Source organism: Myxine glutinosa, chromosome 7 (genome assembly GCF_964187855.1).
Source record: "Myxine glutinosa chromosome 7, kmMyxGlut1.1, whole genome shotgun sequence".
Classification (NCBI taxonomy): domain Eukaryota; kingdom Metazoa; phylum Chordata; class Myxini; order Myxiniformes; family Myxinidae; genus Myxine; species Myxine glutinosa.
Genome location: NC_136267.1, coordinates 155,689,319 through 155,977,676, shown reverse-complemented (window position 1 = coordinate 155,977,676; position 288,358 = coordinate 155,689,319). Strand labels below are relative to the sequence as shown.

Here is a 288,358-nt window from a genome sequence, read left to right as displayed (position 1 = left end):
CTGTGAAAAATGAAACGATATATCGAATTTGATTTGAAATAAAGCTGAGAGAGAGAGCAAGACACCACGGGCCTACAAAACAGGCCTCAAAGCTATGCGAGTTAATAAAATGGTGGATATTACTACTCTCTCAAAGGGGTAAGCCACGCCCCCGGACCGATCGAATGTTACACACAAACACGCAAGATTTCAATTTTATAATTATATAGATAGATGGATATATATATATATATATATATATATATATATATATATATATATATATATTTATTTATTTATATATATATATATATTTATATATTATATATATATATATATATATATACAGACTTGGCATTTAATATGGAATATTTTTTTTGTGGGGGTGAACTTACTTTTCAAGATGACTTAGAACCAAAAGTTCATTGGAATTATGTTGATATTATTCTAGATTTTGTAAATGTGACCTTTAAAAGAAACAAAAACCACATTTGACATTTCGAAGCAAATAAATTGATCCTTGAAAGTGATGTAAACTGATATCGAACTCGATTCACGGACAGTACTGTGTTAAACTTATGTGCGTTTTCCAGAAGTATCTCTTTATTTTGCATATTAGCCAAAAATTATTTTTAACAAAAACAAAAGTTAAATTACGACTGGGATTACGGACAGTAAAATTACAGTTCAGTACTTCGTGTAACCCCCACGAGCATTCAGGAGAGCACGTACACGTTGAGGCATGCAGTTCATGAGATTTGCCAAGATTTGGACAGGAATCGCTTGCCATGCAGTTACAATAGTCTGCTGCAATTCACGCACAGTTGTGGGCTGCTGGTCCAAGTTGTCGATTTGACGCGTTAATTCTGCCCACAAGTTCTCTATCGGATTCATATCCGGGGACATGGCAGGCCACTCCATATGCTCGACACCACCGTCAGCAAGAAAGTGTTGGATCATGCGAGCACGATGAGGCCGTGCATTGTCATCTTGGAAGACAAAGTTTCCTCGAAAGGCTGCACGAGCAAATGGAAGCAATGTTTCTTCCAGAATGGCCCTGTGCTTGAACTGGTTCAGGTCTCCATTCAGAACAACCAGGTCAGTTTTGCCCCCTGCATGAAAAGCAGCCCAAATGGTCACCCCACCACCTCCAGCTTGGACTCTTGGCACTATACAATCTTCGTTGTAGGCTTCATGCACTTGGCTGCGCACTCGGACGCGGCCATATTGACGATAGACCAGAAATCTGGACTTGTCACTGAAGATCACGTGATTCCAGTGTCCTGGCTGCCATTGACGGTGCTCTCTGGCCCAATGCAATCGGCGCTGGCGGTGTTGTCTGGTCAGACGTGGCTTTCTCAGGGGACGCCTGGCACGATAGCCTGCTTGAACCAGTCGTTGGTTGACTAGCCTTCTGGATACAGGCACATTTGTCAGTTGCTGCCACTCAGCCCTAAGCCGATTAGCTGACTTGGTACGGCCATTGCAGACTAACTGGTGCAGCTGGCGATCATCCCTCCTTGTGGTTCTGCGGGTACGTCCTGACCTCGGCATTGGAGTAGGGACACCCCTCTGAGCATTTCGTTTCAGGATCTTTGACACCTGACCTTGAGTGATGCCATACTGCCGAGCAATAGCACGCTATTTCATGCCGGAATTTCGTAAAGCCACCACTAAATGACAAACAGCATTGTCGAGTTGACGGACCATCTCCAGGGGAAGCGGCAATAACTTTTCTAGACGTGCAGCAGTTGTTTTCCACTAATACAGAACGCAACAACCCTTATATACCCGATTGTGAAGCCAATCGTCAAATGCACCTGTCCGTACATTTTTTCACGCCACCTGTGATATAATCCTGTTATTGACTTCTTGCTGCGACAGACAATCATTGACATGGTTCTTTTAACAAGGACATCACCGAAGGGTAAAATAAATTCACCAGATTGATATACCGAGTTCAGAAAGTAAACCCAAGTCAAGAAAAAAAAAATATTCCATATTAAATGCCAAGTCTGTATATACATCTATATATATATACATATATGTATATGTAGTCCTAATTATTAGCCCCGCCCGCAGCACGTTAAGCGCAAGATAAGACACTCCGGTATTTATTTATTTATTTACCATGAGCTGGAGCGTGTCTGTCCAGGCCATAACATTTCTACCAATTGAGCTTTTGTCATAAAATCTTCAACAAACCTTTATTATGGGATTATTGACAACAATTTTTTTTATTGAATAAAATGCATTATTTGTTTTCACTGTCGTTTTCTTCAAGTTTAGTTTGAGAACAAGATATCTCAAAAAGTTGCGGACGGATTCGGACGAACTTTGCAGAGAGGTTGGGTATGTGACAAGGCCGAAATAATTAGATGTTGATGAAGATCCGAATTCGGATCCGGCTAGTATAATTTTCCAAGTGATTCTTCACCATTGAGTGATGGGGCTAAAACCGATACATAGCACGATATCTCAAAACGTTATGGACGGATTTGGATGAAACTTGGTGGACAGGTTGTGTGTGACAAGACCAAATCGATTCGATTTTGGTGAAGATTTGAATATGGATTCGGATATGAGAATTATTTAATTCCTAATTTATTCTTCGCCATTGAGTGATCGGGCTAAAACCGATACATAGCACGATATCTCAAAAAGTTATGGACGGATTTGGATGAAACATGGTGGACAGGTTGAGTGTAACAAGGAAGATTCGATTCGATTTTGGCGAAGATCTGAATATGGATTCGGATACGAGAATTATTTAAATTTTAAGCGATTCTTCAAAATGAAAAAGTTGTGGACGAGTTATGACTAAACTTGGGGGATGAGTTAGTAAGGTGGCAAGAACAAGCAGATTAGATTTTGGTGCAGATCCGAATCCAGATCCGGCCTACCAGCGGGATGCAAAACATAAACTGTTCAGTCCCGTCCTCTTGGACATCCATCCAGACAGAACCTTAACTCGAAAATTACTTGATACATTTGTTTCATATTCAGCACATGTATGCAATAATATCTCAGCAGGAATCACGTCAAATTATTTTGGGGATGGAGCCAAATTGTAATTTTGAAAATTAAATATTTTTTTACAGGAGAGAATCGTGCAGGATTGAGTAAGCTTTCGGGAATCATTGCTTATTTATATACCCTCTGCCCTCTCTACGACCAACACACAACGTTGATCGATTAATTTATTTATTTATATACACTTTATGTCCACTGCATTCTTGTTTGTTTCAATCCTCCTCCTGTCTCATCTCCATCTTGATGAGATTCCTGGTAATACACTCTAAATTCATATGTATTATTTGTCCCTTTATCATTTTGATTTTATTATTCAGATTGTGCCGAGTACAATAATTCTCTTGAGTATGCCACGATTCATTTTTGAACAAAAATAAAACAATGACAATATCTTGCGTTTTTTTTTTTTTTTTTTTTTTGTGTATGCAGAATCGAGGCTCGTGAAAGAGCTAACATTTATCACACAAACAAATCAAACAGACAAATAAAGTATATAAAAAGGGGAGCGGTAGACAAGATGGGGAGAGAAGGGGAAGCACACAAACACAACATTTGAGAGTAGGGACATCAGGAGATGTGTGGGAGGGAGAGGGCTTGGGGGGAGGAGGCGTGGGAAGGGGGGGGGGGGGAGGGTGGGAGAAGTATAAAACACAAGGACACCAAGGACTTCCAGGAAAGAAGTCGGTATTTCAAAAAAGTGGATTTGGGGTGAAATTAGCGGGGGTAGAAAAGATCAAGGTTTTGGATTGGGGAAGATAAGAGATGGTGGTGAACAGCTGTTTTAAAGACCTGGAGGGAGGAGTGGGATTGAAGAGAGTGAGGGAGTTTGTTCCAGAGGTGGTAAAAAGAGGAATGAAGGAGTGAAGGTGAGCAGAGAGTCTTGATTTTGGCAGTTTAACCATAAGAGGGTTGCAGGCAGATCTTAATGCGACCTGCAGGAATATTTGGGGGACAGAGCCCAGAGAGAGCTGGGGGAGCAAGGCCGAAGAGGAGTCGGTAGAAGACGGAAAGACCACCAACCTGCCTGCGGTGAGTAAGTGAAAGGCCCTCGGAGATAGCTTCATCGCGGGAGATTCCATTGATTCTGAACGCTTTGGTTTCAACAGCGTGAAGACGAGCTCGGTGTGAGGCAGGAGCACCAGCCCAGAGGGGAGAGCCGTATTCCATTGAGCTGCGGATGAAAGCCTTGAATGTGGTGAGGAGCTCAGGTGCGTTTGAGTGACAGAACTTCTTGGGGAGGATTATTCAGAAAGTGGATGGGAGGGTTGTCCAGTCGGTCTTTTCGGAGAGACATCGTAAGGGTGTGAGATGTCAGGATTGAAAGACATGTTCCACTTGTTTGCCCAGTCTGTGTTTTTGTCCAGGTCTGCAGAGAGTGAGGACGCTGCAGACTGCCGATCTGAGGGATGAGGAATGGAGCGGCAGAGAGTGGAGTCATCAGCAGAGATAGAGAGGATTTTAAAGAGTCAGAGAGATCATTGATGAAGACCAGAAAAAGCACAGGGCCAAGAACACTGCCTTGGGGAACTCCAGCCTGAACAGGAAGAGGAGATGAGAGAAACCCATTCAGGGACACACGTTGACTACGACTAGAGAGGAAGTCCGCCAGCCATGCATGGAGATTTCCATGGATACCAAAGCAGGAGAGTTTGGTGAGCAGAGCGGGGTGCCAGACCGTATCAAAGGCACGTGATATGTCAAGGGAGACAGCTCTAATTTCCTGTTTGGCATTGAGGACCTCCATCCATTGTTGAGACACAGAAGCAGCATGTCCAGAGTAGAGTGACCTGGTCTGAAACCAAATTGATGATCAGAGACCCAGCCATTGGAGAAGAGGAAAGATTTCATATCCGAAGCAATGATGGATTCCATGACTTTGCTGATAATTGGGAGAAGGCTGATTGGTCTGTAGTTGCTAGGATCTGTTTTGGCACCTTTTTGTGTAAAGCGGTGATGTTGGCTGATTTCCAAGCAGATGGCAGATGACCTTGAGCAAAAGAGAGGGTGAAGAGAACAGAGAGAGGGAGTGAAAGAGCAGAAGAACAGGATTTTAGGACCCGTGGGCTGATGCCGTCAGGTCCACTTGCAGAATCAGAGTCGAGGATTGACAGAAACTTTTCCACCTTGTCAGGAGGAAAGGACACAGAGTCCAGGAGCAGCTGGGTTTGACTGGGTACGTTGGGTACAGAGAGGGATGGGTTTGGGACACAAGATTTAGAGGCAAACACAGAGTTGAGGCATTCAGCTTTTTCACGTGCAGAGTCAGCTGTGTAGTCATTTGAGGTAACAGAGGGGATGGAGGGGGAACAAACACCAGAAAAAGATTTGACCAGATGCCACCAGGTTTTGGAAGAGGGAGACAGAAAAGATAGTTCGGTCTTGAGAATGGAGAGATATTGTTTCCTGGCTCTCCTGAGGGTGGACACACACTTGTTTCGGGCTTTGTGAAAGGAAATGAGATTTCCTTCCGTTGGATTTGCTTTCCAGGAGACAAAGGCAAGTTGTTTCTGGGCAACAGCCTCACCACAAGATTCCGTGTACCATAGATGGGAGGAAGGGTATGACAACAGAAGACGTGATGGGATAAATCTGTGCATGAGAGAGAGAGCAATTTACTTTGGATGAATTCCCAGGATGAGTTGATGTCAGAGGCGGTAGAGATGGGAGACCAGTCCAGATGATTAATGGCTGCTTGAAGACCATGCCAGTTGGCCTGAGTGAAATGCCAGACTCGTCGACGCTGAGGAGGCTCTCTGAGAATGGTCAGAGAGATGTCCACTTTAACAAGCACATGATCAGATGAGCCGATTGGAGCAGAAGAAGAGCAGCAGACATTTTCAGGGAAGTTAGTCACAACCAAGTGCAGAAGAGAAGATGCTCCGTGGACTGAGATCCGGGTCGGGAAATTGACAGATTGTGTCAGTCCCAGTGAGTCGCAGAAGTCCTTTGCTGAGGAGCCATGGCTGGTGAGAGAGGTACCCACACCCAGTCAACTGGCATGGTGACAATTGAAATCACCACATATGAGGAAGAGAGAGTTGGGATGAGTAGATAGAAGTTGGTCCATATTATCAGACAGCGAGATGTCGATGGAGTCATTACTGTTTGGTGGACGGTACAACACACATATGAACAAAAGTTGGGAGCGAAGGGGAAGCCTTAGCCAGAGGTATTCCTGGGGGTGAGGTGGAGAGAGGGCAGTGCAGGGCGAGTGAGGAAGAGAGTTTTTGATAAAGATAGCAACCCCACCTCCAGGATGAAGCTCAGGTCTATCATACCGGAGGAGGGAGTAACCCGGGAGTGATACGAAGGAATCAGGGACATCATGAAGGAGGAAAGTTTCTGTTAAGCAGATCACGTCTGGTTTGTCAGAAGCAACCTGTATGGAGAGATCAGTCAAGTTTGAGCAAAGGCCCCAGATGTTTGAGGTCCATACCGTTAATGAAGGGGAAGGGGGGGCATCGGATACAGAACAGGGGGGGGGGGGAGGAGGAGTAGGGTAAGATGTGGAAGAGGAGGAAGAGGTAGGGAGAGCTGTTGAAGGTGTGTCAGAGATTTCAGAATAGCTCGGAGAAAGGGAAGGATGGGGCGGACAAAAGGTTTGATGGTGATTGGGTGAGGCACAGTGAGGTGTTATTTGAGGAGGGGGGAAGAGCGAGGCAGAAGGTTGGGGGAGATGGAGGTGAGAGTTGGAAGGGGGAAGAAGCGGGGAGGACGCTTTGAGGAGGAGGGGTGTGAGGGGGGAAATGGTGAAGAAATGAGGGTGGGGAGATTTGAAGGGGAGGGGCAAGGGGGGAGTTTATGAGGGAAGGGGTTAGGGGGGAGTTTAAGAGGGAAGGGGCAAGGGGGGAGATTTGAAAGTGATGGGAGATGGGGGAGATTTGGAAGGGAGGGGTGAGGGGGGATTCTAAGAGGGGAGGGGCGAGGGGGAGTCTTGGAGGGGAGGGGTATTGGGGGAGTTTAGGAGGGAAGGGGCAAGGGGGGAGATTTGAAAGGGATGGGTGATCGGGAGGATTTGGAGGGGAGGGGCAAGGGTGAAGATTTGAAAGGGATGGGTGATGGGGAAGATTTGGAGGGGAGGGGCAATGGGGGAGATTTTGAGGGGAGGGGTTAATGGGGAAGTTTTGGAGGGGAGGGGTGATGGGGAAGATTTGGAGGGGAGGGGTGAGATTGGATTTTAGAAAGTGTATGATTAATGGGAAACGCACATTTATTGCAAAATGAGTTTGTTGTGACCTTCGAGTCAAAAATATGTTTAAGGACGCTGGAGGGGGAGGGAGGTGGAGTGCAGGTGAGTTAAGGGAATGTATGAAAGAGGCACTGTGAGAGATGGAATTTTTTTTTGGAATGAATAGATTTGGTGAGCAAGTCGAAAGCAAAATTTTAAAGAAGAAGAAGAAAAAGGTGTTATAATATATGACAGAATACAGTACTTCAGGGGAAAGTTTAAACATTTTAAAATTTAACAGTGAAAACTATCTGGGGAAATAGGGATGAAACACGTGGTCGAAGAACGAACGAACGAATAAGAACAACGAATAAACAAATAAGAACAACGAATAAGAACAGAGGAGGAAATGTTTTTATTTTTATTTTTTGAGTTGAGATTTTAAACAAGTAAGTATGGGGTGAAAGGACTGGGAAAAAACTGAGAGAACGAAAGTAATTGGAGCACAATCGATGGACCGCTGAGAGAAAAACAGCCTCAAGGTAGGACACAGTACAAGGCCTCAAAAGACGCGACACGAATTAACCGACGATTTTCTATACAGGTATGAAAGATTAACACCGAGAATCCTCCTCGGGACACACCACAGGCACACCCACCGAAAGATAAATACAGTTTCGAAAAAACACAATTGTGATCAATAATTACTTAACTTCGAAAACGTGAGAGCGTGGACAGCTTCGAAAAGACGTGACCTCGCCGACAAAGATCTCGCGAGATCTCCAACGTAATATCCTTACGTTTCCTTACGTAATATCAAAAACACCCGCTATATTCCATTGTTTTGATTCGTTTATTTCATCAAATCATGTTACATACATATACACACACCAACGTTTTGTTTTGTAATATGGTGCATTCGCAATGTGATTGCCATAAGTTGAAACAGCACATTAAGACTGCCCGATTGAGTGTTATATGTTTTTTCCATAAACACAGAGATTGCAAGCAGCTAGTTGGAGTTTCATAACATCCAGTTATATAGATCAATCAAATTTGGTAACTTGAGACAGAACCCCATCTGTCTGTGCTAATATCAAATTAACTTTTAGCTCCTCATTTAATGTTTTCTTTTCCACCGAGCAATAATTTCATGTCATCAATTCTTAGGCAGATACAACATTAGGCTTTGGTCCCTTTATTAAAATGGTCCGTTTATGGAATAAAACAAGCTTAACTGCAACAAATCATTATCTTTTATCAGAGAAAATGTTCGTCCATTTTTTGTGGACAATATGCCTCAAGGCCCGCACAATCACCGTAAAGATTCTTCCACAACCTTTTCCTCCAGTGCACAAAATCGCTCCAACATTGCATTATATGTCTGAAACACAACCGTTCGGTGGGTTAAACGATTTGTCATCAAAATGGTGAAATTCATTCATTGCGGCCATCCATATATTGAGCAAGTGGAGGAAAAGTAGTATATTGAGAAAATGAGAGAAGGCAAAGGCATTGGGGAGAAAAGGGAAGGAGGTTTTGGATAAGATCTGAGTAAGGTGAGGGAAACGAAGAGAGGAATGAAACATATGGCGGAAGAGTCAAAAGTTCTGCCATTTTAAAATACAGGATATAAATTATTTTTGAAACAATGTTGCCATGAAGAGGTTCTGAAAAAGTGCATTTCTTTTACATTGGATAAATAATCTGTGCTGGTTAAATAATGACAGCATCTAACAATAAATTACATTTAACATTCTTGTAATTAGTGCTGCGAGAGAGCTCTTCCTGGAGCCGCAGACAAAGCGTGCATCTTGGCGGTGATGTCAGAGCGTTCGTCTCAGGTTGGAGAATGGCTTTATTTATCATCATTGCTCATAACTGCATCCAATGATGACTCCAGTTTGTGCTTGGTGAGGCAGGAGATAATGTTCCATGTGGCAGGCAGAGCCTATCGCTCCTGGTACCACACAGAAAGGTCTGTATGGTTTGGATTGTATGGTCTGGTCAGAAAGGTCTTGGTTCTGGTGCTCTCACCATTCACAGCTTGGAGTCGCAGTGTCACAAATATACATATGTGTGTATGTATGTATGTGTGTGTATATACAGTCACGTGAAAAAGTAAGTACACCCCATGTAAAGTTTTGACTTTTTCAACATATTTCAACATACAGCTATTTGATCTTCATTTCAATAATATTGAGAGATAAAGGTGATATAATATAACAAATATCATGAAACATTTACATTTTGTAGTCTATTGTATAATTTAAATAAACATAAATGCAAATTTCGTATGTGGAAAAAGTAAGTACACCCCTATATTTATCACTACTTCAAATACCTAAAATTAGAATCAGGTGCACTAGCTCAGGTGCAAATGATTAGAACATTGTTAGAGAGGATCTTGGAGGAACCTGTCTTATTTAAACCTCAGACATTTCGTTTGGTTTGCTCTTTGTTGTTGAAGTGTGCGGCGTCACCATACCGAGATCAAAAGAGCTCTCTGAGGCCTTCAGAAAGAAGGTTATAGATGCCTACGAGTCTGGGAAGGGATTTAAAAAGATCTCCAAACAATTTGAAATCAATTATCCGACTGTCATCATCTACAAGTGGAGAAGATTCCAAACAACTGCCAACTTGTTCAGGCCAGGCCGCCTCAGCAAGTTCAGCCCAAGAGCAGACCGCAACATGCTGAAAGAAGTCTCTAATAACCCCAGAATGTCATCACGGGACCGACAGGTAGCTCTTGCCACTGTTGATGTCAAAGTGCACGAGTCTACCATTAGAAAGAGGCTGCGCAAATTTGATCTACATGGGAGGTGTGCCAGGATGAAACCTTTGCTGTCCAGAAAGAACATCAGGGCAAGACTAAAGTTTGCCAATGAACACCGAGGCAAAGACCAGCACTTCTGGAACAATGTGCTCTGGACAGATGGGTCAAAGGTAGAGCTATTTGGCCACAGTACCAGAAGACATGTTTGGCGAAAACCAAAGACAGAATTTGACCACACGAACCTGATACCAACTGTAAAGCATGGTGGTGGAAATATTATGTTTGGGGCAGCTTTGCTGCATCAGGGCCTGGGCAGCTCACCATCATATAATCCACTATGAATTCTTCATTGTACCAGAGGGTGCTTGAGGATAATGTGAGGCCATCTGTCGGAAAGTTGAAGCTCAACCAAAGGTGGACCTTGCAACATGACAATGACCCTAAACATACCAGTAAATCCACCAAGGAATGGCAGAAAATAAAGAAATGGAGGGTTCTGGAATGGCCATGTCAAAGCCCGGATCTAAATCCCATCGAGATGTTGTGGGGGGGATTTGAAACGAGCTGTGCATGCAAGAAACCCCTCAAACATCGGACAGCTGAAAGACTTCTGCATGGAGGAGTGGGCAAAAATTTCTCCCAGTCGATGTCAGAGACTGGTAGACAGTTATAAGAAACGCCTACTCTAGGTTGTTTCTGCCAAAGGGGGCAATACCACCTATTAGAGCCAAGGGTGTACTTACTTTTTCCACAGAAGGAAATGGCATCTCTGTTAATTTTTTGTTGAATAAATTATTGCAAAGTCAATTTCTCATTGTTTTTTGTTCAATTAGATCACCTTTATCTATAAAACCACCTTTAGAGGCCATTTTTCCCCACAAGCGGGGGTTGGCTCTTTTTCGGGAACTGTGGTTGTTGTTGTTTTTCAGTCCCCTTTTTGAAGCAATGTTTTACGGCCGGATGCCCTTCCTGACGCCAACCCTTTTTGCCGCCTTTAACGACAAGCAGGGAATTACCAGTGAACTGGTACTCAATTTGCCGACCTCGGAAGGATGACAGGCTGAGTCAACCCCCCTGGCGTTAATTCAGCGAATGACCGGGATTCGAACCCAGGATCCTAGGTTATCCTAAGCCGGCACCCTAGCCGCTAGCCCAACACCAGGGATCCTTTATCTATAGATATATTATCTATAGATATCACCTTTATCTATAGATACTGTTTAAATGAAGATCAAATATTGATATGTCCACATATGTTAAAAAGATTTTTAAAAACATTTAATGGGGCGCACGTACTTATTCCACATGCGAAATTTGCATTTATGTTTATTTAAATCATACAATGGACTACAAAATGTAAATGTTTCATGATATTTGTTATATGATATCACCTATATCTATCAATATTGTTGAAATGAAGATCAAATAGCTGCATGTTGAAATATGTTGAAAAAGTCAAAACTTTACATGGGGTGTACTTACTTTTTCACGTGACTGTATATATATATGTATGTGTATATATATATATATATATATATATATATATATATATATATATATATATATATATATATATATATATATATATATATATATATATATATATATATATATGTATATATATATATATATATATACTGTATATATATATTTATATATATATATATATATATATATATATATATATATATGTCGGATTGGGACTTAGGACTTGGGACTCAGAAGACTCAGAAGAAAGGAGCAACGGATATATTTATTGGAACTCGAGTACTCAAGCTTGAGGACAGCAAAGTTGCATTGAAACTCACAAGGAATGACCAACAGTACAACAAGATGCTCTGAAATAACTCAATTAACATTGCTTTATATAAAGAAAGTCAGGGGTGGAGTTAGCTCACAAGACACAGAGACAGAATGGGCTCATTGGGCCTCCCACCATAGTCCCATCCTGTTGTTCAGTTAATTAAAGGAAGTTCATCCAAGGCCAGTCATGGGTTAGCTCTGATAAGGAGATGGTCAGCATTATGTGGCAACATGTTTACAACTTTCTGTATAGCAGCTGGCTTGGGAAAGTACAAAGGGGAGTGGACACTCATAAAACTGTCAACTTGCAAGATAATGGCAGAGTCAGGAGAAAGGCAAAGAGAGATAAGAGTTGCCTCCAAGGCCTGAAAAGGGGAACTAGAGATTGTGCCCACGCAGGCCAGAGCACACAGGCAGAGAACTCCTTATTAGGATATTACACATCCTCAATGCAGTAGAAAGAACTCAGTATCATAAAAGAGTACAGTAGCAAGTCAAAACAAAACATATAATTGGTTATACTTGGTAATTGGTAAAGCAGCAAGGATATACAAAGGGGGAGGGGCATTACAGCTCCCTACATACCGCCCTTTTGGATCTAAGATACAAAGTTATCTACGAGCCAATCAAAGGCCTTTATTTCAAACAAAAACAGAAAAATCATTCAACATATCACGCGAAGGCAGCCCCGTAAGAATGTCCCGTACCAAAGCACCACACAAACTCAGTAGGATGATTCGCGTCTGTATGTGAGTATGCAATGTAAGGCCGTAAAAGCAGAGTGATCAAATGGCACACAAAATCCACCAAAAGAGGTGGGAGAGAGAGAGAGTGTAACTAAACGTAACGTACCACACGAATGCAGCCCAGTGAGCATGTCCCGTACCCAGTACCGCACAACGAACCCAGCAGGCTGATCCGCGGGTGTGTGGGTGCAAGTGGGTGTAAGTGGATGTATGATGTATGTAAGTCGGGTGTAGATGGGTGTATGAGGTGAGACCGTAGAGACATGAAGATCGAATAGCGCGCCAAATCCACAACGAAGACCTCTGGTTCCACCGGGGTCCACACCCAGGAAGATCTCCGACCCACCCTTGGTCCACAGAGGTGCAGCCGGACTCCTCCCCAACTGGAGCTCGCCCAGGCTTCCCCAAGTGAAATCCTTGTAGATCTTCAGCGCTCAATCGATATTCATGTTCATGAGGTCTCTTACGTGCTGGTGATCTGGGGAAGACACAACATCGTCAGTATCAGGTGGCTCAAACCTATGGCCATGAAATAAAGCATAACGATCCAAAGGTGGGAGAGAAACTTCCTTTGGGTCAAAGTCGAGATCGTCCGAGGCGATGCTGCTTGCTTCGCTGTTATTCAAGGGCGAATCTCCAAAACAATCAGACTCGGAACTCAGAGTATTTTCACGATCGAGTTCCTCTCCATCCGGGCTTGGGTTCACAGCTGGGTCCAAATCCCGAACTGGGTCAGTGGCGTTTGACTCACTGTGGGCTTGTGAGACATAAAGGTGAGCTCGTGAAACATGGAGAGGCAGAGCCTGCATTGAAACATAAACATCAGCCGGGGACCCTCGCAAGTGGCCCACATCATCATTGGTAACATCATCAGTAACATTATTCTCAGGTGGCGTAGGCCTGCGGAGTGGACGGCCCATAGTCATAGCCACGGCATGGCATATCGTGAAGAAACGAGAGGAATCCTTCAGGAAATCGTCGATTTCTTCTTCCGACGTGTCGGGGCCCAGGTTAAACGGCCTTCTGGTAGCCTGAAATGCTTCGAGGTCCGCATAAGTGTACTCGACATCATTATCGGTAATATCAACAATGGAAGAACAATCTTCGGAAGCGGAGATCTCATTGTCGCGGCCCAGGGACTCGTTCAGGTCGTCGTCCCAGGATCCGCGATTGGCAGTTGAGTTGACAGCTGGTGTGTCATCCGGACCCGCGATCCGCTGGTCGATCATCACCATGGCCTTTTCCGGTGTCGTCTTCAGTGTCCATCCTGTGGTAAACTTTCTCGCACACGCAAGGACTAAAGCCTTGATTAGTACACAACAAACCACTAGTCCAAGGACTATTGCCAAGGCGGTCAATATCCACTTTACTATCGTCCCTGTCCATCCTTTAAACCAGTCGGTAAGCCACTGGTGGGAGGCTTCCCGATCCATGCGATCCTTTGTCAATATGTGAGCACTTTCTCTTAACCTTATAATAGCAGCACTGACCCCTTGTGAAGGGTCAGGAATAAAAGTACAACATTTACCCTTAATTATCCCACATACCCCTCCTCGTTCTGCCAGTAGCATATCTAACGCAACCCTATTTTGCATAACCATTGTACGCAGGTGGACAACCGTGTCCAACATTTCGTCGTGTGCTGTAGCGGTGTCGTTGGCCACCCTTTCTAAGATTAACGCAATTTTGTCAATGCGGTAACTGTTCATGACCGTCCCAGCCCATGGGAAGAAGAAGCTAACGGCTTTCTCCCAATCAGCGCCGTGTAAAGTAGTGGTGTCGTCGTCGTGCCAATAGGTGCTTCGTTGTGTCCTTATGAGTGCGGTGGTATTATGCAAGTGCTGTCGCATTTCCATCTCTGGGAAAACTGATCCTAAATAGCAAATTCCTCCCCAATTATCAGGTAAATACGGGTAAGCTTTATTCCCGCATACAAACATGGTCCCGTGCGGAGCCACCAAATGGGTGGTCATGCAAGTGAGAAGGCCTGGGATAGTGTTTGTCCCGTTTTCCCCTTTCCATGCCAACTGGAGGTGTGTGAGGTTATGCAAGGGCGAGCTTGTAACGTTCACTAGCAGCGTGTGTTTCCCTTTTCTCGGGTCCGCGGGAAGGGTATCTCTACACACGGATTTGCCTACCATTACTTGGCCCTTTCCTTCTAAGCAGAGGGCCCCCCATGCCGGCTTGACCCAAACCGGCGCCGGACGTTCCTCAAAGTGTCGGGACAGAATGGGAGGGGAGTACTGGAAAACTCGTTTACACGCGGTTTCATCAGAACCTTGGCTTGTCAGAGTTGTACTAATGCATTTGGTATCTAATGGCTTCGAGCACAAATCATTGAGTGATAGGGGTAACACTACCATTGGTATGCCTGCTGTGCTGGTGCGGGGAAGGTGCATACACATCCAACACTGTGTCCTATTCTGTACTGTGGCCATATGCCGTGCGACCTTCCAGTATGTGTTCTCCTCTGGCTTCCTTCTTACTTCCTGGGCAGGAGGGGGTTTAATAACGTAGGCGGCACAACTAGGCCGGAATTGGTGTTGGGTCTCTCCCCTCTTTTTGTTCCTTCTAATCAGTGTGCGCGGGGGCCATATTCCACATTCAAGTATTATCGTGGTGTGTAGGCCGACGAGGGCATGCGACAGTAGGAGAGTAGTATTGTCGATGCCCGTGCCCCATTGATATCCTGCGGCGGCGTGACTATTCACGGTCCCAGTAAACCTTCCATTTTCCACCTGTCTAACTTTAGTTAAGACTATGCGTGGGGTTGTCATGCGTGCCTGTGGTGTCCCATTATGTACCACCATGGCTTCCATCCATCTTACAGATAACCACTTGAAATGTGTCTCCAACTCACAGCAATGTACTACTATCCCCTGTCCCCGGGGAGCCGTTATGTATTTGACGGAGTAAAGTTTAAATAACGTGTAGTTGTCGTGCCCTGGGTATTTGGGGAGATCCTCTCTCAGTGGGTTAAACTGCAGAAGCCTATCCTTGGCGGGGTTTGTTAGGCAGCTGCCCAGAATTCCCATCATCATGACCGTCATCGCCGCCCTTAGGAGACTGTGGTGCCCTAGACGGTGCATTGTCTTCAGCGGTGTGAGGTGTGGTGTCTGCAGCAATGTGAGGTGCGGTGTCTTGTGTGGCTTGTGGTGCGGGGATGGACAACTTACAATGGGTGGCGTGGATCCACGAAGGTTTACCCTCGCAGAAGACTGCCGTCGGTGTGACCAGTAGCACCTGGAATGGTCCCTTCCACCGTGGCTCCAAAGCAGCCTTGCGGGTGAAGTGCTTCACGAGCACCCAGTCGCCGGCCTGAAAGTTGTGGATGGCGTGGCCTATTGGTTCAGGCAGCGCCTCTCGTACTCGAGCATGGATGCTGCGTGCCACATTCGACAAGCCTATGCAAAATCTCAAAAGCATGTCATCCATTACTGGCAAAGCAAGGGTGGACATGTCTGTTGGTGCTGAAACGGGCAAGCTCATAGGTCGTCCCATTAATATTTCGTGGGGGGAAAGGCCCGTAGCGCGACCCGGGGTGGAACGAATGCTCATCAATGCAAGCGGAAGAGCCTCTGGCCACCTCAAGCCTGTGTCTGCGCAAAGTTTCGCTAGTTTATTCTTTAAAGTCTTGTTCGTTCGTTCCACAAGTCCTGAGGACTGTGGGTGGTAGACGCAATGGAAGGATTGTTTAACGCCCAACGCCTTCAGGATGCCCTTAACCACCTGCGCCGTGAAATGGCCTCCTTGATCTGACGAAATTATCTGGGGAATGCCAAATCTGCACATAAAATCCCGCACGAGGCGCTTCACTACTGTCGGAGCATCGGATTTGACGCATGGGTATGCTTCGACCCATTTGGTGAACGTATCTACGATTACCAACACATAGCGAAACGACATGCTTGGTTCCAATTCTGTAAAATCGAACTCAATAGTTGCGAACGGCCCACTAGGCGGGGGTCGTCCCCCATCATGTGCATGTCTCGGTGGCGCCCCTCTATTGTGTTGCTGGCAGACCACACACGATCGGCACACTTCGGATACAATCCGTGACAGTCCTGGCGCTGCCCAAGTGTAGTCTATCTGTCCCATCACCCCCCTCTGGCACACATGACCATTCTGATGAGCCATGCGTGCCAGCCAGGGCAGTAAAGCCTGGGGTGCTATAGGTTTTTCATCAAGGGTCCACATTTCCCCTGGCCCAGGGCGTATCGCTCCTCGTTTGAGCCAGACCTCGTGTTCGGCCGTCGGTGCAGCATTTTGCAAATTTATGATATCGTCCTTAGTTGGTGTGGCGGGTGGTCCCGCAGTCGGTATGTCAGCAATCTGTGCGGCTGTCTTCTGTGCTCGTGTCACCATCGGCATGTTGCGTTCTATCTGTTGGTTGGCGGCCTTTCCTGCCGCCTCGTCCGCCCTTGCGTTGCCCCGGGCAACGTCAGTGTCCGCCCTTTGGTGGCCACGACACTTAATTACCGCGATAGCGCGGGGAAGTAAAATGCTTCGGAGGAGCCCTTCTACCAACGCGCCATTCTTTATCACTGAACCGGCAGATGTGAGAAAACCTCTCATCTTCCAGATGGCTCCTTTATCGTGGACTACGCCGTGAGCGTAGGCCGAATCTGTGTAAATGTTGACGGCAAGGCCTTCCGCCAAGCTGCACGCTCTGGTCAAGGCGCACAGCTCCGCCTGCTGTGCGGAAAATGTAGGTGGAAGACGCCCGCTCTCTACCGTTTCGCTATCCGAGCACACGGCGTACCCGGACAACAGGGACCCGTCCCATGCGCGCCTAGCTGATCCATCGACATAATATGTACAGTCGGGATATTCTAAGGGATTGTCCTTTAAATCCGATCGCACCGTGGAGACTAGCTGCACAACGTCGGTGCACACATGAGGTTCGCCCTCCTCAGGAGTGGGCATCAGTGAGGCTGGGTTGAGCGTCGTGCAACGTTCGATCGTGATGTTGGCTGCAGTGATCAGTGCGGATTCGTATTGCATTAATCTAGTGTTAGACAAATGCTGTGTGCTTCGCTGTAACAGCAGCGAAGTGACGCAATGTGGTACCCGTAGCGTTACTGGGTGTCCCATAACAATGTCCGCTGTTCTTTCTACTGCGTACCTGGCCGCTGCCACGGCTTGCAAGCACACCGGAAACCCTTGTTCGACCGGGTCTAACTTTTTACTAAAGTAGGCCACCGGCCGCTCCTTATCCCCATGGGTCTGTGTCAAAACTGACTGGGCGAAACCTCCCACGGCGTGAGTGTAAAGGGTAAATGGTTTCGCATAATCCGGGAGTCCTAATGACGGTGCCGTAACCAGCGCCTGTTTCAGCCCGTCAAAACATCGCCTCAATTCATCCGTCCATATCAATAGGTCCGGGGCATTTGATTTGGTCGCCTCGTACAGTGGTTTAGCCAGCAGCGCAAAATCAAGTATCCAAGTGCGGCAGTATCCCGTCATACCTAGGAAGCGCAGCATTTGCCGTTGCGAGCGAGGGCGAGGCAGCTCCGTGATAGCGGTCACTCGTCCAGCATCCAATTCTCGTTTTCCGTGCGAAATGGCGTGTCCCAAGTAAGTTACAACCTGCCGCACAAACTGAAGTTTTGGTCTGCCTACTTTGTGGCCTTTGGCCGCCAAGGCCTTTAATAGGGCCAAAGAATCCATTTCGCACGCCTCCTTTGAAGGGGAGCAAATCAACAAATCGTCAACGTATTGCAGCAACACTGACCCTCCCTTCAATTCCACATCCGCCAGGTCGCGGTGCAGCGCCCGGGAAAACAGAGTGGGGCTATCTGAAAACCCCTGAGGTAGTACTGTCCAAGTATACTGGCGCCCCCTATGGGTGAAAGCGAACAAGTATTGTGACTCAGGCGCGATGGGCACAGAGAAAAACGCAGAACAAAGGTCGATGACCGTGAAGTATGTTGCGTCCGGCGGAATTGACATCATGAGGGTTTCTCCGTTTGGAACTAGTGGGTGTATGCCCTGTATCACCTTGTTCACCTCCCTTAAATCCTGTACAAATCTCCATTTGTCCTTTGACGGCTTTTTAACTGGCAAAATTGGTGTATTACATGGGCTGTTAGTTTCTACGATAATCTTCTGTTCCACTAGGGATTGAATCACTGGTGCTATGCCTACGTCGGCCTCAGGTCGTAGCTTATACTGTTTTACGTTTGGCAAGCGCATCCCCGGCTGCACTGCTATCACTAGAGGTTTGGCGTCTCGCATCCGTCCAACCTCACCGTCGCTTTTGGGCCATAAATTGTCTGGCACCTCCGCTAGGAGGTAATCCGACTCACCCGGGTCCGTCAGCACTGCCCTCATGGCATAGGTGCCTTTGGGGGGCAACTCTGCCTCTTCGAACTTTCCGTCCCTCCGTTCTGCCTTAATGTCAATTGAGAACCCTTCACCGTTTTCGAGCTGTTTCAAAGTCCAGCGGCCCCTCTTACACCGATAACCATGTAAGGGAACTTCTCGTAACCTCCCTACCATCCAACCTACACTTTCCGGCGGCCACCCTTTGGCAGTAGTGAGGGTAACATGGGCGACCGCTCCTTCGGGGTATTGGGTCAGCGCATGCTGACTCGGGGTTAGGACTACCTCAATTCCTATTCCCTCACGCCCGATCCATACCCGTGACAAGTGTAGAGGCATCCATTCGCCCAGCTTTTCCTTAACCCTTTCCCGGTAGTTCTCGTCCTCACCCGTTGCATCATAGTACGCAGTGCAATGGGGTGGATTATCCTTTAAGTCCTTTATCGAAATTTGGTGCTGTTGCATCCAATCTCGCAGCACTGAACTGTCCAAACACACATTATCTATGATATATGTCCAAGCAGACAAAGCCCCTGGATCCAAGCGCCACCAATACGCGGTGGGGCCGGGACGAGCCAGTGCCGTCATCAACAAGTCGCGTTTAGACTCCGCGACGTCTACGAAAACTCCCTCCTCGGTACATGAGATTTGACAGCCCAAACGGCACAATAAATCCCGTCCCAGCAAATTCGTCGGGGCGGTAGTGGTCATCAAGAAAGCATGTTTAGCCTCCAGCGGGCCGCATGTTACTCGCACTTCCTCCGAAATAGGAAGCGCTTGGGGTAAACCCGAAACACCCAGTATTTGAACATTCCTGGCCGTAGGGCGCAAAGAGGGCAATTGCCCCTTGTTAATTGTGCTGCGAGTCGCGCCCGTATCTACGAGAAATTCTAATTGTCTTCCCTCCACGTCCAACATCATGGTTGGTTCCTCTGCCGGTGTCATGGTCAAGAGAGGACACTCCTTGGGCGACTCGCCAGCGTCCCGTCAATAGGCCCCTCTATTGTATTGGGGCTGAAACCCCTTACGAGCCTTTGGGCAATCACGTATCCAGTGTCCCATCTGCTTGCAATAATGGCACGGTTCCTGCGGAACCGGTGGTGCGGAGGGCATAGGTCGTCCCTCTACAGCTCCCCTTCCGCCCTGCCTGCGTTCTGGCGGCCCCCAAAGTGACTGGTTCACTGGTTGCCACTGCGGCGGACCCCGAGGCGGGGCCCAGTTCCCCCTTGGTCCGTTCTGCATCCCACTATTGGGGGGTGGTCCGGGGTTTTGGAGAAGGGGTCTTGGTGGATACCAATTTTGGGGAGGGGGCCCTTGCACATTCCAAGTTTGAGGGTTTTGAGGAGGAAGGGGAAGAGGGGGTGGTATTGTCCATTGTTGTTTTACCTCGTTCATATTAATTAGTCCAAAATCTTCCTCAGTACAACCGTCGCAGTTTTCATTTTCGCTGTGGATCCACTCTCCGTTGGGGAATTGGCCCTTATAGAAAAAAGGATAACAACTCCTCCTATGTTCCTCTGGACCTCGAACAGGTCCCCACTTCTGGCACTGTTCGTGTATGTAGTTCTGACTCTGATCCCCTTTTTTATTTTGGTTAAATTGAGCCCGTTTCTCCTGGACAAACATTTGCAATATTTCCTCCTTAATATCCTTCTTCTCCTCTAGGGAGGAGCCCGGGCATTGTTCCAGTTTGTCGCATAATTCGTTGGTTGTCATTCCCTTCCAGCCGAAGAGGACGGTCTGTACCTGTTTCTTTAACACCGGCCGAAGCCCCTCGATTAGATATTGATTTACCAATGGTTGGGGTAGCCCTCCCAGCTGCATCGGACCCAGTCCTCCCCAGCGCGCCATGGCCTTTTCCAACCTTTCTTGGTACTCTCCAATTGGTTCTCCTGCCTTTTGTTTTATGGCCCCAATTTTTCCCCAATCCGGACCTCCTGCTGGCAACAGCGCATGCTCGATGGCACCCAGCAGCCGGAGCTTCAGTGCGTCCCATTGTGGTACTGTTATCTGGGCCGCTCCTGCTGCCCTTGGATCGACGTGCGGCCAGTGTGCTCTTAATCTAGCCCTTTCCCATACTTTGGGTGGGAGCACGGATACTCCCATATGAGTTATGTCTCGATAGTCGCACTCGCCGGCTAAAAACCAATTCGACATGGTCGGCACTATCTGCCGTGGATCTTCAATAAGCAAATGTTGAATCCTTTCCCTCATTACAGTTAAAGAGGATTCTTTCCATGGTACTCTTTCTCGAACCCCCTGTCCTTGGGCGTCAACTCCGATAACTTGTACAGGGCACAATGTTTTCCTTTCCTCTATTTCCTGACATTCCGATGGGGTAGTTTGTGAGGTCCTTTTCCCCTTACAACCTACCAGTGAGGGGTATAACCCATCCGGTCCTATCGGTGGCGGGAACCCTGCGATGTCGGTCCCGTCATCTATTCCGTTAGCCCCGAGTTGTGCAAACGGCCTTCCCTGGCTCGGGTGGTTCTGGGGTATCTGGGGCGCGATGGTAGCGGGGTTATAGGGAGGTGGTAGCGGGGGCGCAGAAAGGATAGGTGGTGCCTGAAACCCCGGGACAGGGTTTAGGTCTGGGGCTGGGGAGGGTAGATTGGTCGCTACCTCCCCTCTCGCGGGGTCTGGTTTTTCAACGAGCGGCATCAGTCGCGCGTTGGCCTGCCTCTCTATTTCCTTAAGCGCTTCATCCTGCTCTTTATTCGCCTGTTTCCTCAGACCCTTGAGTTTTGTTACCTCACCAGCCAAGCTGGCCTGTTTCGACTTTGCGTGTCGCTTCATCGCTTCTTCCTTCCACCAGCCAAAGACTTTCCAATAGTCAGGCGGAAAGTGTTTCGTGGCCTGTTCGAACTTTTCTAATGTCTCATACAACACGTCCAATTTTTCCAGCGCAAAAGACCCTCCTTCGGGCCATGGTTCTCCTAAATCCTTCGTCAATGCAACCCATGACTTCCCTGGTCTCACAGCAGCATAGCCATACCTCTTAAACATAAAAAATGCTGGGGTATGTCTAAGCGGTTCACCTGCCTTTACGGTCTTATTACCTATACTGTTACCCATCCTAAGAAACCTTAGCTTACCGACGTAGCCTTGTACTCGTGAGGATCTCCCGCCTCGCGGCACAGCTACACTACCTAACTCTGAGAGGCTCGCAGCCTTGTACCCGTGAGGTTCGCCCGCCTCGCGTGGTACGGCCGCGCTACCTACTCTCCTGAGAGGCTCGTCCGCCTACACAGCCGTCTATCCTACCCTTACTGCACTTTCCTGGCGTCCTACGCCCGTGTAATAGTTCTGATCTTACTTAAAACTAAAATCCCGACGTCTCCCGGGTAGGCCTCGGATCGGGACGCCGCCCTTATCCTTACCCTCACAACCCAGAGATCTATTACCCCTTAACCTCAGGCGCCCAACGTGGGGCACTTCTCCTTACGTAACGTTACCCTAACGAGTCCATAAACAATCAGTTGCTCCAGGACCCAAGCGGTCCGTAATTAAATTTAGGTTCGTGGAACAGGTATGAGCAGGGAACGGAACGTACGGCGACCGAGCAAGAGAGAGTGGGTTACAATTTGGACTGACCCCCGGGCTAAAAAGGAAAAAACAAAAGAAAACCACAGCTCACCTGACCCGGATCAATTGCCAGCTGGTCTCTCACCACTCCCTTGCCTGGGACCGCGTCCCGGACTGCCCAGACTGATCCCACCGCTGCCACCAGTTGTCGGATTGGGACTTAGGACTTGGGACTCAGAAGACTCAGAAGAAAGGAGCAACGGATATATTTATTGGAACTCGAGTACTCAAGCTTGAGGACAGCAAAGTTGCATTGAAACTCACAAGGAATGACCAACAGTACAACAAGATGCTCTGAAATAACTCAATTAACATTGCTTTATATAAAGAAAGTCAGGGGTGGAGTTAGCTCACAAGACACAGAGACAGAATGGGCTCATTGGGCCTCCCACCATAGTCCCATCCTGTTGTTCAGTTAATTAAAGGAAGTTCATCCAAGGCCAGTCATGGGTTAGCTCTGATAAGGAGATGGTCAGCATTATGTGGCAACATGTTTACAACTTTCTGTATAGCAGCTGGCTTGGGAAAGTACAAAGGGGAGTGGACACTCATAAAACTGTCAACTTGCAAGATAATGGCAGAGACAGGAGAAAGGCAAAGAGAGATAAGAGTTGCCTCCAAGGCCTGAAAAGGGGAACTAGAGATTGTGCCCACGCAGGCCAGAGCACACAGGCAGAGAACTCCTTATTAGGATATTACACATCCTCAATGCAGTAGAAAGAACTCAGTATCATAAAAGAGTACAGTAGCAAGTCAAAACAAAACATATAATTGGTTATACTTGGTAATTGGTAAAGCAGCAAGGATATACAAAGGGGGAGGGGCATTACAGCTCCCTACATATATATATACATATATATATATATATATATATATAAATATAAATATATATGTGCCCTGTGTATTTATTTCTCTGTCACGGAGGAAGTGTCCTCATGTACACGGAAGTGACTCACGTTTGTCACTGAAAGGGAACACGTGCAATTTGTTCGTGCCATTTACCATTTTTTTTTCCACTCAGGAAAGGTGAATTTGAGCTGTCGTAAAATTTTATGACATGCATCTGAATCTGCGTTAATTGCATGACCATTCCGCTTGTTTTCACAACTAGGTATAATGTGAGAAGTGAGACATTAGTAATTTTTATTTGTAAAAATATATATGAGTGATTAATTTTACTCAGTCATTTGAAATTCCGTTGTCACTTTGATCATACATTTCTAAAATAAACATACTTTTCTTTATGAACCAAAAGTAAATCCCAAGCCTGGGAGTTGTATTCTACAACATGCCATGTCACTGCTCACCTGTCTGAGAATGGCAGATCATGTCACAGCACGGAACGATCCGGCACACGTCATGTCACAGCATGGCTCGGCATGGCTCGGAATGGTCCACAACGGCACGTCATGGCTAAGCGTGGTCTGGCACGTGGCATGGCTCAGCTCGACATGGCACAGCTAGGATGGTCCATCATGACTCATGGCACCGAACAGTTCGTCATTGCTCGGAATGGTCCGTCATGGCTCATGGCACTGAACAGTTCGTCATTGCTCGGAACGGTCCGTCACGGCTCATGGCACTGAACAGTTCGTCATTGCTCGGAACGGTCCGTCATGGCTCATGGCACTGAACAGTTCGTCATTGCTCGGAACGGTCCGTCATGGCTCATGGCACTGAGCAGTGCTCAAGACAGGTGTTGCACTAATTTACCTTTCATCGGCACATGATAAATTATGGCGACATGGTCTTCTGCTGAAAGTTGCCAGAGCTTTCCAGCGCCAAGCCACAATACGTGACATTTCTTCTATTTCCAGCAATCGAAGATATAAGGTTTCACTCGGAGAGAAGGCAAGCTCCATAAGGACTCTGAATGATTGTCTTCCCCAAGGGTCTGTCTTGGTTCCAAACCTCCTCAAAATATATGAGTGACATTCCATGTACCACCTCCAGAAAGTTTGCCTACCCAGATCTAGCCCTTACTACCCAATCAATCAACCTTAAAGATCTTAACAGTACCCTGCCCCAGGACTTGAAGGTAATGGAGCAATACTGGTGCCTCCACCCAAAGCCATACTATGACTGCAGACTGCATACTAAGCCATACTAAGACTGCAGTTCCCACTTTCCATCTCGGCAACCAGAGGTGCCGTCCACTCAGAGCGCAGCAGAGTGGTGCTCCAGCACGTCAATCCAAGGGAGGCAGAGCTTAGCTCCACAACAGTTAAAAAAAAATAAAAAAATGAACACCCACGTTCGCGCTAGGTTGAGTTAATGTGCTTTGTGTGCTTTCACGGCCAAATAATAGGGATCAAACCTTGGATATGTCGATACGTTGGACACTTTCTCTGGGGAGCAACATAACACAAGTTATAGGCAACACAGACCTGGAGGAATTGCTGAATACAACAATGTCCAGAAACGAGACAAACTTTCCAACCATTTTATATCTCGACTTGGTGAATTTTATATTATGTTTACAAAAAGTGTTTACACCCTGGAAGACGTGAATGAATATATGAATGAATGATCGTTTAAGGCCATGTTTCCCCGCGAGAGCAGGGGTGAGCCTTGCGGGCCCCATGACAATCATGGTTCCCTGTTTGAGGCAGTTTTTATGGCCGGATGCCCTTCCTGGCGCCAACCCTTAGTCGCCTCTTACGATGCGCAGGGATACGGTGTACCTATTCTAAACCGGGGTACACACCGGGATCATTCATCCCAGCAAGCTGGTACTCAATTTGCCGACCTCGGAAGGATGACAGGCTGAGTCAACCCCCCTGGCGTTAATTCAGCAATCGACTGGGATTCGAACCCAGGATCCCAAGCCATGGATACGTGATGGCATGGAAAAGTTTGGATGCCGACAACTAGTTGAAGTCTGGGTGGATCGGTCACGTGGCTGTTCTTGTGAAGAATGGCTATCATTCTTTGCATGTTGCACGAGCGAAGGTAGGCCTGTAATACATCAATGATACTGACTTGTGTTGGCAGAGCAGATAAGCATGATGTTATACAGTGCATTCAGAAAGTATTAAGACCCCTTCACTTTTTTCACATTTTGTTATGTTGCAGCCTTATGCTGAAATCGTTTAAATTCATATATGTTCCCTCATCAATCTATACTCAATACCCCATAATGACAAAGAGAAAACAGGATTTTAGAAAGTTTTGCAAATTTATTAAAAAGAAAAAACTGAAATATCACATTGACATAAGTATTCAGACCCTTTGCTATGACACTTGAAATTTAGCTCAGGTGCCTCCCATTTCTCTTGATCATTTTTGAGATGTTTCTACACCTTGATTGGAGTCCACCTGTGGTAAATTCAATTGATTGGACATGATTTGGAAAGGCACACACCTGTCTATATAAGGTCTCACAGCTGACAATGCATATCAGAGCAAAAACCAAGCCATGAGGTCGAAGGAACAGCCTGCAGAGCTGAGACAGGATTGTGTCGAGGCACAGATTTGGGGAAGCCTACAAAAAAATTTCTGTTGCATTGAAGGTTCCCAAGAGCACAGTGGCCTCCATAATTCTTAAATGGAAGAAGTTTTGAACAACCAGGACTCTTCCTAGAGCTGGCCGCCCGGCCAAATTGAGCAATCGGGGGAGAAGGGCCTTGGTAAGAGTGGTGACCAAGAACCAGATGGTCAATCTGGGTGAGCTCCAGAGATCCTGTGTGGAGATGGGAGAAACTTCCAGAAGGACAACCATCACTGCAACACCCCACCGATCTGGGCTTTATGGCAGAGTGGCCAGACGGAAGCCAAACAGTTCAATCTTGGTTTCATCAGACCACAGAATCCAGTCTGAGAGTCCTTTAGGTGCTTTTTTGCAAACTCCAAGTGGGCTTTCATGTGCCTTTCACTGAGGAGAGGCTTCCGTCTGATCTGATCGTCACTCAGATCAGACTATTCGTCACAGTGAATGAGTGTCACATATGGAAGTTTCATGAAGGATTTAGGGCAATCCACCTAACAGACAGTGCTGTGACTTGGCTGTCCAGCTTGGACTTAGATCTATAAATTTGTCAAATGCAAGATTATAGATTAGACTGCTTTGCTTCTGTTTGGAGGATGAAACCATAACAATGAGAACTTTGAAGCAACCTATACGAGTCTTCTTGCTACCCTGTTCATGCCAGCGTTGGTTCGTTAGTTGTTGGTTTATGAATGCTTTGGGAAGGTTATGATGATTGTGGCAATGCTTGAGGGGAACGAAGTAAGTTGTTCAATCGGACATCCATCATCTGCCGTAACCTGGCTAATTGCGTCCAAATGTGAATTTGCGGAAAAGTAATTGCCATTGAGTAGAGTACATAGTACATAGTACAGAGCACCTTTCTCCAGAGTCTGTTTTCTGACCAGACCTGTCGAGTTTTATTCTTCCTGGGTGGAAGGAACTTACTATGTCCTCCACATTACAATGAGTGTCGGCCCATTGCACAAGCCAAAAGTGACTGCTTTTGAAAGGAAGAGGCATTGGGGTTGACAAGAGACAAAGGGCTGCCTCTGTTGAGGTGGGTAGTTTAAGCTTTTTACCACCTTTTCTGGATCTTTCAGTAACACCCTCCTTGTTAAACCCCCAAATACTGGCTCATCACATTTTCACTGTGTCCTCATTTCTCCTGTTTATGGAATTATTATTTTTTAACTGTTCAATTGTACACTTCCTTCTCAAACTTAAAGAAAGCTGTGCACCATCATCTCATGTCCCCCCCACCCCAACAGTGAACTTTACCCCCACTAACTTCATTATTTTGCATGGTTACTGTTTCTTTCCTTCCTTCCTCACTTTCAAATTTTCGCCTTTTACTACCTTGCCTGTCAAAAACGTAACCCTTTTTCAGTGCATCCCCTTTTCACCCCTCAGCCCAAATTGGGCTAAGGGGTATTGTTGTCCGGGCGTCCGTCAACTTTTGGTTTCTGTCAATTTCAAGGAGAACGGCTTGTCCGATCAAATCCATTTTTGCAGTGTGTGTTGGGGTTGAGTGGAGGAAGGTTCCTTTCGAAAATGGGCACGCTGCGATTTTCAATATGGCCGCCACGGCAGCCATCCTGAAATTGGTTTCCACCATGCATGGGCTGAGGGGTTATGCCCACATTGTGGTGCTATTTATTAACCTCTGACCTCACTCTTTTATGAGCCGAGATATTGGCCTTAGACCCTGTTAAAAAAAAAAAGTCTAGAATGTCCAGGAAAATATAAAAAGGTAAAGGTAACATGAAAATTTTATTTTTAACAAATACAGGTGGAAACCTACATTGACATTTAATGCAATAAACAACTGCCTCTTGAAATGAAATTATCTTTAATTTATACAATTGATAAGTTAACATTTATGAACATTTGTACAAACTCATTTCCTTTTTTTTTTTTCCAATCATTTCCACAAGTGTACATCCCACTTCTTGGCTGTGTGGGTCAGCTGAGCAAGTGGGTGTTTCTTGCGTTCTGCCTTCTGGATAGGTACGCAGGTGCTTTTTCACATGGAAGACTGGTTGGTGCAGGTGGGCAATCAGCTTATTTCCAAGGGATGGGGTTACAAAAAGCTGGTGTTCGAAAGGGGCTGTTGCTGAAATCGTCTGTGGAGAGAAGTGGTTGAAGATTATTAATTTATGGTGTTATAATCTCAAGCTTAATCACCTGCCATACCAGTATAAATGGTGGGAGAGTTCCTTATTTTGGAGCAAAGTTGATTTGCATAAGGATGAACAAATATGGTATAAAAAGATATCCTGGTGACAAGCCAATTGTGGAAGAAAATTATTCGTTAGTTTTTTGGGTTTTTTTGCGTTCATTGTGGATTATAAAATATAATAACCACCTTTAGAGGCCATTTTTCCCCGCAAAGCGGGGGTTGGCCTTTTTCGGGAACCATGGTTGTTGTTGTTTTTTGCTCCCCTTTTTGAAGCAATGTTTTACGGCCGGATGCCCTTCCTGACGCCAACCCTTTTTGCCGCCTTTAACGACAAACAGGGAATTACCAGTTGTGGATTGCTGAAATGTAAACGATGTAGTTACGACTTTAAGGGTTGAGGAGCTGGTGCATAGGTTCTTGCTTTGGTAATAAAGCAAAGAGCGTTTTGAACATGTGATGTCACGGCCTCAGCCTGAGCTTCCCCGTCACTCCACATCCGTGAAGTTGGGCTGGGAATGGTCTTTCCAGTGTCTCCCCTTCCAAAGCAGCTTTTTGCACCATGATCTTGACGGAATTAAACAAAGATTATCGGGACAAGCAGAATCTTTCAGCAGGAAAATCTTAACACTGGCCGTGCAAGTTAAAAACAACGGCCACTAAACCTCGAGATAATTTCAACCAAACAAAATCGCTTCCTCCATTTTGAAGTTTATATTCGGGGGGGTGATGCTTGGGGTGATGCTGAAACATTTGAAGTTTATATTCGAAGCATAAAAGTTTCTTTTTCGTGAGGTGAAGCATGATATAGGCAGTATGCAATGATGCCACGTCGCTCTGACATCAGAGACGCGGCTGCCATTATGGGAGACAAACAAACGTGACAGCTAAACGGCCCTGGCAGACACGTGCAGATCAACACCGAAATGTATTCAATCCTGAGTCTAGCATGGGGAAATACTTACCATTGATGAAATGGTCGTTACACACGCCTGATTGTATATAGTTATTGTTGTAAACACCTGCCTTTGTCTCCCATAATGGTGGCAGCAATGTGCAGGTTAGTTAGTTAGTGGAAGTGACGTTTATGGTATACCCCTAATTTTTAGGGATGCTTCACCTCCCCCCTGTCCCCTCCCAAGCAAAATTTACTGTACTGTCGATGCAGTTGTTAGCTGTAGGACAGGATACCAGGCAACGTAGGTATTGTAGCATATACAAATGGCTTTCCCCAAGCATGAATATATCGCCTGATGTGCCCCGAGGCAGTGTTTGGCTAGAATCCCGAGTTAAATACATTGCAGTAAATGCCGAGTTCTGGAAATCTTACCCACGATGTGTCCGTTGATATAGGCAAGAGCATGGGGCTTGGGGTGATGCTGATGCTGTATTTTCTGTTGCCAAGTGTGGAATGCTTGCTCTGCTTGTTCCTTCTGCTTCTGCTTCTCTTTCTCGATCCTTTCTACATGCTCCTGTAATGTGGACGAGTCAATCCGCATGACAGATTTCGAGGAAGCTCCATATTTATCTCCTCCCAAATTTTCTATTTGGTGTTACATATTCACCATTCCAGGAAAAACCCTAAAGGATTTGTACCCAAAATTGTGGTTGCAGATGCAGAACTTTGTCAGCTGCCATTATACATATAACTAGAATGGTACTCTGCAACGTTCACCAATGTCTTCGTCCACATTTCATCATTATACATACTTGTATCAAGTTTGATTTAAATCCCTTCAGCTGTTTTCAAATATCACATTTTTACTTGATGACCATGACATGACCTCTGACCTTTGCCAAATTATAAGGTTCATCATGTCATCATATATACTTATACCAACTTTGGTCAAAATCCCTATCACTGGTTCACAAGTAAGGTCGGTAACATTTTTACCCAATACGACCCCTGACCTTTGACCACTTGACTCCGTAATCTAATATGTTCCTCTTTGCATTATTATAATACTTGTACGAAGTTTGATTTGGTTCCCTTCAGCCGTTAAGTTATCATGGTAACGAAAACCTATTACAGACTCTGACCTCTGACCTATTGATGCCAAAATCTAATTCATTAATCTTTACATCACAATATATACTTGTACCAAGTTTGGTCAAAATCCCATCACTGGTTCCAAAGTTAGCTCGGCAACAGAATTTTTACCTCATGGGACCTCTGACCTTTGACCACATAATCTAATCCGTTTATCTTTACATCATTATACATACATGTACCAGGTTTGGCTTCTTCAGTCATTCTTAAGTTGTAGCGGTAACAAATCTATCAAGGACGGACAGACAACGCAAAAACAATGCCTTTGACGGAGTCATAAAACGTTATTTTAATTGCTGAAACACAAAATGACAAACTTGATATTTGGTAATTATTGGATGCCATATTTGTAATGTTACTGTTAGACCTTTTACTTTAAAAGTGACCTTTTACAGTTTGGTTGATTGTAGGAGTGTGAAGGTGTGTGTAAATGGGGCGTTTTCTGTTCCCAAGCAGCTTGCAAAGCAGTTAATATGGAACCGCTGGTTTGGCAAGCGATAGCAAGCCGTTCATGGATTTGAACATATCTGGTCACCTTGAAACATTGAAACTCAACTTTTATTTAAGGCCATTCGAGGTGGGAGCTACACAAAGGTAAGTTATAGATATTGGACAGAAAGGAGGAATCTATTGACATCCGAAGCAGTTTAGCAGTTGTTTTCGGTTCGAGTACCCCTTTAATTCAGTCTTCGCCAAAAATATTGGCACCCTTGCACTTTTTTCAAATAACTAATAAAAACAAAAATAACAAATACGTAACTAAAAATACGTTTAAATTGACAAAAGTATTTGGTCCCCACAATTCTTTACTTCACTGTTAATATTACAGAACCTTTGTTTTTGATTCAGAACTTAATATATCCTTTTAAATCAGAAAAAAAGAAATGGCATTGACAAAATTATTGATACCCGAGACTTCATATTTGGTAGCACAGACTTTGGAAAAAATAACTGCAGTCAAGCACTTTCTCTACCCATGAATGAGCTTCCTACACCTCTCTACTGGCAGTTTGCTCCACTCTACTTGTGCAAACTGCTCCAGTTCTCCCAGATTTGAGGGATGCCTTCTCCCAACTGCTGTTTTCAGTTCTCCCCACAGGTGTTCAATGGGATGTAGATCTGGACTCATTGCTGGCCACTTCAGAACTGTCCAGTGTTTTGTCTTGAACCATTTCTGGGTGCTTTTTGAAGTGTCTGGGGTCATTGTCCTGCTGCAAGACCCATGACCATCAATGAAGACCCAGCTTTTTGACACTGGGTTGAACATTGGGCTACAAAATGCCTTGGTAATCTCCTGATTTCATGATGCCATGCACACATTCAAGGCACCCAGTACCAGAGGCAGCACAGCAACCCCAAAACATCACTGAACATCCTCCATGTTGGACTGTAGGGAAGCTTCTGTTTGAAAAGAAGGTCAAACTGAAGGAAGTTTGATCTCTTTTCTTTGAAGGTTTCATTTTGTTTTCTGCAAACATAGAGATGATGTGCTTTACCAAAAAGCTCTAATTTGGTCTCATCTGTCCATAGGACATTCTCCCAGAAGGATTTTGGCTTATTTTGGTGTGTTTTGGAAAACACCAGTCGGGCTTTCTTTTGTCTCACTCTCAGCAGTGGGGTCCTCCTGGGTCTCCTACCATAGAACAAACCCTCTTTCATGAGTTGGCAATGGATGGTGCGAGTTGAAACTGTCGTACCTTGTGTCTGAAGGTCAGCTTGAATCTGTTTGGCAGTTGATCGAGGTGCTTTCTCCACCATTCGAACAATCCTTCACTGCAATCTTCGATCAAGTTTTCTCTTGCGGCCACGTCCAGGGAGGTTGGCGACAGTGCCATGGGCCTTAAACTTCCTGATAACATTGCGTATGGAGGAAACAGGAACATCAAGGTCTTTGAAGATGGACTTGTAGCCTTGAGATTGTCCATGCTTGGCTACAATCTTGTGTTTGACCTCCTCAGACAATTCTGTGGTTTTATTTCTTTTCTTCATGCTCACTGTGGTACACACAGTGACACAAAACAGGGGAATGACTCATTTTCTCCATTCAAACTGGTTGAATGTGTGATTTTTATATTGCAGGCACCTGTAACTCACCACATGAGTTCAATTCCAAAGTAAAGGAGAATCACATGCTTGAAATCTAATTATTTCTAACAACTTCTAAAAGGTGCCAATAATATTGTCCGGGCCATTTTAGGATTTCTGTGTGGAATGAAATGAGCTAAGATTTAGTAATTTTTTTCAGCTTTTTTTTCCTGTTTTGTTCCACTGCAAACGAAATGAATACACAAGTGGATACCAAAATATATTTTTATTTCAACAATTTTCTGGGAGAAATTGTGCATTGTTTGAAAAATGTAGTCGGGTGCCAATATTTTTGGCCACGACGGTGTATTGAAATTGGGGTTTAGAAGGATGTTCCCTGACTTGCATCGAAAATCTGAGCGCAACATTGTGAGATTTCATATCGGCTTTGATCTGTGCAAACTTGTCGTGTGTGTGTGTGTGTGTGTGTGTGTGTGTGTGTGTGTGTGTGTGTGTGTGTGTGTGTGTGTGTGTGTGCGTGCAGCTCAAATACATCATACTTTTGAAGCTTCAATTTTCCTGCAAAAATGTTTGCAATGATGGGGTTTAATTGGCCTTGGGGATGTCCCCACTTCCAGAATCACAATTTCCCAAAAAAAAAAGTTGTGTATTAAAACTTTGGCCTTTTTCATGAAAGATGGCCAGGGTCAAGTGTGCCTTTAAAAATAACTAAATAAGGAATTGGAGATTTGACAAGGACCTGCTATTAAAATACATGTAACGAACATTGATATCAGTCTGCTTTATAATGTGAGCACCTTTAAGAGGAAACATCCTAGTTTGTCTGGTTTCCATAATTTCTCTGGAAGCGCGTTTGTGCCACCGATGCAGTGCCCCAATTACCAGTGAGCAGGTACTCGATTTGTCGACCTCGGAAGCATGACAGGCTGAGTCAAACCCCCCCGCCCCCCTGGCATTAATTCGATGATCGACCGGGATACGAACTCAGGATCCTAGGATCCCAAGCCATGATGTGCTGATGCAAGATAACTCACCTTCTCCCTTTGGCTGTGCTCCCTTTTCTCTGTTCGCTTCCACTCCTGCCAGGCTTTGTATTTCTGCAAGGATTTTTCGTTGGCCTGTCTCCTTTCAACAGCTTTTGCTTCTTCCAGTGCCTGGGCCTTCTGCCGTGCCAAAGTTTTTTCCCGTTTCATCTGGGAAAATAAGTCACATGCACAGACCTTGTCTTGCAGAATGGCACACTTCATTCATCCTCTGAGCAAAGTTTGTCAAACTAGTCAAATCTATACAATTGGGTCGATCCGGTTTTGGAATGCAGCCTGACTTTATTATTACACAAGACCACAATGGTAAAGACGTACTACAGCCCACATCTAAACTTTACTTTTGCTTTATTCAAGGGTTAAATCCACCTCCGAGACTTTAAAGCGAATCCATTGCTTATGCTTCTGCTTTGAAAGACGTTTCCTCTCAGCTTTCTCGGCTTCTCTTCGCCTTGTGTCGTCCTCTCGCTGCTTGTCCTGCATACGCAAAACACCAGGGATATTGGAGCAAAGCTGCCTTGTAATTAGGACAGGTTCATGGAAAACCTAAATTTGCTTATTACCTTCGCAAAAGCGGAAGGTTATGTTTTGATCGCTGTGTATTTATTTGTATGTCTGTGTGTGTGTATGTTAATCGCATAACTCAAAAAGTATTCAACCGAATTGCATGAAATTTGGTGGGATGATTGGTTATTATACGGGACACATTTGATTAGATTTTGGGAAACAGATTTGCTCAAATTCTGACTATTTTTAACTCGATCGTATTTCACTCAAAGTTATGCGCGACTGAAGAAGAAGATGTCCATCCAGGACGTCATCACTATAACGCAATCTCCCGCGATCATTTCAACCTCAAAAAAAATTATAATTGCAGATTTGTCAAGAGATGAGGCATATTAACAAACGAATGAAACAGATTTGCTCAAATTCTGACTATTTTTAACTCGATCGTATTTCACTCAAAGTTATGAGCGACTGAAGAAGAGGATGTCCATCCAGGACGTCATCACTATAACGCGATCTCCCGCAATCATTTCAACCTCAAATGAAATTCAAATTGCAGATTTGTCAATCGGGGAGGCATATTAACAGACGAATGAAACAGATTTGCTCAAATTCTGATTTTTAAAAATCGATCGCATTTCACATAAAGTTTCACATCGCATACACTCCCATGCCAAGTACAGAACAGTAGCTGCGGCGAAGGTATGCGCTCTACCGAGTGCCCGGATTCTAGTTATTATTTGGTAATGTTCCACGTCATTTCGCAAAAGTGTCTCCCACCTCCTTGGCCTGCTTCTCAAGCTGTCGCCGTTGTTCTCGAACCTTACATACAACCCACTGTTCCCATGTGAGGTTGTGTGATGAAAAATCCACAGAGAGAGGTGTTGCAGTGGAGCACCTCCTCTTCTTGCCATTTTTGTCTCTGCTGCTAGGAAACCGAAGAGGTTGGGCATTAGGAAACGAAGGATCTCACATTATTGTAATTTGAACCAAGTAAAGACCAGTTGAAATTTACACAAATCAACAAATTTGACCATTCTACCGGATATAATAGAGCTAGCTGTAAGAAGTAAAGATTCATTGTGATGACCACAAACCCACCTTGGCACTGAATCTTCATGAATGCCAGTATTCTCTCGATTTCGAAACGTCCTGTTCAAGTCACAAGGAGGTGGCACATCCTGGTCTGAGCCTATTGGTTCAGAAGAAGCCAAAGAATTTGTCGACCCCTGGTCGGAATTGGTGGAGTTTGGTATGAGGGTTGACTCTAAAGGCAATATGTCGGACATTTTCAAGTTTCCTGTGGATGGAAAATAAATTGCTGCAAGTCAAATATTTCAAATAGGATCCCACCTGAGTTAATCCAAACTACCTTTACAGGTTATGTAATCACTCGATGGTTTCCTTTTTTCCATAAGCTGTGGTAGCTCCGTGAACAGTGAGCCTCCAACATCAGATAAAATGTCATTTGTTTGGCATTCCTATCTCGGCCCTTGACTCGATGCTGTGACCCAATAATCATAATCTGGTTATTTTTAAATCTATACTATAAAAAGTGCTGTGCGTGTCTGTGTAACATTCTGCTCCACCCTGCCCACCCACAATTTCAACATGAAAGATCATACGGCCACCACGTTGGTATTTAATGCGATGCGAAGCCAAAGACCTTTTGGGAGCTGTTGTATTCACAATCGCCATTCCCTCCCTCAAAGTTTCCCCATTCAATGTGAAACGACGAAAGTAACAGTTATAAGGATTTTAAACTGATTGGCGTCATGGGCCTTGTGAAGATAGGCCTCAGCGATCCAGGCAGTGGTCTGTTGTCCGCCTAAATAACTGGCATTCCCTCAAGCAGGGCTTTTAGAGTGGAGGTTATGCAGGTCCTTGTTATTATTATGTCTGACTTTTTCTATTGAACTGTTTGACCAGCGACCATAAAACCCATGTCTTTTGCCGAGGACTTCCGGGAATCTTGCGACTATGAAAGAAAACATCCGTCATTATTTATTTTTAACGATATGTATAATATCCATCGTGGAAAAGATCATTGGTTTTGGGTCGTTTATTGGCACATTATCCCTGGTGTTGGGCTAGCGGCTAGGGTGCCTGCTTAGGGTCCTAGGATCCTGGGTTCGAATCCCGGTCGATTGCTGAATTAACGCCAGGGGGGTTGACTGAGCCTGTCATCCTTCCGAGGTCGGCAAATTGAGTACCAGTTCACTGGTAATTCCCTGCTTGTCGTAAAAGGCGACAAACAGGGTTTGCGGCAGGAAGGGCATCCGGCCGTAAAACATTGCTTCAAAAAGGGGACCAAAAAACAACAACAACCACGGTGCCCGAAAAAGGCCAACCCCCGCTTTGCGGGGAAAAATGGCCTCAAGGTGGTTTTTTTTTGTTTTTTTATTGGCACAATTAACATGCTCATGGTCACTTGAGAGTTGCAATGCCACGAGGTTTCCACCTATCATGGGATTGTGAGTTGGACAGGTGACTGATGGGTTTCTGTGAAGCTTGATAAGGGAGAGGGAAGTGTTAAATATTCTGCTGTTTTGATGTGGAAATGGCTATTTACTTTTTTGAGCAGGAGGCTGAGGTGGGGAGGACAGAGTTGGGGTTGGGAAAGAGGGGGAGATGTGGGGGAGAATCGGATCGGGGGAATCGGGGAAAGGGGGAGAATCGGAAACCGACCGATTAAAAGAGGGGGCGTGGAAAGTACGTCAGGTGGAAACTGAGCACGGCTCATCACCCAACTACCACTATCCCTACGATAAAGCATGGTGGTGGCAGCATCATACTATGTGGATGCTTTTCAGCGGCAGGGACTGGGAGACTTTTAAAGATAGAGGGAACAATGAATGGAGCCAAATCCTTGAGGAGAACCTGCTTCAGAGTGCAAAAGACCTTAGACGGTGGCAAAGATTAACATTACAACAGGACAATGACCCAAGTATACAGCCAAAGCAGCACGAATGGCTTCTTTACAAGAATGTGAAAGTCCTTGAGTGGCCCAGCCAAAGTCCAGATTTGAAACCTTTAGAGAAACTGTGGAAAGACATATATATATATATATATATATATATATATATATATATATATATATATATATATATATATATATATATATATATATATATATATATATATATATATATATATATATATACTGAAACGCAAAAGAAACTTACCACCTTTGAAACCTTTAAATATCAACAATAACACTGTGTGTAGTAAATGTGTGAACTTATTTGTGGACAATAGTGTCCTCGCTGTCAGACAAAACGGTCACGGATGGTCACTTGAACCTTCAATGGTCACTTCATAGCACAGCTGTTGAACAGCCGTTTTGACTGTCACTGATTAGCCAAGGGGTACGGGATGATTTTAATGAGCTGCACGTGATGTCTTGATATTGGCTTTAAAAAGGCCAGTGCAAAATGGGCATTTTGACCGAAAGATTTGACCATTTTGACCAACTTCAAAAAGACCGAAAACACAAAAGAAACTTACCACCTTTGAAACCGTTAAATATCAACAATAACACTGCGTATAGTAAATGTGTGAACTTATTTGTGGACAATAGTGTCCTCACTGTCAGACAAAACGGTCACGGATGGTCACTTGAACCTTCAATGGTCACTTCATAGCACAGCTGTTGAACAGCCGTTTTGACTGTCAGTGATTAGCCAAGGGGTACGGGATGATTTTAATGAGCTGCACGTGATGTCTTGATATTGGCTTTAAAAAGGCCAGTGCAAAATGGGCATTTCAATCAACATGCCATGATTGTCAAGGGATCAACGGCAGCGTGCCCTGGGCATGCTGCAAGGCAGACTGAGCTACCGTGAGGTGGCATGTCGCCTTGGCTGTTCACACCAGACGATATCGGCTCTGGTGGACAGAGACACCCTCCACAACTCTGCAGATGACAGACCTCGATCAGGGAGGCCAAGAGTCACCACTGCAAGGCAGGACAGGCAGATGGTCCGAAGTCACCTGCGGGATCGATCCCGTCCAGCATCCCGCACTGCGGCAGAAACTCTGGGGCATGCAAACCCACGGATCTCCAATGATAATGCACGAAGACGACTGCATGACTATGGTCTGACTGCCAGAAGACCATACACAGGCCCCGTGATGACGGTTGCTCATCGCCGCAACCGTCAGAGATGGTGCCAGCAGCATCAGCGGTGGACCTTGGCGCAGTGGAACGAGGTCGCTTTCAGCGATGAGTCAAGGTTCTGAGTGGACAGTCCTGATGGGCGTGAGCGTGTCTGGAGAAGAACTGGCGAGCGATATGCCGATTGTTGCGTGCGCCAAGCCAACAGGTGGGGTGGCCCAAGTGTGATGGTGTGGGCCGCCATATCAGGCCGGTACAGGACGCCACTGGTGTTTGTGGATGGGAATCTTAACACCCAGCGGTATGTGGATAACATCCTTCGACCTCATCTGCTGCCATTCCTGCTAGACCACCCAGAACTGAGAAGCTTTCAGCATGACAACGCTCGTCCCCATGCTGCTCGCTTTACCACTGCATTTCTCCAAGGCGAAAACATCAACACCATGCAGTGGCCTGCGCTCTCCCCTGACCTGAATCCCATAGAGCACCTGTGGGATGAGCTTGGGAGACGCGTAGTTGGCAGGGCCAGGACACGGGCAGAGCTGCTTCAGACATTGAGGACTGAGTGGGACAGAATCCAGCAGCAATCCATCCAAAGACTGGTAGGCAGTATACGCCGACGATGCACTGCCTGTATCCAAAACAATGGTGGCCATACACGCGATTGAAAGGGGACTGACATTGCACCCTGTGCTGTTCTGTACTGTAGAACAAACTGATGAGATGGTGTATCTTGGTCAAAAACTTGACATGTCATCAATAAAAATGCCAATGTTTCAATTAGCAATTGTTGGTTTGTTTTATTTTGAACTGTTACAATTTTATTACATTTCAAACAAGTGGTAAGTTTCTTTTGCGTTTTCAGTCTTTTTGAAGTTGGTCAAAATGGTCAAAATGGTCAAATTTTTAGGTCAAAATGCCCATTTTGCACTGGCCTTTTTAAAGCCAATATCAAGACATCACGTGCAGCTCATTAAAATCATCCCGTACCCCTTGGCTAATCACTGACAGTCAAAACGGCTGTTCAACAGCTGTGCAATGAAGTGACCATTGAAGGTTCAAGTGACCATCCGTGACCGTTTTGTCTGACAGTGAGGACACTATTGTCCACAAATAAGTTCACATATTTACTATACGCAGTGTTATTGTTGATATTTAAAGGTTTCAAAGGTGGTAAGTTTCTTTTGTGTTTTCGGTCTTTTTGAAGTTGGTCAAAATGGTCAAATCTTTCGGTCAAAATGCCCATTTTGCACTAGCCTTTTTAAAGCCAATATCAAGACATCACGTGCAGCTCATTAAAATCATCCCGTACCCCTTGGCTAATCACTGACAGTCAAAACGGCTGTTCAACAGCTGTGCTATGAAGTGACCATTGAAGGTTCAAGTGACCATCCGTGACCGTTTTGTCTGACAGCGAGGACACTATTGTCCACAAATAAGTTCACACATTTACTACACGCAGTGTTATTGTTGATATTTAAAGGTTTCAAAGGTGGTAAGTTTCTTTTGCGTTTCAGTATATATATATATATATATATATATATATATATATATATATATATATATATATATATATATATATATATATATATATATATATATATATATATATATATATATATATATATATATACATATATATATATATATATATATATATATATATATATATATATATATATTGATATATATATATATATATTGATATATATATATATTGATATATATATATATTGATATATATATATATATATATTGATATATATTGATATATATTGATATATATATATATATATATTGATATATATATATATATATTGATATATATATATATATATATTGATATATATATATATATATATATATTGATATATATATATACAGTGGGACCTCTAAATCCGAATTTAATTCGTTCCAGCGGCAGTTCGGATTGGGAAAAGTTCGGAATTAGAAACTATTTTCCTCATAAGAAATAATGGAAAGTGAATTAATCCGTTCCTGGACCCCAAAAACCCATTATCAAGACACTGTTAACTGCAAATACACATGATTCAAGGTAAAATAAGATGAGTAATTGCCCTAAATATCTAATAACTAGAACGGGCACTCGGTAGAGCGCATACCTTCGCCGCAGCTACTGTTCTGTACTTGGCATGGGAGTGTAGGGAACAGAACAACAAAAATACGATTTTGACCTTTTCGTGACCTTGACCTTGACCTTTGACCCGATTGCTCCCAAAATCTAATCAAATGTGTCCCGTATAATAACCAATCATCCCACCAAATTTCATGCAATTCGGTTGAATACTTTTTGAGTTATGCGAATAACATACACACACACACACACAGACATACAAATAAATACACAGCGATCAAAACATAACCTTCCGCTTTTGCGAAGGTAATAATAATAATAAAAAAAAGAAATAAATGTACTAACATGAAAATAACTGCATTTACCTTAGTGGAGAGTTCTGATGGTGCATGTGGAAGCTGGAGAGGAGGAAGGAGGGAGAGGGTTTTATTGCTTGGAAGGTGAGGCACCTTCCAAGCTAACATCAGATGACTGTGCTTCTGGTGTTTGCTCTCTTTGTCTCTTAACACCACTTGTAGAGGGTTGGGGCTCACAAGGCTTGCTTTCTTTAGAGAACCACCTCTCCAAAGTTGCCTGGTGTTGGCGACTTTTCTTAACTTTTCAAGTTAATGCTCCTGTTAACCACTGCTTTATTAGGGTGCCACTTTTCAACAATGGCCTGTGTTTTAGACCAATGGAAGCACAGTTCTCTAATTTCAGCACTGGAAATATGAACGACGCTCGCGGCGGGAAATATGAACGACGCTAACGCTATGTTGGCGGTTCGGTTATAGAAATACATTCGGAATTAGGGACAAAATTTTCTCGAATTTACGGTTCGGAATTAGAGTAGTTCGAGATGAGGGGCGTTCGGAATTAGGGGTCACTACTGTATATATATATATTGACATATATATATATATATATATATGTTGATATATATATATATATATATATATATATTGATATATATATATATATATATATATATTGATATATATATATATATATTGATATATATATATATATATTGATATATATATATATATATATATATATATTGATATATATATATATATATTGATATATATATATATATATATATATATATATTGATATATATATATATATATTGATATATATATATATATTGATATATATATATTGATATATATATATATATATATATATATATATATATATATATATATTGATATATATATATTGATATATTGATATATTGATATATATATATTGATATATATATATATTGATATATTGATATATATATATATATATTGATATATATTGATATATATATATATTGATATATTGATATATATATATATATATTGATATATATATATATATATATATATATATATAGATATATTGAGATATATATATATATATATATATATATATATATATATATTGATATATATATATATATATATATATATATATATATATATATATTGATATATTGATATATATATATATTGATATATTGATATATATATATATATATTGATATATATATATATATATTGATATATATATATATATATATATTGATATATATATATATATATATATATATATATATATATATTGAGATATATATATATATATATATATATATATATATATATATATATATATATATATATAGATATATATATATATATATAGATATATTGAGATATATATATATTGATATATATATTGTTGCGGATTCGGGGGTCGGCGCTCCCCTTATCAACGGGGGGATTAATCCCCTTGTCTTTTAAGCTGGCCGTCCCCCAATCCTGGAAGCTATGACGCTCCTTCCGGTCGGAATTAGCTAGGGTGATTGGTCAATGAAGTCCCAAATACCTACTTACTAACCCGACTGTAAAGCAGGGAAATAACTCCTGCTCGAACCACGGATAAGATGAAAATTGCCGAGCGGTTAGCAATCCGCGGCCCGAGCGGTTAGCAATTCGCGGCCCGAGCCATGAACAAAGACTAACCCGATCCTGAGCAGTTTCCAAATCATGCCACAGGTACTCAATCGAGAAAAGACCAAAATGATCGAATAAGAGGAAACCCAGAAAATAAGAAGAACAAAGAGTGGGTTTATTAATTATTTACAAGACCCAAAGAAGAGGAAACGAAAGGAATATACAAGGAAGAAGAAACAAAAGGACACAGGGCAGGCTTATCTATACAGTCTTAACTTATGACCCCGGACAAACATACACACTCACACGGATGGTAGCTGGTAGGGGGGGAAGGTCCAGGCAGATGGTCAGGCTCCTCGTCCGGTCCCGACTTGTGCCGTGGTGGTGATGGAGGCAGCGCGCCGCGTATTGTTGACGACGAGCGGACGTATATCGCGGTTACATATATCGGGGGGGACTGGGATGCGGCGTACGTAATACGTAGCACGTCCCAGCTCTCTCTCTCTCTCTCCCGATCAATGGCTCGTATCACAGGCAGTTCGTGCAATCAGCGTCTCGGCGCAGTCCTTTGAAACAAGCGCGCCTCCCGATCAATAAGTTCATAAAGCGCCTTTCCCAACGAGTCCGTATCAAAATATGCTCCCTCACGCAGTCCGTTGAAACAAGCGCGCCTCCCGATCAATAAGTTCATAAAGCGCCTTTCCCAACGAGTCAGTATCAAAATGTGCTCCCTCGCGCAGTCTGTAAAAGGGCTTCGCGCGCTGCGCTTATATAATGCGCTTTGAGATCAATCTGCGCTCTTCGAAACCACGCCCGCCAGTGAGCTCACCTCAGCCCTGGTTGGTTGACGAGGGCTCACCGGCTCCACCCTTGACGGCGAGTTGACAGGGCCACGCCTCGTTCCCAGCGCTCCGCCCCCTTCTTCCTCGAGCTTGACCGCGTGGTTAATGGCGTTTGTTTGAGCAGAAGCTCAGCGAGGCGGATTCGGATGAAACTTGGTGGACAGGTTAGGTGTGTGACAAGGACGAATCAATTAGATTTTGGTGAAGATTGAAATCCGTATCCGGCTACTCGAATGTTTTAAATGACTCTTCACCATTGAGTGAGAGGGCTAAACCCTATATATATATATGGGGCTTCAGGCCCCCTTCAGGCCTAACTGTGGCCCCTTTGTGTTCTATTATTGTTTGACCTATTACCAAGTATGACCAACCATATGTTTTGTTTTAATTGATTGCTGTATCCTTTTAATACTATTATTCATTTTTATCCTTATAAGGAATTAGCCCTTACTCTGTGAAAGAAACCAGCGGTATCTTTCTAGCCTCTATCAGAATTTTGGTATGTGGGACCTGAGATCCTCCTCCCAGTATTATGCTAATAATGTTGCTCAATTAACAAAATATAACCAATTTATGTGTTGCTTTGCTTAAACTTTATATTTCCTGTTAAGAAGTTAAGTTACTGTGCTGGCATATTCTCTTTATTGTTCCTGCTCTAACTGTGGCTCTATTGTATAAAGTTACCAGCCGTTACCACTCAAATCAGATGAATACCGACACTTTTACGATCGGCTATCCTTATCTTCATGTGCTTTTCCTGACCTTCAACAAATGTTTATCCAAACTACGGACATGTGTTCATCTGGGCATAAGCCAGGCATGGTCTTCAGTTAAAACCCTTTCTTCCTTACTGAACAAAGGGTGAGATCAAAGAGTGAGCCGCTGAGTCACCCTTTATCTTTCAATTGTGATCGCTATATAAAGCGAAACCATGTTCAGCTTTTTCAGAGCATCTTGTTGGAACGTTGGTCATTTTTGTGGGCTTCTGTCCGACGTGTTTTGCTCTCCACCAAGCTTGTGTGTTTGACGAATCAAATAAATATATCAGTTGTTCCTTTTCTCTGTCATGAGTCTTGAGTCCTAAGTCAACGGATCCGTCATATATATATATATATATAGTTACGGTTTTTAGATCCTTCACTTTGTAAATTTTAGTAAATGTTCCCTTATAAATAATCCCCTGTAAATATCCCCATTATTTGGCTAATATTAAAGATCGCACCCGAGTTAGTCCATGTACAACACATAGAACACCATAGGACCTCTCTGTAGTTATCTCATTATTATGTGTTTGAGTTAAGGATCTGTTCCCAATAGTTGAATCTGCGTTGTATTAATCAAATAAGATAGGCCCCTTCAATTATCCCCAATCATCTCTTCAAAGTGCAGTAGCGGTCTGGCAGCGTTCGCTGCCCCTTGTTTTGGCTTGTTTGCTGGCCCCAAGCCGCCATTACGCACGCGGTAATCTGGAGGAAAAGGGGAGGAGTGGGTTTGAGCACCAGGAACGAGGCGTGGCCTGTCAATGTCTCCTCAAGAGGTGGAGCAAGCGAGCCCTCGCCGGCCAACCAGGGCCGAGGTGAGCCGACCGGAAGGCGTGTCCTAGGAGCCGGCGTCTGGATACAGGGACGCCCAATAAAAGCGGCTGGGAGGGACTGCTTCAAGAGATGAGTGCGAAGGTCCGATATACGAGGTACCAGAGGAGCATACAGCTGAATCGTAAGGCAGGAGAGCGGGTCCGTTGAAGACGACAATACCGCAATATATACGCATTGTCCGACCGCGTGAAACCGATACGTGCAGCTGCCGCCGGGTTTCGCCTCAAGCCAGGAGCGTGAACCGGAGCGCGACCTGGAGCGGACCTCGACGCTGTGCCATCTGCCCGGACCTTCCTGCCCTGCCATCTGCTTGGACCTTCTCCCCCTTCCAGCCATTCCTTCCTGCCATTCCCTATTCGTGTAAGTCTGTTTGTTCTGTCTGGGCGTATGATAATATAAGACTGTTTTTAAGGTTGCCCTATGTCCTTTTATTTCCTCTCCTTGTATATTCCCTTCTTTCGTTTCCTCTTGTAGATAGTAAATAAACCTGTGTTCTTTCTTACCCTTTTGGTTTCTTCTTCCCCCGATCGCTTTAGTCCTTTCCCAATTGAGTATCTGTGGCACGATTCGGCCAACCGCTATAATCGGGTTTAGTCTCTTGTTAACGGCCCGAGTCGCAGCTCGCTTCGCTCGGCGCATCCATTCACGCTGCGGCCCGGGTGGGAGTATCTCCTCGCTTACGGCCGGTGGTGGTAATTAGGTAGTAGGACGGGTTGGGATTACAACCCTACTCACCACCGACCGGAAATGACGTCATACTTCGAGGACCGGCGGACGGCCAGCTTAACAGGACAAGGGGATGACCGGGGGATTAACAGGAAGTGACCAGCTTAACCCCCCCCCTTGCTAACGGGAGTGCCGTCCCCCGGATCCGTAACAATATATATATATATATATATACATATATATATATATATATATATATATATATATATATATATATATATATATATATATATATATATATATATATATATATATATATATATATATATATATATATATATATATATATATATATATATATATATATATATATATATATATATATATATATATACATATATACATATATATACATATCACAATATTTCAAAAAGTTATTGACGACTTAAAACTTGGTAAACTGCTAGGTATGTTGGGTGGTCGAGTTGATTAATTAGGATTCGATGGTGAAGGTAACAATAACTACACAAAGTATTAGTAAAATATCGTTGCAAGGTAAGTCTAAGTGTTATCGATCCCGGATTAAATGCAGTGCCTTTACCTATTCGACATGTAATAGGGCTGACAAAAATGTGGACGCGGTATTTTTCCATCAGGCAAGAGTAAAAATGCATTATCGTATTATTATATTAACGTGAACGTGATAAGAAAAGGAATGAAGGAAGGTGAAACAAATCCATTTTCCAAATCTACACCGTAATTCCCTCCCGACGAGAGCGCAGCCAAATACTGTAAAACGAATGGAAAAAGTATGAATACAAAACAAAACTTAAAACGGGTGCTGGTATCAAGAGTACAATAGTAAAGAGTATTCATATTTAATATCAAATCCTAATTGTTATATAAAATCTTGCGTACAAGGCCACACGTTGAAGTACTGGTCTCCATGGTGAAGCGTCACCGGATGTTGATGCTTCTTCTTCTTCAGAAAGTGGTGTTGTTATTTTAAAGGTTAAACTTCCTTGTGTCAGAAACCCGATGTTTCTCTAAACAATTATTTTTTCATTTCTCTGTATTTCCAACATAACTGTTGTATATTTGTAAAACCAATATTATTTTTATACATTTTATAGCCAAGTGTCGGGTCGATGTTAATGCACCATCACCATCACCATCACCATGCTTATTATGTGTTTTCACCCTGTCTGTGTCTGTGTCTGTGTCTGTTTGTCCGTTTATGAACAAAACATCTCAAAAAGTTGTGGACGGATTCGGACGAAATTTGGCAGAGATGTAGCGTATGTGACAAGGACGAAATGATTAGATTTTGGTGAAGATCCGGATCCGGATCCGGCTAGTAGAAGTTTAAAAGTGATTCTTCACCATTGAGTGATATGGCCAACCAGGTGGAGGCATACCTCCACCTGGTTGGCTATATCACTCAATGGTGAAGAATCACTTTAAAAATTCTACTAGCCGGATCCGTGCCGTTGTAGTATTAATTAATTTACCATTAGGATGTACAACAAACAAACACCCACTTCTCCAATTATATCATTCATACTTGTACTACCGGTACATGTATATAAAGTTCGAGGTGTGTTTTTTGTTTGTTTGACTCCATTCTTAAACAGCCGGACAGATGAGTCGAGAGATTGCGTTTCCATCATCCATGTTCTTGGGTTTTGTGTGTAGCATTTCATTTCACGTCAACAGACCCTGGGGTTCAGGGTGGGGGAAGCACGCAAATTCCCCCTTCGTCATCGTGCATCGTATGACGTCGCTTCCAAGTGCGCGAGGGTATCACAAGTCCCACCCTTCATCCAGTGTTCTTGTCCCCACGTTTTCCAGTAAAGTGAGGTGTTTTCAATTACGTGTAAGCAGTAAGCATATTTTGCTTCATGCATGTAACCTGGGTTGTTATTATTATTATTTTGTTTGCGTAGGGATTGGGGTACTTATGCGTTACCTATACACCGCCCAAATACAATTATGCGTCAGAAGAACATGCAGAATGTTTAGAACAAGATCGCCGGTATCGCGGGTACTCTGTTAGTAAACATCAAATTGGGGGAATTATAATCTGTAAATACAGGTTCTTGCTGGTGTTGTACAGTATGCTCGTTTGCATGAGGAGAACGGACGAAAAAGATTGCCGACATCACCATTTACATAATTACAGAATGAACGAAGCACGGAAAAGGCCACTCACTCCATATCGCTTGTGATAAGTCCCATTACTAAATAATGGTCTCTCACCCGTGTGGTGGTGGTGACTGGTGAGACACATGGAAAGGGAATGGTAATGAGGATATGGGGCTAGGCAGTGTCATGAAAAAGGGACACTCGGGTAGGGGTCAATGGGACTGCACGTCGAAGATCCCAGCGTGGTCTTCACGAAGAGTAGGTGAGCTATTGCCGGCATCATGGCGAAATTCCTTCTCTAACCTACAGGGGGCACTGCATCAGTGCCATGGTTGCGCCCATGCGATAACTGATGCTAATTGCTAACCTGCAAATGGACGATGATAACATCTGGCACTGCACGAGTTCCGTATCCACAATTCCGAGATCCTATAATGGCTGCGTCGTTACACCTCTCCAAAACTGCACCTGTATCCATATTTCTCGATTTCTATTTTCTACTACGAGTCGTACGAGTACACCCACGACCTACGGGAGCGGCAGGGGAATCCTGTTATTAACCTTGCTGGGGTATATAGATTACAGTAGATCTAGGCTCGGGTCCGTTAATCTGTGTTGGGATGCAATAAGCATATATAATGCCTCAAAGACGTTTGGATTCTCCAAAATTTCTTTCAATTTCCTGTTAACCAGCAGTAGCGACTCAGCACCTCTTGCCAGCAGTTCACCAGAAAGTAACTTGATTCAGACTCAAGTCCACCTAGAAACAAATCCAGGACTAAACATCTCAGGAATAGGAACAATTGTAATAAAGCTATATCCTCCTGACCCTCAGGACACACTTCTCTAACTTCCATGACGTCTCCCATCCAAGTCCATACTGAGCTTCCAATAAATAAGACTCCTCCGATTTCAGTTCAAAAAGTTTTGTTTCGTAGTAGAATATGAGAACACTTAGAGTCAAACCAAAGACTTAACTAGAGCTTCCAGGGAAGCAGAACTCAACTGAACTGACTGGACAACTTTAATGCCGGCATATGGCGGCCATTTTGTGTTAGATCGGGTTGACATGCGATCTCAACCTACCTTGTGTGGTAAGTCTCACACACCAAGTTTGATCAAAATCCATAAATATTTGTGGACGTCAAAGTCTTAACGTCGTTTCGGAGCTGAAAACAATATGGCGGCCTGTGGCGGCCATTTTGCGAAGGATTGGGTTGGAATGCAATAGCAACCTACCTTGTGTGGTTAGGGTTAAACATTCTAAGTTTGATCAAAATCTGTTAATATTTGTGGACGCGAGAGTGTTAACGTCGTTTTCATGACCAAAAACAAAATAGTCGCCTAAGTCCGCCATTTTTCAACAGACCGGGCTGAAATGTAATACCAACCTGGTCCTTGGGGTAAGGATGCTGCATGTCAAGTTTGATCAGAATCGGTTGATATTTGTGGACGCTGGAGTGTTAACGTCGAAAAGTTAACGGAAGACGTCAGACGACGACGACAGACGACGGACGCCGGAGGGTTCAGTATGTGATGAACTCAACTGGACGGTAGTCCAGTTGAGTTAAAAAGTTAGGGGAGGGTGGTGAGATTGCAGGGAGGAGGTGAGACTTGCCAACAGTTAAAAAGTGAAGCCTTGTGTTGTCTGGTGTCTTCATCTGCATGTTGCGCATGGCAGTACCAGAAGCCTTAGCCCTTGTAGAAACTAGAACGTCACTCTTCGACGTCACAAGGTCGACCGATATGTCTCCGCCCACATTATTACATCATTATAATACTTGTATAAAGTTTGACTTAAATCCATTCAGCTGTGCCCAAGTTAGCACATTTTTCCTGACATGACCTCTGAACTTTGACACCAAAATTGAATCAGTTCATCTTTACATCAAAGTATATACACATATAGTCCTTGAGCCAACCGGCCATATTTTGAAGTGAATGCTCCGGCGGGGGGAGTAATTCTCATTATGATTTTCCATTAGACCAATGTCTCAAGTGTCAGAAAAGGTGTGATGGACATCTGAGAACGGTAGCTTAGTGCCCGGATGGACGCCATCTTTGAAACCACCCAGCTCGAAAATGCCCATTTGGTGGGGTACATTGTTGCACGTGTATCTGGACTTCTATACTAGCTATCGATGTGCGGTTGACGACTAAATATACGTCCGATGTGTACCGTCTAAATAAAAAATAATATGAAGCATTTTGTTTTAGATTAATTATTATAAAAATCAATTATCGAAAAAAAATCATATATTTTTCAATATTTTATTATTAGACTTGTACTTTTTTTAGTGAAACAACACTGGTATGATTTTCCAAATTATGCATTGTGCTACACCGTTTATCTGTCTATAAAAATAACTCAAAAACTAAAACATATCATCCACCACGAGTTTACACAAAAAATATATGAAAAGGCATGCACTTTCCACAAACCGAAACTATGTCAGTTGGAATTTCCCACCGATAATCAACCCACAGAACCCAGTGCCGAAAGTGACGTCAGTCTATTCTATATCTATATTCTATATTCTATATCTCAGTCTGAGATTTGTTGCGGTGACCTTATTAATTTCTGAGGGGGGGGGGGGGGGGGTGGGTGGCTTAAGAACTAAAAGTGAACATGTTAGATGGCGCCACATACAACTCTATTATAGAGTTGCATTGTGGCGCCATCTAACATGTTCACTGACTTGGATGAGTATGTCTATGTAAGCTGGCGAGCTTTTCGGATATCGGAGTAATCTAACGTCAGTCTTTTTGTTCTTTCAGCTGAGATGGCCGGTGTCGAGGCAAAACGGGCGAAGATTGAACCTGAGTCCGGAACGTGCATCCTGTGCAGCAAGAAGTCGCCACTCTCTGAACTAAGCAAGGCAGCGGGCAACAGTTCTTGGAAGACATTGTGTGACGCAGCCGCAGTTAGAAACTTTTATCCAATTCTAAAGCTAGTCCAAGAAGGCGCAGTTGAACTTCCTAATATTCCAATATTATACCATAGGGCTTGTAGATCAGACTTCACTCACAAAAACCACCTAGCTACTTTGACCAATGCAGCTAGAAGTTCTTCAGTTGATACTGGCGATGCGGTGCGACGGCGATCATCACGGGAAGAGACAGGATCAACTTCAACGGTCTACGATGATAAATGCATTTTTTGCCAGCGTGCTTCAAAATTCATAAAAGGCAGTCGTACCCGTGAAACAGTTGTCTTGGCTGTTGAACTTCGAGCAGATAAGACAATAAGAGATGCTGCGACAGCTCGCAATGATGAGAGAGTTTTGGCATTGACTACACGAGATATGGTTGCAGCTGAGGCTCACTACCACTTCTCCTGCTATAGAAACTACACACGGCCCCAAAAACCTCAAGTAGAAACTGACATTGAAGATAATATCGAGAAAAAAGAAATGATACGATGTATATTCAATTTCATTCGCACTGACTTGTTCTTGAACCCGAGGATTGTTCCAATAGTTGATGTTGCAACAGATATCCTGTCTTCAGATACATTTTCAGTTGATGTTCGTGACTCCATCAAAGAAGAATCTGCAGCGCACATTACAAAGAGAGTTTGGAGAATCGCTCATCTTCTTCAATGTGAAACACCGTGTATACTTGATGCCCGATAATCTGACAAAGCGAGAGATTGCTGCAGAGTGCGTAAACCTGAAAGCAGAAGTGAAAGCATTTGAACGAACGGACGGTGAAAGTAACATTGTGCGTGCAGCTACTTCACTGCGACACCAGATCAAAGATGCTCATTACAATGAACGTTGGCCGCCTCAGCCAGCAGAACTCACTTCAGATTACGTGAAGATACCAGATTCTCTTCGTGTATTTCTGCATACTTTGATTTGTGGGAGTGGGGGTAGCTCTGCGCGTGCCGACACACTGGTATGGTCGATGGCTCAAGATATCATCAATGCTGTACACCGGGGTACCATCAGAACATCGAAGCATGTCCTACTTCCGTGAGTCATGAAAACGCTCACCGGTAATACAGAGGTCATCAGAATATTGAATCGACTCGGGCACGGATGTTCGTACACAGTTCTGGAAGAAATCGAGACAGCGCTATGCATAGACAAATTAGCAAGTGTGGAGAAAGATACAGTACCACTTCCGTCACATGTGCACCCTTCGGTCCCGACTGTATTAGCATTCGATAACATCGACAGGCTAGAGGAATCGCTGAGTGGTGGCGGAACATCGCATCGCGTCAACGGTATCATCGTCCAACCGAAGTCGCAGTCGTGTTTGCCGCCCCAACCTCCATCGGCAGTATCCAAAGCAGATAAGAAGCGATCTATCCCGTCATCCAGTGATTTAGTTCCAATATACAGCGGTGGGAAACGAGAGGGCCCACCTGCAATCAAGCCTGCAGATCTTTCTGACACTCTTGCAGGCGCAACATCCCTTGCGCAGCGCCGAAATCACGTATGGATTATGACTCGCATGCTGGAACCATGCGACCAGACAATCAGTTCGTGGACTGGTTTCAACATCATGTCTAGAGATCGTGTTCAGGTGACGGAAGATGTAGTTGGCTACCTGCCGACTATAAACGCGCCTGCCACAGATATGGCAACAGTGCAAGAAATCCTCAGAGAAGCTCTGAACATCATGTCATCACTTCAGCTTGAGCGTATACCGGTGGTGCTAGACCAGGCACTATTTGCTAAGGCGACCGAAATAGCATGGAAAGATGTCGATCGATATGGAAGAATCGTGCTCATGATGGGGAACTTCCATACCATCTGTAACTTCATGTCGAGCATTGGGAAAATGTTTGGAGATGCAGGCCTTCGGGATGTAGCTGTTGAGTCAGGAGTAATCGCTGAAGGTTCCATCAACAGGGTTCTGGAAGGCAAGCAATACAACCGTGCTGTGCGACTCCACAAGTTGATGTACGAGGCACTAATGCGCATCATTTGGAAGGGCTTCCAGGTGTGGATAGAAAGCAATCATCCTGACAAGGAACCCCAGATTCGAAGCACTGACCTCAAAATTCGCAGCATCAAGGAGGATGTTTGCCACGAGACTCTCGCTGCTGCTCTCGATGATGATTCATGTGTACAGAGCTTTGACATGTTCGCGAAATACCTACATTTTCTGCGAACCAAACATGGAGACCTGGCTCGCTTCTGGATGATGTATATTGATATGGTAGAGACCCTGCTGGGGTTGATTCGTGCGGATAGAGAAGGCGACTGGATGCTTCACTTGGCTTGTGTCAGAAGAGTGATCCCTTGGTGTTTCGCAATGAACAAGGTGAACTATGCTAGATATCTACCAGTGTACTATGCACAGATGACGCAACTCCACGAAAAATGCCCCGAGTTGTACAGGCAAGCACTCGAATGTAGCCACGAGGAAGCAGACACGCGTATGTTTCTCCACGCAAAGCACGCCGCTACCCACTACAAGACGATCATCTTAGTGGCAGATGACACCGACGTTCTGATCATCAGTCTTCATCTCAGCAGAACCATCGATAGTCAGCTCTTCATCAGACGAGGAACAAAGGTTCGAGTCAGAATGATCGACGTTGGAAAGTTGGCTGCGGTATTGGGGTCTGGAGTTTGCAGTGCATTGCCAGGGCTTCATGCATGGAGCGGGTGTGACACTGTGAGTGCTCTGGCTAGCCAAGGAAAGATAAAGGCTTTGAAGCTTGTGCAAGCGAATGAGCTGTATCTTCAAGCATTCACAGATCTGGGATCTTCGTGGAATGTACCAACAGACGTCTTCAATAGCATTCAGGCCTTCACGTGTCAGCTGTACGCCAAGAACACGAAGATCATCGGTGTTAATTCGCTCCGTTATCACATGTTCTGTGCAAAGAAGGGCCAGATCGAATCTGGACAATTGCCGCCTTGTGAAGACTCCTTGATGCAGCATACGCTTAGGGCCAACTATCAGGCGGCTATCTGGCGACGCAGCCTTGAAAACCTACCAGACGTCCCAACACCATCAGCAGGACATGGTTGGGAACTCGATGATGGCGGTTCGCTCACAATCCGATGGATGGCGGGTCTACCAGCTCCAGATGTCGTCTTGAATCTCATCTCATGCACATGCAGAAGGACGTGTCGACCGTCAGATTGCTCCTGCATACTGAATGGGTTGAAGTGCACTGTTGTGTGTAAGCTGCAGGGATGCTCCAACATGGTGCAGGATGATGCTATCGTGGCTCAGGATGCCAATGACTCTGATGGCGACTCTGATGATTAACTTTGTGTGCACTGTATATTGTATAGCATATGTTGTTCTCTATTATAATGCAGGCCAAATTGCCTGAAAATCTTTATAGACAGATAAACGGTTTAGCAAAATGTATAATTTGGAAGATCATACCGGTGTTATTTGACTAAAACATGACATGTTCAATGATACCTCCGCTTGCTTATTAGGAATATACATCGTATGGTGTTAAAATCAGCTCCATACGTCTTTCCAAACTCTAGTAATGAATAATTAATATAATTGGCGGCCATTTTGAAATCCAAGATGGCCACCAAAGTGCAGATTTCCTATGTAACAATTTCCGCCTGCTTATTAGATATCGTATGGTGTTAAAATCCTCTCCGTACGACATTCCTAACTTGCGTTATCGTCAGAATAGATAATGCCAGCGGCGGCCTAAGTCATTTTATGCCTCTTTACATTTATTTGTTGTAAACTCGTGGTGGATGATATGTTTTAGTTTTTGAGTTATTTTTATAGACAGATAAACGGTGTAGCACAATGCATAATTTGGAAAATCATACCAGTGTTGTTTCACTAAAAAAAGTACAAGTCTAATAATAAAATATTGAAAAATATATGATTTTTTTTCGATAATTGATTTTTATAATAATTAATCTAAAACAAAATGCTTCATATTATTTTTTATTTAGACGGTACACATCGGACGTATATTTAGTCGTCAACCGCACATCGATAGCTAGTATAGAAGTCCAGATACACGTGCAACAATGTACCCCACCAAATGGGCATTTTCGAGCTGGGTGGTTTCAAAGATGGCGTCCATCCGGGCACTAAGCTACCGTTCTCAGATGTCCATCACACCTTTTCTGACACTTGAGACATTGGTCTAATGGAAAATCATAATGAGAATTACTCCCCCTGCCGGAGCATTACTTTTGGTCTGGCTCAAGGACTAATACCAAGTTTGGTCACAATCCCATCACGGTAACCAGATTTTTACATCTCTGACCCTTGACCTCCTTGACCGTTGGTGGATGCATAAAAAATCCAAAAAAAAACATGAATACTATAATACCCCGGTGATGACGACATCACAAAGAAGGCTGCATGCTTTTATTGCAAATTATAATACAGCTAAAGCAAAGAATTGCACTCAAATCCATTGTGAAAGCATTATTATTATTATTACAAATTATACAAAGTTATTTTTAGTAATGTACATGTTCCCATGTTCCCTCTTTTGGCTGATAAATTATATACAATGTACTTGGAATGCCTTTGCACAAAAGAGCAGCGAGTTATTATAACAACATCTAAAGTGCCCACGGCAGGCCGCAGTCATCAAAACGATGCTGGGATCCTGCCTTTGGCAACAAAGTTGGCGAGTGCTTTGTATGTATGACGTCCCTTCCAAGATCTGTGGGATTTTTGCATAAAATCTGAAGCCATTTAACACGAATAAATTACCATCAGTAATGACCAAATATGCCTCGAAAGATACAAGTGATGACAGCTACATATTCTTGCTCTCGAACCAGGACAGTTTCAATTGAAAATGTGATGCTTTGTGTCCATTAAGTGAATGGCAACTTCAAGGGATAAGAAAAATGAGCGATTTGGAGGGTGGTAACTGCAAAAGCACACTTTGGCAAAGATGGTGAAGGTTCTGCGTATGCCAGAAGACGACTAAAGAAATTTTTGCCGATAGTGAAGCGTTAGGTCTCCCCCACTCTTCCAAATGAAATGCTTAACCGTCCTCAGGTCCATGTTGGGATCGAGCACCTGAAAGAAATTACAAAAGGATAACATGCTATCATATTCCACATTTCCAACGGGATTATCAATATTCAGCATCTTTACAATCAATGCCAAAATCATATCAAAACTTAAGAGTTCGTGGAACACCTTACCCACACAGTCTTGAGAAGCAATGATATGGGCGGGTTCTGCGAGTGGCGAATTTGATTGGTCGTGATGCCGTAAAATGCCTAATATTTGTCGAAGTACTGATAAACGGGTTTTCAAAAATGTCAAAAAGGCGATTTGTGTCTCGTGTTCAAGTGTATAATTCAATGGAAATAAAATAAAGATTTAAAGGTTGTAGAAAAAACAAGACCAAAAGTCTAACAGCGGCGTAGCCGGGCTTGCAAAATATTATAAACCACAAACACATATTATTAGCTTTTCAAACAGTCGCCAATGCTGCTTATAACATGAAACAAAGAAATTTGGCGGAAGCTCGATATCCATGAGGTAAGTTGTACTTAGAAAACTGAGCGAAGATCTACTGTAATCTATATACCCCACAAGGGTTGGAGGTGTGCTCATTTACCAAGCAGCTAGCTAGCGTTTGCCAAGCGAGCCGTTCCTTAACGGTTTTGAATGGAGTTCTTGCTCGAATGCTAAAACCACTTGGCGATCTCTCCACAAGAAACTTGGTAAATGAACACAGACCCAATGTTATTGAGACCTGACAATAGATCTACTGTTATCTATCTACCCCAAAGAGGAATGACCCTTTCTGCAGCTCCCATAGTGAACGGGTGTAGGCCTACTAGTAAATTAAAATGTCGGTCGGTGGAGCAGCCATCGTAATGACATCATATATGACGTAATGACATCATAGACGTAATGATGTAACAGACACAAAACTGCCGCTACTTTAATATGTACAACATGATATATTTTAACTTCCAGTAGGTTTGCAGTCACTACAAAGGGATTCGTGTTATGATTACATTTACTATAATATTAACGTTATGTTATTATCAATTCGAAAATGATATTACTATTAAAAAACCGAGGTGAATTCCTTACTTCCGCGATTATTAATATTAGTGCCGAACACCGCTCATCATTGATCATGAACCATACACCGCTTCAACTCATAAACCTTCCATTCACGACAGGGATGAAAGTATTATGGTTATATTTACGATATTATTATTAGGCAAACAATGCTAATGAAACGATACACTACTGTATTAAGAAACCGGGGCTCAATTTGTCTGATGCGGTCCGAAGATGAGTCATAACGCCGAAGGCCTATACGTAGCATATTGTTGGAAGAGACGTAACGCCGATGCTTTCGATATTTGATGGTCATTTTAACAATCGGTTTTTTGTTTGTTTCACACTGAATGAAAAACGTGAAGGTAGAGCATGGCGATTGTGATATATGACAGGTTCGACGATCTGTTCGGCATATAAATCAAAATGGCGGTGTGTGGAGAGTCAGCCGTTGTATGCCGTAATGACATCAGACGTAATCACATCACCCTGTCATGTGACCAGATTATCAGCTCTATTGGAATACGTTTGAGGGGACATACATACATACATACACACATACAGACATCCAGACAGACAAACAAACACTGTTCGAGACGGCTCTGCCCGATGGGCTCCGCCGTAAAAATTCTGGAGGTTTAATGCCGTTGGTGCAGTGTCTTTTACACCACCTTATCTAACACGTTACATTAATTCTTTGTGCCCATTTGTGTCCTTTATGACATCCTTAAAAACAGTAGATTTCCTGTTTGGAATGATTTTCAATTTTGTTTGACTTCCAGACATAGAAACCATGTTCCCATTCATGTTCAAAATATAACATTCAATTGAAATCAAGTTGTTCCTCGATCATAAACTGACGTTTGTAGACACAAGACAGACGGATTGAATCATTGCTCATCCGCGCTTTTCGCTTCACGTGCATGAGGTTATTCGAGTATACGTTAATAAATAATCTGGGCAAAAACATTTGGTAACATGAAGCTGATTGATACACGGAATCCTACAAAAGGGCAGGGCCCGTTACTTGCCAAAAATTTGGATAGATAGTTTCATTTATATGATAAACAGGCAGGAAATGAGCACGCAGCCAATCAGCTTTCAAACAAAGATGGCCGAGGGCTATAAATTCACATTTGGGCAATCTCTGGTAGGCCTCAAGTAGGATAGAACACTCAGAACTGCAAAGCTTTCTATGTTCTGATGAAAGCACTTTCTATACACTCCCAAATTTTCACTCGCCAATACATGCAATATCAATTGACGTGTGGGAAAATTACATGCCCAGACCAGGAATCGAACCCAAGTCCTCTGGAAAACCATACCAGTGCTCTGCCATCTGAGCTATCTTGGTGACCCTGACTGAGCATACAATTTTCCCACACATATGATTGCCACTCTCTTTCCGTCAATGCTTCTGGGGCACTCTCTCGTGATCAGGCCATTGGTGCTCATATGGTTGGCATTGAGTGCCTCGGAACCATTGACAGAAAGAGAGTGGCAATCATATGTGTGGGAAAATTGTATGCTCAGTCAGGGATGCCCAGATAGCTCAGATGGCAGAGCACTGGTATGGTTTTCCAGAGGACTTGGGTTCGATTCCTGGTCTGGGCATGTAATTTTCCCACACATGTCAATTAATTAGTTATAATCCTGTTCATTTATTTTACATGCAATATTGTGCGAAATACACGGCATCACGTGGTGAAGTGTGAGGATCACATCCATCACCTTTGGTGATTTTGAAGGAAACGGGATACCACTGAAAGCCGTTCATTTTGCCTTGAAATCAGTTCCATTTCACAAATTGGGTGCACCTCGTGCAGTGAACAGGTGAGATATGATAAATGCATCCCAACTGTTTTGTCTTATCACTTTGTACCGGGTGATGTGCAATGCATGTATAGATTAGCAAATACAGAAAGAAAGATAGGCTTAATTAGAAAGAAGAAAACAGAAATGTAAGAATGTATGTGTTTAAAACTGGCAAGGCAACATGCAAAACGTTACCTGATCTTGACAAAGCAACTCTATTTTCTCTTCGGCCAGCATGGCAATGTCATCTTCCTTTTCCATTTCCCTGGTTTTGTCATTGTTTGGAGAGTTTGGAGTTTGCGAATCATTCTCTGCATTGATTATCTTCTCGTACACGTGCTCCATGACCTTGCGCACTTGCAGCATGTCACTTGCAGACAGGCGGTCCCTGGTCCAGTTCAAAAGGGTGTTAGGTATGCAAGAAACTCACAATGATGAAAAATGTCCAACAATGAAACAAGTTTGCTTGGTTTAGCATTCCCATCTGAACTCATGATGCTGGCTCATGATGCTGGGAAACCATGTTCAAATCCTCTACATTGTGTGCATTTGTCCATCGTCTCCCAATATCATGATTTATGTTATCTTAAAGCACACTAATGTATTTGTCTTACTTGTGATTTATGTACAAGCTCCTCAATGAATATCAGATCAATGTTAAAACATCAAGCGACAGCAAATGACAAGCAATCAAAGAGAACATGGAGGATAGGGAAAAAGGCCGAGGTACTGTTACAAAGACGGCTGAACGGAAATGTACTCGCCTCAAAGTTTTCAATCCTGGGTTCAAATCTCAAAGAAATAGGATCCAATTGAGCACTGTCACCATGGCTGGTGATCTGCATGCATTGTTGCATCATAAAATATGACTACTTCTTCTTTACATGAAAGAAGCTTTCATGTCCACGTGCTCATGCTTTTGGATATCAAAATAATCCACAATACTTTCTAATATGGCTTAGGCCATTGTGATGCTACCCTGGCCAAATCTTTCTTGAAAACACAATGTACCTGCAAATTCCTAGGGGCGCACGACTGAGATTGGAAAAGCAACAGACGCCTTCACACGTTGCTTCAGCAGCATATATTCTAGTCACTCACAGTCTGGCTAAAAGACTTTGTTGCTTTTAGATATCATACGAGTTTTATTGCAAAACTTTCCAAAGGACTGTACAGAAAATTGTGCAGCAGAACCTGAAAAATCGCAAATTCATATTAAAAACCTTTTGATGGAGAGATGGGGCTGGCAGGATGGCCTAGACGTTCGCCCACTCGTCTCTAAGCTATCTCGCCAGGGTTTGACTCCCGACCTAGCTATAAACTGTCATCCCGGTGTTTCACAGGCAGGGTAATTCATCAATGTGTGTGCCGTCCCTCGGACGGACATTAAACGGGCTTCCCGCCTGCCGGCATTAGTTGGTAGATGTTAAAGATCCCACGGCATCCTTTGCGAAGTGCAGGGAGCTATTGCCGGCACCTTGAACAAATTCCAAATTCATATCCTAACTACTGCTGGGAAGGCAATGGCAAACCACCCAGTATAACCCTTGCTTTGGAAGCAGCTATGGCAACACCGACACTCTGTGAAGAGTACGGTACATCAGAGAGAGAGAGAGAGAGAGAGAGAGAGAGAGAGAAAGAGAGAGATCAACCAACTGAGGGAATAGTAAAAGAGGTTTGAGATACATCATTCAAGTAAAAAGCACGGAGAACAAGAAAACTTACTTCTTTAGTGTTTTTGTGCACGAATTTGAATGAGGCTGTAGATAGAATGGTATTTTGTTGAACTTTGGCATGTTTTTCTGCAAAGAAAAGAAACAAATCAAACAAGTCACCTCCCCCACCCCACCCTCCAATCATAGGTAACTTGTACTGAAGTCATTTGAGGAGTTGGGGTGTCATTAAGTTGGGGGTATAATGGAGTAGCGAAACTGCAGGAATTGTGTGGAGTAAATAATAAAAGGATACTTGCATCCACAGCAACATCGACAACCCACTGGGGGACAGTTTCGTTCAGAAGCACAGACTCGGTCTCACCCCCTGCATCACGGCAGAGCAGCCTGAAAAAAAAGTGATCTACTGATTGACCGAATATAGATGAATATAATAAGAAAATTGATTTGTGACATTAAGCATCAATTCTGATGGAAAAAAAAACGTTGACACAACAGTCACATACAATACACTTGCAAATTACCAGAGACATTAAGAATGAATAGGTCACCCAAAAGAGTGCACATACATCAACACGTGCAAGTCCAATGTACATGCATACATCCAAATTACATATGACTGACTCTTTAGAAAGCTATATGTGTAATTTTAAACAAGGATTATAAAAACATATGGGCAATACCCCTGGTGCTCACCTGGTAGAATAAACAGTATACTGCACCGACTAAAGGTATTTAAACCAACTTCAACGGTTGCTAGAAGACAGGGCAGCATGTACAATCATACTAACTTAATCATAAGACTTTAAACAAACAAACAAAAAAAAACAAAGTATTTTGGGGGGCAACCTTCCCCCCGCCCAAGCCCCCATAAACTACCTAACACCCCGTTTTTTTTTAATGCCGTGAACAAACTTTGGTACATCATGGGTGGTGAAGGTTGTGACGAAGTTACATTGGAATTGTGTGTATAATTTCTGAGAAGAAAGCAAATATCTATTTTTGGGGACAACCACCCCCCCCCCCCCCCCTCTCGTACACACCGAAGGGGGCAGATTTTTTTTTTAAATGTCGTGAACAAACTTTGGTACAGCCCGGGTGGTGAAGGTTGTGGTGATGCTTCATCGAAATAGTCTGTGTAGTTTCAGAGGAGAAAGCAAATATCTATTTTGGGGGTAAAACCTGGACCCATTTTGACCCCCGTTGACCCCCTTAGACTTCCATTTTCTTAATGCCGTGAACAAACATTGGCACATTACGGGTGATGAAGGTTGTGGTCAAGTTTCATCAAAATAGTGTGTGTAGTTTCAGAGGACAAAGCAAATTCCTATTTGGGGGGGCGGGGGGGGAGGGAGGGTCAAACGTGAATCCACTTTGACCCAGGTAAACCCCCTTGAACGCTGATTGTTTTAATGCCGTGAACAAGCTTTAGTCACAACATAACAATTATCATTTGTGCCAAGTTTGGTCACAATCCCATCAGCGGTTTCGGAAAAGTTGTAAGTGTTTACGGACTGACGGACGGACGACGCACCATCACATAAGCTCCCCAGAACTTCGTTCCAGGTGAGCTGAAAATAAAAGAAAATAGGCAAAGCCTAGAAACGAATGAAACCCATTCGAATTACCCTTTAGATCCCATTACAATCACCCTTTAGAACCCTGTAGAATTCAACACGGTGGGTTAGAAAGGTTATTCTTCATTTTTGAAGGATAGATGGACAGACATATCCAAATATTGATGTGACTTCACTGATGCAATTTTCTGTAGGTGACCCTCAGAGGTCATGGTCCTCACAAAAGGCTAAAGATCACACACCTGAATAAAGTCCGTCCACCTGCTTCCGTGAAGATCACAGGTGTGTGGGGAGGCACCTGAAAATATCCGTTGCCTTTCTGGATAACTCTGTTTTCATTCTCCCCATTCACTACAAAGAAAGAAAATTTAACAAAACAAATGTGTGACCATCTAAACAACCAAAACCAAACACAACAGGCATTTAACTTTGCATCAGAATGCAAAAGTAATCACTGTATTTGTGCTGAGATGCAATTTTTAAAATCTCAACGTTGAAGGCCATGGTCACAAACTATTTCCAAATCCAGCTGTCTTAGAACTTGGCAGACTCATAAAAAAACCAATCAGAAAAGCAAAGAAACAACTCACTCTTCCTCTAGTATGTGTGGTTGTGGTTTTCCAAAGGGATTCCATTTACCAATCTATCTAGGCCTATACATAGTTAAGCACGGCATGACAAAGCCAAGACTATATGCAGAAATAAAAATTTGAGAATATATCACGGTGATTGAAAATATCAGAGAAACTAAACAGATCACTTCCAAAATGTAATCATTTTGATGCCTGATGGCCCACCAATATCCATCGGTCCAGTTTGTCACTGAAGCGTTCTCTCGGTGTTTTTTTGTGCTGAAGTAGACGATGCATTGACGGCATAGAGTTTATTTTCAGACAGTGGATAAACAGACTTTTCAGTTTTATCGTGTCGATTTAAATTCCAATCATATGTATTTCACAGATGTACATTCGTATATATTTTATAGATACATGTATTTTACTGACGTAGCCGTATATTTATATTACGTACTTAATACACGTAACTTATAGACGTACTCACATTCTAATTGCACATACTTTATAGAAGTACTTGGTTGAAAAACGATAACGTGTAAAACTGTCTACCACCAGGTGGTGTTTGTGGCCTACGTTAGGACATTATGTGTGGACAGACAGACAGACAGACAAAAAAACCAACAAATAGGCCCAAAATGTAATACCCTCTCCTCAGATGAGGGCAACAATTAGTTAGCTATTTTCCATCTGTTGCACTCAGGGTGACATGGCGCATAATAACCCAATACAAAGTCATGACTCATATCCGAATTCTGGTTGAAAACAAGGATTACCAAGTGAAGGGAGGGTTGTAGGCCTCCAACCTCCACTTTTTTTCCTTTTGTAGGAATGCCAAATTATCCTCCCTCCACTTTGTATAAGATTCAATAATCCATGCAGCCGATTATTATATTTTCAGCATCGTTTGAAACCAAACTATTTGAATAAATAAAAAACTGCAACAAAAGGAAATAAACACCATCCCGGTAACAAAACAAATGTACCAGAACAAAATATAGCAGCAGCTTTCCTCCTCAATTCCACTTTGTCTTTAATATTCCATTTAAGGTACCAAATCCTGATAAATTTAATAAGAAACAAATGCGAGCCCTTGTAGGAATGGGGTTTATATTTCATTACTTTTTGTCCTTTATTTGCCAAGAATGGAAAACGAAAGTTAAAGCTAGCACAAGGCAAACTGCACCGAATATATATATATATATAGCTATATGTGTGAACTATATATATATATAGTTGTGAACCCTGTGTGAATATATATATAGTTGAGATTTTACATATAACATCATTAAAGGTTAAAGGTTTGCCCCCCATAGTTAGTCCACAAGCAACACGTAGGCCCATTAGAATTAGTTATGTCATAGTATGTGTAAGAGTAGGCCATTTCCCTAGTGACATCTGCGTTGTGTAAAGAATTGAGCTTAGGTCCTTTCATTTTGCGGCCACCCTTCATTTTCATCAATGGGAAAACTCGATCCCGCGCCCCATTTTGGCTGATCCCTCCGTGTGTGGTGCTTTCGCTGCCAGCAGCATTAGCTGCCCTTTGCTCGCTCAAACTAGTCGCGTAACCACGAGGTAGGCCTGAAAAGAGGGAGGAGCGCGAGGGTCGGGGTGTGGCCGCGACAAGCAGCACGTCAGAAGGCGGTGACGGTAAGGGCTCCCAGCCAACCAGGGCTGAGAGGGCATGGCTCGATAGGGCGTAGCACGGCGCGTCGAGTAAGTTCGAGAGGGTTCGCTGGGCAAGGCTATATAAGTCTTCACACAAAGCCCTTGAACAGGACTCGTGGGGAAAGGGTGTGCTGAGAGGACTGCAACGAATTGCGCTTTGTAAAAGGACTGTATGAGGACCGAGCGAACTGGCTGATACGAGAGAACTGATCAGGAGCACTCGTGTGAGAACAGCACTGAGAGGACCGGCGTGCACATGACAGTTTCGAGGCATTGATTGAGAAGCGCGTATTGAACTGTCCGTTTATTACGTACGCAGCCCCGCAAGTGTAACCGCCAAAGCCAGCCCTACCGTTCGCCCTGTAATAATCCCGTGTGCGCCAAACGTCACGTGGAGAGCTCCTGCCGTCTTTTCATCTGCTTCACGGTGCGAGTTGGGGACCGGAGAGCGAGCTGCCTGGACGTCATCCCTGGACGTGCTGACCTGGTCAACTGCAAGCCCCGTGTGAGTGTGTCTGAGTGTGACGGGCCCGTTTGTCTTGGGATAAGTATAAGACTGTTTAAGGCTGCACTGTGTATTCTTCTTCTTCTTATTGTACAAAGTGTAAATAAACCTTGTTATTCCTTTCTTCCAAATTCGACCGTTTCCGTGATTTCCTCCATTGGGTAAGCGTGGCACGATTAAGAACTGCTTGGATCCGGTTTAGTCATTGCTAACGGCTCGGGTCACGGGTTCGCTACCGCTCGGCGTTTCCACCAACACCCGTGATTCGGGCGGGGCTTATTTCCTCGTTTCTGGGCAGCGTTAGTACTTAGGTAATAGCGAATTCTTAGTCCTAAAACCCTACTAAACGCTGTCCGGGAAGGACTTCATAGGTCCCGGGTCCCGTCGGCTAGTAAAAGACAAAGGGACTAATCCCCCCTTGGTGAGGGGAAAAGGCCGACGCTGAGATCCGCAACAATATATATATTCACCATTCAGATTATATATATACACAGTGCAGCCTTGTTATAAAACAAACAAAACCTACAAACACAGGAGAGCACCTTCTGAATTACCAACTTCCGGGGATGCCTGAATATCCCGGCAGTAGTGCAATCGCTTTTGAGCTGTCTAGTCTGGGTTTGATTCCCAACCAGACTACAAAATTTCACCCTGGTGCTTCACAAGTAGGTTGTTGCAACAATGAACGTGCTGTTTGACAAACGTTAAGCTGTGTCTACCATCTGCTAGCATTCACTAGCGTATGCTAAACATCCCACTATTTTTGTATACTAGGCCATTATGTGACAACATCATCGCCAGATTACTGCTCTGATCATTCCTACATATTAGAGCAATGCAGCCGCCCTCACAAGTTGCTTTGTACACCAGGAATACAAGTGGGGATTAAAACTTGCCGCACTACCCAGATTATTGGCCACCAGAGGCTTTCAAATGTGCGAGTAAAATATTTAAACCATAGTTTTTGCTTTAGCATGAAAAATAAACCTGGTCTTCAGTGATGTCGAGGTAGGGTTGGGCTGGCAGGATGGCCTGCAGATACGCACTGTCGCCTCTAAGCCGTTTGGCCTGGTTTGGAATCCCGACCCAGCTATAAGCTGTCATGATGTTTCGCAGGCTGGATGATTAATCAGTGTGTGTGCCGTCTCTCGGCTGGATGTTAAAATGGGTATTCCGTCTGCCGGCATTAGTTTGTAGTAGTTAAAGATCTCACGGTATCCTTCGCGAAGAGTAGGCGAGCTATCGGTAGGCACCATGCCCAAATTCCTATTCCAACTACTTAGTCGAACATCAGGTCTGGCCAGCCAGTTTGTGAAAGACTTGGGCTATAAACTTTCCCCACGGCCAACCCCACAAGGTGGGAATAATTGCGGCCGTTAAAGAAAGAAGTGATGTAGATGTGCATTCAAGGTTGAAATGCGAATTTGGGTGCGGCATTCTGGAAAATGGCACCAGAATGTATTCAAGTACTTCCCCTCCCCACCCCCACGCCCCTGCATCCCTACTGAGGTTTTCAATCCTTTCACTTTCCATTGCCTCAGTCCATACCTGGAGAGAATCATTGGATGATCAAGCTTTCGTGATTCACAATAACTACCTCTTTACCTTGGTTTAACTCCATGTCATCCTCCTCCAAAGGACCTGCATGTGTTCTTGGCCAGTGCTCTAGAAGTGCTTGAAGTAACAATCCTCCAAAATTCACTGCAATGAAGAGAAAATAGTTATTTTTAACTCACTCAATAGGTAAACTTGTGCAATGGCAACTCAAAAACAAACAAATCAACATAATACAAGATTACAAGGTGACCATAGAAGTTACTTCATGCATTCCATTGCGTAGGACTATAAAACTGACACGTGTGAGGACAATAAAGTGTGTGCACGTGGAGTGTGGCTCGTGGAGGGAAGAGGGGTGAAGGATCACAGAGAAAGCATTCACAGAGCTTGCAGATTTTCAAACTGGGGGCACCACTTATGTTACATGTCACTGTCAAAACGACCTGTAACTCACCTGAAATTGATACGAAACTGTTCACAGGCATCTCTGCAGGCAAAATGACACATCTGACAGCTCTGTAAGCTTGCATACAGATAAAACAAAAATCAGAGGTGATATCACATAGCATAAGTGGTGCCCTCACACCACCCACCCCCACCCTACCACCTCCATCCTGTAACAAAATCTGCAAACACTGTGAATGCGCTTCACATATAACCCCCTGTGTATGCGTATTAATTACACCAACATTTGTCAAAGTTTGGGAATTATAATTAAACAACAGGATGCACATTGGATCACTCCATGTGCAGAACACTATTACTGCAAGAAGTCCATAAACATTTGGCTTAAAATTCACCGAGATCGGCAGGAATATCTTCATAATCAACACTTTGTAAAACAATTGATGTTAACAGAAACATGAGACAAATCGGGGTGGTCCTTATTACTTTCACCACCTGATGTGGACAGCTGTTACGTTTTTCACCCCTATCTGTTTGTCTGTGAGCACGTAATCTCAAGAAATTGTGGATGGATTCAGATGGAACTTGGAGGGCAGGTTGTGAATGTGACGAGGACGACTTGATTCGATTTTGGTGAAGATCTCAATACAGATACAAGAGGTTTTTTTATTTTCATGTGATTCTTCACCATTCAGAGATGGGACCAAAAACGAAATATAGCACGATATCTGAAAAAGTTGTTGACGAGTTATGACAAAACTAGGGGGACGAGTTGGTGCAGTGACAAGAACAAGACAATTAGATTTGGGTTCTGGTCCTGATGCAGATCCGGCCTGTCAGTGGGATACAAAAACGTAACTGTTCAGCCTGGCGGAAGTATACTAGGTGCCATTCTAGTTTTAGAAGTTCGGATTTTCAGCAATCTCACCTCATTTTGTTCTAATGTACAAATAAATGATTCACAACTAATTTTATCCATATTGATTAAAATTTAGCAGTTGCTCAATTAAGTTAAAGTTTTACCTTGTGGCTCACGTGACATCCGCATATTATTCATATGGTGAACCTTTCGTGGTGGCATCTGTCTTCGTGCAGTGCGATATTTAGCACCCAGAGGGCCCAGTATCATGCAAGATGGATGGCCAAGGCATTATATGGCCTCAAGATCTGGATGTTGAAACAGTTTAAGCTCACTTGTTTGGAAAGAGGACTGTGACATCTGCATCGTGTTGTTCAAGTCTTCCTTAGGGCATGGTTCACTGCTGCTCAAGCCATTTCAACACCTCTACATATGACCCTAAAGGGGAACCCAAACGCTCAGACCACCTCGACACTAATCTATCCCTTGATACCCTACAAAATAGATATAATGTTTTTTTCTGGCTTTTGATTTATAAAATTGGGAATTTTGCGATCTTCTTCATGATTAGCCGTGACATCACCTAGTGATGTCGACTGCCACTTTTGTATTGCTTACAGGTTACATCGTGGTACGATTGAACCCAAACGGTGATTAATTTTTGAAGTTCTACAAATATGCTGGGTCGATGCGCCCTTACTGAATGTAGTAATACAAACCGAGATGGTTTCATGCTACACCAATGGCTGAAACATCCGAGGATTGCCAGAAATAGAATGAGGTTTGTTTGAAATACCCGAATGCGTATTGGGCCTACACAATATTCGCTTTTACGCTCGGAACATTTAATAGGGCACTGTTATGAAACGACAGCAATGGCTATAGATCTTGTGGTTAACCGCCATGGTTGAGAGAGAATGCTATCCCCACGATTAAGCTGAAGAAACAACAATCACACAAAACTAAGTCCATCCAGCCACTGCAACCCTTCCCCTCACCCCCCCCCCCCCCACCATCCACCATCCCCCATCAATCTTCACCATAGCTAACAATAGCCATGACCTCTCCACACCCCTTCCACCATCCCCTTATAATCCCCCATCAAGCATCACCACCACAATACACAGCACCACTCCCCCCCCCCCCCCCCCCCCAACACCATCCCCCATCATCACCCCAGCTAACAGTATCCACAACCTCCCCACACCCTCTCCGTCATCCCCCCACAATCCTCCATTGTATATGGGTTCCCCTTTAACTTCCTACAACAACTTGTGAAGTAGGAGAAGGTGAATTAAGAGACTACATGCAATTTTCGCCAGTACACATCAAATAGTGCAGGTGATTGAACCACCGAACGCTGCCAGAAGGGTATTGCGGATGGGAAACGATTCTAATTCTGAAAACATCCTTTCGCTCACGGAGGGAGTGGGTGTGACTAGTATGGTGAAAAATCGATGAATTTAGCTTTTTAACTTTAAATTTTACCTGCAAATAAGGACCACCCTCATATGGATGTTGCAAATAACACAGGAAGGCAAAGCATGTTATTGGGGGAAGAGTGGAGAGGCATAGACCAATAAGCAAAGGGGGCTTAGCAAGCGGGAATTACACTTACCCACAATAAGATATATTTACCACATACGTCATTTACATGTAATTTACCACCCAGCAGCCCCCCAGCCAACCTCCATCACTACCACTCCCCCACCTTACTGTATAAAGATAATACATCGATGGTAGCGGATGGAAATACAAAAGCCACCGTGAACACTCACACTTGGGGTCAGCCCCATCCTGGCTCGCAAAGCCAGCATCCTTTGCAGACACCCATGCTGCAAAGCAGTCGTTTTCTTCCAAGGTAATGGTGAGCATCTGAGACAAGCACAAGCAAATAGCTTTGGGATTTGTCTTGATGAAATTCTGACAAAATACACCAACAATCATTATTTCTAAGGACCGGCAGGTGATTCAAAAGCTTGCTGAAGAACTACTGGTTTGGAAGAATGAAAATCTGGAAAAAAAACCCTGCATTATTCATGGCAGTGCCCATAGAAATACTTAGACAATAGATAATTTGCATAAGATATTAAATATGTCATTAACAATAACAATGACAACAATCGTAGTTACCCCAATTTTTAGGTCGACGGAGAACCAATTGGGAACATACAGCATCCTGAAGTGCTTCTTTATCTCTTCCTCAAAATCGACCACACCCAGTTCCTCCACCTTACATGCCTAGAAGGAAGAACGAACTTGTATTATCAGCCACAGAGAATCTGTATGGCTTACAAATCTGCCAATGAAACTCCAAATAAAGTGACAATAAAATGGGCAAAATAGATAAATAAATGGAAATATATAAAATCAAAATCAAAGACGACCTCGAAAGATGGATACGTAAGAGTGACAACCTTGAGGACATCCCAGTAGGAAACGTGGTTACTCGTATCCTTCGTAAGGATGTGACGCTTGTCATTCAGAATGTGATACTGAATTATGCTCGCCCCACCTGCCGCAAACCACACACACAGTGGGGAAACCTGTCAACTGCATTCGGTATACAAGGAGGGAATCCACAATGTTATAAATATTGTTACAGCCGCGCATTGATTCGGTGTCATATGCATGATCTCTAATAACGACCAAGCGGAGTATCTAAGCGCACAGCCGTGTTACGGGTGCTGATCACCTACTTCAATTTGTCCTTTAACGGACGTGCACAATTGCAACAGCGATCAGAACAACCCAAATTCACCCTGAGACCAAGTGGTTTTATAATGCAATAAGTAACATGGGGCAGAAATACAAATGAAGCAAGGACAATCAGCAATACACATCTCTTAAACCTCACCGTATACACACCCACAAATCAACAAATCAACGGCAGTTCCTTACTTATCTAACTTAATGGACCCAGTCATTGCACAAGAGATATACAATAGCGAGAGATGGACGAGAAAGAAAATACTCGAATAAATTTTGGCGGGACACTGCTGGACCTTGACGCACAAGCAGGATCGACCAAAAGTCCTTGCTGTAGTCCATTCCCATCCTGGAAAAAGGAGCCTGAGCGTGGCTGGTTGGATGGGGCATGGCGGAGAGCGCAGCGCTAGAGGGGGGTCGTTAAGGGGGAAACCCCATCATACTCACAAACAGCTCAACTAATCAGGGTTCCAGACTCATCTCCTTCCCCGAGCTGGTTGCACCCACCTTTATAAACCCCACCCCCACCATCAGCCTTGACACACTTAGCCCCTCCACTTTCAGCCGCTATGTTATCCCACGCAGTGTTACTTAAATTATAATGAAACAACAATTTTAACGATCGCTAAAATAAAATCCGAAAAGTTAGTGCTATTGAAGTAGTTCAGAAGCAGACCCAAACACTACCCTTATACACCACCCCATTGAACCATTATTTTGAAGTTCTGTAAAACTGGAGGTTATTGAGTATTATGGCAGGCGATTTGTGTTCTGCAGTCCTCAAGCACATAATGCAATTTTAATAAAATACAGATTGCAAAAGTTGCATAAATAAATGAATTCCGGTTTTACTGGGACTTGTTGCGGGGGGTTTTGATGCGCATGTGAGATTAGCAGAGCCGGGTAAAGAAGAATGTGTTGGTAAATTTGGTTGGGGAACAGGGAATAGAGAGGGTCAAGAGCTGGTGGAGCTGGTGGCGAGGAATGGGATGGCCATAGCTGGTTCATTCTTTCAAAAGCAAGAAAGCCACAAGATTACCTAAAAGAGTGGACAGCATAGAATAGAATTGGACTTGGTGGTGGTAAGGACGCAACAATTGTGGAGGGTTAAGGATTGCAAGGCAGTGGTGGGAAGCATGTTACTACCCAGCACAAGGCTTTGGTGTTTGTGGAATGGATGAAGAAATGGAAGGAGGTTAAGAGCAGGGATCGGAAGATTACAGGTGGCCGAAGTGTAGGGGCATCATCAAAGAATACAAGGAGAGGATGAGGGCCTGGTATGAGAAACCTAATCGAAGAAGTGGAAGGTTTGGAGAAGGAGTGGAATAAGTACAGAGCGGCATTTAGGGGAATTGCAGAAGTTTTGTGTGGAAGGATGTCAGGAAATGGTGCATCATTGAGGGATAGAAACCAGTATGGTGGACGGAGGAAGTAGTGAAGGCAGTTGGTGAAAAGCAGGATGTTTGCAAGAGGATTAAAAAAAGATCAAGGATAGAGGGGGCAACCGGGTGCGAGATTATTGCACCAAATGGGGACGAAGAAGAAAGCAGCAAGGAGAGCTTTGGATAAGGCAAGGAATGATATGGGGGAGGAGATGTACAACAAATTGGAAGAGGATGGTGGGAGGAAGATTATCTACAAAAAATTGACTTGTGACAGAGATAAGGGTAGCAAAAACATGAATGCAGAGGGGAGGCGGTGATTAAGGATGGTGGCGGGAAGCTGGCGAGATAGAGGGGTTGTGGGTTGTTGTGGGAAACATATTTCAAAGAGCTGTCGGACCGGGAAGGAAGCAACGGCAAGCTGGAGCTACCGTGTTATGTGGAGTGGAAAGTGGTAGAGATCACGGAGGAGGTGCATATAGCATTGAGGAGGATGAAGAAGGAAAGAGCACCAGGCATTGATGATGTGTATACAGAGATGATAATTGCAGTGGGAGACGTCGGAATCAGTTGGACAAAGAGCCTCTTCAATATACAGTCACGTGAAAAAGTAAGTACACCCCATGTAAAGTTTTGACTTTTTCAACATATTTCAACATACAGCTATTTGATCTTCATTTCAACAATACTGATAGATAAAGGTGATATAATATAACAAGTATCATGAAACATTTACATTTTGTAGCCCATTGTATAATTTAAATCAACATAAATGAAAATTTTGCATGTGGAAAAAGTAAGTACACCCCTGGCTCTAATAGGTGGTATTGCCCCCTTTGGCAGAAACAACCTCAAGTAGGCGTTTCTTATAACTGTCTACCAGTCTCTCACATCGACTGGGAGAAATTTTTGCCCACTCCTCCATGCAGAATTATTTCAGCTGTGCGATGTTTGAGGGGCTTCTTGCATGCACAGCTCGTTTCAAATCCCCCCACAACATCTCGATGGGATTTAGATCCGGGCTTTGACTTGGCCATTCCAGAACCCTCCATTTCTTTCTTTTCAGCCATTCCTTGGTGGATTTACTGGTATGTTTAGGGTCATTGTCATGTTGCAAGGTCCACCTTCGGTTGAGCTTCAACTTTCCGACAGATGGCCTCACATTATCATCAAGCACCCTCTGGTACAATGAAGAATTCATAGTGGATTCTATGATGGTGAGCTGCCCAGGCCCTGATGCAACAAAGCTGCTCCAAACCATAATATTTCCACCACCATGCTTTACAGTTGGTATCAGGTTCTTGTGGTCAAATGCTGTCTTTGGTTTTCGCCAAACATGTCTTCTGGTACTGTGGCCAAATAGCTCTACCTTCGACTCATCTGTCCACAGCACATTGTTCCAGAAGTGCTGGTCTTTTCCTCGGTGTTCATTGGCAAACTTTAGTCTTGCCCTGATGTTCTTTCTGGACAGCAAAGGTTTCCTCCTGGCACACCTCCCATATAGATCAAATTTGTGCAGCCGCTTTCTAATGGTAGACTCGTGCACTTTGACATCAACAGTGGCAAGAGCTACCTGTAGGTCCCGTGATGACATTCTGGGGTTCTTCGAGACTTCTTTCAGCATCTTGCGGTCTGCTCTTGGGATGAACTTGCTGGGGCGGCCTGGCCTGAACAAGTTCGCAGTTGTTTGGAATCTTCTCCACTTGTGGATGATCTTCGGGACAGTCGAATGATTGATTTCAAATTGTTTGGAGATCTTTTTAAATCCCTTCCCAGACTCGTAGGCATCTATAACCTTCTTTCTGAAGGCCTCAGAGAGCTCTTTTGATCTAGGCATAGTGACGCCACACACTTCAACAACAAAGAGCAAACCAAACGAAATGTCTGAGGTTTAAATAAGACAGGTTCCTCCAAGATCCTCTCTCACGGTGTTCTAATCATTTGCACCTGAGCTGGTGCACCTGATTCTAATTTTAGGTATTTGAAGTAGTGATAAATGTAGGGGTGTACTTACTTTTTCCACATGCGAAATTTGCATTTATGTTTATTTATATTATACAATGGACTAAAAATGTAAATGTTTCATGATATTTGTTATATTATATCACCTTTATCTGTCAATATTGTTGAAATGAAGATCAAATAGCTGTATGTTGAAATATGTTGAAAAAGTCAAAACTTTACACGGGGTGTACTTACTTTTTCACGTGACTGTTTGTATAAGAGAGGGTTCAATTCCGGAGGATAGGGTTAATAGTGCCGATATTGAAGGGCGATCTGGAAGATCAGGAGAAAAACAGGGCTATTGCTCTCCTAAATCATGTCTTGAAGGTTCTGGAGAGGATTTGAGATGGAAGAATAAGGAAGAGTGTGGAGAAGGAGTTGTGTAAAAGATCTGAGCCAAAGCAAAAACAAAGATTGGTCTTTCTATTCATGTTCAAATTAGTGTTCATTATATAATATTCAAATAAGTTGTTCCTCAGTCATAATCTGAGGACCATAAACTGAAAAGAGAGACACATTAACAAATTGTTTAACCACACTTTTTGCTTTGTGTCCATGCAGTAACTCGAATGACACTCAGTAGAGCTGAGACATCCACCAGGCTGAACAGTTTACATTTTGTATACCACTAATAGGCCGGATCTGCATCCGGACCTGAACCAAAATCTAATCACCTGGACAGACAAACAGACAAACAGACAGGGGTGAAAACTACCCTTCTTCCACCTTTGGTGTTGGAGGTAATAAAATGAGTTCCCTTCCAAGGAACTTTGCCACAGGAGGCCATTCGGCCCATAAAAACTTGTGTTATTATTACTAATCTATGGTTGTTTGTCCTTTTTAAATACAGAGCGTCGAGCAAAGAGACAGCAAGTACCATTTTTAAAGGTAGGACTCGGCCAGGTTTCAAACCACCGACCTCCCAAACTCAGATCGGACACTCTAACCATCATGCCATTGAAGCTGGTATCACACAATCATTTAAGTTTTTGGGATGAATGGGATGGAGAGAAAGTGTTGAACCAAGTGCAATCAAGAAGAAAACAAATAACATGCCAATGCAACATAAGCATGGACTTTCTTTATTTTTTAACTTCCATATATACAAATCTCCCTATTATTCTCGAAACCTCACCATCCAAAATTCCCGTCCCTCGAGCAATAGTGCATCATCACACCTTTAATCACGTGATCGGGTTGTGTGCACAGGGGTGTTAGAGAGACAGCACAGTCGTTGTCGTAGTCCCCGGACAGTCGGAAGTTATGCCCCTTTAAAGACTGCAAAATGAAAACAAATTTCAGTGTGCTGTCCAAGCATACTTGAAAACAAATCCCACAAACAGGGGTACATGGTACAACTTGACCAATCACACGTACGACAACAGAATTACTGCAACCGTCCATTTATCGACAGAGGTGCCGCACTTACCCATTTATTAACCGATGACTGAGTTGTCGAAACCCAAATGGCATGCGGTGGATCAGCTGATCGGTCAAGCTCCAGCTGTGTGAAAGAGTGCATAACGTTATGCCTTTCGTTTTTGTATGTCCTAATGAAAATGTTTTTTGTTTGACGCAAATACATTCTGCAATTAAAAGCCAAAAATCTAGTGCTCAACGAAAAGCAGAGAGAAAAATTGACCAAAAGAACCAAATAAGATTCATCGTAGAAACAATGATAACCACAACAAAAATCCAAATTAAATTCGGCATTGAAAGATAGTGTCATACACACACATCAATAATATGGTTGAAACCTCATCTAAATCTAGAACATTTAAATAAATAAATAAAAAGAATGACAGCCTCATGGTGGTTGTATTTTCTAAATACCGTATTTTTCGGTGTATAAATCAATTTGGCGTACAAGACGGGGCTAGATCAAATATGATAGTTAGCAAAACTGGCAGTCAGTCAGAAAAATAAAGGTGTTGATTCCTCAAGGCATCGTCGTTAATTTTCAGGGTCATGAATATTAACGAGATGTTTTGTGCATATTATTTTAACTACTTTGTCGGAGGACCTTTCGGATAGATAAGGAATGCAAATAGTTTTTCAATGTTTGTTATCATATTGAGGTACAGTATTGAAAACAAGCTACAGAATCATTGTCAGCACCACCTCATAACAGATTAGAGCACATTACATTTTGTTGCAGTTCCTTGCTAATTAATAAACATGAACACCAGACACGAATTGCAATACAATCACATTTTAACCCATGAAGGAGCTTAATCACTGAGCACTGTGCTTTAAATTAACAATTACAGCAATACCCCGTTTTACGCCATTTCGACCTACGTCAAATCCGACTTTACGCCACTCTTCTAGAGTAAATTTCAGTTCAGCGAACATCATTATGTGCGACTTTACTCCTACATCATAATAGGAGGACGTGAAAAAAATTAATTTTTCCTTAAAAATATATTTAAAATAAATAAAATACAGTAGTACATAAAAATTAACAATAAAATAAGCTAAAAAACAATTTCAAATACAATAAAAAGCACATTTAAAATATTTTTAAAATATACGTACAGTATACGTACGCGTAGCTGCTGGTTCTCATTCAAAACAAAGGCGACGCCATATGCATTTTGTCCTGTGCTGCAGTCGCGTGCTTGCTTTGCCTTTCGCTGTTATTTTTGTGATTATTCCTTTACTGTGTCTGTGTTAGCCATGGGTCCTAAGAAGGATAGTGCTGGTGTTTCCAAGCGTAATGTGGTTACGATGGAAGATAAGTTAAATCTGATTAAAAGGTATGAAAAAGGTGAAAAAGTGTTGGTGATAGCGCATGCCTTCGGGCTGCCACGGTCGACGTATCGACCATCATTCATGATAGGGAACGTATTCTCGCATACGTCACTGAAAAAGCGCCATCGGCGAAGACTGCTGTCATGAATGTGAAGAGGGGTCAGATTTTCGACGATGTCAGGTCAGATTTTCCATGGTCTGATTTTTCGAAAAAAATATGACTAAAATGTGTTTTTTGTGTTCTTTAAGGTTTAGCGATAGTTATATACTTTTGCGAGTTATTTACTCTAGTTCTACGGTGTTTGTCTTCATTTTAAGGCATGTTTAAGGCATTACGCCCGGTTTACGTCAAAAACGGAGTTACGTCACGGCTTATGGAACCAATTAATGACGTAGGCCGGGGTATTGCTATATACAATTCATCTCAGAAAATATCAAACTTTCCAAATTTTTTACGGCATAGGCCAAAAATGCCATCTAGAACAGCGTTTGTCTGTTATTATGTCCCCACAAGTGTACACCAATTAGAGCTAAGGATCTGGTCACATGACAGAGGAACACGTTTAGCAACCATTACGGTTGCATATTTTACTAAAAGGAAATATAATAACCTCTTGTGGAACGTTCTGGGGTCCCAGCAGGTGTCGCAAGGTAGGAAGAAGGTTTCAGAAAATCCTCAATACAATTATGATTTTGAAATGTGATCGATAGACTTTGCTCCCGAATCCGGCCGTGAACAGATGATGACGGTTCGCCGGTTTGATATCTCAATACAATCGTGATTTAACATTATATTTTTATATATTAATATTATATTATTTTGTGATTGGAATGATGAATGATGCTGTTTGGAATGAAAATATAGAGAACGTGCTGTCAATGCCTGACGTTTAACTGAAGGTGGCACAGAAATGTGGAATCTTTTGCTTCATCATTTGCCATTCGCGGTTTTTTTGGTTTTTTTTTACACAAGTCATTCACGAACCGAATGTACATGCCTGAAATTTAAAATAATTAATGCTTACATTATTTGCTAACTGGTATCCCCACCCAGGTCATACTATCCTCTTCAACTAAAGTATCAAACAAGCCTGGCTATGCCGTTGTTAGACAATCGGTATTGTTTCATTTATTCAATTGAATGTCTTAAAACATAAATTTAAGTCTATTCTGAGTACAAGTCGAGACCCGGACTTTCGTGAAAAAAGTATCAACAGTCATGTACATTGAAAAATATGGTATATTTCAAGCCACTACAAGTACAATAATAAATCTCATCAAAAATGGAGTATTGCCCGAATTTGTGGTGTCAACAGCTCTGAGTTTACAACTCCGAACAGCTGGCTTACTTTGAGCACAGGAGCCGTTTCCTCACAGATGAGGAGCCTGTTGTCAGGATTGCGAAGATCCGTGCAGTAGACTTTGCGATCACGGCCCCCAGAGTAGACCTGTGTGAAGCAATCATTGACCTGCAGGGCCCAAACCCCCTCGTCGTGCACACGATATGTAGCGATGCACCGCTGCTGCCCCAAGGACCACAGACGGACAGTGCCATCCGAGCTTCCTGACAAACACTGGAAGAAAGCGACAGTGATATAGAATGCAAAAAAACCCGTCAACTACTACACGGAGCAAACTGTCATAAACAGACTTGGCATTTAATTTGGAATATAATTTTTTTCTTGACTTGTGTTTACTTTCTGAACTCAGTATATCAATCTGGTGAGTTTCTTTTATGCTTCGGTGATTTCTTTGTTAAAAGAACCATGTCACTGATTGTCTTTCACAGCAAGAAGTCAATAACAGGATAATATCACAGGTGGCGTGACAAAATGTAAGGACAGGTACATTTGACGATTGGCTTCACAATCAGGTATATAAGGGTTGTTGCATTCTGTATTAGTGGAAAACGACTTCTGCATGTCTACAAAAGTTATTGCCGCTTCCTCTGGAGATGGTCCGTCAACTCGACAATGCTGTTTGTCATGGAGTGGTGGCTTTTCGAAATTCCGGCATGAGACAGCGTGCTATTGCTCGGAAGTATGGCATCACTCAAGGTCAGGTGTCAAAGATCCTGAAACGAAATGCTCAGAGGGGTGTCCCCACTCCAATACCAAGGCCAGGACGTCTCCGCAGAACCACAAGGAGAGATGATCGACAGCTGCACCGGTTAGTCTGCAATGGCCGTACCAAGTCAGAAAATCGGCTTAGGGCTGAGTGGCAGCAACTGACAAATGTGCCTGTATCCAGAAGGCTAGTCAACCAACGACTGGTTCAAGCAGGCTATCATGCCAGGCGTCCCCTGAGAAAGCCACGCCTGACCAGACAACACAGCCAGCGCCGATTGTCGTGGGCAAGAGAGCACCGTCAATGGCAGCCAGGACACAGTCAGGACACTGACCTTCAGTGACGAGTCTAGATTTCTGGTCTATCGTCAAGATGGCCACGTCCGAGTGCGCAGACAAGTGCATGAAGCCTACAACGAAGATTGTATAATGCCAAGAGTCCAAGCTGGAGGTGGTGGGGTGACCGTTTGGGCTGCTTTTCATGCAGGGGGCAAAACTGACCTGGTTGTTCTGAATGGAAACCTGAACCAGTTCAAGTACAGGGCCATTCTGGAAGAAACATTGCTTCCATTTGCTCGTGCAACCTTTCGAGGAAACTTTGTCTTGCAAGATGACAATGCACGGCCTCATCGTGCTCGCATGATCCAACACTTTCTTGATGACCATGGTGCAGAGCATATGGAGTGGCTTGCCATGTCCCCGGATATGAATCCGATAGAGAACTTGTGGGCAGAATTAACGTGTCAAATCGACCACTTGGACCAGCAGCCGACCTCTGTGCATGAATTGCCGCAGACTATTGTCACTGCATGGCAAGCGATTCCTGTCCAAACCTTGGCAAATCTCGTGAACAGCATGCCTCGACGTGTAAGTGCTCTCCTGAATGCTCGTGGGGGTTACACAAAGTACTGAACTTAATTTTACTGTCCGTAATCCCAATCATAATTTAACTTTTGTTTTTGTTGAAAAAAATTTGGGCTGATGTGCAAAATAAAGAGATAGTTCTGGAAAGCGCACAGAAGTTTAACACAGTACTGTCCGTGAATTGAGGTCGATATCAGTTCACATCACTTTCAAGGATCAATTTATTTGCTTTGAAATGTCAAATGTGGTTTTTGTTTCTTTTAAAGGTCACATTAACAAAATCTAGAATAATTTCAACATAATTCCAGTGAACTTTTCGTTCCAAGTCATCTTGAAAAGTAAGTTTACCCCCACAAAAAAAATATTCCATATTAAATGCCAAGTCTGTATATATACAGAACTCAAGTGGTCACATGACATTGGGAAACTGATAGCTGTGGTACAGAGGGTTCAGCGTGGCAAGAAGGTTGCGCTACATTGAAATGGCAGCAGAGGCTGACTTATGAACAGGAACAAATATTTTAAAACTTACTTCACATCAATTTCTAATTAATAAGACAACGACGTTTAATGTTCCTATCATCAACACGCATACAGTGCATTCAGAAAGTATTCACACTCCTTGACTTTTTTCATATTTTGTTGTGTTAAAGCCTGAATTTAACATAGATTAAATTGAGATTTTTTGTCACTGATCTACAAATAATACCCCAAAATGCCAAAGTGGAATTTTTGTTTTTAGAAATCCTTACCAAATAATTAAACCTGAAATGCAGAAATATCTAATTTACAAAAGTATACAAATCTTAGACATACAGTCATGTAAAAAAGAAAGTACACACCATGTAGAGTTTTGACTTTTTCAACATATTTCAACATACAGCTATTTGATCTTCAGTTCAACAATATTGATAGATAAAGGTGATATTATATAACAAATATCATGAAACATTTACATTTTGTAGTCCATTGTATAATTTAAATAAACATAAATGCAAATTTTGCATGTGGAAAAAGTAAGTACACCCCTACATTTATCACTACTTCAAATACCTAAAATTAGAATCAGGTGCACCATCTCAGGAGCAAATGATTAGAACATCGTTAGAGGGGATCTTGGAGGAACCTTTCTTATTTAAACCTCAGACATTTAGTTTGGTTTGCTCTTTATTGTTGAAGTGTCACCATGCCTAGATCAAAAGAGCTCTCTGAGGCCTTCAGAAAGAAGGTTATAGATGCCTACGAGTCTGGGAAGGGATTTAAAAAGATCTCCAAACAATTTGAAATCAATCATTCGAGTGTCCGGAAGATCATCTACAAGTGGAGAAGATTCCAAACAACTGCCAACTTGTTCAGGCCAGGCAGCCCCAGCAAGTTCAGCCTGAGAGCAGACCGCAAGATGCTGAAAGAAGCCCCTAAGAACCCGAGAATGTCATCACCGGACCTACAGGTAGCTCTTGCCACTGTTGATGTCAAAGTGCACAAGTCTACCATTAGAAAGAGGCTGCACAAATTTGATCTACATGGGAGGTGTGCCAGGAGGAAACCTTTGCTGTCCAGAAAGAACATCAGGGCAAGACTAAAGTTTGCCAATGAACACCTCGGAAAAGACCAGCACTTCTGGAACAATGTGCTCTGGACAGATGAGTCAAAGGTAGAGCTATTTGGCCACAGTACCAGAAGACATGTTTGGCGAAAACCAAAGACATGACCACAAGAACCTGATACCAACTGTAAAGCATGGTGGTGGAAATATTATGGTTTGGGGCAGCTTTGCTGCATCAGGGCCTGGGCAGCTCACCATCATATAATCCACTATGAATTCTTCATTGTACCAGAGGCTGCTTGAGGATAATGTGAGGCCATCTGTCGGATAAGTTGAAGCTCAACCGAAGGTGGACCTTGCAACATGACAATGGCCCTAAACATACCAGTAAATCAACCAAGGAATGGCTGAAAAGAAAGAAATGGAGGGTTCTGAAATGGCCACGTCAAAGCCCGGATCTAAATCCCATCGAGATGTTGTGGGGGGATTTGAAACGAGCTGTGCATGCAAGAAACCCCTCAAACATCGCACAGCTGAAAGAATTCTGCATGGAGGAGTGGGCAAAAATTTCTTCCCAGTCGATGTCAGAGACTGGTAGACAGTTATAAGAAATGCCTACTTGACGTTGTTTCTGCCAAAGGGGGCAATACCACCTATTAGAGCCAAGGGTGTACTTACTTTTTCCACATGCGAAATTTGCATTTATGTTTATTTAAATTATACAATGGACTACAAAATGCAAATGTTTCATGATATTTGTTATATTATATCACCTTTATCTATCAATATTGTTGAAATGAAGATTAAATAGCTGTATGTTGAAATATGTTGAAAAAGTCAAAACTTTACATGGGGTGTACTTGCTTTTTCACGTGACTGTACATAGGTATATCTAAGATTCATAATTAATCAATACTTTGTAGAAATGCCTTTGGCAGAGATTACAGCTTCGATTCTTCTTGGGTACATGTGCATCGGCTTTGCACATCTGGGATTTGGGGAGATTCTCCCATTCTTCCTTGAAGATTTGCTCAAAACCCTGAAATTGGATGGGGAGTGTCAATGAACAGCAATCTTCAAGTCATTCCACAGATTCGCATTGTGACTAAAGTCTGGGCTTTGGGTGGGCCACACAAGGTCTTTCATGTTATTGGACTGAAGCCATTCCAGTGTTGCTTTGGCTGAATGCTTGGGATTATTGTCCTGTTGGAAGGTAAATCTTCACCACAGTCTAAAGTCGTTTGCACTCTGAAGCAGGTTCTCCTCAAGGATTTACCTGTATTTGGCTCCATTAATTGTTCCCTCTATCTTTGCAAGTCTCCCAGTCCCTGCTGCTGAAAAGCATTCCCACTTTATATGTAGCACTTTATATTCAGGCCAAAGAGTTCAATTTTTATCTCATCAGACCACAGAATATTTTGTCTCATGCTCTTGAGTCTTTCACGTGCCTTTATGGAATCTCCAGGCATGCTGTCATGTGCCTTTTACTCAGGAGTGGCTTCCCTCTGGCCACTCTCCCATAAAGCCTAGATTTGTGAAGTGCTGCAGAGACTGTTGTCCTTCCGGCAGGTTCTCCCAATTCAGTCAAGGAATGCTGTAGTTCAGTCACGGTGGTCATTGGGTTCTTAGGCACCTCCATGATCAAGATCCTTCTTGCCCGGGTGCTCAGTTTGGTTGGACGGTCAGCTTTAGGAAGAGTCTCGGAAGTTCCATGTTCTTTCAATTTCCTAATGTGGAGCTCATTGTGCTCTTGGGAACTTTCAACACCAGAAATTATTTTATACCCTTTCCCAGATCTATGCCTCCTGACAATTATATCTTGGAGTTCTACGGACAGTTCCTTGGACTTCCTGGTGGAGTTTCTGCTCTGGCATGCACTGGCAACTGTGGGACCTTCTATACAAAGGTGTGTTTCTTTATAAATCATGTCCAATCAATTGATCGATTGAATTAGCCACAGGTGGAATCCAATCAAGTTACAGAGACATCTCAAGGATGATCAAAGGAAAATGGATGCACCTGAGCTCAATTGGGATTGTCATAGCAAAGGTTGGGCTGACCCTGGTGTTGGGCTAGCGGCTAGGGTGCCGGCTTAGGATCCTAGGATCCTGGGTTCGAATCCCGGTCAATCGCTGAATTAACGCCAGGGGGGTTGACTCAGCCTGTCATCCTTCCGAGGTCGGCAAATTGAGTTCCAGTTCACTGGTAATTCCCTGCTTGTCGTTAAAGGCGGCAAAAAGGGTTGGCGTCAGGAAGGGCATCCGGCCGTAAAACATTGCTTCAAAAAGGGGACCGAAAAACAACAACAACCACAGTTCCCGAAAAAGGCCAACCCCCGCTTGTGGGGAAAAATGGCCTCTAAAGGTGGTTTGTTTGTTTTTTATAGCAAAGGGGTTGATACTTATTGACTCAAGACATTTCAGCTTTTCATTTTTAATTATTTTGCAAAGGATTCTTAAAAACAATTCCACTTTGACATTATTGGGTATTATGTGTAGATCAGTGACAAAAACAAATCTCAATTTAATCCATTTTAAATTAAATCTGTAACACAGCAAAATGTGAAAAAAGTCAAGGGTGTGAATACTTTCTGAAAGCACTGTACTTCAGCCAAGCGGAATAGATCCTTCCAATGAAAACATAGCAACTATTGAGATGATTAAAAATAACAATGCCGTTCATTTAACTATTATGAACACAGTAGGCTAATTGTTAAAATGTGAAACATGAAAAACTGTGAAAAATCATTTACAACAATCAAGAAGCCAATTCCTGTCGTTATTTTAGACTTTTTATTCAAACATGTTATTATAGCTGTTCTATAAACTTGGAAAAAAATTCCAATACTTTTGCTTGAAAGAAAATAATGCGTATTTCTGAGGTTAACCCTATAGCATCCTCCAGCCCGATATGGCCAACACCAAACTGGATTTCAAAATGTCAATTCAGTGCTTCCTTATTGTTCATGTTGTATCATGTGCAAGGAAAAAGAAAAGATATTCTTGCCATTGTGGCTTCAGAATATTGATATTCCTCACATGACCCTTTATAGCAATCTCCTCTGAATTACATGAATGATCACATTCTATTTCAAAGCTGTATTGGATGTATTGTGTACTCAACATGAACTTTATGTTCGTTCTTTGAAGGATCCCCACAAGAAGCCTGACCTGAGTGCCATCTCTGTTCAACAGCAAAGATTTTACATTGTCTGTATGCCCTTTGAGCTTCATCAGCTTGGCACACGTGCGTGGATCCCAAACACGCAACACCTGTGCACAAAAGAAATAAATAAATGAGTAACTAATAAAAATATAAATCTGGAAACATTCTTAATATTGAGTGGATTTTGGCAAAAGCCATTCAATTAAAGTTTTGAATTTAATTACGAGCCCAATGAATGACATGTTCCAATTATATCATATACAAATAATATTTCGATATGTTCGTGAAAAGTTCTTTTAAAGCAGAATTTTTTTTGGGAAACTTTTGGGAAAAAAAAATTGACCTGGATGCCAAATACAAATGGCGTTGGCAAGATGGAGGTGGAGAGGAGGTAGAGGGGAACTACAAAGGCTAAATAACAAGAAATGACACTCTTCAATGTCGTCCCATATGCCTCCACCCACATTTCTACCATTATACATACTTGTACCAAGTTTGATTTAAATTCCTTCAGCTGTTCTCAAGTATCACATTTTTACCTGACATGACCTCTGAAATTTGATGCTGAAATCTAATCAGTTCATCCTTGCATCATAATAGATACTCATACCAAGTTTGGTCAAAATCCCATCACTGTAACATAATTTTTACTTAACGGGACATCTGACCTTTGACATCTCGACCCCATAATCTCATCAGTTCATATTTGCATCACGATACAAACTTGTACCAAGTATGACTTACATCCCTTCAGCCATTCTTGAGTTATCGCGGTAACAGAAAGCTATCACGGACGGACACACGGACAACCAGAAGAAAACATAATGCCAAAGTCGGCAGAGGCATAAAAAAAAGAAATAAGCTCACAATTCAAATTCTAAGTTAACTAAACTATTCAATTCCATACATCAAGCAACTTAGAAGATTTTGTCAGAAAAGACAAACAAAACCAGACAAAAACAGAACAACAAACAAAGCAAAGCAAGCTGGAATGTGTCAGCAATCACAAAGTGGAACTTTCTTTGGATGCACGTTATGCTGGGTGTCCCGTCTCCTAGCATGATATCTATATTTTTTTTGTATACCTAATCGAGGCTTGTGGAAGAGCTAGTACTAGTACACTGATCGGATCAGGACACAACAGGAGAAAAGAAACAGGAGAGAGGAGAGAGGAGAGAGGAGAGAGGAGAGAGGAGAGAGGAGAGAGGAGAGAGAGGAGAGAGAGGAGAGAGGAGAGAGGAGAGAGAGAGAGAGGGGGAGGGGCACCAACAGCAGAGTTGAAGGCAAAGATAGAGGCAGACTTGGACAAACAATGAGCGTGGGGAGGAATGGGGGGCAGGAGAGGATGCATGAGGTGGAGAATGGGTTAACGAGGGTATAAATGCTGTATCATGGTTTTGGATTGGGAACGATCTGAGATGGTGGTGAACAGTTGTTTTGAAGACCTTGAGGGAATAATGACATTGAAGAGAATGTGGAAGTTGGTTCCATGGGCGGGAGAAAAGAGGAACGAATGAGTGGAGGTGAGCAGTGATCCTGGATGAACAGTGATCATAGTTTGGTCAGTCGATCAGGCCTGGCCAGTCAATCAAGGTTCATGAAGAACTTGTGCCAAATATTTTCCCTGACCGTCCCCGACGAGAAGTAGGAATAATTGCGGCTGTAGAGTAGTAGTGAAGGTAGTAGTCGTAGTAGCAGCAGACATTGATAAAAATGTATGGCAGCATGAAAACAAGGTGCAGTGCTCTATGTAAAGCAAAAGGCCCACATTTAAAGCACCAATGTATTATACAACTTATCCACATTAATTTTATACCTTGTGATAATCAAACCCACTCATAATACATTTAGAATTTCGTAACCAATCATTTTTTGACTCCTGTGTTTATCACTTCAAATGGTGTTCCCACAATCATAGATGTAACATTTTCACTAAACCCACTCACCGTCTGACAATGACAGCCACAAACAGTTTGAAGATTGTCCAAAAAAAACGTTTGATGAAATGCCACCAGAAAGTCACGAGTGATAATGCAGGGTGCGGAAAAACACAAAGGTACATTCAGCAACAGAAATAAAAAACCTTTACGTCCTGCCATTTCAGTCTGTCTCAGCTTCAGATATTTCACTGGTTTATAAGTCAAGTATGGAATTACCAAGATAAGACAACTGGTAGTAATAAGCAAAATGATGATCAATTTCATCTGAACTTTCACTGCAAACAGAATTGAGGAAATCAGCTGGATGGAGAAGAGACCATTTGGGTTGCTTTGGTAAACAAGGCCAAAAATAAACAATATATATTCTCCAGAAAAAAAGATTTTTTTTGAAACCAAACACGAATGGAAGAGCTTGTACACATGTGAGACAATAACAATAGACGTATACAAATTACAAGGACATCGGTAGGTTTAAAAAATGGAGGACTACTACAGCCTGTTAAGAGGAAAAAAAAAATAGTAAATGAAGAATTGCAAAAAATAAGAAATAAAGATTACAAGACCAAAATTAATAAAATGAACAATACCAATCACAAAAGTAGACTACTTTTGAAAATGAGCAACATATGAGATGTACGACTCAGCTTCCTTGTATTGTTCCCAATACACACACTGTATTCATTCTGGAACATGAGAAAAATTAGACTGAAATAACTTGGAAAATATTTCAATTTACAATTTCAAGATATAATTTTAGCAACTGGTCCAGAAGAGCAAACAATATTTCAGACATACAGTGCGGTGCAAAAGTACGAGTCCAGCAAGGCATTTATTAATTGAGACGTGATACAATAAATCATTGTAATATGAAACCAAAAGCACTTTCAGGAAATTTTCACAAACTCTTAAGGATATAACAACAGTTATTATAAAAGGAAAAATCTAATCTGTCTTTGCGTATAATCAACAATCAGCGTGACTATAATAATAATAATAATAATAATAATAATAACTAGAATCTCAGTCAGTAGAGCTCAGTAGAGCGCATACTCCCGCCGTGGGTCAAGTTGGAATAATACGTTTTGTTTATCCCCTCTCCCTGGTGTTGGGCTAGCGGCTAGGGTGCCGGCTTAGGATCCTAGGATCCTGGGTTCGAATCCCGGTCAATCGCTGAAATAACGCCAGGGGGGTTGACTCAGCCTGTCATCCTTCCGAGGTCGGCAAATTTGAGTACCAGTTCACTGGTAATTCCCTGCTTGTCGTTAAAGGCGGCAAAAAGGGTTGGCGTCAGGAAGGGCATCCGGCCGTAAAACATTGCTTCAAAAAGGGGACCGAAAAACAACAACAACCACAGTTCCCGAAAAAGGCCAACCCCCGCTTGCGGGGAAAAATGGCCTCTAAAGGTGGTTTTTTTTTTTTTTTTTATCCCCTCTCCCCAAAACAATAAAGGAAAAAGAAAGTAGGCCCTAACTGCCAGAGAAATTATTTTGATATATCTCGGAATTAGAGGAGAAAAACATCATTTAAGAATAAGAATAAAAGCTTTAATGCAGTAAAAAAAAAAACAATCCCCAAAAAAATTCCTGGATCCGGAATAATATCCTGAGCTTCAACAAAACTAATCAATTCTTCCTTATCCCAAGGGCAATCATCCCACCAACTTTCATCCAAATCCATTGAGAACTTTTCCAGAAATCTTGTTCACAAACACACGAACACACAACAACAACAACAACAACAACAACAACAACAACAACAACAACAACAACAACAACAACAACAACATGCATTTTAAGGCCATTTTCCCTGCTAGAGCGGGGGTTAGCCTTGCGGTCCCCATGACAATCTTCTCCATTTTGCCCTATTTTCTGCATCTCTCCTTGTTAACCCCCTTGCCCGCATTTCTTCTTCCACCATCTTTAGCCAAGTCTTTCTCGGTCTTCCCCATCCTCTACTTCCTTCTACATTAACTTCCATCACTCTTCTCAACCAGTCACTTTCATCCTTCCTCAACACATGACCAAACCATCTCAACCTGTTCCTCTTCACAGCATCAATCACAGGCAATATTCCCATCATCTTTCGCAATTCATCATTTGTCTTCCTCTCTCTCAACGATACTCCGCACATCCATTGAACCATTCGCATTTCCACCCTTTCCAGCCTTCGTTGCTGCTCTACGTTCATTACCCATGTCTCGCTCCCATAAATCATAACACTTCTCACACATGCAGCATACACCTTTCCCTTCAGCTTCAGCGACACTCTCCTCCTCATCAGCATGCCACTCAGTTCCCGAAACTTCTTCCATGCACATCTCACTCGAGCAACCTTTGCCGAGTCTGATCCACCTTCTCCATTCAGCATGTCTCCGAGGTAGCAAAATGTTTTCACACCTTCCAGCTTCACGCCGTCTCCAAGATCCAACTCAACATTTCCTCCATCTGCAGCTCCCTCTGTGCACACCTTATATTTGAATGTAGCTGCCACACTGGTAAATGACCCTCTCAGACCACTACATTTTTGATGAACCCACTCAGCGCACATTGTACATTGAATGGAGTTCGATCCGACACCCTTCCTGCACACAGCAAACGGCCACTTCCCAGTTCTTTCCACCTCACCACATGCTTTACCACTTGCCATCACCTTCGTCTTTCCGATATTCACCTTCAGACCTTTTGTCTCCATACATTCCTTCCACTTGTTCATCTTTTCCTTCAGTCCATCCATACTTTCCGCAATCAACACCAGATCATCTGCATACAACAACTCCCACGGTAAACCCTCCTTTACATTCTGAGCCAGCACCTCCATCACAGCTACAAATAGTAGTGGACTTAGTACCGACCCCTGATGCACTCCCACCTTCACCTCAAACTCACCACTGTTCCCGTCCTTCGTCCTTACAGCTGTGCACGCTCTTTTGTACATTGCCATCACGACTCTGATCAACCATTCCTCCACTCCTAACTTCCTCAATGCCCATGTCAATACTTTGCGTGGAACCCTATCGAATGTTTTCTGCAGATCAACAAACCCAAGAAACACTTCTTCCTCTTCTCCATGTACTTCTCCTGCAACTGCCTCACAATGAAAAGCGCATCTGTCGTTCCTCTTCCTGGCATAAATCCAAACTGCATTTCGTCGATCTTCACTTTCTTCCTTATCCTCCTCTCCAACACCCTTTCCAAAACCTTCATTCCATGCTCCAATAACTTTATCGCTCGGTACGAGCCACACTCCAGAGGGTCACCTTTCCCCTTGTATAGAGGGACGAGGGTACTCAGTTCCCAATCCACTGGAATGCGGCCTTCTTTCACCACCAGATTACAGATCTCTTTCATTCTGTTCACACCCCAACTTCCTGCTGCCTTCAACATATCTCCCACAACTCCCGTCGGCCCTCCCGCTTTCCCACTCTTCATTGCTTTTATCGCTTCCTCAACTTCCTTCTCAGTTATCTTCTCTGCCGGTCCGAAAACTGGGTTACTCTCTATGTTGCCATCCCATTCATTCTCTGTATTCAACAGCATTTCCATATATCTTTTCCATCTTCCTTTAATTCCATCTGGGTCGACAACGATTTGTCCCACTTCATCCTTCAAGCAACTCACCCCCATCACATCACACCTCTCTTTCGCTATGTGCTTTGCAATCCTGAATACTGCTTTCTGACCCTCTTCCGAATCCAAGCGTTCTCCGAACATTTTCCTACATGCCTCCTGCGCCTTTGCTACCTCTTTCTTTGCAGCCTTCTTGGCTGCCTTATAACTTTCATGCTCTGCTGTTTCTGCTCCCGTACCCTTCGCCTTCTGCCACTCCTTGAACTTCTTCCTCTTCTCGTCAATCCTCTTTCGAACTTCATCATCCCACCACCATGTTTCCGAGTGCCTCGGTGGTCCTTTTGTCCATCCACATACCTCACCAACGGCTCCCAACAGACGAGCTTTCATTGACATCCAACCACTTTCAAGCTCAACCACATCATCCTCTACCCTACTCAGCCTCTCTTTTAATGCCTCCCTTACTGTCACCTCTTTCAACCTCCACACCTTCATTCTCGGTTGGTACTTCACCCGCCGAGCTCTCCTCGCACCTTTCACCCTTATGTCGCAGACAACCAAGTGGTGCTGTGAAACAGCCTCCTCCCCCGGGATCACCTTTGTGTCCCGGAGGTGCCCCCTATCTCACCTATGCACCATCAGGTAGTCAACGGTTGTCGTCGACCCACCTGACGTGTATGTAACAAGCTTATTATCCTCTTTCTGGAACTGAGTATTACAAATCAACAAATCAGCTCCATCAGCAAACTCCAAAATCCTTTCACCTTCTCCATTTCTCACACCATATCCGTAACTCCCATGAACTCCCTCAAAACCATCCATACTCCTTCCCACATGTCCATTCAGGTCTCCTCCCACCACAACAACTTCCTCATCTTTCACGTTTTCCATCAGCTTCTCTATTGCACACCAGAACATGTCCTTTTCATCGCTTCGACCAACCTGCGGAGCATATCCCGAGATGACGTTCACCAAGAGCTTTCCAATCATCATTTTCACCATCATCAACCTATCACTCACTCTAGTCACACTCACCACACTGTCTACAAACTCCTCAGAAAACAGGACACCAACACCATTCATGCCCTCCGGGCACCCTTGCCACACAAACTTGTATTTCTGTCCCTGCCTACCCTTTACCATTCTCACACCACTTCCCTTCCATCTCGTCTCTTGCACACAACATATGTCCACTCTTCTTCTGACCAATACTTCCACCACTTCTCCTGATCTCCCTGTCATTGTCCCTATATTCCATGTCCCAAACCTCAGAAACCGATCTCCACTTCGGGCTGCACCCTGCCCATATGTACTTGTAATTGTCATGGTTCTCTTTTTGAGGCAATGTTTTTATGGCCGGATGCCCTTCCTGACGCCAACCCTCTTAGTCGTCTCTTACGACACGCAGGGATACGGTGTACCTATTCTAAACTGGGGTACACACCGGGATCATTCATCCCAGCAAGCTGGTACTCAATTTGTCGATCTCGGAAGGATGACAGGCTGAGTCAACCCCCCTGGTGTTAATTTAGCAATCGACCGGGATTCAAACCCAGGATCGGAGGATCCCAAGCCTGGGATCCGAGGATCCTATGTTGACCTTGTGACCTATGTTGATCAAAAAAATAGTTGGTGGCTGAATTCAGTTGGCTGATATGAAAATCCCATTCAAATTTCAAGTCAATCAGATGAAAATTGAGGAATTTAGAAATTTGAAATTGTTGTTGACCTTTGAACTATGGCTGACCTTTTGGCCTGTGCTGATCTCACAAATAGTTGATGGTTGAATTCAGTTAGGCGATATACAACAACAACAACAACAGGCATTTTAAGGCCATTCTCTCTGCAAGAGCGTGGGTTAGCCTTGCGGTCGTCATGACAATCTTCTCCAATCTTCCGAGGAGAGAAAGAATCAATATAGAATTCTTTGTCTAGGGAGGTGAGGTGAGGGGGAGAAAACAAAATAAAAGAAACAAGCCATACAGCGAAGGAAATAACCCAAACCGAAAAAACACCGACGGGGGGAGGGAAGCCCCAAGTCACCAGGCCGCGCACGAGGTACGACCCAGAAAACGATGAATTACACACAAGTTTGCACGAACCACAAACCAACACCAACCAGAAACACACAATAACACGTACACAGCAAAATAACCAATGGAAATTTGACAAAGACAAGAACGGGAAAACACTCAAACTTCGATGCTGTGGAGAGCTCGAAGCACCAAGAAACCGGAAACGGTACCACCAAGAAACCGGAACACGAACACACGAACAACACATATGCACACACACACACACACACACGGACGGACACAATTGAATGCATTACTCCCTAGCGGGAGTAATAATAATAATAACTACATACGCCACTTCAAGACGGGCCACTATATAACTGTGGGCAGGAGAATGCATCAAATGCCCTGTTTTTGAAAAATATTATCATATTGATAGAGCTAAACGTTATTTTTTGTTACACTAAGCCCATATAGCATTTCTGTAGAATATTTCGGACTTTCGATTTTGTTTAGACCCCCCTCCCTCCCCCACGAGGATTGGATAAAAATTAGGTACCCCCACTAATGGGCCGCTTTGGCCAAATGGTGAGATTTGTCTAATTTTATAAAACAACACTTTCTAATAGTAATTCAGGGTTACCGATTACAAAAATGGCCTCGAAAAGGTGGTGGGATAAAAATTAGAAAGTTTTTAGGAAATTATTTTTGAAAATTGGGTAATCCGGTCACCAATGAACCAAAAAAAGAATAATTTTTCAAAACATGACAAAGTATTCACAATATTTACATAGATATTATATACAGAGCCAAAAATGTATAATTTAGAATATATACATATATTTGGATTACATACAAAGTTTTAAAATATTTACAGATCCAATAAGGTATATAATTTAAACAATGTGTGTTTGATGCTGAAATTGAGCAGAGTATGATGTGAATCTTATAATTTTGAAAGTCTCACACAAATGATCATCTATCTATAATTCCAGTAATCTCTGTGTGTCTGTGACCGCTGTTTCTCGACAACCACGGGTCCGATATACTTGAAACTTGCCAGATATATTGCTGGGGACCTGAGGATGTGCCTTTTCAAGGTTTCATATTAATCGGAGAAGTAGTTACCGAGCTATGTCCAAAAAACGATTCAACCAATCAGAGAGCAGCGAGCTATCACGTGTGCCGAACGTGGCGAACAGACTCTGCCTCGGACGGCACATTTGAGAGCGTATTCATTTATTTCACGTTGGCAAACTATGTTGGCGTTAAACTATGTTTTAAAACTAATTAAAACTAATTTGCGATTCATCGTAACTGCGATTATGCGACCTTCCGGACAGTCAAATGAGGACGTCACTTCCGGACTTACGGATAGTCATAGTGACGACGTACTGATGCTGAACGTGGCGAGCAGACGCTGCCTCGGACGGCACATTTGAGAGCGTATTCATTTATTTGACGTTGCAATCTGTGTTGATTGTTGTAAGGTACGATCGATTGTAGTACACGTTTATAATAACTCTGCCGATACAGGCCCGATTAACTGCAGCGCCATCCGAGCTGCGGCGTCGGGACGATACATTCATTGTACGGTCACATCACGCACTTACGGGCACGCCCATGGGCCCATGGGCACGCCCAGACATTTTTTTTTTTTTTTTGGCAAGGAACGGGCACCCACGTACGGGTACGTCCTAGTGTAAGTCAATGATATCAATGTGTCAATGTTTTCACCCCTCAGCCCAAATTGGGCTAAGGGGTATTGTCGTCACGGGTGTCGTCCGGGCGTCCGTCAACTTTTGGTTTCCGTCAATTTCAAGGAGAACGGCTTGTCCGATTAAATCCATTTTTGCAGTGTGTGTTGGGGTTGAGTAGAGGACGGTTCCTTTCGAAAATGGGCGCACTGCGATTTTCAATATGGCCGCCACGGCAGCCATCCGGGTGTCCGTCAACTTTTGGTTTCCGTCAATTTCGAGCAGAACGGCTTGTCCGATTAAATCCATTTTTGCAGTGTGTGTTGGGGTTGAGTAGAGGAAGGTACCTTTCGAAAATGGGCACGCTGCGATTTTCAAGATGGCCGCCATGGCAGACATTTTGAAATTGGTTTCCGTCAATTTCGAGCAGAATGGCTTGTCCGATTAAATTCATTTTTGCAGTGTATGTTGGGGTTGGGTAGAGGAAGGTTCCTTTCGAAAATGGGCGCGCTGCGATTTTCAAGATGGCTGCCACGGCAGACATCTTGAAATTGGTTGCCGTCAATTTCGAGCAGAATTGACGGTTTGCGCATGCGCAAGATTGGAGGTCACGTTTTTTCAAAGCTGTCCATGCGCTCACGCTTTCGAAGTTAAGTAATTTTTCACAATTGTGTTTTTGTCGAAACTGTATCTATCTTTCGGTGTGTGTACCTATAGTGTGTCTTTAGGAAGATTCTCGGTGTAAATTTTTCATACATGTATACAAAATCGTCGGTTAATTCGTGTCGTGTCTTCTGAGGCCTAGTAGGCTACCGTGTCCGACCTTGAGGCTTTGTTTTTCTCTCAGCGGTTCGTCGATTGCGCTGCAATTACTTTTGTTCTCTGTTTTTGTCCCAGTCTTTCACCCCATACTTCCTTGTTTAAAATCTCAACTCAAAAAAAAAAAAAATTCCTTCTCTGTTCTTATTCATTTATTCGTTGTTCTTATTGGTTCGTTCGTTCTTCTATCACGTTGTTCGTGATCACGTTGTTAAAAATGTTTAAACTTTTCCCTGAAGAACTGTATTCTGTCATATTATAACACCTTTTTCTTATTCGCTTTCGACTTGCTCACCAAATCTATTCATTCCAAAAAAAAATTCCATCTCTTACAGTTCCTTTTTTCTACATTCCCGAAACTCTTCTGCACTCCACCCCTCCTTCAGCGTCCTCAAACGTATTTTTGACTCGAAGGTCTCAAGAAACTCATTTTGCAATAAATGTTCGTTTCCCATTCATTGTACCCTTTTCAAAATCCAATCTCACCCCTCCCCTCCAAATCTTCCCCATCATCCCTTCCCTCCAAAACTTCCCCATCACCCCTCCCCTCCAAAACTTCCCCATCACCCCTCCCCTCCAAATCTACCCCCTTGCCCCTATTTTCCAAATCTTCCCCAACACCCATCTCTTTCAAATATTCCCCCTTGCCCCTCCCCTCCAAATCTTCCCCATCACCCATCCCTTGCAAATCTTCCCCCTTGCCCCTCCCCTCCAAAACTTCCCCATCACCCCTCCCCTCCAAATCTACCCCCTTGCCCCTATTTTCCAAATCTTCCCCAACACCCATCTCTTTCAAATATTCCCCCTTGCCCCTCCCCTCCAAATCTTCCCCATCACCCATCTCTTTCAAATCTTCCGCCTTCCCCTCCCCTCCAAATCTTCCCCATCACCCATCCCTTTCAAATCTCCCCCCTTGCCCCTTCCCTCCTAAACTCCCCCCACACCCCTCCCCTCCGAGACTCTCCCTCGCTCCTCCCCTCCTGGACTCCCCTCTCACGCCTTCTCCTCAAAGCGTCCTCCCCGCTTCTTCCCCCTTCCAACTTTCACCTTCATCTCCCCCAACCTTCTGCCTCGCTCTTCTCCCTCCTCAAATAACACCTCACTGTGCCTCACCCAATCACCATCAAACCTTTTGTCCACCCCATTCCTCCCTTTCTCCAAGCTATTCTGAAATCTCTGACACACATTCAATAGCTCTCCCTACCTGTTCCTCCTCTTCCACATCTTACCCTACCCCTCCCCCGCCCTGTTCTGTATCCGATGCTCCCCCTTCCTCTTCATTAACGGTATGGACCTCAAACATCCGGGGGCTTTGCTCAAACTTGACTGATCTCTCCATACAGGTTGCTTCTGACAAACCAGACGTGATCTGCTCAACAGAAACTTTCCTCCTTCATGATGTCTCTGATTCCTTTGTATCTCTCCCAGGTTACTCCCTCCTCCGGTATGATAGACCTGAGCCTCGTCCTCGAGGTGGGGTTGCTATCTTTATCAAAAACTCTCTTCCTCACTCGCCCTACACATTACTCTCTCCACCTCATCCCCAGGAATACCTCTGGCTAGGGCCTCCCCTTCGCTCCCACCTCTTGTTCATATGTGTGTTGTACCGTCCACCAAATAGTGATGACTCCATCTACATCTCGCTGTCTGATAATATGGACCAACTTCTATCTACCCATCCCAACTCTCTCTTCCTCATATGTGGTGATTTCAATTGTCACCATGCCAGTTGGCTGGGTGCTGGGTGTGGGTACCTCTCTCACCAGCCATGGCTCTTCAGCAAAGGACTTCTGCGACTCACTGGGACTGACACAATCTGTCAATTTCCCGACCCGGATCTCAGTCAACGGAGCATCTTCTCTTCTGGACTTGATTATGACTAACTTCCCTGAAAATATCTGCTGCTCTTCTTCTGCTCCAATCGGCTCATCTGATCATGTGCTTGTTAAAGTGGACATCTCTCTGACCATTCTCAGAGAGCCTCCTCAGCGTCGACGAGTCTGGCATTTCACTCAGGCCAACTGGCACAGTCTTCAAGCAGCCATCAATCATCTGGACTGGTCTCCCATCTCTACTGCCTCTGACATCAACTCATCCTGGGAATTCTTCCAAAGTAAATTGCTCTCTCTCATGCACAGATTTATCCCATCTCGTCTTCAGTTGTCATACCCTTCCTCCCATCCATGGTACACGGAATCTTGTGGTGAGGCTGTTGCCCAGAAATAACTTGCTTTCGTCTCCTGGAAAGCAAATCCAACGGAAGGAAATCTAATTTCCTTTCACAAAGCCCGAAACAAGTGTGTGTCCACCCTCAGGAGAGCCAGGAAACAATATCTCTCCGTTCTCAAGACCGAACTCTCTTATCTGTCTCCCTCTTCCAAATCCTGGTGGCATCTGGTGAAATCTGTTTCTGGTGTTTGTTCCCCCTCCATCCTCTCCCTTACCTCAAACTGCTACACAGCTGACTCCGCACATGAAAAAGCTGAATGCCTCAACTCTGTATTTGCCTCTAAATCTTGTGTCCCAAACCCATCCCTCTCTGTACCCACCGTACCCAGTCGTACCCAGCTGCTCCTGGACTCCGTGTCCTTTCCTCCTGACAAGGTGGAAAAGTTTCTGTCAACCCTCGACTCTGATTCTGCAACTGGGCCTGACAGAATCAGCCCATGGGTCCTAAAATCCTGTTCTTCCGCTCTTTCAATCCCCCTCTCTGTTCTCTTCACCCTCTCTTTTGCTCAAGGTCAACTGCCATCTGCTTGGAAATCAGCCAACATCACCGCTTTACACAAAAAAGGTGCAAAAACAGATCCTAGCAACTATAGACCAATCAGCCTTCTCCCAATTATCAGCAAAGTAATGGAATCCATCATTGCTTCGGATATGAAATCTTTCCTCTTCTCCAATGGCTTGATCTCTGATCATCAATTTGGTTTCAGACCAGGTCACTCTACTCTGGACATGTTGCTTCTGCTGTCTCAACAATGGATGGAGGTCCTCAATGCCAAACAGGAAATTAGAGCTGTCTCCCTCAACATATCACGTGCATTCGATACGGTCTGGCACCCCGCTCTGCTCACCAAACTCTCCTCCTTTGGTATCCATGGAAATCTCCATGCATGGCTGGCGGACTTCCGCTCTAGTCGTAGTCAACGTGTGGCCCTGAATGGGTTTCTCTCATCTCCTCTTCCTGTTCAGGCTGGAGTTCCCCAAGGCAGTGTTCTGGGCGGTGCTTTTTCTGGTCGTCATCAATGATCTCTCTGACTCTCTTGAAAATCCTCTCTATCTCTTTGCTGATGACTCCACTCTCTGCCGCTCCATTCCTCATCCCTCAGATCGGCAGTCTGCAGCCTCCTCACTCTCTGCAGACCTGGACAAAATCACAGACTGGGCAAACGAGTGGAACATGTCTTTCAATCATGACAAATCTCACACTCTCACGATGTCTCTCCGAAAAGACCGACTGGACAACCCTCCCATCTACTTTCTGAATAATCCTCTCCAAGAGGTTCTGTCACTCAAGCTTTTGGGTCTCACTATCTGCCATGATATTTCCTGGGAAAACCACATTTCAAAGCTGGCCTCCAAAGCCAGTCGCCGACTGGGCATCCTCCGTCGTGCAAAGTCCTTCCTTGGCACAGCTGAGCTCCTCACCACATACAAGGCTTTCATCCGCAGCTCAAGGGAGTACTGCTCTCCCATCTGGGCTGGTGCTCCTGCCTCACACCTAGCTCGTCTTCACGCTGTTGAAACCAAAGCGTTCAGAATCATTAGAGTCTCCCGCAATGACGCTATCTCCGAGGGCCTTTCACTTACTCACCGCAGGCAGGTTGGTGGTCTTTCCGTCTTCTACCGACTCCTCTCCGGCCTTGCTCCCCCAGCTCTCTCTGGGCTCTGTCCCGCAAATATTCCTACAGGTCGCATAAGATCTGCCTGCAACCCTCTTATGGTTAAACTGCCAAAATCAAGACTCTCTGCTCACCTTCACTCCTTCATTCCTCTTTTCTCCTGCCTCTGAAACAAACTCCCTCACTCTCTTCAATCCCACTCCTCCCTCCAGGTCTTTAAAACAGCTGTTCACCACCATCTCTTATCTTCCCCAATCCAAAACCTTGATCTTTTCTACCCCCGCTAATTTCACCCCAAATCCACTTTTTTGAAATGCCAACTTCTTTCCTGGAAGTCCTTGGTGTCCTTGCGTTTTATACCTATCCTGCCTCCCCCCAAGCCCTCTCCCTCCCACACATCTCCCGATGTCCCTGCTCTCAAATGTTGTGTTTGTGTGCTTCCTCCCCTTCTCTCCCCATCTTGTCTACCACTCCCCTTTTTATATACTTTGTTTGCTTGTTTGTTTGATTTGTTTGTTTGATAAATGTTAGCTCTTTCACGAGCCTCGATTCTGTATTCAAAAAAAAAAACAAAAAAAAAAACTTGTTCTGTAACTTATCATAATAAAGCAAATCGCCAAGTTTCAGTTCAATATGTTAAAGGGTATGTGAAAAAGTCTGGAAAACCACAGTTAGGACAGACTGACTGACGGACACAAAACCTATCGTCCGTCCCCTCCTGTGAAACCGGTAGGGGACAAATAAACAAGAAAGATGTCGTGCCTAACACGATACTTATGATATCCAAAGAAAAAAAAATAGTTGCCATGGAAACACCAATTTGGCAGTTCCAAAATTCCACGGATCAAATGTTTTCCATCGATTGTTATGCATAAAAAATTTGGCCGATACATTTTCTAATTGCGGCCTAATAGGTGCGGCCTAATAGGTCCCATCCCAATATGCATGTTTCGGACTGCATTAACGTTTGCTTTTGACAAATCTACACCAAGTTTTACACATTAATACTACACATAGGTTCAAATAAGCTGCGCACATTTCAATTTGACATATTAAAAATTACTAGCAACGGTACCCGCCCTACAGGCGGGGCTTCAAATGGGAAGCCGAAATGAAAAGGCAAAATATCAGAAATTGAAGGCAGAATTTTTTTTTTTCTGCCTTCAATTTCTGATATTTTGCCATTATTTGAAGTGCTCCTTGATTCCGATTGATGCCATGGCCAAGGCATTGTTGAACTGGCGTATCTTCTCAATAAACTCCTTTCGGTCGAACAGAACTTTGAAATCTTCAGGGTAGGTCTCGAGCAGATTGATTGCAATTTTGCCCTTCTCACAGCAGAATCCAGGTCGTTCGTCATTCCAGCAGTGGGCCTTGCAGAAGGGGCACTTACGTCCTGTATCATACAGACTTGGCAGCTTGTGTGTGACCTTGCTGCTTTGCTGGATAGTCAGCTTCTCAAAGTGCTGGACATCAAACACTGCTCCAATCCTCCTCTTTTGCCTTAGAGCCACTTTAAGCTGGACTTTCCTAGCGCTCTGGTGTGCAGCTGTGTTACGTACTTGTTCCTGCCTCCTATAGTCCTCGTCTAGGCGAGCCTTCTTTCTTGCAACAGCTTCCTTGGACGTTTTAGTTAATGAGGCTTTCAGTTTGGTAGGCATTTTAATGGTTTATCTGAAACAGTACCCGCCCAGAAACACGTACCAGAGAAAACAAATCGTTTTGGCAATGGCCTCTCTAATATTGTACCCGTTTGTGACGTTTGTCACATTGTCTCCAGTACCAGTTTGTGACGATGTTTTCATTGTGATGGAAATATTCGAATTTCACGAATATGTGAATTGTGATTGTGTTTCATTGTGATGTTGGTACAAAATCATTCCATTTTTTTTCCAAAAGAAATGTGTACAGTTCATATCACGATTTGAAACACGATGGAATAATATAATAATAGTGTTACAGACACGACTTTGATGTTAAGGTGGGCCGAGCGGAATGGCCGTCGTGTCCGCACAAATTACCCGATTGTACTCGAACGTTGACGAAGCCGCGCCACGCTGGCTCAATAAGGAAAAAGAAGACACACGGCTGAATTATAATGACAGACACCAATGTTTCGATTCTCAATTATATTCGTACGGAAAAGGTTAGATTACAGGGGCTAGAGGTATATCACAGGAAGACGGGCACTTAGACACACTCTTATATTAACCCCGGACAGACGACAGGTAAACGGGACAACGGCTGACTCACACGGGGATTGATGGCTAGGAAAGGCAGATAGCGATGGCTCAAGGTGCACTCTTGGCTCAAAGCAGGGTACAGTCCGGTCCAAAGATGCGGGGAGGTCACAGCGCTCGGAGGTAACGTTCTTTCACAGGCGGGTTCTCTTCCTCTCAGCGATCGCAGGCAACGTTCTTTCTCCAGCTGGGGGCGCATCTCACGTCACGTCCGCTACGTGGCCGCGTATATCCGGCGGGGAGTGACACGCCCTCGGCTCGCTAGCGCCGCCCCAGATGGAATCGGTCCGCCCTTCTGATTGGGTGCGGGGGGTTACCAGGCTCCGCCCTTGAGGAGGAGCTGACAGCCAGCCCCTCCGTGGTAACCCCGTGGAGCGCGTGGTCAATGGCGCTAATCGAGCCGGTGTGAGGACGCATCCTCCCCCGCGCCGCCGCCATCTCCTCTGTTGTTGTTGTAATTGTTGGGGAAGAAGATGGAAGGAGGTATGGGAAAGGTCCTAAACTCACTACTGATGCCATATAATCACATTCTGGTGCAACGAAGAGTCATAATTAATGGAAACGAGGCCTTAACTGACATAGACTAAGAATAACTAGCAAGATGTCCGAAAGTTGTCTACGTGTGGTGCGGTGGACCTGGGCACGACATTTAATGGGGGAATAAGGGGAAGGTCGGCTCTACTGATTGTTATTTACATGCAATGGGACTAGGGAATGGGGGATTGGGGAAAGTTGGGGAGTATTGGAGAAATAGGGGAATATTTACAAGCGGATATGGAGGCCAAATTCCATATTCGCAACAATAGAATAAAATAAAAGGTCTTTAATTAAAAAAATTAATAAAAGGTTTGAAGGAATATTTAAATTTTTTAATTTAAATTTAATAAAAGGTTTAAAGGAATAATAAAAAGTCTTTGTCCGAGTCACCGAGTTCGATAGGTGCAGCTGTGCAGCGATCGGTGCAGCCGTTTGTGCAAAACCCGGGAAAACAACATCGTCACAATGAGAACAATGGACGTTATGCGAACATGAATGTTATGCGGGAGTCCAAACCTAAGAATACTGGAGACCAAAGCTGAAATTGGAAAAACTAAATAGCCTATTTTACTCATGTAGATCCCAGGATTACCCACACAAAATATCGTTTCGATCCGGTGAGCCGTTTTTGCAGTACCTTCGAACAGACAGACAGACATTTGGTGAATTATAGTAAGATTCAGGTATGGCAATAATAAAATCACAAAAAGGCCCATTTGATTATAATGGGGAGGAAGTGTTGTTATGGAAACTGATGACATCTCAAAATAGATAAATTATAATAGGGAGTAAGTGTTGTCATGGATACTGTTGACATGTCAAAACGGCTAAATCAATCGTCATGATTTTTGGTGTAACCAATTCAATGACCCAATATGCACAAGTGCAAATTTCAAGTCAATATGATGGAAATTAACAATATTGTGACCGTGACCATTTACCCTTTCATCTTTTGACCTAAAAAAACAAGAGGGTTATAGCTTTTGACTGGCTCTACCACATGGTTACGTTTGGTGACGATCGGTGTGCAATTGTGACCTGCAGCTGATTTCCATACAGACAAATAGACCAAACAAACCAATATACAGTACTTGTGAATATTCTATTTGCAAGTAATAAATAGATAAAGGACAAACAAGTCAATTCTCCCTCATCTCCAATCGCAGGATTCTCCAATCGCAATTCGCAATCCAATCGCAATCGCAATCGCAATTCTCCAATCGCAGAATCAAACAAAACAGCCATCCAGATCAGACCCTAGTTTTGAAGGTTCAAGCCCAGGCTGAGTCTTCGTTTGGCAACTTTCAGCCCAAAGTGACGACATCACATCGTTCTTGTGGGTGGGCTATATGCAGCAATATGTCTAAAGCGTTTTTATGAATTTCCTGAGGGCATGGAGGCTATTTAGCAAATTATACCTGTGCTTTCCCCACAACCATTAATTTAATCCAGCACGTTATTCATCAACAATGATACAAGCTTAATCTTCAACATTTTGTTAAATCTTCACCTTCACTTCCACTCTGGTCGTAGTCAACGTGTGGCCCTGAATGGAATTCTCTCATCTCCCCTTCCTGTTCAGGCTGGAGATCCTCAAGGCAATGTTCTGGGCCCTGTGCTTTTTCTGGTCTTCATTAATGATCTCTCCTAACTAACAAATGGATTAATGGCTAACCCCCGCTCTAGTAGGGAAAATGGCCTTTAAAATGCATGTTGTTGTTGTTGTTGTTGTATTAATGATCTCTCCGACTCTCTGGAAAATCCTCTCCATCTCTTTTCTGATGACTCCACTCTCTGCCGCTCCATACCTCATCCCTCAGATTGGCAGTCAGCAGCCTCTTTACTCTCTGCAGACCTGGACAATATCACAAACTGGTCAAAAAAGTGGAACATGTCTTTCAATCCTGACAAATGTCGCACTCTCACTATGTCTCTATGAAAAGACCGTCTGGAAAACTCTCCCATCTACTTTCTCAACAATCCTCTTGAAGAAGTTCTGTCACTCAAGCTTTTGGGTCTCACTATCTGCCATGATCTTTCCTGGGAAAACCACATTTCCAAGCTGTCCTCCAAAGCCAGTAGCCGACTGGGCATCCTTCGTCATGTGAAGTACTTTCTGGGCACTTATGAGCTCCTCACCACATACAAAGCTTTCATCCACAGCTCAATGGAAAACTGCACTCCCTTCTGGGCTGGTGCTCCTGCCTCAAACCTAGCTCGGCTTCACGCGGTTGAACCCAAAGCATTCAGAATCATTGTAATCTCCCGCAATGAAGCTGATTCTGAGGGCCTTTCTCTCTCTCACCGCAGGCTTTCTTTCTGGTCTTTCTGTCTGTGGCCTTTCTGTCTGTGGTCTTTCTGTCTGTGGTCTTTCTGTCTTCTACTGACTCCTCTCCAGCCTTGCTCCCCCTGCTCTGTCTGTGCTCTGTCCCCGAATATTCCTGCAGGACACACAAGATCTGCCAGCAACCCTCTTCTGGTGAAACTGCCAAAATCAAGACTCTCTGCTCACCTTCACTCCTTCATTCCTCTTTTCTCCCGCCTCTGGAACAAAGTCCCACACTCTCTTCAATCCCTCTCCTCCCTCCAGGTCTTTAAAACAGCTGTTCACCACCATCTCTTATCTTCCCCCATCCAAAACCTTGATATTTTCTACCCCCGTTATAACATCCCAAAGCCACCTCTTTCAATCCCCAACTTCTTTCCTGAAAGTCCTAAAATGTATGTGTGTGTGTGTGTATGTATATATATATATACATACACACACACACACACACACACACACACACACACACAGAATCTATAACTGCTCTCGAGAAGTACCTTTTCGGTGGAACCAGACACAATGACAGTTCCCATCTGGTTCATAGCCAGGCTGTAGATTGAATCCTTGTTCCCACTCAAAGAGGATGCTGTCAACAAACAAAACATACAAAAAATAAAATATAACTACAGACCCCACCCCTAAAAAAAAAGAGAAACTTATCATCACATTGGTGTCAAATTAGATTTTCAGCCCTCCGTTACTAGTCATACTTACTGGTCACTGTATTGTTTGAAGCAGTGAGAGCTGTCAGCGTATTCACATCCCAAAGAAAGATCTGTCTGTCGAGACCAGCGGAAGCCACTTGTTCTTTGTCTTTTGCATAGGCCAAAGCTTTCACATAGTCCTGTAAAAAATAAAAATAAAAATGGGGTTCATAGAACAACCTACCCCATGCAGTCTTGAGAAAAAGGCCATGGGAAGTGACTTTTCAACGCTTTCTTTGATTTTTTCCAAGCAGAATCCATAGTTCCGATGAGCCACCATTTTGTCTGAATCTCCATTGCCCAAAGCTGAGAGCGCGAGCGGAAAATTTAATTGATTAGGGTAGCATAAAATAGCGTAATATTTTGTCCAAGTACTGTACTGCTAAACTGGAGGTTTTTGAAAGTGCCAAAAACGCGATTTGTGCTCTCCAGTATCCAAGTACAGTAAAAGCTCTGTTATCCGGCACTTTTTTTTACAAACCAGCACATTTTACCAAACCGCACGTGAGGGATCTTAATTAATTTGTTTCCACACAACCATACAGCTGACTCACCGATTAGTATCCCATAAAAACAGAAAACAAACAAACAAAAAAATACAGAGTTGGCTCGGCCTCAGCTGTGAAAAAGAGGCTTTTCTATCAACAACCTTAACTGTCGTATCCTCATGGTACATGAGCCGCGTCCTTCCATTGTAAATTAACACCATCCGAGGTGCCACAAAAATCTCTTGGCCTCTCAAAACATCAGACATTCACTCCCTTTCTTTGAAAATCCTTCGGTGATATTTCAAGAGTCAAGGTTCAATGTACCAAAAAACAGGAACAAATTAATGTCCTATCATTGCCATGACGCATTGGCTCTCTCCGCCCAAAGACATCATATGATCCCAAATCTTTGTTAGAACATGCAATTGAAAACTGAGGGGAAGAAGAAGTTCTCCTTCCAAAGCATCATGGATTCTGTTACCCCATTGAGCAGTACTGAAGCCTGTTGTTGGCTTAACGGAAAGGGTGCTGAGTTGGGATTAGAGGTCCTTAGTTAAAATCCCGGTCGGTTGTTGAATTAATACCATGTGGGGTTGACTCAGCCTGTCATCCTTCCAGGGTCTGCAAAATGAGCACCAGCTTGCTGGGGATGAATGAGCCATTCGAGTGTCCTGCGTAGAAGTGACGCCCCGACCAGGATTGTCCCCAGTAGTCAAGAAACTGCTTCGGCACCCATATGCATCTGATTATGCAGGAGTGGACATCACATCGATCAGTACTGTTGGAAGAGGAGGATTGTTCTCACAATAAACCAGAACATCGACATATGTAGGAGAATGGAGAAGGAAGACAATAGAAATGCGTTGATGCACAAGTACAACATCGGATTGTCAGGACAAAAAAGTCTGCAGATCACAATGCAAGAAATTTCCAGTATGGTGACGCAAGTGACGATAAATCCACTTCAATGCTTGACCGAAGCCAAAAATGAAGAGTGGTGTGTTATGAAGAGTAGGACCATGTTATGACTGACTGAAATCATTGACAGTGTTGTTAATCCACAAAAGGAAGTTGAACAACAAGAAGATGATTCAGAAGAAGATTTTTCAACTGAACATATCACTTGGTCTAATGTTGGGGTGTGTTCCATTACCAATCAACTTGTAGAGCAGCTTGCTAAGTCGCTTAAGCATTGAAGCAAGCACTCTAACGAAACAGTTGATAAGGATCAGCTGGCTTGGCAAACAATAGCAAGCTTATTGGTAATGTAACACACCCCATATGAAGGTCTTGACATGCTTGTGAAGTTTGCTTAAAGGCAGGAAGCTTACAGCACCCAGGAAGTGATGCACTGCACCTCATACAAGAACATTTCATGAGGAAGAGACAAGAAACAGCGCAGCAGTCAGACATAAGGAAGTGGTTCAAGACAGCCGAGTTTGACGAGATGATGAGCCCGATGAATCTGAGAAAGTGGACGTTGACACTTAAGATCGTCCCAAAACTTAAAAAGACTACTTCGTGTTTGATAATACAGGTACGTTTTTGTTTTGCATAATTCATTGGTAATTACCTTGATACTGTATTGTAATAATGTTATTATTTAATCTATTTTTCACAGGCCAAGTTTAATAAGTTGCTCTTTTGTTCCATTTAGATGACCGGCATATTTGATTAACCGGCAGGGGCAAAGTTTCACCAAGGTCGAAAAATCCTACAGAAACCAATAGAGACTTTGCTTTTTCCAATTATATTTTCCAATCGATTGGTATTGAACCAATAGAGAATAGGAATTTGCTTTTTCCTCTGAAACTACACACACCAGTAGGACATTTATATGGGTCTCTATTAGAAATAACAGTTTCTACTGGTTTCTACAGGGACCAGTAGAGTTTCCAGTAGAAACCAAACCAGATATGGTTGAAACCAATAGAAACGATTTGATGCAACTGGTCTGAAAACCCATATAATCCAATAGAAACCTTTAAGTTCACCTGATTCTGTAGAAACCATTAGCGTTAACTGGTCTGAAAACAGATAGACCAACCAAAATACTTCAATTATATTTTGTCCTCAACAAACGCAAAGCACACAGTTCCATATGGAATTGTGTTATCGGCATGTTCTTTATAACAGGTTTTCCCTGGAGAGTGTTTGTTGTATATGTGAATGCAAGTTGTTTGCCTCCCAGGAACCAGATCGCTCAGATTGTAGAGCAATGGTCAAGTTCACCAGAGGACGTAATTTCCCCCACATATGTCGATCCTGTTCATTTATACATAGGTATTCTATTGGTCTCATACTGGTCCCATTGCCCTACTGGTTTTTAGCTCACCTGGAACAAAGTTCAAGGGAGCTTATATATGATGACGCGTCGTCCATTAGTCAGTAAACACTTTAAACTTCTTCTCCGAAACAGCTGAAGGAATTGCGACCAAATTTGGCACAAATGATATTTGTTGTGTTGTAAATAAAGTTTGTACACGGCCTTTAAAAAAAATCAGGGTATAAGCGGTTCTACCGGAGGTCAAAGTGGATCCAGGTTTGACCCCACAAAATAGGAATTTGCTTTTTCCTCTGAAACTACACACACAATTTCGATGAAACTTGACCACAACCTTCATCACCCGTGATGTACCAAAGTTTGTCCACAGCATTAAAAAAAATCTGCCCCTTTGGGGTCGGGTTGCCCCCCAAAATCGGTGTTTTCCTTCTTCTCAGAAACTACACACACAATTTCGATGAAATTTCACCACAACCTTCATCATCCGTGATGTACCAATGTTTGTTCAAGGCATTTAAAAAATAAAATTGGGGTCTGAGGTGGTCTATGGGAGGCTTGCCACACCAAAATAGGTACTTGCTTTTTTTCTCAGAACCTACACACAAAATTTTAATGAAACTTCACCACAACCTTCATCATCCGTGAAGTACCAATGTTTGTTCAAGGCATTGGAAAAATTGGAGTCTCAGGAGGTACACGGGGTGGGAAATACCCCCCCCCCCCCCCCCCCCACCCAAAACAGGTATTTTTTTTGTTTGCTTGTTTAAAGTCTTATGATTATATTAGTATGATTCTACATGCTGCCCTGTCTTCTAGCAAGTATTGAAATTGGTTTAAAATACCTTTAGTCAGTGCAGTATACTGTTTATTCCACCAGGTGAGCGCCAGGGGTATTGCCCCTATGTTTTTTTGATATTTTCTACTGGTCCAATATTTCCCTTTCCTTATTGAAACCAGGAGATCCTACTGGTTCAATTTCCTATGGAATTTTTATGGGATTTGTCCTATTAATTTTCAATGGGATTTTCGACCTGGGTATATCCCAACGGGCAGGGGCTTTTACCGTGTATCATTAAACTATTTATTATTTTTACTTAAAAGTTTGTAGAAATTTGTTTTATTAGATTTACCGTCTTTTAAACCATCATATTTAAACTATAAATTAATTAATCATGCATGATGTTTTTTTGTCCTTTATGACACCCCTAAAAGAGGAGGTTTCCTGTTTGGAATGATTTTCAATTTTGTTTGACCATTCTTTATCTCACTCTTCTCTGGACATGTACGAACAGGACAGATGCAGAGTCAAAGTACAGCAATACCCCGGCCTACGTCATTAATTGGTTCCATAAGCCGTGACGTAACTCGGTTTTTGACGTAAACCGGACGTAATGCCTTAAAATGAAGACAATCACCGTAAAACTAGAGTAAATAACTGGAGGAGGCTGCGGCTCCGCCCTGAATCTTTGCCGCTCCCTGTCGTCGGGAGTCCCTCCGTTGTTTTCTATCGGTCGGGTCTTCTCCTCGAACAGGGTGACCGGCACGGACGTGTCGACCGTGAGCTGGCTTGTGTGCCAAGTGGCTCCGCGGCCCGCTTCACCACGGCGTGCTTTACCCAACGTGTCCGAGCAGTTTCACCGGTGGTCGTGTAGTGTCGTCTGTGACGAACGAACGAGCTCATGGTTCCGTGAACCCGGCCACCCCGGGGATCGACACTCGCCTCCTAGTCGTAGACGTGCCCCGTCTTTCCTCGAGCGGCCGAAGTTGCTTGCTTCTTTTTTTTTGGACAATGCGATATACGCAGAAACGACGACGTACAGGCAGGCATTTGCAAATCCATGCACATGTGCACATGAACACATCGGTCGGTTCATCGACGCCGGATGCCGGCGAGGTGCCCGACGAGGCACCCCGGCTCGAGGCATGACACGGTCACGGTCGTCCGAGCCGGCATAGTCGTCATGTTTCGCCGTTGCCACGTTGCGTTTGGTTGTTTTACACAGTAAAGGAACCTTTACACAGTAAAGGAATAATCACAAAAATAACTGTGAAAGGCAAAGCAAGCACGCGACCACAGCACAGGACAAAATGCATTTGGCGTCGCCTTTTTTTGAATGAGAACCAGCAGCTACGCGTACGTGTACGTACATTGTTTTATATTTTAATGTGGTTTTTATTGTATTTTAAATTGTTTTTTTAGCTTCTTTTATTGTTAATTTTTATGTACTATTTTATTTATTTTAAATATATATTTTTCACGTCCTCCTATTATGATGTCGGAGTGACGTAAAGTCGCACATAATGACGTTCGCTGAACTGAAATTTGCTCTAGAAGAGTGGCGTAAAGTCGGATTTGACGTAGGTCGAAATGGCGTAAAACGGGGTATTGCTGTACTGCTAAATTGCAGATTTGTTTTCCGATTCATGTTCCGATTTGTGGTCAAATATATAGCATTCAATTTATATAACTGACGTTTTTGTAGACAGACAGAGAGATTTGAACCAATTGCTTAACCGTGCTTTTCTCTTCGTGTGTGAGGGGTAATAATAAACTTCTCTCTAGGAGTAGTCGCCAGCTTTGCATATTATGTGGAATGAAGTTCGTCCTTAGTTGTTCCCAGCTTGCAATGGTGTATAAGGTCATCATTTACAATACCATGGAGATATGATTTCTCACTATGAGTTGGTGTTTTATCTGGGTGGGCTTGCTTCCGTAGTGACAGTGGTGTCCATGGCTATTTGGATAAAGTGATATACAAAGAAGAGGGGAGGTAATGTTTTCAGCCCTGTTTCTCTGTCTGTGAACAGGATATCTCAAAAGGTTATGGACGGTGTGTGAGAAGTAAGAATTGATTATATTTTGAAGATCCTGATCCAGATACGAGAGTTTTTCAAATTTTTCTTACTGATTCTTCACTATTGAGAGATGACCATTTTACAGTAAAGCACTTTGATTTTCTTTACTTACACCGATATTGTGTTGTCCCTTACCTGCCTGCTCATTTCTACCTTTTTGGCATGTCAAGCTCCAACCCTCTAATATTCAACACTTCCACAAGGCTCAACTTGTATCTAAAAAAAAATATTTTGAAATCAAAGGTAGCATCGTACAGGTAGTACCTTATGCGTGCGAAGCGTAGACATGCAGAACCCCTTGTGTGCATTCCACACCTTCACTGTCGTGTCTGACGATGCAGAGATCACTAGCAAAAAAATAAAAAACATGTTTGGCTCAAATTAGTATCTTATGTGTGTGTGTGTGTATATATATATATATATATATATATATATATATATATATATATATATATATATATATATATATATATATATATATATATATATATATATATATATATATATATACACAATATACATATATCAATCATATATCAATCATATATCAAAAGTATCCGATAAATCACGCACTGGATAAATGTAAGGATTTTACTTACATGTTCTTCCATTGCAACACAGCACTATATCATTCACCCAGTCTGTGTGATGCTCCATCGAGGCAATGTAAGGATCTTGCTGTGAGGGCAATACATCCACAGGTATCGATTGCATAATTCGTTCGAACAAATATATTTTAAAAATAAGTAAAGTTAAAAACCGATGAACCTTCATCAAGCAAATAAGAACCTTTTACATTATTCTCTCCGAGATCCCATACACTGTGGAGTTGCATACTAATGAACTTGGAATTAATTTCTTTTTAACCATGATAATGTCTCCTAATGCACTTGCAATTCATGGACAGGCTTCTCAATGAGCTTTAAATCACTTTTTAAAAAAATTAAAAAATAAATAAATAAAAACTTACCTACTCGGCCACCTCCCAAGTCAATAACTTGCCATTGTAAGAACAGCTCGATTCCAACATTGGACACTGAAGTAACTAAAATTGTATTCTGGTGTTCTGACCGAAGGCAGGTTCAGCGCTGCCAAAGCAGTTTCTTAGCAAGGGTTATACTGGGTGGTTTGCCATTGCCTTCCCAGAAGTAGTTGGGGCAGGAATTTTGAATTAGTTGCAGGGTGTAGTGATGGCTCACCGACTCTTCACCAAGGACACCTTTGGATCTATAACATCCACCAACTAATGTCGACAGGTGGACGTCCAATTTAACGTAGGACGGCACTAACATTGATGAATCACCCTGCCTGTGAAACACCGGGATGACAGTTTATAGCTGGGTCGGGATTAGAACCAAGGCAAGGCAGCTTGGAGGTGAATGAATGTCCTTCTAGGGCCTAGGCCATCCTGTCAGCACACTTGACTTAAGTACAGACTCTCCTCGAGTTACGACGTAGGCGACTTATGACGACTCACACTTACGACCGTCGCAAAAATCTCAGTTGCTCATTGTGCCTCGTGCTGACAACATCCCTTACGCTCCATCGCCTATAAGTGTGTGTGTACTGTACTGCCATCATCATGTCTAGCAAGAGGAAGAGTGCATCCACTGATAGATCGGAGAAAAAGAAGAGGAAGGCGATCGACCTGGAGTGAAAGATGAAAATAATCGTGCAGCTTGAGAACGGTAAAAGCGTGGCCGCCATCTCACGTGACTTAGGCAGTTGGACAGAGAACCATCAGCGTATGCTTTTCTACGCCAGGGCCAGAGCACTCGGGTCGAAAGTGTAGATGCTGCGAATAATTTTCATGTCACGCAGGTAGGCCTGTGATTTATTTTCAAATGTGACTCACATCGTATTTTACTGTAAGCATACATCTCTATCAAGCTCAAATAGTGAAGGTAGGGATAACTGGATTACTGATAGAACTTTGGTGAACGACATCGAGGGTAACGTTTCTCCAACATCAACCAATGGTTTAACCTCCATCGAGCAAGCATCTCCATCATGAAACTCATAAAGAAGGTGCTTTCCCCACCCCATAATTGTTCTTCAACCTAAACTGGTGCCTGGTGTTGGCTTAGCGGTTAGGGTGCCGGCTTGGGATCCTAGGATCCTGGGTTCGAATCCCGGTCGATCGCTGAATTAACGCCAGGGGGGTTGACTCAGCCTGTCATCCATTCCGAGGTCGGCAAATTGAGTACCAGCTTGCTGGGATGAATGATCACGGTGTGTACCCCGATTTAGAATAGGTACACCGTATCCCTGCGCATTGTAAGAGGTGACCAAGGGTTGGCATCAGGAAGGGCATCCGGCCATAAAAACATTGCCTCAAAACAGGGAACCATGATTGTCATGGGGCCCGCAAGGCTAACCCCCACTCTAGCGGGGAAAATGGCCTTAAAACGATCATTCATTCATTCATTCAACCTAACCTGTATGCTCACGGTTTATACAATATCTTGGCTTATTGACGAGTGAAGAGGAAGACGATCCTGGTATGCACCTTCTCTGTCCCCTGCCTCACCACTGATGGATGACCAGCCATCTTGTTCAAAGGAATGATTTGTGTGCTTATATGTGTTTATATTATAGGGTACTTTATCACCTAAGGCAGTGCCACATTATTTGTGTACCTCATTATGTACCTGTATTTTTGTAAGCTTTTTTTTGTACAGTAAAATGCATTGTAATGTCAAAAAATTGTTTTATTTCAACCCTTTAATTTATTTTACTTATTGTACAGTGTACAGTCACGTGAAAAAGTAAGTACACCCCATGTAAAGTTTTGACTTTTTCAACATATTTCAACATACAGCTATTTGATCTTCTTTTCAACAATATTGACATAAAGGCGATATAATATAACAATCATGAAACATTTACATTTTGTAGTCCATTGCATAATTTAAATAAACATAAATGCAAATTTCACGTGTGGAAAAAGTAAGTACACCCTTGGCTCTAATAGGTGGCATTTCCCCCTTTGGCAGAAACAACGTCAAGTAGGCGTTTCTTATAACTGTCTACCAGTCTCTGACATTGACTGGGAGAAATTTTTGCCCACTCGCCCATGCAGAATTCTTTCAGCTGTGCGATGTTTGAGGGGTTTCTTGCATGCACAGCTCGTTTCAAATCCCTCCAAAACATCTCGATGGGATTTAGATCCGGGCTTTGACTTGGCCATTCCAGAACCCTCCATTTCTTTCTTTTTAGCTATTCCTTGGTGGATTTACTGGTATGTTTAGGGTCATTGTCATGTTGCAAGGTCCACCTTCAGTTGAGCTTCAACTTTCTGACAGATGGCCTCACATTATCCTCAAGCACCCTCTGGTACAATGAGGAATTCATAGTGGATTCTATGATGGTGAGATGCCCAGGCCCTGATGCAGCAAAGCTGCCCCAAACCAGAATATTTTCACCACCATGCTTTACAGTTGGTATCAGGGTCTTGTGGTCAAATGCTGTCTTTGGTTTTCGCCAAACATGTCTTCTGGTACTGTGGCCAAATAGCTCTACCTTTGACTCATCTGTCCAGAGTACATTGTTCCAGAAGTGCTGGTCTTTGCCTAGTCTTTATTGGCAAACTTTAGTCTTGCCCTGATGTTCTTTCTGGACAGCAAAGGTTTCCTCCTGGCACACCTCCCATGTAGACCAAATTTGTGCAGGCTCTTTCTAATGGTAGACTTGTGCACTTTGACATCAACAGTGGCAAGAGCTACCTGTAGGTCCCGTGGTGACATTCTGGAGTTCTTTGAGACTTCTTTCAGCATCTTGCGGTCTGCTATCGGGCTGAACTTGCTGGGGCGGCCTGGCCTGAACAAGTTGGCAGTTGTTTGGAATCTTCTCCACTTGTAGATGATCTTCCGGCCGTTCCGGACATTTCAAATTGTTTGGCGATCTTTTTAAATCCCTTCCCAGACTCGTAGACATCTATAACCTTCTTTCTGAAGGCCTCAGAGAGCTCTTTTGATCTAGGCATGGTGTCGCCTCACATTTCAACAACAAAGAGCAAACCAAACTAAATGTCTAAGGTTTAAATAAGACAGGTTCCTCCAAGATCCTCTTCAACGATGTTCTAATCATTTTGCACCTGAGCTGGTGCACCTGATTCTAATTTTAGGTATTTGAAGTGGTGATAAATGTCGTGGTGTACTTACTTTTTCCACATGTGAAATTTGCATTTATGTTTATTTAAATTATACACTGGACTACAAAATGTAAATGTTTCATGATATCTGTTATATTATATCACCTTTATCCATCAATATTGTTGAAATGAAGATCAAATAGCTGTATGTTGAAATATGTTGAAAAAGTCAAAACTTTACATGGGGTGTACTTACTTTTTCACGTGACTGTATATGGATTGGATTGGATTATGGGATTTAGGCTGCATGACTTTTAACAAATGATGCTGTGGTGGGATACGGACTTGGAAATATTTAATAAGTAACATATAATAAGTCCATGAGGGGTGATTCGACTTGCGACTACTTCGACTTACGACCTGTTTGTCGGAAAGTAACCCCGTCGTAACTCGATGGGAGTATGTAATGTAATTTAATAATAATTATTGGCAGTCAGGCTGTCTTTAAAATGACTTACCATCAACAAAAGAAGTAATACCAGTGGAATGCTTTGCTGCATTTGAATCAAAAGCCATAACACAACTAAGTCATGAGCTATAAAGATTACATCCTTATGGAAGAGGAGTTGCAAAGCATCCTTAAATTGCATGAGTTTGTAAAAGGTAAGTGAATTCAATTTAAAATAAAGTCTGTGCTGCGAGTGTGTAACCTGGGTGGGCTTTGCAAAGCAGCAGATCAACTATCGGTTTTTTCTGACCAAATGGTACTCGCAGATGCACCAAGTACCCATATATGCTAAATGTGGCCTTTCAAAGTTGCAAATAGCGTTTAGTGCATGAAAGTACAACTTTATTGCTTGACTTCTATAGAGTGCATTTTACTTTCAAGATTATATTTAATGTCATCATCCACATCTTTACCTTGTGCTGGTTGACATTCCATATCCGAATTATGGAGTCTCTGCCTGCAGTGAATAGCCGGTTGAGAGAGTGATCCAACTGAAGAGCATTCACACCACTTCGATTGTACCTCTCCACTTCATCCCGAATCACGTATGACACCTAACACCAATAACAAAAGACATTTCAGCATCAAAGGGACCAGTCAATCAATAAATTTCATAGAAAGCGCAAGGTTTCAAAGCACTTTACGAGGAAGAAAGAGGAAGGAACTAGAACGGAATTCTTCAACGTCCCGACGTGGACCGACATGCTTCTGCCCACATTATTGAATCTTTACACATACTTTACCGAGTTTGACTTAGATCCCTTCAGCTGTTCTTAAGTTACTGCGCTGACGAACTTTTTTTTTACTTGACATGATATTTAACCTTTGACTTCTTGACCCCAAAATTAAAGTTCATGTTTACACCATGATAAATACTTGTACCAAGTTTGATTTAAATCCCTTCAGCTGTTCTAATGTTATAACATTTTTACCTAACATGACCTCTGACCTTTAACCTCTTGATGCCTTAATCAGTTCATCATTGCATCATATATACTTATAGCAAGTTTGTTAAAAAAATCCCATCACCGGTTCACAAGTTATCACGGTAACAGGATTTTTACTGAACAAGACCTCTGACCTTTGACCTCAAGACCTCAAAATCCAACCAGGTAAGCTTTACCTTATTATACATGCCTGCACTACCTTTGAGTTCGAGCTGAAAAAAACGAAACTGGCCACTAGGGTGGAAAGAGTCCCCCTTGATAAATTTGAGGTCTTTTCAACAATTAAAAGATATATAGATAGAGATAGAACAGAAGAGATTACATCTAGGACAAGGCAATAAGTGGCAAGAGAGATTAGAGTGAGGGGAGCTAAGTGCTCGCTTGAAGGTGAAGACAGGGATCGCAGGGATTTGGCCGAAATGGCACGAGAAAAAGTGTTGGCTGTGCAACAAGACGGGGTATCAAACCCCGGCATAGAGCCGGTCCAAAGGCGACGCAGAAAGAGTGTGGCAAAAGGAAAGAATGATGGTGTCCCCCTGAAAGAGGGGCAAGACCGGTTCAGAGACAAGGACCAGGTGACTCACACACAAACGAAGGGGAAAAGAGTGGTAGGCAGATAGTGATGGGCAGAAAGACAAGGGAGAGCAGCAAAATGAGGGAGAGGAGGTTGGTGCAGATGATGAAGAGCAGCATAGACCGGAAGAACAGTTAGCCAACAAAATAGAAGAGATGAAATTGATAAAACTCAGAGAAAGACAAAAACTATATCGCAAAAAAAAACAATAAACGGACATAATGTTATCTTAGTGAGGCGAACAACAACAACAACAACAACAACAACAACAACAACAACAACAGGCATTTAAAGGCCATTTTCCCTGCAAGAGTGGGGGTTGGCCTTGCGGTCCCCATGACAATCTTCTCCATTTTGCCCTATTTTCTACATCTCCCCTTGTTAACCCCCTTGCCCGCATTTCTTCTTCCACCACCTTTAGCCAAGTCTTTCTTGGTCTTCCCCGTCCTCTACTTCCTTCTACATTCATTTCCATCACTCTTCTCAATCAGTCACTTTCATCCTTCCTCAACACATGACCAAACCATCTCAACCTGTTTCTCTTCACAGCATCCATCACAGGCTCTATTCACATCATCTTTCGCAATTCATCATTTGTCTTCCTCTCCCTCAACAATACTCCACGCATCCACCGAACCATTCGCATTTCCACCCTTTCCAGCCTTCGTTGCTGGTTGGCCAATGAGGCAAACCAACCATTCAATTCGAAAAATGATTTCATAATCATCAACCTTGAAGTAAATCAATGTTGTGTGTTTCGCAGCACACTATTTATTCAAGAAAAAGTAACGGGCAAACAACACCAGAAGAAGAACAAACCAGGCCCTACAAAAAGAAACGAAATTCCACCTTGGAGACAGATTAGCGACACAAAGAGAGCAACTGCGGAAGGAAGTAGGACAAATACAACCGTTCAGGAAAGGAAACAGAAACCCAAAACTAAAAAAAAAGGAGAATCCAAAGAATAAAAATCAAGACCTCGAGTGCTCGGGTGCTGAAAACAATCTCAAAATAGAAATGACAGCAAGGAAGATCAAAAAAAATATGAAGAAGGAAACAACAAGAGAAAACAAAACCGCATGTTTGAAAGTAACCCAAAGAGATTTTACCATGAATTGGGGAAACAAAAGCAGTATGTGTTAACTCCCCCTGAAAAAGAAAAGCCGGAAAAATTCTGGAAAGGAATTTTTGAAGATCAAAAACAACATAAGGAAGCAGAATGGATCCGAAACATGGAAAAGAAGAAGCAACATCTCAAGGAAATGCCCCCACTGATTTATTGATGAAGAGAAAATTAGAAAACAACTTCAAAAAATACCAAACTTCAAAAGCCCAGGCCCAGATGGAATTCCAAATTTCTGGCTAAAACAACTTGATGCTCTTCACAATCACTACACCAGGATATTTAACGAACTGATCCAAAAAGAAAAGGCAGTGGATGAGTGGCTCGTAGAAGGGAACACCTTTCTCATCCCAAAATTGGAGGAAACCCAACTCCCCCACAAATACCAACCGATAACATGTCGACCAACCACATACAAACTGCTGACAGGAATCATTACAGAAATGATGGACCATCATCTAACACAGCAAGGTTTAGAGGCAGAACAAAAGGGATGCAAGAGAAGTTGTTATGGAGCAATTTATCACCCACGACTGAACAAGGCCAAACTTTAAAATTGCAAAATGTGAAGAACTAAATTATCCACCGCCTGTATAGACTATAAGAAAGCTTTAGACAGAGTACCACATTTGCGGATGTTAAAATGCATACACATATACAATATCAATCCCAACATAATCAAACTGATTGAGAAAGCAATGGAGCTCTAGAATACCACATTGATATTACAGCACTCAGAAGGAAATATCAAAATACCAGATGTGAAGATATGGCATGGGATCTTCCAGGGAGACAGTGTTTCCTCCCTTCTATTTTGTCTGGCTCTGGGCCCACTAAGTAACCTCATCAACGAACAAGGACACAGATACACCACAACAACCAATAGACGAACATCCAAAGAAATAGGAATGGTGAGAAGGCTCCTATAAATGTGTGATTTAACCCTTCGAGTACGGGATTTTTTTTTATAAAAATACCCCCGGTACGGAATTAATTTGGCATTTTGGTACGGGAATGCAACCACGTACTGACAATCTATTTATAGGTATAGTTGATGACGTGTTATAACATCATCTGTACACAAAACTTTTCCGCGGGTTGCGGCACTGGACGTCATCCGTACTCAAAGGGTTAAAGCTCTTCTTGCCAAATGACAAAAAATTGATAGAACAAGTAAAACTAGTCAAACAGTTTTCCAATGACATTCAAATGGAATTTGGACTAGACAAGTGCACCAAGTGCACATTTGTACAAGGTAAACCAACAAAAACAGACATCATAAAAATTTACCTTGAAACAACAATACAGCAGTTAGGAAACGAAGCACCATACAAATACCTCGGAGTAGAAGAGGGCCACCAAATATGTCGCAAACAAATGTGCAAAACAATCGCCAAAGAATATCTACGTAGAATGAAGCTGATCCTAAAAACATACCTCTCCCCAAGAAACAAAATCAAAGCCATAAACCAGCTCGCAGTACCAGTGTTCCAATATAGCTGCGGAATAATAAACTGGCCACAATCAGAAATCAACAAGTTAGACATCAAAACAAGAAAACTCCTTACCATCAACAAAATGTTTTACAAAAAGCAGTGCATCCCGAGAATGTACCTGCTGAGATGAGAGGGAGGGAGCGGCCTGATGCACAGAGCAATGAGTGTAGGACTAGCTGAGTATGTGAAATACTCAACAGACTATCGGATGTGATTTGTAAACAAACATGAACACAATAAACATGAAAAAAGTATCCCAAACTCACCTTACAAAGAATCTCCAAAAATAGGTGCGAATAGAAGACGCCGCACAGGGAAATTAAACAGCAACAAATACAGCCCCAACAATTGCAATATATAATATATATATATATATATAGTGGGGCGGCTTAGCCCAAATATTCAAAAGAATTGTGCATTTTGTGATACAAGCACCAAATTTGGCACAAATGTACATTAATATGTTGTGAACATTTTCAGATATTGGGCCACTTGAAATTCTCTCTTTATGTCCGCCATATTGGATTTCAAAATGGCCGCCACTTGAAATCTACATTTGCTATTATCTCTGGACGTAATGCAGCTATTGACTTGATTCTGGTATCTAAATGTATGTTTTTGGGGGCAAGGAATCCAATGGTACCAATTTCAACTTAATATTATCTATCACAGTCTGTTATATAATTTTATTTGGAAATTATCTAGGCAAATATTGGATTCAACACAATACTTTGAAAAGAATGTCTTAGTTCTGTAAATATAAATAAATAAAAAAACTATACTAAATCACTAGTAACAACTCAGACAAGCTCATATATACTGGCAGTCTAAAATATAAATTCATATCCCATTAGGAAACAAAGTGACCCATTCATTTGTGTTTTTCATATGCATATTTTATGTAACATTACATTCATATTGTCAATAAATACCAAACATGCATAATCCCCTTTTCCTAGACCCTTTAAGCCATCTTTTGTGTTTCTAGAGTACAGAAATTTCTTGTATAGGCTTCCATCTGTCTTGTTTCCTTAACAATGCACTGTAGCATGTCTTTAACAATGTTTACAAACATGACTCCACTACATGTCTTTAATCACAGCCCTGACCCAAATAAAAGAGTAGAGAGGCTGCATGTGTGTTGACCCACATCAACTGTGTTCTTTGTGTGTGGCTGTGTTTAAATCACCTTGTGACTCCACATAAATGAGTTAATTACATACAATCTGGGCTCAGCGAGACAACATTGTGTGGTCAGCAATGAAGACGAGAGTCTGAATTACATGTATGCAAAAGACCTTGTGAACCAGTGAAGCAAATACACGGGTAAGCATGAATTAAATCTAGGGCATGATATAATTTCCATGATGTTTACCTCTACACTCAATGGTGGAAGGAGGTAATGTTTTGATCCCAGCTTGTCTGTATGTCTGTTAGTCCACAAAATTCCAGACAAAGCTTGTAGTAGTGGTAGTTGTAGTGGTAGTGGTGATAACAGAAATTGTTATATAGAACTGAACTTATATTATTATTATATGCAGAAAATAACTTCATTTCTATATGCCCTGCAGTGGACAGGTTAATTGGTTTATGCACTGAAGGGGTCACCCTGGTGTGCACTGCTGTGTTCTGCCTCACTGAGTTGTTCAGGTATGATGTACTCAGCACAAGCTTACCTGATACACATGTGTGCTGGCTAAAACCACTTGTCTGGTGGGCACGACAGAGGCAGGTTGTCTAATAGCCAACCTGGTCTTACTTTTTTGGGGTTTATCTGAAATTCTTACTATAAGGCTTTAAATTAGAAATGTTTTATATAAAGTAGTATTTTGAGTGAAGTGTGTATTCCACACTGACAGTTTTGACATGTTCTGAATTTAACACGAAGGCTGTAATTAACAGAACGGGGTATGTCTGGAAAATGTACTGTCCAACCTAATAAGAGTTTAGACTGATTTATATTTAAATCTTGGCTGTGTAAATATTGTAAGAATTTATGAATTCAAATGTTTTGTAAATATTCAATAAATTTGGGAATATTTTTTAACGAAAGAATCTCATGTGATTTTATTTCTCTTCTTGCCTCCGGTATGGGTGAAAATTTAATTCCGGCATAATCTCACAAAACTAATTCCCTAAGTGTGCCAAGCTAAATGCTCTACGATATAGAGGAATTATCCTCCTCTCCATTAGTATGGCGGAGGAAACCCCTCTATTATATATATAACAAAATGTTAACATTATATCATTGTATCGTTGCAGATTCAGAAAACAGTTCCACCATGTCCAAGAGCTTCAGACTAGCTGATGTTGAGCGAACTTCACCATCAACATCACAGCACCTCACCACAACTGACTGGAAGTTATGCCTTATATGTCAAGAGGACAAGACGGAGACACTGACCAAACCTGACCAATCAAAGAGAAAAGACATTGGGAGTGGGTACAGTTCACTCGCAGAGAACTTGGTCAAATTCAGTGAACTTGGAGAGCTTCCAGGATCATTTCACCTGGAAAGACTCGATGATGGTCATGGCATTGAAGCTGCGATGGTTGCACACGGTGCAAAATATCATCAGACATGCAGGCTCCAGTACAACAACACCAAACTGCAGAGAGCACAAAAGAGAGCACTCAAGAAAGAATGTGAGAGCGATGAGGAACAAGCTGCATGCAAACGCACCAGGTTACATTCACGCTCATCGAGTACAGAGAAGAAGGTCCCAGAAAATTGTTTCTTCTGTGAACAACCTGCTGGGGCTGACAGTCTTCGGAAAGCTGCAACATTCCAAATGGACAAACGGGTGCGTGCCTGTGCAACCCTTCTTGGTGATACAGAACTGCTGGGCCGTCTCAGTGGTGGGGACATGATAGCGTTGGACGCCCAGTATCACCCACGGTGCTTGATAGGACTTTACAATCGCACAAGAAAGGCCCAGTCAACAGGATCACAGGACACAAAACAAGAGCGAGCAATGTCGGCAGTTGTCTTCGCTGAACTCGTCCTCTACATTGAAGAAACCAGACAAGATGAGGAGACGGCACCAGTATTCAGATTGGCTGACCTTGTCCAGCTCTATCAGTCCAGAATGGAACAGCTAGGAGTCCAGCTCGACACGAGAGTCCACTCCACACGACTGAAACAGAGACTGTTGGCTCAGTTTCCTGACATGCGGGCACACACCAAGGGGAGAGACATCCTGATGGCATTTGAAGAAGATGTCGGTGCTGCTCTTGCCAAAGCCTGCGAGCTGGACAGTGATAGTGATGCAGTCCATCTTGCCCATGCTGCACAGATTGTTCGCCGTCACATGTTTAGAGAAGCCAAGCCCTTCACAGGATTCCCTGAAGTATGTCAAGAAGAATCTGTGCCACCGTTGCTGCTTGCCCTAGTCAGTATGATCCTAGAGGGACCCAGCATCAAGGAACAGATGGCAGACACTAACCCTGCAGCAATTGCCACAGCTCAGATACTGAAGTTCAACAGCATCAAACACAAGCGAACACGTGGCACCACATCATCCACCAGTGTCAGGCACAGTGTTGCACAGGAGACCCCACTTCCAATAAACATAGGGATGATGCTGCGTGCTCATACACGCAAGAAGGAATTGGTCGACAGACTGTCACACCTTGGCCTGAGCATCTCCTATGATAGAGTGCTCCAGCTCTCAGCACAGATGGGCAACAGTGTCTGCCAACAGTTTCACAGAGAACGAGTGGTCTGCCCTCCGAAGATGCGTGGCAAAGTGTTTACAACTGCCGCTGTAGACAACATAGATCACAACCCCAGTGCAACAACATCAAAGGACTCCTTCCATGGTACCGCTATCTCCCTCATACAACATCCTTCTTACACTGGTGAAGGAGTGGATCGGAGTATCGTCATTGTTGGAGGATCTGGGGATGCACGGTCCAAGACAGTCGCCCCCATGCCGCACTACTACACTGATGTACCCCCTGTCACTAGCAGCATCAAGAAGTCGCCTGTCCCAGCTGCTAAAGTGGCGTCATTGACCAGAGGAGACTTCAAACAGCAGACTGATGAAGAATACCAATGGCTAGGCAATGCAATGAAAAACACAAATGAATGGGTCACTTTGTTTCCTAATGGGATATGAATTTATATTTTAGACTGCCAGTATATATGAGCTTGTCTGAGTTGTTACTAGTGATTTAGTATAGTTTTTTTATTTTTTTTTATTTACAGAACTAAGACATTCTTTTCAAAGTATTGTGTTGAATCCAATATTTGCCTAGATAATTTCCAAATAAAATTATATAACAGACTGTGATAGATAATATTAAGTTGAAATTGGTACCATTGGATTCCTTGCCCCCAAAAACATACATTTAGATACCAGAATCAAGTCAATAGCTGCATTACGTCCAGAGATAATAGCAAATGTAGATTTCAAGTGGCGGCCATTTTGAAATCCAATATGGCGGACATAAAGAGAGAATTTCAAGTGGCCCAATATCTGAAAATGTTCGCAACATATTAATGTACATTTGTGCCAAATTTGGTGCTTGTATCACAAAATGCACAACAGGTTTGCTATGCTGCTACACTAATATATATATATATATATACACACACACACACACACACACACACACACACACACACACACACACACACACACACACACACACACACACACACACACACACACACACACACACACACACACACACACACACACACACACACACTCATCCCCACCCCCCCCCCCCCCACCCCACACACACACACTCACTCACTCAAACACACACACATCCCTACACACACACACACGCTCATCCCTACACATACACACAGTCATCCCCCCCCACCCCACACACACACATACACACACTCATATACACACACTCATATACACACACACAGTCACCTCCCCACACACACATACACACTCATATACACACACACAGTCACCTCCACCACCCCCACCCCCCCCCACACACACATACATACACACACTCATATACACACACACACACACACACTCATATACACACACACAGTCACCCCCCCCCCCCACTCATCCCTTCCCCCCCCCCTCCCCCACACACACACACTCATCCCTTCCCCCCCCCCCCCTCCCCCACACACACACACTCATCCCTCCCCCACCCCCCCCCCCCCCACACACACACAGTCATCCCCTCCCACACACACACACTCATAGTCATACACATACACACAAACACAGTCAGTCATCCCAACATACATACACCCACACCTCACACCTGATATGAGAATTTATTGAACAATCTGTAAAAGCTATTCCTGAAACATCATATAAAATTGAACGGATGTTGTCAAAGATACCAAGTCTACAAAACCCTATTAGTAATAGTATTACTATTAGTATTAACCTGAAGTAAATTGCAAACCTCAAAATAGTTGTTTAACTGAACGAGTTTATGATGAAAATGTTTGCATTTTCGAGAGCGTGCGGCTTTGGATGCTTCGTGCATGACAGCAGGTTCAGGTACAAGGCACGATTGTGATGCTCACTGGCGATGTGGCCTATCCTAGGGTGGCATGGTCCACTAGGCCCGTCTTCCTGCTCTTACAACGGGCGAATGCACCACGAGCCCGGAAGAGGGACGACCCGCCGGGCTACATTAAAACGACCTCTTCCGCCACGGTCTCCCCTCGCGCTCTTTAACACGACCCAATCCAACTTACCTGTACCTTCCTGCGCGCCGCGGGGTTGGCGCGGTGGTGCGCCGCCATTTCCCCGCGCGGCGCCAAGGCGACACCGGCGATCGCACTCAAAGCTCACATTCCCCCTCACGTCGTCACACTAATCGGGATGAGGATGAGGGTGACATCGGTTATTCCATATTCGTTCTTCGTATGATGCCTCGTTACTCGTTCTTCGTATGATGCCTCGTTATTCGTTCTTCGTATGATGCCTCGTTATTCGTTCTTCGTATGATGCCTCGTTATTCGTTCTTCGTATGATGCCTCGTTATTCGTTCTCTCGCATTGGTTTTCATTGTGAGTTTTTCACATTTTTTCCCTTCAATATTCATTTTATGCAGATTTCCCTTTCGTTTTACCGCCCATTGCATTGCTTCGCCAAGGAACCCATTCCAGGTCCTCTCATCCTCATAATTACTGTGTAAACCAGTTTGGAGATTCCCGGGGTTTTAATTCTTTTTTCAATTTGTTCATTCGGCTTGCTATTGTTTTTCTTCACAATAATTGTTCTTTGTTGTGTATGGATCGGGGATTGTCGTCTCGATCCGAGTGCCTATGATACTAAACAAGACTGTCATACAAACAACAACAACAACAACAAAGGCATGAGCGGCCAAGCAAGAATGGAGACGGGGAATAGATGGAATTGGCTTTTCTACTTCTTCTTTTTCTAATCCCTTTTCGTCCCTCATTAGTCCTCTTCTTCTTCGTCAACCTCATTTTCATCGTCTTCTTATTCGTTCACTTTATTTTCGCCCTCTTCTTGTTCAGCTTCTTTTCGTCCTCTTCTTCGTCCTAATCCTTTTCGTCCTCTTCTACCTCGTCCTTTTTTCTTAGTCCTCTTCTTCTTCGTCCTCATCCACTTCGTCCTCTTACTCGTCGTCCTCTTCGTCCTCTTCGTCTTCGTCTTCGAATAATTTCGTTTGCACTTTGCTGTTCGCAGCGAAAGGCTGCGACCTTTGTGGTAACATCAATCGTTGAAGGTGTGCGTGTGCCGACCTGCCGCTGCTGCAATGTCTGATGGTTAAGGCAGGAATTTGGCATTTGTTATACTCTACAGTAGGTTCGCTGGTTCGGTCTAAGTCTAAGGGGTCCAACATGATTTAAAGGTTGGACGTTGGTGGTGGTTTCGTGCAGTCTGTGACTGCTTGTTGCATCACTTTTCTGAGGGCGTAACTGCCGTTGATGCAGTGCCTTTCTATAACCAGTGATCTGGTACCGGTACTCATTTTGCCAACCACAGAGGGATGAATGGCTGAGTCAACCCATCTGGTGTTAATTCAACGGCTGACAGGGGCTCGAAATCAGGACCCTAATATCCCAAGCCAGCCACCTTAACTGCTAAGCCAACACGAGGCTGATATAAAGGTTATGAGGCGTCTAAAAATCAAGGGGTACCATTATTGGGGTTGAATACCGTTTATCAAATTCGAATTACTAATAATAGTAATAAGGATGTTTTTCTCTCATTAAATCATGTAAATAACCACAGAAAAAGCAAAGTAAAAAGTCGAGCTACATTCAAAGTACTCCATAATCAATGAGCCAGTAGCATACCTAAACCACCAGTGTTTCATCCAAATCTGTAACTTTTTGAAAATTAAGTATTTAATCCAAAAATTATATAATTAGTCAATTAATTGATTAACGAATAAATCAAAAATACCCTTTACAGCCAAATCACTTGGTCACTATCGTGTCCAAATATCATCTCCCTCGCTCAAAAGGTCCTGAGATATTGCCCAGATGACAAAGGAAATAAATAAGTACTTAATAAATCGATAATAATCAATTAATTGACATATATAGTCGAATAAAATTGATAGTCTCACTTTTGTCCTTTGGAATCCCCTAGTAAAGTTGAGACGAAGATAGCTGAATGCGTTCGCGAGTTATCACACAGCCAAACATACAAACAAGAAATATGTCGTGCATTGCACGATACTTGTGAAATCCCTAAAAGAAGTTGTTAACCTTTGGCGATGTTGACCTTTTGGCCTATGTTGACCTCAAAAATAATTGGTTGTTGAATTCAGTGATTTGATATGCAAATCCTCTTTAAATTTCAAGTTAATCGGATGAAAATTGAGGATTTTAGTAATTTAACAAAGTTGGTGACCTTTGGCCTATGTTGACCTATTGACCTTTTGACACCAAAAACAATAGGCTTCTTGCTTATGACTAACTCTACCATTTGGTGAAGTTTCGTGAAGATTGGTTGAAAATTGTGACATGTAGGCGACTGACATACAGACAGACAGACAGAATAACTCAAAAGACGAACCAATATACCTGAAAAATCTTCGATTTTCACAAGTAAGAAACGAACAAATGCCTCTAAATCTGTGTTTGCCTCTAAATCTTGTGTCCCAAACCCATCCCTCTCTGTACCCACCATACCCAGTCGTACCCTGCTGCTCCTGGACTCCGTGTCCTTTCCTCCTGACAAGGTGGAAAAGTTTCTGTCAACCCTCGACTCTGATTCTGCAACTGGACCCGACGGCATCAGCCCACGGGTCCTAAAATCCTGCTCTGCTGCTCTATCTCACCCTCTCTCTGTTCTCTTCACCCTCTCTTTTGCTCAAGGTCAACTGCCATCTGCTTGGAAATCAGCCAACATCACCGCTTTGCACAAAAAAGGTGCAAAAACAGATCCTAGCAACTACAGACCAATCAGCCTTCTCCCAATTATCAGCAAAGTCATGGAATCCATCATTGCTTCTGATATGAAATCTTTCCTCTTCTCCAATGGCTTGATCTCTGATCATCAATTTGGTTTCAGACCAGGTCACTCTACTCTGGACATGCTGCTTCTGCTGTCTCAACAATGGATGGAGGTCCTCAATGCCAAACAGGAAATTAGAGCTGTCTCCCTCGACATATCACGTGCCTTCGACACGGTCTGGCACCCCGCTCTGCTCACCAAACTCTCCTCCTTTGGTATCCATGGAAATCTCCACGCATGGCTGGCGGACTTCCTCTCTAGTCGTCGTCAACGTGTGGCCCTGAATGGGTTTCTCTCATCTCCTCTTCCTGTTCAGGCTGGAGTTCCCCAAGGCAGTGTTCTGGGCCCCGTGCTTTTTCTGGTCTTCATCAATGATCTCTCTGACTCTCTCGAAAATCCTCTCTATCTCTTTGCTGATGACTCCACTCTCTGCCGCTCCATTCCTCTTCCCTCAGATCGGCAGTCTGCTGCCTCCTCACTCTCTGAAGACCTGGACAAAATCACAGACTGGTCAAACAAGTGGAACATGTCTTTCAATCCTGACAAATCTCACACTCTTACTATGTCTCTCCGAAAAGATCGACTGGACAACCCTCCCATCTACTTTCTCAACAATCCTCTCCAAGAAGTTCTGTCGCTCAAGATTTTGGGTCTCACTATCTGCCATGATCTTTCTTGGGAAAACCACATTTCCAAGCTGGCCTCCAAAGCCAGTCGCCGACTGGGCATCCTCCGTCGTGCGAAGTCCTTCCTCGGCACACCTGAGCTCCTCACCACATACAAGGCTTTCATCCGCAGCTCAATGGAATACTGTTCTCCCCTATGGGCCGGTGCTCCTGCCTCACACCTAGCTCGGCTTCACGCTGTTGAAACCAAAGCTTTCAGAATTATTGGAATCTCCCGCGATGAAGCTATCTCTGAGGGCCTTTCACTCACTCACCGCAGGCAGGTAGGTGGTCTTTCTGTCTTCTACCGACTCCTCTCCGGCCTTGCACCCCCAGCTCTCTCTGTGCTCTGTCCCCCAAATATTCCTACAGGTCGCACAAGATCTGCCAGCAACCCTCTGATGGTTAAACTGCCGAAATCTCGGCTCTCCGCTCACCTTCACTCTTTCATTCCTCTTTTCTCCCGCCTCTGGAACAAACTACCTCACTCCCTTCAATCCCACTCCTCCCTCCAGGTCTTTAAAACAGCTGTTCACCACCATCTCTTATCTTCCCCCATCCAAAACCTTGATCTTTTCTACCCCCGCTAATTCACCCCAGATCCACCTTGTTTGAAATTCCAACTTCTTTCCTGTAAGTCCTGGCAGGGTCCATATGTTTTATACCTCTCCCACTGCCCCCTTCCCACGCCCCCCCCCCCCCCCCAAAGCCCTCGCCCTCTCTCAGATCTCTCGATGTCTCCATGTCTCTCGGTCCCTGCTCTCAAATGTTGTGTTTGTGTCCTTCCCCCTCTCTCCCCATCTTGTCTACCGCTCCCTATGTTATATGTTTTATGTGTCGGTTTGTCTTTCTGTGTGATTAATGTTCGCTCTTTCACGAGCCTCGAACTTGTATACAAAAATAAAAATAAAAAAAAAATGAAAAATCACTCATAGAGCGACACTTGGCAAAAGAGAACACTCGAGACACTCAGTAGAAAACTAAAAAACTCGAGAAACTAAAAAAAAAGAAAAACTAAATTAAACCTAAATTAAAATTAAATTAACTAAATCACATATAACTTATTAATTAACACTGATAATACTTATTAATTACACTTATTTAATTAAATTAAATTAACTTAATTAAATTAAACTTAATTCAAAAGAAAACTCGAGAAAGAGAAAAGTAGAATGTCACTCAGTGGAGCATCCTTTTGACCTCAAAAAATATTTGGTGGATGAATTCAGTGACCTGATATGCAAATTGTCCTCAAATTTTAAGTTAATCGAATGAAAATTGGCAATTTTAGAAATTTGGCCAATGTTGACCTTTTGGACTATGTTGACCTTTTGGTCTATGTTGATCTCAAAAATAGTTGGTGGTTGAAATCAGTTAGCTGATATGAAAATCCCATTCAAATTTCAGGTCAATCAAATGAAAATTGAGGATTTTAGAAATTAGAAATGGTTGTTGACCTTTGGCCTTTGTTGACCTTATGACCTATGTTGATCAAAAAAATAGTTGGTGGTTGAATTCAGTTAGCTGATATGAAAATCCTATTCAAATATCAAGTCAATCAGATGAAAATTGAGGAATAAATGAATATGAATGATCGTTTTAAGGCCATTTTCCCCGCCAGAGCAGGGGTAAGCCTTGCAGGCCCCATGATAAGCATGGTTCCCTGTTTGAGGCAATGTTTTTATGGCCGGATGCCCTTCCTGGCGCCAACCCTTAGTCGCCTCTTACGATGCGCAGGGATACGGTGTACCTATTCTAAACTGGGGTACACACCGGGATCATTCATCCCAGCAAGCTGGTACTCGATTTGTCGATCTCGGAAGGATGACAGGCTGAGTCAACCCCCCTGGTGTTAATTTAGCAATCGACCGGGATTCGAACCCAGGATCGGAGGATCCCAAGCCTGGGATCCGAGGATCCTATGTTGACCTTGTGACCTATGTTGATCAAAAAAATAGTTGGTGGCTGAATTCAGTTAGCTGATATGAAAATCCCATTCAAATTTCAAGTCAATCAAATGAAAATTGAGGAATTTAGAAATTTGAAATTGTTGTTGACCTTTGAACTATGGCTGACCTTTTGGCCTGTGCTGATCTCACAAATAGTTGATGGTTGAATTCAGTTAGGCGATATACAACAACAACAACAACAACAACAGGCATTTTAAGGCCATTCTCCCTGCAAGAGCGTGGGTTAGCCTTGCGGTCGTCATGACAATCTTCTACATTTTGCCCTATTTTCTGCATCTCCCCTTGTTAACCCCCTTGCCCGCATTTCTTCTTCAACCATCTTTAGCCAAGTCTTTCTCGGTCTTCCCCGTCCTCTACTTCCTTCAACATTCATTTCCATCACTCTTCTCAACCAGTCACTTTCATCCTTCATAAACACATGACCAAACCATCTCAAACTGTTTCTCTTCACAGCATCAATCACAGGCTCTATTCCCATCATCTTTCGCAATTCATCATTTGTCTTCCTCTCTCTCAACGATACTCCACACATCCACCGAACCATTCGCATTTCCACCCTTTCCAGCCTTCGTTACTGCTCTATGTTCATTACCCATGTCTCGCTCCCATAAATCATAACACTTCTCACACATGCAGCATACACCTTTCCCTTCAGCTTCAACGACACTCCCCTCCTCGTCAGCATGCCGCTCAGTTCCCGAAACTTCTTCCATGCACATCTCACTCGAGCAACCGTTGCCGAGTCTGATCCACCTTCTCCATTCAGCATGTCTCCTAGGTAGCAAAATGTTTTCACACCTTCCAGCTTCACGCCGTCTCCAAGATCCAACTCAACATTTCCTCCATCTTGCAGCTTCCTCTGTGCACACCTTACACTTGAATGTAGCTGCCACACTGGATAATGACCCTTTCAAACCACTACATTTTTGATGAACCCACTCAGCGCACATTGTACATTGAATGGAATTCACTCCGACACCCTTCCTGCACACAGCACACGGCCACTTCACTGTTCGTTCCACCAAAACCACATGCTTTACAACTTGCCATCACCTTCGTTTTTCCGATATTCACCTTCAGACCTTTTGTCTCCATACATTCCTTCCACTTGTTCATCTTCTCCTTCAGTCCATCCATACTTTCTGCAATCAATACCAGATCATCTGCATTCAACAACACCCACGGTAAACCCTCCTTTACGTTCCGAGCCAGCACCTCCATCACAGCTACAAATAGTAGTGGGCTTAGTAGTGACCCCTGATGCACTCCCACCTTCACCTCAAACTCACCACTGTTCCCGTCCTTCGTCCTTACAGCTGTGCGCACTCTTTTGTACATTGCCATCACTACTCTGATCAACCATTCCTCCACTCCTAACCTCCGCAATGCCCATGTCACTACTTCACGTGGAACCCTATCGAATGCTTTCTCCAGATCAACAAACCCAAGAAACAACTTCTTTCTCTTCTCCCCTCACAATAAAAAGCGCGTCTGTCGTTCCTCTTCCTGGCATAAATCCAAACTGCATTTCGTCAATCTTCACTTTCTTCCTTATCCTCCTCTCCAACACCCTTTCCAAAACCTTCATTCCATGCTCCAATAACTTTATCGCTCGATACGAGCCACAGTCCAGAGAGTCACCTTTCCCCTTGTATAGAGGGACGAGGGTACTCAGTTCCCAAACCACTGGAATGCAGCCTTCTTTCACCACCAGATTGCAGATCTCTGTCATTGGCAGCTTCCAGTCCGGTATGAAGAGGACGCAGGCGTCACATGTTCGCCGCTTCTTCGACTGGGCCACTGTCAGTTGCTTTCTTTTTTGGTGGTCGTGCGGATTTTTTTGGCCATTGAGTCTGCCCTCTGCATTGCCCCGGCTCTGCTCCCTGCTTCGCCTGCCCGGCTCCTTCGCCTGCTCGCTGTTTCCTCCGGCGCTCTCGTGGGTTGTGACCATCGCAGCTGTTTGGTGGCGGTTTCCCGCCGTGATCTTGATTTGTAGCGGCGGCGGTCGATTTCCGCTGCATTTGCCGCTTTGCCGTGATCAACCTTGGCCTCGTGATCGTCTCTTTGCTCCTGCCTGCCCTCTGCTTGGTCCCGGCTCTGCTCCTGGCTTCACCTACCTGGCTCCTTCGTTTCCTCGGGCCCGCTCTCGTGGGTTGGGACCATTGTTTCACCTCCTCAACCTTGGCCTCGTCTCGTCTCTCTGCTCCTGCCTGGCATGGCTCTGCGGTACTCCGCCGCAAGGCTCCTTCTGCTCAATACCCGCTCCACCCCATCATGCATCTTTGCCATCAAATCAAATGGACTCCTCCAACGACCCAGGTACATTCACCGTGGCTCCGGTCGTAAGTTTGTTTATTTGCAATCAGGTCACTCCATCCCCGTCCTCTGGTCGGCTCAGCGCACTCTCACTCTTCGTCCCAGCGCACCTGGTCACAGCAACGCACACGATCGCACCTCCTGCCTACGAACCCTGGCTAAATCACCTGAATTCATCCCTGCTGTTCAAAACAACATCAAGCTCACCCTGTTCAACACCCGGTCCCTCAACAACAAATGCCTCATCCTGAACGAATACATCCTGGATAACAAACTGGACTTTCTCTGTCTCACCGAAACCTGGCAACAACCTCTGGACTACTACACACTCAACCTCACCACACCCAATGGATATTCCTACGTCAATAAACCACGCTCGGAGGGCCGAGGTGGTGGAATTGCCGTTATCCACCGTCAAGACATCAAGACCAACCTCATCTCCATCTCATCTGCTCCATCATTTGAACACCTGGCTTTTAAACTCTCTGGTCGCACGCAGTCAGTCATGGCTGTCGTCTACCACCCTCCCAAACCACACCCATCATTCCTGTCTGACTTCTCCTACTTTCTGACCCAGCTATGTTCCCTCTCCTCCTCAATCCTCCTCCTTGGTGATTTCAATATCCACATGGACTCCACTGACTCCACAATAACCACTGACTTCACTGATTTACTCACCTGCTTTAACCTCACTCAAGATGTCGACTTTCCTACCCATATCCATGGTCACATTTTGGACCTTGTCTGCTCCACTGGATTAAATTTGCACCATCTCTCTGGCTCCGACCTCACCCTCTCTGACCACTTAGCCATCACTCTGACCATCAACATCCCCGCCCCAACACCAAGGCATTATCGCACTATCAACTTCCGTAAGCTAAACGCTCTTTCACCTACCTCATTCTCATCCACCCTCTCTGAAAAAATGTCCACTTCTCCCTTCATTGACCTCCACACCCCTTCCGACCTCACTGACTACTACAACCACACTCTCTCCTCTTGCCTTGACCAGCTTGCGCCTGTAAAAACCAAAACAGTTTCTTTCACCCATTCTGCTCCCTGGTTTACCCCTGAACTCCACCTGATGAAAACTCGTGCTCGCCAACTTGAAAGACTCCGCAATAAAACGGGTCTCACAGTTCACTCCCAAGCCTACAAGGACCACCTACAACACTACAAAGATGCCCTCTCCCGCGCCCGCTCCGCCTACTACTCTCAAATTATCCACTCTGGCTCCGGAAACCCAAAAGCACTCTTCTCGACAATAAACAAACTCCTCCGCCCCCTGAACACCACCACCCAGTCATTCACAGTAGACAACTGCATCTCCTTCCTCTCTTTCTTCCAACGCAAAATTGACAACATCTACAACAGCTTGACCACCGCCGCACCCGCTCCCCCTCCAACCACCTGCCCCCCCTTGTCCTGCCATCCCCTGTCTCGGTTCTCCCCAGTCTCCCCTACTGACCTCTCTGAACTCCTCATAGGAATGAAAACTGCCACCTGCACTCTTGACCCCATCCCCTCCAGCTTTGTCAAGGCCTCCCTCCCTGCTCTCTCTCCACTTATCATTGCAACAATAAACTCCTCCCTGTCTACAGGCATCGTCCCACCTTCCCTCAAAATTGCTGCTGTTACCCCCATTCTAAAAAAACCTGGTCTAAACCCTGACACCCTAAACAACTTCAGACCCACCTCCAACCTACCCTTTCTGTCAAAAGTTTTGGAATGCGCTGTAGCCACTCAACTCAAACATCATCTCTCTGCCAATAACCTGTATGAAACATTCCAATCCGGATTCCGCTCCAACTACAGTACTGAAACTGCTCTCCTCAAAATCACCAACGACCTTCTCCTCTCCTCTGACGCTGGCAACCTCAACATTCTCGTCCTCCTCGACCTCAGCGCTGCCTTTGACACCATCGATCACACCATCCTCCTCACCCGACTTGAATCCACCTTTAACGTTACCGGCACTGCCCTCTCTTGGATTAAATCATACCTCTCTGACAGACGCCAGTTCATCTCCATCAATAACTGCAAATCCCCCACTGCTCCCCTCCCCCAAGGTGTCCCCCAAGGTTCAGTTCTTGGCCCCCTCCTCTTCATCCTTTACCTGTCCCCCCTCGGTCACTTAATCCGCCGTCATGGTCTCCAATTCCACTGCTTCACCGATGACATCCAGCTTTTCATCTCCACCAAGTCCGTCTCCACCAACACCCACTCTATCCTGACAAACTGCATCACTGAAATAAAATCCTGGCTTCAAATCAACTTCCTCAAGCTTAACTGTGATAAATCTGAAATAATCATCATTGGCCCAAAAACGCTCACAAAATCCACCCATAACTTTGCCCTCAACATCGACGGTATCCCAGTATCCACCTCCCCTCACATCCGGAATCTTGGCGTCATCTTTGACCAAACCCTTTCCTTCGACAAATACACTAAACAGATCACAAAGTCAGCCTTCTTTCACCTGAAAAACATTGCCCGTCTCCGCTCATCCCTCTCCTCCACGGCTGCAGAAACCCTCATCCACGCCTTCATCACCTCCCGTCTGGACTACTGCAATAGCCTCCTCTATGGTTCACCCTCAAAAATCACCAATAAACTCCAATACATTCAGAACTCCGCTGCCCGTCTACTCACCCATTCCCGGACCCGTGACCACATCACCCCCGTCCTTTACAAGCTTCACTGGCTCCCCATCCCCCAGAGAATCCAGTACAAAACCCTCCTCTTGACATACAAAGCCCTCCATAACCTGGCCCCATCCTACCTGGCTGACCTCCTCTCCAGACACACTCCCACCCGCAACCTCCGCTCTGCTGGTACCAACCTCCTGACCCCCTCCATCCGGACCAAATTCAGATCCTGGGGGGACAGGGCCTTCTCCATCGCTGCTCCCACCCTCTGGAACTCACTACCTCACACCATCAGAGACTCCTCCTCACTCACCACATTCAAAACATCACTAAAGACCCACCTGTTCAACACTGCATTCAACATTCAACCCACAGCATTTAACCCCTGACTATCTCTTCTCCTTCTCCCTCCTTTTGCTTTAATTATTTCCCTATTGATTCTTGTCTTTTTGCAATTGTTGTTTTCATGTATTGTTATGCATTATGTTTTCCACTCTGTCAAAGCGCCTTTGGGCTTCTGGAAAAGCGCTATACAAAATAAATGAATCATTATTATTATTATTATTATTATTCTCTTCACACCACAATTTCCCGCTGCCTTCAACATATCTCCCACAACTCCCGTCGGCCCTCCCGCTTTTCCACTCTTCATTGCTTTCATCGCTTCCTCAACTTCCTTCTCAGTTATCTTCTCTGCTGGTCCTAAAACTGGGTTACTCTCTACGTTTCCATCCCATTCATTCTCTGCATTCAACAGTATTTCCATATATCTCTTCCATCTTCCTTTAGTTCCATCTGGGTCCACAACGATTTGTCCCACTTCATCCTTCAAGCAACTCACCCCCATCACATCACACCTCTCTTTTGCTATCTGCTTTGCAATCCTGAATACTGCTCTCTGACCCTCTTCCAAATCCAAGCGTTCTCCGAACATTTTCCTGCATGCCTCTTGCGCCTTTGCTACCTCTTTCTTTGCAGCCTTCTTGGCTGCCTTATAACTTTCAGGCTCTGCCTTTTCTGCCCCCATACCCTTCGCCTTCTGCCACTCCTTGAACTTCTTCCTCTTCTCGTCAATCTTCTTTCCAACTTCATCATCCCACCACCATGTTTCCGAGTGCCTCGGTGGTCCTTTTGTCCATCCACATACCTCTCCAACGGCTCCCAACAGACTATATTTCATTGACATCCAACCACTTTCAAGCTCAACCACATCATCCTCGACCATACTCAGCCTCTCTTTTAATGCCTCCCTCACTGTCACCTCATTCAACCTCCACACCTTCAATCTCGGTTGGTACTTCACCCGCCGAGCTCTCCTCACACATTTCACCCTTATGTCACAGACAACCAAGTGGTGCTGTGAAACAGCCTCCTCCCCCGGGATCACCTATGTGTCCCGGAGGTGCCCCCTATCTCGCCTACGCACCAGCAGGTAGTCAATGGTTGTCGTCGACCCACCTGACGTGTATGTAACAAGCTTATTATCCTCTTTCTGGAACTGAGCATTACAAATCACCAAATCAGCTCCATCAGCAAACTCCAAAATCCTTTCACCTTCTCCATTTCTCACACTATGTCCGTAACCCCCATGAACTACCTCAAAACCTTCCATACTCCTTCCCACATGTCCATTTAGGTCTTTTACTACCACAACAACTTCCTCATCTTTCACGTTTTCGATCAGCTTCTTCATTTCACACCAGAACTTGTCCTTCTCTTCAACGCTCCGACCAACCTGCGGAGCATATCCCAAGATGACGTTCACCAAGAGCTTTCCAATCATCATTTTCACCATCATCAACCTTTCACTCACTCTAGTCACACTCACCACACTGTCTACAAACTCCTCAGAAAACAGGACACCAACACCATTCACGCCTTCTGGGCACCCTTGCCACACAAACTTGTATTTCTGTCCCTGCCTACCCTTCACCATTCTCACACCACTTCCCTTCCATCTCGTCTCCTGCACACAACATATGTCCACTCTTCTTCTGACAAATACTTCCTCCACTTCTCCTGATCTCCCTGTCATTGTCCCTACATTCCATGTCCCAAACCTTAGAAACCGATCTCCACGTCAGGTTAGCCGATATGAAAATCCCATTCAAATTCCAAGTCAATCAGATGAAAATTGAGGATTTTAGAAATTTGAAAAAAAGTGGTTGACATTTGGCCTATGTTGACCTTTTCACCTTTTAACCTCAATAATATATAGGATTTTGTCGGACAACGAACTCCGCCATTTGGTGAAGTTTTGTGAAGATCGGTTTAAAATTGTGACCTGTAGGCAACTATAAGTGAGCGAACAGACAAACACACAGACACACACACAAACAAACACACACACAAACCGGAGTGATCAACATACTTGTCAAAAAAAAAACATTTTGCCAAGTAACAAACGAGACAGACCGACAGGTTCGTGAAAGACTTCGGTCAAAACATTTCTTCCAGCCTATTCTACAAGAAACTGGGAATAATTGTGTCCGTTAAAGAGGAAGAGGAAAAATAAAATGAAGCTTACTATGAAGAAGAAGAATAGTAGTATGGTTTTGTTGATGAAGAGGAAGAATCATCAGGTAACAAACCGCAGCCACTTCTTGGATGATATTCTGCATTAATTCTTCAGGAAGTTTTAAAATACCCTGTTTGGCTGCCATATGTCGGTGTAAATTTTTGAAGGTTTAGAAAAAAGTGTTTGAAAGCAAATGAATGTATTATAACCAAACAATTTAAATTAATCTCATGAAATAAATTGTTTTTTCAGATTAAAAATATCGTGCTCTGTTACATTAAGATATCCCAGAATGCACTGCGTTTTAAAGATGGCGGCCTCCACTAATGTAGGTTGGTCTTGTGTCGGTGCAAAACAAATAAATATAACATTGTTCATTTGTAAAGTATGTATACAACACTTCCCTGCGAGGATGTTGCATAGAGGAAATGTGGAAGAGTAAAAGGAGATATATCATTGGATAGGCTGCAAAGATGGAAAACCCGGGGGGTGTTCAGTTACTAAGCAGCTTGCTAGCGCTCGCCAAGCCAGCCGTTCCTTATCAACCATTTTGAATGGAGTGCTTTTTTTCAGCTTATCAGGAAAACAAGGTTTTGAATGGAGCTTATTATCATGGAGTGCTTATCAAGTGCCACCTGAAGTGTACTGAAGCCACTAGGTGAGCACTCTACAAGAAACCACAGACCAGAGTGCACGTTTAAAATCTCAGAGAAAGAACATTTTGGAACACAAACAGTCCAAAGGTCACACCATTGAGCAACATGAGCCTGGTGTTGGCTTAACGGTCAAGATGGCTGGCTTGAGATCTTCGGGTCTTGGGTTTGAGCCCCTGTCAACCGTTCAATTTTGGTCTGTGGGTGTCTTCTGATACTTCAGGTAGATGGATGCCCCTGCCTTGCATAACCCCAGGTGACCTGTGGGCAAGGTGTAGTCCCTGTCAGCCCCCCTTACTAGGGTAACTGTCTGCAGCAATGCGGTTTAAATGGCAGATGGCTCTGCACCACTGGTGGATGAGAGTCCAGTCGACTCCAACAGCACGGGCGGAAGAGGGTGAATTTCCCAATGGCCAGCAGAGATATGGAGAGGAAGGGCGACCCCCCGTCTATACCACACACTTACCTGTGTGTACCAGCCATAGAAAGGCAATGTCATCATTGCCCGAGGAGACACGACATCATCAACCGTTCAATTAAAACCACGTGGGTTTACTCAGCCTGCCATCCTTCCGAGGTCGGCAAAATGAGTACCACGCTTACTGGTATTAGGGGGCGGTGCATCAGCGGCACAGCCGTGCTTCCAGAAAATGATGCAACTAGCAGCTGCATACGAACCGCCACCACCATTGTGCAACATGCCGCTGAATAAGCAAACAAACAGACTTTAAAAGAAAGTCATTTTTGTGGATTCAGATGGTTAGTGTCGTATTAAAAGTTGATATGATGGTAAATCTGGCAATGATGTCACGGCCGGTGCACCTCAAAATCCAAAATTCTGCACCACTGGTGCCATTGCACTTACTTGCACTCATAAGTATTTGAAGATTGACGATCGAGATACACAATTCGACATAGCAGAGAGCCGAGCAAATGTGTCGTTACGGTCTGTGACATCTTCCTTGTGGTCAAATGTATTGTTACGATTAACCAGAGGATGGACAAGCAGGAGGGTAAGAGAAAAGGGAAATAATCAAAGCAACATTCAAGAATTGGGGCGAGGTAGTGGAGCTTAATAAGGTAGTGGTGGTGTCCTATCAACTTTAATCCTTGGAGAGTCATATGGGATTGAACACATTGATGAAGGACTTTCTACCAGCAGAAGAAGAGGGAACAAAGGAATGGAGGTGATCAGCGAGTCTGGATTTGAGGTGGTTTACAAGGAGGGTTGCCGAGAGAATGCGTAGGATCTGTAGGGACTGAGGGCTAAATAAGCAGAGGAAGGGAGACCTTAGGCTTAGGTGAAGCCGTAAAAAACTAGAACGGCACTTGGTAGATCGTATACCAACGCCAATCTGAACAGTTTACATTTTGTATCCCACTGATAGGTCGGATCTGGATTTGAACCTGAATCAAAAGCTAATCATTTCATCCGTGTCACATACCCAACCTCTCCACCAAATTTCGTCCAAATCTGTCCACAACTTTTTGAGATATCCTGTTCACAGACAGACAGACAGGAGTGAAAACATAACCTCCATCCACCTTCGGTGGCGGAGATAATCAAGAAAGCACCAATCTGTCTACGATAGGAAAGCTGTAGACCTCGTGCTTCCTCTTCTCTGTGGGAGATGTCAATGATGTTGATAGGTTTGGATTTCACAGCATTCAGGAGAGGCAGGTGTGAAGCAGGAAAACGGCCTGTTTTAGGGGAGAGCAGTGCTCCATTGAAAAATTGACAAAGACCTCGCAAGCTTAGAGTTCGGATTTACCAAGTAAGGAAATTACATGATGGATGATTCCCAGGATGCGGATATAACTTTGGAGACCACCTTGGCTATATGTTCTGCTGAGAAGAGGTCATAGTTGATGGGGAGGGCCAGAGGTTGAAGAGATTCAGCTTCTTCTAATGGTTGATTGTAAATTGGTAGATGAGTTTGTTCGTCATGAGAATGACAGGGTGACGTGAATTTCCCTGGATTGATGGACGCGTTCCAGGTTTTAGAGCATTATCTGATCATTTTCAGGTCGGCAGAGAGGGAAGCCATTGCTGCTGACCGGCTGGGATGTAGTATGTGGAAGCACCTGCAGAGAGAAAAATCGGCTTTTCCAGAGCATCGGAGGAATTATTACATATACGAGGAAAAGGACTGTCCCCAAGACACTGCCTTGGGACACTCCCTCAACTCAGAGAGATCAGATGTTGGACATTTCACCATGTTGGATCCATCCCCAGTCTGCAGCACTCTGGGTTCTGAGAATGGTTGGAAAGTTTGTCTCGCTTCTGGACCTTGCTGTATTCGGCAATTCATACGGTTTTGTGTTGCGTTGTTATAATATTGATATAATATTGCTGACTCGACAAAATGTCGAAGGTATCAACATACGCAAGCTTCGGGTCAAGCTTTGACTCCATTTGTTTGGCCAGGACAAAGCACAAAATAAACACTTGTTTTCTATTTAACCGATCGTGAACGGACGTTCTTCCTTTGTCCTCTGCTTGTACTCCAATATGGCCGTGCATGGGGTCGTGTGTGTGTGTGTGCACACATTGCTGACGCCACTTTACACTCTCCACAGAGCTAAGGGGTAGCACCACTCACTTGATTGCCCTACATCAATCTAGTTCACCATGAATTTATATAATGCCCCAAAATGGGCTTGGGAGGCTTGTCGGCCTCATGCCCAGTGACACAATGCTGTTGCACGCAAAACCATGGTATTCACAGGTTAGAAGGCTTTTGTAGCGAAAATATTGATTGGCTGTAGGAAAACATTTTCGACCAATGAGTGTCGGTGCTCTTACAGCACCCTTGGTCAACTTTGATTGAGAGTCTTGACTGGCGAGAGACTCTCGCACTGAGGAGACAATACCAGCACAAAATGGCATATTTGACCCTTTTCCCCAACCCAAGTGTCAAACCTCCCTCAGGTAGCTTTGGTCAATTATATTGTAAAAGGTAGGGTAAAGTGATGGTATTGTAAGGTTCTGTACTTGCATGGTCAATTCTTCATATCCTTCATCTAAAGTTTTGAATAAATTTGTCTCAACTGGAAACAGTTATTCCTATCAGATCTTCTCATAAATTCTCCCCTGTCACAGGTAGAGCCCCTGCCATGCCGTTGAATTAACACCAGGTGGCTTGACTCAGCCTGTCATCCTTCTGAGGTTGGTAAAATGAGTACCAGCTGACTCGTAATGGGGGGCATTGCATCAGCAGGCATCAGCAGCACAACAGTGCCCTCAGAAAATGTTGCAACCAAGTAGCCACAGGCTGAATACGAACCACCACCACGACCACCATCAAGTCCAAGCTCTTCACCTGTGGGTTAAAGCTGCTTTCCGTTGGTTAAAGGAAATCAGGAAAGTTTTTCTTGAGAACATTTTTGATATTCCTAAGATACGTGACTTCTATTATATTAAATGTTGTGCGGCGGCATATTGCGGCTTGTCGTCTGCTTGGAAAGTTGTTGGAGAAGTTGCAGAGGAAAGACACTGTATGCCTGCACCTTAACATATGGGCAAAGACAGTTGTTGACAACACTGCCATGACCAGTTGAATCGGCATTGGTGTTCTTTACAACTAAGTTTGCTGCACCTGTATTAATTTTGGGGTGCATAATCCTGTTTTCTTAAGTAATCCGTGGTGGGTCCCATTACCAATTGGCTTCCTATCGCTTGCTCAGCCCGCGGTTCCTTATCAACCGTTTCGTTGGAGTTGGAGTGCCTGCTTGAGTTCTGAAACCACTTGGTGAGGGCTCTGCAAGCTGATTGGTATTGGAACACACCCCAGGTAACATCTACCTTCATTTGTTTCTATATTTTTACCCCAATTTAACACAAGTACTTATGAAGTGAATGCTCCAAATGATTTTTGTTGAAAGGGATGACTCAAGATACAATGTATCTATAACCAGTTACAATCACCTGTTTTTTGTTGTTCATTTGATGAATTTCTGTCGATTATTTGGCTCTTATTAATTTTCAGTATTAACCTGTATTTATACAAAAAATATATATATTGACAGCTGCAAAATGTTTGTTGATATGCAGATATTAAGGGAATAAAGAGGTGAGTGAAGATGTATTCACTGGTATGACAAACCATGGGTACCGTATGTTGTTACCAAGTTTCTTGTAGAGCCCGCAGAGTGGCTTAAGCACTCAGGCAAGCACTCAATTTGAAACCGTTGATAAGGAATGGCTGACTAATGCTACACAATATTGCTATCTCTTCATTCACCACCACACGCAACTGGTCTGATTGTTAAAGACAACAATTAATTACTTTTTGCACAATTCGTTCAAACTACAGGCTAAGTATTCCAGCGAATGAGTTTTCAGATGACAGATGGTAGAATTGTATTTTGCATTACATGTACAACACCATCATGGCCACCAAACATGCCTTAGCTTTTGCAGCACACTGACGAGACACCAATAAATTTTTTTCACCTCTCTGTACTTTTCTCACAGTTACTTTATTTTTTTTGTGTTAAGACAGCCACCAATATTTGCCATATATTACATAATACCCCACATTTGCTATTGCTGCATATTAACAAGCTGCTGTACCACACTAGTCAAACTTATTCGTGGTGAAAAATGGAGCCATCAATCGCTTGCAATGCATTTGATAATTATTGATAACAACTGCAATCAAAACCAACAGGGCTTGTATAAATAGTAGAGCAAATCTATACACTTGCAAAAGTCATTCTCACTTTCTGGCCATTTTATATCCATCTTTCTCAGCAACACAGTAAATATCTAACAGAAGTATTGCTAACTCTTACAATCACACAACTTTCTTGTCCATTAAGACAATGTGCACGTAACACAGAGTTCACCAATTCATTGGTATTTGTATTAATGGCATGATGAAAGGCGCCACCTATTTAATTTGTACCCAAGGTGGGGTGCTTAGAGAGTGAAAGAAAGAAAAGATTTTTAAAAGGTAGGAAAGAGGGAGGAGAACCTAAGAAAGAATGAGTTGCAGAGGAAATAAAAGTCTGGTTGAGAAGAGAGAAGGGAAGTTGGCGGGGTCAAAAATTCTACCTTTTGCAAAGGTAACATGAGGTTGGCCCCAAATGAGACGTGAGAATTGCTTGACGGTTCCTGCGATCGGCAAAGATGATGAACTTAAGACCAACGAAGCACTCGCTATTTTCTTCAGACCAATACTTCCCTGTTACTTGAGACATTCATTTAGAAAAAGTCGAGTACACCAATTCAACTTCATTAGCACAAGCAGGTGTCATATTTATCATATTTTTTTGCTGAGATACAAGAGAGGTGAATATTTAGGTCGAAACCCCAAATTAGTATTTGAAAGACGAAGAGCTTAGATCGATGAAGCATTTGTTGGTTGCCACGATTTATGAACCAAAATGTCCGTGTTACCATGAGGTATTGGTAAGAAAAAGATTGATTGCACCAGTTTAGTTTTATCCGCGTGAGCGGGTGTCACATTTATAATATCACAGCAGAGATACAAGAAAGGCAGCATTTCAGTCCAAACCCTAAGTTACCATTGCACTTGCGTGTCAGAAATGATGTTAGGAAGCGCTGAATTCTTAGTAAAGGTTTATTTTCAATTTTCTCGTTTCTGTCATTAATTATCCCAGGGAAATGTGGAACATTAAACAAAAACACATTGGGAAGAATCGATACAAATTAATAACAAAGGCACAGAAGTTTTCCTTTCATAGAAAAGCCATCTACCTTTATTGCCATGGGAACGAGGAGTTTGATGACAAGGTACAGAGGCAAGAGTCATCTAGATGCTAGTTCAGTGTTGCAGAGGACAATTCTATTCCTACTGTGCTGGAAAGATCAGTTCTGAAAGTTGGGATAATTCAAGCCATCTGAGCTATTATACATATAAAAAATAGTACATATCCTTGTGGTTTCACCCAAAAGTGTCTACCGCTTTGGAAATCCCAAATAAAAAAGCTGCATAGAACAAGGACCAATTCGGAATTACAAAGGACATATTGGGGGCCTAAAATCGAGACCTATCGGGAAAGAAAAATGGAGATTAATTGATCCACATGCCTATATTTTGGACACCATGGATGCAATACAATGCCACAACACAAGAAACCGTGCAAACCGCGAGCCAACAGTGTTCGAATTCCTTCCGTTCTCTTGCATTCCTATAGTCCTTTACTTCCGAGGTGTTCAGGCTTGTGGCATTGCTATCCAAAGCATGAGCCATGGCTTTTAAGCACCATCAATGGTTAGAACTGATTCTTCAAGTTTGACTACACTATGAGCTACATAAGCATTCATATAGAAGAGACTGCTGCAGTGAAAATAGCACCTTCGTGAAAATGTAAAACCCTAAGAAATAGATGAATGGACGGTTGAGCATCAAACTGTCCCAGGTCTGCTCTCTGCAACGGGATCACCTGTCTACATGAGGTAGCTAAACTGGGGAAGCAAAGTGTGGGAACTTCCTTAACTCACATAAGAAACAGGCAACAGTTGATGCTTCATAGTGTTATCAAATTTTTATATTAAAAAAAAAAACACAGTAAAACAAACGTTCCACAGACTTTACTCATTTTATAAAAGCCAAAATTTAGCTTATCTTCCTTGGAATTTACACAACAATTTATATGGAATTTCAGGCTGTCTTTGATGTTAAGCGATGTGGATGGCATCATCAGACATCACTAGGAGTGGCACGTTGATTTATGGTCAGGGCATCAGGGTGGTCAAAAAAGCCAGCATTCCCAGCACCATAAAAAAAAATTTTGAAAGAACTACACACTTAAATTACAATGGCTCGATCCTCCCTACGTGGTTACTCAAATGGCATTTTGCAAGGAAGTCCAAAAGATGGGCGTGTGGATGGACCAGGTTGGTGGTAAGGGCCGGCCTGTCAGTGCAAGGGTCCTTGAGATGACGGCAAGATTTCTACGGTCCATTTTATGAGAAGCAGACTGGGCCGATGTCAACCCCAAACTGCTGCTCAGCTTCACCAATATCCATTGGTGCAATGTCGATAATAGGCAGGCGCGAAGTCTTCTGTGTTCTGTATTCCATGACTGTCTTGCCCCATTTGCCAGTGTGCCTCTGTGAACGCAAGGATAAATACAATTAATATGTATGATGGTTAATTGTAGAAGAACTTTAACCGTCAAAAACTTTATTTTCTGATTTATTTATTTAATAAATCAGAAAATAAAGTTTTTGACGGTTAAAGTCAGTGCCAGTCATTATGATTGCTACCTGTATAACCAATAACTGTCGCCTCTTGACCCCAGCTGCTTGAAATTGGGAATGCAAATACTGTATAGTAGTTGCACTGCAACTGTCCAACAGCCTCAGCCGAGTTCCAAACTGACAGGCTAGTGGTTATAATGGTGAAAGACGTCAAGTGGAATTTTGAAGCTCATTTTCTATGACGAGCGTGTTTTCCCTGGCAGGAGATAATTGCTTTGGTGTTGAATCTCGCCTGGGTTTAGCTCATATGTGCCGTTAATAATTGTTCCAATGATGTCAACTTGTTGTTGAAGAATCATAAACCTCGCTAGAACAGTTCAAGAATTGTTTTGAAGTTTCAGCAAAAGTGCATTATAACACGGAGATTTGAAGAGCCCTTTTGCACATAAGGGCAATTCCACGGTTACTCACATTACAATACATTACATTAATGTATCTATATATATATATATGTAATGTGAGTAACCGTGGAATTGCCCATAACAATAAACAATGCACAATAGTACCGATTGCAGCCCCCACTGACCGTGCATCCGTCCTCAACCACACTGTAGGTGAAGCGGCTGTTGCCCTCTGCGCGGATCTCGATGTCGTTGGAGCCTTGGAGCAGCAGAGCTTTCTTCAGGTTTCCTGACGTCTCATCCATGTAAGCTACGCTGTTCTTGCAATGATACGTGATGTTCTGAGAAGCCTCGGTGGAAAGCAGGCGTAGGAAGTTCATCTGGATGGCGCCTGTATTTGGTGGAAGGTTGTCTTCACCATAGCTGAACTGCAATTAGGACAGGAAGGCCCAATGAGAAAGGTATTTGCATCAAGATAATTCATTGTAAATTGCACTGGGAATATGTTGATTTCATATTTGTATTTCAAGTAAAATGGGTTTTTTTGCTTTATTTTCCTACAGAAGTTAAAATGCATCAACAAGCTAGATGACACAGGGTGGCATGTATTGGGGGTGAAGAGAAGGGGTGAGGAAGGGTGTAGAAAAGCTAAGAGTCTTTGACGTGCAATGCCAACATTGCATAACCTTCAATTTAAGGTTAGATTCAGTTGACGTGACTGGGAGAATAAGACTACAAGTCTGAACTAACACTTTGAGAAACTTAAAGTTTAATTGAAAATCATTACCACTCAGAAGTAAACTCACTTGGAATCCATTGGTCATGCTCTCGCCGAACCACACGTGCTTGCTGTCCTTGCGGCTCTTGCTGGTCCACCAGTTCTTACGGGCCACCGTCTGCTTGTTAGCGTATACGCATGTCTCGCCGGTCTCCAAGTTGCAGAAGACCTTGATGGCATCCAAAGTGCAGCCCTGATTGGGATCAATCCAGTAGTCACCTGCAGCATAAAGAGCAGATTGCAACCCCTGCAAGATGTGGTAGTACCCAAATAATCAACGATCATAAAGTAGGAATAAGAGGGTAAATCTAGCAGTGATGGGAATTCCTTATAAAAACCCATTAATTGTCTTCCTTAAAATTGTCCAGTTCTTGATTACATTCCAGGTGGAGTTCAATTTGATTAAATTGCTGTTAACATGCAATGCGCGCATGACACTCTGCATCGAGGAGTTTGCTCTCTTTCAGATAGCGTAAGATAGCAGTTCAATTTGAAATCACGTAGACTTAAAGGATCGCACCTTTTTGCAGAGAATATGCTTTTATCCTATTGCTATGGTCATAATCGACCCTGGCAACAACTGCAGTATATGAAAATTAAATATCGAATCTAAATGTTTGTGGAGTTGTAGGGAGAAAAGAAGGCGGCAGCCTTTTCTGTTTGCACTTGCACTTTACCTTTGATATGAAATGTGAATGCTGGCTGTAAGTACGAGTTAAGTTTGTGAAATTTGCCTGTGAAGTGGATAAAGTAAATATGTATGCAAAGTGAATATAATGTGGATATTCCACAGTCATAGTGGGCCAAATGGCCTTTTCATGCATCGATCCTTCATGTCATAATCTAGAAAAACTGTGCATTTTTATTGTTTGCATGCAACTGTAGCCGTGCTTTAGCAACAATATGTTATTAATAGACAGTGATTATCGTGATTTAAGCCCCTCACCCCCTCGCACCTTCCCCTTAACAAGCAAGCAACTGGGGCCATTGCAGGATGCTGCATTTCTTCAGTGTACATAAGTAAGCAGTGACAAATCCATTGGAAACTTTCACAAAGGTTCAAGGACATCTCAAAGTAGGATGTAGGATGTGAACAACATTTTAGGTTGTCTGACTTGAGGTGGTGCGTGTGTGTAGGTGTGTGTGTACATTCATGATGTCGCCTCCATACCACTCTTCCAGTCGCTGTGGCACAACATGAGGTCTCGGCAGGTACGGGCAGGGTTCTTGCGAGTTCCCTCGGGGCTCTTGATGCTCTCAATCTGGTTGGTGAGCGACTTGAGTGTGGCATCGACCTCAGCATCATGCTGCTGCCCGCTCAGAGCTTGGTCAGACCGGTAGTAACGCATCGGATCTGGGGCTTTCTCTCCTTGACGCTGGAATGATGGCATTTCCATTCCATGGCCAGGAGGTCCAGGGGGACCTGGAGGACCAGCGGGACCAGTAGGGCCCTAAATGAAGACAATCCATTAATGAGTTTCAGGTGAAAGGGCTGAATCAATAAGAACCAGAATGATGAGGTGAAACATTGTACAAGAGTTAGTTTATTCAAAAGTTTGATAATCACAAGTAAAATTTTCTTTGGTGCAATGAGTACTTTATAAGCGATGAATACCAGTGACTTTGATCACATGACAGACCATGATATGCACTTACAGCTGGACCAGTTTCACCGTTGCGGCCACGGGGTCCAGGTGGGCCGATAGGGCCAGGAAGTCCATTCATGCCATCCTTGCCGGGAGGGCCTGATGGGCCAGGCAATCCCTACAAGGTAACAAAATATAACATTGATGAGTTTATGACTTGAAGAATTCAGTCGTGCATCGCCATCTCTCATGTAATGATGTATCCGATATTTAAGGTCAAATCACTTCAAAGTTTATTAAAGTAACGACGTTTTTTAATGTACATTGGACAAGGATATTAAGGCTACTATACATGTACTGTCTTTATCCTGATACACACATCTTTATCATCGAAAATATATGTTAGGCTAAAAATAGATTTAATCCTGTAATATTAATTTCGTGTTCTAAAAGCGATGATATTTTAGTAATTTTAATCGATTAATTTATCCGCATCCACACTGCCCAAGTGTTTGATGAATGCAGAAATATTAAAGGATTATAACCAAAGTTGCATGTCGTGGCACCAGAGATTAGTTAGGCAAAAGTATTGATACAAATTTTTAGATTCATTCCTCAATATGTATGGCTTAAATTGTTGGTGATGGGTTCTTATAGATGCCAATAAGATAATAGAGAGGAAGAAGAGGAATGCTATTGATCTGGAATTCAATAAACACTGTTGTTCCAAACCAGATAAGACATGGTTATATTGTTTGACTAATTGACATTGCAGTGAATTCAACTTAGAGTGTCATTTTATAAACCTGTGTAGCATTGCTGAGGATAAAAGAAAGACTAAGAGTTAACGCAATCACATCCAGGAAGTGACTTTTTCCCTGAATAAAGATATGTGTGCAGAAGGATGAATTCAGTTTGATGTGGACAAAACTTCAAACAGTGTTCAGCATATCCAATGTGTGTGTGTATATATATATATATATATATATATATATATATATATATATATGCTTTGGCTTGTTGAGTACCTGTTTGAGTGCGCATTAAATTATCAACAGCTCATTCTCCATCATCAAGTTTTTATGCTTTAACCCAAGAAGCTCACCAAACAATGGGTCCACAACCTTATTATGTGTGCAGGTCATCAAATCAATTAGAGGGATAGAGAGATAAAAAGACAGAGATGGAGACGAAGAGTGAGGGAGGCTGGTTTTAGTAATAAGTTAAAGAAACTGACTTAGATTTGATAAACACAAAGTCGTTTGAATCTATGCCCCGTAAGATTTTGATGTAATAATGGATTTTTTTAATGTTCCATGGAGAAATGATGATGTCGGAATTATGCTTGGGTACTGATGAGATTAATATTACGAATTAATTCATAAGCCCATATATTTTGAATCCAGCTTTGATTTAAGACTCGATTATTTTTTATGGTATTCCATTGACGAAAAGGTATTATTGATAATGAGAATGCGGTGAATGAAGACTGTGCATACACGTGATGTGTTGTAAGTACGTTAATTCCAGAATTCAATATAATATGCAGTTTCTGTGAAATCGGTATTGGCAGCAAACATTAGCTGCGTCTTTCAGAGGCGGCCCTGTTTGTTAGTACACAGCTAATTCAATTTCTTATATGATGGAAACTTAGTAAAATTGATGCAGAGCTTAATATTCATTCATTGCAAGGAAGCAAAATGATACCATTTTTGCATCGATCTCATCCCAACCTCCATCCCCCTCCATAATGGGAAATTGTTTTCCGATTTCCATTGATCTCAATATCGACAAATTTGGGGGAATTTTTTGAGCAGATATCAACCTTTTGCAGTCACTTTTCCAATCCGCTCACCACTCAGGCACCACCTTATCCACCAATTTTGATGGGTACGGTGGTGCCTTAGTGCTGAGGCAATTGGACTGGCAGACCAGAGGTTGAGGGTTTCAATCCAGCTGAAGGCCACAATATTAAGGATTTGCAGGATTACAGGCTCCAGAAGCTGTGCTAGTTTCAGTCAAATTATCATGTCAACACAAGATTGTTGGTAAAAACCCAGCTCGTAGATTAATAATTTTCAGGATAGGGCGATCTTCCTTTCCCAGCTGGTCTCATCGACATGCGGTGTTAGCTATCTATGGAAGGGCAGTATCACCAACGATTCCTTGCACTGAAGATTTATAAATATAAATCAATCAGTTTGTATCAGTCTGGCATCGATGCATATGTCTACAGATGGAGCATGATGAGCACCACTCTTTATCAACATTTAGTGAGGATACTGCAAGAAAAACTGAAAAGTTATACTGAGATTCCTATTGCATGGGCAATTGATCATAAATTTAAACTTTGCATCCAATGCATATTTTAATTTTACAACTAATAAGGAACCAACCTCTTGTTTTAAACTGAAAAATAGTGTCAACTGCCATCCAAAGGACATTTCGTGCAAGTGATATGCCAAAACGTACCCTCATGCCAGCAGGTCCAAGAGAACCGGCAAGTCCTTGGTCGCCATGCATACCCTAGAAAATAACAAGACTCGTGTTATAAAGAGTTCAGTACATGTTTGATGGGAATTGTTGATAAGGAACATTACCTTCTATATAATGGTGAGAGCAGGTGGCGCGAAGAATGTGAGACTCACGGGAGATCCAGGCAAGCCCTGAAGGCCGGTGAATCCACGATGTCCCTTCATTCCACGGGCTCCCTGCTCTCCATGTTCACCCTTCTCACCACGTGGACCTTGTGGACCCTAGAAATTAAAAAAAACATTCATTTATTCCAGTTCATGTTGAGGTTTTACTCAGAAAATATTCCACAAAATGTGGATGGAACAATATTATGTGAAAAAATATACTTTAGGCACCACACAGTTGGTAACAATAAAAAAGAGGAAGTGCGATCAATAAGAATAAAATTGCAGTCACTAACTGGAATTCCTCGTGTGCCAGCAGGACCAGGTGCACCAGAGGGACCTTGAGGACCCTGGAAAACAAATAAAGATGCATGATTGATGCTCAAAACAATCAATTAAATAAAAATAATAATCTCAACCAAGCTGGAGAGGATTGTGATATACGTATATAACTTATTGATTAGCAAAGCAATATATATGTACACCTACACACACCCTGTCCTGTCATGGTGCTGTGTTTACAAGGACACTCAGTAGGGTTGGCCTTGGCAATCACTGTTGGTCTGGTCTCGTGTCTGGTGTTGGTCTACATCTGTTTACTGCAAATCTTCCATGGCTAGCAAACATTTCTCACATGTTGGATGTTGGACAGCTCCTCGTTGTTTGCTGATCGGTTTCTCATCTTGCGGAAATGCACTTATGTCTTTTCATGCCATTTTTACTTCTGAAGGACCTCGAGCGCCGCTGGCATAGTACTCAATGGCATGGTGGCTGCTCGATTCGTCTTCGTTGTTGCTGTTGTTTGTCTAATTATTTCGGTACAGAGGTATGTTAATTGGCATGCCAACCTACCCAAGAAGTAGTTCCTTCTTCATACCACCTCTCATCTGACAACCAAACAAACTTTGGATCTTTAAATATCATATCTCTCCCTCTTTTTCTCAGCACACCTTCTAGGTGAGGCTGAGGCAACCACCCAAACCAGGGCATCTTCATGATGTCATGCTTAGGAATTTGAGCATGATGGCTTAGTCACTCCAGGTGACGTTTGGTTACTTTCTCCAGCATTGTCTATGAATCTCCCCATTGTGCAGGCTTAATTTATTGTGTCAATGTGTAAGTCCTATCAATGTCCATCATTGCTCTCTGATAGAAATAACTCGTATGTTCTGAAAGCATTTGGGCTGAAAGTATTCCAGTCTCTTCAAGAGGTTTCTGAGTGGAATCCAACAATCAAGTTACATAAAGAAGCACTGACAATAGGTAGACCTGAACCATCTTGCATTTTGTCTTCTTGCTCAGGATTTTGTGAAAGGCTTTGATGATTGCAATGGTACCCAACCGTGAAAGCCCTCGAGGCCTGGGCAATACCTTTTTTTGTTTTCGATATACGAGTCTATTCTTCCTGATGAGGCAATCACAGATCCAAGATGTGGAAATTCACTTTCTGGTTGAATTTTGCTGCCCTTGAAACATATGGGACCTTGTCTTCTTCAGAGGCTTCTCTCCCAGCACCCATAAGCTGTTTTAGGTGTACTATTCTCTCCACTATGTGCACACACAAACAGTAACACACACACACACACACACACTCTACAAAACGTTTTGGAGGCAAACGTGAATAACATCCACCAATGGTGTGTACTATGCTCCATTTTGTTTGGTTATAGGTTTAAAATCGAAAAAACAGTTGATAACGCTGCATGGTCACATGGTACGGTTCCTTTCTGATTTTTGTGAAATATGTATTTGTGATTCTCCATTGAAGGAAGACCTTTCCCCCTTAAAGAGATTCCAGTTAGGATTTCGACTCGGTGTGCCCATTTTGGTTTGATATGTCATTGTTGCTGAAAAGTCTATTTTCTTTGGATTATTGTGAAACAGGGTCAAGTCACTCGCATCGACACAACATGCACCTGGGTGTTAGTTTGCATAATTTCTGGGGAAGCAGCATTGCTGTTGGTATAGTTGCTCCTGTACGTTTGGGCAGAAATTCGAATTTGGCCAGGGTGCCAGCACACAATGGGCAACTCTTTTCAAAAGACCAAAAAAAAAAAAAAAAAAAAAAAGGGGGGAAACAAACACAAGCTTCCATGACAGGTGTGCACATTGGTGGATCTTTTCTGATTGTGATGTACCATACTCTGTTACAGAGCGTTGGTGCCGCCGAAGGAGTTTCTTGGCAAGGGTTATACTGGGTGGTTCGCTATTGTCTTTCAAGGGTGGATTGTTACAAGGAACACTGAAACGTCTTCCTGGGAAAAGATATAAAGATACACCATGGCTCTTCAAAAATGGTTTGGGACTTTCTAGGCCATTAATCTTGCAAGATCGTTTTATCAGTTTAATACTCACAGTCTCTCCTCGTGCGCCATTTTTGCCAGCAGGCCCAATGTGTCCAGGGGCACCAGGTTGTCCAGGAGCACCAGGTTGTCCAGATGGTCCAGACTCTCCACGCTCACCCTGGACATACACCGTATGTGGCAAGTCAGTGACAAACTCACCCTATCTTATCCATTCACTAAAAAATTCATGGAAGTGGTTCAAGATTGTCAACGAGCTTGTTCCTCCTTTGGAATTTCGCTTTCATTGGATGAATGTTCATTTATCGGATTACTACCTTATGACTGAAGTTGCATCTCACATTATTGTTTTATTTACTATTATGTACATGAGCAAAACATTATTCGTATGTTCTGAAGCCAAACATTTACATGGGTCACTCACTTTTGGTCCTGGAGCACCATCACGACCAGGGGCGCCATCCTGGCCAGCATTTCCCTGGTGGTGAAGAACAAAGAAAAATGTATCATACAACTGTGAAAAAGTTAATGTCCGAAAGCAAAAGGCAGGTAGTTACGTTTAGTCTACGGAGTACTTCACCATCGAGGAAGTTTATTGGTTTTTGTTCTAAAAACTCTTCATAATTATGCGAAATAAGTGTTTTTTTGAGAGATTAACTGTGATGCACTCACATCACGGCCTTGCTCGCCTTGTGGGCCAACCATGCCAGGAGCTCCAACTGAACCGGGCAAGCCACGTTCTCCAGAAGATCCGTGTGGTCCCTGCTTTCCTGGTTCGCCCTAAACAAAACATGAAAACTGATTACTTAATATGCCAAACTACCTGGTGATTGTAATCAGAGCATAGCACACAATATGTTCTGTAATCCCGTCAAAGCAAAGGTTACATCGAATCCAAGGGCAATAATGAGTGAAGAGTCAACATGACTTGTAGTTGCGGTGTAAACACTAAACATGCATCAATTCTTCGGATGAAAATTCTTCGTCAATTCATGAATCAATCGTGTTGTCAGACGTACTGTTGTGACTAACAATTTTCTTGTTCTTACACTTCATTCTTACAGTTCAACTTCATCAACCAACTCACACTTCATCAGGCATCCAACTCCACTAGCATTCTTCTTCTTCATTGCCCCATTGTGTAGAGCATGCACCCATTGTTTGAATTGCAGGAACTATTCTCCTTTACATCTTACACGTCAAATGATGCCCCATTTAATGTTGTTGAGTTCTTCTTCCAGGGACTTCACATTTTATGCACCTAAAAGGCCACGCCCATTATATGTAAATTAGTTCAGCGAGTCCAAAGGAAGTTTGTCAAATACAGAGATTTATTATCAACCTCTGCACTCTTATTATGCTGACTGATCCTGTGGTCAGTAATTCAGGAGTTGCTGGGGACTGAAGACCATTTTTCATATTGCAACATGTTGTGTTGAGGGCATTTGGCATAATTGATTGCCACGTTTAATTGCCAATGTAGGGTTGTTGAGGAAACATTTTTAGTCTGGTTCCTACTATTTGACCTTCCCAGCACAGGTGATCCTGCGGATATTGGCATGACGTGACGATACTGCTTGAAATCTTTGGCACGCGCAAACTACACCATCATGGTAAGATGGAGTTCCATCGCGGCAGCGAACAAGTCCATTAGCCAAATAAAACAGTAATTAATAATGGATTTTGTAAGTGATGGTTCGATGATGTTGTCATGAAATAAGTGATAAAAGGCAGTTGTTCACAAACACACACATGTCCACACAAACACGTGGCAAATCAGGATGAAAATGAAAACGTTGTTGTGCTCTGTATGGGGAGTGCTCATCATGCAAAAGTGGTGTGCAATAGGATTTTACCGATGGGCCGGGAAGACCAGGGAAGCCCCTCTCACCACGCTGTCCAGGAAGACCAACAGTACCACGTTGACCAGCAAGACCCTGTGGTCCTGGTGGACCTTCTGGGCCCTGTTGAATATGGAACAAGCAATGTTTATTCAAATGATCACCTAAAAAAGTTGTAAATAATAAAATAATTGTAAATAACAGCTGCATATATCTGACTGGTATTAGATGAAAAAGCTCCTTTTTCAAAGCTGATAAGATTCACTGCTGTGATCCTGATCAAGCCTAATCGGCATGTACCTTTGGATAATTTAAAAACCTGTACCATAATCCATTTACACAGCAATGGCGCTGCCAAAGAAGTTTCTTGGCAAAGGTCAGTGGTTTGCCATTGCCTTCCCAGCGTTGTTTGTCTGTGCTCTATCCTTTCTGAATGCTCCGCCAAAGCAAGGAAGCAGCACGTACCATTTTAAAAGACTTTGGTGTGGCTCGGCCGGGATTTGACACCGACCTCCCAGACTCAGAGCAGACACTCATAACCAGATTACACCATGGAGTCTGCTTTCGTTGAAAATAAATTCCATTTCCTTGAGCAGTAATCCAAGTTATCAAGACTCAAAGAGAATTAAATGTTGACACATTTGTTGGCCTAAAACTTTGCCAGCATTGAAATATTAACATAATGTTAAGTGAACAGGCCTATCCATATTTTTTTCACTATTTTTTGGTTTCTTTTTTTGTCATGATTGCAATTAATTGTGTGAAAATGGTTAAAAATTGTGCCAACTGTAAATAGTTTAGGAACTAAAACAGTTAGATAATGTTTCATTGCTATCTGATTATCTTCCAATGATTCAACTATCACAAAGCATTTCCGAAAGCCGCTCCAGCATTCCTAAAGGATTGGTGGCATGGAATGATAGTGACCGCAGACCAGTCAATGGCAGATTGTTGACTAGGTCAATCATAGTTTAGGAGAGCGACAGCACCTGGTTGATGGAGCGAACCTGTTTCCAGTTGTACCAAGGCTGTGATTCTTGATTATCTCTCCTATTTGTAAGAACATGCAATCTCCAGGTGATGCACCAGGATTGTTGCAAGAAATTAGGCCTTGAAGGCACTGCAGCCTTAATAGTTTTCCAGTCCTTGCATGTCAGATATCATGAAATAAATGTGGCTTCTGCATGAACTGACATGTTGAAAAAAGCCCTTTCCAACCTGGTGTTGGCTTAGCGGTTAGGGTGCCGGCTTGGGATCTGAGGATCCTGGGTTCGAATCCCGGTCGATCGCTGAATTAACGCCAGGGGGGTTGACTCAGCCTGTCATCCTTCTGAGGTCGGCAAATTGAGTACCAGTTCACTGGTAATTCCCTGTGTGTCGCAAAAGGCGACTAACAGGGTTGGCGGCAGGAAGGGCATCCGACCATAAAACATTGCTTCAAAAAGGGGACCACGGTGCCCAAAAAAGGCCAACCCCTGCTCTGCGGGGAAAAAATGGCCTCTAAAGGTCATTTGTTTTTGTTTGTATCATCATACACAATAATGGTAACATGAAGACCCCAAGGCACTCGATTATGTAATATTACATTGCATCAATTTTGAAGTTTTTTGCCTCAATTACAGAATACCACTGCCAATTGAAATAAGCCACAGTCTGCATAGGTTGAGTGAGATATGAATGGCAAAAAGAAAGGCGTATCCTATCCAAGTAGGCCATTATCACCACACGGTCTGTGTGAATGGCTACAGTGAAGTTATTTCCTATCGAAGTAGGCCACCGTCCTTGTATAATGGAAAATTAGCTTTGATCATCAAGGCTAGTATCGTTATGCATCAACGGATAGGTAGAACAATGGATGTAACCAATAGAACATCCACAGTAGTATTGTGATCGTCATGGGAAGCAGGTAGCAGCTGATGTTTTGAGTGACAATCTTCCGTTGGAGCAAAACCCAAGGTGATGATATCCCTATATATTTGCTGGTGTGTGATGTGGATTTGAGGCATGGCTAAGGAAGTAGTCACCATGTAGGTTTGCTCTTTGCAACATAACTGTGGCATAGATGTGCCGCTAATGCGGTGCCAATGTAGAACAGGGCAAGAGATTAGAATGTGGCCATGGTACCAGGATGCGATGGCCTGCTCTTTTCAAAAGGCATTGCATGATCTTTAACAAAATCATGTCAGAGTCTCAATCAGCAAACAAAATCATGTCATTGTCTCGATCAAACAAAATCATGTCATAGTCTCGATCAGCAATCAAAATCATGTCATAGTCTCGATCAGCAATCAAAATCATGTCATAGTCTCGATCAGCAATCAAAATCATGTCATAGTCTCGATCAGCAAACAAAATCATGTCATAGTCTCGATCAGCAATCAAAATCATGTCATACTCTCGATCAGCAAACAAAATCATGTCATAGTCTCGATCAGACGAACAAAATCCTGTCATTGTCTCGATCAAACAAACAAAATCATGTCATAGTCTCGATCAGCAAACAAAATCATGTCATAGTCTCGATCAGCAATCAAAATCATGTCATAGTCTCGATCAGCAATCAAAATCATGTCATAGTCTCGATCAGCAAACAAAATCATGTCATTGTCTCGACCATATTAACAAAATCATGTCATTGTCTCGATCAGACGAACAAAATCCTGTCATTGTCTCGATCAAACAAACAAAATCATGTCATTGTCTCGATCAGCAAACAAAATCATGTCATTGTCTCGATCAGACAAACAAAATCATGTCATAGTCTCGATCAGCAATCAAAATCATGTCATAGTCTCGATCAGACTAACAAAATCATGTCATAGTCTCGATCAGCAATCAAAATCATGTCATAGTCTCGATCAGACGAACAAAATCATGTCATAATCTTGATCAGACTAACAAAATCATGTCATAGTCTCGATCAGACTAACAAAATCATGTCATAGTCTCGATCAGCAATCAAAATCATGTCATAGTCTCGATCAGACTAACAAAATCATGTCATTGTCATGATCAGCAATCAAAATCATGTCATAGTCTCGATCAGACTAACAAAATCATGTCATAGTCTTGATCATATCAGCAAAATCATGTCAGTCTCGATCAGCAAACAAAATCATGTCATAGTCTCGATCATATTAACAAAATCATGTCATAGTCTCGATCATATCAACAAAATCATGTCATTGCCTCGATCATATAAACAAAATCATGTCATAGTCTCGATCATATCAACAAAATCATGTCATAGTCTCGATCATATCAACAAAATCATGTCATTGTCTCGATCATATCAACAAAATCATGTCATAGTCTCGATCATATCAACAAAATCATGTCATAGTCTCGATCATATCAACAAAATCATGTCATAATCTCGATCATATTAACAAAATCATGTCATAGTCTCGATCATATCAACAAAATCATGTCATAATCTCGATCATATTAACAAAATCATGTCATAGTCTCGATCATATCAACAAAATCATGTCAGTCTCGATCAGCAAACAAAATCATGTCATAGTCTCGATCATATTAACAAAATCATGTCATAGTCTCGATCATATCAACAAAATCATGTCATTGCCTCGATCATATAAACAAAATCATGTCATAGTCTCGATCATATCAACAAAATCATGTCATAGTCTCGATCATATCAACAAAATCATGTCATTGTCTCGATCATATCAACAAAATCATGTCATAGTCTCGATCATATCAACAAAATCATGTCATAGTCTCGATCATATCAACAAAATCATGTCATAATCTCGATCATATTAACAAAATCATGTCATAGTCTCGATCATATCAACAAAATCATGTCATAGTCTCGATCATATTAACAAAATCATGTCATAGTCTCGATCAGCAAACAAAATCATGTCATAGTCTCGAACATATTAACAAAATCATTTCATTCACGATCATACAAACAAAATCATGTCACAGCCTCGATCAGCAGACAAAATCATGTCATAGTCTCGATCAGCAAACAAAATCATGTCATAGTCTCGATCAGCAAACAAAATCATGTCATTGTCTCGACCATATTAACAAAATCATGTCATTGTCTCGATCAGATTAACAAAATCATGTCATTGTCTCAATCATATTAACAAAATCATGTCATTGTCTCGATCATATTAACAAAATCATGTCATAGTCTCGATCAGCAGACAAAATCATGTCATTGTCTCGATCATATTAACAAAATCATGTCATTGTCTCGATCATATTAACAAAATCATGTCATTGTCTCGATCAAACAAACAAAATCATGTCATTGTCTCGAGCAAACAAACAAAATCAGGTCATAGTCTCGATCATATCAACAAAATCATGTCATTGTCTCGATCATATTAACAAAATCATGTCATTGTCTCGATCATATTAACAAAATCATGTCATTGTCTCGATCAAACAAACAAAATCAGGTCATAGTCTCGATCAAACAAACAAAATCATGTCATTGTCTCAATCAAACAAACAAAATCAGGTCATAGTCTCGATCATATCAACAAAATCATGTCATTGTCTCGATCATATTAACAAAATCATGTCATTGTCTCGATCAAACAAACAAAATCAGGTCATAGTATCGATCAAACAAACAAAATCATGTCATTGTCTCGATCATATCAACAAAATCATGTCATTGTCTCGATCATATTAACAAAATCATGTCATAGTCTCGATCAAACAAACAAAATCATGTCATTGTCTCGCTCAAACAAACAAAATCAGGTCATAGTCTCGATCAAACAAACAAAATCATGTCATTGTCTCGATCATATCAACAAAATCATGTCATTGTCTCGATCATATTAACAAAATCATGTCATTGTCTCGATCATATTAACAAAATCATGTAATTGTCTCGATCATATTAACAAAATCATGTCATTGTCTCGCTCAAACAAACAAAATCATGTCATTGTCTCGATCAAACAAACAAAATCAGGTCATAGTCTCGATCAGCAAACAAAATCATGTCATTGCCTCGATCATATTAACAAAATCATGTCATTGTCACGATCAGACAAACAAAATCATATCATTGTCACAATCAGACAAACAAAATCATATCATTGTCATGATCAGACAAACAAAATCATGTCATTGTCACGATCAGACAAACAAAATCATGTCATAGTCTCAATCAGACAAACAAAATCATGTCATTGGCACGATCAGACAAACAAAATCATGTCATTGTCTCAATCAAACAAACAAAATCAGGTCATAGTCTCGATCAGCAAACAAAATCATGTCATTGTCTCGATCATATTAACAAAATCATGTCATTGTCATGATCAGATAAACAAAATCATATCATTGTCACGATCAGACAAACAAAATCATATCATTGTCACGATCAGACAAACAAAATCATGTCATTGTCACGATCAGACAAACAAAATCATGTCATAGTCTCAATCAGACAAACAAATCATGTCATTGTCACGATCAGACAAACAAAATCATGTCATAGTCTCGATCAGCAAACAAAATCATGTCATAGTCTCGATCAGCAAACAATCATGTCATAGTCTTGATCATATTAACAAAATCATGTCATAGTCTTCATCAGCAAACAAAATCATGTCATTGTCTTGATCATATTAACAAAATAATGTCATAGTCTCCATCAGCAAACAAAATCATGTCATAGTCTCGATCAGACAAACAAAATCATGTCATTGTCTCGATCATATTAACAAAATCATGTCATTGTCATGATCAGACAAACAAAATCATGTCATAGTCTCGATCAGCAAACAAAATCATGTCATAGTCTTGATCATATCAACAAAATCATGTCATAGTCTCGATCATATCAACAAAATCATGTCATATTCTTGATCAGCAAACAAAATCATGTCATTGTCTCGATCATATTAACAAAATCATGTCATTGTCATGATCAGACAAACAAAATCATATCATTGTCTCGATCAAACAAACAAAATCATGTCATAGTCTCGATCAGCAAACAAAAGCATGTCATAGTCTCGATCAGCAAACAAAATCATGTCATAGTCTCGATCATATTAACAAAATCATGTCATAGTCTCGATCATATTAACAAAATCATGTCATATTCCTGATCAGCAAACAAAATCAGGTCATAGTCTCGATCAGACTAACAAAATCATGTCATAGTCTCGATCAGACAAACAAAATCATGTCATAGTCTCGATCAGCAATCAAAATCATGCCACAGTCTCGATCAGCAATCAAAATCATGTCGTAGTCTCGATCAGACTAACAAAATCATGTCATAGTCTTGATCATATTCACAAAATCATGTCATAGTCTCGATCAGCAATCAAAATCATGTCATAGTCTTGATCATATTGACAAAATCATGTCATAGTCTCGATCAGCAAACAAAATCATGTCATTGTCATGATCAGGCAAACAAAATCATATCATTGTCTCGATCAAACAAACAAAATCATGTCATAGTCTTGATCATATTAACAAAATCATGTCATAGTCTCCATCAGCAAACAAAATAATGTCATAGTCTCGATCAGACAAACAAAATCATGTCATTTTCTCGATCATATTAACAAAATCATGTCATTGTCACGATCAGACAAACAAAATCATATCATTATCTCGATCAAACAAACAAAATCATGTAATTGTCACGATCAGACAAACAAAATCATGTCATAGTCTCGATCAGCAAACAAAATCATGTCATAGTCTCGATCAGACAAACAAAATCATGTCATAGTCTCGATCATATTAACAAAATCATGTCATAGTCCTGATCAGCAAACAAAATCATGTCATAGTCTCGATCAGACTAACAAAATCATGTCATAGTCTCGATCAGCAATCAAAATCATGTCATAGTCTCGATCAGACGAAAGAAATCATGTCATAGTCTCGAACAGACTAACAAAATCATGTCATAGTCTCGATCAGCAATCAAAATCATGTCATAGTCTTGATCAGACTAACAAAATCATGTCATTGTCATGATCAGCAATCAAAATCATGTCATAGTCTCGATCAGACTAACAAAATCATGTCATAGTCTTGATTATATGAACAAAATCATGTCATAGTCTCGATCAGCAATCAAAATCATGTCATAGTCTCGATCATATTAACAAAATCATGTCATTGCCTCGATCATATTCACAAAATCATGTCATAGTCTCGATCATATCAACAAAATCATGTCATTGCCTCGATGATATTGACAAAATCCTGTCATAGTCTCGATCAGCAAACAAAATCATGACGAGGTCTCGATCATATCAACAAAATCATGTCATTGTCTCGATCATATCAACAAAATCATGTCATAGTCTCGATCATATCAACAATATCATGTCATAGTCTCGATCATATCAACAAAATCATGTCATAGTCTCGATAATATCAACAAAATCATGTCATAGTCTCGATCATTTTAACAAAATCATGCCATTGTCTCGATCATATCAACAAAATCATGTCATAGTCTTGATCATATTAACAAAATCATGTCATTGTCTCGATCAGCAAACAAAATCATGTCATAGTCTCAATCATATTCACAAAATCATGTCATAGTCTCGATCAGCAAACAAAATCATGTCATAGTCTCGATCAGCAAACAAAATCATGTCATTGTCTCGATCATATTGACAAAATCATGTCATTGTCTCGATCATATCATCAAAATCATGTCATTGTCTCGATCATATTAACAAAATCATGTCATTGTCTAGATCACATAAACAAAATCATGTCATTGTCTCGATCAAACAAACAAAATCATGTCATTGTCTCGATCAAACAAACAAAATCAGGTCATAGTCTCGATCAAACAAACAAAATCATGTCATTGTCTTGATCAAACAAGCAAAATCATGTCATTGTCTCGATCATATCAACAAAATCATGTCATTGTCTCGATCATATAAACAAAATCATGTCATTGTCTCGATCAGACAAACAAAATCATGTCATAGTCTCGTTCAGACAAACAAAATCATGTCATAGTCTCGATCATATTAACAAAATCATGTCATAGTCTCGATCATATAAACAAAATCATGTCATTGTCTTGATCACATTAACAATATCATGTCATAGTCTCGATCATTAAACAAAATCATGTCATAGTCTTGATCATATTAACAATATCATGTCATTGTCTCGATCAGACAAACAAAATCATGTCATAGGCTTGATCATATCAACAAAATCATGTCATAGTCTTGATCATATTAACAAAATCATGTCCTAGTCTCGATCAGCAAACAAAATCATGTCATAGTCTTGATCATATTAACAAAATCATGTCATTGTCTCGATCAGACAAACAAAATCATGTCATAGTCTTGATCATATCAACAAAATCATGCCATAGTCTTGATCATATTTACAAAATCATGTCATAGTCTCCATCAGCAAACGAAATCATGTCATAGTCTTGATCATATTAACAAAATCATGTCATAGTCCTGATCAGCAAACAAAATCATGTCATAGTCTCGATCAGACAAACAAAATCATGTCATCGTCTCGATCATATCAACAAAATCATGTCATAGTCCTGATCAGCAAACAAAATCATGTCACAGCCTCGATCAGCAAACAAAATCATGTCATAGTCTCGATCAGCAAACAAAATCATGTCATAGTCTCGATCATATTAACAAAATCATGTCATTGTCTCGATCATATTAACAAAATCATGTCATTGTCTCGATCAAACAAACAAAATCATGTCATTGTCTCGATCAAACAAACAAAATCAGGTCATTGTCTCGATCAAACAAACAAAATCATGTCATTGTCTTGATCATATCAACAAAATCATGTCATTGTCTCGATCATATGAACAAAATCATGTCATTGTCTCGATCAAACAAACTAAATCATGTCATTGTCTCGATCAAACAAACAAAATCAGTTCATTGTCTCGATCATATGAACAAAATCATGTAATTGTCTCGATCATATCAACAAAATCATGTCATTGTCTCGATCATATTAACAAAATCATGCCATAGTCTCGATCAAACAAACAAAATCATGTCATAGTCTCGATCAGCAAACAAAATCATGTCATTGTCTCGATCAAACAAACAAAATCATATCATTGTCACGATCAGACAAACAAAATCATATCATTGTCACGATCACACAAACAAAATCATGTCATAGTCTCAATCATATAAACAAAATCAGGTCATTGTCATAATCAGACAAACAAAATCATGTCATTGTCTCGATCAGCAAACAAAATCATGTCATAGTCTCGATCAGCAAACAAAATCATGTCATAGTCTTGATCATATTAACAAATTCATGTCATAGTCCTGATCAGCGAACAAAATCATGTCATATTCTCGATCATATTGACAATATCATGTCATAGTCTCGATCAGCAAACAAAATCGTCATAGTCTTGATCATATTAACAAAATCATGTCATAGTCTCGATCAGACAAACAAAATCATGTCATAGTCTCGATCATATAAACAAATTCATGTCATAGTCCTGATCAGCGAACAAAATCATGTCATAGTCTCGATTATATCAACAAAATCATGTCATAGTCTCGATCATATTAACAAATTCATGTCATAGTCTTGATCATATCAACAAATTCATGTCATAGCCTTGATCATATCAACAAAATCATGTCATAGTCTTGATCATTTTAACAAATTCATGTCATAGTCCTGATCAGCGAACAAAATCATGTCATAGTCTCGATCAGCAAACAAAATCACGTCATAGTCTCGATCATATTAACAAATGCATGTCATAATCCTGATCAGCGAACAAAATCATGTCATAGTCTCGATCATATTAACAAAATCATGTCATAGTCTCGATCAAACAAACAAAATCATGTCATAGTCTCGATCATATTAACAAAATCATGTCATATTCCTGACCAGCAAACAAAATCATGTCATAGTCTCGATCATATAAACAAATTCATGTCATAGTCCTGATCAGCGAACAAAATCATATCATAGTCTCGATTATATGAACAAATTTATGTCATAGTCTTGATCATATCAACAAAATCATGTCATAGTCTCGATCATATTAACAAATTCATGTCATAGTCTTGATCATATCAACAAATTCATGTCATAGCCTTGATCATATCAACAAAATCATGTCATAGTCTTGATCATTTTAACAAATTCATGTCATAGCCTTGATCATATCAACAAAATCATGTCATAGTCTTGATCATTTTAACAAATTCATGTCATAGTCCTGATCAGCGAACAAAATCATGTCATAGTCTCGATCATATTAACAAAATCATGTCATAGTCTCGATCATATGAGCAAAATCATGTCATTGTCTTGATCATATTAACAATATCATGTCATAGTCTCTATCAGCAAACAAAATCATGTCATAGTCTTGATCATATTAACAAAATCATGTCATAGTCTCGATCAGCAAACAAAATCATGTCATCGTCTCGATCAGCAAACAAAATCATGTCATAGTCTCAATCAAACAAACAAAATCATGTAATTGTCTCGATCATATTAACAAAATCATGTCATAGTCTCGATCAGCATACAAAATCATGTCATTGTCTCGATAATATTTTTTAAAATCACATCATAGTCTCGATCACACAAACAAAATCATGTAATTGTCTCGATCAAACAAACAAAATCATGTCATTGTCACGATCAAACAAACAAAATCATGTCATAGTCTCGATCAGCAAACAAAATCATGTCATTGTCTCGATCAAACAAACAAAATCATGTCATTGTCATGATCAAACAAACATAATCATATCATTGTCTCTATCAAACAAACAAAATCATGTCATTGTCTCGATCATACTAACAAAATCATGTCATTGACTCGATCAAACAAACAAAATTATGTCATTGTCTCGATCATATCAACAAAATCATGTCATTGTCTCGATTATATCAACAAAATCATGTCATTGTCTCGATCATATCAACAAAATCATGTCATTGTCTCGATCATATCAACAAAATCATGTCATTGTCTCGATCATATGAACAAAATCATGTCATTGTCTCGATCAAACAAACAAAATCATGTCATTGTCTCAATCAAACAAACAAAATCATGTCATTGTCTCGATCAAACAAACAAAATCAGGTCATAGTCTTGATCAAACAAACAAAATCATATCATTGTCACGATCAGATAAACAAAATCATATCATTGTCATGATCAGACAAACAAAATCATGTCATAGTCTTGATCATATGAACAAAATCATGTCATTGTCATGATCAGACAAACAAAATCATGTCATAGTCTCAATCAGTAAACAAAATCATGTCATAATCTTGATCATATTAACAAAATCATGTCATAGTCTTGATCAGCAAACAAAATCATGTCATAGTCTCGATCATATTAACAAAATCATGTCCTAGTCTCGATCAGACAAACAAAATCATGTCATAGTCTTGATCATATTAACAAAATCATGTCATAGTCTTGATCAGCAAACAAAATCATGTCATTGTCTCGATCATATAAACAAAATCATGTCATAGTCTCGATCAGACAAAGAAAATCATGTCATAGTCTCTATCATATCAACAAAATCATGTCATATTCTCGATCAGACAAACAAATTCATGTCATAGTCTTGATCATATTAACAAAATCATGTCATAGTCTCGATCATATTTACAAAATCATGTCAGTCTCGATCATATAAACAAAATCATGTCATAGTCTCCATCAGCAAACAAAATAATGTCATAGTCTCGATCATATTCATAAAATCATGTCATAATCGCGATCATATTAACAAAATCATGTCATTGTCTTGATCACATTAACAATATCATGTCATAGTCTTGATCAGCAAACAAAATCATGTCATTGTCTTGATCACATTAACAATATCATGTCATAGTCTCGATCATTAAACAAAATCATGTCATAGTCTTGACCATATTAACAATATCATGTCATTGTCTCGATCAGACAAACAAAATCATGTCATAGGCTTGATCATATCAACAAAATCATGTCATAGGCTTGATCATATTAACAAAATCATGTCCTAGTCTCGATCAGCAAACAAAATCATGTCATAGTCTTGATCATATCAACAAAATCATGTCATTGTCTCGATCAGACAAACAAAATCATGTCATGGTCTTGATCATATCAACAAAATCATGTCATAGTCTTGATCATATTAACAAAATCATGTCATAGTCTTGATCAGCAAACAAAATCATGTCATTGTCTCGATCATATAAACAAAATCATGTCATAGTCTCGATCAGACAAAGAAAATCATGTCATAGTCTCTATCATATCAACAAAATCATGTCATATTCTCGATCAGACAAACAAATTCATGTCATAGTCTCGATCATATTAACAAAATCGTGTCATAGTCTCGATCATATTTACAAAATCATGTCAGTCTCGATCATATAAACAAAATCATGTCATAGTCTCCATCAGCAAACAAAATCATGTCATAGTCTCGATCATATTTACAAAATCATGTCATTGTCTCGATCATATTAACAATATCATGTCATTGTCTCGATCAGACAAACAAAATCATGTCATAGTCTCGTTCAGACAAACAAAATCATGTCATAGTCTCGATCATATTCAAAAAATCATGTCATAATCTCGATCATATTAACAAAATCATGTCATTGTCTTGATCACATTAACAATATCATGTCATAGTCTCGATCATTAAACAAAATCATGTCATAGTCTTGATCATATTAACAATATCATGTCATTGTCTCGATCAGACAAACAAAATCATGTCATAGGCTTGATCATATCAACAAAATCATGTCATAGTCTTGATCATATTAACAAAATCATGTCTTAGTCTCGATCAGCAAACAAAATCATGTCATAGTCTTGATCATATCAACAAAATCATGTCATTGTCTCGATCAGACAAACAAAATCATGTCATGGTCTTGATCATATCAACAAAATCATGTCATAGTCTTGATCATATTAACAAAATCATGTCATAGTCTTGATCAGCAAACAAAATCATGTCATTGTCTCGATCATATAAACAAAATCATGTCATAGTGTCGATCAGACAAAGAAAATCATGTCATAGTCTCTGTCATATCAACAAAATCATGTCATATTCTCGATCAGACAAACAAATTCATGTCATAGTCTCGATCATATGAACAAAATCGTGTCATAGTCTCGATCATATTTACAAAATCATGTCAGTCTCGATCATATAAACAAAATCATGTCATAGTCTCCATCAGCAAACAAAATCATGTCATAGTCTCGATCATATTTACAAAATCATGTCATTGTCTCGATCATATTAACAATATCATGTCATTGCCTCGATCAGACAAACAAAATCATGTCATAGTCTCGTTCAGACAAACAAAATCATGTCATAGTCTCGATCATATTCACAAAATCATGTCATAATCTCGATCATATTAACAAAATCATGTCATTGTCTTGATCACATTAACAATATCATGTCATAGTCTCGATCATTAAACAAAATCATGTCATAGTCTTGATCATATTAACAATATCATGTCATTGTCTCGATCAGACAAACAAAATCATGTCATAGGCTTGATCATATCAACAAAATCATGTCATAGTCTTGATCATATGAACAAAATCATGTCCTAGTCTCGATCAGCAAACAAAATCATGTCATAGTCTTGATCACATCAACAAAATCATGTCATTGTCTCGATCAGACAAACAAAATCATGTCATGGTCTTGATCATATCAACAAAATCATGTCATAGTCTTGATCATATTAACAAAATCATGTCATAGTCTCCATCAGCAAACAAAATCATGTCATCGTCTCGATCATATCAACAAAATCATGTCATAGTCCTGATCAGCAAACAAAATCATGTCATAGTCTCGATCAGCAAACAAAATCATGTCATAGTCTCGATCATATTAACAAAATCATGTCATTGTCTCAATCATATTCACAAAATCATGTCATAGTCTCGATCATATCAACAAAATCATGTCATTGTCTAGATCATATGAACAAAATCATGTCATTGTCTCGATCAAACAAACAAAATCATGTCATTGTCTCGATCAAACATACAAAATCAGGTCATTGTCTCGATCAAACAAACAAAATCATGTCATTGTCTCGATCATATCAACAAAATCATGTCATTGTCTCGATCATATGAACAAAATCATGTCATTGTCTCGATCAAACAAACTAAATCATGTCATTGTCTCGATCAAACAAACAAAATCAGGTCAGAGTCTCGATCAAACAAACAAAATCATGTCAGTGTCTCGATCAAACAAACAAAATCAGGTCATTGTCTCGATCATATCAACAAAATCATGTAATTGTCTCGATCATATTAACAAAATCATGTCATTGTCTCGATCATATTTACAAAATCATGCCATAGTCTCGATCAAACAAACAAAATCATGTCATTGTCACGATCAGACAAACAAAATCATATCATTGTCACGATCAGACAAACAAAATCATGTCATAGTCTCAATCATATCAACAAAATCAGGTCATTGTCATGATCAGACAAACAAAATCATGTCATTGTCTCGATCAGCAAACAAAATCATGTCATTGTCTCGATCAAACAAACAAAATCATATCATTGTCACGATCAGACAAACAAAATCATATCATTGTCATGATCAGACAAACAAAATCATGTCATAGTCTCAATCATATCAACAAAATCAGGTCATTGTCATGATCAGACAAACAAAATCATGTCATTGTCTCGATCAGCAAACAAAATCATGTCATAGTCTCGATCAGCAAACAAAATCATGTCGTAGTCTTGATCATATTAACAAATTCATGTCATTGTCTCGATCAGACAAACAAAATCATGTCATAGTCTCGATCATATTGACAATATCATGTCATAGTCTCGATCAGCAAACAAAATCGTCATAGTCTCGATCATATTAACAAAATCATGTCATTGTCTCGATCAGACAAACAAAATCATGTCATAGTCTCTATCATATCAACAAAATCATGTCATAGTCCTGATCAGCGAACAAAATCACATCATAGTCTCGATCATATTAACAAATTCATGTCATAATCCTGATCAGCGAACAAAATCATGTCATATTCTCGATCATATTAACAATATCATGTCATAGTCTCGATCATATTAACAATATCATGTCATAGTCTCGATCACATTAACAAAATCATGTCATTGTCTCGATCATATTAACAAAATCATGTCATAGTCTCGATCATATCAACAAAATCATGTCATTGTCTCGATCATATTAACAATATCATGTCATTGTCTCGATCAGACAAACAAAATCATGTCATAGTCTCATTCAGACAAACAAAATCATGTCATAGTCTTGATCATATTAACAAAATCATGTCATAGTCTCGATCATATTAACAAAATCATGGCATTGTCTTGATCATATTAACAATATCATGTCATAGTCTCGATCAGCAAACAAAATCATGTCATAGTCTTGATCATATTTACAAAATCATGTCATTGTCTCCATCAGACAAACACAATCATGTCATATTCTTGATCATATTAACAAAATCATGTCATAGTCTTGATCATATTAACAAAATCATGTCATAGTCTCCATCAGCAAACAAAATCATGTCATAGTCTCGATCATATTAACAAAATCATGTCATAGTCCTGATCAGCTAACAAAATCATGTCACAGTCTTGATCATATCAACAAAATCATGTCATAGTCTTGATCATATCAACAAAATCATGTCATTGCCTCGATCAGACAAACAAAATCATGTCATAATCCTGATCAGCAAACAAAATCATCTCATAGTCTTGATCATATTAACAAAATCATGTCATAGTCTCGATCAGACAAACAAAATCATGTCATAGTCTCAATCAGACAAACAAAATCATGTCATAGTCTTGATCATATTAACAAAATCATGTCATTGTCTCAATCAGACAAACAAAATCATGTCATAGTCTCGATCAGACAAACAAAATCATGTCATTGTCTCGATCAGACAAACAAAATCATGTCATAGTCTCTATCATATCAACAAAATCATGTCATAGTCCTGATCAGCGAACAAAATCACATCATAGTCTCGATCATATTAACAAATTCATGTCATAATCCTGATCAGCGAACAAAACCATGTCATATTCTCGATCATATTAACAATATCATGTCATAGTCTCGATCATATTAACAATATCATGTCATAGTCTCGATCACATTAACAAAATCATGTCATTGTCTCGATCATATTAACAAAATCATGTCATAGTCTCGATCATATCAACAAAATCATGTCATTGTCTCGATCATATTAACAATATCATGTCATTGTCTCGATCAGACAAACAAAATCATGTCATAGTCTCGTTCAGACAACCAAAATCATGTCATAGTCTTGATCATATTAACAAAATCATGTCATAGTCTCGATCATATTAACAAAATCATGGCATTGTCTTGATCATATTAACAATATCATGTCATAGTCTCGATCAGCAAACAAAATCATGTCATAGTCTTGATCATATTTACAAAATCATGTCATTGTCTCCATCAGACAAACAAAATCATGTCATAGTCTTGATCATATTAACAAAATCATGTCATAGTCTTGATCATATTAACAAAATCATGTCATAGTCTCGATCAGCAAACAAACTCATGTCATAGTCTTGATCATATTAACAAAATCATGTCATAGTCTCCATCAGCAAACAAAATCATGTCATAGTCTCGATCATATTAACAAAATCATGTCATAGTCCTGATCAGCTAACAAAATCATGTCACAGTCTTGATCATATCAACAAAATCATGTCATAGTCTTGATCATATCAACAAAATCATGTCATTGCCTCGATCAGACAAACAAAATCATGTCATAATCCTGATCAGCAAACAAAATCATCTCATAGTCTTGATCATATTAACAAAATCATGTCATAGTCTCGATCAGACAAACAAAATCATGTCATAGTCTCAATCAGACAAACAAAATCATGTCATAGTCTTGATCATATTAACAAAATCATGTCATTGTCTCAATCAGACAAACAAAATCATGTCATAGTCTCGATCAGACAAACAAAATCATGTCATTGTCTGGATCAGACAAACAAAATCAGGTCATAGTCTCTATCAGTCAAACAAAATCATGTCATATTCCCGATCATATTGACAAAATCATGTCATTGCCTTGATCAGACAAACAAAATCATGTCATTGTCTTCTATCAGACAAACAAAATCATGTCATTGCCTCGATCAGACAAATAAAATCATGTCATAGTCTTGATCAGACAAACAAAATCATGTCATCGTCTCAATCATATTGACAATATCATGTCATAGTCTCGATCAGTCAAACAAAATCATGTCATTGTCTCGATCAGACAAACAAAATCATGTCATTGTCTCGATCAGACTAACAAAATCATGTCATTGTCTCGATTATGCCACCAAAATCATGTCATTTTCTCGATCAGACTAACAAAATCAAGTCATTGTCTCGATCAGACAAACAAAATCATGTCATTGTCTTCTATCAGACAAACAAAATCATGTCATTGTCTCGAACAGACAAACAAAATCATGTCATTGTCTTCTATCAGACAAACAAAATCATGTCATTGCCTCGATCAGACAAACAAAATCATGTCATTGTCTTCTCTCAGACAAACAAAATCATGTCATTGTCTCGATCAGACAAACAAAATCATGTCATAGTCTTGATCAGACAAACAAAATCATGTCATAGTCTCGATCAGTCAAGCAAAATCATGTCATTGTCTCGATTATGCTCCCAAAATCATGTCATTGTCTCGATCATATGAACAAAATCATGTCATTGTCTCGATCAGACAAACAAAATCATGTCATTGTCTCGATCAGACAAACAAAATCATGTCATTGTCTCAATTATGCTTCCAAAATCATGTCATTGTCTCGACCATATGAACAAAATCATGTCATTGTCTCGATCAGACAAACAAAATCATGTCATTGTGTCTCAATCAGACAAACAAAATCATGACATTGTCTCAATCAGACAAAAAAAATCATGTCATTGTCTTGATCAGACAAACAAAATCATGTCATTGTCTCGATCAGACAAACAAAATCATGTCATTGTACAAATAAATGAATTATTATTATTATTGTCTCGATCAGACAAACAAAAGCATGTCATTGCCTCGATTATAGTACCAAGATCATGTCATTGTGTCTCAATCAGACAAACAAAATCATGACATTGTCTCAATCAGACAAAAAAAATCATATCATTGTCTTGATCAGACAAACAAAATCATGTCATTGTCTCGATCAGACAAACAAAATCATGTCATTGTCTCGATCAGACAAACAAAAGCATGTCATTGTCTCGATTATAGTTCCAAAATCATGTCATTGTCTTGATCAGACAAACAAAATCATGTCATTGTCTCAATCAGACAAACAAAATCATGCCATTGTCTCGATCAGACAAACAAAATCATGTCATTGTCTCGATTATACTACCAAAATCATGTCATTGTCTCGATCAGACAAACAAAATCATGTCTTTGTCTCGATCAGACCAACAAAATCATGTCATTGTCTCGATCAGACAGACAAAATCATGTCTTTGTCTCAATCAGACAAAAAAAATCATATCATTGTCTTGATCAGACAAACAAAATCATGTCATTGTCTCGATCAGACAAACAAAATCATGTCATTGTCTCGATCAGACCAACAAAATCATGCCATTGTCTCGATCATATCAACAAAATCATGTCATATTCTCGATCATATTGACAATATCATGTCATAGTCTCAATCAGACAAACAAATCATGTCATTGTCACGATCAGACAAACAAAATCATGTCATAGTCTCGATCAGCAATCAAAATCATGTCATAGTCTCGATCAGCAAACAAAATCATGTCATAGTCTCGATCAGCAATCAAAATCATGTCATAGTCTCGATCAGCAATCAAAATCATGTCATAGTCTCGATCAGCAAACAAAATCATGTCATAGTCTCGATCAGCAATCAAAATCATGTCATACTCTCGATCAGCAAACAAAATCATGTCATAGTCTCGATCAGCAATCAAAATCATGTCATAGTCTCGATCAGCAATCAAAATCATGTCATAGTCTCGATCAGCAATCAAAATCATGTCATAGTCTCGATCAGCAAACAAAATCATGTCATAGTCTCGATCAGCAATCAAAATCATGTCATACTCTCGATCAGCAAACAAAATCATGTCATAGTCTCGATCAGACGAACAAAATCCTGTCATTGTCTCGATCAAACAAACAAAATCATGTCATAGTCTCGATCAGCAAACAAAATCATGTCATAGTCTCGATCAGCAATCAAAATCATGTCATAGTCTCGATCAGCAATCAAAATCATGTCATAGTCTCGATCAGCAAACAAAATCATGTCATTGTCTCGACCATATTAACAAAATCATGTCATTGTCTCGATCAGACGAACAAAATCATGTCATAGTCTCGATCAGCAATCAAAATCATGTCATAGTCTCGATCAGACGAACAAAATCATGTCATAGTCTCGATCAGACTAACAAAATCATGTCATAGTCTCGATCAGCAAACAAAATCATGTCATTGTCATGATCAGGCAAACAAAATCATATCATTGTCTCGATCAAACAAACAAAATCATGTCATAGTCTTGATCATATTAACAAAATCATGTCATAGTCTCCATCAGCAAACAAAATAATGTCATAGTCTCGATCAGACAAACAAAATCATGTCATTTTCTCGATCATATTAACAAAATCATGTCATTGTCACGATCAGACAAACAAAATCATATCATTATCTCGATCAAACAAACAAAATCATGTAATTGTCACGATCAGACAAACAAAATCATGTCATAGTCTCGATCAGCAAACAAAATCATGTCATAGTCTCGATCAGACAAACAAAATCATGTCATAGTCTCGATCATATTAACAAAATCATGTCATAGTCCTGATCAGCAAACAAAATCATGTCATAGTCTCGATCAGACTAACAAAATCATGTCATAGTCTCGATCAGCAATCAAAATCATGTCATAGTCTCGATCAGACGAAAGAAATCATGTCATAGTCTCGAACAGACTAACAAAATCATGTCATAGTCTCGATCAGCAATCAAAATCATGTCATAGTCTTGATCAGACTAACAAAATCATGTCATTGTCATGATCAGCAATCAAAATCATGTCATAGTCTCGATCAGACTAACAAAATCATGTCATAGTCTTGATTATATGAACAAAATCATGTCATAGTCTCGATCAGCAATCAAAATCATGTCATAGTCTCGATCATATTAACAAAATCATGTCATTGCCTCGATCATATTCACAAAATCATGTCATAGTCTCGATCATATCAACAAAATCATGTCATTGCCTCGATGATATTGACAAAATCCTGTCATAGTCTCGATCAGCAAACAAAATCATGACGAGGTCTCGATCATATCAACAAAATCATGTCATTGTCTCGATCATATCAACAAAATCATGTCATAGTCTCGATCATATCAACAATATCATGTCATAGTCTCGATCATATCAACAAAATCATGTCATAGTCTCGATAATATCAACAAAATCATGTCATAGTCTCGATCATTTTAACAAAATCATGCCATTGTCTCGATCATATCAACAAAATCATGTCATAGTCTTGATCATATTAACAAAATCATGTCATTGTCTCGATCAGCAAACAAAATCATGTCATAGTCTCAATCATATTCACAAAATCATGTCATAGTCTCGATCAGCAAACAAAATCATGTCATAGTCTCGATCAGCAAACAAAATCATGTCATTGTCTCGATCATATTGACAAAATCATGTCATTGTCTCGATCATATCATCAAAATCATGTCATTGTCTCGATCATATTAACAAAATCATGTCATTGTCTAGATCACATAAACAAAATCATGTCATTGTCTCGATCAAACAAACAAAATCATGTCATTGTCTCGATCAAACAAACAAAATCAGGTCATAGTCTCGATCAAACAAACAAAATCATGTCATTGTCTTGATCAAACAAGCAAAATCATGTCATTGTCTCGATCATATCAACAAAATCATGTCATTGTCTCGATCATATAAACAAAATCATGTCATTGTCTCGATCAGACAAACAAAATCATGTCATAGTCTCGTTCAGACAAACAAAATCATGTCATAGTCTCGATCATATTAACAAAATCATGTCATAGTCTCGATCATATAAACAAAATCATGTCATTGTCTTGATCATATTGACAAAATCATGTCATAGTCTCGATCAGCAAACAAAATCATGTCATTGTCATGATCAGGCAAACAAAATCATATCATTGTCTCGATCAAACAAACAAAATCATGTCATAGTCTTGATCATATTAACAAAATCATGTCATAGTCTCCATCAGCAAACAAAATAATGTCATAGTCTCGATCAGACAAACAAAATCATGTCATTTTCTCGATCATATTAACAAAATCATGTCATTGTCACGATCAGACAAACAAAATCATATCATTATCTCGATCAAACAAACAAAATCATGTAATTGTCACGATCAGACAAACAAAATCATGTCATAGTCTCGATCAGCAAACAAAATCATGTCATAGTCTCGATCAGACAAACAAAATCATGTCATAGTCTCGATCATATTAACAAAATCATGTCATAGTCCTGATCAGCAAACAAAATCATGTCATAGTCTCGATCAGACTAACAAAATCATGTCATAGTCTCGATCAGCAATCAAAATCATGTCATAGTCTCGATCAGACGAAAGAAATCATGTCATAGTCTCGAACAGACTAACAAAATCATGTCATAGTCTCGATCAGCAATCAAAATCATGTCATAGTCTTGATCAGACTAACAAAATCATGTCATTGTCATGATCAGCAATCAAAATCATGTCATAGTCTCGATCAGACTAACAAAATCATGTCATAGTCTTGATTATATGAACAAAATCATGTCATAGTCTCGATCAGCAATCAAAATCATGTCATAGTCTCGATCATATTAACAAAATCATGTCATTGCCTCGATCATATTCACAAAATCATGTCATAGTCTCGATCATATCAACAAAATCATGTCATTGCCTCGATGATATTGACAAAATCCTGTCATAGTCTCGATCAGCAAACAAAATCATGACGAGGTCTCGATCATATCAACAAAATCATGTCATTGTCTCGATCATATCAACAAAATCATGTCATAGTCTCGATCATATCAACAATATCATGTCATAGTCTCGATCATATCAACAAAATCATGTCATAGTCTCGATAATATCAACAAAATCATGTCATAGTCTCGATCATTTTAACAAAATCATGCCATTGTCTCGATCATATCAACAAAATCATGTCATAGTCTTGATCATATTAACAAAATCATGTCATTGTCTCGATCAGCAAACAAAATCATGTCATAGTCTCAATCATATTCACAAAATCATGTCATAGTCTCGATCAGCAAACAAAATCATGTCATAGTCTCGATCAGCAAACAAAATCATGTCATTGTCTCGATCATATTGACAAAATCATGTCATTGTCTCGATCATATCATCAAAATCATGTCATTGTCTCGATCATATTAACAAAATCATGTCATTGTCTAGATCACATAAACAAAATCATGTCATTGTCTCGATCAAACAAACAAAATCATGTCATTGTCTCGATCAAACAAACAAAATCAGGTCATAGTCTCGATCAAACAAACAAAATCATGTCATTGTCTTGATCAAACAAGCAAAATCATGTCATTGTCTCGATCATATCAACAAAATCATGTCATTGTCTCGATCATATAAACAAAATCATGTCATTGTCTCGATCAGACAAACAAAATCATGTCATAGTCTCGTTCAGACAAACAAAATCATGTCATAGTCTCGATCATATTAACAAAATCATGTCATAGTCTCGATCATATAAACAAAATCATGTCATTGTCTTGATCACATTAACAATATCATGTCATAGTCTCGATCATTAAACAAAATCATGTCATAGTCTTGATCATATTAACAATATCATGTCATTGTCTCGATCAGACAAACAAAATCATGTCATAGGCTTGATCATATCAACAAAATCATGTCATAGTCTTGATCATATTAACAAAATCATGTCCTAGTCTCGATCAGCAAACAAAATCATGTCATAGTCTTGATCATATTAACAAAATCATGTCATTGTCTCGATCAGACAAACAAAATCATGTCATAGTCTTGATCATATCAACAAAATCATGCCATAGTCTTGATCATATTTACAAAATCATGTCATAGTCTCCATCAGCAAACGAAATCATGTCATAGTCTTGATCATATTAACAAAATCATGTCATAGTCCTGATCAGCAAACAAAATCATGTCATAGTCTCGATCAGACAAACAAAATCATGTCATCGTCTCGATCATATCAACAAAATCATGTCATAGTCCTGATCAGCAAACAAAATCATGTCACAGCCTCGATCAGCAAACAAAATCATGTCATAGTCTCGATCAGCAAACAAAATCATGTCATAGTCTCGATCATATTAACAAAATCATGTCATTGTCTCGATCATATTAACAAAATCATGTCATTGTCTCGATCAAACAAACAAAATCATGTCATTGTCTCGATCAAACAAACAAAATCAGGTCATTGTCTCGATCAAACAAACAAAATCATGTCATTGTCTTGATCATATCAACAAAATCATGTCATTGTCTCGATCATATGAACAAAATCATGTCATTGTCTCGATCAAACAAACTAAATCATGTCATTGTCTCGATCAAACAAACAAAATCAGTTCATTGTCTCGATCATATGAACAAAATCATGTAATTGTCTCGATCATATCAACAAAATCATGTCATTGTCTCGATCATATTAACAAAATCATGCCATAGTCTCGATCAAACAAACAAAATCATGTCATAGTCTCGATCAGCAAACAAAATCATGTCATTGTCTCGATCAAACAAACAAAATCATATCATTGTCACGATCAGACAAACAAAATCATATCATTGTCACGATCACACAAACAAAATCATGTCATAGTCTCAATCATATAAACAAAATCAGGTCATTGTCATAATCAGACAAACAAAATCATGTCATTGTCTCGATCAGCAAACAAAATCATGTCATAGTCTCGATCAGCAAACAAAATCATGTCATAGTCTTGATCATATTAACAAATTCATGTCATAGTCCTGATCAGCGAACAAAATCATGTCATATTCTCGATCATATTGACAATATCATGTCATAGTCTCGATCAGCAAACAAAATCGTCATAGTCTTGATCATATTAACAAAATCATGTCATAGTCTCGATCAGACAAACAAAATCATGTCATAGTCTCGATCATATAAACAAATTCATGTCATAGTCCTGATCAGCGAACAAAATCATGTCATAGTCTCGATTATATCAACAAAATCATGTCATAGTCTCGATCATATTAACAAATTCATGTCATAGTCTTGATCATATCAACAAATTCATGTCATAGCCTTGATCATATCAACAAAATCATGTCATAGTCTTGATCATTTTAACAAATTCATGTCATAGTCCTGATCAGCGAACAAAATCATGTCATAGTCTCGATCAGCAAACAAAATCACGTCATAGTCTCGATCATATTAACAAATGCATGTCATAATCCTGATCAGCGAACAAAATCATGTCATAGTCTCGATCATATTAACAAAATCATGTCATAGTCTCGATCAAACAAACAAAATCATGTCATAGTCTCGATCATATTAACAAAATCATGTCATATTCCTGACCAGCAAACAAAATCATGTCATAGTCTCGATCATATAAACAAATTCATGTCATAGTCCTGATCAGCGAACAAAATCATATCATAGTCTCGATTATATGAACAAATTTATGTCATAGTCTTGATCATATCAACAAAATCATGTCATAGTCTCGATCATATTAACAAATTCATGTCATAGTCTTGATCATATCAACAAATTCATGTCATAGCCTTGATCATATCAACAAAATCATGTCATAGTCTTGATCATTTTAACAAATTCATGTCATAGCCTTGATCATATCAACAAAATCATGTCATAGTCTTGATCATTTTAACAAATTCATGTCATAGTCCTGATCAGCGAACAAAATCATGTCATAGTCTCGATCATATTAACAAAATCATGTCATAGTCTCGATCATATGAGCAAAATCATGTCATTGTCTTGATCATATTAACAATATCATGTCATAGTCTCTATCAGCAAACAAAATCATGTCATAGTCTTGATCATATTAACAAAATCATGTCATAGTCTCGATCAGCAAACAAAATCATGTCATCGTCTCGATCAGCAAACAAAATCATGTCATAGTCTCAATCAAACAAACAAAATCATGTAATTGTCTCGATCATATTAACAAAATCATGTCATAGTCTCGATCAGCATACAAAATCATGTCATTGTCTCGATAATATTTTTTAAAATCACATCATAGTCTCGATCACACAAACAAAATCATGTAATTGTCTCGATCAAACAAACAAAATCATGTCATTGTCACGATCAAACAAACAAAATCATGTCATAGTCTCGATCAGCAAACAAAATCATGTCATTGTCTCGATCAAACAAACAAAATCATGTCATTGTCATGATCAAACAAACATAATCATATCATTGTCTCTATCAAACAAACAAAATCATGTCATTGTCTCGATCATACTAACAAAATCATGTCATTGACTCGATCAAACAAACAAAATTATGTCATTGTCTCGATCATATCAACAAAATCATGTCATTGTCTCGATTATATCAACAAAATCATGTCATTGTCTCGATCATATCAACAAAATCATGTCATTGTCTCGATCATATCAACAAAATCATGTCATTGTCTCGATCATATGAACAAAATCATGTCATTGTCTCGATCAAACAAACAAAATCATGTCATTGTCTCAATCAAACAAACAAAATCATGTCATTGTCTCGATCAAACAAACAAAATCAGGTCATAGTCTTGATCAAACAAACAAAATCATATCATTGTCACGATCAGATAAACAAAATCATATCATTGTCATGATCAGACAAACAAAATCATGTCATAGTCTTGATCATATGAACAAAATCATGTCATTGTCATGATCAGACAAACAAAATCATGTCATAGTCTCAATCAGTAAACAAAATCATGTCATAATCTTGATCATATTAACAAAATCATGTCATAGTCTTGATCAGCAAACAAAATCATGTCATAGTCTCGATCATATTAACAAAATCATGTCCTAGTCTCGATCAGACAAACAAAATCATGTCATAGTCTTGATCATATTAACAAAATCATGTCATAGTCTTGATCAGCAAACAAAATCATGTCATTGTCTCGATCATATAAACAAAATCATGTCATAGTCTCGATCAGACAAAGAAAATCATGTCATAGTCTCTATCATATCAACAAAATCATGTCATATTCTCGATCAGACAAACAAATTCATGTCATAGTCTTGATCATATTAACAAAATCATGTCATAGTCTCGATCATATTTACAAAATCATGTCAGTCTCGATCATATAAACAAAATCATGTCATAGTCTCCATCAGCAAACAAAATAATGTCATAGTCTCGATCATATTCATAAAATCATGTCATAATCGCGATCATATTAACAAAATCATGTCATTGTCTTGATCACATTAACAATATCATGTCATAGTCTTGATCAGCAAACAAAATCATGTCATTGTCTTGATCACATTAACAATATCATGTCATAGTCTCGATCATTAAACAAAATCATGTCATAGTCTTGACCATATTAACAATATCATGTCATTGTCTCGATCAGACAAACAAAATCATGTCATAGGCTTGATCATATCAACAAAATCATGTCATAGGCTTGATCATATTAACAAAATCATGTCCTAGTCTCGATCAGCAAACAAAATCATGTCATAGTCTTGATCATATCAACAAAATCATGTCATTGTCTCGATCAGACAAACAAAATCATGTCATGGTCTTGATCATATCAACAAAATCATGTCATAGTCTTGATCATATTAACAAAATCATGTCATAGTCTTGATCAGCAAACAAAATCATGTCATTGTCTCGATCATATAAACAAAATCATGTCATAGTCTCGATCAGACAAAGAAAATCATGTCATAGTCTCTATCATATCAACAAAATCATGTCATATTCTCGATCAGACAAACAAATTCATGTCATAGTCTCGATCATATTAACAAAATCGTGTCATAGTCTCGATCATATTTACAAAATCATGTCAGTCTCGATCATATAAACAAAATCATGTCATAGTCTCCATCAGCAAACAAAATCATGTCATAGTCTCGATCATATTTACAAAATCATGTCATTGTCTCGATCATATTAACAATATCATGTCATTGTCTCGATCAGACAAACAAAATCATGTCATAGTCTCGTTCAGACAAACAAAATCATGTCATAGTCTCGATCATATTCAAAAAATCATGTCATAATCTCGATCATATTAACAAAATCATGTCATTGTCTTGATCACATTAACAATATCATGTCATAGTCTCGATCATTAAACAAAATCATGTCATAGTCTTGATCATATTAACAATATCATGTCATTGTCTCGATCAGACAAACAAAATCATGTCATAGGCTTGATCATATCAACAAAATCATGTCATAGTCTTGATCATATTAACAAAATCATGTCTTAGTCTCGATCAGCAAACAAAATCATGTCATAGTCTTGATCATATCAACAAAATCATGTCATTGTCTCGATCAGACAAACAAAATCATGTCATGGTCTTGATCATATCAACAAAATCATGTCATAGTCTTGATCATATTAACAAAATCATGTCATAGTCTTGATCAGCAAACAAAATCATGTCATTGTCTCGATCATATAAACAAAATCATGTCATAGTGTCGATCAGACAAAGAAAATCATGTCATAGTCTCTGTCATATCAACAAAATCATGTCATATTCTCGATCAGACAAACAAATTCATGTCATAGTCTCGATCATATGAACAAAATCGTGTCATAGTCTCGATCATATTTACAAAATCATGTCAGTCTCGATCATATAAACAAAATCATGTCATAGTCTCCATCAGCAAACAAAATCATGTCATAGTCTCGATCATATTTACAAAATCATGTCATTGTCTCGATCATATTAACAATATCATGTCATTGCCTCGATCAGACAAACAAAATCATGTCATAGTCTCGTTCAGACAAACAAAATCATGTCATAGTCTCGATCATATTCACAAAATCATGTCATAATCTCGATCATATTAACAAAATCATGTCATTGTCTTGATCACATTAACAATATCATGTCATAGTCTCGATCATTAAACAAAATCATGTCATAGTCTTGATCATATTAACAATATCATGTCATTGTCTCGATCAGACAAACAAAATCATGTCATAGGCTTGATCATATCAACAAAATCATGTCATAGTCTTGATCATATGAACAAAATCATGTCCTAGTCTCGATCAGCAAACAAAATCATGTCATAGTCTTGATCACATCAACAAAATCATGTCATTGTCTCGATCAGACAAACAAAATCATGTCATGGTCTTGATCATATCAACAAAATCATGTCATAGTCTTGATCATATTAACAAAATCATGTCATAGTCTCCATCAGCAAACAAAATCATGTCATCGTCTCGATCATATCAACAAAATCATGTCATAGTCCTGATCAGCAAACAAAATCATGTCATAGTCTCGATCAGCAAACAAAATCATGTCATAGTCTCGATCATATTAACAAAATCATGTCATTGTCTCAATCATATTCACAAAATCATGTCATAGTCTCGATCATATCAACAAAATCATGTCATTGTCTAGATCATATGAACAAAATCATGTCATTGTCTCGATCAAACAAACAAAATCATGTCATTGTCTCGATCAAACATACAAAATCAGGTCATTGTCTCGATCAAACAAACAAAATCATGTCATTGTCTCGATCATATCAACAAAATCATGTCATTGTCTCGATCATATGAACAAAATCATGTCATTGTCTCGATCAAACAAACTAAATCATGTCATTGTCTCGATCAAACAAACAAAATCAGGTCAGAGTCTCGATCAAACAAACAAAATCATGTCAGTGTCTCGATCAAACAAACAAAATCAGGTCATTGTCTCGATCATATCAACAAAATCATGTAATTGTCTCGATCATATTAACAAAATCATGTCATTGTCTCGATCATATTTACAAAATCATGCCATAGTCTCGATCAAACAAACAAAATCATGTCATTGTCACGATCAGACAAACAAAATCATATCATTGTCACGATCAGACAAACAAAATCATGTCATAGTCTCAATCATATCAACAAAATCAGGTCATTGTCATGATCAGACAAACAAAATCATGTCATTGTCTCGATCAGCAAACAAAATCATGTCATTGTCTCGATCAAACAAACAAAATCATATCATTGTCACGATCAGACAAACAAAATCATATCATTGTCATGATCAGACAAACAAAATCATGTCATAGTCTCAATCATATCAACAAAATCAGGTCATTGTCATGATCAGACAAACAAAATCATGTCATTGTCTCGATCAGCAAACAAAATCATGTCATAGTCTCGATCAGCAAACAAAATCATGTCGTAGTCTTGATCATATTAACAAATTCATGTCATTGTCTCGATCAGACAAACAAAATCATGTCATAGTCTCGATCATATTGACAATATCATGTCATAGTCTCGATCAGCAAACAAAATCGTCATAGTCTCGATCATATTAACAAAATCATGTCATTGTCTCGATCAGACAAACAAAATCATGTCATAGTCTCTATCATATCAACAAAATCATGTCATAGTCCTGATCAGCGAACAAAATCACATCATAGTCTCGATCATATTAACAAATTCATGTCATAATCCTGATCAGCGAACAAAATCATGTCATATTCTCGATCATATTAACAATATCATGTCATAGTCTCGATCATATTAACAATATCATGTCATAGTCTCGATCACATTAACAAAATCATGTCATTGTCTCGATCATATTAACAAAATCATGTCATAGTCTCGATCATATCAACAAAATCATGTCATTGTCTCGATCATATTAACAATATCATGTCATTGTCTCGATCAGACAAACAAAATCATGTCATAGTCTCATTCAGACAAACAAAATCATGTCATAGTCTTGATCATATTAACAAAATCATGTCATAGTCTCGATCATATTAACAAAATCATGGCATTGTCTTGATCATATTAACAATATCATGTCATAGTCTCGATCAGCAAACAAAATCATGTCATAGTCTTGATCATATTTACAAAATCATGTCATTGTCTCCATCAGACAAACACAATCATGTCATATTCTTGATCATATTAACAAAATCATGTCATAGTCTTGATCATATTAACAAAATCATGTCATAGTCTCCATCAGCAAACAAAATCATGTCATAGTCTCGATCATATTAACAAAATCATGTCATAGTCCTGATCAGCTAACAAAATCATGTCACAGTCTTGATCATATCAACAAAATCATGTCATAGTCTTGATCATATCAACAAAATCATGTCATTGCCTCGATCAGACAAACAAAATCATGTCATAATCCTGATCAGCAAACAAAATCATCTCATAGTCTTGATCATATTAACAAAATCATGTCATAGTCTCGATCAGACAAACAAAATCATGTCATAGTCTCAATCAGACAAACAAAATCATGTCATAGTCTTGATCATATTAACAAAATCATGTCATTGTCTCAATCAGACAAACAAAATCATGTCATAGTCTCGATCAGACAAACAAAATCATGTCATTGTCTCGATCAGACAAACAAAATCATGTCATAGTCTCTATCATATCAACAAAATCATGTCATAGTCCTGATCAGCGAACAAAATCACATCATAGTCTCGATCATATTAACAAATTCATGTCATAATCCTGATCAGCGAACAAAACCATGTCATATTCTCGATCATATTAACAATATCATGTCATAGTCTCGATCATATTAACAATATCATGTCATAGTCTCGATCACATTAACAAAATCATGTCATTGTCTCGATCATATTAACAAAATCATGTCATAGTCTCGATCATATCAACAAAATCATGTCATTGTCTCGATCATATTAACAATATCATGTCATTGTCTCGATCAGACAAACAAAATCATGTCATAGTCTCGTTCAGACAACCAAAATCATGTCATAGTCTTGATCATATTAACAAAATCATGTCATAGTCTCGATCATATTAACAAAATCATGGCATTGTCTTGATCATATTAACAATATCATGTCATAGTCTCGATCAGCAAACAAAATCATGTCATAGTCTTGATCATATTTACAAAATCATGTCATTGTCTCCATCAGACAAACAAAATCATGTCATAGTCTTGATCATATTAACAAAATCATGTCATAGTCTTGATCATATTAACAAAATCATGTCATAGTCTCGATCAGCAAACAAACTCATGTCATAGTCTTGATCATATTAACAAAATCATGTCATAGTCTCCATCAGCAAACAAAATCATGTCATAGTCTCGATCATATTAACAAAATCATGTCATAGTCCTGATCAGCTAACAAAATCATGTCACAGTCTTGATCATATCAACAAAATCATGTCATAGTCTTGATCATATCAACAAAATCATGTCATTGCCTCGATCAGACAAACAAAATCATGTCATAATCCTGATCAGCAAACAAAATCATCTCATAGTCTTGATCATATTAACAAAATCATGTCATAGTCTCGATCAGACAAACAAAATCATGTCATAGTCTCAATCAGACAAACAAAATCATGTCATAGTCTTGATCATATTAACAAAATCATGTCATTGTCTCAATCAGACAAACAAAATCATGTCATAGTCTCGATCAGACAAACAAAATCATGTCATTGTCTGGATCAGACAAACAAAATCAGGTCATAGTCTCTATCAGTCAAACAAAATCATGTCATATTCCCGATCATATTGACAAAATCATGTCATTGCCTTGATCAGACAAACAAAATCATGTCATTGTCTTCTATCAGACAAACAAAATCATGTCATTGCCTCGATCAGACAAATAAAATCATGTCATAGTCTTGATCAGACAAACAAAATCATGTCATCGTCTCAATCATATTGACAATATCATGTCATAGTCTCGATCAGTCAAACAAAATCATGTCATTGTCTCGATCAGACAAACAAAATCATGTCATTGTCTCGATCAGACTAACAAAATCATGTCATTGTCTCGATTATGCCACCAAAATCATGTCATTTTCTCGATCAGACTAACAAAATCAAGTCATTGTCTCGATCAGACAAACAAAATCATGTCATTGTCTTCTATCAGACAAACAAAATCATGTCATTGTCTCGAACAGACAAACAAAATCATGTCATTGTCTTCTATCAGACAAACAAAATCATGTCATTGCCTCGATCAGACAAACAAAATCATGTCATTGTCTTCTCTCAGACAAACAAAATCATGTCATTGTCTCGATCAGACAAACAAAATCATGTCATAGTCTTGATCAGACAAACAAAATCATGTCATAGTCTCGATCAGTCAAGCAAAATCATGTCATTGTCTCGATTATGCTCCCAAAATCATGTCATTGTCTCGATCATATGAACAAAATCATGTCATTGTCTCGATCAGACAAACAAAATCATGTCATTGTCTCGATCAGACAAACAAAATCATGTCATTGTCTCAATTATGCTTCCAAAATCATGTCATTGTCTCGACCATATGAACAAAATCATGTCATTGTCTCGATCAGACAAACAAAATCATGTCATTGTGTCTCAATCAGACAAACAAAATCATGACATTGTCTCAATCAGACAAAAAAAATCATGTCATTGTCTTGATCAGACAAACAAAATCATGTCATTGTCTCGATCAGACAAACAAAATCATGTCATTGTACAAATAAATGAATTATTATTATTATTGTCTCGATCAGACAAACAAAAGCATGTCATTGCCTCGATTATAGTACCAAGATCATGTCATTGTGTCTCAATCAGACAAACAAAATCATGACATTGTCTCAATCAGACAAAAAAAATCATATCATTGTCTTGATCAGACAAACAAAATCATGTCATTGTCTCGATCAGACAAACAAAATCATGTCATTGTCTCGATCAGACAAACAAAAGCATGTCATTGTCTCGATTATAGTTCCAAAATCATGTCATTGTCTTGATCAGACAAACAAAATCATGTCATTGTCTCAATCAGACAAACAAAATCATGCCATTGTCTCGATCAGACAAACAAAATCATGTCATTGTCTCGATTATACTACCAAAATCATGTCATTGTCTCGATCAGACAAACAAAATCATGTCTTTGTCTCGATCAGACCAACAAAATCATGTCATTGTCTCGATCAGACAGACAAAATCATGTCTTTGTCTCGATCAGACCAACAAAATCATGTCATTGTCTCGATCAGACAGACAAAATCATGTCATTGTCTCGATCAGACAAACAAAATCATGTCATTGTCTCGATCAGACAAGCAAAATCATGTCATTGTCTCGATCAGACAAACAAAATCATGTCATTGTCTCGATCAGACAGACAAAATCATGTCATTGTCTCGATCAGACAAACAAAATCATATCAATGTCTCGATCAGACAAACAAAATCATGTCATTGTCTCGATCAGACAAACAAAATCATGTCATTGTCGCGATTAGACAAACAAAATCATGTCATTGTCTCGATTAGACAAACAAAATCATGTCATTGTCTCGATTAGACAAACAAAATCATGTCATTGTCTCGATTAGACAAACAAAATCATGTCATTGTCTCGATCAGACAAACAAAAATCATGCCATTGTCTCGATCAGACAAACAAAATCATGTCATTGTCTCGATCAGACAAACAAAATCATATCATTGTCTCGATCAGACAAACAAAATCATGTCATTGTCTCGATCAGACAAACAAAATCATATCATTGTCTCGATCAGACAAACAAAATCATGTCATTGTCTCGATCAGACAAACAAAATCATGTCATTGTCTCAATCAGACAAACAAAATCATGTCATTGTCTCAATCAGACAAACAAAATCATGTCATTGTCTCAATCAAACAAAATAATGTCATTGTCTCGATCGGACCAACAAAATCATGTCATTGTCTCGATCTGACCAACAAAATCATGTCATTGTCTCGATCTGACCAACAAAATCATACCATTGTCTCAATCAGACAAACAAAATCATGTCATTGTCTCGATCAATGACCTACGTTTATGTGATGACATATTTAGCACAATATCAATGACCTACAATTCTGTGAATCCAACAAACTCTGCAATAAAGGGTATTTGTGCGAAGTCTTTGAGGTTATGTATAAAATTTCTACTTACAGGGGGGCCATCTTCACCACCCTCTCCCTTCTCTCCATGCGGACCAGGTGGTCCCTGCAAGCCAGGCTCTCCACTGCGGCCAGGAGGACCATTCTCACCACGGATACCCTTAAAGCCATCCTTGCCAGAAGGTCCTGGTGGTCCAGGTGGTCCAGCATTACCCTGAAGAAAGCAATATGTGATTACAGCAGCAAAGACCAATAATTCAACACTGAGTGCAGTGCTGGTAGATAAATAGGTGTAAAGTACATGTGTTTGTGTGGGGACCATGTATGTTCAGCACTGTCGACTTACGCTTGGGCCAGGGGGTCCAACACGGCCAGCAGCACCAGGGAATCCAGTAGCACCCTGCAGAAAATAACACAACCATCATTCGATCTATCAGAAATGCTGAAGATTAGTCTATACATGTATTTTTTTGAAAGTCCAGGCTCCAATGACATAACTATGCCACTTACAGGGGGCCCTTGAGATCCACGAGCTCCTTTAGGACCAGAAACACCAGCAGGCCCCTTCAAAACAAAATGAAAGCAGACATCTTTAGCATGGAGATCTTTAATCTTTCAAATTTCACGATAACAGAAACAACATCAATTGAAAATGGGTGAAACTTCCACAATGAGGGTGACACTCAAGGCCTTTTCATCTCACATCACAAACAGGTTGGTGGCATTTGTGTTTCTTTTTTTAACCTCATCTCATTTAATTTAGCTCGCTGTGCTTTGGTACTCCTCCAACGCACCCCAGCAACTCCAGGATGCATGCGTTCTTCCAGTAGCCCCTCCTGGTTAAGCTACCACAATCCAGGCTTTTTCACAACTAATCTCTTTTGTTTCTCGTTTCTCCCATTTACTGAACTGCCCTCCTGAGACTGTTCAATCCCACTCTTACCTCCAGGTCTTCATGTAGTCAGTGCACACTGCACCAGCATCTCATGTCAACCTCCAATCCATATCCACAGTATTTTATAACCCCCATTGACCTTACGTAACACAACCCAACCCTCTTACTTGCAGGTTACATTGATTCCTCACCTCTACTCTCTCTCCTCTTATCTCCTCCTCCCCCCTCCACCTTGCACCTATCACGTCGCTCTTCCGTGAGCCTCAATCTTCTATCGAAAACAAACAAACACATCGAGCCTCATGGATCTTACCATTGGGCCAGGAGAACCAGAAGGTCCCTGAGGACCAGGAGATCCAGCATCACCCTTCTGACCAGATTCACCCTGATCTCCCTTTGGACCAGCTTGTCCATCAATGCCCTGCAAGGAGAACCAATGAGAGTTAAGAGAGTGCAGCCATTTTGTTCAAGGTTGGTCTCATGTTTGCTGTTAAAGTTGGCCTTCACCTACGAAATAAGGAAGGGAAAAAAACATCCATGGGAAAAGCACATTTATACATGTATTCGCATTCTAATTGTACATACTTTATAGACATACTCACATTCTAATTGTAGATGCTTTAAAGACATACTCACATTCTAATTGTACATGCTTTATAGACAAACTCACATTCTAATTGTACATACTTTATAGACATACTCACATTCTAATTGTAGATGCTTTAAAGACATACTCACATTCTAATTGTACATGCTTTATAGACAAACTCACATTAAATTGTACATACTTTATAGACATACTCACATTCTAATTGTACATGCTTTATAGACATACTCACATACTCACATTCTAATTGTACATGCTTTATAGACAAACTCACATTAAATTGTACATACTTTATAGACATACTCACATTCTAATTGTACATGCTTTATGGACATACTCACATACTCACATTCTAATTGTACATACTTTATAGACCACTCACATACTCACATTCTAATTGTACATGCTTTATGGACATACTCACATACTCACATTCTAATTGTACATACTTTATAGACATCACTCACATACTCACATTCTTATTGTACATACTTTATAGACATCACTCACATACTCACATTCTAATTGTACATGCTTTATGGACATACTCACATACTCACATTCTAATTGTACATACTTTATAGACATCACTCACATACTCACATTCTAATTGTACATACTTTATAGACATCACTCACATACTCACATTCATATTTTACATACTTTATAGACATCACTCACATACTCACATTCTAATTGTACATACTTTATAGACATCACTCACATACTCACATTCTAATTGTACATGCTTTATAGACAAACTCACATTAAATTGTACATACTTTATAGACATACTCACATTCTAATTGTACATGCTTTATGGACATACTCACATACTCACATTCTAATTGTACATACTTTATCGACATACTCACATTAAATTGTACATGCTTTATGGACATACTCACATTCTAATTGTACATGCTTTATAGACATACTCACATTAAATTGTACATGCTTTATAGACATACTCACATTCTAATTGTACATACTTTATAGACATGCTCACATTCTAATTGTACATGCTTTATGGACATACTCACATTCTAATTGTACATACTTTATAGACATACTCACATTCTAATTGTACATACTTTATAGACATACTCACATTCTAATTGTACATACTTTATAGACATACTCACATTCTAATTGTACATGCTTTATAGACATACTCACATTCTAATTGTACATGCTTTATAGACATACTCACATTCTAATTGTACATACTTTATAGACATACTCACATTCTAATTGTACATACTTTATAGACATGCTCACATTCTAATTGTACATACTTTATAGACATACTCACATTCTAATTGTACATACTTTATAGACATACTCACATTCTAATTGTACATACTTTATAGACATACTCACATTCTAATTGTACATACTTTATAGACATACTCACATTCTAATTGTACATACTTTATAGACATACTCACATTCTTATTGTACATACTTTAGACATACTCACATTCTAATTGTACATACTTTATAGACATACTCACATTCTAATTGTACATGCTTTATAGACATACTCACATTCTAATTGTACATGCTTTATAGACATACTCACATTAAATTGCACATGCTTTATAGACATACTCACATTCTAATTGTACATACTTTATAGACATACTCACATTCTAATTGTACATGCTTTATGGACATACTCACATTCTAATTGTGCATGCTTTATGGACATACTCACATTCTAATTGTACATACTTTATAGACATACTCACATTCTAATTGTACATACTTTATAGACATGCTCACATTCTAATTGTACATGCTTTATGGACATACTCACATTCTAATTGTGCATGCTTTATGGACATACTCACATTCTAATTGTACATACTTTATAGACATACTCACATTCTAATTGTACATACTTTATAGACATACTCACATTCTAATTGTACATACTTTATAGACATACTCACATTCTAATTGTACATGCTTTATGGACATACTCACATTCTAATTGTACATGCTTTATAGACATACTCACATTCTAATTGTACATACTTTATAGACATACTCACATTCTAATTGTACATACTTTATAGACATACTCACATTCTAATTGTACATACTTTATAGACATACTCACATTCTAATTGTACATACTTTATAGACATACTCACATTCTAATTGTACATGCTTTATAGAGGTACTCGGTTGAAAAGAGAGAACGTGTACTACTGGCTACCACTAGATGGCGCTTGTGGCCTACGATAGCACGTTCTGTGTGGACAACTAACTGACATATGGACCCAAATGCAATACTGTCTCGTCTAGTGAGGGTAATCATATTTATACCTGCCAACTTAGGAATGAAAAGTACGAAAAGGAATAAAATCCACACACTGCCCCTCCCCCAAATCAAATAACCAATGGAGCCCAAAATCAGAAATAGCAAGTAGTTAATATATTATAGCATTACAGCATTGCAATAGAAGACAATCAATCATAACTTGGTGTTAACTATGTTGCAAAACATATGATGATAATCTCTCTTATAATTTTTTTTCAATGACTAATCTACCTCAAAGTATATGCATTGTACCATATATAGGATAACATATGCTAATTTATACATTGTGTAATATACATCCTCCATGAGCCTTGATTTTCCCAATAAAAAAGTAACTAGACATCGTATAATATATACGTATATGTTCATTTTGTTACCATACATTAGCTGCTTACCTGCCGGTGAATTGTTTTAAATTACCTGTGAACAATTTAAAGTGAGATTATGCATTAGAAGAAAGTGTTACTTGAGGACTATCATTCTATTTGAAAGCAATTAATTAAATTTGATTATTATCATTCATACTACTAGGGCATGCCCGTACTATATATATGCCCGTACTATATATCTATCTAAAATTATATCCCCCCCCCCTCTATTTACATGAAATGGTTTGGTCCATTCGCAACGCCAAAGCGAACGGCGAACGGCTTGCGAGTACAGTGACAATCCCCCCCCTCTATTTACATGAAATGGTTTCGTCCATTCGCAACGACCACAGAACCCCCCCCCCCTCTATTTACATGGAATGGTTTGGTCCATTCGCAACGCCGGCACACGCGATCGTTCGCTGCTCTCTGATTGGTTGAATCGTTTTTTGGACATAGCTCGGTAAGTAATTGTCCGATTAATATGAAACCTTGAAAAGGCACATCCTCGGGTCCCCAGCAATATACCTGGCAAGTTAAAAGTATATCGGACCCGTGGTTGTCGAGAAACAGCGGTCACAGACAAACGTACAAACGTACAAACGTACAAACGTACAGACAGAGATTACTGGAATTATAGATAGATAAGAGAGATGTCTGTGTGTATGTGTCGCCATTTTCTCAGAGATGGCTAAACAGCTCTTTTTCAAACTTTCAGAGGTTCATCACTGATTGCCAGAGAGTGTTTTAAGCAAAAATGTATTTTTTTGGATGGGAAAAAAAATTATATATATATATATATATATATATATATATATATATATATATATATATATATATATCGCTCTATCGTGCCTAAATCTTTGTACCTATGTGAAAGGTAATATTAAATGATCACCGACCCCATTCTTAGTGGGGGTAGGGAAGTGTTTTAGGCCCCCACAAAAAAATAGAAAAAAACAAAAAAATTAATTTATTCAAAATGCCAACATCATTCGAACAGCACCAGGTGGGTTTGTTTATTTTATTTGTGGTTTATTTGTGGGTTTGTTTGTTTGACTTCTACGCATTCCTAAAGTGCTGGATGCAATAAGTTGAAAACTGGTGGATGTACTCGGGATGCGCACGAGAAGGTTACAGAGGATAAAAATATACATAGAGGGTTCAAGGTTGGGGCAGCATGCAAATTCTCTATGTAAATCTGTATTCTATAGCGCCTCTCATGGTGTTAGGGGGTATTACAAATCATAATAAAATACTATAATATTCTCTGCATGAAAACCAGAGACATCATAGAATTGTGGGAATTATCATCATAAATATCATGGTGGCTGTGTTTGTTTTACTTATATACAGTCCTCCTCTGCTGGATGCAATGAGTTGAAAACTGGTGGTTGTACTCGTGTAGTGCATGGGGGAGATTTTTAGGGGGGTAAAAAAAATTCATACTCCTCGGGGATTCAGGGTGGGGAAAGGACCCCAATTCTCTATTTGTAAATGTGTATCATATAACACTTCCTGAAGCAAGCTGTTATTAGAAGTCATAATAAAATACGTCATCGATATCATAAAAGTGGGGGAATTAACCCATCTGTAAGGACAGGTTAATTGCCAGTTATTATAATTTTCTTATTTTGGAGCTTAAGAAGTTAAAAGCTTAACATTATAAAAGAAAAACAAACATCATATAAAGAAATTCTACAAAGAATCCTCACAAAAAGAACTGCTAACTAGAAAGAGCAATTTGGGATTGCAGGCCCTTGCCAGGATATGTTTTCAGTGGTTTTTTTTCCGCTTTTGAGTGACAACAAATATGGCGGCCGAACCACGTGACAGATGACGTCATCATCAATTTTTTTTCTCCACCAATTTATCCCTAAATGACGCTCAAGAAATTTTATCTTGATCGGATGAAGTTTTTTACTTGTCAAATTATGATGTCATAATGGAGGCACCTATGACATCATCATTAACATATGTTATTCTACATGGAGAGTTCTTTACAATTAAATGTGCCATGTCTCACTTTTTTCTATGCAGTGCTTTAGAAGATATAGAGGTGCAATTTTTTTTCGGGTTTTCCAAGATGGCGTCCGAACCACGTGACCGATGACGTCATCATTATTTTTTTCTCCACCAATTTATCCCAAGATGACGCTCCAGAAATTTCATCTAGATCGATGCAGTTTTGTACTTGTCGAACTATGACGTAATAATGGAGGCACCTATGACATCATCATTAACATATTTTATTCCCCATGGGGAGTTCTTTACAATGAGCCAAGTTTCAATTTTTTCTATGCAGCGCTTTTGGAGATGTATAGGTGCAACGTTTTTCCGGTTTTTCAAGATGGCGCCCATACCACGTGACCTATGACGTCATAATTATCATTAAAAAATTTATACAGGTAGAGTTGCACCTATGGTGAAAATTTCCAGTCAATCGGACCAACGGTTGCAGAGAAAATCATATTTATTCTGTGCGGAAAAACAAACAGACAAACAAACAAACAGATTGAAATGCAATACCCTCTCCTCAGGTGAGGGTAATAATGCTACCTGGGTGTTTATTGGCAACAAGATAAAAGAGAGAAAAAAAATAGCTTTTAACTATTTAAAGTGTATCGAAAGTCGATAGTTCGACAAGTACAATAAAACGACTGTGGCACCCTCTCGTTGGCTGGATTTGCGTTGAGTAGGGTATATACTTATATCGGTTAAAATGAGCATCTCTGCGAGATCTCTCGATTTTTGGTGTTTTTAGATGTTTTTTTTCAATCTATAAAAAGATCAACAAAACGATTTGAAAGTTTTCAAATCCAGTGATCAAAACTTTGAGCTGTATGGGCAGAGTATGGGCAGATGAGGGGAGTATGACAAAAACCCTCGTAATGGCTGCTAGAGATACATCTAAATCCATCAAATCTCAGGGGTTTTTTTGAAAAGTATTAAAAAGACAAGTGGAGAGAGAGGAGGGGGGGGGGGGGGGGGGAGAGTCAAAGATTTCTCTCTTTGAAGTTTGACCTCAAGTTTTTTTGCCATGAACCAAACTTTTGTTGGCTAATTGGATGGAAATTAGTGGGAGATGAGCATCATTGTTTTATAACTGAGTCGATTGAAAAAAACACAACTGAGTCAATTAATTTCTCGGTCGAGCGAGTCACGTGATGTACTATGCTCGGTGATGTACTACGCTCGATCTCCGAAACTGCCATTATTTCATGTTTTTGCATCAATTTGATGAGCAATTGAAATTTTGATGAGCAGTTGCTTTGAAAAAATAATGAAGCCCAGGGTTTTGGAAATGTATAAGGAACAAAGAGGTGTACATACATAAACACATACACACAAACACAATATTTGTCTTACAAATAACAGACTTTTCAATAATTCTAATAGTAATGTTTTTGTTTTCTACAGCAGAGAACTGCAAATTCTGCTTGGCATTTTTTTTGTGTCATTGGGGCCTTTCTACATAAATTAATGGAATGTTTGTACTTCTTCCTTCCAATTCTGTTTTAATACCCCTTTATTTCACCATTTAACTCACCCTCTTATCCGCTCCCCTTCATTTTCTCAAGTTCCCCTAAGTGCATGTGTAATATATGCACAGTATTCACTGCTATTTAAAAAAATAAAATTAACTTGTGTTAGTTACATCTCAGTGCATTGATGCATGTTTTTCAAGTCTGCACCTATTTCATCCATAAAATACATAGATACAGTTTTCTTAACTCTGTGAGGGTTTGGCACTTACTGGTGGTCCAGCAAATCCAGCAGGTCCTGGAGGGCCGGGCTCTCCACGGTTACCCTGGAGAAGAGCGAGAAAGAAGAGAAGAATGAGCTTAAAAAATCGTCAGGAATGCTGAGCTACCAGGTGTATGTTGAGTTTGGTGTGTGCTGAATGTGGTGTGCACCATGTACAGTGTATGCTGAGTGTTGTATATACTGAAGATATGTTTGGGGAAGTTGAGAACAGGGTGTCTTGAGTCTGTTACTGCTTCCTTAGTGCTCTTTTGGGAAGGTTTTGTGTGCATGTAGCTTTTGGTAGGTGTACTGCACTCACAGGAGTTCCACGAGAACCAGAAGATCCAGATGGACCAGGTGGTCCAGCTTCACCCTGAAATAGAGAGAAAAAAATTAAAAGGTGTCAAGTTTCTGTCAAAAGCATCGGGTTTTGTTGTAAGCATGTGACATTTGTTGAGGCCTTAAATAATCAAGGCTGTGCTTCGCCTGCCAATAAGCAAATTACATGGTGTCCAACTAGTCTGCAAAGAGGGAATTTCTGCAGTATTAGTCTGACCAGCTGAAGCAGCTTTGGAGTAAAGTAATGGTTTTACGTGTATGAGATGCCCAAGCAGTATCGAACTAGAGGGTTCAATGTGAAGCGCATGTTGAGATGCACGCAACGATAGCAAGCGTATCATAGAGGATGAATGATAGTGTGGTGAGTAAAACAGTGTTTTATAAAAATAAAAAAAACATGCACGTATCAATACATAAGTGCTGATGCAAATGGCACGCAAACTAGCCAGGCTAAAGATTTACCTTGTCACCGGGAGCACCAGATGGTCCGTGAGGGCCAATTGGTCCAGTTAAACCCTGTTCAGAAAAAACAAGAGCAACGTTGAACCATTATAATAAGAAAAAGGGAAACCATCAAACTTCATAACGAACAATGAATTGATGAGACGTTGCTTACTCTTGTGCCATCTTTTCCAGGAGCGCCCTCTGGTCCTTTCTCACCACCATCACCCTGTGCCAGAAAATGATAAAAGGTATTTAGATTTAATTTAATTGAATCAATATATATATGTATATACGTATGTGTGGAAGAGAAAGTAAAGGAATTGAACAATTGTGAGAAAGTAAAATGGCAGATATTTGTGAGTAGAGTAAGTGATTGCAATATTTTTTGCCTTATTTCACCTTGTAAAATCATAATAACCTTCTTAAGAATAGTGATGTAATATAGCTGCAGCAACCATCTTACCCTGTCACCCTTAGGGCCATGAGCACCAGCAGAACCACGTTCGCCTGGCATACCCTGAAGGCCAGGTGGTCCCTGAGCTCCAGCTGGTCCTGCTGGTCCAAGTGCTCCCTACACAAAAAAGGCCAGACTGATCAGTATGTAATACCATTGCAATAATACTTGCTGAGAAGTATTATGGGACAATATGCATTGACAACTTAGAATCCTTTAATGAGAAAACTGATTTTTTTTCTCCCAGCTTCAAGGTACATGTACTAAAGAGCAGGTTGACAAAAGGTCAAGGTAGTAGGGTGGAGTAGGACAGTAGGAAATAGGACAGGATTACAGTGGAACAGGATCAGCCATGAATAGATAAAGCTACAGCAAACATAGAAGGCAGGACTTGCAAGCAGAGAAGAACCTGTGGGTATGTATGGGAACAACATGAGATGTCGATGGGGCATATTGAAGAACTTGAGGGAAGAGCAGAACAGAATAGATGTAGAAATTATTTCACAGATGAGATTAAAGGGAAACAAAAGAGTGAAGGGGAGACTGAAGTTTAAATTTGGAGAGGACAACAACAAATTGTTTACTGGATGAATCAAAGTGAACCTGTCGGGTTGGGGAGGACCAGAGGCCTGAAGCCTGTATAGATTTGTGAGGGGAGGGAAGGGTGGAGGAATGAATGTGTTTATGTTTATGGAATATTGAATAATGTAAGGAAAATGGCAAATTTTTATGATATGGCTGACCTTGGGTCCGTCAGATCCTGAAGTTCCGGGTAGGCCCCGGGCACCCTGCTGGCCTTGTGTACCAGGTGCTCCACGTTCTCCAGGGAAACCTCTCTCACCCTAATAACACAAATTTAGATGTTTAGTGAACATGCGTTATTGGTTATATCACTAGCCTGCCAATTAAGCTTGATGAGTTATGGTCAACTACTTCAGATAAGGTCTCCGCAGCTGAAGGGCACAATCAAACACCAATGATATGACATTGTAAGTGAAATTATTAAAGGTTGTGGAGCCATTACAAGATTCCAAAAGAAGACTATATATATATATATATATATATATATATATATATATATATATATATATCCTACTATAAATTTGCAATTGGTCACTAGCTTTGACACCAATATAACTTTTATTACAGACCCTAGGCATCAAAAAGCTACATATATTGATTGAACAGTTTCAAATGGAGCACCTCGTCACCATTGGAGAATTTAAATTGCATCAGATGTGGCAATAAATGTGAATTGTTGCTCCCAGCTTGCCGACTCAATGACAAAAGACGCCATTTGCATTTTCCCACGTACCTCCATCCCTACCCCATTTAGAAACACACGTGGGCATGGGCAACTTGCTAGTATATCAAGTATGGCAAATAGGTCTCTGGCATACATGTACCATGTGATACTTTGTGGTCCAAAGGATTGGAAGCTGTTTCTCAGTCATGATGAAAGGAAAATGGCACTTGCATATTGCCACTTGGAATATCTGATATTGAAGGTGGAGGATAACTTTGACAAAGTGAATGTGTTGTACCTCAATGGAGGCCATGCAGATGTGAGTGAAGTCATACTCTTCAATCACTAATCGGAGGAGGATAGTGAGGAGCAGGAATGTCCAGAACTCTAATCAAACCATGACGAAGCTCACACTATGAGACCATATGTTTCATACGTTATTTGCTGAAAATACGAATAATGCAGTCTTTGGTTATTCCACATGCAGACGTGATGTTGATGTTCTGTTCCATTATCATGCTGCCATTCCTGCCAGGGAAACCTACTTTACAACAGGTCATAAAGAATGTGTGCTTCACTGTATTACTTACTACCCAAACATGATAACACTATGAATATATTTGTTAGTTTTTTGACCGCCACCTTGGATCATGTGATGCAATCACCTCAAAATATTTTAGAGTTCTAAGGTAGACCACTTCACAAGTCCCCTTCAAGTTACAACTCCATCCATCAATACATTTTGGAGTTATCATTTGGACAAAATATGTCAGACATCTTGGATTTTGTGACAACATATTTTATGCTCATGATAACTCCAAAAATTGTATTGACGGACGGAGTTGTAACTTGAAGGGGACTTGTGAAGTGACAATAATTACTACCTGGAATTTGTTTATAGTGTAGACGATGAAGGCCACACAGTAACACTGAGATAGCAAGTAGTGTAAACGTGGTATCAATGATAATCTGAGAAGATCAGACAACTTGCTACCTGCAGTTTAGGGAAGAATTTGGAATTTGTTCCGAGTGGCAGCAATAACTCATCTACACTTCACAAACTACACCATGAGATCTATAATGTCCACCAGCTAATGCTGGCAGACAAGAGAGCCACTTTCTTGCAAAGAGAAAGAAGGCAACCTGAATATAATATCGCTCGAGCAATTTGATCTCCAAAAAATTCCCTCATATTGATGAGAACTGTTATGGCAAATATTAAAGGGTGCAGGAGCAAAGGTCATGCGCTATGGGAGATCTGAATACCTGTGGTGCATCTCCAGACAATTTCCTCATGACAACACACGCACTCGACATAACATCACAATCTGCTTCTGAGTTCTTTCACAGTTGAGAATCGAACCATATTCAATTCCATATGATGGAAGATTTTCCCATTAATTCACATCCTGACATTACTCAACGTCTCTGTATTTTACTTTTCCACACCAAATGCATGACTCAAGATGCCTAAAGGAGATAATGAACTGGAAGGGCTGCTGAGGCTCACAGGAAATGTCTTGATGAAATGTTCTGACGTCGCCAATCCATCAATAATTCATGTAATGAGAGACATTTTGAACATTCCTAATGAACTGAAGGCAAAGCTCAATGTATGCATAGTGGCTCCTGACAAAGAGGCGTATATGAAGATTCTGTGGGGGTTCTTTGGCTTATATATAGGAGCATATATTATTAAATGTCATGCCATGCAGAAGGAAAAACAGGAAAGTGGACAAAAGGAAGATGAGATACCTTAAAATAAAATAAAAGAACAGACAAACATAAGATTTTAAAAAGCTGCACACATCTCATCTCAATCAACCTGGAAATAACATAAGACTGTATATTCTTTGAATTGTGTTTCTTAGAATGATTATTTGCAGAGACCGGGAACGTAATCATTGACACATAAGGTACTTCAAAACCAAATAGTGCTTTGGAGCAAAATTCGGGTTTTAAGGTATCTCATCTTCCTTAGCAAAATTCGGGTTCAACACCAAGACATTCCGACCAAGGAGGAGTAACTTACCCTCGGTCCAGTATGTCCAGACTGTCCTGCTTCTCCGGGAAGACCCTGTGGAAAATATGAGACCATTTACAATGCTATATGTAGATACCATCACAGTCATTCACAATGCAAAGTAGTAAATAAATAAATAAGTAAGGTTTTTTTTCTGTTTACTAATAATTTGGTAACATAAGTCAGTGATCGGTGAATATATGTATCAATTTGAAGAAAATCAATTACAACCGTTGATGTGTGCATATGAACGTTACAATACCAGAAAGAGCTTTATTGTGTCGGGTGGAAGGTATCGTTATGACATGGTTTCTACCTTGATATAAGAACAGAATTTAAACTGAAAATCAAAGTTATTTTCCTTCGTTGACTGTCATCTAAAAATTTTAGAAAACCTTTTCTGTTGTACTTTTTTTTTTTAGATATTTAGAAATAAACAAATAATACATGCCCTCAAAACATTGCAAATGAATTTGGAAAACAACACAAACATGTAATTTCCATTATTATTTGGTCAAATAAGCCAATCGTGGAGCTTACCTGATCACCGGGCTTGCCAGACTCACCAGGTGGGCCTGATGGTCCAGGTAATCCCTGGAAAAAGAGAATGTATCATCATAATAGCCTGTTGAGCATTGGCTGGTGTATATCAACAAGCTGACACAAATGTATAATTTCTTTATTTACACACACACACAATTGCCCGGAGGTGAAGTCAGAATCATGGTGGTAGTTTGTTTGCTTTAACTCACTTGGAAGCCAGGTGGCCCAGGAGATCCTTGCTCACCCCTCTCTCCAACAGGTCCCTGCAGATGAAAAACACCAATTTGAGAAACTGTTTAATGTTCTGGGGACTAATATGTTCGAGATGGGACAGCCACAAACAGGTCTGCCTTGAAAAGGACACGATGGTCTGTGTTGCAGTGTTGCAGTATCAAAATGGCCTCTAATTTGTCAGATAGAGCATTGCAGAAAATCAAGTCCATGTTTCTTGACAATTTGCAAATAAGCTATTCCCTCATTACTTAAGAATGGAGCTGTTTTTTTTAGAATGGAGCTGAGTTGAGCCCTCAATATATGAGATATATTGAGTTTTAATATTTGATATTCCTACAACATCTGTTTCAACATAGTTCAATATTTAGCTTCCAGGAGTGTGGGCCTAGCTTGTGGCTGTATTGTGTTCAAGGTTGTGCAGGTGCTAGGTCAGGTATGGTCAAGCAGAGCTTCACTGTCATTCATGCACTGAGTACAACCTGCACAAATTGGTCACAATTTCCATGATTATTTGCAGATATTACTTTGCAACAATCAATTAGTGCTCACAAAGTGTTACAGCGCTGGAGAAAGTACAGGTGTTCATTCAGCTTCACAAGTCAGAAGTGTTACTCCGGAGGTATTCAGATGCTGAGTGGAGCATGGTCAAGTCGTGCTCCCCGGGTATTCAGATACTTCAAAAGGTATAATTACAATGCAGCAGTAGTCTGAAGGTATACAAATACTTGATTCTGGTACTGAATGAGGTATAACCCAGCAGAGTTCACAGGTATTCATGTGCGAGATGGGCCGTGGTCTTGTACGTCCTTTATAGGTCTCCATGTTCTGGAAGAGATTGTTCCCCATAGTGCTTCATGGAAATCCAGGTAATAGATGAGCTATATCCAGTTCGTGCTACACGAGTATCCAAAGTCTTGGGGGAGATATGAGCCAGGAAAAGAAACAATCCACTAATATGCAAGTCAAACACAAGGCCCTGCGGTGCCCCAAATGGACTCGGGCAAAGGATGAGATGTGGTCCAAATGTTTTCCACAGGTATTCAGGCATTGTAGGATCCATAAAGCAGTGGTGTCCAAGAGTTATTGTATGATCCAGCAGTTGAGGTTTCATCCAGTTTCGTTTCACAGGCATAAACATGCAAGTCTTGGGTTGAGTGAACATTTCTCAACCATATATGCAAACCAGCAGCAGTGCTGGATAACATAGTAAAGAAACTTCTCATGGCACGTCGTATGTGCTGGTTGAGGTATACACATCGATGCTCAACAGACATGTACACATCAGCTGAGAATGGGCTCAGAAGTGCAGCTCCAAAAATCTTGAGTGCTGGATTAAGTAGGCCCAACATTCCGCAGGCCGAAAAGTGCTCGCTATAAATATAAATATATGCCTTCGCAAATGTAAAGCCAAGTATTCTTCCAACATCATGTACACAATGGATGTTGACTGCAAAAAGTTGATAAATCAAGCACATCCCTCAAGGAGTTTTTCACCAGATTAGATATGGCTCAAAGTAAATCCTAAGTTATATTCAACCTGGTTGAGATAGTAGTGATACTTATATTATTAGTACAATAGGTACAGCAAATAACTTACATACAAGTACAGTGTATAGTATTTTGATGTTTCAAACACATTCCTTCAATGCTCTGTCTTCATCAGAGGACCAACTAAAGCAAGGCCACACCATTTTCAGCAGAACATGTTTTCAGCAGAACAGTTTACCATATGTGGTACAGTGTTGGTACTCACAGGTGGTCCAGAAGGTCCCTGGGCACCAGTTTCACCATCCTTTCCTGGAAGGCCCTGTGCAAATTAAGACAGATAGGAATGAAAACAAACACGCAGTATTACTTGCATTGCTGTCCATCAGGACCAGTTTTCAATACAGTGAAGACAAGACAACAATTCCTGGACAGAATAATTTAAAATGACAATTAGTAATGTTTTAATCACAGGATGACTGTAAAAGTTTAAATATTTTGGGCTTCAGTAAGTTTTGTATGGAATGTATCTTTCTCCATGTACTTTAGAGTGATATATGGGAGCTGAAGTCTTCCATCATTAAAGTTATGATTATGACTGCTTGGAGTCTAAGCGATATCCCTCAGTGGAACAAGCATTCTGAGTATTGCGCCGCAATACATGTCCCCGACCGGCAGTCTGTCATCCGGAAAACTGTTGGGGAAATTACCAAAGTTCAAAGTGCCACAACTTTGTCAAAAATGATCGAAACATCGTGAAGTTCGAACTTCATCTGTAACTTATCATGAGGAAACCATGTGCCAAGTTTGAAATCATTAGCATTAAGAGTTTAGAAAAGAAGTCCGGAAAACTGTTCTTTGCGTGACGGATGGACAGACGGACAGACTGACAGACGGAGGGACGGAGTGCAAACCTATAGTCCCCTTCGGTGTACACCGGTAGGGGACTAATAACAAACTTATGGATTAGATAGAAGTTAATGAAATATGGGTCAGGTTTGTTCAAGTATGATAGAGGAAGACCATGGGTATTTAGGATCTTACTCTGAGTCCAGCAGGTCCAGGTGTTCCTTTCTCACCAGATTTACCACTTTCACCCTGTGGAGGTTACAAAGACGAGGGCTCAGTGAGGGGACATAGTATTGAAATAGGAAAACGATTCGTCTCAAAACAAGTAGAGTGTAAAAAGAACATGATAATGATACAAAAAACTGGAGCATGAGTGAAGTCGTAAAAACAAGAACAAATGCAGAATTGAGAATAGGAATAAGAGTAAAGTCTAAAACGTACAGATGAGCCCTTGGCTCCAGGGAAACCCATGAGGCCAGGTGGGCCACGAGAACCTTGTGGACCATGAGGTCCAGGTCGACCATCTTCACCAGCTGGACCCTGTCAAAGAAATATAACTTTGTGAGCTAAAATAATATAATTTCAAGATTGTAATCAGGATGCAAAGTACACAAAGAAATACAATGCAATGGGAGAAGAAAAATAAACCTTAAACACTGTTCGATAAATACAGGAATTGTACAAAGAGCAAACGTGAAGATCTGCCATGGCTTTTCTCGTGCCTTAAAAGTTACTTTGCTTGAATTCTCCCACAAACTAAAATAGTTTAATGTCATATAGGAAAAAGATTTGCAAATTTAATTGTTAATTTGGAGAATAAAGCAGCCATGAAATGAAAAATAGTTTTTCCTTCTTGTTCTCATTCTTCATCCTGATTATTTGAAAAAGCAAAACATGTACACTGATCAGCTGCCATTAAATTTTGTGCAATTAAGAAATTGGTCCAAACCCGGGGAAATATTTTTTTTTAAAGGAAAATTAGACTCAATCACTATCATGTTTGGACATTTAATGAAGATCTAATTAAATAACTGCAGCACACAAAGTTTTATAATTTTTTTCACCACTTTGATATCGATTGAGATTACATCCAAAAGGCAAATGTTTGACACTGGATCGAGAGTTCATTCCTTCAACTCATCAAAGCTACGTATCCCAGACCAGATCCATTGTGTTTTACTGTTTTACTTTCATTCCTTTGTTGCTGGTCGTGTTTTCATCGAATTTTCAATGTCAAACCACAACCAGTTGTGTTGAATTGTTAAATTTGTGTCCCTTTAAAGTACGGCCTACTCTCCTAGAGCTTGTTTAGTTGGCATGTTGCTTGTGTCTCTGTTTTGAGCTCATGTGATACATTTTCGGTTCTTTTCTCACAGGTATTGGCTTTTCCAATTCGCCAGCTTGATCCTTTCTCTCTCCTTGCTCCAAAAAATATAAACAACAAAAGCTCTTCTTCACTCCAAACCTTCCTCTTCCACCCCTCCCCACCCCCAACTCCAAAAACCACAAACTAAATCTGTCGTGCACAGTTTATTCTCTATACCCTTCTCTTTTCAATAACCCCTTAAACTGAATCTTCATTTAATGAAACGTTTCGTCCATGCTCTTCATAACATTTTCTTTTTTCCCCACCTGTGGGTAACTTCCAATTTCTCTTCAATCTCATTCTTCCCTCCAGGTTTCCAAGACAGCTGTTCACCACCATCTCTGATAATCCCCCATGCAAGATCATGATCTTTTCTACCCCCGTTTACTCTCACTCACTAAGACCACCTCTTTTAAACCTTATACTGTTTTCCATCCTGAGAGTTTGCTTCTGTATCCATTTTTCCACCCCCTATGTACTCTGCGAGTCCTCATTCTTCCGCACATCCCTTATCTTAGAACTCTCTCTCTATTTTATCCCTCAACGCTGCTATTGTGTGTGTTTTCCCCCTCTCCTTCTGCTGTTCATTTTGTTATTTTGCATCCTGATCCATTCTATGTTCAAGCTCCTCCATGAGCTTCAACTCTCCATATTAAAAAAGGCAGAAAGGTGCAGAAATTAAATTGGTTTTGCACAACAATTTAATTTTTTTCTGTTCACTTCAAAATGCTGCACTCGGTGGAATCCTACTAATAATAAAACCCTTTTCATTTGCCCATTATTATGAATGAAAATGATATAATTTAGCCGAGGCCAAGTGAGGTCGAGGCCGTTTATTCCTGATATGTGAAACACCCTGCAACCAATGCCTTCAGAAAACAGATTTTAGAAAGCCGGCTGTATTTTCCATCCAATCGTGATGTCACTTTGAAAAAAAAAAAAAAATCTCCATGTAGTCACTCCTTCGCTGAAAATTTTGTGCCAATCGCTCAAGCGGTTGCAGAGAAAACAAATGTAAAAGCGAATAAAGGTGATAAAGTGAGGTCGGAAGAAAAAGCAAAATCCAAATATCCAAAAATGTCAAAAAATAATAAAACCCAATTAACAGAAACCATATAAAACCCTGTTTTAGCCGATTATTAAAAAGAATACAATCCTAATATCCTTCAAACCCAACAACATAAAAATTGCATTAAAAAAATGCTCATTGTATAATAAAAGCCGAAAAATAATAAACTCCTATTAACAGTCTTACCCTATTACCATAATAAAATTCATGTTTCTGGGGTATTGATTTGTTCGGAAGTCTTCCTGTTTGAACCTCGGCCCTCATTGTTATCTCTTTTGCTGTGACGATGGATAAGGCCCGAAACGTAAGTTTTTCCTTTCATTTAAGGCAGATCAACCACCACTGAGGTAATTTTCATCTATTTGTGGTTTGTGAGCGGAGAGAAACACTCTATTGGTTGAACAATGACTTATTTCTATATTGAAGAAAGGAAAGTTACATGTCATATTCAACATGTATCAATTATGATTAGTTTGACCCCTGTTTTGAATGAATGCCTTAATAGCTTGGACTTCTTCTTCTTGTGATAATTTTAAAACATAAGGCCAAGTTAATAAAAAATGAATACTTATGGAAAATGACAACCTAACTTGACCCCGGAAATCTTACACAAAATGGAGGCCAAGTTCCTCCTGTTGTATCCCGTGTGTTAATTATGAACTGTTGAAAGCTCCTTTTTTAGATGCCATGTCATTCAAAAACGAAATTATATTCTCTGTCAATGTAAAGAGCTTGGCTTTTTTTTCATTTCAAATAGTTTGTACTGATTATATTTCAAGAGAAAAGTGATTATCTGCAAAATACTAGTATAATAAATTTAAGTCACAGAATAAATGATCACTAAATTATTCATAAAGTCCAACAGTTGTTTTTCTGTTGAAAAAGTTGCTACAACAGAAAAAGGTGTTATATTTGAATGTAAAATGAGATCAAAGTAAGAGTGTGTTCTGTATGGAAAACAATGGCACAAGCAAAAAGGGAATTTCTTAAACACAAAATAACAACTAACCTGAGGCCCGGGCTTCCCTTCTGAACCTGGAGAACCAGGACTGCCAGTCAAGCCCTGATGAGCAAAAAAGGTGTCAGTAGGTCTCAAGCATCAAATTGAATCAAGTAACCAAAAAAAAGCATTATATATAATGATAGAAAATTTGGTTTTCACAAAAGTCTGTTAAGCAAGGAGAAAACAAACTGCTGTATTTCCTCATCTCAGCGACCAGGAGCACATGTTACCATGTTATAGCAGAGGCCTCAGATAATACAACAGTCAAAATTGTATCATAAATTTCATGATGGATCAATTTTAATTCTCAATTTGTTGAGTCAATCTTGCGATTGTTACACTGCAATGGATTAATATAAGGACAAGGTCATGCAGAAAAAGTTGTTTCTGCCCAATTAATCTGCACCGTGTCATCAACTGACAAATGCTTACATTCTCAAATGGGGAATTGCAGCCAGGCATGCTACTTAAACACCAGAAATCTTAACTATGAGACCATATCAAAATACATGAGAGCTTATGGTATGTTTTGAAATGAAAAAAAATGTTGAGAGATAACTGGATATTAGTTTCAATGATATTAGTTATATTACTAGCTTCTGATAAGTTTCAATTTCGTAATTCAGTCATATTTTATGACAAACAAATGAATTATTGCATGCACCATGTATGATATTATATATATATATATATATATATATATATATATATATATATATATATATATATAAATAAAAATAAATATATATATACATATATATAAATAAATAAATAAATTTATATATAAATAAATAAATAAATAAATGTATATATATATATATATATATATATATATATATATATATATATATATATATATATGTGTATATATATATATATATATATATATATATATATATATATATATATATATATACGTATATATACACATATATATATACATATATATATATATATATATATATATACATATTTGAGGAAGGAAGCACACTAACCCTATGAGATGACACTGACGTCATGAATATAAATTATACCAACACATCACCTCCAAACTAGGAGGCATCCGCGTGGTACTCAAGTCTTTGCAAACTGAGATTAGAGCTCTATGGTCACAAATCGACAAAGGCAGAGATGTCGATCTAGATTTCGCCCTCGTTATGGGCCTTATGGAGCCGCCTTTTTATAATAAAAAAAGGTAAAAAATCAAACATTTAAACAGCCTTGGACGTGTACCTTGAACCCACGGTGATGCACACCATCTATCAAGACTGTCCCATTGGCATACACATACACCTCAACCAAAAGGCTGAAGCACATGGTCAATCAAAACACATGCATCCTGACCCCGAAGGGCCAGAATGCATGGTCATACAATTTGACCCCTCCTCCATAGGAGTGAGTCCCCACAACTTCAACACCATGCCATCCCGACAAGGGCTTATTTTTTCCTGTTTTGGGGCCACAGGAAAGGCCTGCCTTTTTTGCTTGTGAAAAAAGGTAAAAAGTCAAACATTTGAACAGCCTTGGACGTGCACCTTGACCCCATGGCCAAGGCACAACGTCAACAAGGCTGTCCCAATAACATTACACATGCGCCTCAACCCCAAGGGGGAAGCACATGGTCATTCAAACGCATGCATCATGCCCCCGAAGGGCCACAATGCATGGTCATACAATTGGGACCACTCCTCTTAATAGGAGTAAGACCCCTTAATCCACCAGCAGGGCATTACTCCTGCCAGGTCCGATTTGCATGCAGGTCTACCGCGCTTTTAGGGCCTGCGCAAGGCCTGCCTTTTTTGCTTGTGAAAAAAGGTAAAAAGTCAAACATTTGAACAGCCTCGGACGTGCACCTTGACCCCATGGCCAAGGCACAACGTCAACAAGGCTGTCCCCATAACAATACACATGCGCCTCAACCCCAAGGGGGAAGCACATGGTCATTCAAACTCATGCATCATGCCCCCGAAGGGCCACAATGCATGGTCATACAATTGGGACCACTCCTCTTAATAGGAGTAAGACCCCTTGATCCACCGGCAGGGCATTACTCCTGCCAGGTCCGATTTGCATGCAAGCCTGCGAGCGCTTATGGGGCCAGCACTAAGGCCTGCCTTTTTTACATGAAAAAAGGTAAAAAGTCAAACATTTGAACAGCCTTGGACGTGCACCTTGACCCCATGGTCAAGGCACAACGTCAACAAGGCTGTCCCAATAACAATACACATGCGCCTCAACCCCAAGGGGGAAGCACATGGTCATTCAAATGCATGCATCATGCCCCCGAAGGGCCACAATGCATGGTCATACAATTGGGACCACTCCTCTTAATAGGAGTGAGACCCCTTAATCCACCAGCAGGGCATTACTCCTGCCGGGTACAATTTTGCAGGCTTGTTCGGGTGCTTATGGGGCCAGCACTAAGGCCTGCCTTTTTTACATGAAAAAAGGTAAAAAGTCAAACATTTGAACAGCCTTGGACGTGCACCTTGACCCCATGGTCAAGGCACAATGTCAACAAGGCTGTCCCAATAACAATACACATGTGCCTCAACCCCAAGGGGGAAGCACATGGTCATTCAAACGCATGCATCATGCCCCCGAGGGGCCACAATGCATGGTCATACAATTGGGACCACTCCTCTTAATAGGAGTAAGACCCCTTAATCCACCAGCAGGGCATTACTCCTGCCGGGTACAATTTTGCAGGCCTGTCCACAGTCATCAGGACGGCACACTGCAAATTGTTTATTTGTGACCAATCTAAGCCATTAATATACACAGGTTGAACCCCCTAACTTGAATGGGAAGCAAGGCACAGATTGAGTCTCACCCCAGCAATTGCTGCACAACCTGTTAGCAACAAGTGCAGCCTGCCAGGCTGACACATTGTCTCTGCCCTGCTCCCCGACAATTAGGAGGTTTGCAGTCAGGAACATTAAATTTGACTAAGGAAGCACACTAACCCAATGACATGACACTGACGTCATGCATATAAATGATACCAACACATCACCTCCAAACTAGGAGGCATCCGCGTGGTACTCAAGTCTTTGCAGACTGAGATTAGAGCTCTATAGTCACAAATAGACAAAGGCAGATATGTCGATCTAGATTTCGCCCTCGTTATGGGCTCATCAGGACAACATACTGCAAATTGTTTATTTGTGACCAATCTAAGCGATATATACAGTATATATGTATATATATATATTATATATGAAACAGTTCATATTCAGATGCAAAAGCAGACAGATCCATTTTTTCCAATTTTGGGTAAATCAACATTTTTTTAAATGTGCTTTCTTTGTCTAACATGTCGATTCCAAAAAGGGTGGTCCTAAATTGATGCAAGTAAACTAACACAAAGCCAGAATTTCACAAATCTAATTTTAATAAAAACTTCATAATTTGATACTTTTCAATTTGTTTTGTGTCAAAAGCAGCTAAATCCACAACTTGATTTTTTGCAAAAGCAGACAATTCCATAATAAACTTTCTTTGGGATTAAGGCTTCACATAATCACCAGAAATATGATTATAATCATGAATACAATATGAAATGGTATTAATCTGAATGTAAGAAAGGTTTCTGAGACAGGGACCAGCACTGAGGTGATGCAAGCCGGCAGGCCGATGACATGGCTGGCCGGTTGGGGGCAGGCAAGCACGCAAGACAGCCGGCTTTGCCCTAATCTGTCCAAACCTAATCTATCTCCCCACCTGATCTAATATTCTCGCACCTACTCTAGGTCCCTCTAAGCTATATTAACCCCTTTGTTCTTCTACTCTATGAATGCAGAAATATTATTCATACCATTGCACAATGTTAATTTTTGAAAGTTAAATTATGGTGGGGGGGGGGGGGGCGGAGGGGAGGGCGTGTGGGGGCACAAAGCTGAAGGCTTAATGCCCTTGCACTGGGTTTAGTCCAAGTGGACTAAAGTCCCATACCTCAAATGACTACATACAGGTATTTTTGAACAAGAGGTTTATGACCACAGATAGAGTGGGAGGGCAGAACCTTGGTCAATGAATACACCTCTGATGTGTCTTGATGCCCTAGCCTAGATCTACTGTAGTCTATATACCCCCAGGGAAGAGAATAACATAACCCTTCCTGCAGCTCCTGTTCGGAGTGGGTACACGAGTTTCCTGAAACCAGACCCAGCTATCCGTAAGTCTCGTAATTGATATTGAATCAAACCATGAAGGTCCTCGGAGATGAATTGTATGATATCTTCAACAGCATGGATGATGGAGTTGAGTGGACAGAGGACTTGAAATATATATATTTTGTGTCGCAGGTTGCGACCACAATGCGGTCATTCTTGTTTTGGGAATAAATAAATAAATAATTGAGGCCATTACCGACTATACTCACACAATATGCCGAGGAATTAAGCCTTGTATACAGGGATCCGTTCTTTATTTGCCTTCAGAAGGAATTACTTCACTGTGACATCCCTGGCTCTCTGTTTGTTTACAACTTCAACTTTAGGCCTCCTTCATTTACACTGCTGAATATCCACGTAAGACAGCAAAATAGCATCCTGTTTGACTTTATTTTCTGTCAAATAGAGCTTCCCATTGATGTAAGAGAGATCGTCATCAGACAGGGTGGAGGTCATGCACATATCACGTACATTGTGTGCACATGGAATAGCTGGAATTTTACCGTCACTGCCATGTTGAGTTCTCTTTGCCACAGCTCGAGCACAATTCCCTGGAAACCCCTTCTTTTTACATCCCAATTGTGAGAGCGACACAGGCTCTTCAATATCGTCAAAACTGTACATTATTTCGAGAAAAAAATTCCTTATTTCCGGAGTTTATGGCGTCTTCAGCAAGGCAAAGCGATCAGAACATGGGCCTGACCTATTGCATCACGTCACTATGATGCTGTGGGCTGATTGGGTAAATGGATATATCGGATTTTGCTGTAAAGCGCGCACAGCGTTTAACGGTTGATGAAATGGGTTATATCAAGTTTTGCAAAACAACTACTTGGTTATCGCAAAGATGGCACTGCAAGCTACATCATGGCATGCTTTGTTCATTTTAGGCAGGAATGGCGTTTATCGGTTTTTGCGTATGAACATTGTGTATGTATATATATATATACATACACATTAGTATGTAAGCATGCCTTGAAGCAGCTATTGCTTGTGCACACAATGTACGTGATATGTGCATGACCTCCACCCTGTCTGATGACGATCTCTCTTACATCAATGGGAAGCTCTATTTGACACGGAATAAAGTCAAACAGGATGCTATTTTGCTGTCTTACGTGGATATTCAGCAGTGTAAATGAAGGAGGCCTAAAGTTGAAGTTGTAAACAAACAGAGAGCCAGGGATGTCACAGTGCAGTAATTCCCTCTGAAGGCAAATAAAGAACGGATCCCTGTATACAAGGCTTAATTCCTCGGCATATTGTGTGAGTATAGTCGGTAATGGCCTCAATTATTTATTTATTTATTCCCAAAACAAGACTGACCGCATTGTGGTCGCAACCTGCGACACAAAATATATATATTTCAAGTCCTCTGTCCACTCAACTCCATCATCCATGCTGTTGAAGATATACAATTCATCTCCGAGGACCTTCATGGTTTTATTCAATATCAATTACGAGACTTACGGATAGCTGGGTCTGGTTTCAGGAAACTCGTGTACCCACTCCGAACAGGAGCTGCAGGAAGGGTTATGTTATTCTCTTCCCTGGGGGTATATAGACTACAGTAGATCTAGGCTAGGGCATCAAGAACATCAGAGGTGTATCCAGTGACCAAGGTTCTGCCCTCCCGCTCTATCTGTGGTCATAAACCTCTTGTTCAAAAATACCTGTATGTAGTCATTTGAGGTATGGGACTTTAGTCCACTTGGACTAAACCCAGTGCAAGGGCATTAAGCCTTCAGCTTTGCACTCCCCCTCCCCTCCACCCCCACCAAAATTAACTTTCAAAAATTAACATTGTGCATTAGTATGAATAAAATTTCTGCATTCATAGAGTAGAAGAACAAGGGGTTAATATAGCTTAGAGGGACCTAGAGTATGTGAGAGAATATTAGATCAGGTGGGGAGATAGATTAGGTTTGGACAGATTAGGGCAAAGCCGGCTGTCTTGCGTGCTTGCCTGCCCCCAACCGGCCAGCCATGTCATCGGCCTGCCGGCTTGCAACACCTCAGTGCTGGTCCCTGTCTCAGAAACCTTTTTTACATTCAGATTAATACTATTTCACAATTTATTCATGATTATAATCATATTTCTGGTGATTCTGTGAAGCCTTAATCCCAAAGAAAGTTTATTATGGAATTGTCTGCTTTTGCAAAAAAAATCAGGTTGTGGATTTAGCTGCTTTTGAAACAAAACAAATTGAAAAGTATCAAATTATGATATGTTTTTATTAAATTTAGATTTGTGAAATTCTAGCATTGTGTTAGTTTACTTGCATCAATTTAGAACGACCCTTATGGAATTGATATGTTATACCAGGAAAGCACATTAAAAAATGTTGATTTACCAAGAATTGAAAAAATGGATTTATCTGTTTTTGCATCTGATCTCTTCAAATATACACATATAAAAAACATACACATATACATATACATACTCGTATATATAAACATATATAATATATATAAACACATATAATATATATATATATATATATCTGTGCAGTGTCTGTGTTGTGGTGTTGTGTGTTGTTGTCTTGTCACAGAACTACTCCCTCCAACTGGTTAATTCATACCAAACTTCTGGTGTGCACCTATCTCTCCTGTATGTATGTCCTAAGTGTATTTTTTTTTGAAAAAAAAAACGTGAATTTTTTTTGGGGGAAAAACTAAAAAAAAAAAACATTTCAACTTAAATCTTCAACTTCAATTGTTTGTTAAATGTAATATCACGTATATTACAAATAAATTTGTACAAAAAATTGTATTATGATTGGTGTAAACCATGACAAAACATCAACTCAGGTACAGTCAGTTATTTATCTATATATCTACATATCTGGGCAGTGTCTGTGTTGTCACTAATTGCATGCATTTAATGGAAAATACATATATTGTAAAGGATAGCACACTGAGCAGTCAAAAAAGAATTTAAATTCGTTATTAATCACCTGAATTTAAATTATTTTTATTACTCGGTGTGCTATCCTTTACAATATGAATCCTGAGTGCCAAATCTTTAGACATGTACGTATATACATATACACATATACATACATATACACATATACATACATATATATATATATATATATATATATATATATATATATATATATATATGTTTTAGCTGACCGTGTCAAGGTTGAAGGGCCGAAACGGGATGATGCTGAGGACCTCGACTGAGGACCCGGTTAGTACGGCACACTTGTGACCAGGTGTGTTTTGAACTTATATATATATATATATATATATATATATATATATATGTATGTATGTATGTATGTATGTATATATATATATATATATATATATATATATATATATATATATATATATATATATATATATATACGTATGTATGTATGTATGTATGTATATATATATATATATATATACGTATATATATATATATATATATATATATATATATATATATATATATATATATATATATACATTTGAAACATATAAATGTTTGAAACAAATAAAACATATCTACATATATATAATTATATATATATATATATATTATTTTTTTTTCATATATATTTCAAAACACAAATATAATGTATATATGCATATATATATTAACATATATTATTCAAGATTTGTAAAATGGTCTTTGTCATGAAGAACAAACGAGAATATTAAAACCTTCATTTATTTCATCCCTGAAGTGAAGATTAATGAAGTTAGTGTGAATGAAAGTTAGTCATTTTTCTTTACCTGCATTTGGTGATGACTCATGATTCATTCACATCTAGGTTAGGCAGGCATGTTTACAGGACTTAACTGCGAATGTGTTAATTCCTGAGCAAGCATGCAAAAGAGAAAGAAAATGATCAAGTTCAATGCAAAAAAGATTAAGTGACATTGTTAGAAATGTACAAATTACAATGGTATTAAAAATGATATTTTAGGATATAGGGAGTATTTAATGATAGAGTAGAATCCTTTTTTGTTACTGCACTTTCAGGCTTTCAAATAACAAATTAATTGACTTCAGCAGTAAAGCGAAATGGTATCAACATAAAAAGAAGTTTACCATCTATTTCATTTCAATCTTTCTTCTTTCCCATCAACTAGAAGTGCTTGATTCTTCTTTTACCCTCTTCATATTATCTATTTAAATTTAAATTGAAAAGGTACACACCAAGGAATACCTTGGCAGCACATTTAAATAATAACGTAACGAACAAGGAAATCCAGTCAAACATGTTAGACAGCACATTTGGAGTCTGTGTAATTGACAATGAAAAAATTGAAAATTGAAAAAATAATTCCCACATTTAGCAGATGATGAAACTCACCCTCGCACCAGGAAGACCAGCCTCACCAGGACGTCCAGGATCCCCAGAGTTTCCCTTTCCTCCAGCAGCGCCGGGAGCACCGCGCTCACCTGGGGCACCCTGCAAGGATACAATGCAAGTTGAAATTATATATTCACTGCATAGTGTGCATATGAGTAACTAAATACTATTGATGAAGACACTTCTCCCACAACCATGAGGAAATGTTTCTTCAAGTGGTAGTTTGGTCTGCTGAATTATGTATGCCTAACTGCTGTAATAATTCTGAACCAGGTGCTACATGGCCATTATCGCATGGTCTGTGACCATTAACAAGCACCTGCCATATAATCGTCTTGCCGGAATAACAGTCAAATTTTGAGAGCACCTAGTATTATGAATAATTGTATAATTCGCCTTTTGCTTGATACAGTTGAAAGAATCTGTTCCTATTCACTGGCTTCGTCTGAAGGAAGATTCTGCAGAATTTAACAATTAAAGAATATTACATTTTCAAATTTAGAACCTTCACGATGAAACCTTGATGCTCTCGTATTATGTCTCTTGTGTTTTTGGTTTGTTTTTGAGGTTGTTTTGTGTTGTGAATGAGAACAGCAAATTCTATTGAGGTGGCATTACGATTTAAATCGGTGAAATACATTTCAAGAGGGTAAAATAAAAATACACTAAGGCAACAAGGCGTACGCACCACCTCCAATTTGCACTGATTTAGGTGAATTAATGCCAAGGGTTGGGGTGCAGGAAAGTGTGGCTAAATGAAACACTCATCTTGGAAATCAAAGGCCAAGTTTAGTTCAACAACATGGAATGTCATAATTAAGTGGAAGAATACAAGCATCATCATCCTGATCATCGAATTGGCAAACCATCAAAAGTGCTCTCCATTTTCTTTCCACTTTGGTTAATTAATTTCATGGGAATGAATGCAAGTGTGCATCATTCCATATTCAATTTAAAGTCCTTAAAGTCTGATAAATGGGACGAGTGTTTTTTAAATCATATACGGTACTTCATTGTTGTCTCCATTTTTATCAATGCATGTAGTGATCGAACAATGTTCCCAGCTTCTTTATTAATACAGAAGTGTTTATTCTGAATTGTTGTCAGTTCTGCACACATCTCCATTGAATCAATCCAATGGTGCAAACAATCTTTCCCTTAGTTGACAATCATGTGATTGGGAAATGTCATAAATCTCTTGGCTTGAGCATGTGTGGCTTAGTGGTTAGGGTGTCGGCTTGGGATCCTAGGATCCTGGGTTTGAATCTCGGTCGATCGCTAAATTAACGCCAGCGGGGTTGACTCAGCCTGTCATCCTTCCGAGGTCGGCAAATTGAGTACCAGTTCACTGGTAATTCCCTGTGTGTCGCAAGAGGCGACTAACAGGGTTGGCGGCAGGAAGGGCATCCGGCCGTAAAACATTGCTTCAAAAAGGGGACCATGGTGTCCGGAAAAGGCCAACCCCCGCTCTGCGGGGAAAAATGGCCTCTAAAGGTGGTTCTTGAGCATATGTGTCCCACTCCCAGCACTTTCCCTTGTCATGGAGAAAAACATTTAAGAGCTATAAGTGAGAGCTGCCAAATACTCGTCCCAGTCCCACTGCATTCCCATATAGGTGTAAGAACATAATCTTCAGAAACTTGAATAATTGCAGTATGTTGGATTTTTCTGATCTGGTTGAGATGGCCCTTTTCTTGTCATGGAATATATTCCATTTATACTTGTAAGGGCTTATTATGTATTGCATGTATGTATGGAGTATAATAAAAAGGAAGTGAGGGCAAACAAGGAATGGGTTTTATATTAGATGTCATGCGCTGTGTGTATGTGGTTTATGGAGACTTTTCATACTTACATTGGGTTGATTATTGTCAGTAAAGTATTTTATATTTTTCTCTTCTTCTTCAATAGCATTCTAATTTATCTTATATATTGTTTGTTCTTCCTTCTATTTCACATCTTCTTTGTTTTTTTGTTTTTTCTTGCTTTGTTACTTACTCGGCATATTCGTTTGTTCATATAATTTTTTTTGTTTGCTTAGCAAATTTACATTTAAATATATTTTTAAGTTTTATTAATGCTCTTGCATGTTCTTCGGGGGTTTTCTGCACTTTTAACATCTGATTTGAGTTATTTTGTAAGTACAAAATAATAACAACAGCAATAATAGTAAAGAAAAAAAAAAAAAAGCATAATATTACCAATCTTGGCCAGTTCAGCATTGAATCAGGATGAGTGAACGAAACAAACGATTGTTTTGTCAATTATTCCAATTATTCGATTATTATTCATTATTCATTCATTCGATCATTATTTGAGATGAGTCAATTATTTGTCAATAAAGTGAATCTGACTATCGTCAGGATGAGTGAAATTGATACACTTACCTTTGGTCCAATAAGTCCATCTTGGCCTGGGAAACCACGGTTACCTGGTGACCCCTGTCAAAATGAAACACATATGTCAGAAATGGAATGCACTGATTTTATGAGGTCTTTCGGAATATTTTATTACAATGTGAACACAAATTTAAAACAAGAAAACTTCAACAACCCCGAAGGGTTTATTGTATTCAATCATCTTCCATTACTTTTATTACCTCCTGATGTTTTTCTTTTCTCCCACTTCCTTCCAAAGCTTTTAATTCATAAATATGTTCTCTTTTCCTTCCTGTTCCCCTTTCCTCATCATTGCCCATTTCTTGCATTTCCTCAAATATTTGTTTCGATAATTTTACCTCCATCCCCTCTTCCTTGGGATATGTAACTTGCAAAAGTATACGCTATCATCACTCACAGCATGCACCTTGAATTCATCCATCAACTCGTGAAATGATTTGTCCACACAACACAGCAAAGGAAATAACCGAACTGATGACGTGGAAATGAAAAGATAAGAATGGATAAATACAGATAGTATATGGGATTTAAACTTGGGTTCTGAGGTTCGTGAGCTATTTGTTCAGATAGCAACACTAAACAGGCCCAAACTGTTATAATTCAATATTGTTAAAATTATTTTAACAGTACATTTTCCCACCAATTTCAAGAGCTTTAAAAATAATTATTTATTATTCCAGAACTTACACTATTTCTAAACTATTGGACATGAGGCGATGAACATGTGAGTGTTATTCTTGCTTGTATAAGATATTGTTCTAAAACAAGACAATTCACAAATTTAGAAGATGTTTGTCGACTGTTTGGGATGATCTTACCCGCTCGCCATTTGGTCCAGGTGGTCCACCACTTCCGGATTCTCCCCGAGCACCTCGCTTTCCTTCCTCACCAGCAGGACCAGGAGGACCTTGAACACCAGCTGATCCCTGGCAGGAAAATTGGTTCAGAAAATTTAGAGTACTATTCCCGGCGTTAGGCCCGATCTATCACTGTAGCCCATGATCTTCAGGAAGCATTTTGTTGCCACCATGAATGTGCTCACTTACAGGTTCACCCTTGGGGCCAGCTTCACCCTTGAAGCCAGGAGCACCTGGGTCACCCTGCCGTGCACAAAGTTCACAATGAAACGTAAAGTTCAAGACATGGCACGTTCATGTTTCTATTTTAAGTGCTGTGATTGAAGGAAACTTAAATTTATCCCCCCCCCTACATCATGCTTTTAAATGGCCATTGAAGTATTGCAATAAAACAAAAAAATAATAAACTGTGTCACATGCACTTACCTGTTGTCCTTTCGGACCGAGAGGACCGCTTGCACCCTGAGAGCCAGGAGCACCACGGGGACCGGGAAATCCGGGAGCACCAGCAATTCCGGGAGATCCCTGAAAGGTGGTATAAAGAGGTAAATCTTAATGGAATGAAGATAAAGTTGTGTTCGCCTATGAATGGCTGGTCTAACTCCAACACGTATCAGACAGCATGCCCTTTTACACATTTGGTGCATATTTTACAATTGTCTCAGAAATCATTGAGTAATTACTGTTTCATAGTTACATACAGAAAGCCACAATTTTCACCATACAATATATTATGATGATGAATCGGTAACTTTGGCAATCAGATCTGAATAAGGTCCTTGCACACAATGGCACAAATAATATTTAAAGGAATCATAGGCAGACCCTATTTTGGAGCAAATTCAAATGGAAAATGCATTAACTTTTACTTTTGAGGTACATATGTGCTGCCAAATTATTGTGTACTTACAGCAGAACCCTTAGCTCCAGCAATTCCATCAATTCCAGGGGTTCCCTGCAAAAAAAAACAATTATAAATTGATTCAGATATAAGTGATGAATCTGAAATATGCCTTTCGCAGTCATGCCTGTTTTTTACAGTCAAGAAACATGTCTGTTTTCTATGTGTCTACTGTATTAGACAAAGGTTAAACATGTTGGATCTTTTTCGAAGCTACAGTGATTAAGACTGGGGTAGAGGAGTTTGTACATAAAGTACAAGCATTACAAGTGCATTCGGAGGTTTAAGCTGACTTCCACATTAAATAAACGACAGAAGTAGACAACTACTGTTAAATCAATATTATATTTCAGATTTTAAACTGGGATTCACAAATCATAAGCAATGCGCTGAGATTGGAACAATAATAGACCAACCTGAATTTTAAGATGAAGGTGTTTCCTCTTTGACTGAAACTTTATCACATTACCCAGTGCTTTTAGCAAAGGCCAAGTTAATTCACAGAAAATTACGTTTTAAACGGGACTGAAAGAGTGATACTGTATCATGATTACATCGGGTTTATACGTAGTTAACAGAATATTGGGGCGCAAGAATAGAAACTTGACTTGTTGTTCTACCACGAGGGGTGAAGCTACATTGTCTTTCTTGATCGTTTCATTCGAGCTGTTGACTGCAGCCTAAACTACAATTAAATTCTTGTTGAAGGGTGCAGGTGAGCCCTGGCAGGTGCCAGCTCCAGCCATGCTGCCAGCTAATCTGCATGCATATATGAGGGTAAATGAAAAAGTAAAGGGAATTTTGTGAATACATTTTAATAAAAAATTCCCTTTACTTTTGGATTTTCTCTCATGTATGGGTATATATATATATATATATATATATATATATATATATATATATATATATAATATATATATATATATATATACATATATACATACATACACACACACACACACACACACACACACACACAAACACACACACACACACACACACACACACGAGGTCCGACATGAAAGTTCCAGGACTGATGTTTTGTCTCGACAGGTGGCAACACTGGCTTGGGTTTCATAGCTGGACGTGCATAGTAATGTTCCTAACAATAGTGTGTTAGCCGGTGTATCAATCGGTTGTGTTTTGTAACAATGCTGGAGTTTTGGTAAAATTATATAAGTGTTCCAATCATGTTCTGAAAATGAACTAAATATTATGGAACAGAGAATCATCAAGTCTTTCGTAAAACTAAACAAAATTGGCACAGGCATTTTGGACAAGTTGAAGTTGGTGTACAGGGAATATGTAATGACAAGATCACATAGGTTTGAGTGGGCCAAGAGGTTTGCGGAAGGGAGAATCGTCTATGTAAATGTGTACTGTGGTGGCAGAGGGTATTACATTTTCCTTTTTTTTTTTACATGAACAACACTGCAGTTAAAGCACTCTTTGCACTGGTAAATTTGTCCTATTTTCCCTCCCCCGCCTCCAAAAACGGAGTGGGCTGTCAAAGCCTCCCAAAAAAAAAAGAAAAAAAAGTGTATATATAGATATCCTCTCCCCTCCCCCTCCACATCCACTCCTCTCCCCCCTACCCCAGGTATTATATATATATGTATGTATATATATATATATATATATATATATATATATATATATATATATATATATATACATATATATATATATATATATATATATATATATATATACATATATATATATATATATATATATATATATATATATATACTCGAACTTGGACAACACATCATACAAACCCATGTACACCTAAGACAATACCACCAATCTCCAAATATCACTGCTTCCTTTGGTGGAACATTGCCTTTTATGGTCAGGGTGGAAAACTCCAGTTTCCCTTGACATCATTAACCGAGGAGTTTAAGGTGGTGAGGGTGTGGGAGTTCATGATGTTGTGGGATTCAAGTGATGCAGTGGTAAAGAATGCTCTCCCAGAGAAGAAGGGAAGTCGGAAGTGGATTGCAAGAGCAGAGGTGGATGAGATGGAGGAGCAGTTGCAACAGGAGGAGGTCATGGGGATGGTACAGCACGGGAAGCATGGCTTGGGGTGGATGAAGCATGAGCGATGGGGAAAGGCATGTGTGAAAGAGAGGAGTAAGATGGTTGAGAGGGAGGTGAGAGGAAAGGAAGAGGAGGTGAGATATGTGAAAGCAGTCGGACAGGCACAGAAAGGTGCTTGGATGAGGTGGGAAGGTGTGCGGGTGAGGATATTGAAGTGGCAATAGATTTGGAGGATGGAGCCAATATTGTTGAATAGCCTGTTGCGGGCAACGTATGATGTGCTTCCGTCACCAGTAAACTTGAGATTGTGGGGGTTGTTGCAGGAGGAGAGATGTTCTTTCTGTGGAGGTTTGGGAACGGTGCAGCATGCACTGAGTGCATGTTCAGTAGCATTGGCAGCAGGACAATACAGGTGGCGACATGATCAGGTGCTGGCAGTGGTGGTGCAGATGGTGCAACAAGAGGTGCTGAGGTCGAGAGAGAGAAGAGTGGAGAAGGAGACTGATGGGGGAGAGGTGTGGTTTGTCAAGGAGGGCTAAGTGGTAAGAGGTGGAAAGAGGAGGAGGTGGAAAGCAAGAGGGCTCTCAGATGCTTGTGATTGGCAGGTGGTGGCAGACCTAAAGCCACAATTGGAATTCCCAGAGGAGATCTGTGTGACAAGGTTGCGGCATGACATTGTCATCTGTTCAGGTGCAACAAGACAGGTCATCTTAGGGGAATTGTCTGTACCTTGGGAAGAGAACATGGAGGAGGTGCACGAGAGGAAGAGAGGAAAGTACAGTGAGCTGGAGGCAGAGTGCCGGGAGAAGGGTTGGCGAGTTTCGTGTCAGCCATTTGAGGTGGGGTGTAGAGGGTATATATATATTTATATATAGATAGAGGATGTATATAGAGGGTATATAAAAAATATATATTTTCCGGTGTGTACCCTGGTTAGAAGAGATACACCGTATCCCTGCATGTCGTAAGAGGCGACTAAGAGGGTTCGCATCAGGAAGGGCATCCGGCCCTAAAAACATTGCCTCAAAAAGAGAACCATGACAATTACAACTACATATGGGCAGGGTACAGCCCGAAGTGGAGATCGGTTTCTGAGGTTTGGGACATGGAATGTAGGGACAATGACAGGGAGATCAGGAGAAGTGGTGGAAGTATTGGTCAGAAGAAGAGTGGACATATGTTGTGTGCAAGAGATGAGATGGAAGGGAAGTGGTGTGAGAATGGGTAAGGGTAGGCAGGGACAGAAATACAAGTTTGTGTGGCAAGGGTGACCGGAGGGCGGCGTGAATGGTGTTGGTGTCCTATTTTCTGAGGAGTTTGTAGACAGTGTGGTGAGTGTGACTAGAGTGAGTGATAGGTTGATGATGGTGAAAATGATGATTGGAAAGCTCTTGGTGAAAGTCATCTCAGGATATGCTCCGCAGGTTGGTCAGAGCGATGAAGAGAAGGACAAGTTCTGGTGTGCGATAGAGAAGTTGATGGAAAACGTGAAAGATAAGGAAGTTGTTGTGGTAGGAGGAGACCTATATGGACATGTGGGAAGGAGTATGGACGGTTTTGAGGGAGTTCATGGGGGTTACGGATATTGTGTGAGAAATGGAGAAGGTGAAAGGATTTTTGGAGTTTGCTGATGGAGCTGAATTGTTGATTTGTAATACTCAGTTCCAGAAAGGGGATAATAAGCTTGTTACATACACGTCAGGTGGGTCAACGACAACCGTTGACTACCTGATGGTGCGTAGGCGAGATAGGGGGCACCTCCGGGACACAAAGGTGATCCCGGGGGAGGAGGCTGTTTCTCAGCACCACTTGGTTGTCTGCGACATAAGGGTGAAAGGTGCGAGGAGAGCTCGGCGGGTAAAGTACCAACCGAGAATGAAGGTGTGGAGGTTGAAAGAGGTGACAGTAAGGGAGGCATTAAAAGAGAGGCTGAGTAGGGTAGAGGATGATGTGGTTGAGCTTGAACGTGGTTGGATGTCAATGAAAGATAGTCTGTTGGGAGCTGATGGTGAGGTATGTGGATGGACAAATGGACCACCGAGGCACTCGGAAACATGGTGGTGGGATGATGAAGTTGGAAAGAGGATTGACGAGAAGAGGAAGAAGATCAAGGAGTGGCAGGAGGCGAAGGGTACAGGAGCAGAAAAAGCAGAGCATGAAAGTTATAAGGCAGCCAAGAAGGCTGCAAAGAAAGAGGTAGCAAAGGCGCAGGAGGTATGTAGGAAAATGTTCGGAGAACGCTTGGATTCGGAAGAGGGTCAGAGAGCGGTGTTCAGGATTGCAAAGCAGAAAGCGAAAGAGAGGTGTGATGTGATGGGGGTGAGTTGCTTGAAGGATGAAGTGGGACAAATCGTTGTGGACCCAGATGGAATTAAAGGAAGATGGAAAAGATACAGACTTGGCATTTAATATGAAATATTGTTTTTTTTCTTGACTTGGGTTTACTTTCTTAACTCAGTATATCAATCTGGTGAGTTTCTTTTACACTTTGGTGATTTATTTGTGAAAAGAACCATGTCACTGATTGTCTGTCGCAGCAAGAAGTCAACAACAGGATTATACCACAGGTGGCGTGGCAAAATGTATGGACAGGTGCATTTGATGATTGGCTTCACAGTCGGGTATACAAGGGTTGTTGCGTTCTTTATTAGTGGAAAACAACTGCTGCACGTCTCCAAAAGTTATTGCCGCTTCCTCTGGAGATGGTCCGTCAACTCGACAATGCTGTTTGTCATGGAGTGGTGGCTTTACGAAATTACGGCATGAAACAGCGTGCTATTGCTCGGCAGTATGGCATCACTCAAGGTCAGGTGTAAAAGATTCTGAAACGAAATGCTCAGAGGGGTGTCCCTACTCCAATACCGAGGCCAGGACGTCCCCGCAGAACCACAAGGAGGGATGATCGCCAGCTGCACCGGTTAATCCGCAATGGCCGTACCAAGTCAGTTAATCGGCTTAGGGCTGAGTGGCAGCAACTGACAAATGTGCCTGTATCCAGAAGGCTAGTCAACCAACGACTGGTTCAAGCAGGCTATCGTGCCAGGCGTCCCCGGAGAAAGACACGCCTGACCAGACAACACCGCCAGCGCCGATTGCAGTGGGCCAGAGAGCACCATCAATGGCAGCCAGGACACTGGAATCACGTGATCTTCAGTGACGAGTCTAGATTTCTGGTCTATCGTCAAGATGGCCGCTTCCGAGTGCGCAGACAAGTGCATGAAGCCTACAACAAAGATTGTATAGTGCCAAGAGTCAAAGCTGGAGGTGGTGGGGTGACCGTTTGGGCTGCTTTTCATGCAGGGGGCAAAACTGACCTGGTTGTTCTGAATGGAAACCTGAACCAGTTCAAGTACAGGGCCATTCTGGAAGAAACATTGCTTCCATTTGCTCGTGCAGCCTTTCGAGGAAACTTTGTCTTCCAAGATGACAATGCATGGCCTCATCGTGCTCGCATGATACAACACTTTCTTGCTGACCGTGGTGTAGAGCATATGGAGTGGCATGCCAGGTCCCCGGATATGAATCCGATAGAGAACTTGTGGGCAGAATTAACGCGTCAAATCGACAACTTGGACCAGCAGCCTGCCTATGTGCGTGAATTGCAGCAGACTATTGTCACTGCATGGCAAGCGATTCCTGTCCAAACCTTGGCAAATCTCGTGAACAGCATGCCTTGACGTGTACGTGCTCTCCTGAATGCTCGTGGGGGTTACACGAAGTATTGAACTGTAATTTTACTGTCCGTCATCCCAGTCGTAATTTAACTTTTGTTTTTGTTAAAAAAAAATTTGGCTAATGTGCAAAATAAAGAGATACTTCTGGAAAATGTACAGAAGTTTAACACAGTACTGTCCATGAATTGAGTTTGATATCAGTTTATATCACTTTCAAGGATCAATTTATTTGTTTCGAAATGTCAAATGTGGTTTTTGTTTCTTTTAAAGGTCACATTAACAAAATCTAGAATAATTTCAACATAATTCCAATGAACTTTTGGTTCTAAGACATCTTGAAAAGTAAGTTCACCCCCACAAAAAAAATATTCCACATTAAATGCCAAGTCTGTATATGGAAATGCTGTTGAATACAGAGAATGAATGGGATGGCAACATCGAGAGTAACCCAGTTTTAGGACCGGCAGAGAAGATAACTGAGAAGGAAGTTGAGGAAGCGATAAAAGCAATGAAGAGTAGAAAAGCGGGAGGGCCGACGGGAGTTGTGGGAGATATGTTGAAGGCAGCAGGAAGTTGGGGTGTGAAGAGAATGACAGAGATCTGTAATCTGGTGGTGAAAGAAGGCCGCATTCCAGTGGATTGGGAACTGAGTACCCTCGTCCCTCTATACAAGGGGAAAGGTGACCATCTGGAGTGTGGCTCGTACCGAGCGATAAAGTTATTGGAGCATGGAATGAAGGTATTGGAAAGGGTGTTGGAGAGGAGGATAAGGAAGAAGGTGAAGATCGACGAAATGCAGTTTGGATTCATGCCAGGAAGAGGAACGACAGACGCGCTCTTTATTGTGAGGCAGTTGCAGGAGAAGTACATGGAGAAGAGGAAGAAATGGTTTCTTGGGTTTGTTGATCTGGGGAAAGCATTCGATAGGGTTCCACGCAAAGTAGTGACATGGGCATTGAGGTAGTTAGAAGTGGAGGAATGGTTGATCAGAGTAGTGATGGCAATGTACAAAAGAGCGCGCACAGCTGTAACGACGAAGGACAGAAACAGTGGTGAGTTTGAAGTGAAGTTGCGAGTGTATCATGGGTCGGTACTAAGTCCACTACTATTTGTAGCTGTGACAGAGTTGCTGGCTCGGAACGTAAAGGAGGGTTTACCGTGGGAGTTGTTGTGTGCATATGATCTGGTGTTGATTGGGGAGAGTATGGATGGACTGAAGGAGAAGATGAACAACTGGAAGGAATGTATGGAGGCAAAAGGTCTGAAGCTGAATATCGGAAAGACGAAGGTGATGGCAAGTGGTAAAGCATGTGGTGATGTGGAAAGAACTGGGAAGTGGCCGTGTGCTGTGTGCAGGAAGGGTGTCAGAGTGAACTCCATTCAATGTACAATGTGCGCTGAGTGGGTTCATCAAAAATGTAGTGGTCTGAGAGGTTCATTAACCAGTGTGGCAGCTACATTCAACTGTAAGGTGTGCACAGAGGGAGCTGCAGATGGAGGAAATTTTGAGTTGGATCTTGGAGACGGTGTGAAGCTGGAAGGTGTGAAAACATTTTGCTACCTCGGAGACATGCTGAATGGAGAAGGTGGATCAGACTCGGCAACAGTTGCTCGAGTGAGATGTGCATGGAAGAAGTTTCAGGAACTGAGCGGCGTGCTGATGTGGACACATCGACACACGTGGAGTGTCGTTGAAGCTGAAGGGAAAGGTGTATGCTGCATGTGTGAGAAGTGTTATGATTTATGGGAGCGAGACATGGGTAATGAACGTAGAGCAGCATGAAGGCTGGAAAGGGTGGAAATGCGAATGGTTTGGTGGATGTGCGGAGTATCGTTGAGAGAGAGGAAGACAAATGATGAATTGTGAAAGATTATGGGAATAGAACCTGTGATGGATGCTCTGAAGAGAAACAGGTTGAGCTGGTTTGGTCATGTGTTGAGGAAGGATGAAAGTGACTGGTTGAGAAGAGTGATGGAAATGAATGTAGAAGGAAGTGGAGGACGCGGAAGGCCGAGAAAGACTTGGCTAAAGGTGGTGGAAGAAGAAATACGGGCAAGGGGGTTAACAAGGGGAGATGCAGAAAATCGGGCAAAATGGATAAGATTGTCAAGGCTAACCCCCGTTCTGGCAGGAAAAATGGCCTTAAAATGGCTGTTGTGGTTTTTGCATATATATACTGTATATGCTGCGTTTTCAGCATTTACAATGTGTAGATGGCCTTCAATTCTGTCACATGAGAATTCATGTTTTTGTGACGCATAAATATACAATATATTGATCCTTAATCTATGAAGAGCTATACACTTGCCTGGGCCTTTATTCTGTCTGTATTGTCTTGAATGGGTGTTGAAATACACCCACTATTTCGTCAGCATTATCTCCTCTCGATTTTAAAAAATGGTGTCTTCCATCTTTATCATGCAAATGACCGTCCGCATGTTAGAAAAACAAGTAACGTCATTTCAAGATGAACAAGATTGAACATATAACAATGCTGGGGTATATAGACTACAGTAGATCTGAGATTAAACGATTCATATTAAAGTAGATCTGTTTGCAGACTCACACTCACTGACACACAGACAGAATAACCTCTCCTGTCTCTCCGGGAATGGGTGAGGCTCAAAAAGAGCAATGAAGGAAACCTACTTGAGGACAGTTGGACACAATGCAAATGAACCCGTGTGTATTTAGAAAGAAAAAAACCCATAAATGAATTAATACAATTTGGAGATTATTTACATATTACCCATGCAAATAGCTCAATGAAGACGAGAAAGAACGGTAGCAATTTATATTGTTTGACTCACAGAAGGACCAGCAGAACCAGTAGTGCCAGGAGCTCCGGGCTCGCCTCTGGAACCTTGTGCTCCCTCAGGTCCACGGGCACCAGTTGGACCGGCTTCTCCCTAGGCACAAAGAGCCAGCACAGAAAGTCAGCAAAGCATTCAAGCAAAATTTTTATTGTGAAATATCATACAATAACATTTGTATCTATTACTTTGGGACATTTTGAATTGTAGTAATGATACTGAAATATCAGCATACGCCTTTGAGATAGGGGGTCACTCTTTGAATATAAAGTATTTTGTTATCAGCTAAAGCAAATCAAATTTCCTAGAAATATCATCAATGGATATAATGAGGGATTTATTTAATAAAAAAACAAAATATGTAGAATGACTAATAATAATAAAAACATTTTTTATTGCCTCTTCAATTACTTTTAATTTCAATTTCTGTCTTTGTAGTATATCGTTTTGTCGGTTAATAATGGTATGTTAGTGACATCGACAGTAGTTGCTATTTTGCGTGCAAAATATAGCATGATTCTTGATGCAGCACCTCTTGCTGAGGTCTCACCAGGAATGGGAGTTTTTCCTCTGATTTGACAATGGATGATATGAAACCCAGGACCAGGTAGGTTAGAGGTGAGTGTGGCGGCAACGAAGTAATGTTAGCATTTGCCTATTATTTCCATTTAAAATTGTTATCCAATAAATTTATATTGTTAGAAATGTTATTTTTTATTTCACATAAAAAATATTAAGCTCCCCTGTGAAAGTGAAAGTCAGTACTGAAAGATAAACCTTAACTTTTTTCGTTTCCCTCGTAGGGAAATTGCACATCTCTGCTATATTTTATTGCGCTCAAATATGAGCTGAGCTTACACTTAAACAAGTGGTGATGTTTAAGAGGTATGAGCTCAGGTTGTAGACGGTTCCATAACCTCATTACTTTGGTCAAAACCAATCATTGATAGGCTTCGTTTTAAATGGAGCTATATCCACTTCCACATGTGGATGTGGACTTGTCTGGCCTGATTCCCCATAGATAATCCATCCATATTATATCAATTGATACTGTGTTGTTGGTTTGTCTTCTTCCTGATGCACATTCCTACTGTAGGTCTATCAATGAGCTCTGCATCCTGAACACAATGCATTATGACAGCAGATATATATATATACATACAATGATCTTTCTCGAAACTGCTCAAATTATAACAGTTATGACCAGTACTAATAGTCATGGCTCTCCAATTTCCAATTTCCTTGTAGCTATATCACGTGATAGAGATGTGAGATATATAAAAGCAATATATGGTCTCATCATTGAACAAAACCCAAAGTTTGATCCTGCAACTTTGATCAATTTTTATGAACGAATGGCTTTGTGGTTTAGTTATTGTTGTTGTTGTTTAAAGAAACAAAATGAGATGCATAAAATGCATTGTTGCTTTTGCATTGTGTAGGGCTCATCATAGCAACTTGTAAATGCTTTATGATATCTCACAAAAAAAAACAATAATTTGTATGACAAAGCATCAAAAGGCAAAAGACAAACATAATGGTGTAGTATCTTAAAAAGAGGAATCAAAAGGCAGTTCAATAGTAAGAGCTAAATCCATACCTATATGTAACATTTTAACTCACGACGAGATGGATCTCTGAAGGAAAATGACAAAAATGTCCAAGACAAGAATAACATGAATGCATTACTAGGCTCACCTTAGTACCAGGAGCTCCAGGGAAGCCAGGAGCACCAGATGGACCAGTTGGGCCCTGCAGAAAAAGAAAAGATACTTGAAAAATGATAAAAGAATAAAATTATCACTTTTAAATGATAAAAAATATTGATAAATATTTAAAATTTAATAAAATTATTAATATTCTTTTATCATAATATTTTTAAAATTATTATTTATATTATTTATTATTTTATTATTTATCATAATTTTATCAATAATTCATAATTATTAATATTCTATTAATATTAATAATAATATTAAATATTTTAATTATTAATCTTCATTTTTATTATAACATTCCACTTTATCAAAGTGGGCACATCTTTATCAAAGTGCGCACATCAAATGGGCACATCTTTTGGCATAGTATAAAGCACCTCTTATAGTGCCGACATACAAAACTGGGATGCATGCAGGTCGAATTCACATTTCAGAGCATTTGATAATATATTAAATCATAAGTAGCAATTATGCAGCAAAGTCACGGCAAAACTATTCCCAGTTCACTTAATATGACTTTGAGTGTATTATATTTCACTGGGGCTTTAAAATGACAAAGCCAACTCAATAATACTCACAGGAGGTCCAGCAGGTCCGGTAAGACCATCAGAGCCACGTGCCCCCTGTTAAAAAAAAAAAGGTATTACAAACATATCTCGTGTGTCTTGTCAATACATTTTGCAAAAAGTACTGAAATTAAACAGATAATAAAGCGCTCACCGCTGGTCCAGAAGATCCTGGACGACCCCTCTCGCCGGTAAGTCCTCGAGGACCCTGTATGTGACAACACAATTCAATATCAACAGGTAGTAGTTGTAAGGGTGTTTTATATTATGGAACATTTTACCAAACAAATAAGATGGCTGGAGTGGGGGTAGAGGGTGAGGTGTTGATGATCACCATTGGGCCTTGAGCGCCATTCTCACCAGGAGAACCGGACTCTCCCTAGAATAGGAAAAAAAACACATTGAAGGAATACATGGAGAACTATTTCAGCTTTTGTATCAATGGCTAACAGAATTTATCTGTAATGTATATAATTGCAGATGTGTGTGTGTGTGTGGTTGTGCATGTGAGTGTGGGTGTGCAAATGCATGTGTGCGTATGTGCGCGAATGCCTTTCTGATTTGGAATTCTAGTGTTCTTATTTTAATTGTAGATGGTGGTACTACTCATCATCATCATCATCATCATCACCATGATGGCATCTTATTGGTTATTTAAAGCATAGAAAAGCCAATGTATTGCTTCAAGTGGTGTTGTTTACAGGTAAATTGACATGTGTATTCATTCAATACAAAGGTCAGCATCCAGGGAAGAGCTGGACAACACAGGATAGCTGGTACGCATATCAACAACAGAGTAGAGGCAGGTAGGGAAGGCAGGTAGGAAAGCTCAAACAAACAAACAGCACAAGCCTGTAAAAGCTTAGCTCCAAGGTAGAATTCGAGGACAGAATGAACAAAAATAGAATTGAGATTGGAAAGTTGTCCATGAGATTGTGGTAGATTTGTTTTTGGGTCTTTCTTTTCTGGTTTAGGCTGCTGTCATCAGCAGGTTTCCTGAACTTCACAGTGTGAATATCACCCAAACCATCACAGTTATCTGTGAAAGAAAGGTGTGTCGGACGTGAAAAACCTCCCCGGTACTTCTCTTCAGATGAAAAGGTCTTTGTCAAGCAATATAATCTCACCTGGCTTACTAAGTTGACAGATATTGTGTTGTGTTGGCCTGTGTTACAATAACATAGTGAGATTAAAAAAACAACTGACCTTCACTCTGCTTTACAAGTCTGGTATAATCCAACACTACAATCACGTGGTAGCACCCTGTGGATGCCTTTGATGACTCGCATAAGATGATCACATTGTATGAGCCTTTAAACACCTTTCATGTCACGCTCTTCAAAGCCTTCCAAGACTAGATGGTGGCCTGGCCTTCATGTTTGCTCCCCAGAACATCGGCTGCATTCAAATCATCATTATATTCCAATGACCTCGTGAATGTTTCAAAACTGGCCCAGACATTGTAAAGACTCATATCAAACTTGGTCTTGGTAACTACGCCACATTAAAACCAAAACCCAAATATGCCGACATGGAGCTGAGATAAGCCAATTCTTCAAATGAAATAAACAAAGATGTTCCCTCTATCTATGCAGTGCTCCTCTCTGCTAAAGTATTTCTGAATGAAGTTGATGTTGAGTGCATTGTATAAACTGTAGCTAAGGAACAGCATGCACACCAAGGAGGCTTCAACGCAAATACAGGTAGGCAATTTCAGTATCGATTATTTATCACACACAATGACAATCATCTATCTTGGCATAAAAAGTGTCTTTTCCCCTGTTCTTTAGTTACCCACAATACATTTTAGTGTCAGTGTGAAAATGCATGTGAAATGGGTGGTCACTTTGGAGGCAGCACAAATTATTTGCCACTTTCTCGGTTACAGTCTCAATTTAAAAATGCAATTTTGTTGCTGCAACATCTAGTGGCATGTCTCGATGAGAAAGAAATATGAAGCTGATGGTCAATTTTGCTTGCATTTCTTGCAGAGAGGAGTACATCCTTAAATGAGTACATCCTTAAATGAGTACATCCTTAAATGTACAGTTTGTTGGTCGAAACTGGGCTTGTAAAATACTGCAATGGGACAACTATTTATTACACATAGAAATAAAGCAAACCTGTTATCTTCAATATATATGTATATATATACTACGATGTGTGTGTATATATAATATATATATATATATATATGATGTGTATGTATATATATATATATATATATATATATATATATGATGTGTGTGTTTATATATACTAGGGCATGCCCGTACTATATATATATCTAAAATTATATCCCCCCCCCTCTATTTACATGAAATGGTTTGGTCCATTCGCAAAGCCAAAGCGAACGGCTTGCGAGTACGGTGACAATCCCCCCCCTCTATTTACATGAAATGGTTTGGTCCATTCGCAAAGCCAAAGCGAACGGCTTGCGAGTACGGTGACAATCCCCCCCCCCCCCCTCTATTTACATGAAATGGTTTGGTCCATTCGCAAAGCCAAAGCGAACGGCTTGCGAGTACGGTAGAACCGCCCCCCCCCTCTATTTACATGAAATGGTTTGGTCCATTCGCAAAGCCAAAGCGAACGGCGAACGGCTAAATCGCCATAGCTCGGTAACTACTTCTCCGATTAATATGAAACCTTGAAAAGGCACATCCTCAGGTCCCCAGCAATATACCTGGCAAGTTTCAAGTATATCGGACCCGTGGTTGTCGAGAAACAGCGGTCACAGACAAACAAACACACAGACACACACACACACAGAGATTACTGGAATTATAGATAGATATAATATATATGATGTGTATGTATATATATATATATATGATGTGTATGTATATATATATATATATATGATGTGTATGTATATATATATATATATATGATGTGTATGTATATATATATATATATGATGTGTATGTATATATATATATATATATATATGATGTGTATGTATATATATATATGATGTGTGTGTTTATATATACTAGGGCATGCCCGTACTATATATAAGCTAGGACGTGCCCGTACGTGGGTGCCCGTTCCTTGCCAAAAAAAAAAAAAAAAAAAAATTTGTGTAGGGGTGTGTGTGTGTAAACATCCTAGGGCGTGCCCGTACGTGGGTGCAAAAAAACATGCGTGCAAACAACAACAACAAAAAAAAACTTTGAAACCACGTGGCAGTAACGACCACAGAACCCCCCCCCCCCCCTCTATTTACATGAATGGTTTGGTCCATTCGCAACGACCACAGAACCCCCCCCCCCTCTATTTACATGCAATGGTTTGGTCCATTCGCAACGCCAAAGCGAACGGCGAACGGCTAAATCGCCATAGCTCGGTAAGTACTTGTCCGATTAATTTCAAACCTTGAAAAGGCACATCCTCGGGTCCCCAGCAATATACCTGGCAAGTTTAAAGTATATCGGACCCGTGGTTGTCGAGAAACAGCGGTCACAGACAAACATACAAACACACATACACACATACACACATACACACATACACACATACACACAGAGATTAATGGAATTATAGATAGATATATATATATGATGTGTATGTATATATATATACACAAAGAATTAAGTTAAGCACCCCTACACAACGAATTAAGGTAAGCACCCCCTAATATATATTCTTTGTGTATATGTATACATTGGCATATATTCTAAGGTATGTGAGATCAAATAATGATTGGTATGACATTAGCAATTATCCATTGATGAAATTGAGTGATCAAAGTGAAAAAAAGTGATTGGTTGAGTCAGTGATCCGATCACGTGGGTCCTACACACGTTATTGACGCAAAGATCGCTAGAGGTCTTCTCAGAACAATGACTGTACGTTAGAAAACATAAACGTCATCCACACTGTCCGTGATGGACCTATAGCTCCATACTTAAATTGAGGTGAAAATATGCCTAAAATTCCCAAAAAATTTCACCTTAAATTATTCAGAATAAAATATTGAAAACGGCATGATTGTTATGTTTTTATGTGACCATAATATCACTTCTCCAGAAAATATAGCAATATCATGGGTATATTACACTGTTTTGACGACAACAAACTTGTAATGTGCGAGGTTGTAAAAAAACGGGGGGGGGGGGTGCTTAACTTAATTCTTTGTGTATATATATATGATGTGTATGTATATATATATATATATGATGTGTATGTATATATATATATATATATATATATATATATATGATGTGTATGTATATATATATATATATATGATGTGTAGGTTTATATATATATATATATGATGTGTGTGTTTATATATATATATATGATGTGTGTGTTTATATATATATATATGATGTGTGTGTTTATATATATATATATATGATGTTACTATAATAGTAGTATGTTACGATAATTCACCAAATGTCCGTCTGTCTGTCCGTTCGAAGGTACCGTAAAAACTGCTGAACCGATCGCAAAGATATTTTGGGTGGATAATCCTGGGATCTCCAGGAGTAAAATAGGCTATTTCGTTTTCCCAATTTCAGCTTTAGTCTCCAGCATTCTCAGGTTTGGACTCCCGCATAACATTCGCGTTTGCATGACGTTCATTGTGACGTCTTCTCCCGTCGAGCAACGGTACCCGCCCTATGGGCGGGGCTTCAATTGGGGGGCCCAAATGAAAAGGCTAAATATCGGAAATTGAAGGCTTTTTTTCTTTTAAACGATTTATAGAAATATCCGTTAAATCTCGATCGGTGCAGCCGTTTGTGCGGCACCCGGGAAAATAACGTCATGCAGGAGCAAGTATCAGCAGGATGTGGCAGTGTGGGAATCCACGTTTGCACCGATCGCTGCACCATGTGCCGCACAAACGGCTGCACCGATCGCTGCACCATGTGCCGCACAAACGACTGCACTGATCGCTGCACGGCTGCATCGATCGGATGTGGCATGAAGGAGGATCAGATCTAACAGATCGCTGTCTCCATCGATCTTGCCAAGGCCGTAACACCTATCGGCTCAAAATCCTTTTAACTGTTGATTTGGTAGTAACACATATCGGGAGTACATACGACATAGCGATTGTGAACACGATTATCGATCACGATTCACGATCACGATCATAGTGTATCGATCATGATTTTAAACACCATGGAATAATATTTACCGATATGAACAGTGATGTGGCTTTTATTGAAATTCTAAAGATACTGTTTCGATTTTGATGATTTGCATGTGATATGATTCAACAGATGTTTATATGAATCGTTTAAAATAAAAAAAGCCTTCAATTTCTGATATTTTGCCATCGCCATATGCAGATTCGCCACGGACCCACGATCGATGTTTCTCGACGTGAACGTACCCGTTTGTTTGCGAACAGGTACGTTTTTCATGGAAGTCCTTCACGAACTTGCTGTCCATGTCTGACGTGTCTGATGTGTTCATGTCTGAGGAATGCGGAATTTATTGGTTTCATACTTTAGCCTTCGCCGTATCTGCATTGTCTGTTTGCTTCTGGCCTCCCACCCGTGTGTAGCACGGGTATTTCTCTGGTATATATGATATGATATGATGTGTATATATATATATACAATTTTATAAACAGGAATCAAATTCCTGCGAGGGGCTAAGTGTGAAAAAATTCTGACTCAATATATAATTATATATATTATATATATATTTTATATATTTATATATATATATATATATATATATATATATATATATATATATATATATATTGATGTGCGTGTGTGTGTATGTATATATATATATATATATATATATATATATATATATATATATATACACACACATCATATCATATATACATATATATATATATATATATATATATATATGATGTGCGTGTGTGTCTATGTATGTATATATATATATATATATATATATATATATATATATATATATATATATATATATATATATATATATATATATATGATATGATGTGTGTGTGTATATATATATATATATATATATATATATATATATATATATACACACATCTTATCATATATATATACATATATATATATATATATATATATATATATATGTATATATAATGTGTATATGTATATATGATATGATATGATGTGTGTATATATATATGTATATAATATACCTGGCAGTGCCTCGGTTCCCCCTAGTACTATCTGTTTCTTTTCTGCAGTATCAAAGGTTCATGTGTGAGCTGGTACATAAATTGCATACATCACAATGGCATTAAGAGTCAAGAAATGTACTTATTTTTCAATTACAAGTAAATTAGTAGATAACGGACAAATCAACACAGTATGTGCGATTTCAATTTGGGATTCCCATTATCACAAGCTATCCTTTCAAATTGCAATGTGAATTGCCAGTCTAATTCGGCCAGTCTATTTACTCCCAACCTCTTTTCCTTTCTTGACTCACCCAACCCAAACTCCCCTCAATTTGCTCACCAATACTCCCTCCCTTTTTTTCATTTTTGGAGTGAAATTCTTATTTCATACTTTTATAGAGATTGAGGCTCATTGAAGAGGTGAGGGGAGGTGTGTGAAATGCCAATACATCAACAATCGAGCAAAAGGTAACTGACAGCCAAAAACGGGAGAAATGGGAAAGGAACAAACAGAGAGGAAATATAATAAATTGAGACATCTGGACATGACAAGGGAACAGAGGGGATAAGAAGACAAAGGATGTGTGAGCAGACACATAAATCTGACAAAAGGGGTAAAGTGCACAAAAGAGTGCACAAGGACTGGGAATATAGTCGGGGAGAATACAAAATATCAGGAACTGGAATAGGTGATGTCAGGATATGGAAATGACTTGCCATCTTAAAGGGGTGAAGGGAAGAAAATGACTACACAGACTCAAGGAGGCGATTGCAGGATCAAAGAAGAAGAGTTGGGTTGGGGGGGGGGGGGGGGTGGTGGATTATGAATCAGTGCAGATTCCAATAGTTATTAAAAGTAGGAATTCCAACATGGCTGTGATCACTATGACAACCTGAGTGTATGATAAACTGCACAAAGCCAGATTAAATTTAATTTGGGGACTTTTTAAAATTTAACATTTAATTTAATTTTAAATTAACATTTAAATTAAGATTAACATTAAATTTAAATCCATCGGCATGATCGAGACAGTTTGATTTAATGCTAGCTTGTTTCCTTCTGTCAGTATCAAATGCAGAAAGAAGATTGGGATTGCCAAAAGAGATGTGCTTTATGCAAATAGTAAAGTTTGATTTTTGTGTTTTGTTGCCATCAGAAGAAAAAGTTGAGTTGTTGGAAGGCCTGAAGATCGGAATTTAGTGTTAAAGTGATTTCTAGTGACCTGTTTGAGAGGATAAGTGTCAATTAATTAAGAAGTGTGAAAATGTTGCAACATCTTGCTAGACTTACCTTGGCTCCTGCAGCACCAGCATCACCCTTTGAACCATCTAATCCAGAGTAACCCTGAATAATACAGCACATACCAAAACGGTACATTTAAAAGCAATTTTCACAGCATTGGACCAAAACATGCAGGTAAGAAGTACAAACACTCATTTGGTGCAAATGAAGCCTCACCCTGTGTCCCTTGATTCCGGGAAGTCCGGGAGTTCCGGGGAACCCACGAGCTCCCTAGTAAAGAAAAGTGAAGTCAATGTTAAATTAAACTAGAGGTTCCAGGGAACCTGAACTCAACTGGTCTATATCAATATGGTTAGAATATGCATAATAGAACCACAAACTATATAGTTTACATGTGCTAAAGAGGTGCAGTAACATTGAAGGTATCTCATGTTTAAACAGGAAACTAGAAAAAATTGAGTTTTAAGTGAGGCATGAAAAGTAAAACTACAATTACTTTTCTCAGATTTCAGACTTGAATTTATTATATGTGTTGAGGTTTGTTACATACTGTCTACACACCAAGTTTCAGCCTTCTAGCTACATTAGGAAGTACCAGATTGACAAAAATTGATTTTTCAATATGGCCGCCCTGCCCTGCCCACTTTTGGGCGTGCAACGCCCAAATGCAATCCTAAACTAGTTTATGTCTTAAAGATGCCGCGTAACAAGTTTCATCAAATTTAATCAATATTTGTGTCTTTTAGAGCGTAGACGTCGAATTGTTTACAGACGACAGACAGACAGACAGACAGACGACAGACGGACGACAGACACTGGGTGTCGACAAAAACTCAGCTGGACATAGTCCAGTTGAGTTAAAAAGATTCACTTTCTATTTTAGAGAGTTCAACATGAAAACGTGCAATTGAACCAATGTGAGCATCTTCTTTTAAAAGTACTTAAAGGGCTTTAAATTAATGCTTCTCACCTGAGGTCCAGGTGGACCACGCTCTCCAGCCTTGCCATGTTTTCCAGACTCACCCTGCAGGTGTACAAGTTTTAGGTTATATGAAATAACAGAAGGCAGGACATGTGATTTCCATCAAGCACAATACAGTATTCTTACAACACAATGAAGATTTAGCTTTTATCACTTGTTTATACATTTCATTATTTTTCTGCTCATGTAGAATGCAATATTGACCATGAATATACAGAAGGAAAGATTAAGCCATAAGTAAAATGATGTCACACTCACATCCTCTCCTGGCTTTCCAGAAGGTCCAGTGGGCCCTCGAGAGCCAAGGGGACCCTAGAATAAGAAGAAACAGGAAGGATGAGCTGATCATTGTGATGCCACATTTTTATGTATCGTACATAATAAAACGGTAAGGATGAAATATTTACATACATCCGAACTAAAAATCATGTTGAACTTACAGCAGGGCCTGGCTCTCCAGGTTCACCATGGGGTCCTTGGAATCCTTGAGGTCCCTGGAAGTGGAGGACAAAAGACCTTGTTTCTCCACATATATCAGCATGGCATTTATGTGATGTGCTTCCATATTTGAGCTGAACTGCTTTACAAGATTGACGGTTTTGTGTTTAACGTCTCATGTTATACTTTGGATACATTTTTCTTGAGCATTTTATAATGTTGAAAAACGTTTTAAAAACTATCCCAAAAAACGTGTGAACTTTGTGGGCTTTTAATGGGCTCATAAATCCCATCTGAACACGTGATTATTCTATAACCTCAATTAAAAGCGATACCGACGCCTATCAAAGGGTCAATTGAAGATGTAAACCCCCAAAAAGCTTACTGAAGATCCAGGAGGTCCAGGTGGGCCACGTGGTCCCATTGGTCCCTGAGATGGATAAAAAGGGATGACATGGTCAATAAAACTGTTTCATACATATCAAAAGCCCAATAATAACATCATGATAAATGGGACAATGACTGTTGGTGTATAAATGGATTCTCAGTGGTTGTAGAGAAAATAATGCCCATTTATTTGAAAGAGCATGCTTACCATCGGTCCTGAGCCCATCATCTGCATTCCACCACCCTTCTCATCAAATCCTCCATGCATCTGTGCAGCAAAGTTCTGCAGAACAGATCAAATAGCTCGTCACACAAATACTCTCAACATGTGTAACCATCTCAGCTAGACACATCAAAGCTCGAGAAAAAAAAATGTAAAGCTGCTATTTTTTTGAATGCCGTCTGCTGTGGATTAAGTTAGGGCCTCTGTCCGGTCGAAACCATCTTGAGCGCATAGTTCTTCAAAAGGGAAAGCACAAAATATTGTATTGCTAATAAAACACATCATGTCTTTTCATATAATAAAAATCAGTTTATGTGTCCGTGGTCTGAATGTAATAGAAATCAAATAACTAAGCTAGTTACTGCATGACAACTACAATGAAGCTCAAAATGTGGTTTTTGTATTGTGATGGAATGGGATTATTCATAAGCTGGAATCCTGATACAACTTCTCAAAGAAGACTCAAAAATGGAGCTTCATGCAGGCTTCCTTTAATACCAAATACTATGTATGATTAGGTGGTGAACCGTATTCATGATTCCAAAAAGTTGATCAATGTACAGGTCTTTGAACCACGTAGACTGATGAAATTCTGTGAAAAATAGTGCAGATTTCTAATTGCAGATGGGATAGCTTTTGTAACAATTTTTCAGGATAAAAGTTAACTTTCTAAAAAGAAAAGATGGTTAAATGTGCAATTTTGAGATGTTGTGACCTGATCCTGTTGAGCATACTTGTATACTGAGAAGGCCTGTAAGATAACTGCCATATTTATTACATGGGGAAATCATTGAGATGTTGGAATGATTTGTAGATTATTACAGGACCATAAGCTGGTGCGATGGAATTGCCAAGCTAAGACAAAAGAAACATGCTTTGTTTTATGTCCAAGTACATCTTGGGACCACCAGGTTTCTCAGATAAATTATAATCGAAATAATATTCGGCCTCTTCTCCTGACAATATAAACCATTTTAGTTGAAGGTACAGATAATGTACCACCACACAATAATTTGGCCTTCATGTGGTTCCTCATTCAAAAAATGGACCTTTTGTCATTGTCTTTTATTTTTATCACATTCTTGGCACAAGTGTTTATCTCCTTACTTGGCACATGTGTTTACCTCCAAATAATGTTATGGTGATTCATTCAACGTATGATTGTGTAAAGAGCTATGATGTAAATGTTTCCTTCGATAACAGCTTTGTGTTACTTACTCCACCCAAACCAGATTGACCGGGAGGTCCAGCAGGCCCTGGGGTTCCAGGGTTGCCAGGAATCCCAGGATCTCCATCTCTGCCTCGGGGGCCAGAAGAGCCCTAGAAAAAAGAAAAAAAAAATTATAATAATAAAGCATTATCTTAAATTTGCTATCTAAAAGTATGGATTTCGTGAGGGTTGTCTTTTAAACAAAAGACAGCTGAAAATAATACTAATTACAAATATGATATATCTAGGCATGTCACAAAAATGCACCTGTCAATATATTAAGTTTTCTTTACATTATTTCAGAGTTAAGATTTTGGGACTCCTATCATTGGTTTTATGATCAGTTTATAGTATATTCCTTGAAGAATCTTCACCCTTATAGATTACATTAGACTATTTATCTCCATGTGAAAAATTGTTGTATTTATTGTGTTGTCTTATGTTATAATATCGATGCATGCTCTCTCTATTGCTGTCGTTCAAGTTTACAGCATAATACGTTACATACATAACCATCACTTAATCCATTAAACTTGTTTATTATGGAAATGCAGAAAATTCTAAGAAGGTGACACATACAAGTTACATAAACGAATTTGTCCAAAAAAAATACAACTTTTATTGTATAAATTTTACAAACTCCATATTGATCTCAAATATCACCGACACCTGTAAGGTGACTTAAATGCTGGCAGCGATTACAATACTATTATAAAATAAAGCAGCTCGATAAAGAAAGCAGGCAATTTGTTGACACGTCACAGAAGTATGAAACTTTATGTTAATGTCACAAATATGAGTGTTTACTACACTTATGTTTTATCAAGACGTCCCTATACAATTTTTCTTTGATCAATTGATGTGATATTTTATCCCTTAATCACTATATCCTGGTGTTGGTGTTGGGCTAGCGGCTAGGGTGCCAGCTTAGGATCCTAGGATCCTGGGTTTGAAACCCGGTCGATCGCTGAATTAACGCCAGGGGGGTTGACTCAGCCTGTCATCCTTCCGAGGTCGGCTAATTGAGTACCAGTTCACTGGTAATTCCCTGTTTGTCGTTAAAGGCGGCAAAAAGGGTTGGCGTCAGGAAGTGCACCCGGCCGTAAAACATTGCTTCAAAAAGGGGACCGAAAAACAACAACAACCACGGTCCCCGAAAAAGGCCAACCCCCGCTTGTGGGGAAAAAATGGCCTCTAAAGGTGGTTAATCACTATACATTTGAAAGGAGAAGATACCTTAGAACAACCCAAGAAAAAAGGAAAAGCAAGGATAAAATAAATAAACAACTAAATAAATAGGTGTGATGGCAGGTGCACGTTGAATATGTGATATAATAGGAAGGACGGGCTGTTCAAAGGAATCAGATATTAATATATATATACATATATACATATATATGTATATATATATATATATATATATATATATATGTATATATATATATATATATATATATATATATATATACATATATATGTATATATATATATATATATATATATATATATATATATATATATATGTATGTATGTATGTATGTATGTATGTATATATATATATATATATATATATATATATATATATATATGTATATATATATATATGTATATATATATATATATATATATATATATATATATATATATATATATATATATATATATATATATATATATATATACATATATATATTGACCATCCTGAAGCTACGTCCGCGTCTGATTTAATCTCCCGATTATATATATATATATATATATATATATATATATATATATATATATATATATATATATATATATCTATCTATAATTCCATTAATCTCTGTGTGTATGTGTGTGTGTATGTATGCGACAACGATTTCTCGACAACTACCGGTCCGATATACTTGAAACTTGCCAGGTATATTGCTGGGGACCCGAGGATGTGCCTTTTCAAGGTTTGAAATTAATCGGACAAGTACTTACCGAGCTATGGCGATTTAGCCGTTCGCCGTTCGCTTTGGCGTTGCGAATGGACCAAACCATTGCATGTAAATAGAGGGGGGGGTTCTGTGGTCGTTGCGAATGGACCAAACCATTCATGTAAATAGAGGGGGGGGATTGTCACTGTACTCGCAAGCCGTTCGCCGTTCGCTTTGGCGTTGCGAATGGACCAAAACATTTCATGTAAATAGAGGGGGGGGGATATAATTTTAGATAGATATATAGTACGGGCATATATATAGTACGGGCATGCCCTAGTATATATAATCGGGAGATTAAATCAGACGCGGACGTAGCTTCAGGATGGTCAATCTTTAATTATCGACAAGCTTTCGACCAACAAAGGTCTTCTTCTTAGTCGACAGAAACAACAGGCATGCATATCAGACAAGTATGTATAGTGATATGTGTGTAAGATGTGTGATATGTGTAGAAAATGCATACAAAAGGAAGAGCCACGCCAAAGCTCACTCACCGTCCCCAAGTTCAGCGGAAGTGAGGCGAATCTTACAGTTATCGTTCATGTTACAGTTGGTGCACGTGCATATACAAATATAGAGATACATACATACATAAACACACAAGCATATGTTCATATACCATTTCTATTCATATAATATATTTATATATTTATTTATATATTTATATAAATGACATATAAAGGTAGAATGAATGAATGAATGAATGAGTGAATGAATGGGTTATGGTTAATGATTTGATTGGGTTGATGTTGGAACATTCTTTAATCATCAAAATTTATGCCATGAGGGATTTTTGTCCGAAGTTTATGTGTCCAAATGAGTCACGTTTCAGAATCGTGGTGTGTGATCGATTTGTAATTGATTCAATGGCAGAGATTTGAATGTCATTTATAGAGTGATCCGGTTGATTAAAGTGTATCGTGTAAGGTAGAGATTTGCCCTGACAGGTGTGGAAGTTATTGATTTCTGACCGGGTGTTATTAAATCGTGTGGAGAGTGTATTCTCAGTTTTTCCAACATATTGTTTGGTGCACTTTTGGCAAGTGTTTAGGTATATGACACATGTAGATTTGCAGTTCATATAGGAGGTGATGGGGAATTTTTGTCCAGTGCTAGAACTACAAAATTTGTTTCCTTCTAGTAAATGCTTGTGAATAATACATTTGTTTGCTGTGCATTCATAGAAGCCAAGGATCCTAGTTTCTTTGATGTGGGACTGTGGGTGCTTTGCTTTTACCAAGCAAAGTACTTTACTTGGTAAAAAAAAAAAAAAAGATTAAAGAATGTTCCAACATCAACCCAATTAAATCATTAACCGTAACCCATTCATTCACTCATTCATTCATTCTACCTTTATATGGCATTTATATAAATATATAAATAAATATATAAATATATTATATGAATATAAATGGGATATGAATAGATGCTTGTGTGTTTATGTATTTATGTATCTCTATATTTTTATATGCACGTGCACCAACTGTAACATGAACGATAACTGTAAGCTGCGCTTCACTTCCGCTGAACTTGGGCACGGTGAGTGAGCTTTAGAGTGGCTCTTCCTTTTGTATGCATTTTCTACACATATCACACATCTTACACACATATCACTATACATACTTGTCTGATATACATACCTGTTGTTTCTTTAGATTAAGAAGAAGACCTTTGTTGGTCGAAAGCTTGTCGAGAATTAAAGATCGACCGTCCTGAAGCTACGTCCGCGTCTGATTTAATCTCCCGATTATTTATTTAATGCAAATGAGACGCCCTGCTCGTACTGTGGAGTTTCTACTATTTCTCACAGTTTATATATATAATTATGTATATATATGTATATATATATATATATATATATATATATATATATATATATATATATATATATATATATATATATATATATATATATATATATATATATATATATATATACGGTATATATACATATATATATATATATATATATACACACACACACACACACATATATATATATCTACAAAAACAGCTGATGTATATATAGATAGAGAGATATATATATAGATAGAGAGATATATATATAGATAGAGATAGAGATATATATATATATATATATATATATATATGAAAATGAATGAATGAAAGATCGTTTTAAGGCCATTTTCCCCGCTAAGGCGGGGTTTAGCCTTGCGGGCCCCATGACAATCATGGTTCCCTGTTTGAGGCAATGTTTTTATGGCCGGATGCCCTTCCTGACGCCAACCCTGGGTCATCTCTTACGATGCGCAGGGATACGGTGTACCTATTCTAAATCGGGGTACACACCGTGATGATTCATCCCAGCAAGCTGGTACTCAATTTGCCGACCTCGGAAGGATGACAGGCTGAGTCAACCCCCCCCCCCGGCGTTAATTCAGCGATCGATCGGGATTCGAACCCAGAATCCTAGGATCCCAAGCCGGCACCCTAACCGCTAAGCCAACACCAGGCTTATATATATATATATATATATATATATATATATATATATATATATATATATTTAGACATTTACTTGATGAGAAAATAAATTTATCAGCTAGAAAAAGTTGGCGCATGTAATAAAGCATTTTCTTTTAAATCTTAGCAGGAAAGTTTTCTGTATTTAAGTATAAACTATAGGTCAGGGAATACGCTATATTTGACACAACGTTATACTCGAAATTTTCAACTACTACCTCTTTTACACCACAATTAATACAATCTTCTTGTGGGGTCAGCCGAGAGGCAAGTTTGCCTCGAGTTTATGAATTATTGTGTTCAGTTTCCAAACAAGAGAAATTGCAACAGATATTATACTACCAAAGTTTGATGGTGTATCTGGTATCTGTGTTTAATGACAAACCATTTCCTTGTTCTTTGCAGCTATATATTACCACTCATAATTGATTATTTAGATGTTGCCATATATGGCATGCACAATTCAAACGAAATGTGATGGTACCATGGAGTTCATGTATGAAAAATTGTTGAGGACATTACAGGCGCTGTGAAATAAACGAGATCAACATATGCTACATGTTCGGGATTTCATAATTTTGACTATAGATATAAATATATATATATATATATATTTTACTGAATTTGTACTGGAGGAGGAAGTAGTGGAAAAGTGTTGTGGGGGGACGGAAAGCTGAATTGAGGAAAAAAAAATTGAGAAAATGGAAGCAATTGGCTAGGTTAGAAGAAATAAAGAATCTGGTAGGAGTACGAGGAGATAAATAGGAGAAAGAAGAAGGGGAGGCATGTGTATAGTGCATGGGTGGGAGGGCCTGCATGCAAAAAAAATGGAAGATCCACAAATCAAAATGTAATTAGTTACACATTCATATTTTAAATATGCCATTAAAAACTACCAAATGGTATTAAATATGATTATAATATTATGATATAAGAATCATTAATTAGTGACCCGGGCATGAATATATTTTTTTCTTTGCTTATACTGCATACTAATCTACGTCCACCTTGAGAAAAAAGATATTTCTTACTGAATTACGAAAGACAGCAACTCCTAAGGGGAAGAAGGAGAGCCAAACTTTTATCTTCAGATTTGGACTCGTGTTTTACATAGACTATAAGACTTCAAGCTGTGTCTTTGCATGGCATTGTCATGAATGCACACTATTCAAAAGACAGAATTGTTTACAATTTAATGTCCTCACCAGTAAAACAAAAACAGCTGATTCCTAGTTTCAGCATAAGCATTTGTATGTGCAGTATAGAGTATCCATGACCACATGAAATACAAGGAAGTATTGATCACAAAACACTTTGATTACTGCCAAATAAGCAATCTCTCCAAAACATTAACAACAATCCCGAGGGGGCGATGTCCTAACCAGAAGTGTGAAGCTTGATTCTTGGAAACATGTTTCTGCTCCAATCGTGCCAAAAAAACAACAAGATGTAAATAAGCTTTCAAATGCAAGGCTTTTGGCTATGCCTGTTTGACTCCAAATTGCACCCATAGTATTCTTACTCAACCATAACTTAGGAGGGTGAGAGATTTGATGAATTCCTTCAGCTTCATGACCGCGTAATTCAATAGTCATCCGGGTCATCAGATGGGAACTGTTCATCGTCTAGGTTTAAACTCTTCAATCCCAGAACCTCTCTGAACAGCAGTTGTGTCCGAAGGCCATCCAACCAAATGCATTTATTGCAAGGTAGAAAGGAGTGCTTGACTAAGAATGAACAATTCAGTAGTTGTTGGGTGTTGGGCTAGCGGCTAGGGTGCCGGCTTAGGATCCTAGGATCCTGGGTTCGAATCCCGGTCGATCGCTGAATTAATGCCAGGGGGGTTGACTCAGCCTAGTCATCCTTCCGAGGTCGGCAAATTGAGTACCAGTTCACTGGTAATTCCCCGTTTGTCGTTAAAGGCGGCAAAAAGGGTTGGCGTCAGGAAGGGCATCCGGCCATAAAACATTGCTTCAAAAAGGGGACCAAAAAACAACAACAACCACGGTTCCCGAAAAAGGCCAACCCCCGCTTTGCAGGGAAAAATGGCCTCTAAAGGTGGTTATTTATTTATTATATATTCTTAGTCAAGCATGCGTTCCTTCATGATTTCCCAGAAAAACAAAACAAAGCTGAACAATTCAAGGCTTTTGGCGAATCCTGCGTAATGTTTGACTTTACAGAATTCTTGCAAGTTGTTAGGGTTAGGGTGAATTCCTCACAAACCCTAGAATTCCTCAAAAGACAGGGAATTCCCCTGTCTTTAGTGACTTAGATCATTAATTAATTCGCACCACACACTTTTAGGTGCACTCCACTATGCCCTTTTGTTTTTTGCAAAACCTAAATGTGTAGCTCTCATCACAGCAGCCGAAAAGGGACACAGCAGGTTGTAGGTGATGAATATTACCTTACATGTGCTTTACGTAAGGTTACCATTTAAATATAACATAATAATGTATTATATCTATGGTTGATTAATTTTGCAGGAGATAAATGGAGAAGAAGAATCCACATAATGTCCAAGGGACGTTAGAAGTGGCACTGACATTTTAAGATTCTGTGTATATCCACAAGACAGATTTTTCTCCTCTTTCATGTCATCATCAAATGTTCCAACCAATATTAAGGAAGAGGCTACTGGGGAAATGATGCCCACTGCTTCTGCTTCTTGTAATCATGAATCACTAACGATATTGCATGGGTGGGCGGACAAAGGTAATTGACTTACATTTGTCATGTTATTTTTAACCAGGGATTTATTTTATATTGGACTAGTCAGCCTAGTAGTTTATTACACGAAGGTAAATGTATAGAGAAGTTAAACAGCTAGGGTTACCTGGAAGTCCCTTTAAAGCAGATAATGCTCCTGGTGCTCCCTTATTGCCCTCTTTTACCCATTCTAACATAAACTCCTTTCCTTATTCTTTAAATTAGGTTTGAGTCAATCTCATGGTATTTTGCATTCAGTTTCATGAGACAGGACCATGTATGAGTCCTTGATTACTGTTACCAGGGTTATTCTGCTTCTTCTCTCAAGTCATTACAACTCAATATTATGACAGTCAGGCTTATAGTTCAGGCTCATAAGTTTGATCACACAACTGAATCCTCAAAGCACACTTCATGAGCTCCCAGTTTGGCAATGCATGGATTTTGCCATTTAGCTGATAATCTTTAAAGCAAACATAACTTGTTACCTGCCTATAATTCTGATACCATCACTCCTTACATCCCTGCAATAAAGCTACAGTTAACACTGAGAATCTCCTGGTAGCTCCTCACACTAGGTTTAACACTGTTGGTGATGACCAAGCATTCCTCAGATATGCTCATCAACTATGGATCTCTCTGCCTGTAAGAATCCTCACACACTCATTAAATACAGTTTTACAATCTCACCTAATATGTCATCCAGTCATAGTTGCTTTTTGTTCATTATTCTTATTATTGCCTTTTTGTTTATTTGGAAACTGCTTCGAGATTTTATTTCGAAATAAAATAAAACTGTCAAAGAAATGGATTGAGTGATCACAAATATAATATAATTTATTCTCTGTATAAATGTATTTTCATCTTTTTCCTTGTTTATTGAAATTCAACAGGTTTGTAATCCTATTGTTTAATTCTCAAAAAACCTCCAGTCCATGATTCTGGCATTGATTTCCATTCAATTCCCATTTATTAAAACTCAATCAAACCCTACCCCCAAAATCCCGAGCGTGTGAGGAGGTGCAAGTACAGTATATCTTTTTCCTACTTATATTGCTGTACAGTGGTGACTACCAGTCTTGGTAAAGCCTCATCATGGAGTGCGGTGCGTAGAAGACATTAGTGGACTTTTCCCAAACAAGAATTGAGAAAGCATAAATTCATCGCCATGAAAAACTAGAGGTTCCATGGAACCTGAACTCAACTGGTCTATATCAATATGGTTAGAATATGCATAATAGAACCACAAACTATATAGTTTATATGTGCTAAAGAGGTACAGTAACGTTGAAGGTATCTCATGTTTAAACAGGAAACTAGAAAAAATCGAGTTTTAAGTGAGGGATGAAAAGTAAAACTACAATTACTTTTCTCAGATTTCAGACTTGAATTTATTATATGTGTTGAGGTTTGTTACATACTGTCTACACACCAAGTTTCAGCCTTCTAGCTATATTAGGAAGTACCAGATTGACAAAAATTGATTTTTCAATATGGCCGCCCTGCCGTGCCCATTTTTGGACGCGCAATGCCCAAATGCAATCCCAAACTAGTTTATGTCTTAAAGATGCTGTATAACAAGTTTCATCAAATTAAATCAATATTTGTGACTTTTAGAGCGTAGACGTCAAATTGTTTACAGACGACAGACAGACAGACAGACGACAGACGGACGACGGACACTGGGTGTCGACAAAAATTCAGCTGGACATAGTCCAGTTGAGTTTAAAAAAACGGGAATCTGAAAGTTCCAGGAATTACCCTTTGTCAGAGTTATTTTTGGTGGTTTAACTGAGTTTTTACTTTCTGTCTTGTCTAATCAATTGTGTGGATATTATTATATGTTATAGCCTACCTATAGGAGGCAAATTAACCATTTACAAAATGAGTTACATCTCACAAGAATATTGATAATACTTACAAGGTTTTATAATTAAGTACGTGGCTTAACAAGTAAACATAAATCAAAGAAAAGTGATATTTTCAGTTAAAAGATTATATTTTAATTTTTATGCAGAAAAAAGTGTCACTTTTTTACTTTTTATACAAGGATATAGATTATAAAAATTATATATTTTTATACAAGATTATATAAAAAAAGTTATATAAAAATATTCACTTTTTATACAAGGATATAGACCAAGTTCCTTTTTTACATCGAGTTTTACAGCTCAGATACCATGTTTTTAACTCGGTAGAATGTAATTGAGTCTAACTAAAAAAGGGGCAGTGTGTCGTGATCATGTAGAATTTGTAGATTGACAAAAGGTTTACATAAGCACCAATCTTCGGTAGTGTCTTCATCACCGACACAGAAACCATTGAAAAACAAGAGTGATGCAATGGAAACCAATAGTCAACAATTAACTGGAATATATATCAATGAAGGTTGTAAAAAAAACAACTAGCTTTACTGGCAAATTGAGATAAAAGCAGAATTCAAAATAAAAAGTTAAAGTCAGAATACACACATTTATGGCAAAGAAAATGCAATGAATGGCCTTGGTATATCAATTGTGGTCATACACCAATTAATCAAGCAGGCCAAAAGATAAGCATAAATGAGAGAAGCCTTAATCAAAATAAATAAAGATGAGAAGAATGCTTAAGATACCGTACACAGCTGAGAGGTACCATGAAGGTCATGGTTGAAAACGACAAATACTGCAAAATCTAGTTAGGTCGGACCTAATTTTTGAGTACCTGTCTGGCTAAGTGATTGTTTTGGTGAACTACATGAGGCAGAATCAGAAGGCCTGTTTTTCTAACATCTCTGGCAGGTCAGAGGTCTCTGTTTTTTTTAACCACTTCTTTGGTAATGCACACTCAGCTTTCTCAGCCCTCTGACCCTCTCCAGCTCCTCCAGGCCGCAAGCATTCTTCAAGTAGCCCCTCCTTGTTAAACTCCAAAATTCCAGACTTAATGCTAACCAACATTATTTTGTTGCCATTACTACAGTTTGCTTGTTGCATCACACTCTTCTCTCCAGGGCTTCCAATGTGAGGTACACCACCATCTCATTTCATGTTCAATCCCTAATCATGATCTTTTTGACCCCTATTAACACCCCCAAGCCCAATTCTCTTTTTGTGGGTTATTTTATTTCTTCCACTAATCTTTTCATGTGCTTTAATTCCTGTTCTTGTTGCATCTGGCTGTTGTCTCACTGCTCAAAGTCAGCACATTGCCTTTATACCCACTTGAAACTTCACTCTCCCATGAGCCTACATTTTGTATATGCAAAAGACTGATATACTAACAACTGCAATGTAAAGTACATAGAATACAGTGGGTAAGATTCCACTCTGTCAGCGGAAGTGGGGCAATGTGGTTACATAATGGTGGGTTTTCATTGACATTATAACATATGCTATTTAGGATGCTAAATATAGGTGGCCACATAACTATTGATAATAGGATGCAGGTGTCACTCTGTCACACTCTTGTTACAACGTGTGTCCAAACTATTGATGTGTAATATCTAAACAAAAATACCCTTACAATACTAAAATAGAACTTCGTTACGTTGAGTATGTGCAACATATAAGGCAGTGATATTTCAAAACAAATCCCAAAGGCTTAATGAGCAGTTTGCAGTAAGCAGACAAATTCCATAATGTTATTGGCTTCGAGGCTGCTCACCGGATCTCCCTTTGGTCCTGAATCTCCTCGAATGCCTTGTTCTCCAGAAGGTCCCTGTAAAATCAAGCACAGGTTGTTTGTAAAACTTCTTAACTTCACAACTAATGAATAAATGTCAACAAAGCATTTTTAAACTATTCTGGTTAAAGGTGAAGCTGCTATATTCACCTGGAGGCCTGGGGGTCCTCTAACACCATGGAGCTGCAATAGATAAAGGATATGAATGTGTAAACCGAAGTTACAAAATAAAGTTCCGTAAGTTAAAAAAAGGATGCATTTTATACACGAAAATATCGATAAAATAGATGTACATGTTATAAAATGACTTGCTTGAATGCAAGTGTCAACTGTATGAACTATCTGATGATAAAATTACAAAGGAAAAGTTATATAGTACAAATTAAATAAAAACTTGCATAACTACATGGATTTTACATAGAACTACATGAGAATAATGTTGGGCATGTTTAATGGGAAGCTAAAATCAGATGTAAAAAAGTGAGGGTCAATTGAACACTGATAAAATATTTTTCACGTTACATTAATATATTTTAAAATAGTCGTAAATGCAACTCTGCGAAATTCCAAAGAAGAGACAAAGAAGAAAGGAGCAAAGAGACAGCTTCCAAAACTTTTTTTAAAAAAAATCCAAAGAAGCAAAGAGACATCCATGCCTTGCCTTTGTGGGCCCGAGATTGGTTGTGAGACGCATATTTACGTCACATGCATTTTACAGCCAATCAGGTACCCCAAGGTAAGACATGACTGCATCTGCTGGAATTATCAGGAAATTCAGCAAGTTGCATTCACAGTTTAATGGTTGTTTTCTTTTTCAATATCATGATGTAAAGTGAAAGAATTGATAGTGATCAAATCAAGTCGGGCTCAATTATTCAAACGTGTTTACTTTTTCTTTAAGGCAATTTATGGGAAATGACTTACAGATGGAAGCTCTCCAGGCTCTCCCTTTTCACCCTGAAAAAAAAACATCAGGTTCAGTCCCAGTCGGTTGGCAGTTACACAGTAAAACATTGAACAGAAATTCCATCAAAAGAAATACAAAATAACTGTCATTATCTTACCCTGGATCCAACATGTCCTGGAAAGTGAAAAAAGAAACAGGGCATTGGTTATGACACAATAAAATATCAAGAAATAAAGCATAAACATATCACACCTTTGTCGCCGTCCGAAATTTGATATACTGCATATTTTGTTTCTACAGATACATATATATATTTTTAGCAATGATGTATCCCACATTTCACAAACAAACACCAGCAATATACAATGTGGTATAATTTCTTATAATACTAACCTAAGTTACTGTTATCTAACAGAACCTAAAACTATCAAAACAATGGAGTAATTCATTTGTGTGAACCCGAGGAAATTATTCAAGATCATTCACCACATTTGCATGCATGATGTTCTAAAGCGACGACGAGAGCCGCATGCACTGAAGTGATACCCAGTGTTTTTCAGGTGACTTAAAAATGTATTACCATCACTTCCTACATATATATATTCCAGACTTTAAATGTTTTTTTAATTATAAAACTAGCCGAATGCACCCGGCGTTGCCCGGTTTCTTTTTGAATGAATTTACTAATATAATTCAGCCTTTACTCGCGGCCGTAGAAGATTGACTACTACAATTCAGCTCAGCTTTTAATTGTGAAATGGGCCCAGCCTGGCTGAGGCGGCCTCAACTGGTCTCACCACCTAGCCGATAACCTTCCCGGGGCCCATCCCGACATTTTTTGTTTCAGAGGTTTCCTCCTATCTTTCACCGTTCAGGAGATTAGCGCATGCAGACAAACAAACAAACAAACAAACAGAAACTTTTTAAAAATATATATGGAAGAAAGAAGAAGAAGATAGAAGATAGAAGAAGATTTTAAAAATGTAAAAATAAAATACATTTTATTTATTTTTTATTAAATACATTTTGGTGCTGAAGTAGCTGGTAATATTATGAAATTATCTGACTCATCCTGATTCCACGATGTGTGCAAATAATTTGTGCATGTCAAAAGAAACATCCATGTGATGGCAATAGCTTTTGGTAAACCACTGCCGATTTGATCAAGTCGACCATTCCTGACTCAATGACAAATATTCAGGTGACAACACAAGTTATTTGCGGGCGAATTCCATGTGACATACATGCAATTTTCAGGCGAAACCAAGGCGACTCGTAAGCGACACCTTCCGTGTCAGTAAGCGACACCGACACCTTACGTAAGCGACACACTCGTAAGCGTCACCTTACGTGATGTCGAGCCAAATTGCCTGGAATGGACGTGGACAAATTGCCACAGTGTATGTCTGGCTTTAGAGCCAATCATATAAAATGTGAATGGTTAGGGTCGAATGTAGGCCAGATGAAGAAGGAATGCCAGATTTTCATATTTGAAAGACATCAGTTCAGTCATTTGATTTCTTAGAAGAAATGCAGAGCAATTATGGCTAATTTCACCAAGGATAGCTTGAGCATCCAGATGTATCTCAACCTCAAAGTTTTCTAATGCGTCAATGATTCAAACCACAATCTAAATGCTACCAGGTTCGAATCAAGACTGCTACATTATTGGACAAAATATTTTCAAACTGCTTGGGCAGAAAAGGATACCACAGCAAATATTTCTCATTTAAGACAGCACAGGTTCCTCAAGTACATTATTATGTCAAATGGAATAACCAAAGAAAAGCAGTGACACTAATTCATCCCCAACTAATACAGCAAGAGCATTTAAACATAAATCTTCATCTACTAGCCTGTGGTAAAAAATACCATGATATAAAATAATTATTGCATTATTTTATTGCACTGGTTGAAAGAGCTTAAAGGTGTGAGGTTATATATCCCTCAACAGGAAAGAAAAAAAATTCCAGGATAAATTGAGGCAGTGGTCTGCTTACTTACAATATTATTTTACACCGCCCGTGTGAAAAAATTACAATTTTCCCGGAGGTTTGGATTAATTTGAAGTAATTAACTTCTTAATTAATTCACTTGAAGTAATAATTAACTTTTACCTAATATTTTTTTTCTCCCCGAGGGGAGCATTTCCATGTTTCAGGTTGGGACAGATGAGCAGAATAAGCCATATACATATATATATATGTGTATATATATATATATATATATATATATATATATATGTATGTATGTATGTATGTATGTATGTATGTATATATATATATATATATATATATATATATATATATATATATAGATATATATATAGATATATATATATATATATATACAGTATATATATATATATATATATATATATATATATATATATATATATATATATATATATATATATATATAATTGAGGAATGTGGATTGCATATTAATTGTGTGATTAGAAACGATGTATACATGATTAGTCACTCATCAGTAGCTATCGTAAATTTCTACACCAAGACTGTATGTTGTATGTTTCATTTGGCAATAAGTATACAACACAAGAGAAAAATGGTAGGAGTGACTCAAAAGCAACCGCTGGTCTCCTTACTTGCAGTATGGTCGGAGGGGCAGACGGGGCAGCATTGTCCAAAGGGAATCTCTGGATTTGGGCAGTCCGTCAGTTCATCGCAGGTGATGGTATCACACAGTACGTTGCCGTTGTCACACAAGCAAATGCGGCAGGGTTCGGGTTTCCAAACATCGTTGTTCCTGTAGCTTTGTCCTTCGTGAGTGCACCCACCTACATCATCTGTGGAAGGACAAAATAGGCTGTGTGTGAGCTGATGACTTTCAACTTGGATGAATAAAAAACAAATCTATTATTTCACCATTATCAAAATTTCATTTTTTTCACTTACAGATAATTAATCAGTAATGACAAATAATTTTAAAATTATCTTCATTCATGAAATCTCCAACTAAAAATATAAATCAACAGCAATCATGACTTCTTGCATTCTGGGAGGTACATGACCATGACATAAATAATTTTGAAGAATTTTGACCAAAACTCAATTACATAGCATGTATTCCATAATATATGCATAACATATGTACTCAAACACATAACATATCGATTCACCCCCATTACAACCATGTCAAAAATAATAAGCAGGGTGGGCTTCAAAAAAGCAAAATGCAGATGTTCTCCGGGACATGGTCTAATTTTGTTCCTTTTGGTGTCAAAGGAAACCACACCAAATATGAATGGAATCCAATATTATTTAGGGGTGCCACATCAGTGATGAATTTTCCCCCATGCAAAAATAGGAATTCCCATTTTTTGGGCTGTATATACACAAAATAAATACATAATTATATATATACATTAAATATAATATTAAAAATAAATATATAGTAAATATACATTAAATAATAAATATACATAAATACACATTATACATTATATATATACAATATATTATACATACAGTTTTGAGACTTCCTATCATCACTATCTGGGCAATTTTCATGCATGTTTTGTACAGGTTCCCAGGGGTCAGGGGTACGCTTTTTTAGTGTGTAATATGTAGGCCTAACTTATTGACTGTGGCTCTTTTGTAGAGAGTGACCCTGTGGAGTAAGAATTAACAGGATTTTACCCACATTCTTGCTTATTTTGCAGATATGGCATGTGCTAGTACCAGTGTTTCATTGAAAACTCGGGCTCAGGATAATGTGTATCTCATTGGGTCCACTTCTGGAGATGCCATCAAAGGTGCCAAGCTCCCGACTGTGCATCAATCTCTTGTCCTGTTTTTCCATCAGCTGAAGAAGGAGAATCGCACTGCCCGGGAGAGTGCAACCCTCACCATTGAAGAGGTTGTGAAGTTCTGGGAAAAAGCTCACCTACCTACAACGACGAAGCAGCACTGCATCCATCGTTTGGAGAGGCTATATGAAGAATGGAGGAGCCTCCAAAAAGGTGCAAAGCGGGGTGGTGCGACCCAAGAGAAAAAGGAAGCATCCTTCAAGGCCTCCTTGGAGAAGACGTTTGATCTTAGGCATGCAGATTCGGAGGCCATAATCACCAACCCCGAGGACAGGAAGTTTCTTCACGATCAATTCTCAGAGAGGAAGGCTTCAATGGGATCTGTAGACACTGTGTTGGAAGCAAAAACGTTCTTGTGTGTTTGAAAGATCAGCAGCCACGAGATGATTATCGTGAACTCCTAGAACTGACTGTCATCTACATGGGAGGAATCCCACCTCGTGGAATCCGGATCATGGCTCCAGGAGCAATGCACAGAGCCAGATGGATGGCAAAAGCACTATATTCACTACAGGTGTTCATGTTTCGGTCAGAGTTCCACTTGACACTTTGAGAGGCGAGAGAACTCCGAGCCTTCAACATTTTTGTCTGCCTTGTGTATGTACAGGCTTGGTTTCGGGCTCCACAAGCTATTGAGGCTCCCCTGAATGACATTAACCTCTTCAAGAAGTTGGAAAAGTTTGAACAAATCAATCAGAAGATGGCTCAGGCAGCCTTGAAGGCACTTGGCCGCCACACGTGGTACATGAGCCCAGTACTAGTGGCATTTGCATTCTTTGACACCAGAATTGACAAAGAAAGCAAGATCAATATGATTGAAGCATTGAAAAATGACGGTGAAAACCCCTCTCCAAAGAGACCAGCTATCAAACGAGGAACCGCCCTGTCAATCGCTGGCCTCATAACAAAACACACCAAGCATTTCTTCAGCATCCTAGGGACCCCAACTGATTGGATGGATAAGGATCCTGGTTCATGGGAGCAAGAAACCAGCTTTCAGGAAGCAAAGAAAGCCGCCAGTGGCTTAGTCGTGGTGAACGACAGGGCAGAAAGGGGTGTCGCATTGATACAAGACTACAATAAGCTCCTTACAAAGGATGAAGAGCAAAAGCAAGCTCTGCTCCAAGTTGTTGCTGCTCACAGGAAGATGTACCCCGATGCCAAGAAGGCAACAGTGGTGAAACAGGCCCAGAAATAGGAGTTACATTTCTCATTATATTTGGGTTTTTTAATATTATGTGATATGGTGTCTCTTCATTTTATGAACTGAACATTTGGATTGTTATCATTTAATTTGAGTTTTCATAGCAATATAGTGCTATTTGTGCAGCTATTGTAACTTGTGTTTGCTAGAATACAAAGAAAGTGAGTGGAGGGTGGATTTTCATAAAACAAACTTCTGGTTTTGCTTTCGATCCATATATAGAAAAGTTTTGTAGACACCTTTAGTTTGAAGGCTGATGTGGCACCCCTACATAAAATCAGATTGCTTTCATATTTGGTGTCTTTTCATTTTGGAACAAAAGGAACAACATAAAGCCATGTCCCAGTAAATATTTTAAAAAAATTATTTTGAGCACCACCCTAATAAGCAACTTAGGCAAAGATTTTTTGCAATTCGTGATAAGCTTTCGGCATGTACTGCATACAAAATGCAATGAAATTTTGAAATCTTGAATAAATATCACCATTTCCCTTCCAATTTTAATAACACTTTAATGAAAGGTTGAATAAATAAATAAATAAATAAATAGTATATGTACACAGCCTGTCATTTGTTGTCTTGGTTGTGACAAAATGAGTAAAGACTGCCTAAGGAACATTTAAGTTGTTGTTTTCACTGGTAAACTAACCAAGTTTACTTGGATGGGTAGAGTAACAGTTCAGGAAGTAATCTTACTACAATTCACCAAATGTCTGTCTGTCTGTCTGTCCGTCTGTTCCCAGGTACCGCAAAAACGGCTGAACTGATCGCAACAAAATTTTGGGTGAGTAATCCTCGGACCCCCCGGAGTAAAATAGGCAATATTGTTTTTCCAATTTTTCCAATTTTCCAGTTTTTCCAAACATGATGGAATAATATTTACCGATATGAACAGTGATGTGGCTTTTATTGAAATTCTACAAATACTGTTTAGATTTTGATGATTTGCGTGTGATATGATTTAACAGATATTTATATAAATCGTTTAAAATAAAAAAAGCCTTCAATTTCTGATATTTTGCCTTTTCATTTGGGCCTCGCAATTGGAGCCCCGCCCATAGGGCGGGTACCGTTGCTAGTTTACTTGATTAGAGCTTACATGGCTGTTTCTTGCCTGCTCAATGAGTCTGATAGAGTGAAAAATACGAACATTAACTAGCCTGAAGATAACTTGCATTGATCAAACAGAATCAAACACAATCCATGTAAGACTCTTCATGGATCCGAAAAGTAACTTTTATAAAACAGAAATGAAAAAAAAAGGCTCCTTTAAAAATGTACATCCTTTACAAAGACTGATTGCGCAGTTACTCGATACACATAGTGAGAGTCTTGTTCAGGATTGCTCGAAGATATCTCCTTCGTGAATTGTCTCTTGCCAGTTTGATTCTTGAGGAAATTGGATTCGACTGCGTGCTTCTGTCCATTCTTTGTCACTAGTCATGCGTTTCATCAAAGAGTGTGCTTTCCTTATGATGACTGATTACATCGTTTGGTTGGATTAATTTTAGCGCTTTCATGATACCCTTGGAATAAAAGAAAGGAAAATTTGGGCAACATTTATGCACTCAAATTTCTGTCATCTCTCACATATTGCAGCTTAAGAATGTCACCTTAATGAATTTCCCAGGAATTAATGTGATGGTGGCCATGCTTTACCTTTTGCATATAATCTGCCCAATGACCTTGAAATAGATGAGACAAAATGTTGGTGTTTTCATAGAAAAATTCACCCAGGTATGCCCATCTTCCCTCTGAACTAGGCGAGGATAGGAATTTATAATCTTGACAGGACACCAGCACACAATGGCCTACTTCTTCAAAAGATACCAAAGGATATTTAACTCAAACAGTTTAGACGAACAGATAACTAACCCAGTTTAAATCCCTCCAAAGGATGGCGTTTTTATAGCTCCAAAGACAAGAGATGGTCGCATCCACAACAATTAGAGACATTCAATAAGCTGCATTTATGGGTTATCATCATCATCATCAGATACGAGACAAAGGATCATCAGATATGGGATAATGTAAACTGTTGCTCTCAGTCATATGTCCTATGGAATTCTTGGACTACGTTGGACTACTTTTTACTTTTCCATCAAATCATGCAAAATGAAAGATTTGACACAGAGATATAACAATTCTCAGTTTTGAAATCTGAGCTTTCCCTCCAAAGCAAAGGCATGAGCAAACAGACAAAAGTAAATTTGATGTTTTTAGCTTAATTATTATCTTGTATCCAGATAAGCAGTTCTATTTTACAAAATGAATGTGTTTTCTTTCTGTATCTTGCATATCTTGAAATTACTTACTGCCCTTTCAAATAAATCTCTCAAAAGAGCTTCGATTTTGTGGGGAAAATATATAAACAAAAACAACAAACAAAATAATCAATTGACCAATTATAACAGCGTTATGAAAACAAAAATCGATTTATTGTTTGTTCATTCTAATCTTCAAAAAGCTCTAACAGTACGAGACCTGTTTCTAGAATTCAGACAAATTCTTTAAAATCCTGGATACAAAAATTCTGTGAATTGTAGTTTAACATTGCACAATAAATTAACGAAATATTATGTACAAAATGTGGACAATTTAACACTGACGCATTAAAATTTAACCCAATATATTTTGGATTGGTCTGTTTATTATCACTTCCATCTGATCCAATGGCTCATGATGCTGGGAAGCCAGGTTCAAATCCCATAAGCTATTTGTATTTATCCATTGTCTACAAATGTTGTGATGTAATGTAAAAGTGCACTGATGTCCACTAATGTCTTTGTCCTTCCTGTTATTGGCATACTAGCGCCTCCGTGAGCATTAGATCATTGTATAAATAAATAAATAAAACATCCGAGAAACTTCAAAATCAAACCACAAAACTTGGAGTTGCCGTACATTAGAGAAAATGTTTTTGTTCTGATATCATTAGCACAAAGTTAAATAATGTTCAAGCTTTCATTCCTTCATTGTCTTTATTCATTGGTTTGGCATCTCTCATCAAAAAACATTACATGTTGTAATGGAAGAAAGCCAAAGAGAATAGTTCAGAATCAGTTGCTGATATTTCACAAAATTATTGTCTTGAGAAGCAGTTTTCGATTTTTAAGATAGAATCAGGACTATTTTCCTTCGTTATATCTCTTTGAGCATCATTTCAATGAGGACACTGTCACTAATTCTGCCAATTAGCAATGTGCTATTTTATCCTCGAGCACAATCTAAAATACAGTAGCTTTATTGATGTTCCTAAGGAACTGTGCTGGTCACCATTGTGTGTTGAGAAGTTGAGCAGAAAGCAATCTTGGGAACCACAGCATATTTATGCAGGTTATTCAATTTAGCAAAAAACTTTCATGTCAATAACAGAGATCAGTCTGGTGTTTAGTTCATCAACCTCCAGGTCTTCAAGACAGTTGTTCGCCACCATCTCAGGTCATCCTCCATCCAAGGACATGATCTTTTCTACACCCGTTTAACCTCCCCCACATCTCTCAAAAATTTGCTCATGTATCCATAGTGTCCACAGCTTGCGTTCTCTCATACCCCTCATCATTACCTGCATCCCTTGTTTGGCCATTTCCGTCTACATTCTCCCTCTGCTCTGTTGTGGTTTGCCCTTTCTGCTACTGTTCCGTTTGTTATGTTTTGTCTTTATCTGTTCTGTATCCGAGCTCTTCCACTAGCCTAGACCTTGGATAAAAAATCAAATAAGAATTACTCAAAACTATGTGAGAAAATATACATTAAATCAAAGATTCCACAGCTGCACGACAGAATAGCACTGTGGCATATAAACAAACATTTACATTAATAGCATAGAGTTAGCAAATAATATATTGATAATGCTATCAATTTGATCACAAAATAGTATTTGTTCATTCGTTCTTTGCCAAAGGTGCTATTTGCTTGGGTTAAAAAAAGAGAGAAAAATTTTTTTGTCGACTGTGGTGGAGTGGCCCATTGGTGTAGATATATATCCTGCGTCAGTGTGGCAACCCATCCAGGATTGTGCCCCATAGCCAATATAATTGCCTCGGTAGCCATTTTAATCTGGAAGCGTGAAGGGAATAGTTGTTATATACACATATAAATTCACCGTAACCCTAAGTATATATATATATATATATATATATATATATATATATATATATATATATATATATATATATATATATATATATATATGTATATATATATATATATATATATATGTATATATATATATGTATATATATATGTATGTATATATATATATATATATATATATATATATATATATATATATCAGTCATTATGTGACCATGCCATCAGTGGAGAACCACCAGTAAGGTGTCCAATACAGCTGCTGCTGCAACTCACTGGGAGCTATTAGCACCGCCTGCAACACGGTAACATTATCTCTGGTATCCACTCACTATATGGAGTCGACCTATATATATATATATATATATATATATATATATATATATATATTTATGTGTGTGTGTGTGTGTGTGTGTGTGTGTGTGTGTGTGTGTGTGTGTGTGTGTGTGGCGTTATGGTTAATTATTTTTATAAAGGGGAAAGTTATGCTAAACTTGCTATGAAGATAATAAGTTTCGTATGAAAGATATTGAAAAAATTTCTTGGAGTGAAATACTCCTGGTCAATAAAATTGAGAATTTAATTCTGCTCATGCCAAACAAGCAGTCTATGCAACTCTTTAGCCAGAAGTGCCTTTTTGAAATCATATATACAGCACTTTGACAAAGGGTTGTGCCCAAAAACTTTGGGCTGGTTATTTGCCTTTTATTGCGAACTATTTAACCTTAACTGGTGTGTATATTATATATATATACACATAAATACATACATACATATTCCTCTCTGTGTGTTCTTGGACTATTGTGAGCATCTTGTTCACAGAACGTTTATGTTTGACCTACATATATACAACTAGCAGCAGCAAAAATCCACTACCAAGGAGCAGGTTAGTAGGAAGAGAGATAAGAATGCAAATACTCGAACAAAACACAGAAAATAAATTGTTCATTTTTGTAACAATTATATACCGTATATCTATAATGTTTAGATTGCTTTTTTAAAATCTTATTAATGCTATTATTAATTATTATTATACTGGCTTATTTTAGTATCCATATTTTATTGATCTCATTCCACATTTTCCTGCTCTTCAGAGTAAAAATTGGAAGAAGCATCAAATCACCTAAATAGATTTTGATGCCAATATCATGTTTCATTCAATCAATCACAGAAATCCCCAATCCCACTAGGCTTTCCCTGCAATTGCCATGTCAAGAGTGATAGTACCATTTACCCGGAGTTGTATGCTTGGCTAAAACAAACAAGACTCTAATTGGCACATAAAGTCTTGAACAATGCAATTACTGATTGCTGAATTTACCACAAGCACACGTAGGTGATAAAGTATGGGAAATGTAGACCACTGGGTCATTTTGCTTCAATGGAGTTACAACTTATGGCCATCGTTCCTTTTAGCGAATGACATATGCCTTGATTCTTTGTTTTCACCAGAAGTGTTAAAAAGTAGATTACATAAGATCTAATGGAAGGTGAGAACCCAAATGTAACAGTTTGTAGCCACAGCAACTATTTGTTAGGTGGGAAGTTAATACCATATGTCACGTGTGACTTGAGATTGTTATGACTACCATCATTAGTCATGTGTCATTATGCGGAGATCATAAGGACCTGTATAAATTAATTTATTCATGGATAATAAATATTGTAAAATTGGATCATTGGTGGTCCACTTTGCCCAGTTGTCATTACTACCACCAGTAATTACAATTTGGATGTTTTGCATAATTTGCTTAATTGAGGCAAAGGGATAATGTACAGCAATAACTAGACGTCTGGCCCTATGCGGCTATTTACCCCTTTAAAATGTTTTCAGTGATCAAATGAAGCATCATTCCTCAGCTGATCTGCATGACACCCATTTCCCCTATGTTTATGGTAGTATTCATGATATCAGAGTGTGGCCCTACATTTCAAGTAAATGACCTGCAATACACTAGTCATTATTGCTTTCCACATAGATAACTTTTCAATACTAATGGCAAAAGCAAGAGCTCATACCTTTTTATATTTTACAACCATAATTAAATAAGTTATTTGTCCAGCCAACAGAAAACAGCTTTACAACATTTGAAAAGATTTGTAGCAAATGTTATGAAAACATAACTTTCTCCGTTTTTAAAACATCACAAAAGTATTATCATAAAAATTGCATGCTTAAAACGTTTTAACGTTTATGATGTTAATTTGTAACACCATAACGTTTAAAAAAAGTTTTAAACATGTTATTCGAGAACGTTTTAATGACATTAAAACATGTTCACAATGTTTGGCATGATGTTTCTATGAGGATGTAACATTATTGTGTTACTTGGGAGAACTGTGCTGGAGTTATAATCTACTGCACAGCTTACAGCCATGAATTGTCTTGGTTATTACAGGCTTCAAAAACAATATGGCCTTGGCGATAATTAATCACTTTTTCAATTGAAACTCGGATCATATAAAAACCTTATATCACGTCACAAACCTGATCACGTGACAAACTCTTATCATGTGCACCTCCTATGTCCAATCGTGTGTTACTTCCTTACTTACTGGTTAATAATGGCGCAGGACAGCCATGTGCTGATTTATTTGTTTTTTGTTTCTCGCATGAAAAATGTTTGTCTGTCTTTTTTGGAAACACTGACAAAACTGATTTGTTTTCACCTCTCATGCTCATCATGTTTCACACTAAGCTCACAAAAACCATCTGGAGGTAATGATGCACATGAAGATATTAGATTTGATCACAGATATTTTATTTCTAAATCGAGTTTATAGCAAATTAATTGCATCATCAAAATCAATAATTCTTGTGTGCATGGTACAAAAAGGTCATGAAACTTTATGATATTCTTTAGATGTCATTAAACAGAGGTGGATAGGAGTCAGGAAGAGGAGTGAACCAAGGGTTTGGACATCCAACTTCTATAAAAACATGCATTATTGTACCGTGTTCCGATAGGATCAATTATGCCTTCATTATTTTTCAATGATGCAAGGCTTGCACCAGTTTCAAACACAGGCCAAGACATAAGGAGACATCAGTGCAATTTAGACATTATTTCCAATGACATTGGGAGATAATGGACAAATCAACGCAGTAAATTGGATTTTAATTTGTGATCCCCACTTCAGATGCCCTGCTCGCTGCGCCATTATGTGGCAGTGTTACTTAGGTGGGAACAGCAAACAGACCAACGCATTACAAAGTTGTTTTAACGAGATTATCGGATTATTGATTATCAGACTATTGGAGTCTCTCGACATAGATCGTCTATGTCTAGAGATGTCCGATAATTAATCGATGGTGTTGACCATGTATTTTTCGAAAAATTTTCACCCAGCACCTCCCGTTTCAAAATCCTGCACATCTCTGATAATGGGATTAATAAATGTAATAAAAATGCCCAATAAGTCTTGGCCTTGCAAAAGTAAACGCTTATTTGTTCAAAGAATGATGAACCAGTGTTTGTATGGGGTGGTCCATAATGATGTATGGACATAGGCAACAACCTTGCATAGCAATATGTTTACCAAGCAATGGGTTTACTTTGCAATAGGTTTACTTTGCAGTCTCTATCGGTGAAACCAGGTAAAGACATCTGGCCGATCACTTCCGCGAACACTTGCTCGATGTATGAACCAACAGCACAGACCTTCCCAAGCCGGTTGCTTGACACTTCAGTCCTTCTGGACATTCGTTTAGCCACATGATGGTCTCCAGTATCTTTCTCCATTTCAGCACCATGGACAATATTAAGCGCAAACAGTAATGCCTTATTTGCAGGGTAGGTACATTGACTCCACATAGGATAACTGAGCGCTTTTCATTCACTTAGACCACCATCTCTTGCAAGTTTTCATTCCTTTTCTTCGCTCTGTTTTCTCCCTTTTACTTTACCTATCTCACCTCTCCTCCTTTTCCTCTCCTCTGCCCTATTTTGTTATTTTCTTTAATCTTCCCTTTTCTTATCTCTCTTTTTCCCCTTATCTCTCTTTTTCCCCTTTTCTCTCTTTTTATCCTTAGTTTTTGTTTAAATAAATATTTATATTGATTATTTTGTTATTTCTGTTATTTTATTATTTGTATCACCTTTAAAAGATGCTTTAGTTTATCTAACGTCCTTCTTTTGCTTCTTGTTTGTTTCCATATCATTTTCACTTTTCTCCCAGTCCCAGTCTCTGACTTTTCACCCCAGAACCCTGACCCTCCTTGTCAAAATCAGTTATTCTCTCCCCAATGTTCTCTCTGACCCCAAACCCTGCTCTGACACACACAACTCTACTCACCCTCACCCTATATCAACCTTGGCTCATATCCTGCCTCTCTCTCTCCTTTACTAAGACAAATGGTTAACGCCGGAAACATCAGCTCCTCTTTGGATCCTATGCTAGTCAGGATACCTACCTCAATCAATATTCAGTTGATTTCATCCAATGTTCTATCTATCTGCAGAGGCAGATTGACACCAGCAAGACAAGGTCTTCATTTTACTTCACAATATTTTAACTTCACAATAACTTTTCTTCGCAATAGATTTACTGAGCAATAGGTTTACTTCGCAATAGGTTTAATTAGCTTTACACATGTATGCAGGAGAGATGAAGAAGAGAGATGGAGGAGGGTGGAGAAAGGGAGGGGGAAAGAGGAAATGACATTGTATTGTTGACTCCACTTTGTTTTCACACAGCACATCCAGCATTTACAATAAGAGGCACAAAGTATTAGTAAAACATAGGCCAACACATTTGCAACACGAAGCAAAGTACAAAATACATCCAAAGTTGCATTAAAAATCCATGTAGGCTATGAAGAGTGCACCTGGGAAAAGTCGATGGGTCACGCAATTGAGTGATTGTTCAGTCGAGAAAGAAATTTTACTTCCAACTGTAATACCGTAACCACTAGGGGGCGCATCAATCTAAATTAGACCGGACCTAAATGTGAATGTGCACGTCCATGTCTGAAGCCATTAAAGTGGGTGAAATCAAGTCTTACTGATGTCTTGAGCATACACATGTATTATTACTGTAGCAATTTAATAAGATGATATATTTGACCTCCTGGGAAATAAACCTGGCTAACCCACCCACATGCAGGACCTAATCGAGTTAAGGGAACATGTCAGTAAACCTTAGGTGTTCATAGCAGTTCTGAACAAAATGCTTGAGGTTGATACTGATCTTTGTTCATTCCATTTCAGGCTGATACTGATCTATTTCCAGTATGCTGGTACTCATTTTGCCAACACCAAAAGGATGGCAGGCTGGGTCAACCCACCTAGTGTTATTTAACGACACGACAGTGGCTCAAACTCAAGACCATAAATAAGATCGTAAGCCAGCTGTCTTAACCGTTAGGCCAACAAGAGGCTTTCAATGGGAGTTGAAAGGGATTCTAAATACGAACCTGAAACAAATTGGGTAAAATGGAAGCAAACAATAAGACTGAAAGCCAAATTGCATTTGCTAATATTGCTTTGATTCTGTACATCGAATGTTAGTGCCTCGTCCTTTGGGAAAGGATGATAGAGGGTATTTCTAATCGATCTGTGTGTCGATGAGTGTGCATGTCCTCATGCAATCTATTTATTTAATATCCATCGTTTATTTTCAGTTATCCTGTGATCTATGTACAGTGCATTCAGAAAGTATTCAGACCCCTTCACTTTTTTCACATTTTGTTATGTTGCAGCTTTATGCTGAAATCGTTTAAATTCATTTTTTCCCTCATCAATCTACACTCAATACCCCATAATGACAAAGAGAAAACAGTAATTTAGAAAGTTTTGCTAATTTATTAAAAATAAAAAACTGAAATATCACATTGACATAAGTATTCAGACCCTTTGCTATGACACTTGAAATTTAGCTCAGGTGCCTCCCATTTCTCTTGATCACCTTTGAGATGTTTCTACACCTTTATTGGAGTCCACATGTGGTAAATTCAATTGATTGGACATGATTTGGAAAGGCACACACCTGTCTATATAAGGTCTCACAGCTGACAATGCATATCAGAGCAAAAACCAAGCCATGAGGTCGAAGGAACTGCCTGCAGAGCTCAGAGACAGGATTGTGTCGATGCACAGATCTGGGGAAGCCTACAAAAACATCTCTGCTGTATTCAAGGTTACCAAGAGCACAGTGGCCTCCATAATTCTTAAATGGAAGAAGTTTGGAACAACCAGGACTCTTCCGAGATCTGGCCGCCTGGCCAAACTGAGCAATCGGGGGAGAAGGGCCTTGGTAAGAGAGGTGACCAAGAACTTGATGGTCACTCTGGCTGAGTTCCAGAGATCCCGTGTGGAGATGGGAGAAACTTCCAGAAGGGCAACCATCACTGCAACACTCCACCGATCTGGGCTTTATGGCAGAGTGGCCAGACGGAAGCCTCTCCTCAGTGAAAGACACATGAAAGCCCGCTTGGAGTTTGCAAAAAAGCACCTGAAGGACTCTCAGACTGTGAGAAACAAGATTCTGTGGGCTTTCATGTGTCTTTCACCGAGGAGAGGCTTCCGTCTGGCCACTCTGCCATAAAGCCCAGATCGGTGGAGTGTTGCAGTGATGGTTGCCCTTCTGGAAGTTTCTCCCATCTCCACACGGGATCTCTGGAACTCAGCCAGAGTGACCATCAAGTTCTTGGTCACCTCTCTTACCAAGGCCCTTCTCCCCCGATTGCTCAGTTTGGCCAGGCGGCCAGATCTCGGAAGAGTCCTGGTTGTTCCAAACTTCTTCCATTTAAGAATTATGGAGGCCACTGTGCTCTTGGTAACCTTGAATACAGCAGAGATGTTTTTGTAGGCTTCCCCAGATCTGTGCATCGACACAATCCTGTCTCTGAGCTCTGCAGGCAGTTCCTTCGACCTCATGGCTTGGTTTTTGCTCTGATATGCATTGTCAGCTGTGAGACCTTATATAGACAGGTGTGTGCCTTTCCAAATCATGTCCAATCAATTGAATTTACCACAGGTGGACTCCAATCAAGGTGTAGAAACATCTCAAAGATGATCAAGAGAAATGGGAGGCACCTGAGCTAAATTTCAAGTGTCATAGCAAAGGGTCTGAATGCTTATGTCAACGTGATATTTCAGGTTTTTCTTTTTAATAAATTTGCAAAACTTTCTAAAATCCTGTTTTCTCTTTGTCATTATGGGGTATTGAGTGCAGATTGATGAGGGAAAAAATGAATTTAAACGATTTCAGCATAAGGCTGCAACATAACAAAATGTGAAAAAAGTGAAGGAGTCTGAATACCTTCTGAATGCACTGTACTCCACCAAGGCTTTGAATTGTTAAATAATTCTGTATTCCATAAAGGTGTACAGAAAGAGCTAGAAAAAGAAAGGTTCAACTATTTTTCTAAAATCATGAAATGACATCAATTGGTTGAAAGAGCAAGAGGACTAAAAATTTCCATGGTGAAATGTCAAAAGGTGCCATTAAGAATATATATATATATTTTTGTATACAAGGTCGAGGCTCGTGTAAGAGTTAACATTGATTGCAAAAAGGACAAACTGACACATGAAACATAAAACATATGATAAAGGGAGCGGGAGAACAAGATGGAGTATAATTAATTGTTAATTTAATTTATTATTATATTAATATAATTAATTTATTTATTATTATAATATAATTGGTATGAATCGTCCCAGATGGGACAGATGCTCGTCTCCCGATGGAGGGCAGTCATAGTCAGGGTGCATTAGATGATAAAGTTGATTTTCAGTTTAATTTGATGGGAAATTATTATCATTGTACATGATATTCACATAATTAAATTTTAAGCGAATTATCTCACCATCTGGATGGAAATTTTTTTAAAGGCTCAATTAGTTTTTGCGCATCATTGTCATGAATCATCATGCCGAGTTTAAATTCAATCCGTTGAGCTGCCTCGGCAGAGTCGGGGAAAAAAAAAATTGTGTTAAAAAATAAAAGTCAAAAAAAATTGACTGACATCGTTATGGTTTTAATAGCTCATCGACTCCACTGTCAGCAATCTAAAAATGTCAAAAAGTGCCATGAAGAATATAATTTGATTCAGATGTGTGATGTAAGATGGGTCTTCTTTCAAACAATATTTACATGATTAGATAATGGTATGTTTTTTTGCAGCAAAGCAACAGTGGCATACAGGGAAGCAATCGATTGTATTCTAAGTATTAGAAGAAAAAAAAAATTAGGTGAAAATCACTTCTCCAAATGCCATTTTTTTTCCTCTCACATAGAAAAGTAAAAAATGAATTAAAAAGTGCTCTTCAATCTGATGGAATGAACGAATTAAGTAAAATGAATGAAATGGAATGAACTTAAGATGTAATGTTTAAATTGTGTATTGTGTGCGTATCCTGTTCAACTCTAGAGCAACTTTGGTCAATACCAGTAATGTCTTCAACACGAAATACTTTTGAATGAAAGATAAAGGGACACTTGAAAAGATGAACCCGCTGGACGTCAACCATGTCTGCCAACTGTGAGGGATAAAATGCCATATTTCCACCAGCACTCTCAGCTCAATACAGCTGAACCTCTTCAATGCAAAAACACTTAGTTCAATTGCTGTGGCTGGGATCAAAGACAAGATGCATTCACTCCTCGTCTGTGAAAAATGTGCAGAGATGTCTTTGAAAGTCCTTTCTCAAATAAAAAATAATCCAAAGCAGCTTTTGGTTCCTAAAGATCAAAATGTTAGCAAATCTGTAGAATGGCTGTGTACAAAATACAACTTGTTGGCATCATTTGCAAGGAGCAATTTTGAACCAATTTTAAATCAGCAGAAATTTAAATATGGAAAATGATCTCATGGTAGTGAGTACCGTACTAACATCTGAGCCATCTTGGCTTCTCAATTCCTCCTGTGCATGGAGTTTGCATGAAATCCAACGATCGGATTAGACTATTAAAGATTGGGCCACACACGTGCATATATATATATATATATATATATATATATATATATATATATAAATAAATAAATAAATACCATCCCCGATCTCCACTCATGACCTGTTCTATTCACGCTCATATTTTCCTCTCCACTAATAAGCTCCTTTTCTGTAGTCCTTTCGCTCCCACACCCCTCCACATCTGATTGTACCGTTTTATTTATCCATTTCGACCAAAGCAACCCTCATCTGTTTCTGCCCTGTTATACCCGTTTTCCTCTGCCCTATTTTTACCATGTTTACCTCTCATTCTCTGACGTCAGCTCCACGAGCTTCAAATGCTGTATTAAAAATGGTGTCGACATTCGTGTTGATAATTATGAAAGGAGCAGCACACAAGACTCTGTTGTCCTCAATATGGTATAAATACCTCACACAATGGTTCTTATCATCCAGATGATAAACTGTTACAGAGAACAATTTCAGAATTGCAAAGGACTGTGGAAATGAAAGAAGATTCGAGTAAACTATACCACACTTAATGTCAAAAACCCATTTGCCATCGATTAGTTCTGTGACATTGTCAGTTCTAGGCTTTCAATCCAAATATGTCCTCTCTCTCCTCGCAAAATCCTCTCTCTCCCCATCTTGTCTCCAGCTCCCTTTATCTTATGTCTTATGTGTCAGTTTGTCTTTTTGTGATTAATGTTAGCTCTTCCACCAGCCTCGATCTTGTATACCAAAAAAAAAAAAAGTTCCATGCAACAATAACTTCTGCACTTGATGCGGCCATTTCACCCATCGTATCTGCACCATATGTATTCCCCAGCATCCTCACCCACTGTTGCTAAACCCCAGAGGGAATTTGGTGAGAATGGCATCCCCATCAGGACGTACACTCACTGCGAGATTTGCCTGGATTTCATCAGAATGTAAGTTTTTAGTTTGATCTGACCTCATTTAGAATTGCACCCCATAAGACAACTCAGTGGTGAATGCGCTTCCAGCCAAGTTGTTCCTGTCACCCCCAAATGTAACGCGTATTATGTCTCAAGTGTGCAGAGACTGCATAGCCATCGTTTTGGTTACAAGCAAGACAATATGTTGGAACACATTTCCTCCCAGTGCACTTCTGCATGTGTTCTGCCTAAGATGAGGTTCAGATGTAATGTGATCACATAAGTGAGTTTCCGGTACGACATGTGTTAAAAAAACATGAGATCTTGGAGGCTGTAGTCTCTCTCTTTGGTAATGCTCACAGCGAGCTTGGCGTGTGCTGCTCTAAAGAAGCTCTTGGCATGATTTTCAAGTCGAAATGTAGCTTTGATCAACGACAATTTCAAAACAAAAATAATTATTTCTTCCTATATTTGTGCCAAAACGCCTGGTGTTGCCTTAGCGGTTAGGGTGCCGGCTTGGGATCCGAGGATCCTGGGTTCGAATCCTGGTCATCGCTGAATTAACGCCAGGGGGGTTGACTCAGCCTGTCACCCTTCTGAGGTCGGCAAAGTGAGCACCAGTTCACTGATAATTCCCTGTGTGTCGCAAGAGGCAACCAACAGGGTTGGGGGCAGGAAGGGCATCCGGCCATAAAACATTTCTTCAAAAAAGGGGAACATGGTGCCCGAAAAAGGCCAACCCCTGCTCTGCGGGGAAAAATGGCCTCTAAAGGTGGTTCTATATTTGTGCCAAATGGCCAATTTTTTTTAAGTGGTCTCAGACTCGTGGAGGCTAGGAGGATGGCCAAGTGGTACGCACACTCTTCTCTAGGCGGTCTAGCCTGGGTTTGAATCTCGACCCAACTACAAACTGTGATCTCGGTGTTTCACACTCACGATGATTCATCAATGTGTGTTCCGTCCCTTAAATGGACGTTTAACTTGGTGCCCTCTCTGTGGACATTGGTGGGTGGCCGTTAAAGACCCCGCGGTGACCCCACAAAGATTAGGCGAGCTATCCCCGGCACCACGACCAATTTCCACATTCCTACCCGACAATAACTACTGCTCGGAATGCAATGTCACAACACCAAGTGTAATCCTTGCCAAGAAACTGCTTCAGCAGCACCGACACACTGTAATAGAGTATAATACATCAGGATGAGAAGACTTGCAGAGGAGCGTCCACATATATCACATGTCAAGCAAGGACAAATTAGCAGACACCAATGTAGTTTTAGATGAATCATAAGGACACCAGTAGAATATGGGACAAATTAATAGACTGTAGAGTACTTCAACCTGGCATCCGAGCAAATATATACTTCTACGGACCTAAAACCCAAATGCTGTTGGAGGAGCTTGTACATATTTGGTTAAAACCAGTAATAGTGGCAAAAATACATTGACAAATAGAGTCCATAAACAATGGACCATTCCCCAGGTCCTCCTAAAATATACATTCAAGCACTAATTTGAATTGGAAGTATGATGCTTGTATGCCTGAATGAATATTTTCCATCAACTTAAAGCAAATTGTTTGCTCAAGAAACTTTGCTGACAAAACAAGTAGAGTTCGCCAAATACATGCAAACTGTGCCTCTGTTTCGGAGCAAATCAACACCAGACAAGAATATTTGCTGCCAGAACGACTCAACCGATTGGCCTGTTCAGTATTACCAACGTCTCAAGAAGCTGGAATCCTATAGGTTAAAATGCTATAATGCATGTGATGGTCCATTCGTCTACGAATGTCCTTGCTATTAGTGTGAAGCCGATTTTGTTGTCCTGAAAATTCCTTCATGAACCTTATATGTCAATTAAAGAATTCAAAATGCACCATCAGCTCCCATTGTGTACCTAATAAAGTCTATCATACCTTCAACGCTTTCGAACTTGATGGTTATCTCTTAACACTGGCTTCGGTGTATGGCTTGAAAAGCAACTTATGTACATCTAATATGGATTAGTAACCGTTCGCAATCCATTTGGTGTTCCGTTAACTCATGATGAATGGGATCCCAGGTTGCAATCCCATATACAGCTACAATCTGTTCATTGTCGAATTAATTGTCATGAATGTAAGACTTGTACATGTCCAAACGTCTTCCTACGGCATGTAATGTCCTTTGTAATTTTGCCAACATCCATTGGAAGGGATTGTCTTGGGCAGGGTGCTCGGGAACGTTAGATGCAAATCATTCCTGAGTGCCAACGACGGAAGGAGAGCAAAACGGATGTTTGCTGCCATTTCCGAAGAGATGTTTATATATTTATGATGCGCGCACTCAATAACTGCCTCCCCCCGCAGTGTCCTGCGCCGTTGGACTTGCAATCTTTTACAGCATCATGGAGATCCAGGACGAGACTCCTGGAGAGATAACAAATTTTTTCCTCGAGAAAAACGTTCATTTTCCCAGTCAATGGCATCCCGAGTGAATGTGAATGCCGAACATAACACGCCCTCGCAACCCTTCCTCCCTCCTGCTGCCAAAAGGTCCTCCCAGCTGACGAGCGTTCCATCTCTCTCGGCATTCTTCCAGCTATCCACACAAGGGCCGAACAGCCAAGCTGCAACCCGCTTCCCGAACTTTACACGCAACCACTGCGACTGATGGCATTCTCTGGCACAACAGTTGCTCAATTGTTCGCTCCAAAAACTCAGAATTATATTGGGGGATCATCGCGCGAGTTAGCGCCATAAGCTTTGTGCACTACGTCCTATGTACCCTTTCCACCGGCAACAGGCATCTGCACACGCACCTGTACCTGTATACACCACACACGCCCGCACGCACATCCCATGATGCTTCACAAGATGTCTCATGGAAAAGCACGAATGCAACATACGCGAGAAGCCCTTGCGGTTTTTATCAATAGTGGCAAATCCTTTTCTTCTCCTGGTTTCCCACCCACATTTCCCTTGAATTGCTTCCCATCCCATTCCACTCCCAAGAACAGGCACAAAGACTGGCGCGTGCACATCATGATGGGTACTTACTGTATGCTTGCGCATCCACCAGGGAAACAATCGCTTGCGCTGCTGCGAGGAGCAACAGACTCCTCGAACACACGATGCTCAACATGGCTAGATGCTAGTCATGTACCGCCTGCTCGGGGTGAAATCCGTGCAAGATGCTAACCCGGTGTTGAGGTACGTGTGACGCTCCTGAACCCTCCCCGGTACTGGTCCCTGCAGAAACACTCTTCCGGGCCAGGTACGGCCTAAGTGTGCCGCGGGTACGAGACCGGCGCTCTATATGGGCAGCTAACAAATGCTCTATGGCCGTCCCTCCCTCTCCCCCACCCTGCCCGCTTGTAACTCGATCCAAAGAACGGCCACTCGTTATCCAGGCCCACAGACTCTCCCCCCTCTGCCTTTTCCTCCCTGGTTCCCGAACCTCACACAACCCGACGGAGCGCGGCTTGGGGGTGGAGGAGGAAAGGGGGAAACGGGGCACCAATTGGCAGGGGCGTGCTCGGTCCGACCCGTGCGGGTCGTGCGTGCCGGTTGCTCAGTCCGTGGTGGGAAACTGCGCTATCTCTGACCCAATCTCGTGGTGGTTTTGGTTGTGGTGGTTGCAGTGTCCGAGGTTGAATCATTTCACATGAAGCTCTCATGGAACGCGCTCATCGGGTGACGATACCGAGCTAGAGCGTCGCCAGAAAACAAAAACGTGCATTAAAAAAACGATTTAGGTGGAACAGGGAGAAACTCTTCACAGATGGGATAATGAGTGCACAGGTGGAACATTTGCCTCTTCGTTGTCCGCTCTGGGTTCTATTCCCTACATGACTATGGTGTTTCACAGACAGGTGTTGGCTGCATCGTCCCTCGAATGAGCGTAATGGGCTTGGTAGGGCGTCCCCTATGCTAATCCTGTGGGTTAGCTGGTGTATATTAAAGATACGCCTTTCGCAAAAAAAGTAGGTGAGTTATCGCCGGCATCCTTAATTAATTACTAATTCCTGCCCAAATCGACTCCAGTGGAACGTCAAACCTGGCCAGCCGGTTCGTGAAAGAATTGGGCTAAAGCGTTCGCCAGGCGACTCCCCCACCACTCTCCCAAGAAGGTGGGAAGAGTTGAGGTTATTCAACTCAGAGCAATAGCAGTAGCAATAGTAGTAGCACCACTGGTAGTAGTAAAGCAGTAGTAGTAGTGGAAGTAAATTAGTACTAGTTGTAGTAAAGTAGTAATAGTGGAAATAAGTAGTAGTAGTAGTCGTAGCAGTAGTAAGAGTAGGGTAAGAGTAGTAGTAAAGTAGGAGTAAGGTAGTAGTAGTAGTAAGGAGGTAGTAGTAGTAGTAGTAGTAGTAGAATAGTAGTGGTAGTAAAAAGTAGTAGTAGTAGGGTAGTAGTAGTAGTAGTATAAGTAGTAGGGTAGTAGTAGTATAAGTAGTAGAGTAGTAGTAGTAGTAAAGTAGTACTGTAGTAGTAGTACTGTAGTAGTCGTACTAGTTGCAGTCAGTAATGTAGTAGTAGTAAAGTAGCCATAGCAGAGGTACTAATATTTGTAGTAGTAGAGTAGTAATACGAGAATAGTAGTAATGTAGTAGAAGTACTAATAGTAGTAGTAGTAGTGTAGTAGTCGTAGTAGTAAAGTAGTAGTAGTCATAAAGTCGTCGTAGCAGCAGTACTAATAGATGTAGTAGTAGGGTTGTAATAATATAATAGTAGTAATGTAGTCGTATTAATAGTACTAGTAGCAGTAGTAGTGGTAGCAGTAGTACTTGTAGTAGTAGTCGTAGTTGTAGTGGTAGTAGTAGTAATAAAGTAGTCGTAGCAGCAGTACTAGTAGTTGTAGTAGTAGGGTAGTAATAAAGAATAGTAGATTGTAGTAGTAGTACTAATAGTACTCGTAGTAGTTGTAGTAGTAGTAGTAAAGTATAAGTAGTCATAAAGTAGTTGTAGCAGCAGTACTAGTAGTTGTAGTAGTAGGGTAGTAATAATGGAATAGTAGTAATGTAGTAGTATTAATAGTACTACTAGTGGTGGTAGCTGTAGTACTACTACTAGTAGTAGTAGTGGTAGTAGTAGTAATAAAGTAGTCGTAGCAGCAGTACTAGTAGTTGTAGTAGTAGGGTAGTGATAAAGAATAGTCGATTGTAGTAGTAGTACTAATAGGAGTCGTAGTAGTAGTAGTAGTACTGTAGTTGTCGTAGTAGTAGTAAAGTAGTAGTCATGAAGTAGTCATAGCAGCAGTACTAGTAGTAGTAGTAGTAGTAGTAGTAGTAGTAGTCGTAGTAGTATTAGTAGTAGTAGTAGTAATAAAGTAGTCGTAGCAGCAGTACTAATAGTTGTAGTAGTAGTTTAGTAATAATAGAATAGTAGATTGTAGTAGTAGTACTGCAGTTGTCGTAGTAGTAGTAGTAGTAGTAGTAGTAGTAGTAGTAGTAGTAGTAGTAGTAGTAGTAGTAGTAGTAAAGTAGCGGGAGTCATAAAGTAGTCGTAGCAGCAGTACTAGTAGTAGTAGTAGTGTAGTAATAATAGAATAGTAGTAATGTAGTAGTAGTAATAGTAGTAGTAGTCGTTGTAGTATTAACAGAGGTCGATATCAAGTAGTTTCAATGATTACTGATAAGTAATATGAATAACCTGTGAACCATTTCCTCTTACAAAACGAGTAAGTTTCACACTTGCGGACCAAAGTCGGCGTGGTCTTTAAGAGCTCTACTTGGCCACTTCGTCCATGTCCTCAGGGGAAAATAAAAAAAATTTAAATTGGTGTCGGATCACGACGAGCAGGTGATACCCAAACACCTGGCACCTGACGTGTGCCTTTGCAATCCATGCAAGTGAGACCTTGAACTTTCATTGGTTTTGCTTTGGATAAAATGATTTTCTACATCACGAAGAGGTTTTAAGTAAGTAAATAGGTGTTTAAGTAAATAAATAGGTATTTAAGTAAATAGTTGTTTAAGTAAATAGGTGTTTAAGTAAATAGGTGTTTACATAAGTAAATAGGTGTTTAAGTAAGTAAATCGGTGTTTAAGTAAGTAAATAGGTGGTTAAGTAAGTAAATAGGTGTTTAAGTAAATAGGTGTTTACATAAGTAAATAGGTGTTTAAGTAAATAAATAGGTATTTAAGTAAATAGTTGTTTAAGTAAATAGGTGTTTAAGTAAATAGGTGTTTACATAAGTAAATAGGTGTTTAAGTAAGTAAATCGGTGTTTAAGTAAGTAAATCGGTGTTTAAGTAAGTAAATAGGTGTTTAAGTAAATAGGTGTTTAAGTAAATAGGTGTTTAAGTAAGTAAATCGGTGTTTAAGTAAGTAAATAGGTGGTTAAGTAAGTAAATAGGTGTTTAAGTAAATAGGTGTTTAAGTAAATAGGTGTTTACATAAGTAAATAGGTGTTTAAGTAAGTAAATCGGTGTTTAAGTAAGTAAATAGGTGGTTAAGTAAGTAAATCGGTGTTTAAGTAAGTAAATAGGTGGTTAAGTAAGTAAATAGGTGTTTAAGTAAATAGGTGTTTACATAAGTAAATAGGTGTTCACATAAGTAAATAGGTGTTTAAGTAAGTAAATAGGTGGTTAAGTAAGTAAATCGGTGTTTAAGTAAGTAAATAGTTGTTTAAGTAAATAGGTGTTTAAGTAAATAGGTGTTTAAGTAAGTAAATCGGTGTTTAAGTAAGTAAATAGGTGGTTAAGTAAGTAAATAGGTGTTTAAGTAAATAGGTGTTTACATAAGTAAATAGGTGTTTAAGTAAGTAAATCGGTGTTTAAGTAAGTAAATAGGTGGTTAAGTAAGTAAATCGGTGTTTAAGTAAGTAAATAGGTGGTTAAGTAAGTAAATAGGTGTTTAAGTAAATAGGTGTTTACATAAGTAAATATGTGTTCACATAAGTAAATAGGTGTTTATGTAAGTAAATAGATGTTTAAGTAAGTAAATAGGTGTTTATAGGACCCCTAAAGACGCTTAAGAACCATAAAAGACCCAGAGCACCCAAAAGACCCCAAAGACCCAAAATACCCCAAAGACCCTTAAATACCCAAAGGATCCAAAAGATCCAAAAGACCCAAAAGATCCCGAAGAACCAAAGGACACCAAAGGCCCAAAAGTCCTAAAAGACTCTGAAGACCCATACTACCATTTAGACCCCATTATTCTGAAGACCCCCAAGACCATAAGACCACTTTTACCTTTAAGATCCTTCCAATACCTTAGACACCTTTAGATACCTTCACCCTTCTTCCAATCTTTTATACCCTTTAGGCCTTTACACCCCTTATATCCCTTTCGACCCCTTAGACCTTAACACCATTTAGACCACTTACACCCCCTTCAGACCAATTAGACAGCTTGCACCCTTGACCATTTAGAGCTTTAGACGACTTGGACCCTTTTAGATTACAAATAAATAGTATCACGAATATTACAAATAAATTTGTGCAAAAGAAATGTTTGTATTATGATTGGTGTAAATTATGACAACACAGCAACTCACGTTGTCAGTTCATTATCCACAGTTAAAACAAGCCCGTGCCTCTGCGGCGACGTGTGGTGAGGCGAGCACAGTGAGCCGATCCACGCTAGTTCATATAGTAAAGCTTCGTTGAAAATTTGATGACAAAACTCAAATGGTAAATTGAAATTTCAGGTCAATTGGATGAAAATTGATTATTTTATGTAATGCTGACTTTTGACCTTTTGAAAAAAATTTTTAATTTGCCTTCTCCGTATTATCGTAATAAAGATTTGGTGAAAATTTGATGACAAAACCTCAAATGGTAAAAACGTTATGGCCCAGACAGACAGACACACATACAAATAGACACACAGACAGACAGACACACAGAAGTGATTGCAAAACCTCCTCTCCTGCTGTAGTAAAGGACGGGCTGATACTCTCGGAGCTGATACTCTCGGAGCTGATACTCTCGATCCTCTGCCTTTTGGGTGGTATGAGGAACAGATTTGTGTAATATGATAACTAAATCTTGAACACGAACAAGATGGTTGCAATGGCAACATAATTCCGCCAATCACAACAATGATCTAATTAGATTGAGATAATGTCATTTATTTATTCGTATGCAGCCTCGGGGTGCTTCGCCGCATCATTTTCTGGGAACACGGCTGTGCCGGTGATGCAGTGCCCCCTTACCAGCTAGCTGGTACTCATTTTGCCAACCTCTGAAGGATGACAGGCTGAGTCGACCAGCCTGGTGTTAATTCAATGGCACAACAGGGTTCTTTAGGTTTCTAGGATCTTAAGCCAACCCTACCTTAACCGTTAAGCCAACAGCAGGCTTACATAATGTCATGTGGAATACATGTCTGCAATATGAGAGCTAAATGTTCAACGGTTTTTGAAATAACGCACACACAAAAGTACATGGACGGAAGATCAGTCATGGACGGATGATCGGTCAGTCGGACAATGTGTACAATTTTTTTTTTTTGTATACAAGATCGAGGCTCGTGTAAGAGCTAACATTAATCTCAAAAAGACAAACTGACACATAAAACATAAGATAAAGGGAACGGGAGACAAGATGGGGAGAGAGAGGGAAGCACACAAGTACAATATTTGAGAGCAAGGACATCGGGAGATCTGTGGGAGGGAGAGGGCTTGGGGGGTGGAGGCATGGGAAGGGGGGGGGGGGGGGGTGGGAGAGGTATAAAACACATGAACACTGCTAGGACTTCCAAGAAAGAAGTTGGTATTTTAAAAAAGTGGATCTGGGGTGAATTAACGGGGGTAGAAAAGATCAAGGTTTTGGATGGGGGAAGACAAGATATGGTGATTAGACAATTAGACAATCAATTAAACACCATGACAAGAGACAATTAAAAATTCTCATATCCAATCATACAACGAACAGATTGTCCAACGGGCAAACATTTATCGAGGTGAAGGATGTTGAGGGAAATTCAGAGCAAAGCACCACACAGCGCAGAACTCATACCTCCGCTCGGCCGAAGAGTTTACGTCTTGTATCCCACTGATAGGCCGGATCTGGATTCGGACCTGAACCAAAATCGAATCAGTTTGTTGTCACCTACCCAACTCATCCACCAAGTTTTGTCATAATCCGTCCACACATTTTTGAAATATCATGATGTATATACTTTTTGGCATTATCTCTCAATGGGGAAGAATCACTTTAAAAATTAAAAAATTCTCATATCCGGATTCGGATTCGGATCTTCAGCAAAATGTAATACATTTGTCCTCGTCATGCTCGCAACTTGTCCATCAAATTTCGTCCGAATCCGTCCATATTTTTGACATATTATGCTATATATCATTTTCACAATATTAATCAATGGTGACGGATCACTTAAAAAATTCTCGTACTATCTGGAAACAGATCTTCAGGAAAATTGAAACAATTTTTCCTTGTCAAACACCCAACCAATCCACCAAATTTCGTCTGAATGCATCCACAACTTCTTGGGATATTCTGCTAACAGACAAACAGACAGACAAGCAGACAGACTGACGGGTAAAAACAACTTGCATCCACCTTCGGTGGCCGAGGTAAAAAAAATTTTAAAAGCTTCAAAAGTATCCAGATCCGGATCTTCACCAAAATCGAATCAATTCATCCTTGGAAGAACCTGTCGACTAAATTTCTCCAAATCCGTGTATAACTTTTTAAAAATAATTTATAACTTACAACTTTTTGAAATATCGTGTTATATACATCGTTTTTGGTCCTTTCTCTCAATAGTGAAGAATCGCTTCAAAAAATTCTCGTATCTGGATCTGGATCTTCACCAAAATGGATTCAATTCTTCCTGGTCGTCCACGCAACCTTTCTACCAAATTTCGTCTGAATAACTTTTTGTGATGTCTTGCTCACAGACAGACAGGTGTGAAAACATAACCTCCATCCACCTTCCGTGGCAGAGGTAACAAAATGTGTGATATTCATGTTAATTACATGATACACAGCAGATACCTGTGACACAAAGGTACATACATGCACAGAAAGAGTTGCCAGAAAAATTGAAATGGATTCCAGTGCAGTCGAGTAAAGCCTCATGAGGACGAAGAGGCCATCTTTGTAATACTTATGTTCTGAGGCAGTGGGATAGAATGGGATAATTAAACTTGAGAAAAGGAAGAGAAGGAAGGTCATTGAGTGTAGGAGTGGCTAGAGAAAGGAAATTTGTTTGAGGGTAGCTAGTGGTAAGGATAAGGAAGGTCAATTTCATCGTTACAAGGCAGCACACAGCTTCCAGTTAACGGCAGATGTTGCTTCCGGTTAACAGCAGTTGTTGCTTCCGGTTAACAGCCGATGTTGCTTCCGGCTAACAGCAGATGTTGCTTCCGGTTAACAGCAGTTGTTACTTCCGGTTAACAGCAGTTGTTGCTTCCGGTTAACAGCAGTTGTTGCTTCCGGTTAACAGCAGTTGTTGCTTCCGGTTAACAGCAGTTGTTGCTTCCCGATAACAGCAGTAGTTGCTTCCGGTTAACAGTAGTTGTTGCTTCCGGTTAACAGCAGTTGTTGCTTCCGGCTAACAGCAGTTGTTGCTTCCGGCTAACAGCAGTTGTTGCTTCCGGTTAACAGCAGGTGTTGCTTCCGGTTAACAGCAGTTGTTGCTTCCGGTTAACAGCAGTTGTTGCTTCCGGATAACAGCAGTAGTTGCTTCCGGTTAACAGTAGTTGTTGCTTCCGGTTAACAGAAGTTGTTGCTTCCGGCTAACAGCAGTTGTTGCTTCCGGTTAACAGCAGTTGTTGCTTCCGGTTAACAGCAGGTGTTGCTTCCGGTTAACAGCAGTTGTTGCTTCCGGTTAACAGCAATTGTTGCTTCCGGTTAACAGCAGTCGTTGCTTCCGGTTAACATCAGTTGTTGCTTCCGGTTACCAGCAGTTGTTGCTTCTGGTTAACAGCAGTTGTTGCTTCCAATTAACAGCAGTTGTTGCTTCCGGTTAACAGGAGTTGTTGCTTCAGGTTAACAGCAGTTGTTGCTTCCAATTAACAGCAATTGTTGCTTCCGGATAACAGCAGTTGTTGCTTCCGGTTAACAGCAGTTGTTGCTTCCGGTTAACAGCCGATGTTGCTTCTGGTTAACAGCAGTCGTTGCTTCCGGTTAACAGCAGTTGTTGCTTCCGGTTAACAGCAATTGTTGCTTCCGGCTAACAGCAGTTGTTGCTTCCGGCTAACAGCAGTTGTTGCTTCTGGTTAACAGCAGTTGTTGCTTCTGGTTAACAGCCGATGTTGCTTCTGGTTAACAGCAGTCGTTGCTTCTGGTTAACAGCAGTCGTTGCTTCCGGTTAACAGCAGTTGTTGCTTCCGGTTAACAGCAGTTGTTGCTTCTGGTTAACAGCAGTTGTTGCTTCCGGTTAACAGCAGTTGTTGCTTCCGGTTAACAGGAGTTGTTGCTTCAGGTTAACAGCAGTAGTTGCTTCCGGTTAACAGCAATTGTTGCTTCCGGATAACAGCAGTTGTTGCTTCCGGCTAACAGCAGTTGTTGCTTCCGGCTAACAGCAGTTGTTGCTTCCGGATAACAGCAGTTGTTGCTTCCGGTTAACAGCAGTTGTTGCTTCCGGATAACAACAGTTGTTGCTTCCGGTTAACAGCAGTTGTTGCTTCCGGATAACAACAGTTGTTGCTTCTGGTTAACAGCAGTTGCTGCTTCCGGTTAATAGCAGTTGTTGCATCGGCATGGCACTGCCATACTGCATCCTGTCCCTGTAGTTTCGAGCTGGAACATTGGAGAATTTGTTCGTTTTGGATATAGTACCGGAAATAAGTCGTCTACTCATTGCGGAGGACCCCATGGGATTTTTAACGTCCACCAACTGATGTCTGCATGCGGGACGCCCAGTTAAAGGTCAATCCGAGGGATGGCACAAGGATGGATGACATGAAACGCAGGCACACAAGCATTCTACCTACCTCATCCTGCCATCCTACCTATGGAATCATACTACCTGTGAAACACAGAGATCAAGTGTATCGCTGGGCCTAGCTTGGACATCTATACCTTTAGAGGAGAGTGTCCATACCTTTATGCTATCCTGGCAGCCCAACACTTCACTAATCACAGTAGTAACATTCCTCATCGGAATCAATCCCACCTCTAATTTATCTCCAATACCAAAGGTGGATGGAGGTGAAGTTTTCACCCCTGTTTGTCCGTTTGTCTGTTTGAATGTGAACAAAATATCTCAAAAAGTTGTGGACGGATTCCGACGAATTTGGGGGAGATGTAGCGTATGTGACAAGGACGAAATGATTGGATTTTGGTGAAGATCCGGATTCGGATTCGGCTACTAGAATTTTAAAAAAGTGATTCTTCACTATAGCGAGATGGAGGCAAAAACGATACATAGCAGGATATCTCAAAAGGTTATGGCTGGATTTGAACGAAACTTGGTGGACCGGTTGGGTGTCCAACAAGGACGGTTCGGTTCGATTTTGATGAAGATCGGAATATGGTTTCGGATATGAGAATTATTTAATTTTTAAGTGATTCTTCCTCATTGGGAGATAGGGCCAAAAACGATACATAGTAGGTTATCTCAAAAAGTTATGGATGGATTTGGACGAAACTTTGTGGACAGGTTGGGTGGGCGACAAGGAAGAATCGAGATTCAATTTTGGTGAAGATTCGGACCTGGCTAGTATAATCTTTTAAGTGATTCTTCACCATTGAGTGATATGGCCAACCAGGTGAAGGTATGCTCTCCACTGAGTGCCGTTCGAGTTACAAATTATTGTCATTTCCTGCTTCGTGCTTATGCTGTGCCTCCACAGTACCAATCGACTCACTTGGCACATTTTCTGATGAAACATATAATTACAGTAGTGTAGCGGCTACCGCTGGGTTTACACAATCGCCTTGCACCTACCAAGGACGCGAAGCGATCACCATGCCGGGCTCGTCCAGGACGCCCGGGCAGGCCCGCGCTCAACTTGCCAGGCCTCGGCCGGGACGCCCGGGCATGCCCGGGCACGACCGGCCACGCCCGCTCTCGACTTGCCAGGCCGCGGCCAGGACGCCCGGCCACGCCCCCTCTCGCCTTTCACGGTCAAACACTCCGGGATAATGTGTGTATATATATTGCTGCCCGATAAACGGGCTTTTCAGAGTACCCGAGTTGTTTTGTGACAATAAAGAAACTCGGACGAATTCCAGCTTTTTGTCGCGTCCATTCTTCCGATTGACGTGGGAGCACAGCTCCTGCAGTAGAATATTTTAACTGTTATTTTTGCTGTACAGGATTATGTACAGGGATGAATGCACCACTGTGCTCCTGTTTCTTATTTTCCCGGGGAGTTATAAGCACTGCGCTAAATAATGGGAAAACATAAATTAGAATGAATGTGATAGTGGAGGAGATGGTTTGCCCTGTGTGCGGTTCATTCTAAAGATCTGACCTCGTTGAAGATGCACTTTTGCCATCTCGTCCCACGACGCCTTAACACTTTGGTATTAATTGTAGAAGTAGTGGAAGTTAAAGCTTCATCGGTGCCATTAAAAATGGCGACGATGCTCTGCGTTGGAACTTGGTGGAATTGGTGAGTATCCCAATTGGCGAGAGTCAAAGGTAACACGTAAATGCAAATCCTCATAAGGCCAAAGCAAAAAATCCTGGCGACAAGCTGCAACTATTTCCCGAACGCTTGTGATATTTGGTCTTGGTGGAGGGGTGCCTCACATTCAGGAGGAGAAATTCCAGACAGATGGCTCAGTATGTGTGCGGCTTCACGGGGTAACCTGCACATGTTGGGACAGAGAGAGGAGAGGAAGAAAAGAGTGATGAGAGGGGGAGAAGATAAGATGGGAAGGAAGGGTGGGGAGGGGAGGAGAGACCGTAGTTGAGATATCTATACAGGGTATTACCAAGGGACAAAACTAAAAAGTGGGGAACTATCGGGGATACACCTTCGTGGTGGTTTAACCCTCACTCCCAGTGCAAGTCGGGGGCCAATGCAAGTCGGGGGATACACCTTCGTGGTGGTTTAACCCCCACTCCCAATGCAAGTCGGGGGCCAAATCTTCCCCATTCTTCCCTGCATCTTGGATTCATCAGGGCAGCATGATCAGGATCAGAGTGCCGATCCGTCCCCATGGGCCGGCCCTTTCTCTTTCTCCCTCTAACTCTACCACAGCCCCAACTTCGTGAAGGTGGAGGTACACCATACTATACAGTCACGTGAAAAAGTAAGTACACCCCACGTAAAGTTTTGACTTTTTCAACATATTTCAACATACAGCTATTTGATCTTCATTTCAACAATATCGATAGATAAAGGTGATATAATATAACGAATATCATGAAACATTTACATTTTGTAGTCCATTGTATAATTTAAATAAACATAAATGCAAATTTCGCATGTGGAAAAAGTAAGTACACACTTGGCTCTATAGGTGGTATTGCCCCCTTTGGCAGAAACAACCTCAAGAAGGCGTTTCTTATAACTGTCTACCAGTCTCTGACATCGACTGGGAAATTTTTTTGCCCACTCCTCCATGCAGAATTCTTTCAGCTGTGCGATGTTTGAGGGGTTTCTTGCATGCACAGCTCGTTTGAAATCCCCCCACAACATCTCGATGGGATTTAGATCCAGGCTTTGACTTGGTCATTCCAGAACCCTCCATTTCTTTCTTTTCAGCCATTTCTTGGTGGATTTACTGGTATGTTTAGGGTCATTGTCATGTTGCAAGGTCCACCTTCGGTTGAGCTTCAACTTTCCGACAGATGGCCTCACATTATCCTCAAGCACCCTCTGATACAATGAAGAATTCATAGTGGATTCTATGATGGTGAGCTGCCCAGGCCCTGATGCAGCAAAGCTGCCCCAAACCATAATATTTCCACCACCATGCTTTACAGTTGGTATCAGGTTCTTGTGGTCAAATGCTGTCTTTAAGTTTTCGCCAAACATGTCTTCTGGTACTGTGGCCAAATAGCTTTACCTTTGACTCATCTGTCCAGAGCACATTGTTCCAGAACTGCTGGTCTTTGCCGAGGTGTTCATTGGCAAACTTTAGTCTTGCCCTGATGTTCTTTCTGGACAGCAAAGGTTTCCTCCTGGCACACCTCCCATGTAGATCAAATTTGTGCAGCCTCTTTCTAAAGGTGGACTCGTGCACTTTGACATCAACAGTGGCAAGAGCTACCTGTAGGTCCCGTGATGACATTCTGGGGTTCTTCGAGACTTCTTTCAGCATGTTGCCGTCTGCTCTCGGGCTGAACCTGTTGGGGCGGCCTGGCCTGAACAAGTTGGCAGTTGTTTGGAATCTTCTCCACTTGTAGATGATCTTCCGGACAGTCGAATGATTGATTTCAAATTGTTTGGAGATATTTTTAAATCCCTTCCCAAACTCATAGGCTACTATCTATAACCTTCTTTCTGAAGGCCTCAGAGAGTTCTTTTGATCTAGGCATGGTGACGCCGCACACTTCAACAACAAAGAGCAAACCAAACTAAATGTCTGAGGTTTAAATAAGACAGATTCCTCCAAGATCCTCTCTGACGATGTTCTAATCATTTGCACCTGAGCTGGTGCACCTGATTCAAATTTTAGGTATTTGAAGTAGTGATAAATGTAGGGGTGTACTTACTTTTTCCACATGCGAAATTTGCATTTATGTTTGTTTAAATTATACAATGGACTACAAAATGTAAATGTTTCATGACATTTGTTATGTTATATCACCTTTATCTATCAATATTGTTGAAATGAAGATCAAATAGCTGTATGTTGAAATATGTTGAAAAAGTCAAAACTTTACATGGGGTGTACTTACTTTTTCACGTGACTATGTTGGGGATCTCTAGGTAGTTCCTAGGAGATCAATCAGCTGTCTCCGTGTCAAGAGCTTGTTAAAAGAACTGTCTGTGGCCATAGAACAACAACAACTAAAAAGTGAACTGTGCAGTGGTCACATCAATTTTAACAAGTTAACAACCATACTTGTCCAAGACGGCACTCTTCCTTCTTTGATGACATCATCAGTAGGACATAAAAACATATGGTTTATATGAACTTGGAAGATCCTCTTCATGCCATTGCCAATGACTCCATCCTCAGTATCCCTCATTCCTCATATAGGCAAGTGGTGGCCTCTTCCCCCTCTGCAGACATTGATAAAATCATGAGCTACTGAATAGTTCGAATAGGTCTTGCACTCCTGATAAATCTCAAACTCTCACACTGTCTCTCTGGAAAGTTCACTAGTCAACAAACTTGCCAAACTTCTTGAAGTTCACTAGTTCAGTCATAGACTATATGGATTCATAGAAAAAGGCCATGTGTAAGCTTCTAGGTGCATTTTTGGGTAAAAGGTGGGGACCCCACTTTCTAACATAATTAGGGTATGCTGAATTCGATCAACCCGGTTCCCAAGCCGAATTCTGATTTTCTGGACCTTCTAATTAGCATAAACAAAATGGCCACCAAATTGCCATTTTTGGACAATTTCTTTGAACAAGCATTTATATATCATGTATATACATGCAGCTCTTTTACTTTAACTTTACAACTTTTACCCCAAAATGCACCTAGAAGCTTATACATGGCCTTTTTTCATAAATCCGTCTCATCCAAAGTAAATTGCTCTCTCTCATGCACAGATTTATCCCATCTCGTCTTCAGTTGTCATACCCTTCCTCCCGTCCATGGTACACGGAAACTTGTGGTGAGGCTGTTGCCCAGAAACAACTTGCCTTCGTCTCCTGGAAAGCAAATCCAACGGAAGGAAATCTCATTTCCTTTCACAAAGCCCGAAACAAGTGTGTGTCCACCCTCAGGAGAGCCAGGAAACAATATCTCTCCGTTCTCAAGACCGAACTCTCTTATCTGTCTCCCTCTTCCAAATCCTGGTGG

General features: G+C 40.4%; 3 protein-coding genes and 2 long non-coding RNA genes across 12 annotated transcripts; 1 reads left to right on the top strand and 4 right to left on the bottom strand.

Moving 5' to 3' along the window:
• Positions 1-8,014: 8,014 nt before the first annotated feature.
• LOC144892846 (uncharacterized) lies at positions 8,015-23,864 on the bottom strand. Its single transcript, XR_013623991.1, has 2 exons — positions 23,722-23,864; positions 8,015-8,564 (listed from the first exon to the last, which is right to left on the bottom strand). It is a non-coding gene; the product is annotated as an uncharacterized LOC144892846 (long non-coding RNA).
• Positions 23,865-27,634: 3,770 nt separating this feature from the next.
• Positions 27,635-45,931, bottom strand: LOC137411459 (uncharacterized). The gene is made up of 7 exons (XM_078782446.1): positions 45,864-45,931; positions 34,807-35,005; positions 34,486-34,630; positions 33,568-33,675; positions 33,190-33,348; positions 29,390-29,531; positions 27,635-28,006 (listed from the first exon to the last, which is right to left on the bottom strand). The coding sequence occupies exons 2-7, from the start codon at positions 34,992-34,994 to the stop codon at positions 27,945-27,947; spliced, it is 804 nt and encodes a 267-aa protein (XP_078638572.1). The 5' UTR covers positions 34,995-35,005; positions 45,864-45,931; the 3' UTR covers positions 27,635-27,944.
• An 8,470-nt stretch (positions 45,932-54,401) lies between these two features.
• LOC137431761 (WD repeat-containing protein 48) lies at positions 54,402-123,250 on the bottom strand. Of its 8 annotated transcripts, none has more exons than XM_078782443.1 (20): positions 122,977-123,250; positions 113,546-113,686; positions 109,131-109,209; positions 108,796-108,878; positions 102,914-103,043; positions 102,697-102,785; positions 83,220-83,321; positions 76,923-77,147; positions 74,249-74,323; positions 73,998-74,097; positions 69,142-69,239; positions 68,858-68,965; positions 68,503-68,599; positions 65,915-65,983; positions 65,509-65,604; positions 61,401-61,509; positions 59,881-59,968; positions 59,634-59,710; positions 58,104-58,296; positions 54,402-55,085 (listed from the first exon to the last, which is right to left on the bottom strand). In XM_078782443.1, exons 1-20 carry the CDS (start codon positions 123,016-123,018, stop codon positions 54,990-54,992), a joined length of 2,097 nt encoding a protein of 698 aa, XP_078638569.1. In that variant the 5' UTR covers positions 123,019-123,250; the 3' UTR covers positions 54,402-54,989. The 8 variants fall into 8 exon arrangements, with proteins under 8 accessions (XP_078638569.1, XP_067979550.1, XP_067979552.1 ...); XM_068123449.2 differs by having other exon boundaries at positions 69,112-69,239; positions 122,971-123,247; XM_068123451.2 differs by having other exon boundaries at positions 122,971-123,247.
• Positions 123,251-142,057: 18,807 nt separating this feature from the next.
• On the bottom strand, positions 142,058-274,792 carry LOC137431759 (uncharacterized). The gene is made up of 54 exons (XM_068123448.2): positions 274,561-274,792; positions 255,202-255,402; positions 252,751-252,767; positions 252,611-252,643; positions 251,837-251,869; positions 251,669-251,722; positions 240,875-240,976; positions 239,642-239,716; positions 239,432-239,476; positions 239,049-239,102; positions 238,867-238,920; positions 238,597-238,650; positions 237,843-237,896; positions 237,675-237,728; positions 230,603-230,647; positions 230,423-230,476; positions 230,281-230,325; positions 229,683-229,736; positions 227,982-228,080; positions 219,463-219,507; positions 218,979-219,077; positions 218,742-218,795; positions 218,514-218,621; positions 217,684-217,737; positions 215,297-215,395; positions 206,809-206,862; positions 203,806-203,904; positions 203,560-203,613; positions 202,784-202,837; positions 201,006-201,059; positions 200,794-200,847; positions 200,263-200,307; positions 197,728-197,826; positions 196,994-197,101; positions 196,703-196,756; positions 196,549-196,602; positions 196,067-196,120; positions 195,758-195,811; positions 189,007-189,114; positions 188,309-188,362; positions 188,145-188,198; positions 187,851-188,012; positions 153,221-153,328; positions 152,037-152,144; positions 151,789-151,842; positions 151,417-151,524; positions 149,358-149,411; positions 149,071-149,178; positions 148,895-148,948; positions 146,493-146,600; positions 146,008-146,287; positions 144,865-145,055; positions 144,244-144,486; positions 142,058-143,567 (listed from the first exon to the last, which is right to left on the bottom strand). The coding sequence occupies exons 1-54, from the start codon at positions 274,643-274,645 to the stop codon at positions 143,421-143,423; spliced, it is 4,449 nt and encodes a 1,482-aa protein (XP_067979549.1). The 5' UTR covers positions 274,646-274,792; the 3' UTR covers positions 142,058-143,420.
• On the top strand, positions 144,272-147,324 carry LOC137431760 (uncharacterized). The gene is made up of 2 exons (XR_010985335.2): positions 144,272-144,519; positions 145,974-147,324. It is a non-coding gene; the product is annotated as an uncharacterized LOC137431760 (long non-coding RNA).
• Positions 274,793-288,358: the final 13,566 nt, after the last annotated feature.

Coding starts and splice junctions, on each gene's coding strand:
- LOC137431759 (XM_068123448.2), bottom strand. CDS start 274,645: ATGTTGAGCATCGTGTGTTCGAGGAGTCTGTTGCTCCTCGCAGCAGCG. Junction 215,396..217,683: donor ATGGACTTATTGGACCAAAG/GTAAGTGTATCA, acceptor GTATCCTTGCAG/GGTGCCCCAGGTGAGCGCGG. Junction 200,848..201,005: donor CTGGGCCACCTGGCTTCCAA/GTGAGTTAAAGC, acceptor CTCTTTTTCCAG/GGATTACCTGGACCATCAGG.
- LOC137431761 (XM_068123449.2), bottom strand. CDS start 123,018: ATGGCGGCGCACCACCGCGCCAACCCCGCGGCGCGCAGGAAGGTACAG. Junction 74,324..76,922: donor AAACGGCTCCTGTGCTCAAA/GTAAGCCAGCTG, acceptor TCTTTCACACAG/CTGGAGCTTGACCGATCAGC. Junction 65,984..68,502: donor GGATGGGGCTGACCCCAAGT/GTGAGTGTTCAC, acceptor TCTGTATGCAAG/CTTACAGAGCTGTCAGATGT.
- LOC137411459 (XM_078782446.1), bottom strand. CDS start 34,994: ATGTCCGACATATTGCCTTTAGAGTCAACCCTCATACCAAACTCCACC. Junction 33,676..34,485: donor TTGAGAAGCAGGCCAAGGAG/GTGGGAGACACT, acceptor TTGCGTATGCAG/GACAAGCAGCGAGAGGACGA. Junction 28,007..29,389: donor TATCAACGGACACATCGTGG/GTAAGATTTCCA, acceptor TTCTCTCCACAG/ACGATTTCAGCAACAGCCCC.